The 277,514-nt window shown below is 45.5% G+C and overlaps 2 protein-coding genes across 3 annotated transcripts; both read right to left on the bottom strand.

Moving 5' to 3' along the window:
• Positions 1-62,646: 62,646 nt before the first annotated feature.
• LOC138663754 (oocyte zinc finger protein XlCOF6-like) lies at positions 62,647-96,607 on the bottom strand. Of its 2 annotated transcripts, XM_069750081.1 has the most exons (7): positions 96,575-96,607; positions 93,614-93,719; positions 70,460-70,639; positions 70,254-70,377; positions 70,076-70,173; positions 69,912-70,002; positions 62,647-64,211 (listed from the first exon to the last, which is right to left on the bottom strand). In XM_069750081.1, exons 3-7 carry the CDS (start codon positions 70,517-70,519, stop codon positions 62,794-62,796), a joined length of 1,791 nt encoding a protein of 596 aa, XP_069606182.1. In that variant the 5' UTR covers positions 70,520-70,639; positions 93,614-93,719; positions 96,575-96,607; the 3' UTR covers positions 62,647-62,793. The 2 variants fall into 2 exon arrangements, with proteins under 2 accessions (XP_069606182.1, XP_069606181.1); XM_069750080.1 differs by lacking the exons at positions 93,614-93,719; positions 96,575-96,607 and adding an exon at positions 70,765-70,972.
• A 31,726-nt stretch (positions 96,608-128,333) lies between these two features.
• LOC138666548 (zinc finger protein 850-like) lies at positions 128,334-266,208 on the bottom strand. Its single transcript, XM_069754755.1, has 24 exons — positions 266,151-266,208; positions 259,782-259,915; positions 259,473-259,652; positions 259,276-259,399; positions 259,096-259,193; positions 258,807-258,897; positions 250,571-251,387; positions 236,441-236,491; positions 231,997-232,042; positions 224,024-224,170; positions 223,707-223,886; positions 223,500-223,623; positions 223,323-223,420; positions 222,336-222,426; positions 198,764-199,583; positions 178,087-178,433; positions 175,142-175,218; positions 174,869-175,042; positions 140,606-140,683; positions 140,298-140,477; positions 140,091-140,214; positions 139,914-140,011; positions 139,626-139,716; positions 128,334-129,644 (listed from the first exon to the last, which is right to left on the bottom strand). The coding sequence occupies exons 2-24, from the start codon at positions 259,857-259,859 to the stop codon at positions 128,461-128,463; spliced, it is 5,298 nt and encodes a 1,765-aa protein (XP_069610856.1). The 5' UTR covers positions 259,860-259,915; positions 266,151-266,208; the 3' UTR covers positions 128,334-128,460.
• Positions 266,209-277,514: the final 11,306 nt, after the last annotated feature.

Genomic DNA, 277,514 nt, shown 5'->3' with positions numbered 1-277,514 from the left:
ATACAAGGTTATCCTGGAAAAACAGTTGATTCCTTCTGCTCAGGTAAAGTTCCCCAACTTTGAGGACTGGTATTTCCAGCAGGACAATACACCATGCCACACAGCTAGATCAATCAAGGTGTGGATGAAGGACCACCACATCAAATCCCTGCCATGACCAGCCAAATCTCCAGACCTGAACCCCACTGAAAACCTCTGGATGTAATCAAGAGGAAGATGGATAATCACAAGCCATCAAACAAAGAAGAACTGCTTACATTTTTGTACCAGGAGTGGCATAAGGTCAGCCAGAAGCAGAGTGAAAGACTGGTGGAAAGCATGCCAAGACGCATGAAAGCTGTGATTAAAAATCATGGTTATTCCACAAAATATTGATTTCTGAACTCTTCCTGAGGTAAAACATTAGTATTGTTGTTTATAAATGATTCTGAACTTGTTTTGTTTTTTTTTTTGCATTATTTGAGGTCTGCAAGCAATGTATTTTTTGTTATTTTGACCATTTCTCATTTTCAGAAAATAAATGCAAAATTTATTGCTTTGGAACTTCGGAGACATGTTGTCAGCAGTTTATAGAATAAAAGAACAATTTACATTTTAATCAAAAATATACCTATAAAGAGAAAAATCAGACAAACTGAACATTTTGCAGTGGTCTCTTAATTTTTGACAGCGCTGTATACAGGTCCTTCTCAAAAAATTAGCATATAGTGTTAAATTTCATTATTTACCATAATGTAATGATTACAATTAAACTTTCATATATTATAGATTCATTATCCACCAACTGAAATTTGTCAGGTCTTTTATTGTTTTAATACTGATGATTTTGGCATACAACTCCTGATAACCCAAAAAACCTGTCTCAATAAATTAGCATATTTCACCCATCCAATCAAATAAAAGTGTTTTTTAATAACAAACAAAAAAAAACCATCAAATAATAATGTTCAGTTATGCACTCAATAATTGGTCAGGAATCCTTTGGCAGAAATGACTGCTTCAATGCGGCGTGGCATGGAGGCAATCAGCCTGTGACACTGCTGAGATGTTATGGAGGCCCAGGATGCTTCAATAGCGGCCTTAAGCTCATCCAGAGTGTTGGGTCTTGCGTCTCTCAACTTTCTCTTCACAATATCCCACAGATTCTCTATTGGGTTCAGGTCAGGAGAGTTGGCAGGCCAATTGAGCAGAGTAATACCATGGTCAGTAAACCATTTACCAGTGGTTTTGGCACTGTGAGCAGGTGCCAGGTCGTGCTGAAAAATGAAATCTTCATCTCCATAAAGCATTTCAGCCGATGGAAGCATGAAGTGCTCCAAAATCTCCTGATAGCTAGCTGCATTGACCCTGCCCTTGATGAAACACAGTGGACCAACACCAGCAGCTGACATGGCACCCCACACCATTACTGACTGTGGGTACTTGACACTGGACTTCAGGCATTTTGGCATTTCCTTCTCCCCAGTCTTCCTCCAGACTCTGGCACCTTGATTTCCGAATGACATGCAAAATTTGCTTTCATCAGAAAAAAGTACTTGGGACCACTTAGCAACAGTCCAGTGCTGCTTCTCTGTAGCCCAGGTCAGGCGCCTCTGCCGCTGTTTATGGTTCAAAAGTGGCTTTACCTGGGGAATGCGGCACCTGTAGCCCATTTCCTGCACACGCCTGTGCACGGTGGCTCTGGATGTTTCCACACCAGACTCAGTCCACTGCTTCCTCAGGTTCCCCAAGGTCTGGAATCGGTCCTTCTCCACAATCTTCCTCAGGGTCCGGTCTCCTCTTCTCGTTGTACAGCGTTTTCTGCCACATTGTTTCCTTCCAACAGACTTACCATTGAGGTGCCTTGATACAGCACTCTGGGAACAGCCTATTTGTTGAGAAATTTCTTTCTGGGTCTTACCCTCTTGCTTGAGGGTGTCAATGATGGCCTTCTTGACATCTGTCAGGTCGCTAGTCTTACCCATGATGGGGGTTTTGAGTAATGAACCAGGCAGGGAGTTTATAAAAGCCTCAGGTATCTTTTGCATGTGTTTAGAGTTAATTAGTTGATTCAGAATATTAGGGTAATAGGTCGTTTAGAGAACCTTTTCTTGATATGCTAATTTATTGAGACAGGCTTTTTGGGTTATCAGGAGTTGTATGCCAAAATCATCAGTATTTAAACAATAAAAGACCTGACAAATTTCAGTTGGTGGATAATGAATCTATAATATATGAAAGTTTAATTGTAATCATTACATTATGGTAAATAATGAAATTTAACACTATATGCTAATTTTTTGAGAAGGACCTGTATATACAGGACAGGAAAATCACCTTGTCTGACTTGGCAAGATTTATTTCGTAAATTATGGTGGAAAATAAGTATTTGGTCATTAACAAAAGTTCATTTCAATATTTTGTTATATATCCTTTGTTGGCAATGACAGTGGTCAAACGTTTTCTGTAAGTCTTCACAAGGTTGGCATACACTGTTGGTGGTATGTTGGCCCATTCCTCCATGCAGATCTCCTCTAGAGCAGTGATGTTTTGGGCCTGTCGCTGGGCAACACGGACTTTCAAAATCCCTCCAAAGATTTTCTATGGGGTTAAGATCTGGAGACTGGCTAGGCCGCTCCAGGACCTTCATAAGCTTCTTATGAAGCCACTCCTTCGTTGCCCTGTCAGTGTGCTTGGGATCATTATTATGCTGAAAGACCCATCCACATTTCATCTTCAATGCCCTTGCTGATGGAAGGAGGTTTGTACTCAAAATCTCACAATACATGGCCCCATTCATTCTTTCATGTACCAGGATCAGTTATCCTAGTCTCTTTGCAGAGAAACAGCCCCAAAGCATGATGCTGCCACCCCCATGCTTCACAGTAGGCATGGTGTTCTTTGGATGAACTCAGCATTCTGTCTCCTCCAAACACGATGAGTTTTCTTTCTACCAAACAGTTCTACTTTGGTTTCATTAGACCATATGACATTCTCCCAATATTCTTCTGGATAATCCAAATACTCTCTAGCAAACTTCAGACGGGCCCGGACATGTACTGGCTTAAGCAGGGGGACATGTTTGGCACTGCAGGATCTGAGTCCCTGGCGGTGTAGTGTTACTGATGGTAGCCTTTGTTACGGTGGTCCCAGCTCTATGCAGGTCACTCACTAAGTTCCCCCATGTGTGTCTAGGATTTTTGCTCACTGTGATCATTTTACCCCACGGGGTGAGATCTTGCATGGAGCCCCAGATCGAGAAAGATTATCAGTGGTCTTGTATGTCTTCCATTTTCTTATTATTGCTCCCACCGTTGATTTCATCACACCAAGCTGCTTGCCTATTGCAGATACAGTCTTCCCAGCCTGGTGCCAGGCTACTATTTTGTTTCTGGTATCCTTCGACAGCTCTTTGGTCTTCACTTCACTTCCACTTTGGTGGAGTATGGAGTGTGACTGTTTGTGGTTGTGGACAGGTGTCTTTTATACTGATAACAAGGTCAAACAGGTGCCATTACTACAGGTAATGAGTGGAGGACAGAAGAGCCTCTTAAAGAAGAAGTTACAAGTCTGTGAGAGCCAGAAATCTTGCATGTTTTTAGGTGACCAAATAATTATTTTCTACCATAATTTGCATAATAAATCTTGCCAAATCAGACAAGGTGATTTTCTGGATTTGTTTTCTCATTTTAATAAACCTACAAAAAGGGCACCGGAGGTAGAAAGCTCCGCCATAATATATAATTTAGAAACCCAAAAGAGAAATGGACACTAAGAGCTAAAATATAACAATTTTATTGAAAAACCACATAGACAAAATACAAATATTATGAGTAAAAACCAAGTAACAAGATGCAAAAAAAGATAAAAGAGGCGACACTAGTGCCACACACGGAACAAATAATATATTTATAGAGCAAAAAATAGGTCAGTTATACTGATACCATAAGTATAAATACCATACAGCACTAAATAAGATCAATATATATTGCGTAGTGCAAGTAGTAGAGATCAAGCTGATGTATTAAATGTATAAGTATATAAACATATGGCAACCGAAAGTAATAAACATATGATATATGCTCACAAATAGCGTGCAGATGCAGGAAGATACACGGTATGCAGGAAAAATATTATTTAAGTAAAGTGCCTAGTGCAGAGTGATGTATACTAAGCAATAACAAGTAATATCAGTGGAGGACTTAGTATAAGTTAAATGTGGCAGAGTATACTATATGGCACAAATTTGCCAAGACCGGTGGTATGAATGAGTCATCGAGGGAGAGTCCCATATAATTAAATGGAGCCTGAAGTCTGCCTGCGAAATGTTGAAAAAACAGTGCATACACAGAGTACCAACCTGCAGCCGTGTGCGGGAGAGGGAGCCCCGACGCGCGTTTCGCATATGTTGCTTCCTCGGGGGGCGCTAGTGTGAAGAGGAATGGAGGTCTCTTTATATCCCTAACAAACACCCTGTGCGGTAATGTCGGCGCGCGCCCCAGCACTGCAGTGGCCGGAAGCGGTGGAGTCGGCGTCCGACGTCACGCATCTGCGCCCCGCACTGACGCGTCAGTGGGAGGGGCCAGAAGCGCGACGCATACAGGACGCGTATCCACGGCAACCAGGACAAGCCGGCCGGGACAAGCGCACACCGCTAGGGGCGGAGATGAAGGAAGGAGGCGGCCGAACTTAAGGTGTCGATCAAGTAGGAGCTGAGGGAGACAAGTGCACATACGAGATAAGTGCAAGTGAAGGTGGGAAAGAAAAATGGGTAAACACAGTGCACGTGACTAATGTAAGGACATAACCTGCAAAAGAAGAATAAAGACGCCGGTAAATGAGAGGCACTGTTGGATGGTAGAGCGTAACTACAAATACAAAGGAAATGTCAGTGAGTGACGTGCACAGTTAAGTGCAAAATATAGTCAAATAGTGGCAAGATACATTATGCCAAATGCATAAGCACTAGTAAATAAAAGTCACCCTGCAATGCAGTGGAAATAGACCGTGAAAATGACTGTGAGTCATACTAAATGTAAATAATGAATGTATGTGAATGTGAAAAACATAATGATATGCTGTCCTATAAAAAACATGAAAGGGAACAGCCTCAGACGATCAGACACAATAAAATAATTAAAAGACGCAGGAACACTGTGGTAACTGATGGGGTTTATCCTCAGCTTCATGGCAAACAAGAAGAAGAGTCAGTAAACGCCTCCTGAGATCATGGGGGATGAAAGAAAACATAGTGAGGACAATCTGTTAAAATAAAGAAAAAGACAATGAGTAACAGAAAAACAAATATAAAAACCACTAAACACTAGACTAAAAAAAGTTTTTTATAGAAAATCCAATAATAAACCATAAAGCCATAAAAAACTTTATAAAAATGGGACAAAACTAAGGACCTCATTAAGGCCCTTGGGGCGAATGCAGTCAATACGGACTATCCATTGTGCCTCTAACTGGGCAAGGCGTTTCTTCATATCTCCTCCTCGGCCATCGGCCAGCACCCGATCGATGCCACGTACCATCAGCAGCTGACTATTACAGCCATGTTTTTCTTTAAAATGCCTAGGTATTGGTTTCAAGAATTCATCAGCCGATGAGTTCAATGCTGCTTTTATGTCCCGGGTATATTCCCTAATTCTGACTCGTAACTGGCGCGATGTGAGACCCACGTAGATGAGTCCACAGGGACATGTGGCGTAATACACCACATGATCCGTGGAACAAGTAATGTGCTGAGTTATCCGAAATTCCTTGGATCCATCACTAGAGAGGCAGGAGAAACAGCGTTCCAGATTCTTACATGCTGTACAGTCGCGGCAGGGGAAAAAACCCCATCTAGGACCCTTAGAGCTAAAAGCACATTTAGATTCCTGACCTTTGTAGTAACTGTGGGTTAGCAAGTCACGGAGATTTTTATTCCTTCGATACGTTATGGAGGGTTGGTTGGTGAGACAGTTTGTGAGTGTCGTATCCTATTTAATGATGGGCCAATATTTGCTCAAAATATCTCTTACCATCGTAGATTTACTTGAATAGGTGGCTATAAATCTCACCTGATTGGATGTTTGGGATTCCCTTTTAGTCCTCAAGAGACTTGTTCTATCAATCCGAGAAGCTCTCCCTTTGCATCGTCTGACTATCCTAGATGAGTAACCTCGATCCAAGAACCGGTTAGAGATGTCTTCTGCTTGTTTTTGGTAAGATGTCTCCTGAGAGCAGATACGTTTCGCTCTAAGGAATTGTCCATAGGGGATACTATTCTTTAAATGTCTCGGGTGGGCTGATGTGGAGTGTAATAGACTGTTGACTGATGTCTTCTTCCGATGTAGGTCACTCTGTAACAGGTCGTCATCACCCCTGTGGATACGCACGTCAAGGAAGTCAACGCTGTCGCGGCTGTAATGGCAGGTAAGTTTAATGTTAGAATCGTTGGTATTTAATTCTTCAACAAACTTCAACAGATCTTTTTCAGTACCCTGCCAAATTGCAAAGATATCGTCTATATATCTTGTCCACATGAGTATGTTAGACGATAGTGGGGTGGCATCCGTGATGAAGACTCTTCTCTCCCACAGCCCCAGGAACAGACACGCATAGGACGGCGCAAAGGCTGCCCCCCATGGCTGTTCCCTGGAGCTGTAGGTAGAGTGCCTCCTTAACCCCTCTGTGACCTTAGACGTACTATCCCGTCGAGGTGCCCTGGGCTTATCTGACCCTGGACGGGATAGTACGTCATAGCCGATCGGCCGCGCTCACGGGGGGAGCGCGGCCGATCGCGGCCGGGTGTCAGCTGCTTATCGCAGCTGACATCCGGCACTATGTGCCAGGAGCGGTCACGGACCGCCCCCGGCACATTAACCCCTGGCACACCGCGATCAAAGATGATCGCGATGTGCCGGCGGTACAGGGAAGCACCGCGCAGGGAGGGGGCTCCCTGCGGGCTTCCCTGAGCCCCCCGCAGCAACGCGATGTGATCGCGTTGCTGCGAGGGTCTCCTCACCTCCCTCCCTGCTCGAGCCCCGGATCCAAGATGGCCGCGGATCCGGGTCCTGCAGGGAGGGAGGTGGCTTCACAGAGCCTGCTCAGAGCAGGCACTGTGAAGCAGCCTGCACTCCTATCAGATCAGTGATCTGACAGAGTGCTGTGCAAACTGTCAGATCACTGATCTGTGATGTCCCCCCCTGGGACAAAGTAAAAAAGTAAAAAAAAAAATTTCCAAATGTGTAAAAAAAATAAAAAAAAATATTCCAAAATAATGAAAAAAAAAAAAAAATATTATTCCCATAAATACATTTCTTCATCTAAATAAAAAAAAAAAACCAATAAAAGTACACATATTTAGTATCGCCGCGTCCGTAACGGCCCGACCTATAAAACTGGCCCACTAGTTAACCCCTTCAGTAAACACCGTAAGAAAAAAAAAAAAAAAACGAGGCAAAAAACAACGCTTTATTATCATACCGCCGAACAAAAAGTGGAATAACACGCGATCAAAAGGACAGATATAAATAACCATGGTACCGCTGAAAGCGTCATATTGTCCCGCAAAAAAAGAGCCGCCATACAGCATCATCAGCAAAAAAATAAAAAAGTTATAGTCCTGAGAATAAAGCGATGCAAAAATAATTATTTTTTCTGTAAAATAGTTTTTATCGTATAAAAGCACCAAACCATAAAAAAATGATATAAATGAGGTATCGCTGTAATCGTACTGACCCGAAGAATAAAACTGATTTATCAATTTTACCAAACGCGGAACGGTATAAACGCCTCCCCCAATAGAAATTCATGAATAGCTGGCTTTTGGTCATTCTTCCTCACAAAAATCGGAATAAAAAGCGATAAAAAAATGTCACGTGCCCAAAAATGTTTTCAATAAAAACGTCAACTCGTCCCGCAAAAAACAAGACCTCACATGACTCTGTGGACCAAAATATGGAAAAATTATAGCTCTCAAAATGTGGTATTGCAAAAAATATTTTTTGCAATAAAAAGGGTCTTTCAGTGTGTGACGGCTGCCAATCATAAAAATCCGCTAAAAAACTCGCTATAAAAGTAAATCAAACCCCCCTTCATCACCCCCTTAGTTAGGGAAAAATAAAAAAAAATGTATTTATTTCCATTTTCCCATTAGGGCTAGGGTTAGGGCTAGGGTTAGGGCTAGGGCTAGGGTTAGGGCTAGGGTTAGGGCTAGGGTTAGGGTTAGGGTTAGGGCTAGGGTTAGGGCTAGGGTTAGGGCTAGGGTTAGGGCTAGGGTTAGGGCTAGGGCTAGGGTTAGGGCTAGGGTTAGGGCTAGGGTTAGGGCTAGGGTTAGGGCTAGGGTTAGGGTTAGGGCTAGGGTTAGGGCTAGGATTAGGGTTAGGGTTAGGGTTGGGGCTACAGTTAGGGTTGGGGCTAAAGTTAGGGTTAGGGTTTAGATTACATTTACAGTTGGGAATAGGGTTGGGATTAGGGTTAGGGGTGTGTCAGGGTTAGAGGTGTGGTTAGGGTTACCGTTGGAATTAGGGTTAGGGGTGTGTTTAGATTAGGGTTTCAGTTATAATTGGGGGGTTTCCACTGTTTCGGCACATCAGGGGCTCTCCAAACACGACATGGCGTCCGATCTCAATTCCAGCCAATTCTGCGTTGAAAAAGTAAAACAGTGCTCCTTCCCTTCCGAGCTCTCCTGTGTGCCCAAACAGGGGTTTACCCCAACATATGGGGTATCAGCGTACTCAGGACAAATTGGACAACAACTTTTGTGGACCAATTTCTCCTGTTACCCTTGGGAAAATACAAAACTGGGGGCTAAAAAATAATTTTTGTGGGAAAACAAAAAGATTTTTTATTTTCACGGCTCTGCGTTATAAACTGTAGTGAAACACTTGGGGGTTCAAAGTTCTCACAACACATCTAGATAAGTTCATTGAGGGGTCTAGTTTCCAATATGGGGTCACTTGTGGGGGGTTTCTACTGTTTAGGTACATTAGGGGCTCTGCAAACGCAATGTGACGCCTGCAGACCAATCCATCTAAGTCTGCATTCCAAATGATGCTCCTTCCCTTCCGAGCCCTCCCATGCGCCCAAACGGTGGTTCCCCCCCACATATCGGGTATCAGCGTACTCAGGACAAATTGGACAACAACATTTAGGGTCCAATTTCTCCTGCTAACCTTGGAAAAATACAAAACTGGGGGCTAAAATATAATTTTTGTGGAAAAAAAAATATTTTTTATTTGCATGGCTCTGCGTTATAAACTGTAGTGAAATACTTGGGGGTTCAAAGCTCTCACAACACATCAAGATGAGTTCCTTAGGGGGTCTACTTTCCAAAATGGTGTCACTTGTGGGGGGTTTCTACTGTTTAGGTACATTAGGGGCTCTGCAAACGCAATGTGACGCCTGCAGACCATTCCATCTAAGTCTGCATTCCAAATGGCGCTCCTTCCCTTCCGAACCCTCCCATGCGCCCAAACGGTGGTTCCCCCCCACATATGGGGTATCAGCGTACTCAGGACAAATTGGACAACAACTTTTGTGGTCCAATTTCTCCTCTTACCCTAGGGAAAATACAAAACTGGGGGCTAAAAAATAATTTTTGTGGGAAAAAAATTTTGTTTTATTTTTATGGCTCTGCATTATAAACTTCTGTGAAGCCCTTGGTGGGTCAAAGTGCTCACCACACATCCAGATAAGTTCCTTAGGGGGTCTACTTTCCAAAATGGTGTCACTTGTGGGGGGTTTCAATGTTTAGGCACATCAGTGGCTCTCCAAACGCAACATGGCGTCCCATCTCAATTCCTGTCAATTTTGCATTGAAAAGTCAAACGGCGCTCCTTCCCTTCCGAGCTCTCCCATGCGCCCAAACAGTGGTTTACTGCCACATATGGGGTATCAGCGTACTCAGGACAAATTGGACAACAACTTTTTGGGTCCAATTTCTCCTGTTACCCTTGGTAAAATAAAACAAATTGGAGCTGAAGTAAATTTTTTGTGTAAAAAAGTTAAATGTTCATTTTTATTTAAACATTCCAAAAATTCCTATTAAACACCTGAAGGGTTAATAAACTTCTTGAATGTGGTTTTGAGCACCTTGAGGGGTGCAGTTTTTAGAATGGTGTCACACTTGGGCATTTTCTATCACATAGACCCCTCAAAATGACTTCAAATGAGACGTGGTCCCTAAAAAAAAATGGTGTTGTAAAAATGAGAAATTGCTGGTCAACTTTTAACCCTTATAACTCCCTAACAAAAAAAAAAATTGGTTCCAAAATTATGCTGATGTAAAGGAGACATGTGGGAAATGTTACTTATTAAGTATTTTGTGTGACATATCTCTGTGATTTAATTGCATAAAAATTCAAAGTTTGAAAATTGCGAAATTTTCAAAATTTTCGCCAAATTTCCGTTTTTTTCACAAATAAACGCAGGTACTATCAAAGAAATTTTACCACTATCATGAAGTACAATATGTCACGAGAAAACAATGTCAGAATCACCAGGATCCGTTGAAGCGTTTCGGAGTTATAACCTCATAAAGGGACAGTGGTCAGAATTGTAAAAATTGGCCTGGTCATTAACGTGCAAACCACCCTTGGGGGTAAAGGGGTTAAAGATAAAAAAGTTGTGAGTCAGCGCAAACTCAAGCAGAGATAACAGAAATCTGTTGAAGTGATCATCAATATCAGAATTACTTAGAAATAAGTTAACTGCCTCCATGCCGTCTGCATGCCTAATGGAGGTGTAGAGAGACTCCACATCTAATGTAACTAGCCACATATCAGGTTCCATGTTGATATTCAGGATCTTGGATAAAATATCCCCCGTATCTCTAAGATAGGATGGTAGGGTTTCAACAATTGGTTTAAGGTAAAAGTCCAATATCTTACCAATATTCTCAGTGAGTCCCCCATTTCCGGAGACAATAGGTCGACCACTAGGGCACATCAAGTTCTTGTGAACTTTGGGCAGCAGATATAGGCAAGGTGTACGTGGTGCACCAGGGATCAAACCATCCCTCAAATCCTTCGTAATTAAACCATCAGTAAATGCCTCTTCCAGTATATCAAACAGTTCGGCCTGAAAAACAGAGGTAGGGTTGAAGCTCAATTTCCTATATGTGTCCTCATCATGCAATTGCCGGAATGCCTCTTTTTCATACATCTCAGTGGGCCACAAGACAACATTTCCGCCTTTATCGGCAGGTTTGATTAGTACTTGTTTCAAAGAGCGTAGTTCAGTTAGTGCCTGTCGCTGCCCCCGAGTCAGGTTGTCATGTTGTGACCCCACTGGAATTTTCTTGAAGTCTTCAGTTACCACTTTAACAAATGTCTCAATTTCAGGAAAAAGATTCAAAGGGGGAAAACGTTTTGGCTTAGGTAGTGTAAACTTACTTATTGAGGCCACAGGATGAGATTCTTCACATAATTCATTAAGGATTGCAATAGTTTCCCGCTCCTCCATGGGCGGACATACCGCCGGTTCAACCTGTGCAACTGCACCGGGGCCCAGAGCCGGAGGGGGCCCCTGAAGGACAGAGAAAGCAGGGCGGTGAATGACTGCCGGCGGCAGGAATACTGATAACAGGAGAAGCAGGGGGCCCGCTCTGCTGCACATGTGATATGATGGTCAAAAGGGCCCCCTGCCTGACCTCTCCTGTTAGCAGACATTACGCTGCTGTCCGGCAGTCACTGGTGCAGTGTGGTGAGGGGCGGCAGACGCTGGAAGAGAGGAGTGAGGGAGTCACTGAAGATGAGTCTCTGACTTGCTGCTGTGCAGGTGCACATTCTACCCAGAGCCCCAGTGATCGGCAGGACTGAGATAGTGGATACACGTGAAAATAGGGGGAGGGGAGGAGGAATTACTACTCTAGGTAGGACATAGGAGAAGGCCTGGCCGCCGGAGTCTGCAGGGATGAGTGCTGACAGGCTCCATGTCTCCCCTGCTCATTTCCTGTGTTCTGGGCCTGAGCAGCTCCCTGCAACTGCACTATCTGTAGTTACTGTACATATTCCATGTGATGGATGTTGATCTGTCTAGTGTGTGTGTGTGTATGTGTATACTGCTATGTGTATATATATTGCTAGTGTGTGTGTGTGTATATATAGCTAGTGTGTGTGTGTATACTGCTGTGTGTATATATAGCTAGTGTGTGTGTGTGTGTATGCATGTGTATATATTGCTAGTGTGTGTGTATATATAGCTAGTGTGTGTGTGTGTGTGTATATATATATATATATATAGGGCTAGTATGTGTGTGTATACTGCTGCGTGTGTATATAGAGCTAGTGTGTATATATAGGGCTAGTATATGTGTGTATACTGCTGTGTGTGTGTGTATGTGTGTATATATATAGGGCTAGTATATGTGTGTATACTGCTGTGTGTGTATATAGAGCTAGTGTGTATACTGCTGTGTGTGTGTATATATAGGGCTAGTATATGTGTGTATACTGCTGTGTGTGTGTGTATGTGTGTATATATATAGGGCTAGTATATGTGTGTATACTGCTGTGTGTGTATATAGAGCTAGTGTGTATATATAGGGCTAGTATGTGTATGTATACTGCTGTGTGTGTGTATATATAGGGCTAGTATGTGTGTGTATACTGCTGTGTGTGTGTGTATGTGTGTATATATATAGGGCTAGTATGTGTGTGTATACTGCTGTGTGTGTATATAGAGCTAGTGTGTATATATAGGGCTAGTATATGTGTGAATACTGCTGTGTGTGTGTATATATATATATATATATATATATATATATATAGGGCTAGTATATGTGTGTATACTGCTGTGTGTGTATATAGAGCTAGTGTGTATATATAGGGCTAGTATGTGTGTGTATACTGCTGTGTGTGTATATAGAGCTAGTGTGTATATATAGGGCTAGTATGTGTGTGTATACTGCTGTGTGTGTATACTGCAGTGCTGTGTGTATATATTGCTAGTGTGTGTAATTTCTGCTGTATGTATACTGCTGTCTGTATAGGGCTAGTATGTGTGTGTATACTGCTGTGTATACACATATGTTATTATAGGTATTTTATATACAATGTACATGCATGAGGGGGGCCCCGAATGTATTTCCTGCACAGGGGCCCATTGCTGCTTGTGTCCGCCCCTGCGCTCCTCAGTTGTCCATTGTGTGTTATCCAAATTCTTCTTTTGATGTAACTTGTGAAGTACAAGTTTCCTCGCGAATAAATGGAGATCTTTCACGGCTGTGAAAAAATTGAATGATGAGGTAGGCGAAAAAGACAAACCAAGGCTCAAGACTTCCAACTGTGCATCTGTGAGAGTAATAGAGGAAAGATTAACTACCTGCATTTTAGATGATCCTGCCATGTTAGTATGGGGGCGTTTGGAGGAGTTATACTTCCGATTGTAATTTGTGCCCTTACGTTTGTTCCTACCAGTGGATGAAAAACGTTGTGCATCCAGGACATCAATGCCACCCTCGGCCGAAGACTGAGATGAAATTGATGAAGATCTGATTGAGGACCGAGGTTTCTACCATTTATACACCGAATTAGTCTTAAAGTCCTGTACATCTCGCATGAATTTGCTAGTTTTGATTTCCCTGATTTCTTTTTCCCAAATCACAAACTGCCCATCCAAATCCTTTTTAAAGATATCAATTTCCGCTGGGCTTGCGGCAGTGGCGTAGGAAGGGTGGTGCGGGGGGGCGGTCCGCCCCGGGCAGCACAATGCGGGGGCGGCCGGCGCTGCAGGAGAAGAAGAAAAAAAAAAAAAAAAAAAGACGCCCCTTTAAATCTTCGGGCGGCGCCGTCCGCCGCCACAACCAGGGCCAGCTCCCCCCACCACCGGGCCCCGCCCCCGCCCTAATACTCACCTCTCCTGGTTCCTGCGGCTTCAGCGTCCTCTGACTCTGCGACGTCTCAGGGCAGAGGGCGCGATGACGTCACTACTGTGCGCGCCGCTCTGCCTCTCTGTCCTGAGCGTCGCAGAGCCGGAGAGACGCTGACTGCACCGGACCTGCGCTGGGAACGGGAGAGGTGAGGATTTTACTTTTTTTTTTTTTTCTTTATGTCTGACTGGGGCTGGGGCAATGCTGGACACACTGGGGCAATACTGGAGACCATGGGGCAGATTGCTGGACACACTGGGGCAATACATGAGACCATGGGGCAGAATGCTGGACACACTGGGGCAATACATGAGACCATGGGACAGAATGCTGGACACACTGGGGCAATACAGGAGACCATGGGGCAGAATGCTGGACACACTGGGGCAATACAGGAGACCATGGGGCAGAATGCTGGACATACTGGGGCAATACTGGAGACCATGGGGCAGATTGCTGGACACACTGGGGCAGTACAGGAGACTATGGGGCAGATTGCTGGACACACTGGGGCAATACAGGAGACCATGGGGCAGATTGCTGGACACACTGGGGCAATACTGGAGACCATGGGGCAGAATGCTGGACACACTGGGGCAATACTGGAGACCATGGGGCAGAATGCTGGACACACTGGGGCAATACTGGAGACCATGGGGCAGAATGCTGGACACACTGGGGCAATACATGAGACCATGGGGCAGAATGCTGGACACACTGGGGCAATACATGAGACCATGGGGCAGAATGCTGGACACACTGGGGCAATACATGAGACCATGGGACAGAATGCTGGACACACTGGGGCAATACAGGAGACCATGGGACAGAATGCTGGACACACTGGGGCAATACAGGAGACCATGGGGCAGAATGCTGGACATACTGGGGCAATACTGGAGACCATGGGGCAGATTGCTGGACACACTGGGGCAGTACAGGAGACTATGGGGCAGATTGCTGGACACACTGGGGCAATACAGGAGACCATGGGGCAGATTGATGGACACACTGGGGCAATACAGGAGACTATGGGGCAGATTGCTGGACACACTGGGGCAATACTGGAGACCATGGGGCAGAATGCTGGACACACTGGGGCAATACAGGAGACCATGTGGCAGAATGCTGGACACACTGGGGCAATACAGGAGACCATGGGGCAGATTGCTGGACACACTGGGGCAATACAGGAGACCATGGGGCAGATTGCTGGACACACTGGGGCAATACAGGAGACTATGGGGCAGATTGCTGGACACACTGGGGCAATACTAGAGACCATGGGGCAGAATGCTGGACACACTGGGGCAATACTGGAGACCATGGGGCAGAATGCTGGACACACTGGGGCAGTACAGGAGACTATGGGGCAGATTGCTGGACACACTGAATACTGGAGACCATGGGGCAGATTTCAGGACACATTGAGGCAATGCTGGAGACCCTGGGGCAGACTTCTGGACATACTGGGGCAATACTGGAGACCATGGGGCAGATTGCTGGACACACTGGGGCAATACTGGAGACCATGGGGCAGAATGCTGGACACACTGGGGCAATACTGGAGACCATGGGGCAGAATGCTGGACACACTGGGGCAATACAGGAGACTATGGGGCAGATTGCTGGACACACTGAATACTGGAGACCATGGGGCAGATTTCAGGACACATTGAGGCAATGCTGGAGACCCTGGGGCAGACTTCTGGACATACTGGGGCAATACTGGAGACCATGGGGCAGATTGCTGGACACACCGGGGCAATACTGGAGACCATGGGGCAGATTGCTGGACACACCGGGGCAAAACTGGAGACCATGGGGCAGAATGCTGGACACACTGGGGCAATACAGGAGACCATGGGGCAGATTGCTGGACACACCGGGGCAATACTGGAGACCATGGGGCAGAATGCTGGACACACTGGGGCAATACAGGAGACCATGGGGCAGATTGCTGGACACACTGGGGCAATACTGGAGACCCTGGGGCAGATTTCTGGACACATTGAGGCAATGCTGGAGACCCTGGGGCAGACTTCTGGACACACTGGGGCAATGCTGGACACTGGGGCAGATTGCTGGACACACTGGGGGTAATATGCTGGACACACTGGGGCAATGCTGGACACTGGGGGTAATGTGCTGGACACACTGGGGCAGACTGCTGGACACACTGGGAAAAGGCTGGACACTGGGGCAGATTGCTGGACACACTGGGGGCAGTGCTGGACATACTGGGGCAGATTGCTGGACACACTGGGGGTAATATGCTGGACACACTGGGGCAGATTGCTGGACAACATGGGGGTAATATGCTGGACACACTGGGGCAGATTGCTGGACGACATGGGGGTAATATGCTGGACACACAGGGGGCAGGACTTGAGGCATGGGCAGAATGTAGATACGGGGCATGATTGGAGACACGGGGCAGGATTGGATCATGGGGCAGGACGGATACGATGGAGGCTGGTGGGGCAGGATGGGGAGATCATATGGGGTAGAATGGATACTCATGAGGGCAGGATGCGAGAACATATGGCTGGAGCCAGGAATAAGATAAACGGGGCCAGGGTGGGGAATAGTGTTACCATAGGGGATAATTAACGGATATTATTACTGCAGTGATGTATTTATTTTATTTTTTGAGTATACTGTTTTAAATGGGGGGCAGGCCTGTTACTGTGCAGAGTGACACTATATCACCTTTTTTTCTTCATGTGATGTAATGTAGAAGTTGTGAAAAATTAAGTAATGTGTTCTGCAAGCGGAGCTCGAGATAACTGTGTTATTTCCTGCAGAAACGAGTTCTGGCTGGAAGGAATGATGGCGGTCTGTGCTGGATGAAAGATGAAGGACTTCACCTAGAGACGTCACTGGTGAGTCAGTGTTACCTATACACACTGACACTATACACTGTATACTATATAGAGGTCTTGTGTATAATGTCACCAGTGATCTCTGTATTACCTCTACACAGACACTGCATACTAAGTACAGATCTCCTGTGAATACTGGCACTTATGGTGATAGTATTGTGTTTTGGTTTTTTTTATTACTGATCAGTATTGTAGTATTCAGTCACTATGTGGTGGTAATATGTGGTCTTTGAAATGGTGCGGTGGTATTTGTCCCTTGTATGTAGTATTATTCGGTCACTATGTGGCCTGGTCATGGTGTGGTGGTGTTAAGTCACAGGTGTGGCATGTGGGGGTAACACCATTAGGCCCAGTTTAAGTTCTACAAAACAGGAAAACCATTTTTGGTAACCTTTGTGTGTATTGAGCCGGGGGGGGGGGGCGCCAAACTCGGGAACAGCCCCGGGCGGCAAAAGCTCTAGCTACGCCTCTGGCTTGCGGACTCAGTGAGTTTTTTCTGCAGGGTCTCAATTTCACCTTCTATTGTTTCCAGACTTTTTTTATCCATCCCAATAAGGAGTTCAATGAGGGAACGTGAACACAAATTACAGGTCTCCTCCCATCTAGACCGAAAGAGGGAGTCCTCAACAGGAAAAGAGGGCAGGATTTTGACCCGAAGTCCTCTGGGAATCATACTTTTGGATAGATAACTTTCCAACGTGGCTTTATTCCACCAAATACGCATTCGCTTTTTTAACATAAACTTCAAATTAGTTTTAATTTCCAAAACAGTCCCATTTTCAATTTGACCACTAGGGGTCGCCTCAGATTTAAAAATTGCATCAATATGTGCCAGCCAGGATTGATCCCATGCTTTAACCCCTTAGTGACAGAGCCAATTTGGTACTTAATGACCGAGCCAATTTTGCAATTCTGACCACTGTCACTTTATGAGGTTATAACTCTGGAACGCTTCAACGGATCCCGCTGATTCTGAGATTGTTTTTTCGTGACATATTGTACTTCATGTTAGTGGTAACATTTCTTCGATATTACTTGCGATTATTTATGAAAAAAACGGAAATATGGCGAAAATTTTTAAAATTTTGCAATTTTCAAACTTTGCATTTTTATGCCCTTAAATCAGAGAGATATGTCACGAAAAATAGTTAATAAATAACATTTCCCACATGTCTACTTTACATCAGCACAATTTTGGAAACAAAAATTTTTTTTGTTAGGGAGTTATAAGGGTTAAAAGTTGACCAGCAATTTCTCATTTTTACAACACCATTTTTTTTTAGGGACCACATCACATTTGAAGTCATTTTGAGGGGTCTATATGATAGAAAATAATGAAGTGTGACACCATTCTAAAAACTACACCCCTCAAGGTTCTCAAAACCACATTCAAGAAGTTTATTAACCTTTTACGTGCTTCACAGGAACTGAAACAATGTGGAAGGAAAAAATGAACATTTAACTTTTTTTTGCAAACATCTTAATTCAGAACCATTTTTTTTATTTTCACAAGTGTAAAAACAGAAATGTAACCATAAATTTTGTTATGCAATTTCTCCTGAATACGCCAATACCCCATATGTGGGGGTAAACCACTGTTAGGGCGCACCGCAGAACTTAGAAGTGAAGGAGCGCCGTTTGACTTTTTCAATGCAGAATTGGCTGGAATTGAGATCGGACGCCATGTCACGTTTAGAGAGCCCCTGATGTGCCTAAACAGTGGAAACTCCCCACAAGTGACACCATTTTGGAAACTAGACCCCTTAAGGAACTTATCTACATGTGTGGTGAGCACTTTGAACCCCCAAGTGCTTCACAGAAGTTTATAACGTAGAGCCGTGAAAATAAAAAATCGCTTTTGTTTACACAAAAATGATCTTTTCGCCCACAAATTCTTATTTTCACAAGGGTAACAGGAGAAATTAGACCACAAAAGTTGTTGTGCGATTTCTCCTGAATACGTCGATACCCTATATGTGAGGGTAAACCACTGTTTGGGCGCACCGCAGAGCTTGGAAGTGATGGAGCGCCGTTTTACTTTTTCAATGTTGAATTGGCTGGAATTGAGATTGGACGCCATGTCGCGTTTGGAGAGCCCCTGATGTGCCTAAACAGTGGAAACCCCCCACAAGTGACACCATTTTGGAAACTAGACCCCTTAAGGAACTTATCTAGATGTGTGGCGAGCACTTTGAACCCCCATGTGCTTCACAGAAGTTTATAACGTAGAGCCGTGAAAAAAAAAATTGCATTTTTTCTACAAAAATGATCTTTTTGCCCACAAATTTTTATTTTCACAAGGGTAACAGGAGAAATTAGACCACTAAAGTTGTTGTTCAATTTCTCCTGAGTACATCGATACCCAATATGTGGGGATAAACCACTGTTTGGGCGCACCGCAGAGCTTGGAAGAGAAAGAGTGCCGTTTTACTTTTTCAATGTAGAATTGGCTGGAATTGAGATCGGACGCCATGTCGCGTTTGGAGAGCCCCTGATGTGCCTAAACAGTAGAAATCCCACACAAGTGACCCCATTTTGGAAACTAGACCCCCCATGGAACTTATCTAGATGTGTGGTGAGAACCTTGAATGCACAAGTGCTTCACAGAAGTTTATAATGCAGAGCCGTGAAAATAAAAAATATTTTTTTTTTCCACAAAAAAGATTTTTTAGCCCCCAAGTTTTTATTTTCACTAGGGTAACAAGAGAAATTGGACCCCAAAAGTTGTTGTCCAATTTGTCCTGAGTATGCTGGTACCCCATATGTGGGGGTAAACCACTGTTTGGGCGCACGGCAGAGCTCGGAAGGAAGGAGCGCCGTTTTGGAATGCAGACTTTGATAGAATGGTCTGCGGGTATTATGTTGCGTTTGCAGAGCCCCTGATGTACCTAACCAGTAGAAACCCTCCACAAGTGACCCCATTTTGGAAACTAGACCCCCCAAGGAACTTATCTAGATGTGTGGTGAGAACTTTGAATGCCCAAGTGCTTCACAGAAGTTTAGAATGCAGAGTCGTGAAAATAAAAAATATTTTTTTTTCCACAAAAAAAGATATTGTAGCCCTCAAGTTTTTATTTTCACAAGGGTAACAGGAGAAATTGGACTGCAATAGTTGTTGTCCAATTTATCTCGAGTACGCTGATGTGCCATATGTGGGCCATATGTGGGGGTAAACCACTGTTTGGGCGCACGGTAGAGCTCGGAAGGGAAGGAGCGCCTTTTTGGAATGCAGACTTTGATAGAATGGTCTGTGGGCATTATGTTGCGATTGCAGAGCCCCTGATGTACCTAAACTGTAGTAACCCCCCACAAGTGACCCCATTTTGGAAACTAGACCCCCCAACCAACTTATCTAGATGTGTGGTGAGAACTTTGAATGCCCAAGTGCTTCACAGAAGTTTAGAATGCAGAGTCGTGAAAATAAAAAATATTTTTTTTTTCACAATTAAGATATTGTAGCCACCAAGTTTTTATTTTCACAAGGGTAACAAGAGAAATTGGACCCCAGAAGTTGTTGTCCAATTTATCCCGAGTACGCTGATGCCCCATATGTGGGGGTAAACCACTGTTTGGGCGCACGGCAGAGCTCGGAAGGGAAGGAGCGCCTTTTTGGAATGCAGACTTTGATAGAATGGTCTGTGGGCATTATGTTGCGATTGCAGAGCCCCTGATGTACCTAAACTGTAGTAACCCCCCACAAGTGACCCCATTTTGGAAACTAGACCCCCCAAGGAACTTATCTAGATGTGTGGTGAGAACTTTGAATGCCCAAGTGCTTCACAGAAGTTTAGAATGCAGAGTCGTGAAAATAAAAAATATTTTTTTTTCCACAAAAAAGATTTTGTAGCCCCCAAGTTTTTATTTTCACAAGGGTAACAAGAGAAATTGGACCCCAGAAGTTGTTGTCCAATTTATCCCGAGTACGCTGATGCCCCATATGTGGGGGTAACCCACTGTTTGGGCGCACGGCAGAGCTCAGAAGGGAGGGAGCACCATTTGACTTTTTGAGCGCAAAATTGGCTGTCGTGTTTGGAGACCCCCTGATGTACCTAAACAGTGGAAACCCCCCAATTCTAGCTCCAACCCTAACCCCAACACACCCCTAACCCTAATCCCAACCTGATCCATAATCCTAATCACTAACCCTAACCATAATCACAACCCTTACCCCAAAACAACCCTAATGTCAACCCTAACCATAACCCTAATCAAAACCCTAAATCCAACACACCCCTAATCCTAATCTCAACCCTAACCTCAAACCTAACCCTAATCCCAATACACCCCTAATCACAACCCTAACCTTAACCCTAATCCCAAACCTAACCCTAATCCCAAGCGTAACCCTAATGCCAACCCTAACCCTAATACCAACCCTAATCCAAACCCTAACCCTAATCCCAGCTCTAACCCTAACTTTAGCCCCAACCCTAGCCCTAACTTTAGCCCCAACCCTAACCCTAGCCCTAAGGCTACTTTCACACTTGTGTCGTTTGGCATTCCGTCGCAATCCGTCGTTTTGGACAAGAAACGGATCCTGCAAATGTGCCCGCAGGATGCGTTTTTTGCCCATAGACTTGTATTGCCGACGGATCGTGACGGATGGCCACACGTCGCGTCCGTCATGCACTGGATCAGTTGTGTTTTGGCGGAGCGTCGGCACAAAAAAACGTTCAATGAAACGTTTTTTTGTACGTCGCATCCGCCATTTCTGACCGCGCATGCGTGGCCGTAACTCCGCCCCCTCCTCCCCAGGACATAGATTGGGCAGCGGATGTGTTGAAAAACTACAGCTGCTGCCCACGTTGTGCACAATTTTCACAACGTGCGTCGGTATGTCGGGCCGACGCATTGCGACGGCCCCGTACCGACCTAAGTGTGAAAGAAGCCTAACCCTAAATTTAGCCCCAACCCTAACCCTAAATTTAGCCCCAACCCTAGCCCTACCCCTAACCCTACCCCTAACCCTACCCCTAACCCTAATCCTAACCCTACCCCTAACCCTACCGCTAACCCTAACCCTACCCCTAGCCCTACCCCTAACCCTACCCCTAACCCTACCCCTACCCCTAACCCTACCCCTAACCCTAACCCTACCCCTACCCCTACCCCTAACCCTAACCCTAATTTTAGCCCCAACTGCTGTTCTCCTGCCGGCCGGCAGATGGAGACAGATGGCGGGCGCACTGGGCATGCGTCCGCCATGTTCTTCTGCCGGCGGCCAGGAGGAGCAGCAAGAGGATCCAGGGACCTAGGTGAGTATGCTAGGGTCTCCGAATCCCCCTATTTCTCTGTCCTCTGATGTGCGATCACATCAGAGGACAGAGAATTACACTTTACTTTTTTTTTTTTTTTTTTTGCGGTCGCCGGTAAACAGTTAATTACCGGCGATCGCAAAACAGGGGTCGGTAATACCGACCCCGATCATGCTCTTTGGGGTCTCGGCTACCCCCGGCAGCCGAGACCCCAAAGATTCTCCCGGTGCCGGCCGGCGGGCGCACTGCGCATGCGCCCGCCATTTTGAAGATGGCGGCGCCCACCGGGAGACACGAGGAGCATCGGGGGAGCTAGGTGAGTATTGGAGGGCCACCTGGGACCCCTTTTCTCTGTCCTCCGATGTGCGATCACATCGGAGGACAGAGAAATGAAAAAGAGATCGCTTTTTTTTTTTTTTTTGCGATCGCCGGTAAACGGTTAATTACCGGTGATCGCAAATGCGGGGTGGGTTAAAAAAACCCCGAATCATGTTCTCTGGGGTCTCGGCTACCCTCGGCAGCCGAGACCCCGGAGAAAATCGGCCTTTGGGGGGCGCTATGGACTTTTTCCACAGCTCCGTTAATTAACGGCGCTGTGGTTTAAGTACCCTTAGCGGCCGCCGTTAAAAGGCATATCGGCGGTCGCTAAGGGGTTAATATCCATGGCCCAATGGACAAAGGTGCTGAAACACACACAAAACTAGATCAATATACCTACAAAAAGGGCACCGGAGGTAGAAAGCTCCGCCATAATATATAATTTAGAAACCCAAAAGAGAAATGGACACTAAGAGCTAAAATATAACAATTTTATTGAAAAACCACATAGACAAAATACAAATATTATGAGTAAAAACCAAGTAACAAGATGCAAAAAAAGATAAAAGAGGCGACACTAGTGCCACACACGGAACAAATAATATATTTATAGAGCAAAAAATAGGTTAGTTATACTGATACCATAAGTATAAATACCATACAGCACTAAATAAGATCAATATATATTGCGTAGTGCAAGTAGTAGAGATCAAGCTGATGTATTAAATGTATAAGTATATAAACATATGGCAACCGAAAGTAATAAACATATGATATATGCTCACAAATAGCGTGCAGATGCAGGAAGATACACGGTATGCAGGAAAAATATTATTTAAGTAAAGTGCCTAGTGCAGAGTGATGTATACTAAGCAATAACAAGTAATATCAGTGGAGGACTTAGTATAAGTTAAATGTGGCAGAGTATACTATATGGCACAAATTTGCCAAGACCGGTGGTATGAATGAGTCATCGAGGGAGAGTCCCATATAATTAAATGGAGCCTGAAGTCTGCCTGCGAAATGTTGAAAAAACAGTGCATACACAGAGTACCAACCTGCAGCCGTGTGCGGGAGTGGGAGCCCCGACGCGCGTTTCGCATATGTTGCTTCCTCGGGGGGCGCTAGTGTGAAGAGGAATGGAGGTCTCTTTATATCCCTAACAAACACCCTGTGCGGTAATGTCGGCGCGCGCCCCAGCACTGCAGTGGCCGGAAGCGGTGGAGTCGGCGTCCGACGTCACGCATCTGCGCCCCGCACTGACGCGTCAGTGGGAGGGGCCAGAAGCGCGACGCATACAGGACGCGTATCCACGGCAACCAGGACAAGCCGGCCGGGACAAGCGCACACCGCTAGGGGCGGAGATGAAGGAAGGAGGCGGCCGAACTTAAGGTGTCGATCAAGTAGGAGCTGAGGGAGACAAGTGCACATACGAGATAAGTGCAAGTGAAGGTGGGAAAGAAAAATGGGTAAACACAGTGCACGTGACTAATGTAAGGACATAACCTGCAAAAGAAGAATAAAGACGCCGGTAAATGAGAGGCACTGTTGGATGGTAGAGCGTAACTACAAATACAAAGGAAATGTCAGTGAGTGACGTGCACAGTTAAGTGCAAAATATAGTCAAATAGTGGCAAGATACATTATGCCAAATGCATAAGCACTAGTAAATAAAAGTCACTCTGCAATGCAGTGGAAATAGACCGTGAAAATGACTGTGAGTCATACTAAATGTAAATAATGAATGTATGTGAATGTGAAAAACATAATGATATGCTGTCCTATAAAAAACATGAAAGGGAACAGCCTCAGACGATCAGACACAATAAAATAATTAAAAGACGCAGGAACACTGTGGTAACTGATGGGGTTTATCCTCAGCTTCATGGCAAACAAGAAGAAGAGTCAGTAAACGCCTCCTGAGATCATGGGGGATGAAAGAAAACATAGTGAGGACAATCTGTTAAAATAAAGAAAAAGACAATGAGTAACAGAAAAACAAATATAAAAACCACTAAACACTAGACTAAAAAAAGTTTTTTATAGAAAATCCAATAATAAACCATAAAGCCATAAAAAACTTTATAAAAATGGGACAAAACTAAGGACCTCATTAAGGCCCTTGGGGCGAATGCAGTCAATACGGACTATCCATTGTGCCTCTAACTGGGCAAGGCGTTTCTTCATATCTCCTCCTCGGCCATCGGCCAGCACCCGATCGATGCCACGTACCATCAGCAGCTGACTATTACAGCCATGTTTTTCTTTAAAATGCCTAGGTATTGGTTTCAAGAATTCATCAGCCGATGAGTTCAATGCTGCTTTTATGTCCCGGGTATGTTCCCTAATTCTGACTCGTAACTGGCGCGATGTGAGACCCACGTAGATGAGTCCACAGGGACATGTGGCGTAATACACCACATGATCCGTGGAACAAGTAATGTGCTGAGTTATCCGAAATTCCTTGGATCCATCACTAGAGAGGCAGGAGAAACAGCGTTCCAGATTCTTACATGCTGTACAGTCGCGGCATGTTGTTTTCTCATTTTAACTCTCATAGTTGTGGTCTACCTATGATGTCAATTACAGGTCCCTCTCATCTTTTTAAGTGGGAGAACTTGCACAATTGGTGGCTGACTAAATACTTTTTTTCCCCACTTTTGTACAGAATTTACACATACAGAACAGTGCGCTATACAGGGCCGGACTGGCCATCGGGCATTTCTGGCAAATGCCAGAAGGGCCAGTGCCTGCAGTGGGCCGCTTGATCTGTCGCCCCCTTCACGCTGTCAGTCGGCCTTCTGTTTTCTGCAGCAAGCACACTAGGCAGCATCAGCTTGCCTTGTGCACAGGATCGCGCTGCACTTCTAAAATCACTGCGGCCGCCACGCTACACAGGATGAAGTTGATGGCCGCGTTCTGATGTTCTGAACACCAGCTGTGATGAGGTAACATAGACAGTGATACAGGGGAGGGGGAGAGGCGCGCTCTGCTCTTCTGTGCTGCTGGGACCCTGCCACTTACTGCAGCCTGGGGTCAGGAGTCAGGACATCAGACGCCCACTTCCTCCTGTCCAGGGAGGCGGCAGGGAGTCAGGGACAGAAGGGATTTACGAGCTGCTGATAACTTTACCCTGAGTGCATGGAGCACAAGCACAGAAAGCCTGGAATTGCACCTGGAACTAGCTAAGAGGCAAGCTCTAATAGAAGTAAGAAAAAAAAGCTGTGTCCACTCTTCTTCCATGGCACTAGCTCAAAAAACCACCACTCCTGTGGTGAACTATACTCCCAGCATGCCATAGGAGCTGCTGTACATGCTGGGAGTTATAGTTCTCAAAAGCAGGGAAAAGGCTATGTGCACACGTATTTTTGATGGCTGCGGATTTTTCCGCAGCAGATTTCAGAAATCCGCAGGTAAAAGGCACTACATTTTACCTGCAGATTTACCGCGGTTTTTGTGCAGATTCCACCAGCGGTTTTACACCTGTGGATTCCTATTGTGGAGCAGGTGTAAACCGCTACGGAATCCGCACAAAGAAGTGACATGCTGCGGAATGTAAACCTCAGGGTTTCCGCTCATTTTTTTTCTGCAGCATGGGCACTGCGGATGGCGTTTTCCATAGGTTTATGGAGCGCCCCCGGACACAGGGCCACGAGTTCTCGATACCGGGTCCCTCAGTCTCTGTATTGGGGTCGTCACGGTGGCTAGACCCGGTCTGTGACCCTGATAAGGGGCGCCCAATGAAGGTGGTACAGTCTGTCAGGGATTCGTGACGCCATCTGTGGTGTTCGTTCAGGGTGACCGACACTGCTATGGGGTCCGCTGGGGTGATGGAATGGCAGCTGGATGGTATACCTTCCCACAGGTGAAGTATGTCCCCAGGGCTTCCCAGTAAGGTAGATGGTGATGGTGTGAGGTGCAGACAATAACGAGGACACAAGGTTGCAGTCTCTTTACCTCTTTACTGAAGACTTCAGGATCCTCAATGCAGAGCACAGTTAACAGGGCTATCTGAGACTGGCCGGTCCGATGGGCACATCCAGAGTTTCCCTCGCAGATGGAAATCGTTGCCTACCACTAGCGCCTGTGTGTTGTAGTCCTACCCTGCTGAGCATTCAGAATAGTCCTCACAACTGTTGTGTCTGTGTTCATTGTTCTTTCTCTCTCTCCTCGTCCCCCAGATGATAGGGTCAGGACGCACCCGTATGACGGGTAGGCCTGGAGTTATTCTGGGACCCTAGAGACGCCCCTCTCCCACAGTTGCCTCCCTTGTCTGCTTAGGTGATTTAGGTGAGACAGCCAACCTATAATTAACTGTCCTGCCATGTTGAAGTAATGCGTAAAGTCTCTTACTTTCTCAGTGCTCCGGCCACCGCTATGCGCCTCAGAAGGATGTTGCCTCGGTCTCACGGCACGACTCCTACTGGCTCTATCTCCTTTACACTGTGATCCCGCTTCTCACTTCTCCACAATCAACTTTGCTTCGTGTCCTTTTTTAGAATACCGCTTCAAGGTAGTGCAGGCGCGGCTCCGTAACGATCTGTTCTCTTTCTAGACCGCTGTCAGGATCCCACCCCTGACAGGTCCTCTCCCGAACTCTCCCGGGCTCTTTCTGTCTAACTTCCTGTCCAACTCCCAGTTATACCAGAGTGTGAAGAGTGGCCTACTAGATAGAACCACTCCCCCTGGTGGCCGGAGTGTGAAGTGTCATGTGTGTTTGTGATACCTGGTCAGAAGTCCTTTAGTGCCATCAGACGTACCATCACTCCCCTTAGCAGCAGAGTGTCATACTGCAACGACCAGATCTCTGGGGTGCTGCACTCCCCCCCAGTTAAATCCAGTACTCCCGGACTGGGAAGAAGAAGAACAACAATACATGTTAACATAAAACATATAAAATTTGTGAAACATTATGAATAAATAAACATAACAGTACTTCCCTTTATGGGATGTGAAGACGCTTGAACGTTGCAAAAGTTTGGTCATACACAGTTCATGACTCTCAGTTCAGTTGGGTGCCACTTTAAAGCAGCAGGGACCCCGGGTAAACAAAGGGGCCCCTGTGATGTTTTTGGAGCAATTCACTGTCCATTACTCCGTTGTCCATTTTTAAACTTGTAACAAAGATATTTACACAAACAATAGCACTTATCATTAGTATCTCCAAGCTTTGTAGCTAAGGGGAGTCTGATTCTGGGTGCTACGTGTGGACCTCCGCAGTGCAGGGGCTGTTATGGGCCTAACAGGGCCCGCTAAGTTTGCTATCGCTGGTGTAGTGCACTGTCTTCTAGCTACACTCCTAGTGAGTCTGGGCAGTACTGGCACGTTGGAGTTCTCAAAACCGCTACTACCACTGATGGGCATGGCAGATTCACCATTAGCGGAGGGAAGACCTGCCGGTTCAGCAGTTGGCATGGCATCTTCTGGTGAGGTCTGTTGTGATGGCAGATCTGGATGACCTGGCTCCACATCTAGTTCTGGCGGGGTCAGTTGGCGAAACGTCAGGACAGGTACCACGATGGCCTGATTGATTTGCGTCCAAGACGGAGGAAAGTCACCAAGAACAGTGTGTATCATCTTTTCTCCTTCCGCGGCCAGAGTCGTTCCAGGGTCGGCTTCCCCATCTCTCAGTTTATCAGGGCATATCTTAAGGTGGTCCCTGGATATTGCCGTTGAGGTTTCCCCTCCATCTTTGCTGATGAGACAGACCTTTGTATTGTCGAAATCAGATGGCAGAATAGTATATGGTTCCGCTTCCCATTGGTCATCCAGCTTGTGTAGCCTCCTCTTCCGTTTAAGTACTTGCTCTCCAGGGGACAAGGGAGCCGCAGGGGCATGCTGGTTGTAGTCCCTTTCTTGTGTCTGTCTGGCTTGGGCAAGGCTTCTTTCCACACATTCCTGTACTTTGCGGTACTTTTGCTGCCTCTCTGTATCCCAATCCGCATCGGGCGAGATATCTTCGGGGGTCAGGACCCCCATGTCCAGGTCAACAGGTAACTTACTAGACCTCCCTCGCATCAGGTATGCTGGGGTGCAATTGGTGGAATTCACTGGGATGTGGTTGTACATATCCACCAGGTCTGGCAACTTTGTGGGCCACAAGTTCCGTTCCTCCACAGGTAAGGTCTTCAGCAAGTCAATCACTACCTGGTTCATCTTCTCACACATCCCGTTAGTTTGTGGATGGTACGGCGTGGTTCTGATCTTCTTACACCCGTACAGATCACAGAACTCCTGGAACACCTCCGCCTCAAATGCTGGCCCCTGATCGGTTAGTACCTTCTCCGGGTACCCGTGGGGTCTACAGAAGTACTGCTGGAAGGTTTTGGCAGCTGTCCTAGCCGTTAGATCCTTGACCGGCACGACTACTAGGAATCTGGAGTAGTGGTCCACGATGGTGAGAGTGTAGGTATAGCCTGACCGGCTGGGTGTTAACTTCATGTGGTCTAACGCAACCAACTCGAGCGGTCGTTTGGTGACGATGGGTTGCAAGGGCGCTCGTTGGCTGTCACGATCCTTCCTGCGTAGGCTACAGGGGCCACATTCTCGACACCACTTCTCAATGGCCTTCTTCATGCCAATCCAGTAGAACCTCCCACGGAGTAGCCTTTCCAGCTTCTTCCATCCGAAGTGTCCCATCCCTTCGTGGTATGCCCCCAGGACCATGGGCACATCTTGTCTTGGGACCACGATCTGCCACACCAATTCATGAGTGCGTGGGTCGATGTTCCTCCGGCACAGCCTTCCATTGTGAATAAACAGCTTGCTCCTCTCTTTCCACAGCTGTGATGTCTCTGGAGGATCATCCGGGCTGGGATGCAAACCTGCCTGCGTCAGGAGCTCTTTCACCCGACGGACCGCAGGGTCACCATCCTGGTTCTCTGCCCACCCATGATGGGGCAGGGGATTCAACGGGGCGCCCTGTTTACTCTTGCACCTACTCTCCACCTGATGAGAACACTGAGTTGCCTTGGGGCGATGGAAAGCGGGCAGTTCCACCTCTTTAAATGCTTCTGGGTCTTCCTCCATTTCGGGCAAGTGAGGCATGCGTGACAATGCATCGGCATTCGCATTCTTGTGCCCTGCCCGGTATTTGATGGTGAAGTCGTAGTTGGACAACCGGGCCTTCCACCGCTGCTCCAGGGCACCGAGTTTTGCTGTGTCCAAGTGCGTTAATGGGTTATTATCCGTGAAGTGAATTTCGCGGAGGCCAGGTAGTGCTTGAACCTCTCTGTCACGGCCCAAACGACGGCGAGGAACTCCAGCTTAAAGGAACTATAGTTGTCAGGATTCCTTTCAGTGGGGCAAAGTTTCCTGCTGGCATAAGCGATTACTCTCTCCTTACCCTTCTGGACTTGGGATAGCACGGCTCCCAGTCCCACATTGCTGGCATCAGTATACAATACAAATGGCTGGTTGTATTCAGGGTAGGCCAGCACCTCTTCTCCCATCAGCGCCGACTTTTTGCAGGTGAACGATCCTTCCAGTTCGTCGTTCCAGTCGAATGGGGCATTTTTGCCCTTGGGTTTCTTGGACTGGCCCACCAACAGGTCTTGCAATGGCGCGGCCTTCTTGGTGAAGTCCTTGATAAACCTCCGGTAGTAACCCACCAACCCGAGGAATTGCCGGACTTCATGGAGGTTACCGGGCTGCGGCCAGTCCTTGATCACCGTGACTTTGTCAGGGTCTGGGGCCACTCCTTCAGCACTCACCACATGGCCCAGGTACTGCACTTTGGGTTTTAGCAGATGGCATTTGGACGGTTTCACCTTTAAGCCAAAATTGGACAGAGCTTCAAACACCTCGGCCGGGTGCTTCAAGTGGTCTTCATAGGTCTTGGAGAAGACAATGACATCGTTCAGATATAGCTACACGGTTTCAAAGTTCTTATGCCCCAGACAGCACTCCATCATCCTCTGGAAAGTTCCCAGAGCGTTACACAATCCGAAAGGCATGTAGTTGAACTCGCAGAGGCCCATCGGTGTCGTGAAGGCCATCTTTTCCTTGTCTGCCTCCGCCACGGGAACCTGCCAGTACCCACTGGTGAGATCTAAGGTAGAAAAGTAGGTAGCGGACTTTAAGGCAGCCAAGGACTCCTCTATCCTGGGCAGGGGATATGCATCCTTATGTGTAATGCGGTTTAGTTGCCTATAATCCACACACATCCTCATGGTGCCATCTTTCTTCTTAACGATAACTAATGGGGCTGCCCAGGGGCTACAGCTGTCCCTCACTACCCCAGCCTCTTTCATCTCTCGCAACATGTCCTTGGCACACTGATAATGAGCTGGGGGCACAGGATGGTACCTCTCTTTTATGGGCGGGTGATCTCCTGTGGGGATGTGATGTTGAATCCCTTTTACCTGCCCGAAATCTAGAGGATGCTTGCTGAATACCCACTCGTACTCATGAACCACCCTGTAGGCCCCCTGTTTCTGGTGAGATGGGGTAGAGTCAATGACCACGTGCAATTCCCGGCACCAATCTTTCGACTGTCCTGCAGAGCCATTGTTCTCCACCGGTTCGGACGGAGCCAAGGGCCCAGGTGCCTGTATTACATTATAACTAACAGTGAACAGCTTGGCAAGTGTGGCGTATTTGGTCAAGTGGACTTCTTCCTCCCCACAGTTAAGAACGCGTACTGGCACCCTCCCCTGGCGGACGTCGACCACCCCTCTGGCTGTCAGGAGAGTAGGCCTGTTATCTGAATACACCGGCTCTACCAGGGCCTGATAATTTTTACCCCTAAGGCCTATGGCTGCCCGACACCATATTAACATTTCACTCCTGGGGGGTATCGCAATGGGGTTTGAATCACTCACTGTGACCCGGCCAATTTCACCACCAGTCAACTCCACCTGTTGTCTCTGCATCAGAGCTCTGATCTCTTTCTGCAAGGCACGTTGTTCGCTGTAACCAGCTGTTTCGGCTACCTGCTGCAACAAGACAATAATTTCTGCAAGACAATTTTCTATAACATTAGTACCGATAGTCATCATGAGGTTACGTTCACGTCGATCAATATCAACAATAACAATGCCCTGGGCCTCCAACTCTACCCGCCCCACTTTGATGGTGACCTCCTTATACCCCACTTGCGGCAGTGGCTGACCATTACTAGCTATGATGGTGAAATCGTCATCGGGGCCACGGGTAATGTCGGTGTCCTCCCAATAGCGTTTATAGAGGACGTAGGGCATAGTCGTCACCTGGGAACCGGTGTCCAACAGAGCGTTCATGGGGATATCGTCGATCACGATGGGGAGAACTGGTCGCCCTCCGACGTATTTGGCTCTCCAATGTTGCGGGCCTGATCGTCCTATTCCTGGGGGTTGGCCCTTTGCCCCAGGGGTTGCTCGTTTAAAGGACAGTACCTTGCAAGATGGCCCACTTGGTGGCAGCGGCGGCAATTCGGTCGTCCATCCCGATGGAAGCGATCGTCATCTCGGCCTCTGGTCGACGGGATCCTCCTCTGTCGCTGCCAGGGGACATCCTCCGGTCTGGAAGTCAGCTGGATCTTCTCCTTGGGGGCCTCCTGTGGGGACTGGACGGTCCGGGCTAGGGCAGCAACGCTCTTGGTCAGCTCTTGCATCTGGAGGCGTAGTCCTGCAGGGGAGTCGTCATCCAGACTCTGGGCATCGGCCTAAGCAGAGACGGGTGTTTCTGGCGCCACCTCCTGGTGGTACGTGAGGGCTTGACTCCTGGGGAGTACAGCACGGCTGGGCTGTCGCTCTGGGAGCGCTTGGATGGCTTTATCTTTGAATTGTGCAAAGGTCACGTCTGGGTTCTGCATGGCTAAGAAATATAGCTGAGCCCTTTGGTTACTGCACAGTAGCCCCTCGATGAACCGCTCTTTCAGGAGTTTATCTTCATCTTGCATGCTGCTGGGGTCACTCTGCTTGATGGGCCGCAGTGCCTCCTGAAGATTGAGGGCATAATCCCGTAAGCTATCCTGCGGCCTCTGCTTGTACCCATAGAATGTCAATTTAATTTCCGTAGCGGTGCGGGTGTCAAAGGTGGTTTTTAGCTTTGCAAGGACCTGCTGTGCAGTTTTCTTATCCGCGACGGGCCAGGACTTCGCTTCTCTCAAAGCCGTGCCAAAGAGCTGTCCAGTTATCATATGAACCTTCTGAGGCTCTGTCAGGGGATAAAACTCGAGCAGGCTGCAAATCCCCTCTTTAAAGTAAGTGAACGTGTGGGCTTCTCCGGAGTATCGCAGGAGCCAGGTGGCTCCTGGCAGGTACTGCATGGAGAAGGGCATTATGGCTGTTGTGGCTGCAGCAGTGTCCGGCTGGCCGATGGGAGCGGCAGGCCCCGCGGCTTCTGGAATACACAGCGTTCCTAGCCTCTTTCCCAGTCTGAGCCACTGCGCAGACCCGGATATGACCGTATGGGTCTTGTGTATAAATACTCGCAGCCTTACACATTTGCTCCTACATCACCCACCAGGCGGACGTGCTTCCACACAACTCCACCAGAGCTGGTAATTATTAAGTCTCTCCTCTGGCTTACAGTGGCTTACTTGTTTTACTGGTCATTTGCTTATTCCCTGTTGTTTTCACTCCCTTCTCTCTACTTCCCCTTAGCCCTATGGGTACTCGGCTCTTTCTCCTCTCCTCTACCTCTTTGGCATAAGGTCAGTGCATTTCATCAGCGACCTGATCGCTGCACCTGGTTTTCCTGTTTTAGACTTATATATGTGCTCTATGTAACTGTTTCTCCGGAATAGCCTTGCTCCTACCTGCAAAAAATGGAGGACTCCCCACCCCTATGATAGGGTCTCCACAGCATGTTCTTGTAATTGTATGGGACAGAGTACTGTTTTTACAGCTGTCAATTAGTACCATTATGAAATTTGGACCTGATGTTATTGTTGTTTTTGTTATTGTTTTTCTTGTTTTCCCTTTTTTTCGGTTCTTTTTAATATATTACATGTATATATGTACAGTTCACTTATATGTTTGTATCTGTTTTACAGTGAGGTTTTGATAAAGACCCGCGGGGGTCGAAACGTTACCCGAATTGAATAGTCCGCCACCCATTTACCTCCTAAAAAAGCACTTGGTGATGTTTTTTGTTTGTGTTAATAAAGAAACTACACAGTTTGCTGAACTTTCAACCATTTGAGTGCGGCTGATTTTTCTTATACTTGTCAGGGATTCGTGACGCCACCTGTGGTGTTCGGTCAGGGTGACCGACGCTGCTGTGGGGTCCGCTGGGGTGATGGAATGGCAGCTGGATGGTATACCTTCCCACAGGTGAAGTATGTCCACAGGGCTTCCCAGTAAAGGTGGATGGTGATGGTGTGAGGTGCAGACAATAACGAGGACACAAGGTTACAGTCTCTTTACCTCTTTACTGAAGACTTCAGGATCCTCAATCCAGAGCACTGCTAACTGGGCTGTCTGAGACTGGCCGGTCTGATGGACACATCCAGAGTTTGCTTTGCAGATGGAAATCGTTGCCTACCACTAGCGCCTGTGTGTTGTAGTCCTACCCTGCTGAGCATTCGGAATAGTCCTCACAACTGTTGTGTCTGTGTTCGTTGTTCTTTCTCTCTCTCCTCATCCCCCAGATGATAGGGTTAGGATGCACCCGTATGACGGGTAGGCCTGGAGTTATTCTGGGACCCTAGAGACGCCCCTCTCCCACAGTTGCCTCCCTTGTCTGCTTAGGTGATTTAGGTGAGACAGCCAACCTATAATTAACTGTCCTGCCGTGTTGAAGTAATGCGTAAAGTCTCTTACTTTCTCGGTTCTCCGGCCACCGCTATGCGCCTCAGAAGGATGTTGCCTCGGTCTCACGGCACGACTCCTACTGGCTCTATCTCCTTTACACTGTGATCCCGCTTCTCACTTCTCCACAATCAACTTCGCTTCGTGTCCTTTCTTAGAATACCGCCGCAAGGTAGTGCAGGCGCGGCTCCGTAACGATCTGTTCTCTTTCTAGACCGCTGTCAGGATCCCACCCCTGACAGGTCCTCTCTTGAACTCTCCCGGGCTCTTTCTGTCTAACTTCCTGTCCAACCCCCAGTTTTACCAGAGTGTGAAGAGTGGCCTACTAGATAGAACCACTCCCCCTGGTGGCCGGAGTGTGAAGTGTCATGTGTGTTTGTGATACCTGGTCAGAAGTCCTTTAGTGCCATCAGACGTACCATCACTCCCCTTAGCCGCAGAGTGTCATACTGCAACAACGAAATCTCTGGGGCGCTGCATTTACATGGTACTGTAAACGCATGGAAAGCTGCTACAGACCCGCAGCGTCAAAACCGCTGTGGATCCGCAGCAAAATCCACAACGTGTGCACTTACCCTAATAGTCAACCATGGGACATAGATGGCACCTGTGGGATCTTAAAGGAAATCTGATAGCTGAGGGTATGTTTCCACTTGGCGTATTTGCTGTGGATTTGATGGAGTGTCCTATCTGCAGCGGCCAGATGTTACAGCATAGTGGAAGGGATTTTATGAAATCCCATCTCCACTAAGCATGCACTGACACCTCCGCGACGTCATCCCAGGTCCTTCGCACACAGTATCCCTGGGAACGGAAGGCGCCGTGTGCACCGCTGAGAGGCGGGAGGACTCCGGAGGCCACCAGAAGGTAAGTATATCAATATTTTTTATTTTAATTTTTTTTTTTACAGGGATATGGTGCCCAGTCCGTGGAGGAGAGTCTCCTCTCCTCCACCCTGGGTACCAACCGCACATGATCCACTTACTTCCCGCATGGTGGACATAACCCCATGCGGGAAGTAAGTGGATCAATGCATTCCTATGAATGCATTCCTATGTGTGCGGAATCCCCGCGATTCCGCAAAATAATGAACATGCTGCGTTTTTTTCCGGAATGCTTTTCCGCTGCGGAAAAAAGCGCAGCATGTGCACAAAAATTGCAGAATACATTCTAATTAATAGGATGCTTAATGTAAGCTTTTTTTTCGCGTTTTTATAGCGAAAAAACATGAAAAAAAGTGAAAAATCCTGAACGTGTGTACTTAGCCTTAGTGTGTAACCACCATACAACAAATGGGCCTGTGTACCTTCAAATGTCAGGGCTGAATTTTTGTCCCAGTCCGGCCCTGGTAACCACCATACAACAAGTGGGCCTGTGTACCTTCAAATGTCAGGGCTGAATTTTTGTCCCAGCCCGGCCCTGGTGCTTTGTATAGATGTATACATATACATGGGCGGACATACCGCCGGTTCAACCGGTGCAGCTGCACCGGGGCCCGGAGGCTCTGGGGGGCCCCTGCAGGGCGGCCAGGGACGCTGCTACCATTAGGCGATTTGACTATCAGGCGGCAGAAGAGAGGGCGGCATACTCTATAGTAAGTGAATTTGCGCTGCTAGTTTTTTTTTTTTTTCTAAAACTCCGGGGTCAAATATTAGATATTCTATCCATCCGATATTAATGAGACGTAAATTTTCAGCATCGGGATAACTAATAATAATCTTTATTTTTTTTATATAGCGCTAACATATTCCGTAGCACTTTACAGTTTGCACACATTATGATCGCTGTCCCCAATGGGGCTCACAATCTAAATTCCCTATCAGTCTGTCTTTGGAATGTGGGAGGAAACCGGAGAACACCCACGCAAACACGGAGAGAACATACAAACTCTTTGCAGATGTTGTTCAGGGTGGAGCTTGAACCCAGGACTCCAGTGCTGCAAGGCTACAGTGCTATCCACTGAGCCACCGTGCTGCCCACTAGGCAAAAAATACAAATTTTCTCTTAATTATATACCTCGCCAAAGGGCCCCAAATCCATAAGGGCCATATAACCGTCAGCAGCTAGGCCATGTTTGGTCTTTAAGCGTAGATAAAATCCCGATACAAAACATGACAGTCTCGACCTTCTGTGATCACACTATGAGGAGTTACTACATAAATTGGTATTTCCTAACATTATGAAGGGCTCAGACCACCCCACAACTGGAACCCTTGTGAGGTCATCACTGAGGGGTTCGTTGATGGGACTGATAAAAGATCAATCCCAATTATCATCAGTTTTCGTGCAGAGAGCTACACATTGTGTATGCAGGGGCCTTGTTTATCGACAGCCAAATCGCAGCACTCTCCTTTGGCTAAACTGAATCGCCTCTGCGATCAGTGTAGTAAGTTCTCCTGTTAATCCCTTTTATTTCATGTAACTGTTTATGCTGTATTGTTTTGCCCCCCCTTGTAAAATCGTTTGTATATTTTTCATAAACACTGCCTCCCTTTGGATTAAATATAAAATTAAATAGTTCTGTTCCTTCTGTTCTGTAAACTACGCCTCAAAGCCATAAGCAACCGTATGGTGTTCATTCAACTGAGACAGAGTGCTGGTGGCGGTGAGTAGTCTGGGGGTATCGGAGACTTAGCTGTGAACGTACCGGGGTGTGTACACATATTCCATTTGTTGGAATCCTGAGGTGTATATGCCATATGCTCACCGTTAGTTTTCCGATAACCGGCCTAGTGGTGTGAACAGGCTGCGGCCTTCTCCGTTGATCGTCAGCCAATCATGTAATTGTCCACATGATAGAGGGTAACAGAGAGCTGTTCGCTCCAAAGATCACAACGGCTGGTTCTGCGTGACTCCTAGTCTGTGATACTAGGAATTTGTCTGATTAACCTCTTAGTCAATTCGGTACTTAATGACCAAGCCGATTTTTACAATTCTCTCCACTGTCACTTTATGAGGCTCTGGATAGCTCTTTATGATAGCTCTGGAATGCTTCAACGGATCCCCCTGATTCTGAGATTGTTTTTTTGTTAGGGCTAGCGGAACGCACCAAATAATTAGATATAATAAGGTGCATTCGCAGCCCGGGGTCCACCGTGCAGAGATGGAACCTGCTGCTAAGTAATGACAGACTATATGGTGATACAATGAGGATACACACATGGGTTAACTTCACCCTGTATGAAGAAAGCGATCCCTGTTAAGTCACAAGGTCGCGGTACCGCACAGAGAGCGCAAGCAAGGAACCACAGAACTCTATCCCAGGACACAGGATTAGAGTTAGTGTAGACTTCTTGCGATCGACACCACAATTGGGGTATCAGCGGTAACTATTATGCACAGAAGTGCATGCTGTGCCACACTAGCAGACGCCACTAACCACCCAGACTTGGGTAAAGTAAGCGCTCTAATAGCGCACGGCGCTGCATTGGCGGTCACAGCAGTTAGACGCTGTTTCGTGTGTCAAAGCTGTGAGTTCAGCCGGGCGCTAGATTGCAGCCATACACCTTACGCGAACAGTCATACACAAGGGATGGGTTTTTTAAGGAACGACTTGCACTCATCAACACACACATGATAACAATTGTATACTAGCGCATGGTCGTGCGGCCATGCAAACCTTTTATAGCTGCAGCAAGTACAAGACCTTCCGAGAATGACCAATGGGAGTCTGCCACAGAAGAAGAACACCTTTAGGACCTTCCTAGAGGACCAATGGGATTAGCTGCAGTATCTAAGCATGTGACCCCCGACCTCCAATGGGAGGTCATCCCGTGGGCATGCTCAGAAAGGGAAAATCTGGACTTAGTCCCAGAAAGACCTGCTCGCTGCTGAACATTGCTGGCTACAAGAACAGAGCCTGGAAGGGCAATTGTAACCAGTTATCCAGTATTAGCCTGAGCTAGATGCTGGGACTGACATCTCCGCTGAGCAGACTCCACTGTGGCTGGAGAAGAATGGGAGACCGCAGCGGAGATGGTTTGAGATTCCCCCTGTGCAGAGGCAGGAACTCGACACGTAACAGTTTTTTGTGACATATTGTACTTCATGTTAGTGGTAAAATGTATTCGATATAACTTGCATTTATTTATGAAAAAAAATGAAATTTGGCGAAAATTTTGACATTTTTGTACACTTAAATCAGAGAGTGGTGTCACACAAAATAGTTAATAAATAACATTTCCCACATGTCTAATTTACATCAGCACAATTTTGGAAACATTATTTTTTTTGTTAGGACATTATAAGGGTTAAAATTTGACCAGCGATTTCTCATTTTTCCAACAAAATTTACAAAATCATTTTTTCACATTTGAAGTCAGTTTGGGGGGTCAATATGACAGAAAATATCCAAAAGTGACACCATTCTAAAAGCTGCATCACTCAAGGTGCGCGAAACCATATTCAAGAAGTTTATTAACCCTTCAGGTGCCTCACGAGAACTAAAGCAATGTGGAAGGAAAAAATAAACATTTTACTTTTTTCACAAAAAAATTATTTTGGAACCAAACTTTTATATTTTCTCAAGGGTATCAGGAGTAAAGGGACCACAAAATTTGTTGTGTAATTTCTCCTGAGTACGCTGATACCCTGTATCTGGGGGAAAGCCACTGTTTGGGTGCATGGCAGGGCTTGGAAGGGAGGGAGCACCGTTTGAATTGAATTGTTTTTGAATGCAAAATTGGCTGCAATCAACGGAGGGCGCCATGTCATGTTTGGAGACCTCCTGATGTACATAAACTGTGGAAACCCCCAATTCTAACTCCAACCCTAACACAGCCCTAACCCCAACCCTAACCGCAACATACCCCTAACCCTAATCCTAACCCCAACACCACCCTAACCCCAACACAACTCTAACCCCAACACAACCCTATCCCTAGCCCAACCCTAACCCTAGCCCCAACCCTAACCCTAGCTATAACCTCAACAATAACCCTATCGACAACCTTAACCAAAGCTTTAACCTTAACTATAACCCTAACTCTAGGTCTAACCCAAACCGTAACAATAGCCCCAACCCTAACCCTAATTGAAAAATGGAAATAAATACTTTTTTTTTATTATTATTTTTACCTAACTAAGAGGGTGATAAAGGGTGGGATGTTTTACTATTTTTTATTTTGATCACTGTGATAGGGTCTATCACAGTGATCAAAATTAACCAATAGGAAAAATGTCCTATTGTTGCCAGGTGCCGGTCCGGAGATCTCAGAGGGAGCACTGCGCATGCGCCTGCCATCTTCAAAAGAAGATGCCGATGGCCGGGAGACATCACCAGGGGATGCAGGGGGACCGGGGGGACATCAAAAGCACCAGGGGGGCTCTAGGGGCCCAATTTCGCTCTCTTCTGATGTGCTAGATCACATCAGAGGAGAAATTAAATTGGAAATGTTACTTTTTTTTTGCGGTCGTTATTCCATGAATAACGGAGATCACAACACTGGGGTCAGTAAAAATCATGTTCTCTGGGGTTTCAGCTACCCTCAGTAGCCGAGACCCCAGAGAATTTCCAACGCTTGGAGGCGCTTTACACATATTTATCAGCACCATTAAAAAGAGACGATTAGGCATCCTTACTTTCCACAGTCAAAAGGTGTATCGGCGGTTGCCAAGGGGTTAAGAAAGTCCAGTCAAGTTGACTTCCAGTTCTACAATTAAAGAGATACCAGTTGGGCAATTTTTAAGGCTAAAGAAAATCTGTTCAGATGAAAGAGAGTTCCTTGCACAATCTAAACAACTGTCGGCACGTTTCAAAGAAAGAGGTTACAGTCATCGCAACATTAAAAACAAACCTTAAAATTGCAGTGATCCACTGCAATGCATCAAAACTCAGGTATTTAAATGAACCAAACCAAAGACTTAATATAAAGCTACGTGACCCCAAAGCTACAATTCTAAAGGATCAAAGAATTAGAGAAAGATCCCAAACCCCAAATTTTCATCATGTCCCTGAGGTGCTAAATAACCCAGTTGAAAAATTCACCTGCTTTTTTAGCTTGACTCTTCCCCATGTTACCCCCTTTGAAACTCATCGTTCCCACATCAATTCCTCGAATTTTGAGGTTAAAATTACATTGATGGAATTTCTTAAAATGTCTTGGGAGTGTCATGAGAGTAGAGTCATCCACTATAGTTTTGGCTTTCTCAATGTCTAAGCAGTGTTCTCTGGTTCTTACCTTCAACTCTCTGCTGGTAAGGCCAATATAATTTTTTTTACATGGACTCTCCGCTTGGTAGATAGCGCCTTTGGTGCTGCATGTGATATGCTTATGTATTTGATAAATTCTAGAGCCATCATGATTTTTAACAGTTTTTGTTTTAACCAGATTGGCACAGGCCTTACACAGTCCATAGGGAAAGAAACCATTTTTTACGTTATTATTCTCTTGTTTCTGCTTTCTTTGCTCATAGTGGCTGTGGAAAAGATGATTACATAAATTATGGGAGCGCTTGGCTACAATGTATGGAGTTGGTGTCAAGATTCTTTTTAAGATAGGGCCTGTAAAGAAGATGCTCCAATGTTTAGCCACAATTTTTTTAAATCATACCATTGTTTTTTAATGTAAGAGAGAGTTTCTGGGAGTATTTTTTGCCCTCTGAAAACCTTTTTTAATATTTATTAAGTTTTTAATTCTTCCTTTTTGTACATCTAGTTTGTGCATATCTATGTTGATTCCATCTTTGTCTTCGTTCACATTATGGCCTAGTGACTTTTTGGTGATTTCAGGGAGCTGATACTCATATATCAACAAAGGCACTCTACGTGATTGGTGAAATAACAAAAAGTTCCCTTTTGGGTATCTCATCACTTACCTTTGGTCCATGAGGACTTGAATAGCTATCCATTCCTTCATGATGAACGGAAAAGATAAAACTACTTAACCCTGCTGTTCTGTTCGGTCTGGGGAGACCTATTTTGAACTTTGGTATTTTTTGGGGTGTTCAAGATGCGGTTCTGAAACTTGTGGTTGATTGACTTAAATGAGGATGGGTCGGTCGGCCACGGGTTTCAGAGCCGCATCTTGAATATTTTAAAGAATATTGAAGTTCAAAGTCGGTCATTTTTGACCAACAGAACAGCAGGTTAATCCCATTTATTGGAATAGAAAGGAAGAAGAAGTACCATCTCCTATAGTTGTCAACAAACACTGTTGGACACTGAGTATTTTGGATTCCTTTGTACGTCACCGTATACACTTCATGTAGCATTAGTTATTTATTTTTTGTTTAAGTTATCACTCTCATACACGACTTTAATCTTTCTTATTTGTCCATAACTTCAACATTTTATATTATTCTAAGCCTTTCTTACTTTAATTAGAAGCTCATTACGAGTTAGCCTTGCTGATTCATATTCTCAATATTGATTCTTTACCTCACTTTATCTTGGTGAGTGTCTCACCATCAATTTTCACTTTTTGTAACGGCCCCCATTAGTACACCTACACAGCTGTTATAGACCTCTTATATTTCACAGCTAATATTAATTTTTTCCACTCTCATCACATTTATCATCAGTAGCTCAATACTACACACAAATCATTTGGTTGTTCCGGATAGTGCGCATGTGTGAGCCGTGAACGCATTGAAGGTTGCTAGCTCCTGAGCGCTATATGATTACCACTCCCCCTCCCCCCTGCTCCAATAGGGAATGCGGTGGTGATGTCATAGCACAGATGATCATAGCTCTCAGCTTTCTATTCAATAATGCTCTATATTTGGCTCGCGCATGCGCCGTGATACCGAGCGACTACCTAACTCATAGTCAAGGTTAATTTTCATTGGACGTCTAATGAACTCACGCATGCACAGTCACTCACAGCAACTACTGACGTCATGACAGGAGTGAGTTCTCATTGGTTCAGAGGTATATTTATGCACACATGCCCCCTATCTTAGACACGCCCCCAAAAAAAGCAGGGTGAAATGCGCGTCGGGGCCAGGAGGTTTTAGCTTCACAACATCTCTATACTGCAGAGGATTTTAGGTATTTCAGGCTTTAATATTTCTATCTTTCAATTATGGCTTTACACAGAGTTTATTTCCCGTTACATTGGCTGCTATAGACATAAGTATTCACACATTGTAACTATAATATCTAATTTAGCATGGCCTACAATGAGGAGACTCTGTATTGGATTACAACTTTGAATTATTCATACTATTTTCAAAAATTTCCAGTGTTTTACGCACATGCACGTTATTCCTGAAATTAATACGTTTTGACCAGCATTAGCACTTTAAACCTTTATTGTTTAGTTAAACACTGAATTTTTGTATGCATTGGCACTTTAGAAATTATTTGGCTAATTATTGTTTACAATCTACTTTATGAACCAGGGCACATGGTTTCTATATATATGTAGAGAAAATAATATTGCATACCTTGCTGCTATTTATAAATTTTGCTATTATCTATGAATCTATATTCCAGCATCGATTCCTGAAATGTTAAGCGGTTGTATTCATCATTAAATAAGCATTACTTTTATAATTAATTTTTTAGTCCCTTCAATTGTTTGTTTGTTCACGACATCAGGAACTAAACTTATTTTTCACAAATTGACTCCCTGACAAAGAACAATGACCATCTTGCCTGTCTAGGCATCAGACGCTTAGCAAAAAAATTCTAAATATAGAAGTTTTTATGATTAGTGATTACCATGACCGGATGAACTGCCCCCCTCCAAAAAATGTTGCCACTCTTTAAAAGCCCATTTAATTGCCAAGATTTCCCTATTACCAATGTCATAGTTTTTCTTAGAGGAAGACAGTTTCTTGGAAATACATTGCTCAAAAAAATAAAGGGAACACTTAAACAACAGAATATAACTCCAAGTAAATCAAACTGTCCACTTAGGAAGCAACACTGTTTGACCATCAATTTCACATGCTGTTGTGCAAATGGAATAGACAACAGATGGAAATTATTGGCAATTATCAAGATACACTCAATAAAGGAGTGGTTCTGCAGGTGGGGACCACAGACCACATCTCAGTACCAATGCTTTCTGGCTGATGTTTTGGTCACTTTTGAATGCTGGTTGTGCTTTCACACTCGTGGTAGCATGAGACTGACTCTACAACCCACACAAGTGGCTCAGCCAGCTCAGTGCAGCTCATACAGAATGGCACATCAATGCGAACTGTGGCAAGAAGGATTGCTGTGTCTGTCAGCGTAGTGTCTAGAGGCTGGAGGAGCTACCAGGAGACAGGCCAGTACACCAGGAGACGAGGAGGGGGCCCTAGGAGGGCAACAACCCAGCAGCAGGACCGCTACCTCAGCCTTTGTGCAAGGAGGAACAGGAGGAGAACTGCCAGAGCCCTGAAAAATGACCTTCAGCAGGCCACAAATGCGCATGTGTCTGCACAAACGTTTAGAAACCGACACCATGAGGATGGTCTGAGTGCCCGATGTCCACAGATGGGGGTTGTGCTCACTGCCCAACACTGTGCAGGATGCTTGGCAGTTGCCACAGAACACCAGGATTGGCAAATTCACCACTGGCACCCTGTGCTCTTCACAGATGAAAGCAGCTTCACACTGAGCACATGTGACAGATGTGACAGAGGCTGGAGATGCCGTGGAGAGCGATCTGTTGCTTGCAACATCCTTCAGCATGACCCGTTTGGCAGTGGGTCAGTAATGGTGTGGGGTGGCATTTCTTTGGAGGGCCGCACAGCCCTCCATGTGCCTGCCAGAGGTAGCCTGACTGCCAGTAGGTTGTTATGACCTGGTGGTTAGGAGCACCTGGAATGACCTGATAGTTAAACCTCATACAGGACGAGCTCTGGGATGTGGGAACTCTGCTGACCGCAAGCCCTAATCCTATCACACACACTAGAAATAGCCGTGGAGCGCTCCTGACCAGACCTAGGCGCCTCGTCACAGCCTAAGAACTATCTAGCCCTAGAGATAGAAAATTAAGCCTACCTTGCCTCAGAGAAATTCCCCAAAGGAAAAAGGAAGCCCCCCACATATATTGACTGTGAGAAAAGATGAAAGTCACAAACGCAAAAATGAAAACAAGTTTCAGCAAAGGGAGGCCAGACTTACTAAATAGACAGAGGACAGGAAAGGTAACTTTGCGATCAGCACAAAAACCTACAAAAGACCATGCAGAGTGTGCAAAAAAGACCTCCGCACCGACTCACGGTGCGGAGGGACCACTCTGCATCCCAGAGCTTCCAGCTAGCAAGACAAAATCATGATAACCAACTGGACAAGAAAACAGTGAACAAATAATGACTATCAGGAACTTAGCTTCTGCAGGAGAAGGCAGGTCACGAGAGATCCAGGAGCGAACTGAACAAATGCAAAAACATTGACAGCTGGCATGGAGTAACGATCTGAGAGGAGTTAAATAGAGCAGCCAACCAAAGGATAAACCACGTCACCTGTGTAAGGAACCTCAGAAGCCACAGCTTCACTCATAGCCACCAGAGGGAGCCCATAGACAGAACTCGCCGAAGTACCATTCACGACCACAGGAGGGAGCTCGACAACAGAATTCACAACAGTACCCCCCCTTGAGGAGGGGTCACCGAACCCTCATCAGAGCCCCCAGGCCGATCAGGATGAGCCAAATGAAAGGCACGAACTAGATCGGCAGCATGAACATCAGAGGCAAAAACCCAGGAATTATCTTCCTGACCATAACCCTTCCACTTGACCAGGTACTGAAGTTTCCGTCTCGAAACGCGAGAATCCAAAATCTTCTCCACCACATACTACAACTCCCCCCCAACCAACACCGGGGCAGAGGGATCAACGGAGGGAACCACAGGAGCCACGTATCTCCGCAACAACGACCTATGGAACACATTATGGATGGCAAAAGAAGCTGGAAGGTCCAAACGAAATGACACAGGATTAAGAACTTCAGAAATCTTATAAGGCCCAATGAAACGAGGCTTAAACTTAGGAGAGGAAACCTTCATAGGAACGTGACGAGATGACAACCAAACCAAATCCCCAACACTAGATTATGGACCTGTAGCCATGGCAACCCCAAAACGACCACATCATGCAGATTATGCAACACCAAAAAGCGAATATCCTCCTGATGTGCAGGAGCCATGCACATGGTCAATTGAGTCCAGTACTGAGGCTTAATCTTGGCCAAAGGCGTAGCATCAATTCCTCTCAATGGAATAGGATACTGCAAGGGCTCCAAGAAAAAAACACACGCCTGGCAAACTCCAAGTCCATCAAATTCAGGGCAGCGCCTGAATCCACAAATGCCATAACAGAATAGGACGACAGAGAGCAAATCAGAGTAACGAACAAAAGAAATTTAGACTGTACCGTACCAATGGTGGCAGACCTAGCGAACCGCTTAGTGCGCTTAGGACAATCGGAGATAGCATGAGTGGATTCACCACAGTAAAAACACAGCCCATTCCGACGTCTGTGTTCTTGCTTTTCAGCTCTGGTCAAAGTCCTATCACACTGCATAGGCTCAGGCCTATGCTCAGAGAATACCGCCAGATGGTGCACAGCTTTGCGCTCACGCATGCGCCGATCGATCTGAATGGCCAAAGACATAGACTCATTCAGACCAGCAGGCGTGGGAAATCCCACCATGACATCCTTAAGGGCTTCAGAAAGACCCTTTCTGAAAATTGCTGCCAGGGCACATTCATTCCACTGAGTAAGCACAGACCACTTTCTAAACTTCTGACAGTACACCTCCGCTTCATCCTGACCCTGACACAAAGCCAGCAAAATTTTCTCTGCCTGATCCACTGAATTTGGTTCATCATAAAGCAATCCAAGCGCCAGAAAAAACGCATCAACATCACGCAATGCAGGATCTCCTGGAGCAAGGGAAAATGCCCAGTCTTGAGGGTCACCACGCAACAAAGAAATAATGATTTTTACTTGTTGAGCGGGGTCACCAGAGGAGCGGGGTTTCAAAGCTAGAAACAGTTTACAATTATTTTTGAAATTCAAGAACCTAGATCTATCCCCAGAAAATAAGTCAGGGATAGGAATTCTAGGCTCTAACATAGGATTCTGAACCACAAAATCTTGAATGTTTTGTACCCTTGCAGTGAGATGATCCACACAAGAGGTCAGACCTTGAATGTCCATAGCTACACCTGTGTCCTGAACCACCCAAAGGTCTAGGGGAAAAGAAAAACAAAACACAGTGCAAAGAAAAAAAAATGGTCTCAGAAGTTCTCTTATCCCTCTATTGAGATGCATTAATACTTTAGGCCAGCTGTACTGTTATGACCTGGTGGTTAGAAGCACCTGGAATGACCTGATAGTTAAACCTCATACAGGACGAGCTCTGGGATGTGGGAACTCTGCTGACCGCAAGCCCTAATCCTATCACACACACTAGAAATAGCCGTGGAGCGCTCCTGACCAGACCTAGGCGCCTCGTCACAGCCTAAGAACTATCTAGCCCTAGAGATAGAAAATTAAGCCTACCTTGCCTCAGAGAAATTCCCCAAAGGAAAAAGGAAGCCCCCCACATATATTGACTGTGAGAAAAGATGAAAGTCACAAACGCAGAAATGAAAACAAGTTTCAGCAAAGGGAGGCCAGACTTACTAAATAGACAGAGGATAGGAAAGGTAACTTTGCGATCAGCACAAAAACCTACAAAAGACCACGCAGAGTGTGCAAAAAAGACCTCCGCACCGACTCACGGTGCGGAGGGACCACTCTGCATCCCAGAGCTTCCAGCTAGCAAGACAAAATCATGATAACCAACTGGACAAGAAAACGGTGAACAAATAATGACTATCAGGAACTAAGCTTCTGCAGGAGAAGGCAGGTCACCAGAGAGATCCAGGAGCGAACTGAACAAATGCAAAAACATTGACAGCTGGCATGGAGTAACGATCTGAGAGGCGTTAAATAGAGCAGCCAACCAAAGGATAAAACACGTCACCTGTGTAAGGAACCTCAGAAGCCGCAGCTTCACTCATAGCCACCAGAGGGAGCCCATAGACAGAACTCGCCGAAGTACCATTCACGACCACAGGAGGGAGCTCGACAACAGAATTCACAACAGTAGGTACCGAGATGAGATCCTCAGATCACTGGTGAGACCATATGCTGGTGCGGTTGGCCCTGGGTTCATCCTAATGCAGGAAAATCCCAGACCTCATGTGGCTGGAGTGTGTCAGCAGTTCCTGTAAGATGAAGGCATTGAAGCTATGGACTGGTCTTCCTGTTCCCCAGACCTGAATCCAATCATGTCTCGTACCATCCACCAGTGTCACGTTGCACCACAGACTGTCCAGGAGTTGGCGGATGCTTTAGTCCAGGTCTGGGAGGAAAACCCTCAGGAGACCATCTGCCTCATCAGGAGCATGCCCAGGCATTGTAGGGAGCTCATTCAGGCATATGGAGGCCACACACACTACTGAGCATCATTTCCTTGTCTTGAGGCATTTCCACTGAACATGGATCAGTCTGTAACTTAATTGTCCACTTTGATTTTGAGCATCATTCCAGCTCCAGACCTCCATGGGATATTAGTTGTGATTTACGTTGATAATTTTTAGGTTTTATTGTTCTCAACACATTCCACTATGTAATGAATAATGATTTACAACTGGAATATTTCATTCAGTGATATCTAGGATGTGGGATTTTAGTGTTCCCTTTATTTTTTTGAGCAGTGTACATGCATATGGACACCATTTCTTATATAGATGCAGCCTGCAACAGAACAGCCCCCACTCCTTCCTCAGATGCATCAACTTCTACAATAAATGACTGAGTGACGTTAAGCTGTATAAGAATCGGCGCAGATGGAATACATTTTTTCAAGATACCAAATTCCTCCCTGGCCGCACTGAACCATTTGGAAAAGTCCATCCTTTCCAGGTCTTAGTAACCCCCATCTTTTTTTCCTGTCAGAGAAAAACCCCACTGCAAAGGGAGATGAAGAAGGTCCGATATGGCCCTTTGCCAGACTTTTAGCGATATAGTCCTCCATGACCTGCCTCTCTGGACCAGAGATATTATATAGCCTGCTCTTTGGCAGCTTGGTCCCAGGAATTAAATTAATAAGGACGATGGGCAGGAAGTTCTTGACACCCGTTTTGATAACACATCCCTGAAGTCAGACAGGTATTCAGGCAGAGATTGGGTACCGACCTTGGCTAGCCGGGTGCCCAAGCACTGTCCTTGACAACACTCGCTCAACTTTTCCGAGTCTGCCAGTCTACCACAGGAGTGTGGAGTGAAAGACAAGGTAGTCCAAGAATCACAGGAGAAGGTAAACACTCTAGCACATAAGTCAGTAAATTCTGAGTGCATGGCCCCTACCTGTAGATGTAACACTTAAATAAGCTGAGTAAAATACCCCTGCCCAGTAGCATAGCTACCGGGGGGGGGCACAGGAGGTGGTCGCCCAGGGCCCCGCGGTCTGAGAGGGCCCACCCGGAGCTACGCTACTGTAACTGCTGCACGACGCTGATACAGTAACATTCTGCGGCAGAGCAGGGAGAATCGATCTCCCTGCTCTGCCGCTATGGGGCTTCTGAGCAGGCGGGGGGGCCCGGTGCCAGCGGGGCCCCCCGCCTGTCATCGCATGGTGAGCTGTATCGGCATCTAGCCGACACAGCTCACCGCATTGATGGGAGAAAGAGCGCTCCTTCCCCCATCATCCCCTGTCAGCGTCTGACATCGCAGACGCTGACACTGACAGCGGGCGTGATGACGTCATTGCCCGGCGCCCACTGTCAGGACAAGAGTGGGAGCAGGGAGCACCGCTGGAACAAGGAGGAAGAAAGGTGAGTATATATTTATTGTGTTTTTTTTTATGGGGGCTGCCTTATACACTACAGGATCTGCCTATGGGGGGGTGCTGCCTTATATACTATAGGATCTGCCTATGGTCGGGTGCTGCCTTATATACTATAGGATCTGCCTATGGGGGGTGCTGCCTTATATACTATAGGATCTGCCTATGGTGGGGTGCTGCCTTATATACTATAGGATCTGCCTATGGGGGGTGCTGCCTTATATACTATAGGATCTGCCTATGGGGTTCTGCCTTATATACTATAGGATCTGTGTTGTGAGTTCTGTTTTTGGGCTACCTCTGGTGGTTACTGATGGTACTGGGTGACTTGTGTTCTCTGCGGTCTCTGGTGTCCACCTGTTCCATCAGGTTATGGGAGTTTCCTATTTAACCTGGCTTTTTTGTCATTTCCTCGCCGGCTATCAATGTAATCAGCGTGTCTTTTTACCTCTGCTCACTGCGTCTGTTATCTTCAGGACAAACTAAGTTTTGATTTTCCTGTTCCACGTTTTGCTTAATTTTTGTCTTAGTCCAGCTTGCAGATATGTGATTCCTTGCTGCTGGTTGCTCTAGTGGGCTGAAATTACTCCTCATGTTCCATGAGTTGGCACATGAGTTCAAGTAATTTCAGGATGGTTTTTTGAAGGGTTTTTCGCTGACCGCGCAGTTCACTTTTGTATCCTCTGCTATCTAGCTTTAGCGGGCCTCATTTTTGCTGATTCTATTTTCATAACTACGTATGTGCTTTCCTCTCATTTCACCGTTATTACATGTGGGGGGCTGCTATTTCTGTGAGGTGTTTCTCTGGAGGCAAGTGAGGTCTGTGTTTCTTCTTATAGGGGAAGTTAATCCTTCGGCTGGCGCGAGACGTCTAGGAATCATCGTAGGCACGTTCCCCGGCTACTGCTAGTTGTGTGTTTAGGTTCAGGATCGCGGTCAGCTCAGGTTCCATCACCCTAGAGCTTGTTTTGTTTTTGTGCTTGTCCTTTTGTGATCCCCTGCCATTGGGATCATGACAGTATAGCCGGCCCGAAAAAATTGGTCATCGTTTTGGCTGAAGTAGGAGGAAAAGTAGTCTGAGGAAGTTTTGTTTTTTTTTTGTTTTTTTTTTCCCCTCCTCAGTGTTTGCTGCCTAGCCTTAATTGCAGCTTGGCTGCTTCTTTCCTCTTCTTAATCCTTGAATGGCTCTGACCTCAGCTGTTTATCATGGACGTCCAGAGTTTGGCTTCCAGCCTGAATAATCTTGCTGCTAAGGTTCAAAATATACAAGATTTTGTTGTACATACGCCTATGTCTGAACCTAGAATTCCTGTCCCAGAGTTTTTTTCTGGAGATAGATCTAGTTTTCTGAATTTTAGGAACAATTGCAAGTTGTTTCTTTCCTTGAAATCTCGCTCCTCTGGAGACCCTGCTCAGCAGGTCAAGATTGTTATATCTTTCCTGCGGGGTGACCCTCAGAATTGGGCATTTGCATTGGCACCAGGGGATCCTGCGTTGCTCAATGTGGATGCGTTTTTTCTGGCATTGGGTTTGCTCTATGAGGAACCTAACCTAGAGATTCAGGCTGAAAAAGCTTTATTGGCTCTCTCTCAGGGGCAAGATGAAGCAGAAATATATTGTCAGAAATTTCGGAAATGGTCGGTGCTTACTCAGTGGAATGAGTGCGCTCTGGCTGCAAAATTCAGAGATGGCCTTTCTGAGGCCATTAAAGATGTTATGGTGGGGTTCCCGGCGCCTACAGGTCTGAATGAGTCCATGACTATGGCTATTCAGATTGATCGGCGTTTACGGGAGCGCAAACCTGTGCACCATTTGGCGGTGTCTTCTGAACAGGCACCTGAGATAATGCAATGTGATAGAATTCAGTCCAGAAGTGAACGGCAAAATTATAGGCGGAAAAATGGATTGTGTTTTTATTGTGGTGATTCAGCTCATGTTATATCAGCATGCTCTAAACGCACAAAAAAGGTTGATAAGTCTGTTGCCATTGGTACTTTACAGTCTAAGTTCATTCTGTCTGTGACGCTGATTTGTTCATTATCATCCATTTCCGTCGATGCCTATGTGGATTCAAGAGCTGCCCTGAGTCTTATGGATTGGTCATTTGCCAATCCCTGTGGGTTTAGTCTGGAACCTCTGGAAGTTCCTATTCCTTTGAAAGGAATTGACTCTACACCTTTGGCTATGAATAAACCTCAGTACTGGACACAAGTGACCATGCGTATGACTCCCGTTCATCAGGAGGTGATTCGCTTCCTGGTACTGTATAATTTACATGATGTCTTAGTGCTTGGTCTGCCATGGTTACAAACTCATAACCCAGTCCTGGACTGGAAAACAATGTCTGTGTTAAGCTGGGGATGTCAGGGGGTTCATGATGATGTATCTCCGATTTCTATCGCTTCATCTACTCCTTCTGAGGTTCTGGTATTTTTGTCTGATTATCGGGAGGTTTTTGAGGAGCCTAAGCTCAGTTCGCTTCCTCCTCACAGGGATTGCGATTGTGCTATAGATTTGATTCCTGGCAGTAAATTCCCTAAAGGTCGTTTGTTCAATCTGTCAGTGCCAGAGCATACTGCTATGCGGAATTATGTTAAGGAGTCCTTGGAAAAGGGACATATCCGTCCATCTTCGTCCCCTTTGGGAGCAGGTTTTTTTTTTGTGGCCAAAAAAGATGGTTCCTTGAGGCCTTGCATAGATTATCGTCTTTTGAATAAGATTACAGTCAAATATCAGTATCCTTTGCCATTGTTGACTGATTTGTTCGCTCGCATTAAGGGGGCTAAATGGTTCACTAAGATTGATCTTCGGGGTGCGTATAATCTTGTGCAGATAAGGCAAGGTGATGAGTGGAAAACCGCATTTAATACGCCTGAGGGCCATTTCGAGTATTTGGTGATGCCTTTTGGACTTTCTAATGCTCCTTCTGTCTTCCAGTCTTTTATGCACGATATTTTCCGTGAATATCTGGATAAATTTATTATCGTGTATTTGGATGATGTTTTGTTTTTTTCTGATGACTGGGAGTCTCATGTTCAGCAGGTCAGGAAGGTGTTTCAGGTCCTGCGGGCCAATTCTTTGTTTGTAAAGGGTTCTAAATGTCTCTTTGGAGTCCAGAAGATTTCTTTTTTGGGGTATATTTTTTCCCCTTCTACTATTGAGATGGATCCCGTCAAGGTTCAGGCTATTTGTGACTGGACGCAGCCTACATCTCTTAAGAGTCTACAGAAGTTCTTGGGCTTTGCTAATTTTTATCGTCGCTTCATAACTAATTTTTCTAGTGTTGTTAAGCCTTTGACGGATTTGACTAAAAAGGGTGCTGATGTTACTGATTGGTCTCCTGCGGCTGTGGAGGCCTTTCAGGAACTTAAGCGCCGGTTTTCTTCTGCTCCTGTGTTGCGTCAGCCAGATACGTCGCTTCCTTTTCAGGTTGAGGTTGATGCTTCCGAGATCGGAGTGGGGGCGGTTTTGTCACAGAGAAGCTCCGATGGCTCAGTGATGAAGCCATGTGCGTTCTTTTCTAGAAAATTTTCGCCCGCTGAACGGAATTATGATGTTGGTAATCGGGAGCTTTTGGCCATGAAGTGGGCATTTGAGGAGTGGCGTCATTGGCTGGAGGGTGCTAGACATCGTGTGGTGGTCTTGACTGATCACAAAAATCTGATGTAGCTTGAGTCTGCCAAGCGTCTGAATCCTAGACAGGCTCGTTGGTCACTGTTTTTCTCCCGTTTCAATTTTGTGGTTTCATACCTGCCAGGTTCAAAAAATGTGAAGGCGGATGCTCTTTCTAGGAGTTTTGTGCCTGACTCCCCTGGAAATTCTGAGCCCACTGGTATCCTTAGGGATGGGGTGATTTTGTCGGCTGTCTCCCCAGACTTGCGACGTGCTTTGCAGGAGTTTCAGGCGGATAAACCTGATCGTTGTCCGCCGGAAAGACTGTTTGTTCCGGATAATTGGACCAGTAGAGTCATCTCCGAGGTCCATTCTTCTGTGTTGGCAGGTCATCCTGGAATATTTGGTACTAGAGACTTGGTGGCCAGGTCTTTTTGGTGGCCTTCCTTGTCGAGGGATGTGCGTTCTTTCGTGCAGTCTTGTGGAGTTTGCGCTCGGGCTAAGCCTTGCTGTTCTCGGGCCAGTGGATTGTTGTTACCTTTGCCTATCCCGAAGAGGCCTTGGACGCACATTTCCATGGACTTTATTTCGGATCTCCCTGTCTCTCAAAAAATGTCCGTCATATGGGTTGTGTGTGACCGCTTTTCTAAGATGGTTCATCTGGTACCCTTGCCTAAGTTACCTTCCTCCTCTGAGTTGGTCCCTCTGTTTTTTCAAAACGTGGTCCGTTTGCATGGCATTCCGGAGAACATCGTTTCTGACAGGGGATCCCAGTTTGTGTCTAGATTTTGGCGGACGTTCTGTGCTAAGATGGGCATTGATTTGTCCTTTTCGTCTGCATTCCATCCCCAGACGAATGGCCAGACGGAACAAACTAATCAGACTTTAGAAACTTATTTAAGGTGTTTTGTTTCTGCTGATCAAGATGACTGGGTTTCCTTTTTGCCGCTTGCCAAGTTTGCCCTTAATAATCGGGCTAGTTCTGCTACCTTGGTTTCTCCTTTCTTTTGTAATTCGGGGTTTCATCCTCGTTTTTCCTCTGGTCAGGTGGAGCCTTCTGATTGTCCTGGAGTGGACATGGTGGTGGATAGGTTGCATCGGATTTGGAGTCATGTGGTGGACAATTTGAAGTTGTCCCAGGAGAGGGCTCAGCAGTTTGCTAATCGCCGTCGCCGCGTGGGTCCTCGACTTCTTGTTGGGGACTTGGTGTGGTTGTCTTCTCGTTTTGTTCCTATGAAGGTCTCTTCTCCTAAGTTCAAGCCTCGGTTCATCGGTCCCTATAGGATCTTGGAAATTCTTAACCCTGTGTCGTTTCGTTTGGATCTCCCGGCATCGTTTGCTATTCATAATGTGTTCCATCGGTCGTTGTTGCGGAAGTATGAGGTACCTGTCGTTCCTTCGCTTGAGCCTCCTGCTCCGGTGCTGGTGGAGGGTGAATTGGAGTATGTTGTGGAGAAGATCTTGGATTCTCGTATTTCCAGACGGAAACTCCAGTATTTGGTCAAGTGGAAGGGTTATGGTCAGGAGGATAATTCTTGGGTGATTGCCTCTGATGTTCATGCTGCCGATTTGGTCCGTGCTTTTCATAGGGCTCATCCTGGTCGCCCTGGTGGTTCTCGTGAGGGTTCGGTGACCCCTCCTCAAGGGGGGGGTACTGTTGTGAGTTCTGTTTTTGGGCTCCCTCTGGTGGTTACTGATGGTACTGGGTGACTTGTGTTCTCTGCGGTCTCTGGTGTCCACCTGTTCCATCAGGTTATGGGAGTTTCCTATTTAACCTGGCTTTTTTGTCATTTCCTCGCCGGCTATCAATGTAATCAGCGTGTCTTTTTACCTCTGCTCCCTACGTCTGTTATCTTCAGTACAAGCTAAGTTTTGATTTTCCTGTTCCACGTTTTGCTTAATTTTTGTCTTAGTCCAGCTTGCAGATATGTGATTCCTTGCTGCTTGTTGCTCTAGTGGGCTGAAATTACTCCTCATGTTCCATGAGTTGGCACATGATTTCAAGTAATTTCAGGATGGTTTTTTGAAGGGTTTTTCGCTGACCGCGCAGTTCACTTTTGTATCCTCTGCTATCTAGCTTTAGCGGGCCTCATTTTTGCTGATTCTATTTTCATAACTACGTATGTGCTTTCCTCTCATTTCACCGTTATTACATGTGGGGGGGCTGCTATTTCTGTGGGGTGTTTCTCTGGAGGCAAGTGAGGTCTGTGTTTCTTCTTATAGGGGAAGTTAATCCTTCGGCTGGCGCGAGACGTCTAGGAATCATCGTAGGCACGTTCCCCGGCTACTGCTAGTTGTGTGTTTAGGTTCAGGATCGCGGTCAGCTCAGGTTCCATCACCCTAGAGCTTGTTTTGTTTTTGTGCTTGTCCTTTTGTGATCCCCTGCCATTGGGATCATGACAGATCTGCCTATGGGGGTGCTGCCTTATTTAATAGGATCTGCCTATGGGGGTTGCTGCCTTATATACTATAGGATCTGCCTATGGGGTTGCTGCCTTATATACTATAGGATCTGCCTATAGGGGTGCTGCCTTATACTACAGGATCTGCCTATGGGGGTTGCTGCCTTATATACTATAGGATCTGCCTATGGGGGGTTGCTGCCTTATATACTATAGGATCTGCCTATGGAGGGTGCTGCCTTATTTAATAGGATCTGCCTATGGGGGTTGCTGCCTTATATACTATAGGATCTGCCTATGGGGGGTGCTGCCTTATATACTATAGGATCTGCCTATGGTGGGGTGCTGCCTTATATACTATAGGATCTGCCTATGGGGGGTGCTGCCTTATATACTATAGGATCTGCCTATGGGGTTCTGCCTTATATACTATAGGATCTGCCTATGGGGGGTGCTGCCTTATTTAATAGGATCTGCCTATGGGGGTTGCTGCCTTATATACTATAGGATCTGCCTATGGGGGGTGCTGGCTTATATACTATAGGATCTGCCTATGGGGGTGCTGCCTTATAACCTATAGGATCTGCCTATGGGGGGTGCTGCCTTATACTACAGTCTGCCTATGGGGGGTGCTGCCTTATACTACAGAGTCTGCCTATGGGGGGTGCTGCCTTATACTACAGAGTCTGCCTATGGGGGTGCTGCCTTACACTACAGGATCTGCCTATAGGGGTACTGACTTATACTACAGAGTCTGCCTATGGGAGTGCTGATTAATACTACAGGGTCTGCCTATAGGGGTACTGCCTTATACTACAGGGTCTGCCTATAGGGGTACTGCCTTATACTACAGGGTCTGCCTATAGGCGTACTGCCTTATACTACAGGGTCTGCCTATAGGGGTACTGTCTTATACTACAGGGTCTGCCTATAGGGGTACTGTCTTGTACTATATTGAGGACTATCTGGCACTTTATAATATATGGAGGTTATCTATGGGGCCATCATACAGTGTGGGGATTACAGTGAAAAGGCCATCATACAGTGTTGGAGCCATCAAACAGTTTGGAGTCTACTAAGGGGTCAGTATACTGTGTGGGTGGTACTATACAGTGAGGGGGCATCATACTGTGTATAGAGGAGCTGTACAGGGGGAGACTCGGGACATTATTAAATGTAAAGTGGGCACTTATTGTTATAGGGGAACTCGGGTTACTGTGACTATCAAAGGGGCACACAGTGCAATATTACTTTCTAGGGTGCAAAATATGGGCACTGTTTTCTAGGGCACTTGCACCCAGCATTACTATACTATAGAGGGGTGCTTTAGAATTTACACAGCAGGTGCAGTAATAGGGACACACACGGCAGCAGCGGCTCAGTATTGGGATATCAGGTGCAGTAATAGGGACACATATGGCAGCAGCGGTTCAGTATTGGGGTATATGGGGCAGTAATAGGGACACATACGGCAGCAGAGGCTCAGTATTGGGGTATCAGGGGCAGTAATAGGAACACATACGGCAGCAGTGGTTCAGTATTGGGGTATATGGGGCAGTAATAGGGACACATACGGCAGCAGCGGCTCAGTATTGGGATATCAGGGGCAGTAATAGGGACACATACGGCAGCAGCGGCTCAGTATTGGGGTATCAGGTGCAGTAATAGGGACACATACGGCAGCAGCGGCTCAGTATTGGGGTATCAGGTGCAGTAATAGGGACACATATGGCAGCAGCGGCTCAGTATTGGGGTATCAGGGGCAGTAATAGGGACACATACGGCAGCAGCGGCTCAGTATTAGGATATCAGGTGCATTAATAGGGTCACATACAGCAACAGCGGCTCAGTATTGGGGTATCAGGTGCAGTAATAGGGTCACATACGGCAGCAGTGGTTCAGTATTGGGGTATCAGCAGGATGAGGAGTTTGTGCAGGTTGGGAATAGAGGGTGATGGGGCTGGAATATGAGAAGTGAAATGTGTCTTTGTTGTATTCTCTGCAGACGAGTCCTGGCTGGAAGAAGTTGTCATGTCGGTCTGAGCCAGATGGAAAAGATGGGAAAAGTGATGATTCCATCAGAGAACGTCTGCAGTAAGTCATTATCTATAACTGTGCTGTGATCTCTTACATGTTCTGTAGGACTAGTATCTCCAACTGACCATATGGAGGTAATATCTATGTTGGTCTTTATATAGAGATTATCTTCAGTAATAGCGCGGTCATGTGCTGAGGTTCTCCTCCACAATTTAGGGTGCGTCACCGAATTGTAATCCAGGTTACCTGGTTAGGGGCCCACTCAGAAGCTTTGCCCCCCTGAACCAAAACCCTAGTTACTCCTCTGCCCCTGCCTCAAGGGTGCAGAATCAATGGCGATTATGGGTATTTGTCTGGACAGTTTATGTGATTTGAGAACATGGACCTGGATAAACCTAGCGTCAATCAAATTACTGTAATCCCCTCCTCACTGTCCAGAAAGGCTGAAATAACCACATTATTTTTGCCAGATGGACCTCAGCTGGTAAAAAATTTTGTGACCTACTTACAGAGCATATATGTACACCCGGGTTACCTACTTCCCTGCAACTGAGCTCCTTAGTTTTACGGTGGCTGTTTAAAGCGTGATAAGGAAGGGCAAGCACCCACAAAATGACCATTTCCACCGCAGAAAAAAACACCCCCCCTTTACGTTGAACTATAGTTGGACCAAAATAACAAGTTGAGCCACCCAACTGTTATGACCTGGTGGTTAGGAGCACCCAGAATGACCTGATAATTAAACCTCATACAGGACGAGCTCTGGGATGTGGGAGCTCTGCTGACCACAAGCCCTAATCCTATCACACACACTAAAAATAGCCGTGGAGCGCTCCTGACCAGATCTAGGCGCCTCGTCACAGCCTAAGAACTATCTAGCCCTAGAGATAGAAAATAAAGCCTACCTTGCCTCAGAGAAATTCCCCAAAGGCAAAGGAAGCCCCCCACATATATTGACTGTGAGTAAAGAAGAAAGTCACAAACGCAGAAATGAAACAGGTTCAGCAAAGGGAGGCCAGACTTACTAAATAGACAGAGGATAGGAAAGGTAACTTTGCGATCAGCACAAAAACCTACAAAAGACCACGCAGAGTGTGCAAAAAAGACCTCCGCACCGACTCACAAAATCATGAAAACCAGCTGGACAAGAAAACAGAGAACAAAATAAGACTATAAGAAACTTAGCTTCTGCAGGAGAAGGCAGGTCACCAGAGAGATCCAGGAGCGAACTGAACGAATGCAAAAACATTGACAGCTGGCATGGAGTAACGATCAGAGAGGAGTTAAATAGAGAATCCAACCAAAGGATAAACCACGTCACTTGTGTAAGGAACCTCAGAAGCAGCAGCTTCACTCATAACCACCAGAGGGAGCCCATAGACAGAACTCGCCGAAGTACCATTCACGACCACAGGAGGGAGTTCGACAACAGAATTCACAACACCCAACTGCATGGGTCCCTCAGTTGACTCAGACTTAGGTTTCCTTGACCGCGGTTCCCCACAAATTGGAGTTGCAGCGCCCCAGAGTCCTGGTCGTTGCAGTAATGTAATTCTTCCATCAGGGGTAGTGATGTTACGTCTGAAGGCAGTGAAGGAGATCTTCTGTCCAGGTATCATAACCACAATACACACTTCACACTCCAGGCCGCCAGGGTGAGCCATGCTTCTATCTATTAGGGCACTCCTCACAATTAGGTAAAACTGGTAGTCTAGACAAAAAGTTAGAAAGAGGAGAGCAGACGTAGGTCTGTGGGAGAACGAGGGTTCACGGAGCTGTGCCTGCCCCACGTGCGGCAGCATCCAAAGAAAGAGACATTGAAAGGAATTGTGTTGCAGTGAGTGAGAAACGAAGTCATAGCAAAAGGAGAGGAACATCAGGAGGAGACCAGCTAGAAGCAGGCTGCCTCCTTCTGAAGTGCAGTAGCGGTAGCCAGAACACTGAGGGAGTAAGGATCTCTATGCTTTACTTCAGAGACTGGCAGGACAGTTGATTCCACGTTGGCTGCCCGACCATATACCCAGGAGGCACGGTGGCAACTTGTGGAGGCCGGGGCATCTCTAGGGTCCCTATAAAAAGCCTCAGGCCATCAGTCATACGGGTTTGTCCTATCCATCAGGGGGACAGAGAGAAAGAGACTTAATACCTACGATAGTTCTGAGGACCTCACTGAGGAGCTCAGCAGGGAAGTACTACAACACTGAGACGCTAGAGGAAGGCTATTGAATTCCACCTGGATAAGGGGACTCTGGATTTGCCTTCACACCGGCCGGACTCTACCTGCCCTGTGGTCCCTACCCTGGACTGTGGATGCTGAAGCCTTCAGTAAAGGTAAAGAGACTGCAACCTTGTGTCCTCATTATTCACTGCGCCTTACATCATCCACCATCTACCATCTAGACTCTGGAAAGCCCTGGGGACATACTTCATCTGTGGGAAGGTATACCATCTAGCTGCCATCACATCACCCCAGCGGACCCCTAAGCAGCGTCGGTCACCCTGACCGAATACCACAGGTGGCGTCACGAACATTTTCCCTTTAAAGACCTCTCCCCCATATTACAACGGACGTCCCCTAGGGCCACGGATCGGGTCAGCCACCGTGACATTCCCACTGAGAACAGAAGAAGGGCCCGGATCCGAGTACCCCACTGCCCTACTGGGGGGGCGATCCAGAGTGTCTCTTATGTCTCTGAAGAAGACGGTGGTCCACACGGATAGCCAGAGACATGGCTGCCTCAAGGGAACCTGGAGTCTTCTACAGAGCAAAGGCATCCTTTACCCTTACACATACAGCTCTGGCAAAAATTAAGAGACCACTGCACAGGTTTATAAAAACCACAATGACCGAAGAAAATAATGGATGGCACTCACCAATGCGTTTTTTTCTTGCTTTATTAAAAGCTGTGCGGCTCAGGCACGGGAGACATGTGCAAGGTACGGACTACAGCTGTTTTGCGCTTCAGTGCTTCAAAGGGTCCCGTTGAATTGGTGAGTGCCATCCATTATTTTCGTTGGTCATTGTGCTTTCCTTGCATGTTTTTTTTTCATATGGATTGAGCACCTACAGCAGTGTTTTTGGAGGCTATATGGCGTTCATGATTTAGTGTGGCTAACCTCATCTGATCCCTTTGAGGTAAAGTTGACGCAGTGGTGCCAAACACTCTTCTGATCTTGGTTTATAAAAATCAGTTTCTCTACATGTCTGACAGCCATTCCATTTCAGTGTCAGTTGAATTCCAACCAGAGTACACCTCAGTCTACTTAATGTGCTTCTGATTAGTTGATCACCTGAGCCAAATCTTATTTAACGAAGGAAAGTATAAAAAACACTGCTCCCAAGAGCTTGGCGCCGAGATCTCCATCTGCACATGGAGTCCACCGCACAGGAAACCATGGAACTGCGAGGGGCTCTGGCCTTTCACAAAATGTCAGCAGAGTCCCCCCCCCCCCCCCGCAACACCGCCGGGCACCTCGCAGCGCCATACACAAGCAGCAGCACTGGACAGTAGCAACATAACTGGACACCCGAAGCAGCGAGCCGCACATCGAAACACCCCCTCATCCCAGCCTGCGGCCTGAAGCATCACCCCACTACTGCCTCCACCAGCAGCGACCATGGGACTCCGCTTTGCCACAGCCAACACCCCCGGTAAGCAATAAGACGCATGGATTATTAGAAGCACCACCATTTTAATAAAAAAAAATTTTTCCTATTTTTCTCCTCAAAAATTGGGGTGCATCTTATAATCCAGAGCGTCTTATAATCTGAAAAATAAGGTATTTACCATTACATTTGGAATAAAGCTAACACTGTATTCCACCATGAGAATATTATACCTACAGTCAAACATGGTGGTGTGATGGTGTGGGGCTGCTTCTGCAGGACCTGGCTGAGTTGTCAGAATTGTCAGAACCATGAATTTTGATGTCTATAATAAAATCACAGAAGCATATCTATCTCTGAATGGCTCAAAAGTAATTATTCTAAAGGGAATCTGTATGTCGACATATGCTACCCAAAACACAAGCTGCAGGAATCAGAGCCAGGCTACACAATTGAATTTACGAGAAAACTTAGCTGGAAGAGCCTATGGAGCAGGGGTGAACCTAGCCTCTCTGCTGCCTGAGGCGAACGGAAAAATGGCGCCCCCCCCCCACAGTCCCTGCCTCACTGCCTGTGCACACACATCCCTCCACCGGACCCGGTAATCGCCGGCGCGGTGTGTGTGTGCTGTGTCTGATATGTGAGCGGTGTGTGTGCTGTGTCTGATATGTGAGTGGTGTGTGTGTTTACGCGTTGTGTCTGATATGTGAGCGGTGTGTGTGTGCGGTGTCTGATATATGCGCTGTGTGTGCTCTGTGAACGGTGTGTGTGCTGTGTCTGATATGTGAGTGGTGTGTGTGCTGTGTCTGATATGTGAGCGGTGTGTCTGTGCTGTGTCTGATATGTGAGCAGTGTGTGTGTGCGGTATCTGATATATGCGCTGTGTGTGCTGTGAGCGGTGTGTGCGCTGTGTGTGCTCTGTGAGCGGTGTGTGCGCTGTGTGTGCTCTGTGAGCGGTGTGTGCTCTGTGAGCGGTGTGTGCGCTGTGTGTGCTCTGTGAGCGGTGTGTGCGCTGTGTGTGCTCTGTGAGAGGTGTGTGCGCTGCGTGTGCTCTGTGAGAGGTGTGTGCGCTGTGTGTGCTCTGTGAGCGGTGTGTGTGCTGTGTGTGCTGAGCGGTGTGTGTGCTGTGTCTGATATGTAATGTGGGTGCCACCACATATTATTGCTACCTTCTGTCACATTCTGCCGACAGATTCTGAAAAAAAGAGAAGAAACCTGTGAAGTGCAAAGACTATTTCAGAGCACAATACATTTTTAAGTTCTTAACCAACATTTACTGCTCTAGATTGCTTTTCTTTCAATTATGGGTGACTTTTATATTTGTTTTTGTTTAAATAAGATCTTTTTTATTGACCATTTGCAACATTTTCCAAAATTTCATACACATACAGAGAAAAAAAAACTTTCCACCTCTCAAAAGCAAAAAAACCAGTCCATTAAAACTCCTTGTTTTATATACATATTACAGCTTCACTGATCATCAATCAGAGGTCATAATGTTTACACTTTCAGACCTATCCCTTGATAATATACAGAACAGTAGGAATATAATACAAAAGTCATAAATTTTGAAACAACATCTTTCTGGACATTTTTTTTTCTTACGTAGTTACAAGTATTTCAGGCTAAAAATATTTTTTTGCAATTGAGTTTCATTAGAAGTTTTGCAAAATTTTGTTTCTCTGCACATTTTATTTAAATGTAATCTGTGGCCATAAATCAGCTGATAAAAGCTCAGAAAAAGACAGATAAAAGTTTACAAACCTTCATGTTAGACTGTCAGAACGAACTGCAGACAGATTCTGAGTTAGTGGTTGGCGACTTTCTCTTGTTAATGAGGCTTTCCCCAGACATTGTACAGCTATCCAGTAAATAGAATGGCTGCTGGTGGTAGGTCATGTGACCAGATCAGTCAATCAAATTCCTCCAATTGTAAAACACCTCACATATGAAAGCTGTTTTTCTATTGGAGGAGACTGATGGGCTGATCTGGTACACACGACCCTCCATCAGTGGCCATTGTATGGAGGTCAATGGATGAGGAAAGCTGCATTATCAAAAAAAAAAAGTGACCAAACTTTAACTGAGAACCCTTCGGTGAACTTGTTCTTAAGGTTTAACAGGAAAGTCAGTAACTCTTTTAACTGTCTTTTTCTAAGCTTTTCAGTCATTAATTCTGAGCTTGGCCTCCATCGTTCATCCGTAATAATGCCTATAATGTCCTCCAATTTGTAGCTTTTATTGGAAATTGAATTAGATATGGGTGAAAGAGCTTTATATGGAGGTATGATGTATAAAATAATACGATTTGTGCATAAAACATTATGAAAATGAAAAGGTTTTTCCTTTGTGACATTTTTGATGGCCATTTAGAGCTGCCCTTTGGGAAAACCATTTTCCACATATATTACATGACAGTGGCTTCTGTTCTGTGTGAGTTTTTAGATGGTTCTTAAGGTTTGATTTCCTGGTAAAATATTTTTTACATTCTGGGCATGAGAATGGCTTCTCCCCTGTGTGAGTTCTTTGATGTCTAAAAAGAGCTGAATTTTGGCTAAAACATTTCCCACATTCTGAACATGAAAATGGCTTTGCTCCTATGTGAATTCTCTGATGTCTAAAAAGAACCGATTTCTGGTTAAAACATTTTCCACATTCAGAACAAGAAAACGGCTTCTGCCCGGTATGAATATTTTGATGTGTAGCAAGAGATGTTTTATCTGTAAAAAGTTTTCCACATTCTAAACATGAAAATGGCTTCATGCCTGTATGAACCCACTGATGTTTAACCAGATTTGACTTAGAAGTATAACATTTCCCACATTCTGAACAAGAGTATGGCTTTTCTCCTGTGTGAATTCCCTGATGTGAAACAAGACAAGATTTCTGGGTAAAACTTTTTCCACATTCGGGACATGAAAACGGCTTTGCACCTGTGTGAATTCTCTGATGTCTAAAAAGATCTGATTTCTCTCTAAAACATTTCCCACATTCTTCACAAGAAAATGGCTTTGCCCCTGTGTGATTTTTCTTATGTTTCATAAGGTATGATTTCCAGGTAAAACACTTTCCACATTCTGAACATGAAAATGGTTTTGCTCCGGTGTGAGTATTTTGATGTTTAGCAAGAGATGACTTATCGGTGAAAAGTGCACCACATTCTGAACATGAAAATGGCTTCACCCCTGTGTGAACCCACTGATGTCTAGCAAGACTTGCTTTGTCATTATAATGTTTTCCACATTCTAAACATGAATATGGCTTTGTACCTGTGTGAATTCTTTGATGTAGAACAAGACCCCATTTCTGCTTAAAACATTTTCCACAGTCTGAACATGAATATGGCTTTTCCCCTGTGTGAATTCTCTGATGTCTAAAAAGATCCGATTTATCTCTAAAACATTTCCCGCATTCTTCACAAGAATATGGCTTCTCCTCTGTGTGACTTTTCTTATGTTTAAGAAGTTTTGATTTCCAGTCAAAACATTTTCCACATTCTGAACATGAAAATGGCTTCTTCATTGTGTGACGTCTTTGATTTATGACTTTTCTGCTACATTTTTTCTGCGGTGAATCAAATGATAGGACCCATTCAAAAGGATCATATGATAGATCTTTGCTGTGAACGGCTATATTTGGAATTAGGACATGCTCTTCATATGCAACTTGTGTGATACCACGATCATCTGCTTTACGATTTAAAGATATCCAATATCCCTCTGAGCTCCTGGGACAGTTATCTGCCAAGAATAGAAAGGAATATTATTCCCTAAAATTGATACTGATGTTTTATGACATTTAGATCTTAAAATCAAACCAGGGATTCAAGCTTCAGGAGGCTAATTTGCATATTCCAGGTGCCTTCTGGGAGAAGCGAAGTCTCCCTAAGCTAGAAGATCGTTGGGTACAGCCGGGACCAGCTGCTTCGAAAGCATCACCAAACCAGGGATTCAAGCTTCAGGAGGCTAATTTGCATATTCCAGGTGCCTTCTGGGAGAAGCGAAGTCTCCCTAAGCTAGAAGATCGTTGGGTACAGCCGGGACCAGCTGCTTCGAAAGCATCACCAAACCAGGGATTCAAGCTTCAGGAGGCTAATTTGCATATTCCAGGTGCCTTCTGGGAGAAGCGAAGTCTCCCTAAGCTAGAAGATCGTTGGGTACAGCCGGGACCAGCTGCTTCGAAAGCATCACCAAACCGCGCGCCGTAATTTTTGCCTGTAGGACATTATTGCAAGAGAGCTTGGCTGAGTAGATTACACAAGAAGGAAAACACACAGCAAGTCAGCAGGATCTAGGAGCAACATGGCAGATGTGACAACCTACATGGTGAGCTGCAGCATGTGCTACATGTTCACAGATCGACCAGAAGAAGAATCCAATTTCACCTGTCAGAAGTGTAGACTAGTGGCCCTTTTAGAAGAAAAGGTGCGGGGTCTGGAAGAAAGAATAGCAACTTTGAAACTCATCAAAGAGAATGAAGACTTTCTAGACAGAACAGAAGCATCTCTACTGGTCACAGAAGGTGCAAAAAGTGTCAGAGAACCTCCAAAAGCAGATGAGTGGAAGCATGTGACCAAAAGAAGCAAGAAGACCATGGAGAAATCACCAACCACACAACTGAAGAACCGATATCAAATCTTTGTAGAGGATGAAGATGGCACACCTAAGAATGAAGCAATACCAGCAAGCAAAAAAGAAAAGGGCACACAGCAACAAGTGACAGCAAAAAGTACAGCCAAGAAGCAACGAAGAGTGGTGGTGGTGGGAGACTCACTACTGAGAGGCACCGAAGCAGCCATCTGCAGACCGGACATAACTGCAAGAGAAGTATGCTGCCTTCCAGGTGCGATGATCAAGGATGTGACCGATAGGATACCAAAGCTCTTCAGCTCCAAGGACGTCCACCCATTTCTTCTGATACATGTTGGCACCAATGACACGGCAAGGAAGGACCTACCGACAATCTGCAAGGACTTTGAAGAGTTGGGGAAGAAAGTAAAGGAACTGGATGCACAGGTAGTTTTTTCTTCTATCCTTCCAGTAGACGGGCATGGCACCAGGAGATGGAACAGGATCCTTGATGCAAACAACTGGCTAAGACGATGGTGCAGACAACAAGGATTTGGATTCCTGGACCACGGTGTGAATTGCTGGTATGATGGACTCCTCGCCAGAGATGGACTACACCTCAACAAAACTGGGAAACACACATTCGCCAGAAGACTCGCTACACTCATCAGGAGGGCGTTAAACTAGAAGAAGAGGGGACGGGAAGAAAAACATTAGACTCGAACAAAGACGACCCAGGAAAACATACTCAGAAGGGAGGTAAGAACATTTCTAAAACAATCCACAGTGAGGAGATTGGAACAAAACAAAATCCTCTAAACTGCATGCTCGCAAACGCCAGAAGCCTGACAAACAAGATGGAAGAACTAGAAGCAGAAATATCTACAGGTAACTTTGACATAGTGGGAATAACCGAGACATGGTTAGATGAAAGCTATGACTGGGCAGTTAACTTACAGGGTTACAGTCTGTTTAGAAAGGATCGTAAAAATCGGAGAGGAGGAGGGGTTTGTCTCTATGTAAAGTCTTGTCTAAAGTCCACTTTAAGGGAGGATATTAGCGAAGGGAATGAGGATGTCGAGTCCATATGGGTTGAAATTCATGGAGGGAAAAATGGTAACAAAATTCTCATTGGGGTCTGTTACAAACCCCCAAATATAACAGAAAGCATGGAAAGTCTACTTCTAAAGCAGATAGATGAAGCTGCAACCCATAATGAGGTCCTGGTTATGGGGGACTTTAACTACCCGGATATTAACTGGGAAACAGAAACCTGTGAAACCCATAAAGGCAACAGGTTTCTGCTAATAACCAAGAAAAATTATCTTTCACAATTGGTGCAGAATCCAACCAGAGGAGCAGCACTTTTAGACCTAATACTATCTAATAGACCTGACAGAATAACAAATCTGCAGGTGGTTGGGCATTTAGGAAATAGCGACCACAATATTGTGCAGTTTCACCTGTCTTTCACTAGGGGGACTTGTCAGGGAGTCACAAAAACATTGAACTTTAGGAAGGCAAAGTTTGAACAGCTTAGAGATGCCCTTAATCTGGTAGACTGGGACAATATCCTCAGAAATGAGAATACAGATAATAAATGGGAAATGTTTAAGAACATCCTAAATAGGCAGTGTAAGCGGTTTATACCTTGTGGGAATAAAAGGACTAGAAATAGGAAAAACCCAATGTGGCTAAACAAAGAAGTAAGACAGGCAATTAACAGTAAAAAGAAAGCATTTGCACTACTAAAGCAGGATGGCACCATTGAAGCTCTAAAAAACTATAGGGAGAAAAATACTTTATCTAAAAAACTAATTAAAGCTGCCAAAAAGGAAACAGAGAAGCACATTGCTAAGGAGAGTAAAACTAATCCCAAACTGTTCTTCAACTATATCAATAGTAAAAGAATAAAAACTGAAAATGTAGGCCCCTTAAAAAATAGTGAGGAAAGAATGGTTGTAGATGACGAGGAAAAAGCTAACATATTAAACACCTTCTTCTCCACGGTATTCACGGTGGAAAATGAAATGCTAGGTGAAATCCCAAGAAACAATGAAAACCCTATATTAAGGGTCACCAATCTAACCCAAGAAGAGGTGCGAAATCGGCTAAATAAGATTAAAATAGATAAATCTCCCGGTCCGGATGGCATACACCCACGAGTACTAAGGGAACTAAGTAATGTAATAGATAAACCATTATTTCTTATTTTTAGGGACTCTATAGCGACAGGGTCTGTTCCGCAGGACTGGCGCATAGCAAATGTGGTGCCAATATTCAAAAAGGGCTCTAAAAGTGAACCTGGAAATTATAGGCCAGTAAGTCTAACCTCTATTGTTGGTAAAATATTTGAAGGGTTTCTGAGGGATGTTATTCTGGATTATCTCAATGAGAATAACTGTTTAACTCCATATCAGCATGGGTTTATGAGAAATCGCTCCTGTCAAACCAATCTAATCAGTTTTTATGAAGAGGTAAGCTATAGACTGGACCACGGTGAGTCATTGGACGTGGTATATCTCGATTTTTCCAAAGCGTTTGATACCGTGCCGCACAAGAGGTTGGTACACAAAATGAGAATGCTTGGTCTGGGGGAAAATGTGTGTAAATGGGTTAGTAACTGGCTTAGTGATAGAAAGCAGAGGGTGGTTATAAATGGTATAGTCTCTAACTGGGTCGCTGTGACCAGTGGGGTACCGCAGGGGTCGGTATTGGGACCTGTTCTCTTCAACATATTCATTAATGATCTGGTAGAAGGTATACACAGTAAAATATCAATATTTGCAGATGATACAAAACTATGTAAAGCAGTTAATACAAGAGAAGATAGTATTCTGCTACAGATGGATCTGGATAAGTTGGAAACTTGGGCTGAAAGGTGGCAGATGAGGTTTAACAATGATAAATGTAAGGTTATACACATGGGAAGAAGGAATCAATGTCACCATTACACACTGAATGGGAAACCACTGGGTAAATCTGACAGGGAGAAGGACTTGGGGATCCTAGTTAATGATAAACTTACCTGGAGCAGCCAGTGCCAGGCAGCAGCTGCCAAGGCAAACAGGATCATGGGGTGCATTAAAAGAGGTCTGGATACACATGATGAGAGCATTATACTGCCTCTGTACAAATCCCTAGTTAGACCGCACATGGAGTACTGTGTCCAGTTTTGGGCACCGGTGCTCAGGAAGGATATAATGGAACTAGAGAGAGTACAAAGGAGGGCAACAAAATTAATAAAGGGGATGGGAGAACTACAATACCCAGATAGATTAGCGAAATTAGGATTATTTAGTCTAGAAAAAAGACGACTGAGGGGCGATCTAATAACCATGTATAAGTATATAAGGGGACAATACAAATATCTCGCTGAGGATCTGTTTATACCAAGGAAGGTGACGGGCACAAGGGGGCATTCTTTGCGTCTGGAGGAGAGAAGGTTTTTCCACCAACATAGAAGAGGATTCTTTACTGTTAGGGCAGTGAGAATCTGGAATTGCTTGCCTGAGGAGGTGGTGATGGCGAACTCAGTCGAGGGGTTCAAGAGAGGCCTGGATGTCTTCCTGGAGCAGAACAATATTGTATCATACAATTATTAGGTTCTGTAGAAGGACGTAGATCTGGGTATTTATTATGATGGAATATAGGCTGAACTGGATGGACAAATGTCTTTTTTCGGCCTTACTAACTATGATACTATGAAAATGTCTGTATAAATTATACATACATGCTAGCCACCTTAGGGAGAGACCCAAGTTGGGCTAAATGTAGCGGGACGAAATTGTTGTATAAATTATAAAAATATTTAGAATTGAGAGTCCTCAGTGGTTGATACCTTTTAATGGCTAACTGAAAAGATGGTAACAAATTGCAAGCTTTCGAGACTACTCCGGTCCCTTCATCAGGCATAGTAGTCTTGAAAGCTTGCAATTTGTTACCATCTTTTCAGTTAGCTATTAAAAGGTATCAACTGCAAGACTGCTCTTTCCTATACTACAAAGAAACATATAATGTGCGGTATATATGTTTCTTAACAGTGAATCCCGGTCATGCACTAATGCCTCGGCATCCATCATGACTGTGCACACTGTCAGACAAATTCATAGTGAGCAATACGTAGTGTAAATTGAACCCATGTGTATCATGTGACAGAAATCTAGTGGGAAGATTTGGATGGGCCTGCATATAGCTTCCAACACAAAAGAAGACTGATCCTGATTGGTGTTCGATGTCGTTCTTAGTTATTGTATTCTTCAAATAAAAAAGCTAAAAAGCCATCATGCCTAAGGAGAAGCAAAGAGTTTGGGAAATATGGGCAAGAATTATAAATTGAATGGTTCTCTTTTTTTCTCTCTACTCAGAATGGGGGGCTGTTGGGGATGTGTTTAAATAGAAAAAGAATAGAGGAAAAAAAAATACGTAACTAAATGATAACTGTATTTCTTGTATTCATGTGTCCACTGTTTATATTTGAACACATAAAAAAAAGGACAAGGACTGGTGTCTTGTCATAAAAAAGCCCACCATACTGATTATATCTTTCATCACATGATTTTCTAAGTTGTCAGCACATTCTATATACATTGTCATTTGGTTTTGCAGTTTAGAGATCTGGGCAGGTAAAGGTCAACATCTTCTAATTCCAGGTAGTAGGGTGCATTCTCCAGGATGTAAGCTCTGGCCAGAACAGGTCTCACTACAACAGAAGTAATTCCAATGTCCAAAGTAATGGGGACAGTTTTGGTTTAGCAGGAGAATGGGGACCACTTGTTTGTGATATAGCCAGACTACACCCCTGGTAAAGCAGCCACAGTCGTTGATTGAGAAGAATCCGTGACATCTCAGCATTTAGTGGTTTCTACTCACCTGGGTAGTCATATGTAGTTATCTCCTCTCTACACCGCTCATCTCCTCTCACATATGTCCCTGTAGTACTAATATGGGTCAGATCTTCATCCTGAAACAAATTTTGTAAAAGTCACAGTCTACACATCGTAGAGGAAATCTCATGACACCTTCTCTGCATCTACCTCATGAGTGAGAAGAACATTGGGATTTTCTTGCTTACAGTCCTGTGAAAGAAAAGGACTGTGACATCTCTCCGGTGTTGTCCTTTTCCTGGATAAAACTGGAGGAAACACATACAGGGACTGAATTAATTCTTTACATACAAATTATAGGCTGTGTGTATTTAGTCCTGTCTATTACCTGGTGATGTGAGGGGCTGGGGAACCTCCATCATCACATCCTTGTACAGATATTTGTGTCCTTCTAAATACTCCCACTCCTCCATGGAGAAATAGATGGAGACATCCTGACACCTTATAGGAACCTGACACATATAATGACACCGTCATCCCCCGATCCCTTCATAGTGTTACTGTATAATGTCCCAGCATTCCCAGCCGTGTCACCTCTCCAGTCAGCAGCTCAATCATCTTGTAGGTTATTTCTAGGATCTTCTGGTCATTCATGCCCTCATGTAGCAGGCGGTGAGGTGGTGGCCACGTGATTGGGCTTAGGGGTCTTCTCCATCCCTCAGACACAGGGTCCTCAGAGCTCTCACTAGAGGTCTTCCTCACTACTGTGTAATCCTGGTTATGGAGAGACACATTAATAAACCTCACTAATGACATTTACAGAGTCCTCAGTCTCTCCAGTTTTGTCCATCTGTTATTCCCATAGATAACAATGATGTGACGTCATCAGAATCTCTCACCTCTCCAGTAAGCCGGAAGAGGATCTCTAGGGTGAGGTGTAATATCCTCTCCATGATCTTGTCCCTGTCCCTATCCATCATCAATGAGTCAGTAAGGTTATATAAATCAATTATTAGTATTCTTTATAGTAAGAACCTAAATGGAAAAAACATGAACGAATGTTAAAAAAAAATACTTAAGTGTGATCAGTTGAGGTCAATGTTTTTAAGAAAAACGCTTTTCATCTTGGTTGCTTTAAGCTTTAGGTGAACTGTTTGGGCCAAACAAAGCCAGAGAGTAAAACCAATTGGCCATTAACCAGATAATTTTCTCTTAGGTGATTCTAATATTCTATAAAGTAAGTTATAACCCTTGAATTATGTCAATACATGCGTTTCGAGGGCTACTAATGAGGTTTGTTCTGCAGTCTACTTTCTTATGGTTCTGCTGAAAAACCTTGACAAGTTTGTATCATGTAGGGTGAAGTGGATGGTCAAGTGTCTAGTGAAACAAATACAATACATGGTGTATTTCTCCAACACTGTGAAGACTATTGGAATAAAATGCTCAACAAATCTTTTTTTTTTTCAAAAAACAATCTTTATTGAACATGCCGACACGGGGAGCAGCAGCTGAAGTTACAAGAACTTGGTCTTTCTCTGAACTATTGTGCAGTGGTGAGATGAATGCAGATTGATCACTTTTGATGACTAAATATTTCATGCTTGCACTTACGGTTCTCTATATTTTCTATAGCTTAAATGAATTTATGACTGGAACAATATGTCTCTAGTCTTTTTGAGGGGTTTTAGCAGTTAATAAAAACTCAAATCTTTTGTAAAAAAAACAAAACAAAAAAAACGTATGCGTCGTAATATTCTGAGACCAATATCTTTTCTATTTTAATCATTTGTTAGGGGTCGAGTTCCCGCCTCTGCACAGGGGGAATCTCTGGCCATCTCCACTGTGGTCTCCCATTCTTCTCCTGCCGCAGTGGAGCCTGCTCAGCGGAGACGTTGGTCCCAGCGTCTTGCTCAGTCTGACTCTGTACAAAGAGTTACTGCTGTTTTTCCTGCTTCTGTCATTGAAGCCAGTGCTGGGCAGCGGCAAGCAGACGCTTCTAGGACTAAGTCCCCGGGCTGCGAACGCATCTATAACAATAAAACATCTATATTTACTCGGTGCGTTCCGCTAGCCCTAACATCATTGTTAGGCTCGAGTTCATATGAGGGCGCCCTCTGCTGGTTGTCCTCATATGAACTCGAGCCTGGGAGCTTTCTAGGAAAGTTCCCACGATCTAGGAACAGCCAGCAGAGGGCGCCTCACCGCAAATGAAGGTAAATATAGGTCATTGACCTACTTTACCTTCATTCCCCGGGGTTTTGCAGCCAGGAGCAGCGCTGCATTAGCAGAGCTCATGGCTGCAAAATATTTTAACCCCTTCAGATGAATTTACATCGTGGGACTTTACAGATCTTCGGAAGGTATGTGTTATGGACCTGGTGGTTAGGAGCACCCGGAAGGACCTGATGGTTAAACTCACAGGACAAGCTCTGGGAAGTGGGAACTCTGCTGACCGCAATCCCTAATCCTATCACACACACTAGAAATAGCCGTGGAGCGTACCTAACAGGCCTAGACGCCTCGACACAGCCTAAGGGCTAGCTACCCCTAGAGATAGAAAGTAAAGCCTACCTTGCCTCAGAGAAATTCCCCAAAGGAAAAGGCAGCCCCCCACAAATATTGACTGTGAGATAAGATGAAAGTCACAAACACAGGAATGAAAGAGGTTTCAGCAAAGGGAGGCCAGACTACCTAAACAGACAGAGGATAGAAAAGGTAACTTTGTGGTCAGCACAAAAAACTACAAAAGACCATGCAGAGTGTGCAAAAAGAACACCGCACCGACTCACGGTGCGGAGGTGCCACTCTGCCTCCCAGAGCTTCCAGCTAGCCAGACAGAATCATATTAGCAAGCTGGACAAGAAAACAAGAACAACAAAATAAACCAGCAGGGACTTAGCTTCTGCTGGAGTAGACAGGTCACCAGAAAGATCCAAGAGCGAACTGAACCAGTACTGGAACATTGACAGGTGGCATGGAGTAACGATCTGGGTGGAGTAAAATAGAGCAGCCAGCCTAAGAATTAACCAGGTCACCTGTGGAAGGAACATCAGAACCAGCAGCTCCACTCACAGCCACCAGAGGGAGTCCATGTACAGAACTCGCCGAAGTACCATTCATGACCACAGGAGGGAGTTCCAAAACAGAATTCACAACAGTACCCCCCCTTGAGGAGGGGTCACCGAACCCTCACCAGAACCCCCAGGCCGATCAGGACGAGCCAAATGAAAGGCATGAACCAGATCAGCAGCATGAACATCAGAGGCAACAACCCAGGAATTATCTTCCTGACCATAACCCTTCCACTTGACCAGGTACTGGAGTTTCCATCTCGAAATACGAGAATCTAAAATCTTCTCCACCACATACTCCAACTCCCCCTCGACCAACACCGGGGCAGGAGGGTCAGCGGAGGGAACCATAGGCGCCACGTATCTCCGCAACAACGACCTATGGAACACATTATGGATGGCAAAAGAAGCTGGAAGGGCCAAACGAAATGACACAGGATTAAGAACTTCAGAAATCTTATAAGGACCAATGAAACGAAACTTAAACTTAGGAGAGGAAACCTTCATAGGAAAACAACGAGACGACAACCAAACCAAATCCCCAACACGAAGTCGGGGACCAACACAGCGACGGCGGTTAGCGAAACGTTGAGCCTTCTCCTGGGACAATGTCAAATTGTCCACTACGTGAGTCCAAATTTGCTGCAACCTGTCCACCACAGAATCCACACCAGGACAGTCCGAAGGCTCAACCTGCCCTGAAGAAAAACGAGGATGGAAACCAGAATTACAGAAAAAAGGCGAAACCAAAGTAGCCGAGCTGGCCCGATTATTAAGGGCGAACTCAGCCAAAGGCAAGAAAGACACCCAATCATCCTGATCAGCAGAAACAAAGCATCTCAGATATGTTTCCAAAGTCTGATTGGTTCGTTCGGTTTGGCCATTTGTCTGAGGATGGAAAGCCGAAGAAAAAGACAAATCAATGCCCATCTTAGCAAAAAAGGACCGCCAAAACCTCGAAACAAAATGGGAACCTCTGTCCGAGACGATGTTCTCCGGAATGCCATGCAAACGAATCACATGCTGGAAAAATAATGGCACCAAATCGGAGGAGGAAGGCAATTTAGACAAGGGTACCAAATGGACCATCTTAGAGAAGCGATCACAAACCACCCAGATGACCAACATCCTTTGAGAGATAGGGAGGTCTGAAATAAAACCCATGGAAATATGCGTCCAGGGCCTCTTCGGGACCGGCAAGGGCAAAAGCAACCCACTGGCATGAGAACAGCAGGGCTTAGCCCAAGCACAAGTCCCACAGGACTGTACAAAAGAACGCACATCCCGTGACAAGAAAGGCCACCAAAAGGATCTAGCCACCAAATCTCTGGTACCAAAGATCCCGGGATGACCAGCCAACACCGAACAATGAACTTCAGAGATAACTCTACTAGTCCATCTATCAGGGACAAACAGCTTCTCCGCTGGACAACGGTCAGGTCTATCAGCCTGAAACTTCTGCAGCACCCGCCGCAAATCAGGGGTGATGGCAGACAAAATTACCCCCTCCTTGAGAATACCATCCGGCTCAGGAACATCCGGAGAGTCAGGCACAAAACTCCTGGAAAGGGCATCAGCCTTCACATTCTTAGAGCCCGGAAGGTAAGAAACCACAAAATCGAAACGGGAGAAAAACAGCGACCATCGAGCCTGTCTAGGATTCAACCGTTTGGCAGACTCGAGATAAGTCAAATTCTTGTGATCCGTCAAGACCACCACGCGATGCTTGGCTCCTTCAAGCCAATGTCGCCACTCCTCGAATGCCCACTTCATAGCCAAGAACTCCCGGTTGCCAACATCATAATTACGCTCGGCAGGCGAAAACTTTCTAGAAAAGAAAGCACATGGTTTCATCACCGAGCCATCAGAACTTCTCTGAGACAAAACAGCCCCTGCTCCAATCTCAGAAGCATCAACTTTGACCTGAAACGGGAGCGAAACATCTGGCTGGCACAGCACAGAGGCAGAAGAAAAATGACGCTTCAATTCCTGAAAAGCCTCAACGGCCGCAGAAGACCAATTGACCACATCAGCACCTTTCTTGGTCAAATCAGTCAACGGTTTAACAACACTTGAAAAATTAGCGATGAAGGTAAAGATTAGCAAAACCCAGGAACTTCTGCAGACTCTTCACAGATGTAGGCTGAGTCCAATCATAAATGGCCTGAACTTTAACAGGGTCCATCTCGATAGTAGAAGGGGAAAAAATGAAGCCCAAAAATGAAACCTTCTGAACTCCAAAGAGACATTTAGACCCCTTCACAAACAAGGAATTAGCACGAAGGACCTGGAACACCATTCTGACCTGCTTCACATGAGACTCCCAATCATCTGAAAAGACCAAAATATCATCCAAATATACAATCATGAATCTATCCAGATACTCTCGGAAGATGTCATGCATAAAGGACTGAAACACAGATGGAGCATTAGAAAGCCCGAATGGCATCACCAGGTACTCAAAATGGCCCTCGGGCGTATTAAATGCTGTTTTCCATTCATCGCCCCGTTTAATACGGACAAGATTATACGCCCCTCGAAGATCTATCTTGGTGAACCAACTAGCCCCCTTAATCCGAGCAAACAAATCAGACAGTAGCGGCAAAGGGTACTGAAATTTTACCGTGATCTTATTATGAAGGCGGTAATCGATACAAGGTCTCAAAGAACCATCCTTCTTGGCCACAAAAAAGAAGCCTGCTCCCAACGGTGACGACGACGGGCGAATATGCCCTTTCTCCAAGGACTCCTTTATATAACTCCGCATAGCCGCGTGTTCTGGCACAGATAAATTGAACAGTCGGCCCTTAGGAAACTTACTACCAGGAATCAAATTAATGGCACAATCACAATCCCTATGAGGAGGTAGGGCACCGGACTTGGGCTCATCAAATACATCCCGGTAATCCGACAAAAACTCAGGAACTTCTGAAGGAGTGGAAGACGAAATTGACAGCAATGGAACATCACCATGTACCCCTTGACAACCCCAGCCGGACACAGACATAGATTTCCAATCCAATACTGGATTATGTACCTGTAGCCATGGCAACCCCAAAATGACCACATCATGCAGATTATGTAACACCAAAAAGCGAATATCCTCCTGATGTGCAGGAGCCATGCACATGGTCAATTGAGTCCAGTACTGAGGCTTATTCTTGGCCAAAGGCGTAGCATCAATTCCTCTCAATGGAATAGGACACTGCAAGGGCTCCAAGAAAAAACCACAGCGCCTGGCAAACTCCAAGTCCATCAAATTCAGGGCAGCGCCCGAATCCACAAATGCCATAACAGAATAGGACGACAAAGAGCAAATCAGAGTAATGGACAAAAGAAATTTAGGCTGTACCGTAACAATGGTGGCAGACCTAGCGAACCGCTTAGTGCGCTTAGGACAATCAGAGATAGCATGAGTGGAGTCACCACAGTAAAAACACAGCCCATTCTGACGTCTGTGTTCTTGCCGTTCAGCTCTGGTCAAAGTCCTATCACACTGCATAGGCTCAGACCTATGCTCAGAGAATACCGCCAAATGGTGCACAGCTTTGCGCTCACGCAAGCGCCGATCGATCTGAATGGCCAAGGACATAGACTCATTCAGACCAGCAGGCGTGGGAAATCCCACCATAGCATCCTTAAGGGCTTCAGAAAGACCTTTTCTGAAAATTGCCGCAGGGCACACTCATTCCACTGAGTAAGCACAGACCACTTTCTAAACTTCTGACAATATACCTCCGCTTCATCCTGACCCTGACACAAAGCCAGCAAGTTTTTCTCTGCCTGATCCACTAATTTTGGTTCATCATAAAGCAATCCAAGCGCCAGAAAAAACGCATCTACATCACGCAATGCAGGATCTCCTGGCGCAAGGGAAAATGCCCAGTCTTGAGGATCACCACGTAACAAAGAAATAATGATTTTTACTTGTTGAACTGGATCACCAGAGGAGCGGGGTTTCAAAGCAAGAAACAATTTACAATTATTTTTGAAATTCAGAAACTTAGATCTATCCCCAGAAAACAAGTCAGGAATTGGAATTCTAGGCTCTAACATTGGATTCCGAACTACAAAATCTTGAATGCTTTGTACCCTTGTAGTGAGATGATCCACACAAGAGGACAGACCTTGAATGTCCATATCTACACCTGTGTCCTGAACCACCCAGAGGTAAAGGGGAAAAGAAAGACAAAACACACTGCAGAGAAAAAAAAATGGTCTCAGAACTTCTCTTATCCCTCTATTGAGATGCATTAACACTTTGGGCCACCTGTACTGTTATGGACCTGGTGGTTAGGAGCACCCGGAAAGACCTGATGGTTAAACTCACAGGACAAGCTCTGGGAAGTGGGAACTCTGCTGACCGCAATCCCTAATCCTATCACACACACTAGAAATAGCCGTGGAGCGTACCTAACAGGCCTAGACGCCTCGACACAGCCTAAGGGCTAGCTACCCCTAGAGATAGAAAGTAAAGCCTACCTTGCCTCAGAGAAATTCCCCAAAGGAAAAGGCAGCCCCCCACAAATATTGACTGTGAGATAAGATGAAAGTCACAAACACAGGAATGAAAGAGGTTTCAGCAAAGGGAGGCCAGACTACCTAAACAGACAGAGGATAGAAAAGATAACTTTGCGGTCAGCACAAAAAACTACAAAAGACCACGCAGAGTGTGCAAAAAGACCCCCGCACTGACTCACGGTGCGGAGGTGCCACTCTGCCTCCCAGAGCTTCCAGCTAGCCAGACAGAGTCATATTAGCAAGCTGGACAAGAAAACAAGAACAACAAAATAAACCAGCAGGGACTTAGCTTCTGCTGGAGTAGACAGGTCACCAGAAAGATCCAAGAGCGAACTGAACCAGTACTGGAACATTGACAGGTGGCATGGAGTAACGATCTGGGTGGAGTTAAATAGAGCAGCCAGCCTAAGAATTAACCAGGTGACCTGTGGAAGGAACCTCAGAACCAGCAGCTCCACTCACAGCCACCAGAGGGAGTCCATGGACAGAACTCGCCGAAGTACCATTCATGACCACAGGAGGGAGTTCCAAAACAGAATTCACAACAGGTATGTATATTGTTGGTTTATTATTTTTTATTTGTTACAGAGCGAGGGTCTTCAGAAGGATTGAGCGAAGAATAAATTATTACAACAACCTTTGTTTTTATTTCATTAAAATAATTTTCAATGTTTTTGTGTGTTTTTTAACCCTTTACTAGTATTGGATTAATAATGGATAGGTGTCATAATTGACGCCTCTCTATTATTAATCTGGCTTAATGTCACCTTACAATAGCAAGGTGGCATTAACCCTTCATTACCCCATATCCCACCGCTACACGGGAATGGGAAGAGAGTGACCAAGTGCCAGAATAGGCGCATCTTCCAGATGTGCCTTTTCTGGGGTGGCTGGGGGCAGGTGTTTTTAGCCAGGGGGGGGGGCCAATAACCGTGGACCCTCTCCAGGCTATTAATATCACTGGCTTTACTACTCTGGCGGAGAAAATTGCGCGGGAGCCCACACCAATTTTTTCCGCCATTTAACCCTTTAATTTAATAGCTAGAACGGCCAAATTTTGCATATACACACTACTAACATTAGTAGTGTGGAATATGCAAAAAAAATGGGGATATGAGATGGTTTACTGTATGTAAACCATGTCTCATATCATGTCGGGTTTAGGAAGGAGATAGCAAAAGCCGGTAATTGAATTACCGGCTTTAAAGCTATCTAGTGCTGTATGAAGTAATAATATATATACATATATGTGTCTCACTGACATATATATATATACACCTATGCTATGTGTACACATTTATTCTACCTATTCTACTGTAAGCTGTCAGTGTGATTTTACTGTACACCGCACTGAATTGCCGGCTTTTCTCTCTAACACCGCTGCGTATTTCTCACAAGTCACACTGGTCCGTGTGTAATCCGTATTTTTGGGACTTCCATAGACTTTCATTGGTGTTTTTTTGCGCAATACGGTGACACACGCAGCATGCTGCGATTTTCTACGGCCGTAGAAAGCCGTATAATACTGATCAGTAAAATACGGCAGATAGGAGCAGGGGCATAGAGAAGCATTGGGCCGTGTGTAATGCGTGTTTTACGGACGTATTTTATGCGCTCATACGTCCGTAAAACTCGCTAGTGTGACGCCGGCTTAAGAAGGGATTAATTCATATTTCATTTTCTAGTGATACATTCCCATTACTGATAAATCTGCCTCAGTAGGCCACGTATACATGTCAGTGTTTTACAACTATGTGATGTCTGTGCTTCCCAAGTGTTTATTAACCCCTTAGCGACCGCCGATACGCCTTTTAACGGCGGCCGCTAAGGGTACTTAAACCACAGCGCTGTTAATTAACGGCGCTGTGGAAAAAGTACATAGCGCCCCCCAGAGTCGGATTTTCTCCGGGGTCTCGGCTGCCGGGGGTAGCCGAGACCCCAGAGAACATGATTCAGGAGGTTTTTAACCCACCCCGCATTTGCGATCGCCGGTAATTAACCGTTTACCGGCGATCGCAAAAAAAAAAAAAACGCGATCTCTTTTTAATTTCTCTGTCCTCCGATGTGATCGCACATCGGAGGACAGAGAAAGGGGGTCCCAGATAGCCCCCCGATACTCACCTGTCTCCCCCGGTGCTCCTCGTGTCTCCGGATGGGCGCCGCCATCTTCAAAATAGCGGGCGCATGCGCAGTGCGCCCGCCGGCCCTGCGAGAATCTTTCGGGTCTCGGCTGCCGGGGGTAGCCGAGACCCCAAAGAGCATGATCGGGGTCGGTTTTACCGACCCCTGTTTTGCGATCGCCGGTAATTAACTGTTTACCGGCGACCGCAAAAAAAAAAAAAAAGTAAAGTGTAATTCTCTGTCCTCTGATGTGATCGCACATTAGAGGACAGAGAAATAGGGGGATTCGGGGACCCTATCATACTCACCTGTATCCCTGGATCCTCCTGCTGCTCCTCCTGGCCGCCGGCAAAAGAAAATGGCGGGCGCATGCGCAGTGCGCCCGCCATCTGTCTCCATCTGCCGGCCGGCAGGAGAACAGCAGTTGGGGCTAAAATTAGGGTTAGGGGTAGGGTTAGGGGTAGGGTTAGGGCTAGGGGTAGGGTTAGGGCTAGGGTTAGGGGTAGGGCGAGGGTTAGGGGTAGGGTTGGGGCTAAATTTAGGGTTAGGGTTGGGGCTAAATTTAGGGTTAGAGTTGGGATTAGGGTTAGGGTATGGATTAGGGTTGGTATTAGGGTTAGGGTTGGCATTAGGGTTATGCTTGGGATTAGGGTTAGGTTTGGGATTAGGGTTAAGGTTAGGGTTGTGATTAGGGGTGTATTGGGATTAGAGTTAGGTTTGAGGTTAGGGTTGAGATTAGGATTAGGGGTGTGTTGGATTTAGGGTTTTGATTAGGGTTATGGTTAGGGTTGACATTAGGGTTGTTTTGGGGTAAGGGTTGTGATTATGGTTAGGGTTAGTGATTAGGATTATGGATCAGGTTGGGATTAGGGTTAGGGGTGTGTTGGGGTTAGGGTTGGAGCTAGAATTGGGGGGTTTCCACTGTTTAGGTACATCAGGGGGTCTCCAAACACGACAGCCAATTTTGCGCTCAAAAAGTCAAATGGTGCTCCCTCCTTTCTGAGCTCTGCCGTGCGCCCAAACAGTGGATTACCCCCACATATGGGGCATCAGCATGCTCAGGATAAATTGGACAACAACTTCTGGGGTCCAATTTCTCTTGTTACCCTTGTGAAAATAAAAACTTGGGGGCTACAAAATCTTTTTTGTGGAAAAAAAAATATTTTTTATTTTCACGACTCTGCATTCTAAACTTCTGTGAAGCACTTGGGCATTCAAAGTTCTCACCACACATCTAGATAAGTTCCATGGGGGGTCTAGTTACCAAAATGGTGTCACTTGTGGGGGGTTTCCACTGTTTAGGCACATCAGGGGCTCTCCAAACGCGACATGGCGTCCGATCTCAATTCCAGCCAATTCTACATTGAAAAAGTAAAACGGCACTCCTCTTCCAAGCTCTGCGGTGCGCCCTAACAGTGGTTTACCCCCACATATTGGGTATCGACGTACTCAGGAGAAATTGCACAACTTTAGTGGTCTAATTTCTCCTGTTACCCTTGTGAAAATAAAAATTTGGGGGCAAAAAGATTATTTTTGTAGAAAAAATGCGATTTTTTTTTTCACGGCTCTACGTTATAAACTTGTGTGAAGCACATGGGGGCTCAAAGTGCTCACCACACATCTAGATAAGTTCCTTAAGGGGTCTAGTTTCCAAAATGGGGTCACTTGTGGGGGGTTTCTACTGTTTAGGCACATCAGGGGCTCTCCAAACGCGACATGGCGTTCAATCTCAATTCCAGCCAATTCTACATTGAAAAAGTAAAACGGCGCTCCTTCATTTCCAAGCTCTGCGGTGCGCCCTAACAGTGGTTTACCCTCACATATGGGGTATCAGCGTACTCAGGAGAAATTGCACAACAACTTTTGTGGTCTAATTTCTCCTGTTACCCTTGTGAAAATAAAAATTTGGGGGCAAAAAGATCATTTTTGTAGAAAAAATGCGATTTTTTTTTCACGGCTCTCCATTATAAACTTCTGTGAAGCACATGGGGGTTCAAAGTGCTCACCACACATCTAGATAAGTTCCTTAAGGGGTCTAGTTTCCAAAATGGTGTCACTTGTGGGGAGTTTCCACTGTTTAGGCACATCAGGGGCTCTCTAAACGTGACATGGCGTCCGATCTCAATTCCAGCCAATTCTGCATTGAAAAAGTCAAACGGCGCTCCTTCACTTCTAAGTTCTGCGATGCGCCCAAAAAGTGGTTTATCCCCACATATGGGGTATTGGCTTATTCAGGAGATATTGCATAACAAAATTTATGGTTACATTTCGGTTTTTACACTTGGGAAAATAAAAAAAATGGATCTGAATTAAGATGTTTGCAAAAAAAAGTTAAATGTTCATTTTTTCCTTCCACATTGTTTCAGTTCCTGTGAAGCACGTAAAGGGTTAATAAACTTCTTGAATGTGGTTTTGAGCACCTTGAGGGGTGTAGTTTTTAGAATGGTGTCACAATTCATTATTTTCTATCATATAGACCCCTCAAAATGACTTCAAATGTGATGTGGTCCCTAAAAAAAAAATGGTGTTGTAAAAATGAGAAATTGCTGTTCAACTTTTAATCCTTATAACTCCCTAACAAAAAAAAATTTTGTTCCAAAATTGTGCTGATGTAAAGTAGACATGTGGGAAATGTTATTTATTAACTATTTTTCGTGACATATCTCTCTGATTTAAGGGCATAAAAATACAAAGTTTGAAAATTGCAAAATTTTAAAAATTTTCGCCATATTTCCGTTTTTTTCATAAATAATCGCAAGTAATATCGAAGAAATGTTACCACTAACATGAAGTACAATATGTCACGAAAAAACAATCTCAGAATCAGCATGATCCGTTGAAGCGTTCCAGAGTTATAACGTCATAAAGTGACAGTGGTCAGAATTGCAAAAATTGGCTCGGTCATTAAGTACCAAATTGGCTCTGTCACTAAGGGGTTAAGCAACCGTATGACTTATTTTAACATGTGTTATCATAAATAGATATCATATACAGTACGTTTGGGTCATGATTTTTTTTTCAAGGGGGACATATATCTGTATAGACCCTACCAGCTCCTCTTGGATCCATAAATCTAAGCAACAAGCTGATGCAGGGGGGATCCAAGTCAAAAGGTTTTCCTTGTGACACCGAGTCACTACCAATGGAAAAGCCGTGAAATGGGGTAGTCAAGAAGTTCAAGGTCAGATACTAGAAGGGGGTCATAGTAAAGACGTGGTCAAGTAACACTGGTCAAATGCCAGGAGGGTATGTCCAGATAAGGGGATAAGACAAAAGTATTGTCGGAGGCCAAGTCCACACATGAATAGTAACGACAAATCCTACGTTCGGCAACAAGATCAGGGAATCAGACACAGAGCAAAGCACATATCAAACAAGGCAAAGCTACAGCTGATGATGGTCTGCTCAAAGCTAGCCAGCTAAATAGCTAGCAAATAATTAAAGACGGAAGGCACCTGGCTGGAGGAATGCCCCGTAGGCTAGGCCAGATTAGATTAAGCAACAGGGTTGTCAATCAAAATGCTGACAACCCAGCATGCCCCAGAGTCAGATTGGAAGACTGGGCTGTCACTCATAATACTGACAAGTTCAGCACCCTCCAGATTTTATTGGGTGGATGATTTGGCACTCAGTGTCCCAAGGCCAGAGTAAATGATGAGGCCCATAGCAATCTAGTAAAGCCCCTGTCCATATTAAAAAAAAAAAAAAAAAGACGACCAAGAAATGCTCAACTCTGGGCCAAAGTGCGGACCAAACTCAGCCATTAGCCCTTTCATGACCAGAGGTATTTTCGTTTTTGCATTTTCATTTTTTGCTCCCCTTCTTCCTAGAGCCATAACTTTTTTAATTTTTGGTAAATGTGGCCATGTAAGGGCTTATTTTTTGCGGGACAAGTTGTACTATTGAACGACATCATTGGTTTTAGCATTTGTCATGTACTAGAAATTGCAATTGTTTATTTTGGTTTTTTACTATGTTCACTAAATGCCAAAACTAACCTGCCATTATGATTTTCCAGGTCATTATAAGTTCACTAGATGGCAGCCCGATTCTAAAGAATCGGGAGTCTAGAATCCATATATACTTTATTTATTCAAATGTAAGAATAATACAATTAATAAATAATAGTAAGAAAGAACAAAAATAATAGGCAGTATATGGAGAAAACACCAAACAAAAGTTCAAAATTGGTGTGAAAATGTCACTGAACCACTTCACAACTAAATATATATAGTTTTGGTAAATGGTATTATCATTTTTTTGACGAAATTCGGCAGGAGCTTGAAGAGCAACGTCACTGGGCCCGCCTCCACGCAGTAGAAACTTGCTGTGAGGTAAAAATTCAAAAATCACACCAAAATGGCGGGCGGAGTGTGTCACAGTACGGCACGTTTCTGATTGGTCGCTCGCAGCAGGCGGCAACCAATCAGACACTGGACACTGTTGACGTCACTTATCTCCGGACATTAGCTCCGGACATTAGCTCCGGACATTAGCTCCAGACAAAGCCACGGAAGTTGGCACAAATTGCAGGAAGTAGTATTCTAGGCAATTATATATTAGATAGATAGAATTAGATAGATATGGGATAGATAGATACATACAGATATATCTATATATCTATATATCTATTTCCATAGATATGTCCATATCCATGTTTCTAAACCCCTTCACCCCTGGAGCTTTTTTCGTTTATCGCTCCCCTTCTTTCCAGAGCCATAATGTTTCCGTCAGTATGGCCATGTGAGGGCTTATCTTTTGCGGGACAAGTTCTACTTTTGAACGACACCATTGGTTTTACCATGTCGTCGTGTAACAGAAAATGTGAAAAAAATTCAAAGTGCGATGAAATTGCAAAAAAAGTGCAATCCCACACTTGTTTTTTTGCTTGCCTTTTTGCTAGGTTCACTAAATGCTAAGACTGTGTGCACACGTTGCGGATTTGATTGCAGATCCGCAGCGTTTTTTGCCGTACGGAATTGCATTAAATCCACAGTGTAGTGCACAAGCAATGTAAGTCTATGGGAGCCGCAGACTTGTGCACATGCTGCGGAAAAGGCCGCACCGAAACGCAGCTTTTTTTTTTCTCCGCAGCATGTCACTTCTTTTGTGCCGGACTGCAGCGTTTCTGCACCCTTACGCCGAGATCACACACAGCGAGATTCGGCCGAGTCTCGCAGGTTAAAACCAAGCTCTGGCACCGGCACTCTGGAGCCGAGCGTGCGGCCACACAGCAATACATGGAGCCGCACGCTCCGCTCCGGAGTGCCGGTGCCAGAACTTGTATTTAACCTGCGAGACTCGGCCGTATCTCACTGTAGTGTGACTCCGGCCTTAGACTTTCATTGAGATGTAAAAAATATCTGCAGTTTTGCTGCGGATGTGGGTTCCGAGAAACGCTGCAGTTCAGGAGGAGGGAAGTGTGTGGGCGGTGACCAGGGCCGGACTGGCCATCGGGCACTTCTGGCAAATGCTAGAAGGGCTGGTGCCAGTAGTGGGCCGCTGCACTCTTTCCCCCCTACTCCCGCAAGTGCCGCCGCCGCATTCAACTATACCGGCGTCTATGACGCCGGTATAGTTCAATGCAATGATGGAGGAGAGAGCGTCTACTGCCGCTCCCTCTCCCATCATTCCCCGCTCTGCCTCTGACACTGCGGGTGCGTGATGACGTCATATCATCACAGACCTGCTGTGTCCCGGGCAGACTGCAGCCGCTGAGACAGGAGCAGCGCAGGCAAGAGGAAAGGTGAGGAGAGTGTGGAGCCATTATCGGGGGGATGAGATGTGGGTTGTGCTGTATATACCACTGTGTGGGCTGTGCTGTGTATGTACCACTGTGTGGGCTGTGCTGTGTATATACCACTGTGTGGGCTGTGCTGTGTATATACCACTGTGTGGGCTGTGCTGTGTATACTACTCCGCGGGCTGTGCTGTATATACTACTACGCGTGTTGTGCTGTATATACTACGACCCGGGCTGTGCTGTATACTACTACACGGGCTGTGCTATATTATGTGGGCTGTGCTATATACTATGCAAGTTGTGCTATATTATATGCGGGCTTTGATATATACTATGGGAGGTATATTATATTCTATGGGGGAGGCCGTGTTATATACTATGTGGCTGTGTTATATACTATTGCAGGGGTATATTCTATTCTATGGGGGAGGCTGTCTTATATACTATGGGGGGTATATTATATTCTATGGGGGAGGCTGTCTGATATACTATGGGGGGCTGCATTATATTCTATGGGGGATACATTATACTCTGGGGTGGCTGCATTATACTCAGCAAATTCAGATGTAAGGCTACTTTCACACTTGCATCAGTACGGGGCCGTCGCAAAACTTCGGCCAGACGTACCGATGGACGTTATGCTAACTTTAGCACAACGTGGGCAGCGGATGCAGTTTTACAACGCATCCGCTGCCCATTGTGATGAGCGTGGAGGAGGGGGTGGAGTTACAGCCACGCATGCGCGGTCGGAAATGGCAGACACGTCGCACAAAAAAAGTTACATTGAACTTTTTTTTGTGCGTTGTGTCCGCCAAAACACGACGGATACGTTGCTAATACAAGTCTATGGGTACAAAACGCATCCTGCGAGCACATTTGCAGGATCCGTTTTTTTTCGCCGGATCTTTTTTTTTCTGCCGGATCTTTTTTTTCCGCCGTATCCGTTTTTTACCACCTGATCGTTTTTTTCCGCCAGATCCGTTTTTTTCTCATAGAGTTGTATTAGCGCCGGAGTGCGTCTGATGGCCACACGTTTCATCCGTTTTTTGCTAGATCAGTCGCTGTGCATTTTTTCAACGTACCGAAAAACCGTTCCTCTGTATGTCTTTTCCGTCCGGTGGAAACAGCTTTTTTGACGGATCCTGCAAAAACGGATTAAACGTGTGGCCACCAGGCGCAATCCGGCGCTAATACAACTCTATGAGAAAAAACCGATCTGGCGGAAAAAAAAACATCCGGTGGAATAAAATGGATCCGGCGGAAAAAAACGGATCCGGTTGAAAAAAACGGATCTGGCGGAAAAAAACGATCCGGTGCAAATAAACGGATCCTGCAAATGTGCTCGCAGGATGCATTTTACCCATAGACTTGTATTAGCGATGGATCGTGACGGATGGCCAGACATCGCCTCCGTCGTGCTACGGATCCGTCGTGTTTTGGCGGACCGTCGGCACAAAAAAACGTTCAATTGAAAATTTTTTGGGCCGGCTCGCCCGCCATTTTCTACCGCGCATTTGCGGCAGAAACTCCGCCCCCTCCTCCCCGCACTTCAGAATGGGCAGCGGATGCATTGAAAAACTGCATCCGCTGCCCACGTCGTGCACAAATTTCACAACGTGCGTCGGTACGTCGGCCCGACGCATAGCGATGGACCCGTACTGACGCAAGAGTGAGAGGCCTTAATGAGCGATGAATTTAAAAAGAAAAAAAAAAAACGGCGTGTGCTCCCGCGCAATTTTCTGCGCCAGAGGGGGAAAGCCGACGGCCGGGGCCAATATCTGTAGCCTGCTATGAATATCAGCCCGCAGCTGTCTGCATAACCTTTACTGGCTATTAAAAGAGGGGGACCCCCCCCCCAAAAAAAAAAATGACGTGGGGTCCCCCTATATTTTATAGCCAGGAAGGCTACGCAGACAGCTGCAGGCTGATATTCATAGCCTAGAGAGGGGCCATGGATATTGCCCCCCCCCCCGGCTACAAATACCAGTCCGCAGCCGCCCCAGAAATGGCGCATCTGTAAGATGCGCCAATTCCGGCACTTAGCCCCTCTATTCCCACTCCCGAGTAGCGGTGGGATATGGGGTAATAAGGGGTTAATGTCACCTTGCTATTGTCAGGTGACATTAAGCCGGGTTAATAACGGAGAGGCGTCAATACGACGCCTATCCATTACTAATCCAATAGTAAGAAAGGGTTAATAAAACACACACACATTTGGAAAAAAGTATTTTAATATTCTTCATTTAACCATACTTACCATACTTCAGCGCCTGCAAAAAAAAGTAAAATAATAAACCGTATACTACCTTTCCGTCGTAGTCCAATTAATAACGAGTGTCCCACGACGATCTCCCCCATAGAACAGTGACATCGGGTGATGTCACTGCTCTATAGGACCCACAGTGACACACTGACAGGAGACAATGGCTCCTGCAGTGCATTACTAAGGTTACTATAGTTAAAAGTCTCACTTTATGGCAATTGCTGCGTGGGAAAATGTCTCACCCAGCAATGCCAATAGTGAGACTAGGGACTATTTTCTCACAGGGGCGTAGGAATACCTTGTGAGGAATACATGATGGAAGGATACCTTCCATCATTGTGTTCCTGGAGCCCCTGGAGAGTGGTCGCATCAACTGATGCTCCTGCTCTCCACGGGAGATCGTCGTGGGACACTCGTTTTAATTGGATTTCTGCTGACAGGGAGTATATTAGTTGTTTATTATTTTAATAATTTTTACAGGTGACAATGGCTTCGGGGAACAAAGTGACAAGTGATGGTGAGTATGTACTCTATGTTATATGTACTGTATGTCTGTAGTATGTATGTATGTACTGTATGTCGCATGTCGTTGCATGGTGCATGTCGTCGCATGGTGCATGTGACATGGTGCATGTCGCCGCATGGTGCATGTAGCATGGTGCATGTCATCGCATGGTGCATGTCGCATGTCGTCGCATGGTGCATGTCACATGGTGCATGTTGCATGTCGTCGCATGGTGCATGTCGTAGCATGTCGCCGCATGGTGCATGTCACATGGTGCATGTCGTCACATGCAGCATGTCGTCGCATGCAGCATGTCGTCGCATGGTGCATGGTGTCGCATGGTGCATGTAGCATGTCGTCGCATGGTGCATGTCGTCGCATGGTGCATGTCGTCGCATGGTGCATGTCACATGGTGCATGCAGCATGTCGTCGCATGGTGCATGCAGCATGTCGCCGCATGGTGCATGTCACATGGTGCATGTCGCATGTCGTAGCATGGTGCATGTCACATGGTGCATGCAGCATGTCGTCGCATGGTGCATGTCGTCGCATGGTGCATGTCACATGGTGCATGCAGCATGTCGTCGCATGGTGCATGCAGCATGTTGCCGCATGGTGCATGTCACATGGTGCATGTCGTCGCATGCAGCATGTCGTCGCATGGTGCATGTTGCATGTCGTCACATGGTGCATGTAGCATGGTGCATGTCGCATGTCGTCGCATGGTGCATGTCACATGGTGCATGTTGCATGTCGTCGCATGGTGCATGTCGTAGCATGTCGCCGCATGGTGCATGTCACATGGTGCATGTCGTCACATGCAGCATGTCGTCGCATGCAGCATGTCGTCGCATGGTGCATGTCGTCGCATGGTGCATGTAGCATGTCGTCGCATGGTGCATGTCGTCGCATGGTGCATGTCGTCGCATGTCGCATGTTGTCGCATGGTGCATGTCACATGGTGCATGCAGCATGTCGTCGCATGGTGCATGCAGCATGTCGCCGCATGGTGCATGTCACATGGTGCATGTCGCATGTCGTAGCATGGTGCATGTCACATGGTGCATGCAGCATGTCGTCGCATGGTGCATGTCGTCGCATGCAGCATGTTGCCGCATGGTGCATGTCACATGGTGCATGTCGTCGCATGTAGCATGTCGTCGCATGGTGCATGTTGCATATCGTCACATGGTGCATGTAGCATGGTGCATGTCGTTGCATGGTGCATGTCGTCGCATGTAGCATGTTGTCGCATGGTGCATGTCACATGGTGCATGCAGCATGTCGTCGCATGGTGCATGTCGTCGCATGGTGCATGTCGCATGTTGTCGCATGGTGCATGCAGCATGTCGCCACATGGTGCATGTCACATGGTGCATGTCGCATGTCGTCGCATGGTGCATGTCACATGGTGCATGCAGCATGTTGCCGCATGGTGCATGTTGTCGCATGGTGCATTTCGTCGCATGGTGCATGTCGTCGCATGGTGTATGTCATCGCATGTAGCATGTCGCATGTTGTCGCATGGTGCATGCAGCATGTTGCCGCATGGTGCATGTCACATGGTGCATGTCATCGCATGCAGCATGTCGTCGCATGCAGCATGTCGTCGCATGCAGCATGTCGTCGCATGGTGCATGTTGCATGTCGTCGCATGGTGCATGTTGCATGTCGTCGCATGGTGCATGTCGTCGCATGTAGCATGTCGTCGCATGGTGCATGCAGCATGTCACCGCATGGTGCATGTCACATGGTGCATGTCGCATGGTGCATGCAGCATGTTGTCGCATGGTGCATGTCGCCGCATGTAGCATGTCGCCGCATGGTGCATGTCACATGGTGCATGTCGTCGCATGCAGCATGTTGTCGCATGGTGCATGTCGTCGAATGTCGCATGGTGCATGTCGTCGCATGGTGTGTGTTGTATGTATGTATGTATGTACTGTGTATGTTTTTTTTTTACATTCAACACATTAGATGATGATGATGGGACTACTACTGTCCCATCATTGGCTAATGTGTCACTTACTGTCAGTGTAGCAGGCAGAGCCCGATGGGACTTGTAGTCCCATCGGACGATGCCTGCACACACACACACAGCGCCGGCACACACACACACAGCGCCGGCGCACACACACACACAGCGCCGGCACGCACACACACACACATCGCCGGCACACACACATCGCCGGCACACACATCGCCGGCGGGCAGGCACCCGCCGGCAGGCAGAGCCCCGCACACGCCGACGGGCAGAGCCCCGCACACGCCGGCGGGCAGACCCCCGCACACGCCGGCGGGCAGACACCGGCGCCGGTCCACAAAAACACCGGCGCCGGCGGGCAGATCCCCGGCGACCGCAGCACAGCCCCGCCCGCACATCATGATCCCAGCAGCAGTGAGCACACACAGCCCCGCCCGCCCCCAGCACAGCCCTGCAGGCAGCCCCCAGCACCGCCCACAGCCCAGTCACTCTTGCTGAGTGACTGCTGACTGTGGGGGCTGGTCACGCCTGCTGCTGACGTCACGTCAATTTCTAGAGTCTGGAAATTGACGTGACGTCGGCGGAAATGAGCGGCGGCTGCAGTCTGGGGGTCACGTGACCCGGACTCAGCAGGCAGAATAGCGCCACTCACAGGCGAAAACGGCAACGCAAGGTAATTGCCCAATTCATTAGGGGCCCCGGGGGGATACATTGGGGGTTAATTGAAAGTAGTGGACAACCCCTTTAAGCCTTGAATCATCTGATTTTATGTTTGTGTGAGTTTCTTCCCTTTTTCTTTTCAAATTACAACTTATTGCATTCAACATTTATATGTAACAATAAAGAAACACAAAAAACAAATACCGAAGTGCCAGAATAAATCCATCTTAATCATCATAACAACTTGCTCAGCATTTTCAACCTGAATTCTTTGAACAAGCCAAAAGATAAAAGGTGATCACATCCTCAAGTGTGATTTTCCAAATACAGTCTCATCCTAATTATATGTTAAAAACAAGATTAAAAGAACCAATATTTCTACCACCTATTTATGCATTAAAGGGACACTGTCACCTGAATTTGGAGGGAACAATCTTCAGCCATGGAGGCGGGGTTTTTCGGTGTTTGATTAACCCTTTCCTTACCCGCTGGCTGCATGCTGGCTGCAATATTGGATTGAAGTTCATTCTCTGTCCTCCGTAGTACATGCCTGCACAAGGCAATCTTGCACAGCACAGGCGTGTACTATGGAGGACAGAGAATGAACTTCAATCCAATATTGCAGCCAGCATGCAGCCAGCGGGTAAGGAAAGGGTTAATCAAACACCCAAAAACCCCGCCTCCATGGCTGAAGATTGTTCCCTCCAAATTCAGGTGACAGAGTCCCTTTAACAATTTTTTTTCTACTATATCACTAAACATGTCATTTCTGAAGTGTTTAAGAAGAATAGTACAGTAGTTAAATCCTCGTTCTATAAAATATGAACTAATCAAACAATTGATAGTAGGTTTTTATACTGACCTGTTATCATCAATGTGTCCCTTCTAGTGGGTGAAATGTCATCTTGTCCATAAGGGTTCACTAGCAATGGCCGCTTCCTTCTGTGTCAGACTATGTGCGGCCGGTCATGGTGCTCGGCTCCACCTGAGTTATATCGGATTTTTGTTCACTTTTACAATGTCTGATTTTCTTGGATACGCAAAGGACGGCGCTGGACCAGAAAGTGCAGAAAAGTCACTTCTACGTCTTCATTTTCACAATCTTTGGAGAGTCAAGTAGCCGCCACCAGCGCCGATCATATTCACAGGTCACATAGCCAGTTGTGTCATCCATTGCCGATCTTGTGCCGCCTTCTACCACTTCATGGTCGTCACTGTCTTTATTTCCACTACATGGGATGACAGTCCGGTATTGCTGAGTCCCTGTGATGGGTTCTGCTTCCTGTAACTGATGTTATAACAAACTCTCCTCCTCCTCCTTGTAGTCCTGGTTTGTACAATACATGAACTTGATGTTAAGAATATTTTTCTCCCTCCATTTGAGGAGTTGCCTGAGTGATAAGATTTGGTGTGAATACGGTCTGTGGAGGCCCGAGCTGCCGGCCTGTCATCTGCTCTGCAGTCACCGTCTACCCCTGCTCATCAGCCCTAACAAAGCTTCTCCTCTGTCCTCTCCTGCTTCTAAGTGGTAACATAATAAAATAATACAGTAATATCTAGCAATCATGTATTAGTTGGTAAATCTAGACCCCACACTGTTAGACCACAGGCTGAACAGATCTGAAATCAAGATTTTTGAACTGACACTGTAATAGTTTTATTTTTTAAAATATGATCCCATCACGAACCCATCTTGTATTTTGGTACAGATGTGGATAGGAGCATAGCAGGCACATGTGGAGTTTTTGAAATTTTAAAATTAAACGTTTTTTTCGGAAATGCGTTTTAAAGTTTTGCGCTTGCATTCGCATAGGTAAAATATTATCAAAGATACTCTTGTGACATATCTGGTGAAAGCCTGTACAGTTCTGAGTAGAATGGTGTTTATTTTGTTTCTCTATCTCTTTTCTAGCCTGAGTTATGGGGAGAAATGTAAAGGCAGGCAACACCGAAATTCGCACTTTTTCCGAACTTTGAAAATCAATATAAAAAAAAAATAAAAAATCTAGAATTTTTTCTTCTTCACATTTTGCATTCTCTGACACACTGTTCCCAAATAACAAAATCTCAAAAGAATTAAAAATATAGTGGTAAAAATCATTGGTTCACTTGACATGGAATGACCCAGCTTTGTAAACTTCTGGGTGGTAGCGTTGTGTAAATGTCTTTTTAGATTGGAAGCTCTTAAAGGATAATTTTTAGCACTGCCTGAGTATGCACCGATTTTGGCATCACAGGATTGGTTTTCATCTGGGTCACTCACTGTGAAATTCTCAAATACAGCTGACTTCATAAGATTTTTCGTAGACATTTTGTAATTATGTAAATTCACTCAAAATAATTTTGTCCTTTAAAAAAAATAAGGTATATTGTAATTCTTGCAAGAATAGGGAATCATGCACTGTTTAATTTAGGATAGAAATAAACCAATCTTTGTATAAATCAATAGGACAGATGATAAGTATAAATTTTGTAAAATATGTTAGATAGCCTTAGTCTGAACTTTCAATGTCAGGCTTGTCTCAGGGTGCAGCTCACTAAATGCTCCACATCATGTTTCTTCACAGTCTATGAAGAGGGGAGGAGGGAGGGAGCATGTTTGTGCTGAATCATATTCCAGAGCACACACACAAAAATATATGTCCTCATTGATCCTCTTACTGTATTTTCGAATTTGAGATGTTAGAAAACAGTTTTTCCCCTTATATTCAATGTATATTGTATATAAGTCATCAGAGCAGCTAATTTCTCCAAACATGAGCTAAGAGGAACAACAAACTAAAACATCAAGCATACAGAGACAACATATACTGGACTATTGATTTATGCACAGTTTATTGAAAGTTTAGATATGCTTTAAGAAGTACGGTACTTACCTTAATCCTGCTTTCCTGTTCACTCCAGAAGTTCTGAGATAAATGCAGGCATTCATTCCCTGTGTTATTTTTTCCCCTTATCTGTAGAGGAGGAGCTTCACTAGACCTTAGATCAGGAATAGGACAGACATTTATAGGACATTTCATAACTTTCCCAAAACTCTTAAGAAAAAAATATTCCCCACAAACTGCATTGAACTACTGTACCCAATTTATTTTATATTTTAGAATTCGGAGTCGGTCCATTTTATACCGACTCCACCAAAATGGGGTCCGACTCCACAGCCCTGTCTGCAGCCATTAGCTCGGCTTTATAGAGATGGTCAATTTTACTGCAATACCAAATTATCCCCGTGTACTAAACAGGGAATGCAACGATCGCAGTCAAGTACACTAAAGGGCTAATTAAAAATATGAAAATGATTAAAAACAAGTTAAATCACCCCATTTTTCCCCAAATAAAGAGCAAAATGTAATAAATAGAAAAAGTCACATATTTGGTAATTGCCAAAACTAATAAAACATGGTGAATGTCAATATGGGAATGACAAAAATCAAACCTCCAGGGTTAGTGTCTATTGGTCGCTACAGTTATTCCCAAAATTGCAATAAAAAAAACAATCAAAACATTATATACACCTAAAAATGGGATCAACAATCACTACAGCTTGACGCACAAGAAATGAGCCCTGAGACAGTGCCATCCACAGAGGAAGTTACAGGTCTCAGAAAATGGTGACAAAACAAATTGTTTCACAAAGTTCTTCATCTGAATAATCAATAAAATATAAAAAAAAAGCGTGTGAAATTTATCAGAGTAAGGCTGCCGTCACACTAGCAGTATTTGGTCAGTATTTTACATCAGTATTTGTAAGCCAAAACCAGGAGTGGGTGATAAATGCAGAAGTGGTGCATATGTTTCTATTATTCTTTTCTCTAATAGTGCGACCAGGAGGATCCACAGCCCCATAGATAATGAACGGAGTGGAGGCCGAGCACATAACACTATAATGGGGAACACATACAGTTCTGGAAAAAATTAAGAGACCACTGCAAAATTTTCAGTTTGTCTGATTTTTCCCTTTATAGGTATATTTTTGAGAAAATGTAAATTTCTCTTTTATTCTATAAAATACTGACAACATGTCTCTGAATTTCCAAGCCCTAAATTTTGTATTTATTTTCAAATAATGCTAAGAATAATGCTAAGAAAACAAGTCCATAATATGTCTTAACTCAGGAAGAGTTCAGAAATCAATATTTTGTGGAATAACCATTATTTTCAATCACAGCTTTCACCCGTCTTGGCATGCTGTCCACCAGTCTTTCACACTCATTGTGGGTGACCTTATGCCACTCCTGGTACAAAAATGTAAGCAGTTCTTTATTTGATGGCCTGTGACTATCCATCTTCCTCTTGATTACATTCCAGAGGTTTTCAATGGGGTTCAGGTTTGGAGATTGGGCTGCCCATGACAGGGATTTGATGTGGTGGTTATTTATCCACACATTGGTTGACCTAGTTGTGTGGCATGGCATACTGGACTGCTGGAAAAAAACAGTCCTCAGAGTTGGGGAACATTGCCTGAGCAGAAGGAATCAACTGTTTTTCCAGAATAACCTTGTATGCGGCTTGATTCTTATGTATTTCGCAAAGAACCTGCCCAATTCCAGCCTTGCTGAAACATCCCCAGATCATCACTGATCCTCCACCAAATTTCACAGTGGGTGCAAGACACTGTGGTTTGCAGCCTCTCCAGGTCTCCGTCTAACCATTAGATGACCAAGTGTTGGGCAAAGCTGAAAATTAGACTCATCAGAGAAGATTACCTTACTCCAGTCCTCTATGGTCCAATCCTTATGGTCTTTGGCAAACTTCAGCCTGGCTCTCCTTTGCTTCTCATTGATGAAAGGCTTTTTTCTAGCTTTACATTACTTGAGTCCTGCCTTTAGGAGCCTGTTATGAACTGTTCTTGCAGTGCACTTCACCCCAGCTGCCATTTGCCATTCCTTTTGTAGGTAACTTGATGTTATCCTGTTGTTGCTGAGTGTCATTCGAATAAGATGATGGTCATGCCGGTCAGTGGAGAGTCGTTTTCGCCCTCTGCCGGCCTGTAGCTTTGTTGTCCCCAATATCTGCTGCTTGACCTTGTTGTAATGGACTGCCGTCTTAGAAATGTTAAAGGGACTCTGTCACCTGAATTTGGAGGGAACAATCTTCAGCCATAGGGGCGGGGGTTTTGGGTGTTTGATTCACCCTTTCCTTACCCGCTGGCTGCATGCTGCCTGCAATATTGGATTGAAGTTCATCCTCTGTCCTCCATAGTACACGCCTGCGCAAGGCAAGATTGCCTTGTGCAGGCATGTACTACGGAGGACAGAGAATGAACTTCAATCCAATATTGCAGCCAGCAGGTAAGGAAAGGGTGAATCAAACATACGAAAACCCCGCCCCTATGGCTGAAGATTGTTCCCTCCAAATTCAGGTGACAGAGTCCCTTTAAGGATGGAGGCAACATGACGCTCACTGTGTCCCTCTGCTACTAAAGCCAGAATTGAGCCTTTCTTTTCCTCACTCAAGACTTTTCTTTTCTTTTCAATTCCTTTCTCATGGCTAAAAGTTATATTTTCATTCCTATTACTTGTGGGATATTACTAGCACTTGTTTTGCCATCCAGCTTGTCCTATTGCAAGAGGATTGTGAACATTACAGCAAGCAGTGTTTTTTATACTTTCCTTCGTTAAATAAGATTTGTTTCAGGTGATCACCTAATCAGAAGCACATTAAGTAAAATGAGGTGTACTCTGGTTGGAATTCAACTGACACTGAAATGGAATGGCTGTCAGACATGTAGAGAAGCTGATTTTTATAAAACTGTGCAGTGGTCTCTTAATTTTTGCCAGAGCTGTATAATCAATGGAGGCAAAAGCAACAGAGAATAACGGGGCTCCAGCACCTACCTCCACCTGCAGAGCCGCACACCACATATATGGCTGTTCTGTGCGCACAGGACCTGTGATGAGGTCACAGGAGGGGAGGAGTCAGGGTCACATGATCAGGGGCCTCAGTGTATGCAGGACTCTGCTGTGCTGGTTGTCATGGTGCTGGATGAGGGGAAGTTTATGTGTGGTGTCAGGAGGGGTTTACAGTGTGAATGTAGCAGAGCCGTGTGTGTATGAGGTGTATGGAGCGGAGCCGTGTGTGTACGAGGTGTACGGAGCGGAACCGTGTGTATGAGATGTACGGAGCAGAGCCGTGTGTGTACGAGGTGTACGGAGCGGAGCCGTGTGTGTATGAGGTGTACGGAGCGGAGCCGTGTGTGTACGAGGTGTATGGAGCGGAGCCGTGTGTGTACGAGGTGTACGGAGCAGAGCCGTGTGTGTACGAGGTGTACGGAGCAGAGCCGTGTGTGTATGAGAAGTACGGAGCAAAGCCGCGTGTGTACGAGGTTTGCGGAGCAGAGCCGTGTGTGTACGAGGTTTGCGGAGCAGAGCCGTGTGTACGAGGTGTACGGAGCAGAGCCGTGTGTACGAGGTGTACGGAGCAGAGCCGTGTGTACGAGGTGTACAGAACGGAGCCGTACATGTGAAACGTGTACGGAGGGGAGTTGTGTGTGTACAGAGCAGAGCCGCACGTGTATGAGGTGTATGGAGCAGAACGGGGTGTGTAAGGCTACGGTCACACTATCAGTATTTGGTCAGTATTTTACATCAGTATTTGTAGCCAAAACCAGGAGTGGAACAAATAGAGGAAGAGTATAATAGAAACATATGCACCACTTCTGTATTTATCACCCACTCCTGGTTTTGGCTTACAAATACTGAGGTAAAATACTGACCAAATACTGCTAGTGTGACGGCAGCCTAAGACGTGAACAGAGGGAGCAGCACGTGTACGAGGTGTATGGAGCGGAGCAGCGCATGTACGGGGTGTACGTAGAGTGGCCATGTGTGTACGGAGCGGAGCCTCTACGTTGTGTATGGAGGAGAGTTGTCTAACATGTACAGTGTTGAGCCATGCGTGTGCGGGGCGTAGTTGTGTGTGCGGAGCCGTACATACATGATGCTTACAAAGTAAACCTGTATAAACATTTTAAGTGGTTGGTGATATCAACTTCCTGTTTGTGTCACACTAGGTTATGGGAGGGAGGAAAGTTTTCAAGATGGGTGGTGACTATCTGAAGTCAGACATTTTGGAGCCAACTTTATTTTTTTCAATGGGAAGAGTGTCATGAGTGGGAGAAGAGGGTTGTATTGACAATCCAACACAATGGGCAGCACTTTGAACTCATTTTATAAGTGATCATAAACTTGTAAATAACTAATGAAAGAACAAAGTTACGTTAAAACCAGGCACACCATTGTTTTTCTTGTGAAAATTCTCAATAAGTTTGATGCCTCCGGGGTGAGACAGGAAGTGAGAGAACCAGGGAAGTGAGGAGGAAGCAGAATAAATGTCAGGCCTGTCAAGAAAGGCCGTACTGGGGGCCCACGGCACGTAAGGGGAGGCCGCCATGACGGGGTTACGTGGGACCTGGGGAGCTGGAGCAGTTAGAAGGGATACGGTTGTAAGGGGTTAACTGGGAACTCGAGGGGTGGCTTTAGGGGCATTTTTTGAAAATAAGGGGTGGAACTAGGGGACTGCGGGGAGGGGGCACATAAAAAGGGGCACGCTCCTCACGCAGGCATCCATTTTAGGTGCCTGCGTGACAAGTGAGGAATCTCTGTCACACTTACCAGAATGGACGTTGAAGCGATCCTCCAGCGTCTCCGGACGGCAGCCAGCTCCCAGGGGACAGATTGGCTGAATGCATCCGTTAACAGCCTTCTCCAGGGGACAACGGGAGCACCATCACAGGCACAGCAGGACGGGCGCCGGCCGCGGAGGACTAGGCCTCCGGCGCGCCTAAGCCCGGACATCATCCCCAGGGCCCGGCGCCGAAATAGGAGCCCCTCTGCGGACCCTCCGGTAAGCAGCGCTGTTCCCTCCACCTCACAGCGCGGCACCGGGAGGAATCCTCCAGTGCGGCGGGGCCTACAACGGGGGGCGGATCCTTCCTCCCCTCCTTCAGTGTCCGGGCGACATGGGGCGGCAGGAGCCGGTACGGCGGCCGCCAGCATGCCCGCTGGCGCCGCTCAGCGTGGGAGGCAGCGACAGCCGAGGAGACGGGGGTCAGGTGCGATGGCCCCTCAGCGCCGGGGATTATGCGGGCAGCAGTCGGCTGGCCCTGGCACCAGCGTGCGGCCTTCTGCAGCGCACAGCTCCGGAGTCTTCAACGCAGCAGCGCCCTCTGCTGGTGGTGGCCTGGATATTGCAAGTTCTGCGCCCACTGCTGGTGATGGCCGGAACTTTCCTGGATCTGCGTCCTCTGCTGGTGGTGGCGGAAATTTTCCGGATTCCGGCAGGCGACATTCCGTCGCTTCGGGACGCAGTGCGGGGGACGTATCCGTGGCAAGGAGCCGCACATCTTCCATCGGGCGGCAGGATGCTGGCTCGGCCTTTTCCCCTTCCGCAGCACCAGGGCAGTCGACGGCATCACCGGGTCGCCAGGACACGGATACGGCCGCCAGGAGTTCGGCGGGCTACATCGCGGATCAAGCCGGTCGGGATGCAGGACACCTTCGGCTGGAAGCTGGATCTTCGGCTGCTGGGCTCACAGCACCCAGGCAGCTAGGTGAGAACATTTTCCCTATCTTTAATTTGCCAGGCATAGTTTCCCCTGAAGCTAGGAATAGTGACATTACTTCGGGAGTTGCTAGCGGGGGTATGGGTTTAATTCTTAGAGGTTTAGGGGAGCTAGCGGGCTTGTGGGGGTCCGGTGTTAGCAGGGGGTCTTTGCCGTCAGCTGCTTGGTTGGGAAATACGGGGTCGTTTGAGGGGTCTAGACAGTTGTCTGAAGTTACGGGTACATCCAGCAGTGCGGGTCCTGCGGCAGACACGGGGAGCTCATCAAGGGAGAAGGACGGAACAGCACCAGCGCTATCCATAGGGCCTGGGTCAGGAATTGATGCACCAGGTGAGGGAGCTTTGCAGGATAAGGAAAAGGAGGATGTCCCGCAACTAGACGATGCGGCTAGGGGGGAGGTCTATGTCTGCTTCGAGGGCCCGTTAGGGGCACATTTAAAACAGGAGGTTAGGGAAAAAATCTGGAAAGGGGAGTACATAGAAATATTTTCTCTTTTACCCCTAGAGAGATTTAATTTGGATAGACCTAGAAGGGAGGACTCTAAAAAAGAAGATGAGGAGAAACGGAGATATAGGCTGATTCCCAGATCATTTTCAAATTGGCTGCAAGCTTTCGCTATTGTGGCTAGCGTAATCGGGGAGAAGGCCCCGGAAAATTGCTCGGCATTATTTTGTTACTTAGATGCCATTGGGGAGGCTTACAGGACCTATGGGGGACAGGGTTGGTTACGCTATGACGAACAGTTTCGTCAGCGTAAGGCTTTTAGGCCAAGTATCAGGTGGGATCACAAGGACATAGCGTTGTGGATGAGAGTTATGGTCCCGTCCCATTTAGGTCAGACCAGCCAGCCTTTTCACGGGGCGCCGGGAGTTCAGGGCAGTCAGGACACTCGGCGGCTTTGCAGAAGGGACTGTGTTTCGCCTTCAATGATGGCGTATGCAGATTCGGGAGCAAGTGTAAATATAGGCACGAGTGTTCAACCTGCGGGGGGGTGCATAGCGCTTCAAAATGTTTCAGGGGTAACAGGCAAAAAGTTGGAGATTAAGCTGACAAAAGGGGTGACTCCGGTGCAGTGGGTCGTGATGGAGGCCTTTCTAAGTAGATACCCTGATAGGTCAGCTGCAGTTTTATTGCGTGACGGTTTTAAGGAGGGTTTCAAAATCCCTTTTGTTGAGCAGGATGTTAGTTTAAAAAGAAAAAATTTGAAATCGGCGTTACAATTCCCGGAGGTCGTGTCGGAGAAGTTGAATAAGGAAGTTGCTCTGGGAAGAATGGCAGGCCCGTTTGTCGCCCCTCCGATTGCAAATCTGAGGGTGTCACCTCTTGGCGTGGTCCCTAAGAAAGAACCTAATAAATTTAGGTTAATCCATCACCTGTCGTTTCCGAAGGGATCTTCGGTTAATGATGGTATTGATCCCGAGTTGAGTTCGGTGTCGTACTTATCATTTGATTCAGCGATGGAGTGGGTTCGAGCATGTGGAAAGGGGGCTAAGTTGGCAAAAACCGACATCAAAGCGGCCTTTCGTTTGTTGCCAGTTCATCCTGACAGTTTGCATTTATTGAGTTGTTTTTGGGATGGCGGCTTCTTTGTTGATCGTTGTCTTCCCATGGGTTGCTCGATTTCATGTGCTTACTTTGAGGCCTTCAGCACGTTCCTAGAATGGGTGGTGAAAGATGTGTCTGGGATACGCTCATGTTCGCACTATCTGGATGACTTTCTGTTTATAGGGCCAGCGGAATCAGCAGATTGTTCGATTTTGTTGCATACAATGGAGAGTGTGACAAAAAATTTCGGGGTGCCTTTGGCGGAGGATAAAACAGTTGGTCCGGTGACAGTGTTGAGCTTCCTAGGCATTGAAATTGACACGGTAGCAATGGAATGTAGGCTACCTGCAGACAAGGTTACCGCGTTGCGCCAAGATGTGGTTAATACGATTGGTTTGAAGAAGATAAATTTGCGCAGTTTGCAATCGTTGTTAGGGAAATTGAACTTTGCATGTAGGATCATGCCGATGGGTCGAGCGTTCTGCCGCCGCCTATCCTTGGCAACAGTAGGGGTAATGTCCCCTTTGCATTTCATCAGGATAAAGAAAGAGTTTCGGGACGATTTGTAGATGTGGGCGGATTTTCTTGACGAGTACAATGGCAGATCTCTGTGGATTCAGCCGGTGGCAGATGCTACCTCCTTGGGCATTTTGGTGCATGTCGTTGAAATGAGTGGCTTTGGTCTTTTCTTTCATGGTAGCTGGTCAGCAGCGGCTTGGCCAGAAGAATGGAAGGAGGAGGGGTTAACAAACAACCGGCTACTGTTGCATTTGTTCCCCAGGGAAGTTGCGTTGGCCCTGTGGGGTGACAAATTGAGGAATTTGAAGATTTCTTTTCATTGTGAGCATGTTGGAACGGTGACGGCGGTAAACTCGTTGTCAGTGGCTACGCCTGCAGTAGTGAAGGTCCTGCAGCACTTGGTTTTCCTGGGTCTTAAGTTTAACTTATGGATTGTATCTGAAGTTAGCTTGTCAGCGCCTGATCCAATAGTTGTTGCTCTTTCTCAATTTCAGTGGCAGCTTTTCCGGGATTTGGCACCACAGGCGGAGAGCGCGGGCCGGGATTGTCCAGTGGAGTTGTGGAACCTGCCGCGAGGGCCGTAACAGAGTTATTTACCAAATCGCTCGCGGATTCATCTTGGTCTCATTATAATCAGGCTTGCAGCTTGTGGGAATCCTGGATGTCAAGTATGGACCAGGATATGGAGGAGGAGTATGGTTTGTTGTTGTTCTTAGGTCATCATTGGGAGGCAGGTTGGTCTGTGACACGTTTGAATAAGTTTCTGGCGGGGCTAGCCTTCAACCTTAAATGGAGGGGGGGTAAGGATATAACGAAATCCTTCTTGGTTCGGCAAGTCGTTCGGGGTTGGAAGAAAGGCTGGAAGGCTTCGGACGGTCGGCGACCCGTATCTTATGAGGTGCTCTCAGCCATTGAGCGGAAGTTGCAAGAGGTGTGTTTTTCCGAATGGGAAGTGGTTCTGTTCCGTGCAGCCTTTTCTTTGCCCTTCTTTGGGGCATTTCGGTTAGGTGAGTTGGTTAGCCCGTCCGTTAGTAAAAAAGATATTTTGTTAAGAGAAAACGTGGATGTCGAAGGGAATAAGGTGGTGGTGTTTATTAAGGCTTCAAAAACGGACGTGTATGGGAAAGGGTGCAAAGTGGTGTTGTTCAATGTTGAAGGATCCCCGGTGTGCCCGGTGGCATCCGTGAAGAAGTACATGGCAAAGGGCGGGGTGTTAGATGAGCCATTCCTGGTGCACGAAAATGGGTCTTTCTTGTCCCGTTTTCAGTTTATTTCTGTTTTTAGGAAATGTTTGGCAGCAGCGGGCTTACCTGCAACACAATATAGTGGTCACTCCTTCAGGATCGGGGCAGCGACTGAGGCCGCTAGGTGGGGCCTTGGTGAGGATGTGGTTCGGAGAATTGGGAGGTGGGAATCTTCAAGATTCCAGTCGTATGTTCGCCCAAACCTATTGTGAGTTAGAAGCTGTGTTAAGTTAATTGTTTGTTGCCTTTCTTTCTGTGTTGCAGGGCCTGATCCGATGCTCGTCTGGATCATGGGGCATTCGTATGTTGTATGGGCTGCGTTGCGTGCTGCGGTTCGTCCGGACGGTCGTCAGTTGGGTCTTGCTCGAGAGACAGTGACTTTACGATGGATCGGTAAAAGGGGGATGGTGTGGAAGGAATGGTTACCTGAATTTCATCGTTTTGTTAGACTGGATAGAGTGCCGGAGATCGTGGTGATACATTTAGGGGGGAATGATTTGGCTAAACGGTCTTGTAGGGAGCTGATTAAGGATATTAAATTCGATATCCTGAGGTTCTGGGTCATGTTTCCAAAAGTGTTGTTGGTGTGGTCCGACATCATTCCCCGTAAAAGATGGAAAGGTGCTAGATCACACGAGGGGGTGAACAGGGCCCGGATCAAAATAAACAGGGCCATATCTCGGTTTATGGTGAGGAATGGCGCGTTGGCCGTGAGGCATGTGGACTTGGAATCGGGTCAAGGAGCTTACTGGAGAGCTGATGGCGTGCACCTGAACGCGGTGGGAAATGATATGTGGTGTTTGGCTATCCTTAGTGGCATTGAATTAAGCTTGAAGGTGTGGAGGGACATGAATGGCTAAGGTGTCAGGCCATTCGTGTTCGTGGCGGGGGTGGAGGTCCTCGAAGTCGGTGGAAATGGTAAATCGTGGTTCAATGGGGTGGGGATCTTGAGAGGTCCTGGACACCGCATGAGAGAATTTAACAAGGCGCGGTACGGTTATCCCGCGTGAGGTGGATTTATGGGCCCCTGGCATGGGGGTGGGTTCGGTGGACCAGGATTGGTTGTTATCTATCCCTGAGCTGGTGCTTTACGGCTGGGGGTAAGACTCATCCTGGGCTGAACATTGTGGAGTTTTTGGGATACTGAGTTTTATAACTTTGGGGCTTCGAGGACCGCCCCTCCTATTCTGAGTTGTCATAAAAGTTCTGTTATTTTTTATTTAATAAAATGGCTGCTGTGGCCAATTAAATCCAACATATGTCTCCGTCTGCTGTTTTGAGTACGTTAGAAGTTTATTCTTTAGATTGTTAAGAGGCCTGTTTAAGGGGGTTGGGGTAATTTTTCCAGGTCACGGAACTCACGTATACCCTATGTCAAGACGATGATGGGAGAAAAGGAAATATAAAGTATTCACCGTAGTATTTTTACCGATTGTCCTCTTTTTTTTATCCTGTGGGCAGAGCACATACTAAATTTATTGGAGGCAGAGATAGAATCCTGCAACTCATGTGAAGAAGACAGAGAGCATCCTCCATTTACCTGGGGAAAAAAATAGAATCCATTTTTAAGAGGAAAACTTTCAATCAAAGCTGTTATTCCATCAGGCAAAAATTTAAGAGTTAACAATTGTTTTAGAGGACTGATCACAGATCATCATTGTTTGAAATCAAGTCATCCATGTTTGAGTTTTTCAGCAGGAAATCAGATAAAATCTCTTTAGTTGAATATGTCGGTTGCTCAGAGTTGCGGAAGGATTATGATGACCAGGCAAAGGACTATATCAGTAATAAAAACTATGACTGTGTCAGCATTAAGATCGTTCTTTAACCCCTTAGTGACTGAGCCAATTTTGACCTTAACCCCTTTCTGACCTCGGACGGGATAGTATGTCCGAGGTCAGATCCCTTGCTTTGATGTGGGCTCCGGCGGTGAGCCCGCATCAAAGCCAGGACATGTCAGCTGTTTTGAACAGCTGACATGTGCCCGCAATAGCAGCGGGTGAAATCGCGATTCACCCACCGCTATTAACTAGTTAAATGCCACTGTCAAACGCAGACAGCGGCATTTAACTACCGCTTCCGGCCGCGCGGCCGGAAATGCGCGCATCGCCGACCTCCGTCACATGATCGGGGGTCAGCGATGCTTCTGCAATGTAACCATAGAGGTCTTTAAGACCTCTATGATTACCGATCCCGGCTAGCTGTGAGCGCCACCCTGTGGTCGGCGCTCATAGCAAGCCTGCATTGCTGCATAGCAGCGATCTGATAATAGCTGCTATGTAGCAGAGCCGATCCAGTTGTGCCAGCTTCTAGCCTCCCATGGAGGCTATTGAAGCATGGCAAAAGTAAAAAAAAAATGTGAAAAAAATAAAAAATATAGAAGTTTAAATCACCCCCCTTTCGCCCCATTCAAAATAAAACAATTTAAAAAAAAATCAAACCTACACATATTTGGTATCGCCATATTCAGAATCGCCCGATCTATCAACAAAAAACGCATTAACCTGATCGCTAAACAGCGTAGGGAGAAAAAAATTTGAATAACCAGAATTAAGTTTTTTTTGTCGCCACGACATTGCATTAAAATGCAATAACGGGCAATCAAAAGAACGTATCTGCACAAAAGTGGTATCAATAAAACTGTCAGCTTGGAACGCAAAAAATAAGCCCTCACCTGACCCAAGATCCCGAAAAATGTAGACGCTACGGGTTTTAGCATTTAGTGAACCTAGCAAAAAAGCCAAACAAAAAACAAGTGTGGGATTGCAAAAGTACAACTCGTCCTGCAAAAAATAAGCCCTCACATGGCCATATTGATGGAAAAATAAAAAAGTTATGGCTCTGGGAAGGAGGGGAGCGAAAAACGAACAAAGAAAAACGGAAAATCCCAAGGTCATGAAGTGGTTAATTCTGACTACTTTATGAGGTCATAGCTCTGGAACACTTCAAAGTAGCCCACTGATTCTTAGATTTATTTTTTTTGTGACATATTGTACTTCATGTTAGTGGTAAAACTTATTCGATATGGCTTGTGTTTATTTATGAAAAAAAACGGAAATTTTTCAAATTTCAAAATTTTTTATTTTTGTGCCCTTAATCCCAACCCTAAACACACCCTAACCCTAGCACAACCCTAACCGTAGCTCTAATCCTAGCCCCAACCCTAACTGCAAAGAATGGAAAAAAATACTTTTTTATATTATTATTTTTACCTAACTAAGGGGGTGACAAAGGGGGGGTTTGATTTACAAATCCTGGTATAAAGGATAAAAAACAGAGGCAGCACACCAGTTGAAAGTGGAAAAACTTGATTATTTAATTGCCCAAAGTGGCGTCCTTTTGGCTCAGGGTTGTGAGCTAGATCATATCAGAGGAAAAAGAAATGAATGGAAAATATGACTTTTTTTGCGATCGCCGTTATAATGGCGATCACAAGACTGTGGACGGTAAAAACTGACCCAAATCATGTTCTCTGGGGTTTCAGCTACCCCCGGTAGCCGAGACTCTGGAGGGGGTAGCTGATACCCTGGAGATTTTCCAACGCTGGGGGGTGCTATACACTTATTTCTCGGTGCTGTTAAAAAGTGGCGCTGAGGAATAAGTACCCTTAAACTGCCACTGTTGAAAGGCATATTGGCAGTCATTAATGGGTTAAATGATCATTTGGGGGCCTTAAGAGCATGCCTCCTTATTTTCATCTTTGGTAGACTGAGAAACATTCGCTTACACATTGTTATGGAGAAAAATGACTAAGGCTGCTTTCACACATCAGGTTTTTTCTTTCAGGCACAATCCGGCAGTTTCAGGCACAATCCGGATCCGTTTTTTTCTTACGCTGGATCCGTTTTTTTTCCCCATAGAGTTGTATTAGCGCCGGATTGTGCCTGAAGGACATGCGTTTCATCAGTTTTGTGCCGGATCCGTCCCTTCAGGCTTTTTTTGCCGGACACAAAAAATGTTCACTGCAAAAGCCTGAAGGGACGTTTCCGGCAATAAACGCATGGAACGGATGTGTGAATGAACGTTTCCGGCTACCGAATCCGTCTTTTACACATTGAGCATGCCCAGATGCTTTGTTTTTGATTCTGGCATGGGGATTCTCTCTCTCTTTCTCTCTCCCCCCCATCCAGGAAGTCAAAAATCCATGCGCTGTAAAGAGAGTCGGATCCAGCTAAAAAACGGATCCGGTACATCAGTTTTTCACAATTTACGCCGGATCCGTTTTTTAGCAAATTTGCCGGATTTAGTCTGAAACCAAAAACCTGATGTGTGAAAGCAGCCTAAAAGAGATTTGCCTTTAGACAAGCTAAAAATTCAGAACATTTAACATTCCTTCTGTGCCAGTTTTCTGGCATGAAGAAATCAAGAGGTATATTCATGAAAAAGTTTGTGACTTTTTTGTGTTGGCTTCATCAAAAAAAAAGACATAATTTCGAACCTGTAATGGGATTTTTCAGAACCCATGACAGCACCACAGAGAGAGGGGATCCACCCAGGATAAAAAGAGCAGAACCTGTCCCATGCATCAGTTGGGTTACAAAGGACCTCCATAATGGTTATGTACCAAAAGTAAACACCAACCACAATGCTTCCCTGAGCACAATGTAACCTCCATTCCAGGAAACTAACCAGTGCTTACCCATTAAAAGTGACAGGAGGGAATATAAGGATGCTGTCATGAGTTCTGAATAATCCCATTACTGGAAAGTAATTAAGTTTTTTTATTACCCATGACAGCACCACGGAGAGATTTACAGAGAAAATTAACTTTTAGGGATGTGACATGGCCTGTAGAAGCCTTCTCAAACGATAGATCAGTAGAAGAAGCCAAATCCAGTCTGTAGTGTTTATAAAAGGTAGAAAGAGAGGACCACATTGCTGACTTACACATTCGCTTCAGGAATAAGCTAATCTGATGACATCTTTAGTTCATCTGGTTATAGTAATTTTATATGCTTTATAAAGCCTGGAATGAAATAAACAGCTACTGACAAGTTCTCCAAGATTCTGTAGCCGATATATACTTTATTAAGCATCTCCTGACATCTAGTGTATGAAATTTCTCTTCTTTATGATCTTTGGAGTAAACGCAGAGTGAAGGAAGAATAACTTCTTGACTCTGATGAAACCTGGAGGCCACTTTTAGGAGGTAGGCCAGATCCAGTTTTATTGACCCCAGAAGGACAGTCTTCAACGTGAGGATTTAGACTAATGTTAAGTCCATGGGTTCAAAGCTAGAGACTGTTAGTCCTGTCAGAACCAGATTCACTTTTAGACTGGAAATCAGTTTTAATGAAATGAGAAATCCACCTATTACCAGGTAAGTCATAATTATATAAGACACCAAGACCAGACACATTAACGTTATGAGTGCTAGTAGAAGGCCCCCGTTTCAGACCTTTTTGATGAAACTCTAGAATGGCACGATCTTCCATTCTCGCCTCCGGAGCTGGATAGAAAATTTTTCCCAGGTCCTAACATAAATTCTCAAAGTTACTGTCTTTCTACTCTGGAGCAACTTGGAGACCAGGTTTGAAGAGAAGCCTCTGTTTCTTAACCCCTTCATGACCCAGCCTATTTTGAACTTAATGACCTGGCCATTTTTTGCAATTCTGACCAGTGTCCCTTTATGAGGTAATAACTCAGGAACGCTTCAACGGATCCTAGCGATTCTGAGATTGTTTTTTGTGACATACTGGGCTTCATGTTAGTAGTAAATTTAGGTTGATAATTTTTGCGTTTATTTGTGAAAAAATCGGAAATTTGGTGAAAATTTTGAAAATTTCGACATTTTCAAATTTTGAATTTTTATTCTGTTAAACCAGAGAGTTATGTGACACAATATAGTTAATAAATTACAATTCCCACATGTCTACTTTACATCACCACAATTTTGGAAACAATTTTTTTTTTTTTGCTAGGAAGTTATAAGGGTTAAAATTTGACCAGCGATTTCTCATTTTTACAACAAAATTTACAAAACCATTTTTTTAGGGACCACCTCACATTTGAAGTCAGTTTGAGAGGTCTGTATGGCTGAAAATACCCAAAAGTAACACCATTCTAAAGATTGCACCCCTCAAGGTGCTCAAAACTACACTCAAGAAGTTTATTAACCCTTCAGGTGTTTCACAGCAGCGGAAGCATCATGGAAGGAAAAAAATGAACATTTAACTTTTCAGTCACAAAAATGATCGTTTAGCAACAATTTTTTTAGGGTAAAAAGGGTAAAGGGTAAAAGGAGAAAGTGGACCCCGAACGTTGTTGTCCAATTTGTCCTGAGTACATCAATACCCCATATGTGGAGTAAGTGGGGGAACCACTTTTTGGGCGCACGGCAGGGCTCAGAAGGGAAGGAGCGCCATTTGATTTTTTGAATGAAAAATTGGCTCCAATCTTTAGCGGACACCATGTCACGTTTGGAGAGCCCCTGTGTGCTTAAACATTGGAGCTTCTCCACAAGTGACCCCATTTTGGAAACTAGACCCCCCAAGGATCTTATCTAGATGCATGGTGAGCACTTTAAACCCCAAGGTGCTTCACAAATTAATCCTTAAAAATGAAAAAGTACTTTTTTTTCACAGAAAAGTTATTTTAGCCTCAATTTTTTAATTTTCACGTGGGTAACAAGATAAAATGGATCCTAAAATTTGTTGGGCATTTCTCCAGAGTACACCGATACCTCACATGTGGGGGTAAACCACTGTTTGGGCACACGGCAAGCCTCGGAAGGGAAGGAGCGCCATTTGACTTTTTGACTGAAAAATTGGCTCCAATAGTTAGCGGACACCATGTTGCGTTTGGAGAGCCCCTGATGTGCCTAAACATTTGAGCTCCCCCACAAATGACCCCATTTTGGAAACTAGACCCTCCAAGGAACTTATCTAGATGCATAGTGAGCACTTTAAACCCTCAGGTGCTTCACAAATTGATCCGTAAGAATAAAAAAGTACTTTTTTTCACAAAAAAAGTTTTTTTAGCCTCAAGTTTTTCATTTTCACATGGGCAACAGGATAAAATGGATCCTACCATGAGAATAAGAATGAGAATGAGAATAACTGTTTAACTCCATATCAGCATGGGTTTATGAGAAATCGCTCCTGTCAAACCAATCTAATCAGTTTTTATGAAGAGGTAAGCTATAGACTGGACCACGGTGAGTCATTGGACGTGGTATATCTCGATTTTTCCAAAGCGTTTGATACCGTGCCGCACAAGAGGTTGGTACACAAAATGAGAATGCTTGGTCTGGGGGAAAATGTGTGTAAATGGGTTAGTAACTGGCTTAGTGATAGAAAGCAGAGGGTGGTTATAAATGGTATAGTCTCTAACTGGGTCGCTGTGACCAGTGGGGTACCGCAGGGGTCAGTATTGGGACCTGTTCTCTTCAACATATTCATTAATGATCTGGTAGAAGGTTTACACAGTAAAATATCGATATTTGCAGATGATACAAAACTATGTAAAGCAGTTAATACAAGAGAAGATAGTATTCTGCTACAGATGGATCTGGATAAGTTGGAAACTTGGGCTGAAAGGTGGCAGATGAGGTTTAACAATGATAAATGTAAGGTTATACACATGGGAAGAGGGAATCAATATCACCATTACACACTGAACGGGAAACCACTGGGTAAATCTGACAGGGAGAAGGACTTGGGGATCCTAGTTAATGATAAACTTACCTGGAGCAGCCAGTGCCAGGCAGCAGCTGCCAAGGCAAACAGGATCATGGGGTGCATTAAAAGAGGTCTGGATACACATGATGAGAGCATTATACTGCCTCTGTACAAATCCCTAGTTAGACCGCACATGGAGTACTGTGTCCAGTTTTGGGCACCGGTGCTCAGGAAGGATATAATGGAACTAGAGAGAGTACAAAGGAGGGCAACAAAATTAATAAAGGGGATGGGAGAACTACAATACCCAGATAGATTAGCGAAATTAGGATTATTTAGTCTAGAAAAAAGACGACTGAGGGGCGATCTAATAACCATGTATAAGTATATAAGGGGACAATACAAATATCTCGCTGAGGATCTGTTTATACCAAGGAAGGTGACGGGCACAAGGGGGCATTCTTTGCGTCTGGAGGAGAGAAGGTTTTTCCACCAACATAGAAGAGGATTCTTTACTGTTAGGGCAGTGAGAATCTGGAATTGCTTGCCTGAGGAGGTGGTGATGGCGAACTCAGTCGAGGGGTTCAAGAGAGGCCTGGATGTCTTCCTGGAGCAGAACAATATTGTATCATACAATTATTAGGTTCTGTAGAAGGACGTAGATCTGGGTATTTATTATGATGGAATATAGGCTGAACTGGATGGACAAATGTCTTTTTTCGGCCTTACTAACTATGTTACTATGTATGTTACTATTTGTTGGGCAATTTCTCCTGAGTACACCGATACCTCATATGTGGGGGTAAACCACTGTTTGGGCGCTAGGCAGGGCTCAGAAGGGAAGGAGCGCCATTTGACTTTTTGAATGGAAAATTAGCTCCATTCGTTAGCGGACACCATATCGCGTTTGGAGAGCCCCTGATGTGTCTAAGCATTGGAGCTCTCCCACAAGTTACCCCATTTTGGAAACTAGACCTCCCAAGGAACTAATCTAGATGTGTGGTGATTACCTTGAACCCCCAAGTGCTTCACAAAAGTTTATAACGCAGAGCCGTGAAAATAAAAAATAATTTTTCTTTCCTCAAAAATTATTTTTTTAGCCCGCAATTTTTTTATTTTCACAAGGGTAACAGGAGAAATTGGACTCCAAAAGTTGTTGTGCAGTTTGTCCTGAGTACGCTGATACCCCATATGTGGGGGTAAACCACTGTTTGGGCACACGTCGGGGCTCGGAAAGGAAGTGGTGACGTTTTGAAATGCAGACTTTGATGGAATGGTCTGCGGGCATCATGTTGCGTTTGCAGAGCCCCTGATGTGCCTAAACAGTAGAAACCCCCACAAGTAACCCTATTTTGGAAACTAGACCCCCCAAGGAACTTATCTAGATGTGTGGTGAGCACTTTGAACTTCCAAGTGCTTCACAGAAGTTTATAACGCAGAGCCGTGAAAATAAAAAATAATTTTTCTTTCCTCAAAAAATGATTTTTTAGTCCACAATTTTTTACTTTTACAAGGGTAACAGGGGAAATTCGACCCCAAAAGTTGTTGTCCAGTTTGTCCTAAGTACGCTGATACCACACATGTGGGGGTAAACCACTGTTTGGGCACACGTTGGGGCTCGGACGGGAGCACCATTTGACTTTTTCAACGCAAGATTGGCTGGAATTAAAGGTGGTGCCATGTCGCATTTGGAGACCCCCTGATGTGCCTAAACAGTGGAAACCCCTCAATTCTAACTCCAACACTAACCCCAACACACCCCTAACCTTAATCCCAACTCTAACCATGACCCTAATCACAACACACCCCTAACCCTAATCCTAACCACAAGCCTAACCCTAACCTCAACACACCCCTAACCCTAATCTTAACCCTAATTCTAACCCTAACCCTAATTCCAACCCTTACTCTAATTCCAACCCTAAGGCTATATGCCCACGTTGCGGATTTGTGTCCGGATTTTTCCGCACCGTTTTTGAAAAATCCGCAGGTAAAACGCACTGCAGATTTACCGCGGATTAACAGTGTTTTTTGTGCGGATTTCACCTGTGAATTCCTATACAGGAACAGGTGTAAAACGCTGCGGAATCCGCACAAAGAATTGACATGCTGCGGAAAATTCCAAGTGGTATTTTCCGCACCATGGGCACAGCAGATTTGGTTTTCCATAGCTTTACGTGGTACTGTAAATGTGATGGAAAACTGCTACGAATCCACAGCGGCCAATCCGCTGCAGATCCACAGCCAAATCCGCACCGTGTGCACATAGCCTAATTCTAACCCTAATTCCAACCTGAACCCTAATTCTAACCCTAACCCTAATTGCAACCCTAACCCTATTTCTAACCCTAATTGCAACCCTCACCCTAATTCTAACCCTAACCCTAGTGGAAAAATAAAATAAAAATAAATATATTTTCTTTATTTTATTATGTTCCATACCTATGGGGGTGATAAAGGGGGGGGGGGGGTTATTTACTATTTTTTTTTATTTTTATCACTGTGACAGGATCTATCACAGTGATCAAAATGAACGAATCTGCCGGCCGGCAGATTCGGCGGGCGCACTGCGCATGCGCCCGCCATTTTGGAAGATGGCGGCACCCATCCTAGAAGCCGGATGAACACCAGGAGGGACCCTGGGACTCCGGAGGTGCGGGGGGTGGGATCCGACAGAGGGGGGGCGCCGGACAGTATGGAGGGGAGATGATTATTATGTAGGGGGACATAACGGGGGGAGGAAAGACTGGCAGTGGCAGATCGCCGCTGTCAGTTGGTGGGGGGGGTCAGATCGGGGTCTCCAGCCGTGGCCGATGATATTTCAGCATCGGCCATGGCTGGATTGTAATATTTCACCAAGTTTCATTGGTGAAATGCTACAAATTACTCTGATTGGCTGTTTCACTTTCAACAGCCAATCAGAGCGATCGTAGCCACGGGGGGGGGGGGGGGGGGGGCAAAGCCACCCCCCCCCCTGGGCTGAAGTACCACTCCCCTGTTCCTGTAGGCCGGGTGAAATTTGAGTTAACCCTTTCACCCGACCTGCAGGAACGCGATCCCTCCATGACGCCACATAGGCGTCACAGGTCGGATTGGCACTGACTTTCATGACGCCTATGTGGCGTCACAGGTCGGGAAGGGGTTAAAAGTGACCTCAAGTTCCACACTATCAAAGGCAGACTGGCTTCTTGAGGATGTCAAACCGGACTCTGCGAGAATAGATCTGCTCGATTATTGACATTAGTCTCATCCAAGACTGGTCAAGACATGGTCTCTTTGGCTAAAACAGTACTATGAAGATGACCCTTGCTTGATCCTCCCTGATTTTTCTCAGGACTGATGTTATGAACATCATTGGTGGAAAGGTGTAGCCAGATTGTAGTTCCATCTGACTAGAAAGGCACCTGTGGATCTTTTCTGGGATCCAGTGAACAGAACTTTTCAACTTTCCTGTTCTGTCTGTTTGTGAATAGGTCTACTATTTGATTGAAGATTAGCTGGTTCAAAGCCCATTCTCCTTGCTTTAGCAGATTGTGGCTTTAAAAATCCTCGTTTTTTCTTTTCCTTTTGTGTGAAGTGCTGTCAAAGAAAAAAGGAAGTAAAAAGAGGAGGCGGAATCATATCACCCAACTGATCCCCTCTGGAGGCTGTGGATTTGTCCATTCTGTCCTGGTTCACTTTGCTGGAGCTGTGGCTCTGATGGCTGGTCTCACTATTGGTCCTGGTGTCACGTTTCCCACCAGTGTGATTGCCACTGCCAAGCTGCTGCTGTGGCTGCTGCTCCATCCGTAAGCTGGAGAGACTACTCTATGGATGGTCACTACTGCACTTTAAATGTGGGACCAGCCGAACATGGCATCTTCCTCCACTATCGCATTTCCGGACCCATTTGGAAGTGAAGGAACAATGCCGGGTCAAACTTCACTGGTGCACTCATCAGAAGGGCGCGCCTACTCCTAGGTGCACCCTGCACATGCACAGACTCATGATGATGTGCTGGCCAGAAGGCCCAAGAGAAAATGGTGACACTGCCTTGCCTGCAGGCCAGCCAAGCCTTCCATAAACCTGCTACTGCACTGCCAGGATTCCTGTACTGGCTGGAGCAGGCACAAAGCTGTTGACCTAGATGACCAATTAGGACTGGGTAAGCTGATCTTCTTTCTTCTAGGCTTCTCTCATGAGTTTGTTGTTTTCAGGGTTAGTCAAATCTGCTCCCGGTGGTTAAGTGGTGGAAGAAGCTAGCTCAACCTCAAGTATAGTGCCTATAAGGGACAGTGACACAAGGTTTTGGTGTGCTTTCTGTGGGGAAGCTTTGTTTGTCATTATATCAATAATGGGGGACTCTGGGTGTCACTAATGTGGAGTGGAGGGATGCTGAATGTGCCTCATTGTTGTGCCCTGCAATTGCATGACCAAAACAGAAAAAAGGTGGGACCCTTACCAGAGGGTAAGGTCATTGAGCACAGTTTTAAGCCTTCTCAGAAAAGCTATGCCACGGTTAATAAAATAGTTATCTGTTCATATGTAACTTGACCATGATAAGTAACTTGATTATGACTGTCATTTGAAGGAGATCATCTCATGGATTTGATATTTTAGGCTGCTACAGAAGTGAAAATTTGACGGGATTAGTCAAATCTGCTCCCAGTGGTAACCTGTCAAGTGAAAAAAAAGCTGTTAATCTGCAGACATGGGGTTAATCTGCAGGTTAATAGCATTCTGAACCTGCCTCGTGCCGGCATGGAGAGCTCCGCTGCTGAGAGAAAATTAACTTTATTCCACCCCCATAAGCATTTGCCGTTCAGTCATGGGGGTGGTGCCAGGCAGGTTCAGTCCCCACTGTGTGTATTGAGAGCAATGACTCACAGCCGACCCTAATGATGAGCGAGCTGTCAGTCAATGCCAGGTGACTGACATTTGAGAGTAGTCCTTCATAGAAGATAAAAATGTGAAGAAGAGATAAATATGGTAAGCTGGAGATGAGCTGAAGCTTCCATTTAGTGGGATGATTGAAGCCGGATGTAATAGTGTGGTGGGAGTGTGTTTGATCTTAGAATGCCAAATCGGGGTAGAGTAGGAACTTTATGTAAATATAATGCCTATATGGGACAGGGACACAAGGTTTTGGTTTGCTTTCTGTGGAGAAGCTTTTTCAGTCATCACCAATAATGGGGGCACGGAGTGTGACTAATGTGGGGCAGAAGAGCGCTGGATTTGGCTCAAGACCATCTCTTAGAGATGAATATACCTTTCAAGGCAAGAAAGGTTGAGGACCAATGCTTTAAGGAGTTGTGCTCTGCAACCACACAATTGAAATAGATGATTATCCTATTTTCAAATGGATGAATTTCTACCGTAATCACTTTGCTTAGTGCCATCCTTTTGTTCCCACTTCCTCCTTTTTGAAGGATATTTTTCCAATTCTATCACACGAAACACAAGAATGCAAGTTTTCAAATCAAATATTTATTAATAAAATAAAAAGCCCATCATCTAGTTTCTTCCACTTTTACATATTCTCACTTGAATATTTCAGATCATCAAACTTCTTTTAAGATTAGACAAAGATGTTGACACCTGTTGAATCTAAACAACACTTAAATAGAAGCTGTCTGGAAATGGGAAGCAAATTGGAAGGTCTCATGACATGATGCCACTTCTAAAGAGATTAAAATACAGGACTTTAACAAATCACAGGTTGAGAAGTTATCCACATATGAAAAACACTTCGAACAGTAATTTCCGTGAGTGACCGGCTTACCAAAATTTTGCCAAGAGCACACCAGTGACTTATTAAAAAGTTCACAAGAAACAACAGATGAGCATCCAAAGACGTCAAGAACTCATTTATCTCAGTTGAGGTCAATAAACACGATTTTACAATTCGATAGATTATGGGCAAAAAACTGCATTTATTGAAGGTCCAAACCACTGCTGACCAAAAAAACAAAGGCTTTTCTCATCTGTCAAAACTGATGCAAATTAAATCTGATGTCTTTCACAAAATGGCACAAGCAAGTCCACTTCAAGAGAGGCATAAGGGTGGAGTCACACTAGCGAGTTTTACGGACGTAAGAGCGCAGAAAATACGTCCGTAAAACTCGCCAAACAAACGGCACAATTATTCTCTATGCCCCTGCTCCTATCTGCCGTATTTTACTGATCAGTATTATACGGCTTTCTACGGCCGTAGAAAATCGCAGCATGCTGCGTTTGTCACCGTATTGCGCAAAAAAAACGCCAATGAAAGTCTATGGAAGCCCCAAAAATACGGATTACACACGGACCAGCAGTGTGATTTGCGAGAAATACGCAGCGGTGTTAGAAAAGCCGGCAATTCAGTGCGGTGTACAGTAAAATCGCACTGACAGCTTACATTAGAATAGGTAGAATAAATGTGTACACATAGGGTATATATATATATATATATATATATATATATATGTCAGTGAGACACATATATGTATATATATATTATTACTTCATACAGCGCTAGATAGCTTTAAAGCCGGTAATTCAATTACCGGCTTTTGCTTTCTCCTTCCTAAACCCGACATGATATGAGACATGGTTTACATACAGTAAACCATCTCATATCCCCATTATTTTTGCATATTCCACACTACTAATGTTAGTAGTGTGTATATGCAAAATTTGGCCGTTCTAGCTATAAATTAAAGGGTTAAATGGCAGAAAAAATTGGCATGGGCTCCCCGCGCAATTTTCTCCGCCAGAGTAGTAAAGCCAGTGACTGAGGGCAGATATTAATAGCCTGGAGAGGGTCCACGGTTATTGCCCCCCCCCCTGGCTAAAAACATCTGCCCCCAGCCACCCCAGAAAAGGCACATCTGGAAGATGCGCCTATTCTGGCACTTGGCCACTCTCTTCCCATTCCCGTGTAGCGGTGGGATATGGGGTAATGAAGGGTTAATGTCACCTTGCTATTGTAGTTCATATGAGGACAACCAGCAGAGGGTGCCTCTTATGAACTCGAGCCTGGGAGCTTTCTAGGAAAGTTCCCACGATCTAGGAACAACCAGCAGAGGGCGCCTCACCGCAAATGAAGGTAAATATAGGTAATTGACCTACTTCACCTTCATTCTCCGGGGTTTTGCAGCAAGGAGCAGCGCTGCATTAGCAGAGCTCCTTGCTGCAAAATATTTTAACCCCTTCAGATGGATTTACATCGTGGGACTTTACAGATCTTCGGAAGGTATGTATATTGTTGGTTTGTTTGGTTTTTTTTGTTACAGATCGAGGGTCTTCAGTGAGTGGATTGAGCGTAGAATAAAATATTACAACAACCTTTGTGATTTTTTCATTAAAATACTTTTTAATAATGTGTTTGTGTATTTTTTAACCCTTTACTAGTATTGGATTAATAATGGATAGGTGTCATAATTGACGCCTCGCCATTATTAATTTGGCTTAATGTCACCTTACAATAGCAAGGTGGCATTAACCCTTCATTACCCCATATCCCACCGCTACACGGGAATGGGAAGAGAGTGGCCAAGTGCCAGAATAGGCGCATCTTCCAGATGTGCCTTTTCTGGGGTGGCTGGGGGCAGATGTTTTTAGCCAGGGGGGGCAATAACCATGGACCCTCTCCAGGCTATTAATATCTGCCCTCAGTCACTGGCTTTACTACTCTGGCGGATAAAATTGCGCGGGAGCCCACGCCAATTTTTTCCGCCATTTAACCCTTTAATAGCTAGAAAGGCCAAATTTTGCATATACACACTACTAACATTAGTAGTGTGGAATATGCAAAAAAAAAAGGTGATATGAGATGGTTTACTGTATGTAAACCAGGTCTCATATCATGTCGGGTTTTAGGAAGGAGAAAGCAAAAGCCAGCAATTGAATTACCGGCTTTAAAGCTATCTAGCGCTGTATGAAGTAATAATATATACATATATGTGTCTACTGACATATATATATATATACAGTGGGGCAAAAAAGTATTTAGTCAGTCAGCAATAGTGCAAGTTCCACCACTTAAAAAGATGAGAGGCGTCTGTAATTTACATCATAGGTAGACCTCAACTATGGGAGACAAACTGAGAAAAAAAAATCCAGAAAATCACATTGTCTGTTTTTTTATCATTTTTTTTTGCATATTATGGTGGAAAATAAGTATTTGGTCAGAAACAAACAATCAAGATTTCTGGCTCTCACAGACCTGTAACTTCTTCTTTAAGAGTCTTCTCTTTCCTCCACTCATTACCTGTAGTAATGGCACCTGTTTAAACTTGTTATCAGTATAAAAAGACACCTGTGCACACCCTCAAACAGTCTGACTCCAAACTCCACTATGGTGAAGACCAAAGAGCTGTCAAAGGACACCAGAAACAAAATTGTAGCCCTGCACCAGGCTGGGAAGACTGAATCTGCAATAGCCAACCAGCTTGGAGTGAAGAAATCAACAGTGGGAGCAATAATTAGAAAATGGAAGACATACAAGACCACTGATAATCTCCCTCGATCTGGGGCTCCACGCAAAATCCCACCCCGTGGGGTCAGAATGATCACAAGAACGGTGAGCAAAAATCCCAGAACCACGCGGGGGGACCTAGTGAATGAACTGCAGAGAGCTGGGACCAATGTAACAAGGCCTACCATAAGTAACACACTACGCCACCATGGACTCAGATCCTGCAGTGCCAGACGTGTCCCACTGCTTAAGCCAGTACATGTCCGGGCCCGTCTGAAGTTTGCTAGAGAGCATTTGGATGATCCAGAAGAGTTTTGGGAGAATGTCCTATGGTCTGATGAAACCAAACTGGAACTGTTTGGTAGAAACACAACTTGTCGTGTTTGGAGGAAAAAGAATACTGAGTTGCATCCATCAAACACCATACCTACTGTAAAGCATGGTGGTGGAAACATCATGCTTTGGGGCTGTTTCTCTGCAAAGGGGCCAGGACGACTGATCCGGGTACATGAAAGAATGAATGGGGCCATGTATCGTGAGATTTTGAGTGCAAACCTCCTTCCATCAGCAAGGGCATTGAAGATGAAACGTGGCTGGGTCTTTCAACATGACAATGATCCAAAGCACACCGCCAGGGCAACGAAGGAGTGGCTTCGTAAGAAGCATTTCAAGGTCCTGGAGTGGCCTAGCCAGTCTCCAGATCTCAACCCTATAGAAAACCTTTGGAGGGAGTTGAAAGTCCGTGTTGCCAAGCAAAAAGCCAAAACATCACTGCTCTAGAGGAGATCTGCATGGAGGAATGGGCCAACATACCAACAACAGTGTGTGGCAACCTTGTGAAGACTTACAGAAAACGTTTGACCTCTGTCATTGCCAACAAAGGATATATTACAAAGTATTGAGATGAAATTTTGTTTCTGACCAAATACTTATTTTCCACCATAATATGCAAATAAAATGATAAAAAAACAGACAATGTGATTTTCTGGATTTTTTTTTCTCAGTTTGTCTCCCATAGTTGAGGTCTACCTATGATGTAAATTACAGACGCCTCTCATCTTTTTAAGTGGTGGAACTTGCACTATTGCTGACTGACTAAATACTTTTTTGCCCCACTGTATATATATATATATATATATATATATATATATATATACATACAGGCAGTATATATGTTTTTTTTTACACATGGATCCCTTGTATAGCCGTATGTTGGTTTTGCAAGCCTGCGAGAAAAACACGCAGTACGGATGCCATACGGATTGCATACGGAGGATGCCATGCGCAAAAAACGCTGAAACAACCTGCCTACGGAGGAGCTATGGACCACTATTTTGGGGACTTTTCAGCGTATTACGGCCGTAATACACGGACCGTATTGTCTTACGCTGAGTGTGACTCCAGCCTTAAGGTGTTGGAATGGTTGAATCAAAGCCTTCACTTGAATCTCATTGAGATGCTGCTACAATAATTTCAATGGGTAGTTCATACTTAAACCCTTCAATAAGAGTTATGCAATTAGGAATAGTTGAAATGTGAAAAACTCATTGCATGTTAACACAAATTTCATTGGTTTAGGGGGCAATTACTTTTATTTTACGTAAAAGGAATGATCAATAACAAGCTCCATTTTGTTTTTACCCTTAAAATCTTCATCCTATGTTACAGCAAATTCTCTCATATTATCAAATCAATATTTATTTATTGCTACAATTACGGAGACAATACAGTCCAAAAATTCTTTATAATTAAAAAATGGATAAAAAATTACATGCTGCAAAGTACAGACCCAGTGACATAATGTCCTATAATACTCAATATAGTAGAAAATAATAGTTTAAGTGAGCATAAACCAGAACAAGCTTCCTAAATAAAGCCTTGTAAATGATAGTGAAAAACTGTGACCGATAAAAAAAAGAGACACAAAAAGCATCCACAAAGAAAGAACACACGTGCCTAACAAATAAGGTGTATCTAGTGAATATAGTCAGAGAAAATAATTAGTGATGAGTGAGTATACTTGTTGCTCGGGTTTTCCCGAGCTCTCTCGGGTGGTCTCCGAGTATTTGTTAGTGCTCGGAGATTTAGTTTTTGTTGCCGCAGCTGCATGATTTACGGCTACTAGCCAGCCTGACTACATGTGGGGTTTCTTGGTTGCTAGGGAATCCCCACATGTATTCAGCCTGTCTAGCAGCCATAAATCATGCAGCTGCGTCAACAAAAACTAAATCTCCGAACACTAACAAATACTCGGAGACCACCTGAGCGTGCTCAGGAAAACCCGAGCAACGAGTATACTCGCTCATAACTAAAAATAATGATTATACCAAGAAATGAGGATCATCAATGATCAACTTTAATCCCCCCAGAAGCGCCAAAAGGATGAGTTTACCTATTCAAATAAGGTACAGACCCAAGGTGTCTAGGTCTTAACTTGCCTAGCCCCTTAAGTATTAGGAACAGTTGGATGTATACATTTGTATAGGAATGCCGACTCTCTATTACTGTCCTAACAATGTGGTTCCATATAAACCTCTGTATTTTGTGATCCCTAATTATGTTTCCTTGTATAGATAACCAATGTGATCTATGGGATTCAAGCATTGATCATAACTACTACTGTGTTTCCCTGAAAATAAGACAGGGTCATATATTATTTTTTGCTACAAAATATGGGGTAGGGTTTATTTTCAGGGGATGTCTTAATTTTCTTCCCCATGAACAGCAATCCATATTTATTTAAATATAATCATTTCATAACACACACAGCGCACAGACACATGTATACACAGATACATATACACACACATACATACCAGCCTATCTCCTCTTCAGTTCCTCTGGACTTCCACAGTTCATGGACCTTTGATGTCACATGATGACATGAATGTGATGTCACCAAAGGTCCTTAAGCAGTCTTAACCTCAGAACAGAAAAGATGGTGACCCTGGGCAATTGCCCAGTGACTCCTCTAACTCTGGCCCAGACTGTAACTGGGGCTTATTTTTGGAGCAGGGCTTTTATTACAAGCATACTCCAAAAATAGGGATTTTTGTGTACTCACCGTAAAATCCTTTTCTCCGAGCCATTCATTGGGGGACACAGACCATGGGTGTATGCTGCTGCCACCAGGAGGCTGACACTAAGTAATACAAAGAAAAAGTTAGCTCCTCCCCTGCAGTATACACCCTCCTGCTGGCTCCCAGCTAACCAGTTCGGTGCAAAAGCAGTAGGAGATCAATAATGACATATAAGCGTAAAGCATGTCACATTATATATAAGAGTATAACATATCAAAAGATAAAAACAAAGCATAAGCTAATAACAGGGTGGGAGCTGTGTCCCCCAATGAATGGCTCGGAGAAAAGAATTTTACGGTGAGTACACAAAAATCCCTATTTCTCCTTCGCCTCATTGGGGGACACAGACCATGGGACGTCCCAAAGCAGTCCCTGGGTGGGGACAACATCACTTCAGGCCGTGTAGCCGCTACTTACAAGTGCGCCACCGCGGCCTGCAAAGTCCACCTGCCCAGACTCACATCTGTGGAAGTGAGTGAATTATAGTGCTTCAAGAATGCATGCGGCCTGGAGGAATTCGCAAGCCTGCGGTCGTGCTTGCCGACGTCTGGCGCCTAGAGCCCTCAGACAGGGAGATAGGCTGGCATCTAGCGCGAAAGGACTCCTGGATGGAGAAAAGAATCCACCAGGCTAACGTGCCCGAAGAAAAACGGCTAAACCCTTCCTGCGACCGTCAGGAAGCCTACTTACCATCGAAAAACCCGAGTAAAATGTCCAACCTTTGGAAGGACGTCGTCCTCGATACGTACCCACTCGGAGCACTCGCTTCTTCCAGATTATGGAGAACCCATTCCGCTTTGTGGACTAGAGCCGAAGGAGATGAGAGGACGATGCCCCTGCAACAGTGGAGATATAATACCCCTTGGCAACGAGGGAAGGGGATGGCTAGAGGGCAACCTTGCCTTTGAAGGTAATAAGGAAAAAAGATAAAGAACAGAGCGTCGAGATCTGAAGACTCATCAGGAGGACAAGAACGCAGAGAAAGAAGGGGAGAGACCCTCCCTGATAGAAAAGTCTATCCGGATCAGAAAAGGAGTCCACTGTAAGATGCCCAGGACCATTAAGGTCCCACGGATTTAACGGTACGCGGTAGGGAAGAACTACAGGTTGGGGCCTGCAAGAAAGACCATATTTCCAGCTTGAGACAATAAGCCGGAAAAATACTAGTACCGCAAGCGAGAAAAAAACCTGACATGGTCAGTGCGGGTCTCCCGGGATCACTGGGGCCCTACCCGCTTCCGAAAAGGATTCAGACGTAGTGGAAGAGGGGTTATGGAAATTGGTACCATGGAAGAATAGATCATGCACTGCAATGGTCTTGCAATGAACTGGAGTACATTGGCGTTCAGTTTGGACGCCATCCGAACTACCTCTGGAGTACTCCAGTGAAGGCAGGTCCGATGGAAGATTTCCGAGTGAAGTTCCCACTCACTTGAGGAAAAGCCCGGACGGCTGAATATGTCTGCCGCCCCCAGTGTTCTACTCCAGGGAATGTACTGTTGAGATCACCGAAGATAGAACTCGGCCCATCAGAGAGTGCGAGGTACCTTAGCCATGGCGCTTGACTGAGGGTACTTGCTAGATGGCTAACTTGGGGCACAGCCGAGGCATTATCCAACTGAAGACCCGCCAGAAGGCAGAGGGCCTGCTGAAGGAATAGCCGTACCGTTCGGATCTACAGAGAGATGATCGGGAGAAGAAAACTGGCAATGGTATCTCCCAATAGCCCTTGGGCCAGGAGAAGGTTCTGGAAGAGAAAGGAGCTCAGAGACTACCCTTTGAGAGCCTGATTGACTTGCAGAAAACGAGCGCAGCGAAGGAAACTGCTTCCGTAAATGTCCTTTCCCTCAGAACCCTCCTAGCGAATTGAAAGAACCGAGGGAATGAGAGATCGAGTGCGCAAGCTCCCTGTAGAAGGGCCACGACCTAGACCCGAGAGAGAATAACCATCCTTCTTGGGCAGGATCATCCTCAAAGAGGATCTGCTGGGCTGAGAATGAGGAAAAAAAAAAAAAAAAAACTTGTCTAAGTTTAGCTGGTAGCCCAATAGAGAGGTAATTGCAAGTGATATGGACGACTCAGCGTAGTCCTAGGAGAGCGGCTACAAAGTCGACCAAATAGGGCAGGACGACCATGCTTCTAAGGTGCAAGAAGAACATGACAACCGCCATGACCCTTGCGACCACTCTGGTGTGGCAGCCAGGCAGAAGGGCCAGGTCGTGAAAATACTGTTCGCGAATGGAAAGGCGAAGAGATTATAGTAGAGAGGAGAAATAGGTATGTGAGGGTAAGAATCCCGAATGACGATGGATGCCAGAAAACAACCACGTTTCTCTGTTGAAGAAGTGGCTGAGCGGAGGAACTCCATCCGAAAAAAGAAAGGGCCCTGTCAAAGGTTGTTCAGGAATGGAGATACTTTTCATTCCCTCCATTTTGGAACCAAGATCCCTTAGATCTAGACTGTCCTGGTCAATGCTTCCACTGCTGGTTGAGCCTGAAGAAGAGATACGATCCCTTGCTAGTCTCCCGCTCAGAAGATTTGATTGGCCAGCTATACTGTGGAACGAAGTAGATAAGGTCTGTGACCCGGAGACTTTCATTCTCTCCCTTTGGTCAAGCAACCCATGTGGCGGCTAAGGAAGGGTAGAGCGCTGAACCCGAAACCACAAGACGGAACGAACTAGATTTGCTATCCGACCGTCTGTGGAATCTTAATCGATGATACACCGGCCAGGATACTGGTAGGAATACCGCAAGAAATTCTGCCCGGCGAGTCTGCCAAGTGACAGAATGCGGGACTGTAACCAGCAGGTCTCTGCCATCGTCGTGCAGAGAAGAAAATAAGGAAAAACCTCGATCCACCATCTTCTTAACAGGGAAGTGGAGAGGAATCGTCCACTTTCTTGCATCTGATACAAAGGGGGGAAAAACCTCCCTGTTGGGACGCCACAAATGTGGACGCCACATCCCCAGAATTGAGGTTTCCGAGTGGACAGGGCAGGTTGTGGCGATAGACCTGGATGCAGAAGAAGATACATGGAGGCTACACTCCGTGTGCTCGTCTGTTGAAGGTGTGGGGGGAAATCGGAGCCAGGGACCCGTCGCGCATAAAATTCCGACCAGGTATGGTATCCTACTTAGAGGTCTTCCAGTGCATCACCGTCAAATGTTGATGGAGATTTTCTAGAACCTGTACGTTTTTCTAGAATACTTGCGGCCCCTGCTAGCCGACGGCTCCCATTGTAGGAGAGGGAGCATGTGAGTGCTCCAGAGCTCAGTTAGGGTGACCAGCTTAGGATAGATGATGTGCCCTTAAGACCAGTAAATACTGGTCATGCGCCTTTAAGGCTAGGGGTTACTGGCCATGAGCCTTTAAGACCAGGGAATACTGGTCTTGTGCATTTTGTAAGATGACGCACTGTTCATGTGCCTTTAAAAGCAGGGCATGCTGAAATCCAGGAGATAATGGTCATGTGCCCTTAAAACCAGAGGTATGCTGGTCATTTGCGTTTAAGACCAGGGCGTACTGGTCCTGAGCCTTTAAGTCCAGGGCATAATGGTCACGTGCCTTAAAGACCAGGGCATACTGGTCGTGTGCCTTTAAAAGCCAGGGCATACTGGACATGAGCCTTTAAGACCAGGGCATACTGGTCATGTGCCTTGAAAACCAGGACGTACTAGTCATGTGCCTTTAAGACCAGGGCATACTGGTTATTGCGTTTAAGACCAGGGGATACTGGTCACGTGCCTTTAAGACCAGGGCATACTGGTCATGGCCTTGAAAAACCAGGACGTACTAGTCATGTGCCTTTAAGACCAGGGCATACTGGTTATAGCGTTTAAGACCAGGGGATACTGGTCACGTGCCTTTAAGACCAGGGCATACTGGTCACGTGCCTTTAAGACCAGGAAATACTGGTCACGTGCCTTTAAGACCAGGAAATACTGGTCACGTGCCTTTAAGACAAGGGCATACTGGTCATGTGCCTTTAAGACCAGGGTATACTGGACACGTGTCTTTAAGACCAGGGGATACTGGTCACGAGTCAATAAGACCAGGGCATGCTGGTCACGTGCCTTTAAGACCAGGAATACTGGTCATGAAAGGAATGTTGGAACAAGTGCCTTAAAGACCAGCAAAGCTGGTAATGTGCCTTTAAGAACAAGTATGCTGGTCATGCTCCTTTAAGACCAGGGATGCTGGTCATGTGCCTTTAAGACGAGGGCATACTTGCCATGTGCCTTTAAGACCAGTGCCTACTGGCCCTGTGCCTTTAAGACCAGGGCATACTGGCCTTATTAAGTACTAAGGAAAAGGAGACCGGCTTCTGGCAGAGCAGAGAATGCTGGGGATGTGACCCTTTTAAAACTAGGGGACCCTTAAGACCAGGGAATGTTGGTCCTGGGTTTAATAAAAAGGCATGGAAAGGTGGGGATGCACCTATGGGCCCAGCGACTACAGGGCAGAGTATTAAATACCAGGGAATGAGTCACCAGGGAATGAGTCACCAGGGAATGAGTCACCAGGGAATGAGTCATGAGAGCTTCATTGCTGGGAACTCACAGCTCTCTGTTTGCAAGCCTGCACACTGTACTATACATACTGTACTATACATTCTGTAGTGTGCAGGAGCACCAGAGATTGCAGCCTTAAGTATATAAAAAACAGGGAAAGCTAGTCCCTTAATGCTGCCGGGATGCGTGCTGGGGGGGGGGGGGGGAGATATTGAGGCGATTCACCTTACTCAGGTTCTGAGTCCCCCGTCTGGAATAGCGCTGACTTCAGCGCTGAAAAACCGCCGGCCGCAGCCCCCTCCAGAAGAAATAGTGACCGCAATGGAGGAGGAAGAAGATGGCCGCCGAGATCTCATCTGGAACGAGAAGCGCCTGAATAGGGGGGCGGAGCCGCTAGAATAAAGCAAGCGGTGGGCGGGGCTTCCCGGGATGCGGCCTAAACAGGGCCGAAGCCGGGGACTAAATTTATGGCTTCGGCCGGCGCGCACCCGCAGACTGAGGAGAAAAGTGCCGCGAAGCTCTGTGGGGACCCAGTCGCTATGGAGCCCTCCTCTGACCGCCGGAAAACCCAAATCTCACGGAGCACTTACCCCAATATGGAGGGGGTGGCAGATGCTGCAGGTAGGAGCTGTGCCCGGGTAGATAGGACGGTGCAGGGTTGGGGAGCCTACATCCACCATCCCTGCAGAAGAGGGGTGGAGAGGAACCGTCTGCCTCCTTCCATCATCCGCTTTTTCAGTGGTGATGCAGTGGGGGCTGCTCGGACGCCACGCTGGAAGGTGCCTCTGTACAGCCGAGGGTAAAACCTGGTGGACAGGGCTGAATGTCCGGCAATAGGCCTGGCTGCAGAAGAGGATACTGAAGGTGAAACTCCAGTGCTCGTCTGATAAGGGAGGGGGGAGATCGGTGGCTTTGAAGGGGCCCGTCGCCCCTAAAATCAGCTCAGGCAGTGGCTTCCCACGTCGCAGGAGAGGATACGGAGAGGTAAAACTCCCGTGCTCGCCTGTTGATGGTTCGAGGAGATCGGAACATGAAAGAATCCGTCGCCCCATTCGACCGTAGTAAAAAGTAAAAAACGGTAAAAAAGAGTTCTTTGGGTCTGAATAGCAGACCCGTCCGTGTGGCTCCTACGGACACTAAGCAAGAACTGGTTAGCTGGGAGCCAGCAGGAGGGTGTATACTGCAGGGGAGGAGCTAACTTTTTCTTTGTATTACTTAGTGTCAGCCTCCTGGTGGCAGCAGCATACACCCATGGTCTGTGTCCCCCAATGAGGCGAAGGAGAAATCCTGTAAATCCATGCTAGGTCTTATTTTCGTGGGAACACGGTATATGTTTTTTTTGTCTCTGATAGTTTTTATCATACATGAGTACTATAGTACTTTGTCACTAGGTCAATACTCCAAAGCATATAATTTCCCATACGTTTTCCATTACAAAGAATTTTTGTACTGTGTGGTCTTCGTAATTGTTACAATAAATAAATATTGCTTTGATAATAATATATTGTAGAATAAGTTATTAAAGTAGAAGAAATTGGTAAAGAGCATATACTTTTTCACAGAACTGTACATTTGTAAGTTCTTAACCAACATTTAATGTTCTAAATTTTTTCCATACTTCTTCAATGACATGATGTTATTTTGACTGACAGCTGTATCTTTTATTAACACAAGATTTCTTTTTAAAGAAAAAGGCTGTGACCTTTGATGTTTATGAAGATGTGATTTATGGGTAAAACATTTCAAACATTCAGGACATAAAATAGCTTTTCATGTGTGAGATTTCTGATGTACACTAGTGGCCAAAATTGTGGATACGCTTCAAATTTTTAATAATTTTTGAGGCTTCTGAAGGAAGAGGCGTGGCAGTGGGCGGGGCTTCATGGAGGAAGCAGGCTGCCGTCCGCAGCCCTGCCGAACGCTAGTGTGAAGCTAGCCTAAAATGTTTACACATTCTAAACATCAAAATTGTTTCTCCCTTGTGTAAGTTCTTTGATATTTAATTAAATTTGATTCCGGTTAAATAAAACCTCCACATTCTGAACAGTAAAATGGCTTCACCCCTGTATAAATATTTTGATGTGCAAGGAGAGATGACTTAGGTGTAAAACATGGCCCATATTCTGAACATGAAAATGGCATCACGCTATGTGAACCTGATGAGGTTTTCAAGATTTTATTTATCTTTATATTCCAAAAAATTATGAACACGAATAGGGGTTTGTTCCTGTGTGAATTCTCTGATGTGCAACAAGACACGATTTCTGGCTAAAACATTTCCCACATTCTGAACATGAAAACGGCTTCTCTCCAGTGTGAATTCTCTGATGTCTATAAAGATCTGATTTTGCGCTAAAACATTTCCCACATTCTGAGCAAGAAAATGGCTTCTCCCCTGTGTGACTTTTCTTATGTTTAGTAAGATTTGATTTCCGGCTAAAACATTTTCCACATTCTAAACAAGAAAATGGCTTCTCTCCAGTGTGAATATCTTGATGTTGAAGAAGAGATGATTTATCAGTAAAAAATGTCCCACATTCTGAACATGAAAATGGCTTCACACCGGTGTGAACCCATTGATGTCTAGCAAGATTTGATTTATTATTGTAATGTTTCCCACATTCTGAACATGAATACGGCTTTGCTCCTGTGTGGATATTTTGATGATTAACAAGAGATGATTTATCGGTAAAAAGATTCCCACATTCTGAACAAGAGAATGGTTTCACTCCTGTGTGAACCCACTGATGTCTAACAAGACTTGTTTTATTATTATAATGTTTGCCACATTCTGAACATGAATATGGCTTTGCTCCTGTATGAATATTTTGATGATTAACAAGAGATGATTTAGCAGTAAAAAGTGCTCCACATTCTGAACATGAAAATGGCTTTACTCCTGTGTGACTTTTCCTATGTTTAACAAGACTTGATCTCTGGCTAAAACATTTTCCACACTCTGAACACAAAAATGGCTTTGCACCTGTGTGGATTCTCTTATGTCTAAACAGATCTGATTTCTCTTTAAAACATTTGCCACATTCTTCACAAGAAAATGGCTTCTCCCCTGTGTGTCTTCTCTTATGTATAGTAAGTTTTGAGTTCCAGTTAAAACATTTTCCACATTCTGTGCATGAAAATGGCTTCTCTACTATTAGACCGCTTTGATTTATGACATCTTTTCTGTGACGTTTAGTTTTCTTGACACTTTGTAATGAATGAGAAGATAGGACCTGTTGAAAAGGATCAAATGATACATCTTTTCTGTCGAGGGCTAGATTTGACATTATGACATGCTCTTCACTAATATCTTTTGCGATATCCCAATCATCTGCTTTATGATTTAAATATATCCCATGTCCCTCTGAGCTCCTGCTACAGTCATCTGCCAAGAATAAAAACAATTTTATTAGTTTTTAATAATATCACTACAAATTTATACTGATTATTTATGACATTTATAGTATTTCACAAAAGTTAATACATGCCTCACATTTTTGTAAATATTTAATATATCTTTTCATGGGACTACACTGAGGTTATGACAGTACAGTGGGGCAAAAAAGTATTTAGTCAGTCAGCAATAGTGCAAGTTCCACCACTTAAAAAGATGAGAGGCGTCTGTAATTTACATCATAGGTAGACCTCAACTATGGGAGACAAACTGAGAAAAAAAAAATCCAGAAAATCACATTGTCTGTTTTTTTATCATTTTATTTGCATATTATGGTGGAAAATAAGTATTTGGTCAGAAACAAAATTTCATCTCAATACTTTGTAATATATCCTTTGTTGGCAATGACAGAGGTCAAACGTTTTCTGTAAGTCTTCACAAGGTTGCCACACACTGTTGTTGGTATGTTGGCCCATTCCTCCATGCAGATCTCCTCTAGAGCAGTGATGTTTTTGGCTTTTCGCTTGGCAACACAGACTTTCAACTCCCTCCAAAGGTTTTCTATAGGGTTGAGATCTGGAGACTGGCTAGGCCACTCCAGGACCTTGAAATGCTTCTTACGAAGCCACTCCTTCGTTGCCCTGGCGGTGTGCTTTGGATCATTGTCATGTTGAAAGACCCAGCCACGTTTCATCTTCAATGCCCTTGCTGATGGAAGGAGGTTTGCACTCAAAATCTCACGATACATGGCCCCATTCATTCTTTCATGTACCCGGATCAGTCGTCCTGGCCCCTTTGCAGAGAAACAGCCCCAAAGCATGATGTTTCCACCACCATGCTTTACAGTAGGTATGGTGTTTGATGGATGCAACTCAGTATTCTTTTTCCTCCAAACACGACAAGTTGTGTTTCTACCAAACAGTTCCAGTTTGGTTTCATCAGACCATAGGACATTCTCCCAAAACTCCTCTGGATCATCCAAATGCTCTCTAGCAAACTTCAGACAGGCCCGGACATGTACTGGCTTAAGCAGTGGGACACGTCTGGCACTGCAGGATCTGAGTCCATGGTGGCGTAGTGTGTTACTTATGGTAGGCCTTGTTACATTGGTCCCAGCTTTCTGCAGTTCATTCACTAGGTCCCCCCGTGTGGTTCTGGGATTTTTGCTCACCGTTCTTGTGATCATTCTGACCCCACGGGGTGGGATTTTGCGTGGAGCCCCAGATCGAGGGAGATTATCAGTGGTCTTGTATGTCTTCCATTTTCTAATTATTTCTCCCACTGTTGATTTCTTCACTCCAAGCTGGTTGGCTATTGCAGATTCAGTCTTCCCAGCCTGGTGCAGGGCTACAATTTTGTTTCTGGTGTCCTTTGACAGCTCTTTGGTCTTCACCATAGTGGAGTTTGGAGTCAGACTGTTTGAGGGTGTGCACAGGTGTCTTTTTATACTGATAACAAGTTTAAACAGGTGCCATTACTACAGGTAATGAGTGGAGGAAAGAGGAGACTCTTAAAGAAGAAGTTACAGGTCTGTGAGAGCCAGAAATCTTGATTGTTTGTTTCTGACCAAATACTTATTTTCCACCATAATATGCAAAAAAAATGATAAAAAAAACAGACAATGTGATTTTCTGGATTTTTTTTTTCTCAGTTTGTCTCCCATAGTTGAGGTCTACCTATGATGTAAATTACAGACGCCTCTCATCTTTTTAAGTGGTGGAACTTGCACTATTGCTGACTGACTAAATACTTTTTTGCCCCACTGTATATAGAAGGCAAAAGTAGTCAGGTCGGTGTGCAGCTTGTACAATAGCATAAATTTCGTGTGCCCTCTAAATAACTCAACACACAGTCATTAATGTCTAAACCGCTGGCAACAAAAGTGAGTAGACTCCTAAGTGAACATGGCCAAATTGTGCTCAAAGTGTCATTATTTTGTGTGGCCACAATTATTTTAATAAACTGCCTTAACTCTCTTGGGCATAGTGTTCACAACAGTTTCACAGGTCAATCATTTTCCACTCCTTTGCAAGAGAGGGAATCATGCTTTGCTTCAGTATGTCACAGTACATGCTGGCATTAATGCTTCACTCAATGAACTGTATCTCCCCACAGCCGGCAGCACTCATGAGGCCCCAAACTATGACACTCCCACCACCATGCTTGACTGTAGACAAGACTCACTTGTCTTTGTACTCCTCACCTGGTGGCCACAACACACTTATGACACCATCTGAACCAAATAAGTTTACCATGCTCATCAGACCACAGCACATGGTTCCAGTAAGCCATGTTCTTAGTCTGCTTGAATTCCGCAAACTGTTTGCAGGCTTTCTGGTCTATCATCTTTAGAAGATGCTTCCTTCTGTAACGACAGCTATGTAGACCAATTTGATGCAGTGTGTGGCACATCGTCTGAGCAGGTTGACCCCACACCTCTTTAACCTCTGCAGTAATGCTTGCAGGACTCATACAGGTTGAAAAGACAACCTCTGCATATGTAGTTGAGCACTCAACTTATTTGGTCAACCATGGCGAGGCCCGTTCTGAGTGGAACCTGTATGGTTTGGCCACCGTGCTGCAGATCAGTTTCAGGGTGTTGGCAATCTTCTTATAGCCTGGGCCATTTTCATGTACAGCACTAATTCTTGTTTTCAGATCCTTGGAGCGTTATTTTCCATGAGGTGTCATGTTGAACTTTCAGTGACCGGTATAAGAGAGTATGAGAGCGATAACATAAAATTTAAAACACCCATTCCCCAGTCAAACCTGAGACCTTGTAACACTAATAAGAAAAAGAAAAGATGGCCGACAGCACACACAGCCCGGAGCGCTCGTCCCAGTCCAGGGAACCCACTAGGACCACAGAAGATTCAGGCAATGAAATGACAGCGCTCCATCCAGGTGTATAGTCCAAACGAATAAGTTTATTGAGCCACCGAACAGCAACGTTTCGACCCAATGGGTCTTTGTCAAGCATACCACTAAGTGCACAGGTGCGGCTTTAAATAGTGTGTGTGTCACGCAGGGCACCAATCACCATCAAGCCGCCCTCTAACATATTTTACATATAATAAAAAATACAAAACAGACATCAAACATATACATATTAAAAGTTTCCAACCATCAATATTAGCAATATGTGTGGCAGGTCGATATAACCCTGTAGCATAAATATACAAAAGTAAACAAAGGATCTCAGGCAGTCGAATTCCGGTATCAGGATCATCATAGTAGCGTTGTCCAATCCCCAGAGATCCACATGGCTATCTGTAAACAAGGCAGAGTCAATGAGCTCCAGGCTTCCATAAGCTCCATGCCCCCTACTAGCGCCAATCACTGGTTACAGGAAATGCCCTCCGACCAATCCAAGGGCTCCTACCAGGCCCAAAGACCTCCTACGTCACTGCCAGGGAATCCCTGGCTACTATCTGAAGCCTCGCGGCGCAGCACTAAGGGGACGCACGCGCACCACCATCTGGACCAGCCCCCACACGTGACCGTGCTAGGAACCGCCCCCAAACAGAGCGCGTCATGCGCCCACCTCCAGCGGCGTCCAGAGAGACCAAAAGCGGTTGCTAAGGTGACAGAAACCGAGGAATACATAGCCGCTGTCTAGGTCTCCACAACGCAGCATTCAGGACGCACATGCGCCCAACTGTCCGGACCAACCCCCTTCACAATACTGCGCCAGGGGCCACCCGACAGAGCGCGTCATATGTCTACCTCATGCGGCGCGTGGAGCAAACCAGAGGCGATAACCATGGAAACCTGGTAACTAATAGCATAGACTTCATGGCACGAAATGGCACACAGTAAAGTAGACGCATGGTTCAGGGGAGATACCGTAAAAACACAGTATATCCCCAATACAGAAATATACAAGACACTATACATATATATCAATCCAAATACCTACATGAGTCATGTCACAAATTTATACAGTAACTATATATATCAGAAAAAAAGAGAATAAGAAAAAAAAACAAAAAAAAAAAAACTGCCCACTACGCCACAGTCGAGAGACACAAGGAGGGGAGCCGGACGTAGTCCCACATTGTACAGTTGACCGTCCATACATAACTCCAAAACGTCCCGTCCTTCTGACAGCCGACTGTAGCAGAGATTATCTAAAACAGAAACAAAAAATATCAAAACAGGGAAAAAGACACAAAATTATACCCAACCTATTCCACCTTGTTCAGACGGAGGAAACATTAAAAACAAAAAACCAATGATAATGTTCCACAAACCTAACGAACACAGGTATGTAAATTAAAATCAATATTCAGACCCTTAGGTTGCAGTGATCCCAGGGTATAAATCCACCGAAGTTCCTTTTGTTTGAGAATTTGCAACCTATTACCCCCTCTTCTCAGTACCGGGACGCTATCAATCACCCTAAACCTCAATTGGTTTACTGAGTGTCTGTTTTCCAAAAAATGTTTAGGGACTGGTAGTTCTGTTAAACCCGTTCTTATCGTGCTCTTATGTTTATTGATGCGTGACCTCACTTCCATGGTTGTTTCACCAATATAGGTGAGTCCGCACGGGCACACAATCATGTATACAACATAGCTTGAAGCACAGGTATACCTTTCTTTCAAAAAAATCTTCTTCCCGGTGTGGGGATGGTAAAAAAATTCTCCTTTCAGCATGTTGTTGCAACAAGAGCAGCCCAAACACGGAAAATTTCCGTATTTGACTGCACTTAGGGTACTCTGAATCAAATTTTTAGAAGTCCCTATATCAGATTTGACAAGTTTATCTTTAAAGTTGCGTCCCCTTCTGAATGACATCATGGGGTATATTTCAAAATTAGGAACAGACGGAAGACCCCGCTGCAACAAAGTCCAATGTCTCCTCAAGATATTACCAATGCGATTACTCGCTGTATTGTAAGTAGACACAAAAGGAATTCGCTCACATGCTGAACTGACCCGAGTTTTATTACGAATACTCGCCCGAGAGCAGCTAGCAGCTTTATTCTTATATCTAGCTACCTCCCTCGCTGGGTATCCCCTTGAGATGAATTTCCTACACATTTCATCGAGTCTACTATCTACTCGCTCCTCGTCAGACACAATCCTCCTCACCCTCAATAGCTGACTCCAGGGGAGGGAACTCACCATTCTCCTGGGATGATTACTGTCAAAGGCTAACAGTCCATTCCTGTCCGTCTCCTTGACAAAGATGTCAGTACCCAGTTTATTGCCACATTTATACACTAATGTGTCAAGGAACTGTACCTGTGTTGTTGAGTGTGTCAGGGTAAACTGTAATTCAGGGTATATTAGATTCAGGGCCCTATGGAAGTCCTCCAACTCCTCTACGGTCCCCTCCCATACCAGAAAAATATCATCAATATATCGCCACCAGGCTCTGACGTGGCGCCAGAAGATGGAACTGTACACAAACTCATCCTCGAGCACCGCCATGTAGATGTTGGCATAAGTGGGGGCCACGTTGGACCCCATGGCGGTGCCCCTTAATTGCAAGAAAAACTCATCACCAAACAGAAAAAAATTCCGCCTGAGGATGAATTCAAGCAATGTGAGGATGAGCTGTGCACACTCAGGGGCCACGTCAGAGCCCGATAGCATACATGAGACAGCCTCCAGTCCCCTATCATGTTCAATGGACGTGTATAAAGATACCACATCAAATGAAGCCAAGATGGTGGTCTCTGAGATGGTCAAATCATCAATTTTGTCAAGGAAGTCTCCCGTATCACGAATATACGACCGTGCTGATGTTGCATACGGTCTCAACACCCGATCCAAGAAAATGGCCGTATTGTTAAAGAGGGAACCTCTCCCCGAGACGATCGGTCGTCCCGGGGGATTGTACAGGTCCTTGTGTATTTTTGGCAATACGTATATTACCGGAACTACCGGAGCTTCAATAATCAAAAATTCTGACAGCTTGGATCGGGTGTTGAGACCGTATGCAACATCAGCACGGTCGTATATTCGTGATACGGGAGACTTCCTTGACAAAATTGATGATTTGACCATCTCAGAGACCACCATCTTGGCTTCATTTGATGTGGTATCTTTATACACGTCCATTGAACATGATAGGGGACTGGAGGCTGTCTCATGTATGCTATCGGGCTCTGACGTGGCCCCTGAGTGTGCACAGCTCATCCTCACATTGCTTGAATTCATCCTCAGGCGGAATTTTTTTCTGTTTGGTGATGAGTTTTTCTTGCAATTAAGGGGCACCGCCATGGGGTCCAACGTGGCCCCCACTTATGCCAACATCTACATGGCGGTGCTCGAGGATGAGTTTGTGTACAGTTCCATCTTCTGGCGCCACGTCAGAGCCTGGTGGCGATATATTGATGATATTTTTCTGGTATGGGAGGGGACCGTAGAGGAGTTGGAGGACTTCCATAGGGCCCTGAATCTAATATACCCTGAATTACAGTTTACCCTGACACACTCAACAACACAGGTACAGTTCCTTGACACATTAGTGTATAAATGTGGCAATAAACTGGGTACTGACATCTTTGTCAAGGAGACGGACAGGAATGGACTGTTAGCCTTTGACAGTAATCATCCCAGGAGAATGGTGAGTTCCCTCCCCTGGAGTCAGCTATTGAGGGTGAGGAGGATTGTGTCTGACGAGGAGCGAGTAGATAGTAGACTCGATGAAATGTGTAGGAAATTCATCTCAAGGGGATACCCAGCGAGGGAGGTAGCTAGATATAAGAATAAAGCTGCTAGCTGCTCTCGGGCGAGTATTCGTAATAAAACTCGGGTCAGTTCAGCATGTGAGCGAATTCCTTTTGTGTCTACTTACAATACAGCGAGTAATCGCATTGGTAATATCTTGAGGAGACATTGGACTTCCGTCTGTTCCTAATTTTGAAATATACCCCATGATGTCATTCAGAAGGGGACGCAACTTTAAAGATAAACTTGTCAAATCTGATATAGGGACTTCTAAAAATTTGATTCAGAGTACCCTAAGTGCAGTCAAATACGGAAATTTTCCGTGTTTGGGCTGCTCTTGTTGCAACAACATGCTGAAAGGAGAATTTTTTTACCATCCCCACACCGGGAAGAAGATTTTTTTGAAAGAAAGGTATACCTGTGCTTCAAGCTATGTTGTATACATGATTGTGTGCCCGTGCGGACTCACCTATATTGGTGAAACAACCATGGAAGTGAGGTCACGCATCAATAAACATAAGAGCACGATAAGAACGGGTTTAACAGAACTACCAGTCCCTAAACATTTTTTGGAAAACAGACACTCAGTAAACCAATTGAGGTTTAGGGTGATTGATAGCGTCCCGGTACTGAGAAGAGGGGGTAATAGGTTGCAAATTCTCAAACAAAAGGAACTTCGGTGGATTTATACCCTGGGATCACTGCAACCTAAGGGTCTGAATATTGATTTTAATTTACATACCTGTGTTCGTTAGGTTTGTGGAACATTATCATTGGTTTTTTGTTTTTAATGTTTCCTCCGTCTGAACAAGGTGGAATAGGTTGGGTATAATTTTGTGTCTTTTTCCCTGTTTTGATATTTTTTGTTTCTGTTTTAGATAATCTCTGCTACAGTCGGCTGTCAGAAGGACGGGACGTTTTGGAGTTATGTATGGACGGTCAACTGTACAATGTGGGACTACGTCCGGCTCCCCTCCTTGTGTCTCTCGACTGTGGCGTAGTGGGCAGTTTTTTTTTTTTCTTATTCTCTTTTTTTCTGATATATATAGTTACTGTATAAATTTGTGACATGACTCATGTAGGTATTTGGATTGATATATATGTATAGTGTCTTGTATATTTCTGTATTGGGGATATACTGTGTTTTTACGGTGTCTCCCCTGAACCATGTGTCTACTTTACTGTGTGCCATTTCGTGCCATGAAGTCTATGCTATTAGTTGCCAGGTTTCCATGGTTATCGCCTCTGGTTTGCTCCACGCGCCGCATGAGGTAGACATATGACGCGCTCTGTCGGGTGGCCCCTGGCGCAGTATTGTGAAGGGGGTTGGTCCGGACAGTTGGGCGCATGTGCGACCTGAATGCTGCGTTGTGGAGACCTAGACAGCGGCTATGTATTCCTCGGTTTCTGTCACCTTAGCAACCGCTTCTGGTCTCTCTGGACGCCGCTGGAGGTGGGCGCATGACGCGCTCTGTTTGGGGGCGGTTCCTAGCATGGTCACGTGTGGGGGCTGGTCCACATGGTGGTGCGCGTGCGTCCCCTTAGTGCTGCGCCGCGAGGCTTCAGATAGTAGCCAGGGATTCCCTGGCAGTGATGTAGGAGGTCTTTGGGCCTGGTAGGAGCCCTTGGATTGGTCGGAGGGCATTTCCTGTAACCAGTGATTGGCGCTAGTAGGGGGCATGGAGCTTATGGAAGCCTGGAGCTCATTGGCTCTGCCTTGTTTACAGATAGCCATGTGGATCTCTGGGGATTGGACAACGCTACTATGATGATCCTGATACCGGAATTCGACTGCCTGAGATCCTTGGTTTACTTTTGTATATTTATGCTACAGGGTTATATCGACCTGCCACACATATTGCTAATATTGATGGTTGGAAACTTTTAATATGTATATGTTTGATGTCTGTTTTGTATTTTTTATTATATGTAAAATATGTTAGAGGGCGGCTTGATGGTGATTGGTGCCCTGCGTGACACACACACTATTTAAAGCCGCACCTGTGCACTTAGTGGTATGCTTGACAAAGACCCATTGGGTCGAAACGTTGCTGTTCGGTGGCTCAATAAACTTATTCGTTTGGACTATACACCTGGATGGAGCGCTGTCATTTCATTGCTTGTAACACTAATAAGTCACATGACACCTGAGAGGAAAAATGGCTGCTTGGGCGCAATTTGGCCATTTTCATTTATGGGTGTATTTCAATTTGTTGCCAGCGGTTTAGACATTAATGGCTGTGTTTTGAGTTGTTTAGAGGGCACACCAAATTTATACTATTATACAAACTATACACTGACTACTTTACATTGAATCAAATGGTCAGATCTTTAGCTTTGTCCCATGAAAAGATTTAATAACATATTTACACAAATGTGAAGGGTGTACTCACTTTTGTGAGAAACTGTATATGTAAAAATATCCATATGAATTTCAAGATACACAGCAATATTTGATTGCAAACCAAGACAGTGATGCAAAACAGATCACAACCTAATAGTAGACATAAAAAAAGAATTAGAATATGCTATTTTTCCATTGACAGATGATTTTCCATTGAGATGAGATTCCACTGAGGTGATTTTTCCTTTGACAGAGTGGAGGCTTATATTTCACAGAATGATAAAAAAAAATAGTTTTATTGACACGAATTTAGGGCAGATCACATTTTTGGTCTCTTTATTAGCATGTGCAATGTATGCCGAGAAACGGTTAAAAAATTTTTTTGTCACTTTTCAAATTACAGTATGATTTTTCTTAGTTATAATCAAGGATTAAGCATATCATGTGAAAAAATTAATCGGGAAACTTTGGATGGCCTTGACGACATCTTCCACCTCAAATGAAGATGGATCATGAATGATAGATGTGTGAGAATGGAGAAGCAGGGAAATTGGATATAAAAATATCTGTAGTCCAGCAGTATAGTCCTCTTCAAGGAAAAGAGCTGAAAAGCCTCCACTCTCCCAAATAATTTTGTCTTATCCTTTTGTCATCACCTTTTTTTAAAAAGCTGTCACCCTGCTTTAGGGCTGATGGATATGATTGGTGTAATACTTTAATTAATTATTAGCTATTGGCTAGAGTCAATAACGGCTGAGCAATTGAGTTTGTTCTTATTTATTATAATAACCCTTATTAAAGCACTACGGCCAATTTCTTCACATCAATCGTCTTGTGGTCATTTATTTATTGGTTAAGAATTAGTTATAACACGGCACATATATTTATATATATATTTCCATAAGAAACATGTGTGACTTCTTTGCATTAGTGGTTATTACTCACCTGGGGGGTTATCTGTATGAATCTCCTCTTTACACCATTCATCACCTCTCTCATATGTCTCTGTAGTATGAATAGTACTCAGATCTTCACCCTGAAACAACATTGTAAAAGTCACAGACAGATGGAGAAATCACATCTATGATCAGCTCTAATCCTGCCATCTCCACCGCTCTCATTACATAAGTGTAAAACATATAATACCGGTGTATAAAACAAGACTGAACAAAAGACCTTCACAGCCGTCTACACATCATAGAGGAGATCTCATGACACCTTCTCTCCATCTACCTGATGGTCCTGAGGAACATTGGGATCTTCTTGTTTACAGTCCTGTGGAAGAAGAGGACGGGGACATCTCTCTGGTGTTGTCCTCTTACTGGATAGAGCTGAAGGAAACACAGGGACTGAATTAATTCTCTACTTTCATATAATTATAGGCCATGTGTATTTGGTCCTGTCTATTACCTGGTGATGTGACGGGCCGGGGAACCTCCATCATGACGTCCTTGTACAGATCTTTGTGTCCTTCTAAGTACTCCCACTCCTCCATGGAGAAATAGACGGTGACATCCTGACACCTTATAGGAACCTGACACATACAATGATACAATCATCCCCCGGATCCCCTCACAGAGTTATTGTACAATGTCCCAGCTTTCCCAGCAGCGTCACCTCTCCAGTCAGCAGCTCAATCATCTTGTAGGTGAGTTCTAGGATCTTCTGGTCATTAATTTCATCATGTATCAGTGGGTGAGGTGGAGGCCCCGTGATTGGGCTCAGGGATCTTCCCCATCCCTTAGACACAGGTTCCTGACAGTGCTCACTAGAGGTCGTCTTCACCACGGTGTAATCCTGGTTAAGGAGAGATACATTATAAATCTCACTACAGACATTTCCAGAGTTCTCACCTCTCCAATTCTGTCCATCTGTTATTCCCATAGCCAAGAATGATGTAATGTGACGTCATCAGAATCTCTCACCTCTCCAGTAAGCCGGAAGAGGATCTCTAGGGTGAGGTGTAATATCATCTCCACCATCTTGTCCCTGTCCTTATCCATCTTTGATCAGTCAGGAAAATTATACAGATCAATTATTGGTATTTTTTCCTATATTGAAGTGACCTAAACAGGAAAAAAAAGATGAGACTATGTGAAAACATACAAAATACCATGTAAAAATACAATTCCTAGAGTTGAGATCCAGTATAAAGCAATAATGTGTAGAGCTCTTCATAAATCTAGAGGTCAGTCAGAGATTGTCAGTTGGGATCAAGGCAATTATAAATTAAGTCAAATAATTTTGGAGATGTTTAACTAATGTGCAGCACAACGGTCTTTATACAGCCAATAAAATATGGTAATGGTTCATTGTTCTACATTTCATCAATCCATGATGATTTCAAGAAAGACGAGGTCTTATAATTCCAGCTTGTACTCTATATTTCAAAGTGTCCAAGAAAAACACTTATCTTTTTAGTTGCTGTAAACTATGTGTCCACTATGTGTCCACTGTTCAGGCCAAAGTTGACTCAGTCCTTAAAATTTGGATTCCACATCAATCCCCCGATGATGCCAGAAAGAGAAACCAATTGAGCATTAACCTGAAGTTTGTCTCCACTATGAATCTGATATGCTATCAAGCAAGTTATAACCCCTGATTTTTATCAACATGTGTATTTTGGGGGCCACTAATAAGCTTTGCTTTGTCACCTCTTTATGGTGCTGCAAAAAAACTCTGTAAGTAGGGGTAGTAGCTAGTGTAAGTGTAATAATAATAATATTAGTAAATACCTCCAATTAGATATGAAGTATAGTTTTTTTTTATTCATTATGTCTCTTTTCACATGTACAGGAATAGCAGGACCTTAGATATCCATGGTTACGTCCACTGATAAAATGCCAGTTAGCTAGTTGCTAGTGGCCGTAACCATGGATACCTAAGGTCCTGCAATTCCTGCACATGAGGAAAGACATAATGAATGAAAAACTATACTTCATATCTAATTGGAGATATATGATAATATTATTATTATACCTATTACATACTGGGATAGGATCTTGGAGATGGGAATACCCCTTTAAGCTGGGCGAGATTTTAAAAGCCGGGTAGTACTGGTTGGTGCAGCAGCTTAGGTGATGAGCCATTTTATTTATGATAGTTCCAGGCTGGTTTTATTGGAATGATGAGGATGATTTAGTGGTGGGACCAGCGTTGGACTGGAGCACCTTGGGCCCACCAGAGAAAATCATTCTTGGGGTCCACTATGTAGCTACATAGAAATAGATACAAGACCACCAATTGTGTAGTAAAACACGCTAATATCAGGGTATAATATGTAGTACACGTCTTAATGATGTAAGGGTTGGGGTAGACCCCTCATAGAATATAATGTCCCCCCTCATAGAATATAATGTAGCCGTCTCATAAAATATAATGCAGTCCCCTCTCATAGAATATAATGCAGCACCCCACAAAATATATTGCAACCCCCTCAGGTATAACGCATTCCCCACTATAGAATATAATGTAGCACCCTCATAGGGTATAATGCAGCCCCCCTCATATAGTATAATGCAGCCCACCACAGAATAAAACGCAGCCCCCTCATAGAGTATACTGTAGCCCCCTCATAGGGCATAATGCTGCCCCCTAATATGGTATGATGTAGCCCCCAGAATATAATGTAGTCCCCTGAGAGAATAATGCAGCCCCACCACAGAATATAATGGAGCCCCCCCATAGAGTATACTCTAGCCCACCTCATAGGGCATAATGCTGCCCCCTCATATGGTATGATGTAACCCCCCAAAATATAATGTAGTCCCCTGAGAGAATTCAGCCCCACTACAGAATACAATGGAGCCCCCCATAGAGTATACTGTAGTCCCCTCATATAGTAATATGTAGCCCCCCAGAATATAATGTAGTCCCCTGAGAGAATAATGCAGCCCCCCATAGAGTATAGTGTAGCCCCCATAATATAATGTAGTCCCCTGAGAATAATGCAGTTTCCCCAGAATATAATGTAGCCCCCTCATAGAATATAATGCAGCCCCTCTCCACCCCATCATTGTCCTCATCACCACCTCCATCATTGCCTTCTCCCCCACCACCCCTATCAGTCTCCCCCACCACCCCATCACTGCCCATTCCACCACCTCCATCATTGCCTCCTCCCTCACCATCATTGTCCATTTCATCACCTCCATCATTGCCTCCCCACCACCATCATTGCCTATTTCATCACCTCCATCATTGCCCAACACTATCATTGCTCATTTCATCACCTCCATCATTCCTTCCCACCAACACCATCATTGCCCATCACCTCCATCATTACCTCCCCCACCGCCATCATTGCCCATCACCTCCATCATTGCCTATCACCTCAATCATTGCCTCCCCCACCATCATTGCCCATCATCTCCATCATTGCCTCCCCCACCATCATTGCCCATCACTTACATCATTACGTCCCCCAACATCATTGCCCATCACTTCCATCATTGCCTCCCCTCACCCTCATTGCCCATCACCTCCATCATTGCCTCCCTCACCATCATTTCCCATCACCTCCATCATTGCCTCCCCCCACCACCATCATTGCCCATCACCTCCATCATTGCCTCCCCCACCACCATCATTGCCCATCACCTCCATCATTGTCTCCCCCCACCATCACTGCCCATCACCTCCATCATTGTCTCCCCCCACCAATATCATTGTCCTTCACCACACACACACAGCACACCGCAGCAGTAGCTCATCACACACACACACAGCACAGCTCCCTACAGCAGCAGCACATCCTGGCAGTCTCTTCCTCGCCAGCAGCTTTCGTTCTGATAAAGCGCGCTGGATGATGACGTCATACAGCTGGACTGTCGCAAACAGGAAGCCGGGAGGTGAGCTGTTCTGTGAGTCTGTGTGCCTGCATGTGTGTGTATGTGTGCGGTGCTTTGTGCGTGTGTGCATGTGGTGTGGTGGTGGGGCTTTACATGAGGGCAGTGTTAGCTGCAGCCTGTGGCTAACGCTGCCCGCTAAAAAGAGAAATGGTATTCACGCCTCTCCACACCCATAGGGGCGTGTGGAAACGTGAATATTCATTTTGCTTTAGCAGCGGGGACATGATCCTGTCTCCAGCTGCTGCTATGCTGGCACAGGGTGGGCCCCCTTGACCTAGGGGCCCCATAGCCACTGCCTGGGGGCCCCTGGAGCAGTGGGGGCCCTAGGCAGCTGCTGGCAGGTATGCCAGCAGGTGTCAGTGCCTGGGCCCACCAGAGAATCCTCCAGGTCTCTGGTGGGCCAGTCCCAGCCTGGGTGGGACTCATCATTCTCACTCCAGTATGGGTTTTTCTGGAGGCTTAGCCAGCTCAGCTGAGGGAGGTTGACTCATTACAGACACAGAAAAGGCTGAAGGAAAAGCTTCAGATTGTCATCGCAGACTCAGGACTTATATGATGTGCTCCTGAGGAGGAAAGGTACAGCGGTTAAATGAGATAAATGCTGAGTTGCTGAAAAGCCAAGTCTGCATACATCCCTGGTAGCATCAGTCACTAGTATGGTAGGTTAGTTAGCGGCTAGCCTGGCACGTCTTTGTTGTTTTTAGTTTCATCACTGTTTGTTACCTTTGTGGCTGAAAATAAAGCCCACGCTTTCTTTATATGGACTGTGTCTGGCTATGTCACTGCCATGATACCCTACAACGCCCTAGCGCATTACAATATATATCCCAATATGGTCACTGTCAAACACCACAATAACAAAATGAACTAGCTGTCACCATCAATCATTTATACAGGCTGATTGGACACCTGTTACAGGTAGCGTATTGCTTCAGGGGTGCGGTTTATAGATCAAGAGGAATGGAACAATTACCTTTTATATATTTAATCCAAAAAGTGGCGTAGGAAGGGGGGTGCGGGGGGGGCGGTCCGCCCCGGGCGGCACAATGCTGGGGGCGGCCGGCGCTGCAGGAGAAGAAGATAAAAAAAAAAAAAAAAAAAGAGACGCCCCTTTAAATCTTCGGGCGGCGCCGTCCGCCGCCACGACCAGGGCCAGCTCCCCCCACCACCGGACCCCGCCCCCCGCTCTAATACTCACCTCTCCTGGTTCCTGCGGCTTCAGCGTCCTCTGACTCTGCGACGTCTCAGAGCAGAGGGCGCGATGACGTCACTACTGTGCGCGCCGCTCTGCCTCTCTGTCCTGAGCGTCGCAGAGCCGGAGAGACGCTGACTGCACCGGACCTGCGCTGGGAACGGGAGAGGTGAGGATTTTACTTTTTTTTTTTTTTTCTTTATGTCTGACTGTCTGGGGCTGGGGCAATGCTGGAGACCATGGGGCAGATTGCTGGACACACTGGGGCAGTACTGGAGACCATGGGGCAGAATGCTGGACACACTGGGGCAATACAGGAGACCATGGGGCAGATTGCTGGACACACTGGGGCAATACAGGAGACTATGGGGCAGATTGCTGGACACACTGGGGCAATACAGGAGACCATGGGGCAGATTGCTGGACACACTGGGGCAATACAGGAGACTATGGGGCAGATTGCTGGACACACTGGGGCAATACAGGAGACCATGGGGCAGATTGCTGGACACACTGGGGCAATACAGGAGACCATGGGGCAGATTGCTGGACACACTGGGGCAATACAGGAGACTATGGGGCAGATTGCTGGACACACTGGGGCAATACTGGAGACCATGGGGCAGAATGCTGGACACACTGGGGCAATACTGGAGACCATGGGGCAGAATGCTGGACACACTGGGGCAATACTGGAGACCATGGGGCAGAATGCTGGACACACTGGGGCAATACTGGAGACCATGGGGCAGAATGCTGGACATACTGGGGCAATACTGGAGACCATGGGGCAGATTGCTGGACACACCGGGGCAATACTGGAGACCATGGGGCAGATTGCTGGACACACTGGGGCAATACTGGAGACCCTGGGGCAGACTTCTGGACATACTGGGGCAATACTGGAGACCATGGGGCAGATTGCTGGACACACCGGGGCAATACTGGAGACCATGGGGCAGATTGCTGGACACACTGGGGCAATACTGGAGACCATGGGGCAGAATGCTGGACACACTGGGGCAATACAGGAGACCATGGGGCAGATTGCTGGACACACTGGGGCAATACTGGAGACCATGGGGCAGAATGCTGGACACACTGGGGCAGTACAGGAGACTATGGGGCAGAATGCTGGACACACTGAATACTGGAGACCATGGGGCAGATTTCAGGACACATTGAGGCAATGCTGGAGACCCTGGGGCAGACTTCTGGACATACTGGGGCAATACTGGAGACCATGGGGCAGATTGCTGGACACACCGGGGCAATACTGGAGACCATGGGGCAGAATGCTGGACACACTGGGGCAATACAGGAGACCATGGGGCAGATTGCTGGACACACTGGGGCAATACTGGAGACCCTGGGGCAGATTGCTGGACACACTGGGGCAATACTGGAGACCCTGGGGCAGATTTCTGGACACATTGAGGCAATGCTGGAGACCCTGGGGCAGACTTCTGGACACACTGGGGCAATGCTGGACACTGGGGCAGATTGCTGGACACACTGGGGGTAATATACTGGACACACTGGGGCAATGCTGGACACTGGGGGTAATATGCTGGACACACTGGGGCAGACTGCTGGACACACTGGGGAAAGGCTGGACACTGGGGCAGATTGCTGGACACACTGAGGGCAGATTGCTGGACACACTGGGGGTAATATGCTGGACATACTGGGGCAGATTGCTGGACACACTGGGGGTAATATGCTGGACACACTGGGGCAGATTGCTGGACAACATGGGGGTAATATGCTGGACACACTGGGGCAGATTGCTGGACAACATGGGGGTAATATGCTGGACACACTGGGGGCAGGACTTGAGGCATGGGCAGAATGTAGATACGGGGCATGATTGGAGACACGGGGCAGGATTGGATCATGGGGCAGGACGGATACGATGGAGGCTGGTGGGGCAGGATGGGGAGATCATATGGGGTAGAATGGATACTCATGAGGGCAGGATACGACAACATATGGCTGGAGCCAGGAATGAGATAAACGGGGCCAGGGTGGGGAATATTATTACCATAGGGGATAATTAAGGGATATTGTTACTGCAGTGATGTATTTATTTTATTTTTTGAGTATACTGTTTTAAATGGGGGGGCGGTCCTGTTACTGTGCAGAGTGACACTATATCACCTTTTTTTCTTCATGTGGTGTAATGTAGAAGTTGTGAAAAATTAAGTAATGTGTTCTGCAAGCGGAGCTCGAGATAACTGTGTTATTTCCTGCAGAAACGAGTCCTGGCTGGAAGGAATGATGGCGGTCTGTGCTGGATGAAAGATGAAGGACTTCACCTAGAGACGTCACTGGTGAGTCAGTGTTACCTATACACTGACACTATACACTGTATACTATATAGAGGTCCTGTGTATAATGTCACCAGTGATCTCTGTATTACCTCTACACAGACACTGCATACTAAGTACAGATCTCCTGTGAATACTGGCACTTATGGTGATAGTATTGTGGTTTTTTTTTTATTACTGATCAGTATTGTAGTATTCAGTCACTATGTGGTGGTAATATGTGGTCTGGAAATGGTGCGGTGGTATTTGTCCCTTGTATGTAGTATTATTCGGTCACTATGTGGCCTGGTCATGGTGTGGTGGTATTAAGTCACAGGTGTGGCATGTGGGGGTGACACCATTAGGCCCAGTTTAAGTTCTACAAAACAGGAAAACCGTTTTTGGTAACCTTTGTGTGTATTGAGCTGGGTGGGGGGGGATGGGGGGGGGGGGGCGCCAAACTCGGGATCAGCCCCGGGCGGCAAAAGCTCTAGCTACGCCTCCAAAAAGTAGGCAGTGTTTAAAAAAAAGGTTAAAAAAATGAACAAAACAATACAGTATAAACCAGGGTCCTGAAACTCAAATGGGTAAATGGGTCGCACATAGAAATGAATTGAATATGTAGGGCTGCATTCTTTGTGTGAGAAGATGACATTTTCAGAGATAGCATTATTTTCTATATGACTTTTTGATCATCTTTTTTTTTTAAATTGTTGGATTGTTTTTTTCTTTTTTTTAAATGGTATTTATCATATGGATCATGGTACAGTTTTTTTACTTTAGTTTTTACATAAAACAGCATTTTTAGTGGCCAAACATTTTTTGCAGTTTTTTATACTTTATTTTGAATATTTAAAAAACAGTTGTCCTTTTTTTTTTTGTCCCCCAATCGGCCCCACACAGTATTATTGTTTTACAATTAGCCCCATGTAGTAATTCTGGCTCCCATCTGGTAATAATGTCCCTAAGTCTGTAATAAGATCTTGTCTTGAAATAATATCCCCATCCTTTAATAATGTCCATCAGCCTGTAAAAATGTCCCAAACCTATAATAATGTCCCCTGTCCTGTAGTAACGTCCCCTATCCTGTAGTAACATCCCATGGCCTGTAATAATGTCCCTTAGCCTGTAAAAATGTCATTAAGCCTGTAATAATGTTCACTGTCCTGTACTAATGTCCCCATCCTGTAATAATGTCCCGTCTTGTAGTAATGTCCTTCAGCCTGTAATAATGTCCCATATCCTGTAATAATGCACCCATCCTGTAAAAATGTCCCCATCCTGTAGTAATACCCTTCAGCCTGTAATAACACCCACTGTACTGTAATAAAGTCCCCTGTCATGTATTAATATCCCCTGTCTTGTAATAATGTCCGTAATCCTGTAATAATGTCCCCAAAAAACACACACATAACAAAAAAGTCCTTCTAACCTGACCTCGCTCCCTTGGCAAACAGTGTCCTCCACAGCCAGGGCGGCACATGGCAGTGACGTCTTGCACAGCCGTGACAGAGATGCCAACGTCAGTCATTGGCCTCTGATCGGTCAGTGGCTGGTACTTATATTGCAGTGCAGAGAGTCGGTCTCTGTGCCCCAATACATTTGAATTGAATGTGAATTCGAGGACGCACATTCAGTTGAAAAGGAATGCGGTCATCGGCAGCCACTGGACCGGGCCATGATCATCAGAGGGGTTTATTTACCGTATTTTTCAGACTAAAAGATGCACCGGACCATAAGACGCACCCCAAATTTTCAGAAGGAAAATAGGGGAGAAAAAAATGTGTCAAATGGGGGTCCGTCTTATTGGGGGGGATCGGCAGCTCTGGTGGAGCATGATCACAGGGGGTGTTCAATGATCCCAGGCTGGTGCGGCAGGTTCGGCAAGGGCGGTGGTGGTGCCATGTGGTGCAGGGGGCTTCGCCGCATTTTGTGAAAGCCCAGAGACCCCCACATTATCCATTGCTGGGAAAATGGCTGGCGGGGTGGCGCATGCTCAGCCACAGCATTGCAGCATATTGAGATCTCAGCAACGAGATCTCGGGAGACGAGATCTGGGGACGAGATCTCAATCTGAGCATGCACCGCCCCCGGCGGCCATTTTCATGGAGGCCACCGCATCGCAACAATGGAAGTGCGGGGGCCTCCGGGCTTTCACAAAATGCTGGCACAGCCCCCCACACCACAGAGTGCCACCGCCGAACCAGCCACACCAGCCTAGGAAGGGACTGTGATCGTCGGACCGCCGCAGAATTGCCTAACTCCTGCTGCCGCCACTGTATTTGTAAGTATATTCCAACTATAATAAGTGCCTCCATTTTCCCAAAAAATATTTGGCGAAAAAAGGGCATCTCATAGTCTGAAAAATACGGTACTTATTTAAAGGAGTATTAAAATACACAAAATATTTATACAGACCTCCGCTGAGGTCTACACAACATGTTGGCATAGGGAACTCAGGCATAAATGTTGCCCCAGGGCCAGTTTTAGACAAAATGGGGCCCTGGGCAAAAGTTTAAAGTGGGGCCCCAAATGCTAACATATCGCACCATCACACAAGAAACATTTTTTTTTTTTACAAGCGCTATGTTCAGGCCGCTAAATTAGTGCAATCGACAATACTGAAGTCGTTCGATGCCATTTTCCCAGCCTTTTTAGGGTAGGCACAGACGTTAAGTAATAGGCAGCGCTTTGGACGCAGCACATGTCCACTGCGTCCAAAGTGCTGCCGGCTACTGAACACAAGTGAATCCGCATGTGTTCATTGAACAGTGCGGATTCACTGCGTCCAATACATTGTACGGGTGATATTTATCTTGCGGAGACAAAGATAAGTTGATATGCTGCGGTCTGGAAAGACACGCCGCATGTCCGTCTCCACGGGTGAGCTGCGGGTGTCTGTGAACGCTTAGTGGGCATGGGATTTCCACTATGCTGTAACATCTGGACACTGCACAAGTGCGCAACGTCCATCGCTGCATCGTTTACTGACTGTGTGGACCTACCCTTACTCCGGCTGAGGAAGAATGGTACAGATAGTCCTCGATACAGTATAATGCAGGTCCCATATAGTAGAATGCACTCCCCATGGTCCTTTGTAGAGTATAATGCAGGCCTCTCCGAGTACACTGCAGCCCCCTCATAGAGTATAATGCAACCCCCCACACACAGTATAATACAGGCCCCACCCCCACAGACACACACAGTATAGTGCAGCCCTCTTCACACAGTGTAATGCAGCCCACACAGTATAATGCAGCCCACACAGTATAATGCAGCCCCCCAGAGTATAATGCAGCCCACTCAGAGTATAATTAAGGCCCCAAACCCACACATTATAATTCAGCCCCCCCACAAACACACACAGTATAGTGCAGCCCCCACACACAGTATAATGCAACCCCCACAGAGTATAAAGCAGCCCTAGACACAATATAATATAGTCCCCCGCACACACACTATAATACAGCGCCCCCCCACACACTATCGTGCAGCAGATACACACAATTCTTACCTCTTCTCCTCGTTCCCCAGCTGCTCTGACTTCTGCAGAGCCTCTCAATGTCTCATCAGCTCCACTGCTGAAACACCCTGAGTCAGAGGCAGAGGGGGAGTGATGGGACAGGGAGCGTCACATGACGCTCTCTCCTCCATCACTGCTTTCTACTTTATCGGCATCTATGATGTCGATAAGTTGAATGCGCGATGCGGGGAGGGGGCGTAACCGGGCCCCTCTTACTCAGGGGCCCCATAGCGGCCACTGGCTGGGGACCCTGGAGCAGTGGGGCCCTAGGCAGCTGGCTGGTCTGCCTGCCCCTAACGCCGGCCCTGCCAGGGCCCATGGCAATCTGGTTACATCCCTCTGCGCATTAAAACTGAAGGAGAACAGTCCTAATCTGAGCCAATTTGTGGACCAAACTCATTCAATCTAGTGAATGGATGAAAAGAAGAAATGAGCAGCACATGGATGGCAACTGTGTACTGGCTAATATTCATGGATTGGTTGCTCAGAGACACTTAGGAAATCTCCTTTTGTGTTTTTTAACCTCCTGGCCATTACACAATCCATGGATCGCAGATTCAAGTCTCAATAAGAGTATAAAACCCATTAAAAAAACACACAAATAATAAAAGTTGTAGTTACCATGAATGGAAAAAAAATACATGTGACTTTGCTGTATATGTACAGTAATTACCGTACCAGACATGTAAAGTTGTATGTTGACACAGAAATAGAAATTGAAAGTTATATGTACTCCAAAACAGTATCAATAAAAACTACATCTCGACTCACAAAATCACACGAGCTCAAAATAGCTTCATCTATTAAATGGTTTCAGAAAATAGTGACACAAATAATATCAGTTTTTACAAAGTTCTGCATTTTTTTCAACCTTAAAATTATTATAAAAAACAAAACTTTATAATGTTGATATCTCCCTAATCGTACAGGCCTGAAGAATGATATTGCTAGGTCATTTTTACAGGGCAAAGGAAAAAAGAAAACAAGAATTAATGACAGAATTGTGGAATGTTTAACCATTCATTTCTCTGCTCTTGGAATTTGTTTCATGCTTTTGGTAAAGTGAATGGCAAAATTAGAAACTACAATTCGTCCAGTCATACCTCTATGAGGCTGTGACGCTAGTCATTACTCGCTGATAAGCCATGAGGCTGGGTAGTCAAGAGGTCCAAGGTCAAAAGCCAAGAGAGTACATCATAGACAGAGGTGTAAGAAAAACTGTAGTCAGAAAACAGTCCGAGGTCAATATTCCAAGAAGTTAGTGGATCACGACAAAAGGGCTAGACAAACGGATGGTCAAGGGAAATCCTAGGTTGAGCACTAAATGTCAGAATAGCAGACAAGGAGCACAGAGCAAGCACACACCTCATGATCAAAGCTACAATTGGCAGCAATCAAATGCAGAGAGCTGGTGAAATAGGCAGATAATTATTCTGGACAAGAGACACAAGTATGAAACCCTGACACACCCTGATCCTGATTGTGATGGCTAAACTGTCACTACAGGCACTGACCACTCAGCACACCACAGTAGCCGATTGGACAGCTGAGCTGTCAATCACCATACTGACATCTAGGAATTCCATCAGGGCATTACTGCCCTCACTGGCGTATGGGACTTGGTGAGCAGAGGCCTCTCTTCTGCTTACCGGGCCTCAGTGGCAGAATTCTTCCAGTGCAGTAACTGAACCAGCATCCGAGATGCAGGTTCAGTTAAAATCTATTGCCGTACGGGTCTGCATACCAATAATTAAAAACCACCAGTCAATCAGAGGCTGGCAACTGATGTCAGCGTATAGGACATCATTGTCATTCGTTGATGAGTCCGCACTTGAAAAGGATGGAGGGGACATCACCACTGGATCGTGGCCAGGTAAGAAGAAAGTGTTTTTTTATTTTTATTAAAAGCGGCAAGCCGTAATATGTTCGAGCGGCAGGATGGAGACACATGGACAATGTGTCTCCATCCTGCCCCACGATCCTGCACCATGTGACATGGTGCTTGATCATGGGGCAGGATGGAGACAGATGGCACACAATGGAGACACATGGGGTAGGTTGGAGACACATGGTGCAGGTTGGAGACACATGGGGCAGGATGGAGAGATGGGGCAGGATGGAGACAGATGGGGCAGGAAAAAGACAGATGGGGCAGGATGGAGACAGATGGGGCAGGATGGAGACAGATGGGGCAGGATGGATACAGATGGGGCAGGATAGAGACAGATGGGGCAGGATGGAGACAGATGGGGCAGGATGGAGACAGATGGGGCAGGATGGAGACAGATGTGGCAGGATGGAGACAGATGGGCCAGGATGGAGACAGATGGGGCAGGATGGAGACAGATGGGGCAGGATGGAGACAGATGGGGCAGGATGGAGACAGATGGGGCAGGATGGAGACAGATGGGGCAGGATGGAGACAGATGGGGCAGGATGGAGACAGATGGCACACAATGGAGACACATGGGGTAGGTTGGAGACACATGGTGCAGGTTGGAGACACATGGGGCAGGATGGAGAGATGGGGCAGGATGGAGACAGATGGGGCAGGATGGATACAGATGGGGCAGGATAGAGACAGATGGGGCATGATGGAGACAGATGGGGCATGATGGAGACAGATGGGGCAGGATGGAGACAGATGTGGCAGGATGGAGACAGATGGGCCAGGATGGAGACAGATGGGCCAGGGTGGAGACAGATGGGGCAGGATGGAGACAGATGGGCCAGGATGGAGACAGATGGGGCAGGATGGAGACAGATGGGGCAGGATGGAGACAGATGGGGCAGGATGGAGACAGATGGGGCAGGATCATGAGGCAGGATGGAGACAGATGGGGCAGAATAGAGACACATGGTGCAGGATCATGGGGCAGGATGGAGACAGATGGGACATCACTTCATCGCGCACCCGTTGTGTGCCAGGCCCAGGCAGTGCAGCATCTGCACAAGTGATGGCGGCCGCCATATTGGCGGAGCCTGTGGTGGCTCCTGGGACCGGTAACAGGCGGCTCCAGAGCTGGCGGGGGTCGCATGGACCAAGCCACCCAGGAGGGGGATGCCGCAGCAGCTCAGCCATCTGAAAGATCCGGGGATGAACATCGAGGTGTACGGGACAGGCGGCAGTGAGGTATGTCTGCTGCCCGTGTGTCGCCGTCCTCGTCCCCCAGCGTCCCTAGCCACTTGTGACATCAGCCCAGTTTCTTCTATGTTCTGCCCTTGCTCCCGGCTCTCCCATACCCCATGTCCTCGTAGGTCCCCAGGTTCAGGTCATTGTACTCCTCCGGGCCCCGTACGCGCCTTGTCTCTCCTCCCCTGGTCCCCTAATGATCCCCATCTCCCATACCCTGAGTCATCCTGTACCCCGCATTAATTCCCTGCCCCTTGTCCCCATGTGACCCCTCTGCCCTGCTCTCAAGTCTCCCCTGCATCCCCTTGTTCCCCCGCCTCTCTTTTCCCCTTTTTCGTCGTGTGTCCCCCCATCTACCCTGTCCTCGTAATCCCTGTACCCCTTCTTCCCTGCTCCTATGTCTCCATCTTCCCCTGTCCCCTTGCAGCCCTGTCTCCCCATGCGTCCTTATCTACTCTGCCCTCAAAGTCCCCTTGTGTTCTCTTGTGCCTGTCTCCATTGCCCCCTAGTCCCCATGTGTCCCCTTGTGCCCTTCTCCCCTTCCTCCTAGTCCCCATGAGTCCCCTTGCGCCTGTCTTCCTTGTCCCCTTATGCTTGTGTCCCTTGTCCCCATGTGTCCCCTTGTGTCATTCTCCCTTGCCCAATAGTCCCCGTGTGTACCCTTGTGTCAGTCTCCCTTGCCCACTAGTCCCTGTTTCTCCTTGTGTCAGTCTCCCTTGCCCACTAGTCCCCATGTGTCCCCTTGTGTCAGTCTCCCTTGCCCACTAGTCCCCATGTGTCCCCTTGTGTCAGTCTCCCTTGACCACTAGTCCCCATGTGTCCCCTTGTGTCAGCATCCCTTGCCCACTAGTCCCCGTGTGTCAGTCTCCCTTGCCCACTCGTCCCCATGTGTCCCCTTGTGTCAGTCTCTCTTGCCCACTAGTCCCCATGTGTCCCCTTGTGTCAGTCTCCCTTGCTCACTAGTCCTTGTGTGCCCCTTGTCAATCTCCCTTGCTCACTAGTCCCCTTGTGACAGTCTCCCTTGTCCCCTTGTGTCAGTCTCCCTTGTCCCCTTATGTCAGTCTCCCTTGCCCAGTAGTCCCTGTGTCTCCTTGTGTCAGTCTCCCTTGACCACTAGTCCCCATGTGTCCCCTTGTGTCAGTCTCCCTTGCTCACTAGTCCTTGTGTGCCCCTTGTCAATCTCCCTTGCCCACTAGTCCCCTTGTGACAGTCTCCCTTGTCCCCTTGTGTCAGTCTCCCTTGTCCCCTTATGTCAGTCTCCCTTGCCCAGTAGTCCCTGTGTCTCCTTGTGTCAGTCTCCCTTGCCCACTAGTCCCTGTCTGCCCCTTGTATCAATCTCCCTTGCCCACTAGTTCCCGTGTGTCCCCTTGTGACAGTCTCCCTTGTCCCCTTGTGTCAGTCTCCCTTGTCCCCTTATGTCAGTCTCCCTTGCCCAGTAGTCCCCGTGTATCCCCTTGTGTCAGTCTCCTTTGCCCATAAGTCCCCGTGTGTCCCCTTGTGACAGTCTCCCTTGTCCCCTTGTGTCAGTCTCCCTTGTCCCCTTATGTCAGTCTCCCTTGCCCAGTAGTCCCCGTGTATCCCCTTGTGTCAGTCTCCTTTGCCCATAAGTCCCCGTGTGTCCCCTTGTGACAGTCTCTCTTGCCCACTAGTCCCCATGTGTCCCCTTGTGTCAGTCTCCCTTGCTCACTAGTCCTTGTGTGCCCCTTGTCAATCTCCCTTGCCCACTAGTCCCCTTGTGACAGTCTCCCTTGTCCCCTTGTGTCAGTCTCCCTTGTCCCCTTATGTCAGTCTCCCTTGCCCACTAGTCCCCGTGTCACCTTGTGTCAGTCTCCCTTGCCCACTAGTCCCTGTGTCCTCTTGTGCCTGTCTCCCTTGTGTCAGTCTCCCTTGATGACTAGTCCCCGTGTGTCCCCTTGTGCCCTTCTCCCCTGCCTCCTATCCCCCCCGTGTGTACCCTTGGGTCTGTCTTCCTTGCTCCCTAGCCCCCCCGTGTCACCCTTGTGCCTGTCTCCCCTAGCCCTCATGTCTTTCTCCTCTGCCCCCTAGTCACCGTTTGCCCGTGTCTTTCTCACTGCCTCTGTATGAGGGGGGTTCTGCATTATATTCTATTGGGGTTACATTATATTGTATGGCCTGGCTGCATTATACTATATGTGGGCTGCATTATACTGTATCGATGACTATGGGGAATACATTAGTTCTTAAAGTATATGGGGTGCAATATACTATGGGGAGTGAAATGTACTACATGGATGACTATGGCAGTGCATTATACTATATGGAGCACTATGAGGAGTGTATTATACTATATGGAGCACTATGAGTAGTGTATTATACTATACGGAAGACTATGGGAAGTATATTATACTATATGGAGGACTATGAGGCGAGTATTATACTATATGGAGGACTGAGCAGTATGTTTTATTATATGGAGGACTATGAGGAGTGTATAATACTATATGGAGGATGGAGGATTGAGGAGTGTATTATACTATATGGAGGACTATGAGGGGTGCATTATAACATATGAAGCACTATGAGCAGTGTATTATACTATATCGAGGACTGAGGAGTGTATTATACTATATGGAGGACTGAGGAGTGTATTATACTATATGGAGGACTGAGGATTGTATTATACTATATGGAAGACTGAAGAGTGTATTATACTATATGGAACACTATGAGGAGGGCATTATGCTATATAGAGCACCATGAGGAGTGTATTATACTATATGAAAGACTGAGCAGTGTATTTTAATATAGGGACGACTATGGGAAGTGTATTATACTATATGAAGGACTATGAGGCGAGTATTATACTATATGGAAGACTGAAGAGTGTACTATACTATATGGAGGACTGAGGAGTGTATTATGCTATATGGAGGACTGAGGAGTGTATTATACTATATGGAGGACTGAGGAGTGTATTATACTATATGGAGGACTGAGGAGTGTATTATACTGTATGGAGGACTGAGGAGTGTATTATTCTATATGGAGCACTATGAGGAGTGCATTATGCTATATGGAGCACCATGAGGAGTGTATTATACTATATGTAAGACTGAGCAGTGTATTTTAATATATGTAACACTATGATGAGTGTATTATACTATATGGAGGACTATGAGGAGAGTATACCATATGGAGGACTGAGCAGTGTGTTTTATTATATGGAGGACTATGAGTAGTGTATAATACTGTATGGAGGACTATGAGGGGTGCATTATACCATATGAAGCACTACGAGCAGTGTATTATACTATATGGAGGACTGAAGAGTGTATTATACTATATAGAGGACTGAGGAGTGTATTATACTATATGGAGGACTGAGGAGTGTATTATGCTATATGGAGCACCATGAGGAGTGAATTATACTATATGGAAGACGGAGCAGTGTATTTTAACCCCTTCCCGACCATTGACGCAGCGTATGCGTCATGAAAACTTGTGCCAATCCGACCTGTGACGCAGCATATGCATCATGGTCGGATTGCGCTCTTGCAGGTCGGGTGAAAGGGTTAACTGTAATTTCACCTGACCTGCAGGCACAGGGGGAGTGGTACTTGAGCCCAGGGAAGGGAGGCTTCGCCCTCCCCCCCTCGTGGCTACGATCGCTCTGATTGAAAGTAAAACGTCACTTTCAACAGCCAATCAGAGCGACAGTAATATTTCACCAATGAAAATTTGTGAAATATTACAATCCAGCCATGGCCGATGCTGCAACAGCATCAAACATGGCTGGAGATCGCGATCTGCCCCCCCACCGCCACCGATCTCCTCCCCTCCGTCCTGTCATATAGTGTCCTCCGCTCCCCTCCGTCCTCCTGTCCGCTGCCCCCCACTGTCCGATCCCCCCCTCATACTTACCGACCACCTGTGTCCCTCCCGATGTCCGTCCGTCCGTCTGCTCCATGGGCGCCGCCATCTTCCAAAATGGCGGGCGCATGCGCAGTGCGCCCGCCGAATCTGCCGGCCGGCAGATCCGTTACATGTACATTTTGATCGCTGTGATAGAACCTATCACAGCGATCAAAATAAAAAATAACCACCCCCCTTTATCACCCCCAAAGGTAGGGACAATAATAAAATAAAGAAAAAAAAATTTTTCCACTAGGGTTAGGGCTAGAGTTAGGGTTAGAACTAGGGTTAGCGTTAGAATTAGGCTATGTGCACACGGTGCGGATTTGGCTGCGGATTGGCCGCTGCGGATTCGTAGCAGCTTTCCATCAGGTTTACAGTACCATGTAAACCTATGGAAAACCAAATCCGCTGTGCCCATGGTGTGGAAAATACCACGCGGAAACGCTGTATAGTATTTTCCGCAGCATGTCAATTCTTTGTGCGGATTCCGTAGCATTTTACACCTGTTCCTCAATAGGAATCCACAGGTGAAATCCGCACAAAAAAACACTGGAAATCCGCGGTAAATCTGCAGGTAAAACGCAGTGCCTTTTACCTGCGGATTTTTCAAAAATGGTGGGGAAAAATCTCACGAATCTGCAATGTGGGCACATAGCCTTAGGGTTAGGGTTGGAATTAGGGCTAGGGTTGGAAATAATGTTAAGATTAGGCTGTGGTTAGGGTTATGGGTGTGTTGGGGTTAGGGTTGTGGTTAGGGTTGGGATTAGGGTTAGGATTAGGGGTGTGTTGGGGTTAGGGATATGGTTAGGGGTGTGTTGGGGTTAGGGTTGTGATTAGGGTTATGGCTACAGTTGGGATTAGGGTTAGGGGTGTGTTGGGGTTAGTGTTGGAGTTAGAATTGAGGGGTTTCCACTGTTTAGGCACATCAGGGGTCTCCAAACGCAACATGGTGCCACCATTGATTCCAGCCATTCTTGCATTCAAAAAGTCAAATGGTGCTACCTCCCTTCCGAGCCCCGACGTGCGCCCAAACAGTGGTTTACCCCCACATATGGGGTACCAGCATACTCAGGACAAACTGGGCAACATTTATTGGGGTCCAATTTCTCCTGTTACCCTTGTGAAAATAAAAAATTGCTTGCTAAAACATCATTTTTGAGGAAAGAAAAAATGATTTTTTATTTTCACGGCTCTGCGTTGTAAACTTCTGTGAAGCACTTGGGGGTTCAAAGTGCTCACCACATAACTAGATAAGTTCCTTGGGGGGGTCTAGTTTCCAAAATGGGGTCACTTGTGGGGGGTTTCTACTGTTTAGGTACATCAGGGGCTCTGCAAACGCAACGTGACACCCACACACCATTCCATCAAAGTCTGCATTTCAAAAGTCACTACTTCCCTTCCGAACCCCGATGTGTGCCCAAACAGTGGTTTACCCCCACATATGGGGTATCAGTGTACTCAGGACAAACTGGGCAACAACTATTGGTGTCCAATTTCTTCTGTTACCCTTGTGAAAATAAAAAAATTGCTTGCTAAAACATCATTTTTGAGGAAAGAAAAATGATTTTTTATTTTCACGGCTCTGCGTTATAAACTTCTGTGAAGCACTTGAGGGTTTAAAGTGGTCACCGCACATCTAGATTAGTTCCATGGGAGGTCTAGTTTCCAAAATGGGGTCACAAGTGGGGGAGCTCTAATGTTTAGGCACACAGGGGCTCTCCAAACGCAACATGGTGTCCGCTAACGATTGGAGCTAATTTTTCATTCAAAAAGTCAAATGGCGCTCCTTCCCTTCCGAGCCCTGCTGTGTGCCCAAACAGTGGTTTACCCCCACATGTGAGGTATCAGTGTACTCAGGAGAAATTGCCCAATAAACTTTAGGATCCATTTTATCCTGTTGCCCATGTGGAAATTAACAAATTGAGGTTAAAAGAAATTTGTTGTGAAAAAAAAGTACTTTTTCATTTTGACGGATTAATTTGTGAAGAACCTGGAGGTTCAAAGGGCTCACTATGCATCTAGATAAGTTCCTTGGGGGGTCTAGTTTCCAAAATGGGGTCACATGTGGGGGAGCTCCAATGTTTAGGAACACAGGGGCTCTCCAAACGGGACATGGTGTCCTCTAATGATTGGAGCTAATTTTTCATTCAAAAGTCAAATGGCGCTCCTTCTCTTCCGAGCCTTGCCGTGTGCACAAACAGTGGTTTGTGACCACATATGAGGTATCGGTGTACTCAGGAGAAATTGCCAAACACATTTTAGGATCCATTTTATCCTGTTGCCCATGTGAAAATGAAAAAATTGAAGCTAAAGAAATTTTTTGTCAAAAAAAGGACTTTTTCATTTTTACGGATCAATTTGTGAAGCACCTGGGGGTTCAAAGTGCTCACTATGCATCTAGATAAGCCTCTTTGGGGGTCTAGTTTCCAAAATGGGGTCACTTGTGGGGGAGCTTCAATGTTTAGGCACACAGGGGCTCTCCAAATGCGACATGGTGTCCGCTAAAGATTGGAGCCAATTTTTCATTGAAAAAGTCAAATGGCGCTCCTTCCCTTCCGAGCGCCCAAACAGTGGTTCCCCATCCCCCACATATGGGGTATCGGCGTACTCAGGACAAATTGTACAATAACTTTTGGCATCCAGTTTCTCTTTTTACCCTTAGAAAAATAAAAAAATTGTTGCTAAAACATCATTTTTGTGACTAAAAAGTTAAATGTTAATTTTTTCCTTCCATGTTGCTTCTGCTGCTGTGAAGCACCTGAAGGGTTAATAATCTTCTTGAATGTGGTTTTGAGCACCTTGAGGGGTGCAGTTTTTAGAATGGTGTCACTATGGGTAACTTCAGCCATATAGACCCCTCAAACTGACTTCAAATGTGAGGTGGTCCCTAAAAAAAATGGTTTTGTAAATTTCGTTGTAAAAATGAGAAATCGCTGGTCAAATTTTAACCCTTATAACTTCCTAGCAAAAAAAAAAAAATTTGTTTCCAAAATTGTGCTGATGTAAAGTAGACATGTGGGTAATGTTATTTATTAAGTATTTTGTGTCACATACCTCTCTGGTTTAACAGAATAAAAATTCAAAATTTGAAAATTGCTAAATTTTCAAAATTTTAGCCAAATTTCCATTTTTTTCACAAATAAACAGAAAAATTAATCGACCTAAATTTATCACTAGCATGAAGCCCAATATGTCACGAAAAAACAATCTCAGAACCGTTAGGATTCGTTGAAGCGTTCCTGAGTTATTACCTCATGAAGGGACACTGGCCAGAATTGCAAAAAACGGCCAGGTCATTAAGGTCAAAATAGGCTGGGTCATGAAGGGGTTAATATATGGACGACTATCAGTAGTGTATTATACTGCATGGAGGACTGAGGAGTGTATAATACTATATGGAGGACTATGGGGAGTGTATTTTACTATATGGGGGACTATAGGGCTCATTATATTATATGGAGGACTATGGGGCACATTATATTATTGGATTGGAGTGATTGGATTGTTTATGCTGGAACAAAAATCCTTGTTCTCTGCAGCACATCGCAGGTGTAAACTGCAGATGTGCTGCTGATAAGATGATACTGTATGGGGACAGATTGATCTACTAGTGATAGAATGCTGGGAACAGAACATTCTCAGCCAGTGTAAAGAGGCTGGGAAACAAGTGTCGATCAACTTCAATATTGTGGATCACACTCGTTTAGCGGCCTGAACTCAGCGCAAATAAATACAACAGAAATGCTTCTGTGTGATGTGCAATACAGTGCCTTGCGAAAGTATTCGGCTCCCTGGAACTTTTCAACCTTTTCCCACATATCATGCTTCAAACATAAAGATACCAAATGTAAATTTTTGGTGAAGAATCAACAACAAGTGGAACACAATTGTGAAGTTGAACGAAATTTATTGGTTATTTAAAATTTTTGTGGAAATTCAAAAACTGAAAAGTGGGGCGTGCAATATTATTCGGCCTCTTTAACTTAATACTTTGTTGCGCCACCTTTTGCTGCGATTACAGCTGCAAGTCACTTGGGGCATGACTCTTATCAATTTGTACATCGAGAGACTGAAATTCTTGCCCATTCTTCCTTGGCAAACAGCTCTAGCTCATTGACGTTTGATGGAGATCGTTTGTGAACAGCAGTTTTCAGCTCTTTCCACAGATTCTCGATTGAGGTCTGGACTTTGACTTGGCCATTCTAACAACTGGATACGTTTATTGGTGAACCATTCCATTGTAGATTTTGCTTTATGTTTTGGATCATTGTCTTGTTGGAAGACAAATCTCCATCCCAGTCTCAGTTCTTTTGCAGACTCCAACAGGTTTTCTTCAAGAATGGTCCTGTATTTGGCTCCATCCATCTTCCCATCAATTTTAACCATCTGCTGAAGAAAAGCAGGCCCAAACCATGATGCTGCCACCACCATGTTTGACAGTGGGGATGGTGTGTTCAGAGTGATGAGCTGTGTTGCCTTTACGCCAAACATATTGTTTGGCATTGTTGCCAAAAAGTTCAATTTTGGTTTCATCTGACCAGAGCACCTTCTTCCACATGTCTGGTGTATCCCCCAGGTGGCTTGTTGCAAACTTTAAACAACACTTTTTATGGATATCTTTGAGAAATGGCTTTCTTCTTGCCAATCTTCCATAAAGGCCAGATTTGTGCATTGTACGACTGATTGTTGCCCTTTGGACAGACTGTCCTACCTCAGCTGTAGACCTCTGCAGTTCATCCAGAGTGATTATGGGCCTCTTGGCTGCATCTCTGATTAGTTTTCTCCTTGTTTGAGATGAAAGTTTAGAGGGTCAGCCGGGTCTTGGTAGATTTGCAGTGGTATGATACACCTTCCATTTCAATATTATCGCTTTGCACAGTGCTTCTTGGGATGTTTAAAGTTTTGGAAATAATTTTGTATCCAAATACAGCTTTAAACTTCTCCACAACAGTATCACAGACCTGCCTGTTGTGTTCCTTGGTCTTCATGATGCTCTCTGTACTTCAAACAGAACCCTGAGACTATCACAAAGCAGGTGCATTTATACGGAGACTTGATTACACACAGGTGGATTATATTTATCATTTAGGACAACATTGGATCATTAAGAGATCCACAATGAACTTCTGGAGTGAGTTTGCTGCACTGAAACTAAAGGGGCAGAATAATATTGCATGCCCCACTTTTCAGTTTTTGAATATCCACAAAAATTTAAAATAACCAATAAATTTAGTTCCACTTGTTGATTCTTCACCAAAAATTTACATTTGATGTCTTTATGTTTGAAGCATGATATGTGAGAAAAGGTTGAAAAGTTCCAGGGGGCCGAATACTTTCGCAAGGCACTGTATATAACAGGGAGCCCCACATCAAAAACAGGTCTCTTCAGCCTGGCCCAAATGGGTTCTGGGAATTAGAACTGGCATCAAAGTTGGCATACAGCCCATTTTCACAGATCATTTGATTAAGTAACTGATGTTTTTAAGGGGTTAAATGACTTTGGGCCACTGATCTCACACTAAGAATACATAGATAGTGATGGCCCGCATCAAACCCAGGTCCTTCTAGCCTGACTCAAAAGGGTTCTGGACAGAACTGGCATCAAAGTGGGCAGTCAATTTTGGCCATTTGAATAAGTAACTAATGTTTTTAAGGGGCCAAATGACTTTTGCCCACTGATCTGAAACTTAAAATACACAGATAGTGATGTCCTGCATCAAACACAGTTCCTGAAAGCCTGACCCAAATGGGTTCTGGGCACCAGAATTGGCATCAAAGTAGGCAAACGGTCCATTTTCACAAATTTGAATAAGTAACTGATGTTTTTAAGGGGTTAAATGCCATTGGGCCACTGATACCACAGTGCATACATATAAAACATGGAGCCCCACATTAAAACCAGGTCTCTTCAACCTGGCCTAAATGGGTTCTGGGCATCAGAACTGGCATCAAAGTTGACAAACAGCCGATTTTCTCATTTTTTAATAAGTAACTGATGTTTTCAAGGGGTCAAATGACTTTAGGCCACTGATCTGAAACTTAAAATACACAGATGGTGATGCCCTGCATCAAACCCAGGTCCCGAAAGCCTGGCCCAAATGGGTTCTGGGCATCAGAACTGGCATCAAAGTGGGCAAACAGCCCATTTTCACAGATTTGAATAAGAAAAACATCAGTTAAAGGGGTTAAATGACTTTGGGCCACTGATCTCACACTAAGAATACACAGAGGTATATTCATGGGCTGGAGACACACTAGCGGTTTAAAAATCGGTCCGATTTTGATGCAGGAGAGTCGGACGAGTGAAATGCAACTGTCTTGTTAGTGTCATGCATTTTTTTATGCGAGTACAATCCGATTTTTCACACCTAGCATCCGATTTACATCCAAATGCAGTGCGATTACCATGAGACTGCAATGCGATTTTAACATGAGATTTTACATAGAGAAATGTTCTAAATCATTTTCACATAGTTTAAAATGAAATATTACTCAAAATATATCCGGATCCCACGGAGGATAACTTTATCATCCCCACTGCTCACACCAATTTGTCATGAACCGGTGTTGTTTGGTTGTACCTATGATCATGCACACTAAGCTCTGCTACGTCTATTAAAGCTGAACACAGACACACGCTGTGGGCTTTCCGACCCCCTTCCACCCAACTCTTGCTCCCTGCTGACAATACAGCTGTAACTTGAAACTCCAGTGTGGGACTTTGTGCCCCCTCCTTCTCCAATGCAGAGTGTGCAGAAAACCAGTCTTTTGTCTGAAACCATGTGCTCTTATGTTCATGTACAAACTTAATAGTAAGGCATAACTTGACTCCAATTAGTGACAGAGATAGGAAAGTTATATATTTGGTATGTGCATCGGCCGGGGCATCACCCAGTGCGTTTTCCAATTTCCTGTACCCTTGGTATCCAAGACACAAATTACTGCTTACTCGCGGAGCATAGCCAGGTCTTGTTTGGTCTTAATAGAATGCTAGTTGCAAAACAAGATCAATGGTAATTCTGTTGTCCCTATACGAGGTTGCATCCTGAAGCTATGGTGGATATGAATGTTCCATAACTTTGAGTCTCTCTCGAGAAAGTAGGAGTGCTTTATATAGCTCCACCCACTCGGTGATGTCACGATCAGAGGGCATATCTTAACCCTGCTGAGTTCTGAGTGAGTCTTTTGCCCAGGAAGAGAGCTAACAGCAGCTCTGCAAGCTGCTCTGATGCATTTTGATGAGAGAACTGTAAGTGTTTATTTTCAACTTTAATCTAATCCCTTTATATTTGAAATTGTCTGTATATACATAATCGTCTCATTTTATAATATCTTTTTACCCTTTTGGAGTAGCATATATAAAATTACTAGCTTCGTTTCTCCTTGCTCTATAAAGTACTGTCACTTCCTCTGAAGTGAATTACGCTACTAATTTGGGTTGGCTCCGGACCCGTTATTAATTAAGAAATCGGAGCTGGTGACAGCGGATTTATCCTGCGCATTTGGGAAACCTGGCAGCGACGGACGGCGTTGATAATTATCGTTCCCGCCTGAGTGGGAGTAGTTATATCGCCCTCGCTGCAGTGTGCCCATTAGCCATTACAAAGTAGGACAGCCTTTCTGGTGACTAATTATCCTAGGTGCAGCACCCTGTTCGACCGGAGGGTAAGGGGGAGCCAGAGAGCTGCAAGTTCCAAACCGGAACTGGGAAGTGGGATATAGATAACTCCCCTTCAGAAAAGAACCAGGGGCAACCAAACAACCCTGGTTCATGACAAATTGGTGTGAGCGGTGGGGATGATAAAGGTATCCTCCGTGGGATCCGGATATATTTTGAGTAATATTTTGTTTCAAAACTATGTATAAATGATTTAGAACATTTTTCTATGTAAAATCTTATGTTAAAATCGCATTGCAGTTTGATGGTAATCACACTGCATTCAGATGTAAATCGGATGCTAGGTGTGGAAAATTGGATTGTACTCGCATAAAAAAACGCATGACACTAACAAGACAATTGCATTACACTTGTCCGACTCTCCTGCATCAAAATCGGACCGATTTTTAAATCGCTAGTGTGTCTCCAGCCCAACATACCTCTGTGTAATCTTAGTGTGAGATCAGTGACCCAAAGTCATTTAACCCCTTGAAAACATCACTTATTCAAATCTGTGAAAATGGGCTGTTTGATCACTCTTATGTCAATTCTGATGCCCAGAACCCATTTGGGCCAGGCTGGAAGGACCTGGGTTTGATGCAGGACATCACTATCTGTGTATTCTAAGTGTCAGATCAGTGGCCCAAAGGCATTTAACCCCTTAAAAACATCAGTTACTTATTCACATCTGTGAATATGGGCTGTTTGTCCACTTTGATGCCAGTTCTGATACCCAGAACCCATTTGGGCCAGGCAGGGAGGACCTGGGTTTCTGTGTATTCTTAGTGTGAGATCAGTGGCCCAAAGTCATTTAACCCCTTAAAAACATCAGTTATTCAAATCTGTGAAAATGAGTTGTTTGCCCACTTTGATGCCAATTCTGGTGCCCAGAACCCATTTGGGCCAGGCTGGAAGGACCTGGGTTTGATGCAGGACATCACTATCTATGAATTCTTAGTGTGAGATCAGTGGCCCAAAGTCATTTAAAGGGAATCTGTCACCTCATTTTAGGCCTATAAGCTAAGGCCACCACCACCAGGGGTTTATCTACAGCATTCTGTAATGCTGTAGATAAGCCCCCGATGTCACCTAAAAGAGAATAAAAAGAAGTTATATTATACTTACCTAGGGGCGGTCCGGTACAGTCTGGGTCCGATGGGCGTCGCGGTCCGAGTCCAGCGCCTCCCATCTTCATGCGACGACGTCCTCTTCTTTGCTTCCGATCGCTGCTAAGGCGCAGGCGTACTTTGTCTGCACTGTTGAGGGCAGAGGGAAGTACTGCCCTCAATAGTGCAGATAAAGTACCACTGTGCAGGAGTCGCGACCGAAAGCAAAGAAGAGGACGTCATCCTATGAAGATGGGAGGCGCTGGACTCGGTCTGCGACGCCCATTGGGCCGGACCGCACTGGCACCGCCCCCTGGGTGAGTATAATATAACTTCTTTTTCTCCTTTTTCAGGTTACATTGGGGGGCTTATCTACAGCATTCCAGAATGCTGTAGATAAGCCCCTGATGCCGGTGGGCTTAGCTTATGGGCCTAAAATGAGGTGACAGATTCCCTTTAACCCCCTAAAAAAAACACTTATTCAAATCTGTGAAAATTGACTGTCTGCCCACTTTGATGCCAGTTCTGATGCCCAGAACCCATTTGGGCCAGGCTGTAGATACCTGGGTTTGATGTGGGGCTCCCGGTTCTATATGTCTGCAGTGTGAGATCAGTGGCCCAAAGTCATTTAACCCTTTCTTCAACGCTCTTTGATGCCCAGTTTTGTGCCAGTTTTATTGTTTTTGTAGCCGTTTTTAAGTGTATTCACATTAGGGTTCCTCACTGCATTGTGTGTTATTATTGTGATGATTATGTTTTGTTGTTAAACCTATAAAAAAAACAGAAAAGAAAAAAATTGCCGAATAAGAAACCAACTTCAGCCTCTTAATCATCAACAAATAATCACCACTATACACGCAGCATGTCGCCAAACTGGGGGGCACATGCGTCTTAGCAACAATCTGAAAGCCAAGGTTCATACGTTAATCTGGGGATTTTAGCATTCTAACAAGACAGCCGTCCCAACAATGGAAGAATAAGGCTTGGTTCCCATTGCGTTAATGGGAAAGCGCTAACGGACAGCGTTGCACGGCGAAATTAACGCCGTGCAACGCGTCCGTTAGCGCGCCCATTCACGGCAATGGGAACGCGCAGCACTAGCGCTTGCCATGTTCGGCATGCGCTAGCGACGCGCCGGTGTTTCCTGGCACGCCGCGGACGCTGCTCGCAGCGTCCGAGGCGCGCCCCCGGTCCGTTCCCCGCTCTCGCAGATTAGGGATCTGCGAGAGCGGGGACGTTACCGCGACCCCGGGACGCGGCCACATTAAAAACATTGCGTTAGCGCAACCCGCTAGCGCTAAACGGGTTGCACTAACGCAATGTGACCCTAGCCTAACAAGAAACGGAGCAGAAGCCGAGCGCCAACATCTCCGATACAGGAAGGGGCTGCACATCTCTTTACTGGGGCTCAGAGGTCAGACCCACCGATCAGCAGATGGATGGAGGGTAACATGTTTTTTAGGACAATAAACAATGAGAATAAATATATCTAAGATAATAACGGGGCTCCAGCACCTACCTGCACCTGCAGAGCCGCACTCCACATATATGGCTGCTCTGTGCGCACAGGACCTGTGATGAGGTCACAGGAGGGGAGGAGTCAGGGGTCACATGATCAGGGGCCTCAGTGTATGCAGGACTCTGCTGTGCTGGTTGTCATGGTGCTGGATGAGGGGAAGTTTATGTGTGGGGTCAGGAGGGGTTTACAGGGTGGATGTAGCAGAGCCGCGTGTGTACAAGGTGGACAGAGCAGAGCCGTGTGTGTACGGGGTGTACGGAGCAGAGCCGTGTGTGCACAAGGTGTACGGAGCAGAGCCGTGTGTGTACGGGGTGTACGTAGCGGAGCCGTGTGTGTACGAGGTGTACGGAGCGGAGCCGTATGTGCACAAGGTGTACGGAGTGGAGTCGTGTGTGTACGAGGTGTATAGAGTGGAGCTGCGTGTGTTCGAGGTGTACGGAGCCGAGCCGTGTGTGTACAAGGTGTACGGAGCGGAGCCGTGTGTGTACAAGGTGTACGGAGCGGAGCCGTGTGTGTACGAGGTGTACGGAGCAGAGCCGTGTGTGTACGGGGTGTACAGAGCGGAGCCGTGTGTGTATGAGGTGTACGGAGCGGAGTCGTATGTGCACAAGGTGTACGGAGTGGAGTCGTGTGTGTACGAGGTGTATGGAGTGGAGCTGCGTGTGTTCGAGGTGTACGGAGCGGAGCCGTGTGTGTACAAGGTGTACGGAGTGGAGCCGTATGTGCACAAGGTGTACGGAGCAGAGCCGTGTGTGTACGAGGTGTACGGAGTGGAGCCGTATGTGCACAAGGTGTACGGAGCAGAGCCGTGTGTGTACGAGGTGTACGGAGCGGAGCCGTGTGTGTACGAGGTGTACGGAGGTGAGCCGTGTGTGTACGAGGTGTACAGAGTGGAGGCGTGTGTGTACAAGGTGTACGGAGCAGAGCCGTGTGTGTACGGGGTGTACGTAGCGGAGCCGTGTGTGTACGAGGTGTACGGAGCGGAGCCGTATGTGCACAAGGTGTACGGAGTGGAGTCGTGTGTGTACGAGGTGTATAGAGTGGAGCTGCGTGTGTTCGAGGTGTACGGAGCCGAGCCGTGTGTGTACAAGGTGTACGGAGCGGAGCCGTGTGTGTACAAGGTGTACGGAGCGGAGCCGTGTGTGTACGAGGTGTACGGAGCAGAGCCGTGTGTGTACGGGGTGTACAGAGCGGAGCCGTGTGTGTATGAGGTGTACGGAGCGGAGTCGTATGTGCACAAGGTGTACGGAGTGGAGTCGTGTGTGTACGAGGTGTATGGAGTGGAGCTGCGTGTGTTCGAGGTGTACGGAGCGGAGCCGTGTGTGTACAAGGTGTACGGAGTGGAGCCGTATGTGCACAAGGTGTACGGAGCAGAGCCGTGTGTGTACGAGGTGTACGGAGCGGAGCCGTGTGTGTACGAGGTGTACGGAGGTGAGCCGTGTGTGTACGAGGTGTACAGAGTGGAGCCGTGTGTGTACAAGGTGTACGGAGCAGAGCCGTGTGTGTACGGGGTGTACGGAGCGGAGCCGTATGTGCACAAGTTGTACGGAGTGGAGTCGTGTGTGTACGGAGTGGAGCTGCGTGTGTTCGAGGTGTACGGAGCCGAGCCACATGTGTTCGAGGTTTAAGGAGCCGCGTGTGTAAGAGGTGTATGGAGCAGAGCCGTGTGTCTATGGAGCGGAGCCACATGTGTACAAGGTGTACGGAGCAGATATTTTATTCTGTATGGAGCATTATGTAGACTATACTGTCCAATTTCTGAGCTACACAGTGGGTACGGAAAGTATTCAGACCCCTTTAAATTTTTCACTCTGTTTCATTGCAGCAATTTGATGAATTCAAAAACGTTAATTTTTTCCACATTAATGTACACTGTGCACCCCATCTTGACTGAAAAAAAAAAACCTGAAATATCACATGGTCGTAAGTATTCAGACTCTTAGCTCAAACACTCATATTTAAGTCGCATGCTGTCCATTTCCTTGTGATCCTTCTTGAGATGGTTATACTCCTTTATAGGAGTCCAGCTGTGTGTAAAGGGAACCTGTCACCCGCAAAATGGAAGATGAGCTAATGCCACCGGCATCAGGGGCTTATCTACAGTATTCTGTAATGCTGTAGATAAGCCCCTGATGTATCTTAAAAGATAAGAAAAAGAGGTTAGATTATACTCAGCCAGGGGCGGTCCCGCTGCAGTCCGATGGGCGTCACGGTCCGATCTAGCGCCTCCTTTCTTCATACGATGACGTCCTCTTCTTGTCTTCACGCTGTGTCTCTGGCGCACTTTATCTGTCCTGTTGAGGGCAGAGCAAAGTACTGCAGTGCGCAGGGCCTCTCTGACCTTTCCAGGCGCCTGCGCACTGCAGTACTTTGCTCTGCCCTCAACAGGACAGATAAAGTACGCCTCCGCCAGAGCCACAGCGTGAAGACAAGAAGAGGACGTCATCGTAAGAAAATGGGAGGTCCCGGACCGTAGCGGGAACGCCCCTGGGTGAGTATAATCTAACGTCTTTTTCTCATCTTTCAGGATACATTGGGGGCTTATCTACAGCATTCCAGGATGCTGTTGATAAGCCCCTGATGCCGGTGGGTTTAGCTCATCTTCGATTTTGGGGGTGACAGGTTCCCTTTACCCCCAAGGGTGGATTGCAGGTTAATGATCGGAACAATTTTTTACAATTCTGACCACTGTCCTTTTGAGGTTATAACTCTGGAACGCTTCAACGGATCTTGATGATTCTGACAATGTTTTCTCGTGACATATTGTACTTCATGAAAGTGGTAAAATTTATTTGATATTACCTGCGTTAACTTGTGAAAAAAACGGAAATTTGGCAAAAAATTTTGAAAATTTTGCAATTTTCCAACTTTGAATTTTTATGCCCTTAAATCACAGAGATATGTCACAAAAAATACTTAATAAGTAACATTTCCCACATATCTACTTTACATCAGCAGAATTTTGGAAAAAATTTTTTTTTTTTGTTAGGGAGTTATAAGGGTTAAAATTTGACCAGCAATTTCTCATTTTTACAACACCATTTATTTTAGGGGCCACATCACATTTGAAGTCACTTTGAGGGGTCTATATGATAGAAAATACCCACCATTCTAAAAACTGCACATCTCAAGGTACTCAAAACCACATTCAAGAAGTTTATTAACCCTTCAGGTATTTTACAGGAATTTTTGGAATGTTTAAAAAAAAATGAACATTTAACTTTTTGTCACTAAAAAATTATTCAGCTCCACTTTGTTTTAGTTTACCAAGCGTAACAGGAGAAATTGGACCCCAAAAGTTGTTGCCCAATTTGTCCTAAGTACGCTGATACCCCATATGTGGGGGTAAACCACTGTTTGGGCGCATGGCAGAGCTCGGAATGGAAGGAGCACCATTTGACTTTTCAATGCGTTTGGAGAGCCCCTGATGTGCCTAAACATTGAAACCCCCCACAAGTGGCACCATTTTGGAAAGTAGACCCCCTAAGGAACTTATCTAGATATGTGGTGAGCACTTTGACCCACCAAATGCTTCATAGAAGTTTATAATGTAGAGCAGTAAAAATAAAAAATAATATTTTTTCACAAAAATGATCTTTTCGCCCCCATTTTTTTTTTATTTTCCTAAGTGTAACAGAAGAAACTGGACCCCAAAAGTTGTTCAATTTGTCCTGAGTACGCTGATACCCCATATGTGGGGGTAAACCGCTGTTTGGGCGCATGGCAGAGCTCAGAAGGGAAGAAGCACCATTTGACTTTTCAATGCAAAATAGACTGGAATTGAGATGGGAACCATGTTGCGTTTGGAGAGCCCCTGATGTGCCTAGGCATTAAAACCCCCCACAAGTGACACCATTTTGGAAGGAAGACCCCCTAAGGAACTTATCTAGATGTGTTGTGAAAACTTTGAACCTCCAAGTGTTTTACTACAGTTTATAATGCCGAGCCGTGAAAATAAAAAATCTTTTTTTTTCCACCAAAATTATTTTTTAGCCCCCAGTTTTGTATTTTCCCAAGAGTAACAGGAGAAATTGGACCCCAAAGTTGTTGTCCGATTTGTCCTGAGTACTCTGATACCCAATATTTGGGGTAAACCACTGTTTGGGCGCACGGGAGAGCTCGGAAGGGAAGGAGCACTGTTTTACTTTTTCAACGCAGAATTGGCTGGAATTGAGATAGGACGCCATTTCGCGTTTGGAGAGCCCCTGATGTGCCTAAACAGTGGAAACCCCCAATTTTAACTGAAACCCTAACCCAAACACACCCCTAACCCTAATCCCAACCGTAAATGTAATCCAAACCCTAACTTTAGCCCCAACCCTAACTTTAGTCCCAACCCTAGCCCCAACCCGGGAAAATGGAAATAAATACATTGTTTAAAATGTTATTATTTTTCCCTAACTAAGGGGGTGATTAAAGGGACACTGTCAACTGAATTTGGAGGGAACAATCTTCAGCCATGGAGGCGGGGTTTGGGGGTTTTTGATTCACCCTTTCCTTACCCGCTGGCTGCATGCTGGCTGCAATATTGGATTGAAGTTCCTTCTCTGTCCTCCGTAGTACATGCCTGCACAAGGCAATCTTGCCTTGCGCAGGCGTGTACTATGGAGGACAGAGAATGAACTTCAATCCAATATTGCAGCCAGCATGCAGCCAGCGGGTAAGGAAAGGGTGAATCAAACACCCAAAAACCCCGCCTCCATGGCTGAAGATTGTTCCCTCCAAATTCAGGTGACAGTGTCCCTTTAAAAGGGGGTTTGATTTACTTTTATAGCTTTTTTTTTTTTTTGCACAATTTTATGATTGGCAGCCGTCACACACTAAAAGACGCTTTTTATTGCAAAAAATAGTTTTTTGCGTCTCCACATTTTGAGAGCTATAATTTTTCCATATTTGGGTTCACAGAGTCATGTGAGGTCTTGTTTTTTGCGGGACGAGTTGATGTTTTTATTGGTACCATTTTCGGGCATGTGACTTTTTTGATCGCTTTTTATTCCGATTTTTGTGAGGTAGAATGAACAAAAACCAGCTATTCATGAATTTCTTTTGGGAGGAGGCGCTTATATCGTTCCACATTTGGTAAAATTAATAAAGCAGTTTCATTCTTTGGGCCAGAATGATTACAGTGATACCTCATTTATATCTTTTTTTTTTGCGCTTTTATACGATAAAAACTATTTTATATAAAAAATAATTATTTTTGCATCGCTTTATTCTGAGGACTAAAACTTTTTTATTTTTTCGTTGATGACGATGTATGGTGGCTCGTTTTTTGCGGAACAAGATGACGTTTTCAGCGGTACCATGGTTATTTATATCCGTCTTTTTGATCGCGTGTTATTCCACTTTTTGTTTGATGGTATGATAATAAAGTGTCATTTTTTGCCTCTTTTTTTTTTTCAATGGTGTTCACTGAAGGGGTTAACTAAACTAGTGGGACAGTTTTATAGGTTGGGTCGTTACGGACGCGGCGATACTAAATATGTGTACTTTTATTGTTTTTTTATTTAGATAAAGAAATATATTTATTGGAACAATATATATATTTTTTCTTTATTTAGGATTTTTTTTTTTTTACCCATGTATATATATATTTTTTACTTTGCCCCAGGGGGGGACATCACAGTAAAGTGACCGATCGCTGATCTGACACTTTGCTGTGCACTGTGTCAGATCAGCTATCACACAGGCACAGCAGGGAGGCTTCCCGGCGCCTACTCTGAGCAGGCGCTTGGAAGCCACCTCCCTGCAGGACCCAGAAGGCCCCTCGTGGCCATTTTGGATCCTGGCCTACAGGGAGGAGGAGGTAGGAGACCCTCGGAGCAACGCGATCACATCTCCCTGCGCGATGCTTCCTTATGCCACTGGAACACTGCAATCATCTTTGATCGCAGTGTGCTGGGGGTTAATGTGCCGGGAGCGGTCCGTGACTACTCCTGGCATAGTGCCGGATGTCAGCTGCGAGTCAGCTGACACCCGGTCCTGATTGGCCGCACTCCCCCCGTGAGCGCGGCTGATCGGTGATGACGTACTATCCCGTCGGTGGTCATAAGGGCCCATACCACCTCGACGGGATAGTACATCATATGTCAGAAAGGGGTTAATTAAACTGATAGGACTTGATTTGGAAAGGCACACACCTGTCTATATAAGACCTCACAGCTCACAGTACATGTCAGACCAAATGAAAATCATGAGGTCAAAGGAACTGGCCAAGGACCTCAGTAGGACCACATGAAGGACTCCCAGACTATGAGAAATGAGATTCTGTTTTGATGAGACGAAGATAGACCTTTTTGGTGTTAATTCTAAGCAGTATGTGAGGAGAAAACAAGGCACTGCTCATCACCTGCCCAATACAATCCCAACAGTGAAACATGGTGGCAGCATCATGCTATTGGGGTGTTTTTCAGCTTCAGGGACAGAACTACTGGTTGTCATTGAAGGAAACAAGAATGCGGCCAAGTACCTCCTCAAGAGTCCAGATGGAGGCCAACATCCGCGCTTGCCTTCTTGATAAGTTTGTGGAGCTTATTAGCGTCAGATACTCGCACACTACTGCCCCAGCATATGATAGCAAAAAAAAACGACCTGAGCTTCCGAAGAAAGTACAGTCTGCTCATTCCCTTCTTGTAAACCTTTTCTGTATGACACCTCCAATCGAGTTTACAGTCAAGGTGAACCCCCAAATATTTGTAGCTCTCAACAATTTCAACCTCCTGGCCAGCAATATTGATCGTTAAGTAATCCTCCTTTTTCTTTCTTTAACTACCACCAACTCCTTGGTTTTCTTTATATTTAGTTCTAGACATTTAGTCTGGCACCAATCCACAAAGTCAGAAACCACCCTTATATATTCCTCCTCCCCCCACAATGCCCCCTACAATCACTGAGTCATCTGATAATTTTTGTAGGTGACAAAAATCTGATTTATACTGAGTCAGCTGTATACAATGTGAAGAGGAAGGGCGACAGCACTGTACCCCGAGGGGCTCCAACACTGCTCCGCACACTGCCAGATACCACCTTCTCCATCCTTACAATCTGTGGCCTGTCCGTCAGGTAGTCGCTTATCCAGTTCACCATCCCCTCATCTACCGCCATATCAGTCAACTTATTACATAGTAAGGGCGGCTGTAAGGTATTGAAAGCACTTGAGACGTCAAACATGGCGCGAACTACAGATCCATCATTGTCCTAGAATGAATGTACTGTATGTAGCAGAGACACTACAGCATTATCCACCCCCAATCTCTGCTGGTACGCAAACTGTAGGGGGTCAGTAAAAGCGCTCACCATCAGACACAAGTAGGCGAGTATTATTCTCTCCAAGGACTTCACAGCATGTGATGTTAAGGCCACTGGACGATAGTCTTGTAGGGAAGTTGGAAAAGTGGTCTTAGGAACCGGCGCCAGGCAGGTGGTCTTCCACAATTCTGGTACACCCTGTGATTGAAGGCTCCAGTTAAACAGGTCCTGGAAGACAGTACACAGTTGGTTTGCACATGCTCTGAGGACACGTGGACAGAGGCCATCGGGCCCAGCTGCTTTGCCAATAACAAGTCTACTAAACTGTGTTCTCACGTACCTTTGGGAGACGGTGAAAGCAGGCAGTTTATCCCCCAATGTCAATGCTGCCGATCCTTTCCCAGCTCGATCCCCCATTCCTGAAGACGCTGTGCTTATGTTGTTGAATCTGTTGAAAAACTCGTTCATTTCATTAGCCAAAGACAGACCCACTTTCCCATGCTCCGGCTTTGCCTTAAACCCAGTTAGATGTTTCATGCCAGACCACACCTCCATGGAATTGTTGTGTGAGTTTATTTTATAATTTAATTTGGAGCACCTCACGGGCATTCTTAATTTTCCCCTTTAAATCCCTTTGTATAAATTTCAGTTTTTTTGTATCCTTCATTTTAAATGCCATTTTGTTGTTGTTTGGTAAGTGTTTAAATTCTTTTGTAATCCAAGGCTTATTTGCGTAGCATCAAATCTTTTTAGCTGGTACAACAGTGTCAGTACAAAAATGTATATAATCCGTTACTCGCCTGACAATATCATTTACATCATCATGCTCTCCCCTGTCGCATATCACCTCCCAGTCTGTGAGGTCAAAGCAGTCTTGTAAAGCCGCCTACGCCGTTGGAGTCCACTTCCTGATTAGTTTTATTGTCGCTGGTTGTTTACTAACAGGTTACTGTTGTGAATTCAGCTTTTGGGCTCCCTCCGGTGGTTGTAGAGGGTAATGCAGTTGTGCCTGGACTGCAGGAGTGGACAGGTGTATCTACTAATTGCAAAACTGACTGGGGTATATAGCTTTGCAGGACTCTTTAGTCAGTGCCAGTTGTCCATTGTTTTTGCAGGATTCACTTCCCTGCTGGTCTCTCCAGTTTGCTGTGCTTTTCTACAAAGATAAGTCCTGGCTTTGTTTTTGCTGTCCACCTGCTGTGGACCTTATAGTTCTGTGCATATTCATGTTTTTGTCTTGTCCAGTTTTGTCTGTGAAGGATTTTTTGCAGCCAAGCTGTGTCTCTGGAGATGCAGATATGCCCCCCCATGTCTTTAGTCAGATGTGGTGATTCGTATTTTCTGTGGTGGATATTTTCTAGTGTTTTTATACTGACCGCATAGTACTCTGTTCTATTCTATCTTTTTAGCTAGTATGGCCTCCTATGCTAAAATCTGATTTCATATCTGCGTATGTTATTTCCCTCTCCTCTCACAGTCAATATTTGTGGGGGGCTATCTGTTGTGAATTCTGTGGCAGAGCTCCCTCCTGTGGTCACAAGTGGTACTTCGGCTGATTCTCTCTATGAGCTTCCGTTGGTGGAGGAGAGTGGTACTGCGGCTTCTGAGTTTCCTTCCTCAGGTGATGTGGTGAAGTCGTTAGGTGCTGCTCTATTTAACTCCACCTAGTGCTTTGATCCTGGCCTCCAGTCAATGTTCTAGTATTGGACTTGCATCCTCCTGGATCGTTCCTGTGGCCTGCTGCTCTGCATAGCTAAGTTGCTCTTGTGTTATTTTTGTTTGCTGTTTTTTCTGTCCAGCTTATTTTGTTTTTCTTGCTTGCTGGAAGCTCTGGGACGCAGAGGGTGTACCTCCGTGCCGTTAGTCGGTATGGAGGGTCTTTTTGCCCCCTTTGCGTGGTTGTTTGTGGGGTTTTGTGTTGACCGCAAAGTTACCTTTCCTATCCTCGCTCTGTTCAGAAAGTCGGGCCTCGCTTTGCTAAATCTATTTCATCTCTACGTTTGTCTTTTCATCTTAACTCACAGTCATTATATGTGGGGGGCTGCCTTTTCCTTTGGGGTATTTCTCTGAGGCAAGGTAGGCTTATTTTCTATCTTCAGGCTAGCTAGTTTCTCAGGCTGTGCCGAGTTGCATAGGGAGCGTTAGGCGCAATCCACGGCTGCCTCTAGTGTGGTTGGAGAGGATTAGGGATTGCGGTCAGCAGAGTTCCCACGTCTCAGAGCTCGTTCTATGTTTTTGGGTTATTGTCAGATCACTGTATGTGCTCTGACTTCTATGTCCATTGTGGTACTGAATTACCAGCCATAACAGCTATCTATCCTTTGGGGATTTTCTCTGAGGCAAGATAGGTTTCCGATTTCTGTCTTTAGGGGTAGTTAGATCTTAGGCTGTGCCGAGGGGTCTAGGGAGTGTTAGGTACCCCCCACGGCTACTTCTAGTTGCGCTGCTAGGTTCAGGGTTTGCGGTCAGTACAGGGACCACCTTCTCCACAGTCCATCTCATGCTGCTCCTAGGCCACCAGCTCATAACAGGTTACTATGATGGAGACAATAGTATGAGGTTGTGGTCTGATTTCCCCAGGGGAGGCAGTGCAGATGATGAATAGGCATCTTTAACATTCGCATAGAGGAGATCCAATATACTGTTGTCCCTTGTGGCACATTTTACATATTGATAGAACTTTGCAAGAGCCTTTGAGATCATGGCTCTGTTAAAGTCCCCAGAGATTACAGATAACGAGTTTGGGTGCTTTGTCTGAATGCGATCTAGCACCCCAAACAATACTTCCCTAGCTGCCTCTTGGTTTACGGATGGATGTATATACATGACTACTATAATGCAAATGGAGAATTCACTAGGTAGATAGTAGGGCCTGAGGCCAACTGCTAAGAGTTCAATATTTTGACTGCAGTGACTTTCCTTAACAGTAATATGCCGCTGATTGCACCATCTGTTATTAATGTATAATACCACCCCACCACCCTTCTTCTTACCACACTTCGCTTTGTCTCTATCAGCCCGGACCATGTGAAACCCTGGAATCGAGACACTTGAATCAGGGTCCTCCCCATGTAACCAGGTTTCTGTAAAGCACATGAGACAGCATTCCTTGAACTCCGTCTGGGTTTTACACAGGGCTAGAAGTTCATCCGTCTTATTTACCAGCGAGCGTACATTATCCATGATAATGGATGGGACTGCTGATTTAAAGCTTCTTCTCCTGGACTTCATCTTTTTTCCTGCTCTGCAGCCTCTGAAAAGTCTCCACACTTCACGGGGAACAAGTGGTATGGCCACAGCTGGAGTAGCCTTCATCCTGCTCAGCTCCAGAAGTTGATCCCTTGAATACACAATTTTAGTGACAGACTTTTAGGGGCAACCAGCAGATCAGTGTCCCTGTCCTTCGCTCCAGTCCGCGCCATATCTGACTGTTTCCATTGTTCTCCTCTGTACACGGATGGCTGCATCAGTAACCAACAAGGTAAAAGCTGTGTGTATTGCGGAACTGTGGCTGGTAGTGGTTGCATTAGATTCATGTCCATGGGTGCATCGTATCACTGGTATCGATTTAGGAGTTGCATGTACCTGTAGGGGGGGATGTACGTAGTAGTGGCAGATCCGAGTGCTGATCCAGCGCTGTGTGTCTGGAGACAGTTGGTTGTATGGGTGAATGGTTTCCGCCTTCCCGCAATGGTCCGTAATACAGGCACAATGCGATCCACAGAGTATAAACCATCCATCAATCCGCGGTTACAAATTAGGAGTCCATAAAGGTACCAAATCCAGTAGAAAGTCCAAAAGAAAGTCCAAAAGAACAGACAACATACAGAGAACAAAGAAACAAGAGAGTAGCTGCTGCTGCAAAGGGCTGTCAGTAGCACGGCGCAGAGAATTCTTTTATGTAAAAGCTAATGTTAAAATCTAATTGAATACAGATTTCAGTTGCATGTTATTTGGATGCTAGGTTGGAAAAATTGCATTGTACTGGAGTCAAACCTTCTCTGCCATATGAACTATTCACCTGTGGAATAGTCTACCTCAGGAGCTGGTCACAGCACTTTAACACGAATGGTGTTAACACCTTAACCCTCGGGCGATTTTTCTCCCCTTCTTCCAAGAGCCATAACTTTTTTTTATTATTCCAGCCATATAGCCATGTGAGTCCTTCATTTTAGTACTTCTGAATGACAACATTCATTCAGCCACAGTTTACTGGAAAACGGGAAGAAATTTCAAGTGAGGTGAAATTGCAAATAAAAGTGCAATCCCACAATGTTTTTTTTGAGTTTTTTATTTACCATTTTCACTATATGGTAAAACGAACATGGCCCTATGTTTCCCCAGGTCAGTACAAGTACGCAGATACCAACTATGCACAGTTGTTTTTTTTATTTAACCCCTCTGTGACCTTGGACGTACTATCCCGTCGAGGTGCCCTGGGCCTATCTGACCCTTGACGGGATAGTACGTCCTGCCCTTTAATGCGATACCGCGACTTAAGTCGCGGTGATCGCATTAAAATTCCGACGCCATCTCACCTGGGGGGAGATGGCCTCGGCATCCAGGGCATTGTCGCCGCCCACCCGCCCTCTCGATCGCTGTGATTGGCTGTTCAATTCTGAACAGCCAATCACAGCCATTCTCATTGTTTCAGCCAATCGGAGCGGCTGAAACAATGAGGTCACAGGCTAGGATCGAGTACCGATGTACTCGATCCTAGGTCCGGTGCCTGGCAACGCCAGGCACCGGCAAGAACACCCCGGATTGGCGCGATCGCCGATCGCATCGATCGCGCCAATCGCAGGGCACCGCGCGGTATTACCGCGCTGTGCCCTGCCGGAACCTGCGTGGATCGGTGCACCGATCCTAGGATAGGACACAGTGCAGGCCCAGCAGGGCCTGCAGGAGCCGATTGGCGCGATCGATGTCATCGTCGATCGCCCAATCACAGGGCGCAGCGGCGATCACGCTGTGACCGCTCTGTGCCCTGCAGGTGACCTGGCTGTGACCTGCCTAGGATGGCGCGAACAGATCCGATCCTAGGCAGGTCACAGCCAGGTCACCAGGAAAGCTCTGATTGGTGGGATCGATGTTATGGTCGGTCCCACCAATGACAGGTCACAGCAGCAGCATGACCGCTCTGTGACCTGTCTGTGTCACCTGCCTGACCTGTGTATGACCGCTCTGCAGGGTCCTCATTCTAGCTGAGGATTCCTACAGAGCGGTCATACTGCTGGATCTCCCTGCCGTGCTGGGTATTGTGGTGCCACAGCAGCCTGTAGCACCACAATCCCTGCTAAAGAAAGAAGACAACTAAACGTAAGTTTTATCCCTGATCCCTGCCCAATCCCCGTTCATCCACCCCAATCCCCGTTCATCCACCCCAATCCCCCCTTCCCCCTCTTTTTACCCCCTCCACCCCCATTTGTGCCGCCTCCGTGCGCACATTTAGTAGCCGCCGAGCGTTGATTGGTGACGCAGTTCACCGATCAACGCTCGCGCTCGCTTTTTTTCCCTCACCCCCGTTGCGCCAACTCCGTACACACATTCCGCAGCCGCCAAAGTTTGATAAGTGACGCAGTTCACTTATCAGAGTTTGTGCCTGCCGTTTTCCTTTTTTTTTTTTCACCCCCCTTTTGCGCCACCTGACTACAACCGTATGTTTTGATCACTGATCCCTGCCCAATCCCCACTTCCACCCCCATCTCCCTTCCCCCTCTTTTTACCCCCCTTTGCACCTCCTTCCGTGCGCCCATTTAACAGCCGCCGAACGTTGATTGGTGACGCAGTTCACCGATCAACTCTCGCGCTTGCTTTTTTCCCTTCAGCCTTTTTGCGCAACCTCCGTACACACATCCCGCAGCCGCCAAACTTTGATAAGTGACGCAGTTCTCTTATCAGAGTTTGTGCCTGCCTTTTTTTTTTTTTTTACAGGTTTTTCTTCTCCTTTTAGCATTTTCTTTTCAGATAAGTTTGCACAAATCACTATCCCCCCACACATACACATACAGTTATCAATAAAGTGCACCCAATCACCATATTCACACAAAAATGTCCCGCTCGTCCCGTTCGTCCCAACAGCGCTATTCATTCGAGGAGGCATATGCTTTCCTTGCCTCCGACACTGATAGCGAGGGAGAGGATCCCACTTTTCTTCACTTTTCTGATTCTTCATCCTCTTCCTCCTCCTCCTCTTCCTCCTCATCTTCCTCCTCGGGTCCTGCGGAACCACCACGCAGACGCCCCAGGACAGAAGATGAGGCAGCCCCCACCACTCCTGAACCAGCGCTCCCCACTGCGGAACCCACATGGACCTCGCCCCCCGAAAATTACGAGCCACTGATTCCTGATTTTGTGGCAGAATCAGGAATCAAGTTTGACACCACGGGCCTCACAGAAACAGACTTTTTCAAAGTCTTTTTCTCTGAGGATTTTATTAACCTCATGGTGGAGCAAACTAATTTGTATGCTCGTCAATTTTTGGAGCAAAACCCCGGTACATCATTTTCCAACTGGTCTCCTGTAGACGCAGTTGAAATGATGCAGTTTTGGGGCCTGGTCCTCCACATGGGGATCGTGAAGAAGCCAGAAATGCGGCAATATTGGAGTGTAGATGTTTTATATAACACTCCAGTATTCCGAATGGCCATGGTTCGGAGACGTTTTGAGGCCATCCATAAATTCCTGCATTATTCCGATAATGCACAGTGTCCCGCACGAGATGACCCCAACTTTGACCGTCTGTTCAAAGTTCGGCCGGTCATAGAACACTTCAACAAAAAGTTTTCTGAAGTGTACGTGCCCAAAAGGGACATCTGCGTGGATGAGTCCTTGGTCCATTTTAAGGGGCGGCTCGGATTCCGTCAATACCTGCCCAACAAAAGGGCCAGGTACGGAATCAAACTCTACAAGCTGTGTGAGAGTGCCTCAGGGTACATCCACAGGTTTAGAGTGTATGAAGGGAAGGACAGCAGGATTGAACCCCCTGAGTGTCCTCCTGTCCTGGGAGTGAGTGGGAAGATCGTGTGGGATTTGGTGCACCCACTGCTGGATAAAGGTTATCACCTCTATACTGATAACTTTTATACCAGCATCCCACTCTACAAATCCCTCTCTGCGCGAGGTACCGCAGCCTGCGGTACTGTGCGCAAAAATCAGAGAGGCCTCCCAAAGACGCTACTTCGGCAGATGCTCAGAAAAGGTGAGAGCAAGGCCCAATGTAGCGACCACCTGCTGGTGGTCAAGTACAAGGACAAGAGGGATGTCCTTCTCTTGACCACCATACATGGTGATGGCAGAGCCCTCAGCACTGTACGGGGTACCTCTACACAGGTCTGCAAACCGGACTGTGTACTGGGCTACAACAAAAGCATGGGGGGGGGTTGATCTCTCTGATCAACTCCTCCAACCATACAGTGCTTTGAGAAAGGCCAAGGTGTGGTACAAAAAGTTGGCCGTCCACATCGTACAAATGGCAATGCTCAACGCTTTCCTGCTGTTACGATGTGCACGCCACACCGATACGTCGTACCTTCAGTTCCAGGAGGTAGTGGTTAAGGCCCTGATATTTGGTACTCCGGAAGGAGAGGGCCCCAGTACTTCCGGAACTGAAGGTGCTCGTATCGTACCAGGCCAGCATTTTCCGGGGGTGGTCCCGCCAACCGGCAGAAAAGGTAAGCCGCAAAAAAGGTGCCGAGTGTGTTACAAAAGGGGAATACGCAAGGACACCATTTATCAATGCGACACCTGCCCCGAAAAACCTGGCCTGTGTATGAAGGATTGCTTCAGATTGTACCACACCTCCATGCACTACTAATTTACTTTACAAGAAAGCGTACATTAGTTCCAAAAAGGGGGCACATCTAGATAAGTTCCTTGGGGGGGGTCTAGGTTCCAAAATGATGTCACTTGTGGTTTTTTTTTACTGTTTAGGCACATCAGGGGCTCTGCAAACGGAACATGACGACCGCAGACAATTTCTGCATTCCAAAACGTCACAACTTCCCTTTCGAGCCCCAACGTGTGCCTAAACAGTTTTTTCCCACATATGGCGTACCAGCGTAATCAGGACAATTTGGACAACAACTTTTGATGTCCAATTTCTCCTGTTACCTTTGGGAAAATTAAAAATTGGGGACTAAAATATCATTTTTGTGGGAAAAAATAGGATTTTTTATTTTCACGCCTGGGCATTATAAACTTTAGTGAAGCACGTGGGGGTTCAAATTTCTCACCAAACACCTAGATAAGTTCCTTAGGGGGTACAGTTTCCAAAATGGGGTCACTTGTGGGGGGTTTCTACTGTTTAGTCACATCAGGGGCTCTGCAAATGGAACATGATGCCAGCAGAACATTCCATCAAAGTCTGCATTTCAAAACGTCACTACTTCCCTTTCGAGCCCCAACGTGTGCCCAAACAGTAGTTCCTCCCCACATATGGGGTATCAGCGTACTCAGGACAAATTGGACAACAACTTTTGGGGTCCAATTTCTCCTGGTACCCTTGGGAAAATTAAAAATTGGGGACTAAAATATCATTTTTGTAGGAAAAAATAGGATTTTTTATTTTCACGCCTGGGCATTATATACTTTAGTGAAGCACGTGGGGGTTCAAAATTCTCACCACACAACTAGATAAGTTCCTTAGAGGGTCTAGTTTCCAAAATGGGGTCACTTGTGGGGGGTTTCCACTGTTTAGGCACATCATGGGCTCTCCAAACGCGACATGGCGTCCGATCTCAATTCCAGCCAAAGTTAGCTTGAAAAAGTCAAACGGCGCTCCTTTCCTTCTGAGCCCTGCCATGCGCCCAAACAGTGGTTCCCCCCAAATATGGGGTATCAGCGTACTCAGGACAAATTGGACAACAACTTTTGGGGTCCAATTTCTCCTTTTACCCTTGAGAAAATAAAAAATTGGGGACTAAACGATCATGTTTGTGGAAAAAATAGGAATTTTTTTTTCACGCCCGGGCGTTATAAACTTTCGTGAAGCACTTGGGGGATAAAAGTGCTCATGACACATCTAGATAAGTTCCTTAGGGGGTCTAGTTTCCAAAATGGGGTCATTTGTGGGGGGTTTCCACTGTTTAGGCACATCAGGGGGTCGCCAAACGCGACATGGCGTCCGATCTCAATTCCAGCCAAATTTAGCTTGAAAAAGTCAAACGGCGCTCCTTTCCTTCTGAGCCCTGCCATGCGCCCAAACAGTGGTCCCCCCCACATATGGGGTATCAGCGTACTCAGGACAAATTGGACAACAACTTTTGGGGTCCAATTTCTCCTTTTACCTTTGAGAAAATAAAAAATTGGGGACTAAATGATCATGTTTGTGGAAAAAATAGGATTTTTTTTTTTCACGCCCGGGCGTTATAAACTTTCGTGAAGCACTTGGGGGATAAAAGTGCTCATGACACATCTAGATAAGTTCCTTAGGGGGTCTAGTTTCCAAAATAGGGTCACTTGTGGGGGGTTTCCACTGTTTAGGCACATCAGGGGGTCGCCAAACGCGACATGGCGTCCGATCTCAATTCCAGCCAAATTTAGCTTGAAAAAGTCAAACGGCGCTCCTTTCCTTCTGAGCCCTGCCATGCGCCCAAAAAGTGGTTCCCCCTCACATGTGGGGTATCAGCGTACTCAGGATAAATTGGACAACAACTTTTGAGGTCCATTTTCTCTTTTTACCCTTGGGAAATTAAAAAGATTATTGCTGAAAGATCATTTTTGTGACTAAAAAGTAAAATGTTAATTTTTTCCTTCCATGTTGCTTCTGCTGCTGTGAATCACCTGAAGGGTTAATAAACTTCTTGAATGTGGTTTTGAGCACCTTGAGGGGTGCAGTTTTTAGAATGGTGTCGCTTTTGGGTATTTTCTGCCATATAGACCCTTCAAAATGACTTCAAATGTGAGGTGGTCCCTAAAAAAAATGGTTTTGTAAATTTGGTTGTAAAAATGAGAAATTGCTGGTCAAATTTTAACCCTTATAACTTCCTTGAAAAAAAAAAGTTTGTTTCAAAAATTGTGCTGATGTAAAGTAGACATGTGGGAAATGTTATTTATTAACTATATTGTGTCACATAACTCTCTGGTTTAACAGAATAAAAATTCAAAGTTGGAAAATTGTGAAATTTTCAAAATTTTCGCCAAATTTCCGTTTTTTTCACAAAAAACGCAAGTTATATCGAAGAAATTTTAGCACTATCATGAAGTACAATATGTTACAAGAAAACAATCTCAGAATCGCTAAGATCCGTTGAAGCGTTTCGGAGTTATAACCTCATAAAGGGACAGTGGTCAGAGTTGTAAAAATTGGCCTGGTCATTGACGTGCAAACCACCCTTGGGGGTAAAGGGGTTAAACAGTGAAAGAAAATTTTGAAATTTGGAAAAAAATAATTTTTAGCTTTTATACTTTTGTCAGTTCAATTGGCCCCATATAATGCTCCATGCATAAAAAATAAAGAATAAAATATTCACCTTTGCCCGTTCCTCCAGTGCTCCGGTCTCCTCAGCGTCTTCTGACCCACTGCACTGCTGGCCACAGGGGGTGTGCTGTAGTGACGTCATTGTACACTCTGGGCTGAGAAGTCACAGAGCTCAAACGCAGAGGGGGAATGATGGGAGAGGGAACATCAGTGGACGCGCTCTCTCCCATCATTGTTTTCAACTGTATCGGCATGCATTCAATGTAGTTGAAAGCACAATTTGGGGGTGTTCGCCACTGAGTGGACCCCTTGTTTGTCCAGGGCCACGACACTTGTTCGGTTGTGCTGGCACTGCTCTGCCTCTTCCTGTATTTGATTGAAAGCACTTGCTTTGGAGTATTGCCTGATATAAATACCCAGCCCTGAAAACTCGAACAATGCAGGGACAAAGAGGACACATAGTTTTAGGGGCCAATTCATCATCCTTCTCCTGTATAGCGGCCACTTGTTGGACAAAGTAGCGGTCAGCCGATGCTGATAGGTGGGAGATGAGAATGTGCATGTAGGTGTTTGCATGTTGGCACGCTCTTATTTCCCTCCCTTGAGAGTAGAGTCCACCCGCTGTTGTGTGATTCTTGTGCAGAAAGCCACCACTTTCTGCACGCAGGAGAGGAATGATAAAGCACGCAAGCACAGTGTGAGAGTGGGCGCGTTCTCATCCCTGTCAGTATCAGCCACCCAATAGTTTGTGATCCTGTGTGCACTAAGGCCGGCTTCACACTTGCGAGTTTTACGGACGTAAGAGCGCAGAAACTACGTCCGTAAAACTCGCAAAAAAAAGGCACAATTATTCTCTATGCCCCTGCTCCTATCTGCCGTATTTTACTGATCAGTATTATACGGCTTTCTACGGCCGTACAAAATCGCAGCATGCTGCGTTTGTCACCGTACTGCGCAAGAAATACGCCAATGAAAGTCTATGGAAGCGTAAAAAATACGGATTACACACGGACAAGCAGTGTGACTTGCGAGGAATACGCAGCGCTGTTAGAGAGAAAAGCCGGCAATTCAGTGCGGTGTACAGTAAAATCACACTGACAGCTTACAGTCCAATAGGTAGAATAAATGTGTACACATAGAATAGGTATATATATATATATATATATATATATATATATATATGTCAGTGAGACACATATATATATATATATATATATCTATCTATATTAATATTTATTCCAGCGCTATACAGCTTGAAAGCCGGTAATTCAATTACCGGCTTTTTCTTTCTCCTTCCTAAACCCGACATGATATGAGACCTGGTTTACATACAGTAAACCATGTCTTCTCTCCATTTTTTTTGAAGATTCCACACTACTAATGTCAGTAGTGTGTATCTGCAAAATTTGGCCGTTCTATCTACTAAATTAAAGGGTTAAATGGCGGAAAAAATTGGCGTGGGCTCCCGCACAATTTTCTCCGCCAGAGTAGTAAAGCCAGTGACTGAGGGCAGATATTAATAGCCTGGAGAGGGTCCACGGTTATTGGCCCCCCCTGGCTAAAACACCTGCCCCCAGCCACCCCAGAAAAGGCACATCTGGAAGATGCGCCTATTCTGGCACTTGGCCACTCTCTTCCCATTCCCGTGTAGCGGTGGGATATGGGTTAATGAAGGGTTAATGTCACCTTGCTATTGTAAGGTGACATTAAGCCTAATTAATAATGGAGAGGCGTCAATTATGACACCTATCCATTATTAATCCAATTGAATGAAAGGGTTAAAAAACACACACACATTATTAAAAATTATTTTAATGAAATAAAAACAAAGGTTGTTTTAATATTTTATTTAACGCCCAATCCAATCACTGAAGACCCTCGTTCTGTAACCAAAAAAACATAATAAACCAACAATATACATACCTTCCGCAGATCTGTAAAGTCCAATGATGTAAATCCTTCTGAAGGGGTTAAAATATTTTGCAGCCAGGAGCTTTGCTAATGCAATGCTACTCCTCGCTGCAAAACCCCGGAGAATGAAGCTAAATATAGATCAATGAGCTATATTTAGCTTCATTTGCGGTGAGGTGCCCTCTGCTGGCTGTTTCTAGATCGTGGGAACTTTCCTAGAAAGCTCCCAGGCTCGAGTTCATATGAGGACATCCAGCAGAGGGCGCCTCACCGCAAATGAAGCTAAATATAGGTCATTGACCTACTTTACCTTCATTTTCCGGCGTTTTTGCAGCCATGAGCATCATTGCATTAGCAAAGCTCGTGGCTGCAAAATATTTTAACCCCTTCAGATGGATTTACATCGTTGGACGTTACAGATCTGCGGAGGGTAAGGATATTGTTGTTTTATTATGTTTTTTTACTTACAGAACGAGGGTCTTCAGTGACTGGATTGGGCGTAGATTAAAATACTCCAACAACCATTGTTTTTATTTCGTTAAAATAATTTTAAATAATTTGTTTGTGTTTTATTTAACCCTTTACTACAATTGGATTAATAATGGATAGGTGTCATAATTGACGCCTCTCCATTATTAATTTGGCTTAATGTCACCTTACAATAGCAAGGTGACATTAACCCTTCATTACCCCATATCCCACCGCTACACGGGAATGGGAAGAGAGTGGCCAAGTGCCAGAATAGGCGCATCTTCCAGATGTGCCTTTTCTGGGGTGGCTGGGGGCAGATGTTTTTAGCCAGGGGGGGGGGGGGGGGGCAATAACCATGGACCCTCTCCAGGCTATTAATATCTGCCCTCAGTCACTGGCTTTACTACTCTGGCGGAGAAAATTGTGCGGGAGCCCACGCCAATTTTTTCCGCCATTTAACCCTTTAATTTAGTAGATAGAACGGCCAAATTTTGCAGATACACACTACTGACATTAGTAGTGTGGAATCTGCAAAAAAAATGGAGAGAAGACATGGTTTACTGTATGTAAACCATGTCTCAAATCATGTCGGGTTTAGGAAGGAGAAAGAAAAAGCCGGTAATTGAATTACCGGCTTTCAAGCTGTATAGCGCTGGAATAAATATTAATATATATACATATATGTGTCTACTGACATTATATATATATATATATATATATATATATATATATATATATATGACAGTATATATATATTTTTTTCTTTTTGGGACACATGGATCACTTCTATAGCGGTATGTCGGTTTTGCAAGCCTGCGAGAAAACCACACAGTACGGATGCCATACGGATTACATACGGAGGATGCCATGCGCAAAAAACGCTGACACACCCTGCCTACGGAGGAGCTACGGACCACTATTTTCGGGACTTTTCAGCGTATTACGGCCGTAATATACGGACCATATTTTCATACGCTGAGTGTGAAGCCGGCCTAATGGCGAACCAAAGCCTTCTCATTTACATAAATGTACCGTATATACTCGAGTATAAGCCGAGATTTTCAGCCCAAATTTTTGGGCTGAAAGTGCCCCTCGGCTTATACTCACGGTCGGCGGTGGGGTCGGCGGGTGAGGGGGAGAGGGCGCTGAGGCATACTTACCTAGTCCCAGCGGTCCTGACGCTCCCCCTGCCGTCCCACGGTCTTCGGTGCTGCAGTTCTTCCTCTATCAGCGGTCACGTGGGACCGCTCATTAGAGAAATGAATAGGCGGCTCCACCCCTATGGGAGGTGGAGCCGCCTATTCATTTCTCTAATCAGCGGTAACGGTGACTGCTGATAGAGAAAGAAGCTGCGGCACCGAAGACAGCTGTGCGGGAGAAGGAGCCGGATATCAGGACCAGGTAAGTATGTAATATTCACCTGTCCGCGTTCCAGCCGCCGGGCGCCTCTCCATCTTCCCGGCGTCGCTCCATCTTCCCGGCGTCTCTGCGCTCTGACTGTTCAGGTCAGAGGGCGCGATGACGCATATAGTGTGGGCGGCGCCCTCTGCCTGATCAGTCAGAGTGGAGATGCCGGGACGAGACGCCGGAACGAGACGACGGGAGCTGCAAGCAAGAGAGGTGAGTGTTTTGTTTTTGTTTTTTTTTTACTGCAGCAGCAGCGACAATGGCTGAGCTTTCTATGGAGCAATATGAACAGTGCAAGAGCACTATATGGGGCAGAGCTTTCTATAGGACAATATGAACGGTGCAAGAGCACTATATGGGGCAGAGCTTTCTATGGGACAATATGAACGGTGAAAGAGCACTATATGGGGCAGAGCTTTATATGGGGCAATATGAACGGTGCAGAGCACTATATGGGGCAGAGCTTTCTATGGGGCAATATGAACGGTGCAGAGCACTATATGGGGCAGAGCTATAGGGCAATAATGAATGGTGCAGAGCACTATTGTTATGTTTGCTAATGACAGGAGTTATGAAGGCAATCCAGAAACACAGTGTGCTTAGCGATCAGAGCGCACACAGTGATCTGACAAATACCCAAAAATACACGAACGAGCTCTGAGACGTGGAAACTCTGTAGACTGCACACCTGATCCTATCCTAAACACAACTAAAAGCGGCTGTGGATTGCGCCTAACAACTACCTAGGCAACTCGGCACAGCCTAAGAAACTAGCTAGCCTGAAGATAGAAAAATAGGCCTGACTTGCCCCAGAGAAATTCCCCAAAGGAAAAGGCAGCCCCCCACATATAATGACTGTGAGTAAGATGAAAAGACAAAACGTAGGGATGAAATAGATTCAGCAAAGTGGGGCCCGATATTCTAGGACAGAGCGAGGACAGTAAAGCGAACTTTGCAGTCTACAAAAAACCCTAAAGCAAAACCACGCAAAGGGGGCAAAAAAAACCCACCGTGCCGAACTAACGGCACGGCGGTACACCCTTTGCGTCTCAGAGCTTCCAGCAAAACAAAAGACAAGCTGGACAGAAAAAAAGCAACAAAAAAGCAAAAAGCACTTAGCTATACAGAGCAGCAGGTCACAGGAACAATCAGGAGAAGCTCAGATCCAACACTGAAACATTGACAAGGAGCAAGGATAGCAGCATCAGGCGGAGTTAAGTAATGAAGCAGTTAACGAGCTCACCAGAACACCTGAGGGAGGAAGCTCAGAAGCTGCAGTACCACTTGTGACCACAGGAGTGAATTCAGCCACAGAATTCACAACAGTACCCCCCCCTTGAGGAGGGGTCACCGAACCCTCACCAGAGCCCCCAGGCCGACCAGGATGAGCCGCATGAAAGGCACGAACAAGATCGGAAGCATGAACATCAGAGGCAAAAACCCAGGAATTATCTTCCTGAGCATAACCCTTCCATTTAACCAGATACTGGAGTTTCCGTCTAGAAACACGAGAATCCAAAATCTTCTCCACAATATACTCCAATTCCCCCTCCACCAAAACCGGGGCAGGAGGCTCAACAGATGGAACCATAGGTGCCACGTATCTCCGCAACAACGACCTATGGAATACATTATGTATGGAAAAGGAGTCTGGGAGGGTCAAACGAAAAGACACAGGATTGAGAACCTCAGAAATCCTATACGGACCAATAAAACGAGGTTTAAATTTAGGAGAGGAAACCTTCATAGGAATATGACGAGAAGATAACCAAACCAGATCCCCAAAACGAAGTCGGGGACCCACACGGCGTCTGCGATTAGCGAAAAGTTGAGCTTTCTCCTGGGACAAGATCAAATTGTCCACTACCTGAGTCCAGATCTGCTGCAACCTATCCACCACAGAATCCACACCAGGACAGTCCGAAGACTCAACCTGTCCTGAAGAGAAACGAGGATGGAACCCAGAATTGCAAAAAAATGGAGAAACCAAGGTAGCCGAGCTGGCCCGATTATTAAGGGCGAACTCAGCCAACGGCAAAAAGGACACCCAATCATCCTGGTCTGCAGAAACAAAACATCTCAGATATGTTTCCAAGGTCTGATTGGTTCGTTCGGTCTGGCCATTAGTCTGAGGATGGAAAGCCGAGGAAAAGGATAGGTCAATGCCCATCCTACCACAAAAGGCTCGCCAAAACCTTGAAACAAACTGGGAACCTCTGTCAGAAACAATATTCTCAGGAATGCCATGCAACCGAACCACATGCTGAAAGAACAAAGGTACCAAATCAGAGGAGGAAGGCAATTTAGCCAAGGGCACCAGATGGACCATTTTAGAAAAGCGATCACAGACCACCCAAATGACTGACATCTTTTGAGAAACGGGAAGGTCAGAAATGAAATCCATCGAAATATGTGTCCAAGGCCTCTTTGGGACCGGCAAGGGCAAAAGCAACCCACTGGCACGAGAACAGCAGGGCTTAGCCCTAGCACAAATCCCACAGGACTGCACAAAAGTACGTACATCCCGTGACAGAGATGGCCACCAGAAGGATCTAGCCACTAACTCTCTGGTACCAAAGATTCCAGGATGACCAGCCAACACCGAACAATGAAGTTCAGAGATAAGTTTATTAGTCCACCTATCAGGGACGAACAGTTTCTCTGCTGGACAACGATCAGGTTTATTCGCCTGAAATTTTTGCAGCACCCGCCGCAAATCAGGGGAGATGGCAGACACAATGATTCCTTCCTTGAGGATACTCGCCGGCTCAGATAAACCCGGAGAGTCGGGCACAAAACTCCTAGACAGAGCATCCGCCTTCACATTTTTAGAGCCCGGAAGGTACGAAATCACAAAGTCGAAGCGGGCAAAAAATAACGACCAACGGGCCTGTCTAGGATTCAAGCGCTTGGCAGACTCGAGATAAGTCAAGTTCTTATGATCAGTCAATACCACCACGCGATGCTTAGCTCCTTCAAGCCAATGACGCCACTCCTCGAATGCCCACTTCATGGCCAGCAACTCTCGATTGCCCACATCATAATTACGCTCAGCGGGCGAAAACTTCCTGGAAAAGAAAGCACATGGTTTCATCACTGAGCAATCAGAACCTCTCTGTGACAAAACCGCCCCTGCTCCAATCTCAGAAGCATCAACCTCGACCTGGAACGGAAGAGAAACATCTGGCTGACACAACACAGGGGCAGAACAAAAACGACGCTTCAACTCCTGAAAAGCTTCCACAGCAGCAGAAGACCAATTAACCAAATCAGCACCCTTCTTGGTCAAATCGGTCAATGGTTTGGCAATGCTAGAAAAATTACAGATGAAGCGACGATAAAAATTAGCAAAGCCCAGGAACTTTTGCAGACTTTTCAGAGATGTCGGCTGAATCCAATCCTGGATGGCTTGGACCTTAACTGGATCCATCTCGATAGTAGAAGGGGTAAAGATGAACCCCAAAAATGAAACTTTCTGCACACCGAAGAGACACTTTGATCCCTTCACAAACAAAGAGTTAGCACGCAGGACCTGAAAAACCATTCTGACCTGCTTCACATGAGACTCCCAATCATCTGAGAAGATCAAAATGTCATCCAAGTAAACAATCAGGAATTTATCCAGATACTCACGGAAGATGTCATGCATAAAAGACTGAAACACAGATGGAGCATTGGCAAGTCCGAACGGCATCACTAGATACTCAAAATGACCCTCGGGCGTATTGAATGCAGTTTTCCATTCATCTCCTTGCCTGATTCTCACCAGATTATACGCACCACGAAGATCTATCTTAGTGAACCAACTAGCCCCCTTAATCCGAGCAAACAAGTCAGATAACAATGGCAAGGGATACTGAAATTTAACAGTGATCTTATTAAGAAGGCGGTAATCAATACACGGTCTCAGCGAACCATCCTTCTTGGCTACAAAGAAGAACCCTGCTCCCAGTGGTGATGACGATGGGCGAATATGTCCCTTCTCCAGGGATTCCTTCACATAACTGCGCATAGCGGCGTGTTCGGGCACGGATAAATTAAATAAATCGACCTTTAGGGAATTTACTAACAGGAATCAAATTGATAGCACAATCACAATCCCTATGCGGAGGTAGAGCATCGGACTTGGGCTCTTCAAATACATCCTGATAATCAGACAAGAACTCTGGGACCTCAGAAGGGGTGGATGACGAAATCGACAAAAATGGAACATCACCATGTACCCCCTGACAACCCCAGCTGGATACCGACATGGAATTCCAATCCAATACTGGATTATGGGTTTGTAGCCATGGCAACCCCAACACGACCACATCATGCAGATTATGCAACACCAGAAAGCGAATAACTTCCTGATGTGCAGGAGCCATGCACATGGTCAGCTGGGCCCAGTATTGAGGTTTATTCTTGGCCAAAGGTGTAGCATCAATTCCTCTCAATGGAATAGGACACCGCAAAGGCTCCAAGAAAAACCCACAACGTTTAGCATAATCCAAATCCATCAGATTCAGGGCAGCGCCCGAATCCACAAACGCCATGACAGAAAACGACGACAAAGAGCATATCAAGGTAATGGACAGAAGGAATTTGGACTGTACAGTACCAATGACGGCAGACCTAGCGGACCGCTTAGTGCGCTTAGGACAATCAGAAATAGCATGAGTGGAATCACCACAGTAGAAACACAGACCATTCAGACGTCTGTATTCCTGCCGTTCAACTCTAGTCATAGTCCTATCGCACTGCATAGGCTCAGGTTTAACCTCAGGCAGTACCGCCAAATGGTGCACAGATTTACGCTCGCGCAAGCGTCGACCGATCTGAATGGCCAAAGACAAAGACTCATTCAAACCAGCAGGCATAGGAAATCCCACCATGACATCCTTAAGAGCCTCAGAGAGACCCTTTCTGAACAAAGCTGCCAGCGCAGATTCATTCCACTGAGTGAGTACTGACCATTTCCTAAATTTCTGACAATATACTTCTATATCATCCTGACCCTGGCACAAAGCCAGCAAATTTTTCTCAGCCTGATCCACTGAATTAGGCTCATCGTACAGCAATCCGAGCGCCAGGAAAAACGCATCGACACTACTCAATGCAGGGTCTCCTGGCGCAAGAGAAAATGCCCAGTCTTGAGGGTCGCCGCGCAAAAAAGAAATAATAATCAAAACCTGTTGAATAGGATTACCAGAAGAATGAGGTTTCAAGGCCAGAAATAGCTTACAATTATTTTTGAAACTTAGAAACTTAGTTCTATCTCCAAAAAACAAATCAGGAATAGGAATTCTTGGTTCTAACATAGATTTCTGATCAATAGTATCTTGAATTTTTTGTACATTTATAACGAGATTATCCATTGAAGAGCACAGACCCTGAATATCCATGTCCACACCTGTGTCCAGAATCACCCAAATGTCTAGGGGAAAAAAAAAAAGTGAACACAGAGCAGAAAAAAAAAAAAAAAAAAATGATGTCAGAACTTTTTCTTTCCCTCTATTGAGAATCATTAGTTTGGCTCCTTGTACTGTTATGTTTGCTAATGACAGGAGTTATGAAGGCAATCCAGAAACACAGTGTGCTTAGCGATCAGAGCGCACACAGTGATCTGACAAATACCCAAAAATACACGAACGAGCTCTGAGACGTGGAAACTCTGTAGACTGCACACCTGATCCTATCCTAAACACAACTAAAAGCGGCTGTGGATTGCGCCTAACAACTACCTAGGCAACTCGGCACAGCCTAAGAAACTAGCTAGCCTGAAGATAGAAAAATAGGCCTGACTTGCCCCAGAGAAATTCCCCAAAGGAAAAGGCAGCCCCCCACATATAATGACTGTGAGTAAGATGAAAAGACAAAACGTAGGGATGAAATAGATTCAGCAAAGTGGGGCCCGATATTCTAGGACAGAGCGAGGACAGTAAAGCGAACTTTGCAGTCTACAAAAAACCCTAAAGCAAAACCACGCAAAGGGGGCAAAAAAAACCCACCGTGCCGAACTAACGGCACGGCGGTACACCCTTTGCGTCTCAGAGCTTCCAGCAAAACAAAAGACAGGCTGGACAGAAAAAAAGCAACAAAAAAGCAAAAAGCACTTAGCTATACAGAGCAGCAGGTCACAGGAATAATCAGGAGAAGCTCAGATCCAACACTGAAACATTGACAAGGAGCAAGGATAGCAGCATCAGGCGGAGTTAAGTAATGAAGCAGTTAACGAGCTCACCAGAACACCTGAGGGAGGAAGCTCAGAAGCTGCAGTACCACTTGTGACCACAGGAGTGAATTCAGCCACAGAATTCACAACACACTATATGGGGCACAGCTATAGGGCAATAATGAACGGTGCAGAGCACTATATGGGGCACAGCTATAGGGCAATAATGAACGGCGCAGAGCACTATATGGGGCACAGCTATAGGGCAATAATGAACGGCGCAGAGCACTATATGGGGCACAGCTATAGGGCAATAATGAACGGTGCAGAACACTATATGGCACAGCTATGGGGAAATAATGAATGGTGCAGAGCACTATATGGGGCAGAGCTATAGGGCAATAATGAACGGTGCAGAGCACTATATGGGGCACAGCTATAGGGCAATAATGAACGGCGCAGAGCACTGTATGGGGCAGAGCTATAGGGCAATAATGAACGGCGCAGAGCACTATATGGCACAGCTATGGGGAAATAATGATCTATTTTTATTATTGAAATTCACCGGTAGCTGCTGCATTTCCACCCTAGGCTTATACTCGAGTCAATAAGTTTTCTCAGTTTTTTGTGGCAAAATTAGGGGGGTCGGCTTATACTCGGGTCGGCTTATACTCGAGTATATACGGTAATTAAAAAATTTTCTATACAACTAAACAAGCAAAATATATAATAGAATTATGATTTTTATAGAGGTTAAGTCCGCCATGCTTTGGAGGTGACAAACATTTTCCATATAACATCTTGGTCAGTTAATATCAGAACAAAACATTAAGTTATGAAGAAAGCTGAGTGTTCCATTGGCCATCGATAATAGGGAGGTCATCCTTCTCCGATTTGTTTTTAGCTTGCACTGAAGTGAAGTGAGGAGCTTTATAAGAAGAATATCTGAGTTTTGGATCAGCAACCAAATTTATAAACATATTATCAAAGTTGACATTTTTGTTTTCATGGTGTATGGGTGTCAGAATTACAAGCAGGCTCGGATTAGCCCATAGGAGAACCCACCAGTAGGCCCCTGTGAAGGAGTACTCATGAATTACTCATTACACTTGATTCACAATTTGCAGAAATGGGTATAATCTAATCATTCATTGAACAAGTTATCCAAGTTAATATTACCTAAAAGCAAAAGTAAATTTATACACTAGTGTCAGGTTATTTTTGCATGTAGCTGAACAGTGGGCCGCAAGAATCAATATTGCTGGTGGACTTTGCCAACCCAGTCCCACACTGATTATAAGTACGTACCGTATTTTTCACTTTGTAAGACGCTCCGGATTATAAGACGCACCCCAAATTTTGAGGAGAAAAATAGGAAAAAAAACTTTTTTTTAATAAATTGGTGGTGCTTCTTATAATCTATGTGTCTTATTGCTTACCGGGGTGGTGGCAGCGGTGATGCGGGGTCCTAGGGTCGCTGCTGGAGGAGGCAGGAGTGGAGTGTTGCTGCAAGATGGAATGAGGGGGTGTGCAGGTGTCCTGTGCTGTTGGGGGCTCCTGTGCTGCAGGGAGGCTTCTGTGCTGCAGGGGGGCTCCTGTGCTGCGGGGGGGCTTCTGTGCTGCAGGGGTGTCTCCGGTGATGATGGTGTCTACGGTGCTGTAGGGGGGCTCTGCCGACATTTTGTGAAAAGCCAGAGCCCCCAGCAGTTGTCCATGCTTTCCTGTGTGGTGTACTTCTGGAAAATGGCCGCCAGGACCAAGATCTCGAGAGATGAAATGTCAGCACTGAAATCTCTTCTCCCGAGATCTTGGTGCTGAGATCTCTATCTGCGCATGCGCCGTCTCCCGGCGGCCATTTTCCTGAAGTCCGTCGCACAGGAAAGCATAGATGAACTGCCGGGGGGCTCTGGTCTTTCACAAAATGTCGGCAGAGCGCCCCCTCCCCCCCCACTGCAATGGAGATGCCAGCATCACCCTCGGCTGCAGCGGACACCGGCAGCAGTGGACACCCCCTCATCCCAAACTGCAACAGTAGCGGTAAGCGGTATATCCGCTTTGTAAGACACAACCCCATCTCCCCCACAAATTTGGGGGAAATAATGTGCTTATTACAAAGCAAAAAATAGGGTACATAAGTGATTATGTGGTAAGACAAAGTCCGATTGAAGCCATTCAAAGCTTTTGATAACTCAATTATTTCTAAGATAAACAAATGTTAAAAATGCTAGCTCCCTGTGTGTGTGTGTTAGGGCTAGCGGAAATAAATAAATAAAGTAAATATGGATGATGTTATTGGTGCGTTCGCAGCCCAGGGTCCACCTGCAGGAGGAGCCTGCTGCTAGTAAATGACACTATATGGCGGTATATGCAAACTCTGTTACCTCACAGAGTCGCTGATATAGACTGAGTCCTGTAAAGCTCACAGGAGCACACGGAAATCTGCAGAGCAGATAGCAGTCAGTGGTCACGCAGTCAGGAAAGCACACAACCAATTCCTCACCGGAGGAGCCGGTATTCTAGTGGCTTATTTAAGCCGGGCCCTGAATACATGCAACCAAACTCCTGACCGGAGATGCCGGTATTCTAATGGCTTTTACAGCCGACCCGGACCATAGGCATACATGACCACACTGGCGCAAAGCATATAACAAGGATTAATACTAGCGCATGGCTGTGAGGTCATGCAAACCTTTTATAGCTGCAGCAACTACAGGACCTTCCAGAAGGACCAATGGGAGGCTGCCACAGAACTTCAGCAACTTCAGGACCTTCCTAGAGGACCAATGGGAATTGCTGCAGTACCTGAGCATGTGACCCTTGATCTCCAATGAGAGATCTTACCCTGGGCATGCTCAGAAGGGGAAAAGTAGGACTTAGTCCCAAAGACGTCTGCTCGCCACTGACCAGTACTGGCTACAATGGCAGAAGCTGGAAAGGCAGCAGTAACCCTTTGCACAGTGTCAGACTGAGCAAGACGCTGGGACCGACGCCTCCACTGAGCAGGCTCCACTGCGGCAGGAGAAGAATGGGAGACCGTAGTGGAGATGGCTCGGGATTCCCCCTGTCCAGAGGCGGGAACTCGACCCCTAACAGTGTGTCCCTTACTGTTTAAGAATATGTGATTTGTGTGCATAAAATCTCAAACATTCAGGACATGAAAATCTTTTTCCTTTGTTATATTTTTTTATGGTCATTTAGAGCTGGCTTTTGATTAAAATGCTTTACTCCTATATAAAAGTGGCTATAGCAGTTTGTGAATTATTTAATTTTTTATTTAGAATATTTCTGGGCATTAAAATGGATTCACAGCTTGTGAATTCTCTGATGTCTACATAAAACAGTTTTCTGATTAAAATTTTTTCCACATTCTGAACATGAATATGGCTTCTCCCCCGTGTGAGTTCTCTGATGTTTAACAAGATTTGACTTAGCAGTATAACATTTCTCACATTCTTCACAAGAAAATGGCTTCTCCCCTGTGTGACTTTTCTTATGCTTAATAAGATTTGATATCTGGTTAAAACTGTTCCCACATTCTGAGCATGAATATGGCTTTACTCCGGTGTGAACATTTTGGTGTTTAAGAAGAGATGATTTATCGGTAAAAAGTGCACCACATTCTGAACATGAAAACGGCTTCTCCCCTGTGTGAATCCGATAATGTCTAACAAGATCTGATTTCTCTCTAAAACATTTTCCACATTCTGAACATGAAAACGGCTTTGTTCCTGTGTGAATTCTCTGATGTCTAAGAAGATTTGATTTCTCTCTAAAGTATTTCCCACATTCTTCACAAGAAAATGGCCTCTCCCCTGCATGAATTTTCTTATGTTTAATAAGATTAGAGTTCCAGCTAAAATATTTTCCACATTCCGAACATGAAAACAGCTTCTTCACTGCATAAAGTCTTTGATTTATGACACCTTTTTTAGGACATTTATTATTCTTAACCCTCTGTGATGAATTAGAAGATAGGAAGTGATAAGGATCAGATGATTTGCTGTGAAGGGCTATATTTGGAATTATGACATGCTCTTTGCATGGCTCTTGTGTGATACCACCATCATTTGCTTTACAATCAAAAGATATCCATTGTACATCCGAGCTCCTGGTACAGTCATCTGCTAAGAATAAAAACAATTGTATTATTTTTAAATGATTATCACCTAAAACTTATGCTGATATTTTAAACCTAACATTTTCTTTTTAAAGGGAACCTTTAAAAAGGGAACGCGGTTAACCTGCAGATATGGGGTTAATCTACAGGTTCACAGCGTTATGATGTCTGCACGCAGCCGAATGCAGCTGGGAGAAAATTATCTTTATTCTTCCTGCCAGCATTCAGTATTCAGTCATAGGGGCAGGGCTGGTCCAGTCATTGCTCCGAGTACACCGGACGGCCGCTGTAACCGTGCCCGCGGCCCTGACTGACAATCCATTGCATTGCGGCCTGCTGTCAGTCAGGTCCGGAGGCGTGAATACAACAGCAGCTCCGTATACTCAGAGATATGCATTCGGCTATGTGCAGGTGCCGGACAGCATAATAACACCACATCGGACAGACTTGGGGTAAGCCACTCTGTCAGATTCCAGATTAACCCCAGCCTTCACTTTTTAATCCATGTACATGGATCTTGACTTACAAGGGGTTCCACTTTATTTCTTACCATGGAAGGGCTGATGGCTGGAGGAGAGAACCAAAGGTGAGAGAAGTGAAGAGAGGGCAGAACCAGGAGTGCAGCAAAAGTACAAAATCGTCAGTCAAAGAATGGACAGGAAACAGGCCAGGAGCAGACAACAGGAATTCAACAAGTTACACAGGAGCAGATAGCACAAGACAGAGTCAGAGAAAAAGGAACTATATAGGACTACAATGTTGCTGCACATCAAATGCTAAGTGGCGAATCGTACAGGGAGCTAAGTATTGATAAAAAATAAAAAGTATTTTGTACATTTCCTTCCTTCATATTGTCCTGGCTTTCATAAACAAAAATTGATTTGCCACTTTCAGTGAGAGCTGAAGATTTTCTTTGGATGTGCTTGCAGGATAACAGTGTGAGTAGTACTGACTTTCACTATATCATACCTACATGAGTATTGTAGAACTAATTCTGAAAGTAATGGTCCATACATGGAGGCTTCCAGAAATATTTTTTCCTAAAGCAAAAGGGACAAGAAACATGAAGACCATGCCCCAAGATTCTTTTTACGTGGCTTACATCTCTATTCCTTGATAATTAGAAGGAAAGTTTTAATAATTCTAGAATTTTCCAGACTTGTCTCCAATCAAGCAAATCCGGCATTGGTTGGTAATTGGAAAGGGAGCTGCCAGCAGTGGATCATGATGATGGATGTGGGGATTGGGTGGTTTTACCCGCAATCCCTTAATCTACAATCATATTTTCTTCTTACAACCTGACCTTTGTTCAATAGATTGATCATCTAAGGACAAAAACATGATTTGTTTTATTCTGATATCTCCAAGAAATTTTGTGTGTATAAAAATTGAAAAATTAGTTGCCACTATACGTATACAGTGGGGAAAATAAGTATTTGATACGCTGCCGATTTTGCAAGTTTTTTTCACCTACAAAGAATGGAGAGGTCTGTAATTTTTATCGCAGGTACACTTCAACGGTAAGAGACAGAATATCACATTGTATAATTTTTAAATAATTAAATTGCATTTTATTGCATGAAATAAGTATTTGATCACCTACCAACCAGCAAAAATTCTTGCTCTCACAGACCTGTTAATTTTTCTTTAAGGAGCCCTCCTACTCTGCACTCATTACCTGTATTAATTGTTTGTGTTTGAACTCATTACCTGTATAAAAGACACCTGTCCACACAGGGCTGAAATTTGGAGAAAATTTGGGAAATTTTGCAACTTTCAAACTTTGAATTTTCATGCCCTTAAATCACAGAGATATGTCACACAAAATAGTTAATAAATAACATTTACCACATGTCTACTTTACATCAGCACAATTTTGGAAGAAACATTTTTTTTTTGGTAGGAAGTTATAAGCAGTGCTGTGGAGTCAGAGTCGTGGAGTCGGTATAAAATGGACCTACTTCGACTCTTAAAATATATAATAAATTGGGTACAGTAGTTCAATGCAGTTTGTTGGGAATATTTTTATCATAAGAATTTGGGAAAGTTAAGAAATGTCCTATGGGGCGTGGCCTAGCGAGCGATGTGAGCGGACGTGCGACGGGTCTCTCTCCCCGCACCGCTCCTAAGTTCTTACCTTTGAAGGCGTCGCCGAGCGCCGAAAACCGGACGGAGACGCTCCGCAAGACCCCTCGGCACGGGGCAGAGGGCCGGAGGCAGGGAGAGGAGTAAAGCGGCGATGCCGCGCCGAAAACAGTCGGCGCCCGCGACTGGCGTGAAAATCCAAGATGGCGCCGTGGCAGAGGAGGAGGCGGCCAGAGCCAGTACTGAATACCGCCGGAGGCTGGAGGTAATCGCCCGGCTGGAAAGGTTTGCTCGAACGGAGGAGGGGGGTGCCCTGCTGCTGGGCCCAGAAGGGCCGGAAGAGAGGGAACCCCTGCAGAGGCAGAAGAGAGGGGGGGAAGATACCCTCAGTGTGGTGGAGGAGCAGCTTTCTCCAGGGAGGATGCAGGAGATGCATGGTGCAAATAACATGACACCTGCCGCCAGCCCAGTACAGGCTAAGGACTCTGAGGGTGCGCAGCAATCAAATGTGGGGGAGCCTACACTGCAGGACATTTTCTCAGTCGTTATACACTGTAAATCTGCCCTGGCCGCACTGAATCTAAGAGTGGACGATTTAACAGTTGAAATGAAGTCCCTTAATTCTGCTATGCGTAAAGTGGAGAAAAGAGTGGAGGTGGTGGAGGAGCGCGTGGGCAGTGTGGAGGATCAGACAAATGAACTGTTAAAAAGAGAAAAGAGATACATTCAGCGCATTGCGGAACTGGAATTTAAAACAGATGACCTGGAAAACCGTTCCCGAAGGAACAATCTAAGAATAATTGGGGTGCCGGAGAAGGTGGAGGGGAATAATCCTGCTGAATACATTGAGGCATGGCTTAAAAACTCGGTGGGAGGAGCAGATCTTACTAACCACTTCTCCGTGGAAAGGGCCCATAGAGTCCCCACCCGACCCCTGCCGCCTGGATCCCCCCCTCGAGCCTTGATGGCAAAAATTTTGGACTATCGGGATCGGGAAACCCTACTAAGGAAGGCCAGGATCAGTGATGGACTGAGTATAGACGGAAATCGGATCTCCATTTATCCGGACTATTCGGCATCGGTGCAAAAACTGAGAATGAAGTTCGGGGAAGTCAAGCGGCGGCTCCGAGACCTGGATCTAAAATATTCAATGCTATACCCGGCTAAGCTCAGGGTGGTAGCGCTGGACCGGGTTCATTTTTTCCAGAACCCGGAGGAGGCTATGCAGTGGCTGGATACCAATACCAAGAAAACTTGCGTGGATCGGAACCGATGAGACTGACGCTGTGACTTCACCACTCATCTGGTTATACCCCATGATTGTGATTTTTGAAATTGTCTTGTGTCTTTAGATAGAATGTTCTCAAAAGGATAAAACAGTGTGCTCGGCGGCGCAAAGAATACTTCATGCTGTTAGCGGTGGGAGGGGGAGAGATGGACTGCAAAGGGCTTAGTTCTAGGTTGTATCAAGAGCTCTCAGTTCTCATACAGAGAAAGAAAGTTTGTTCTGGTTGAACTCCATTGAGTTTTAGATGGGGGAATCGAGGAAAGGGGCGGGGAGGGGGGAGGTGGGTATCGGGGGAGACCTGAAGGAGACTGCTCTAACTAATCATTTTGTTTCTAGGAAATGGGAGGGGATGTTAACATTATAAGCTGGAATGTTAGGGGATTAGCGGACGCCACTAAACGCGCAGCAATATTTCAGTATTTACTGAAACAGAGGCCCTCGGTGATTTGCCTGCAAGAGACCCATCTAGTGAAGGAAAAAGTTGATATGTTACAGAAAAGATGGGTGCGCAAGGCGTATCATTCGACGTTCTCTAGTTATGCGAGAGGTGTGTCAGTATTGATCCATACTAATACCCCATTTGAGGAAGTTGAGGTCAAAATTGACACGGATGGTCAATATGTTTTGTTGGTGTGTAAACTCTTTAATCGTTTAATATGCATAGTATCATTGTATATACCTCCGCCATACTCTGGAAGGAAGATCCAGGACATATTGGAGTCTATAAGAGGTTGGGATGGGATCCCTCTTTTGGTGGTGGGGGATGTAAATAATATAGCAAATGACCACTGGGACAAGAGTAACCATGCACCTAAGCGTAGGGACGGTAATGACACTCCCTTTGGTAATTATCTCAGAGAAATAGGCTGGACTGATCTGTGGAGGGTCCGCAATGTCAACACATATTCCTATTCCTGTTACTCGACTACATATGGCTCGATGTCAAGAATTGATGTCGCCTTGGGAAACGATAGGATGAACGAACTGTTAAACGGGGTGGAATATAATCCTAGGATTTTATCAGATCACAGCCCTGTTCAGGTCTCTTTAAAGTTGTCAAGTCAGGATGGTTTGGGGAAGGCGGGATGGAAAATTCACCCAGTTTGGTTACAAATTTTGGACATGGAAAAGGTGGGGGCAGAGATAGAGGAGTTTTTTAAGATCAATGAAGGGAGCGCAGAATGCCATGTAGTGTGGGACACCATGAAAGCGTATCTAAGGGGAATTTTGTTTAGGGACATCTCAAGACATAAGACAAGGACCAGAGAGCGGGATCAGGGTGTCCTAGAGGAATTGAAGGCAGCAGAGGCGGCATTGGGGGAACATCGTACTGTGGAATCTCGGAATCGTATGAGGGCAGCTCAGAGGGAGGTTGACCAGCTATTTTTGAAAAAGGCGGAGAGGTTGAGGGCCTTCCAGAAAGCAACCTTTTACTCAGAGGGGGAAAAAGTGGGGCACTTGCTCTCGGTAGTGGCGTCCGCGCAAAGAGAATCTTCACATGTCTACTCTATTAAGACGGAGGAGGGAACGGTGGTCACTCAGGGGGTGCAGATCTTGGAAGTGTTCAGGAAATTCTATGACAAATTATACGCGTCCAGTGTGGAGAGGGGACCCGAAGATATGGCAAAATATTTGGAAGAAATTGATTTGCCCCGGTTGAGTAGAGAGGAGTGTGAATTGTTGGAAGAACCGATTGGGGAGGAAGAATTGGGGGCTGCATTGGCGGGCGTTGCGGGGGGTAAGGCTCCGGGAGCGGACGGCATTCCAGCTGAGATTTATAAGACCCTGAAAGAAACTCTGTTGGCCAAATTGGTAGGGGTGTATAATAGCTCGTTGGAAAGAGGGGAGTTGCCTTTGTCGATGAGAGAGGCTATTGTGGTGGTTATCCCTAAGGCCGACAAAGATCCACTGATGCCAGAATCCTATAGACCAATTTCACTCCTGACTGCCGATATTAAGATTTTGGCAAAAACCTTGGCAAATAGGTTAAGTAGGGTGATAGACAAATTGGTACACCCTGATCAGTCAGGCTTCATGCCAAACAAATCAACGGCACTCAATCTGAGAAGGCTGTTTTTAAATTTACAAATCCCTTCGGACAATGTTGGCAAAAGGGTTGTGGTATCATTGGACGCCCACAAGGCCTTTGACTGTGAGGAGTGGGGCTATTTGTGGTCAGTGTTGGAACGTTTGGGATTTGGACCTAAATTCATCTCATGGGTGCGGCTGTTGTACTCTTCCCCAGTGGCCAAAATTAGAGTGAATAATGTCCTTTCTGAGACTTTCTCTCTGTCTAGGGGAACTAGACAGGGATGTCCTTTGTCCCCACTGCTATTTGCCCTGGCGGTGGAGCCCCTTGCTGCGAAAATTAGAGGCTCCCGGGAGGTGAAAGGATTTATGTATGGGGTTTCGGAAGAAAAGATTGCGTTATACGCAGATGATATTTTGCTATTCTTGGAGGATTCGGGGGAGACCCTGGCAGGGGCGGAGGCCATTATTGAGGAATTTGGGAGTTACTCTGGTTTGAGAATCAACTGGGAAAAGTCCAATATGATGTTAGTAGATGGGGACTATGAGAATAGTGAAATACGGGACTCTCCTACAAAGCTGAGGTTAGTAGATAAATTTAAATACCTGGGGATCCAGATCGCGTTGCCTCTGACTAGCTTTGAGGAACTAAATTTGGCGCCACTTTTGCGGAAGATACGCACTAAGGTTCAGGCGTGGAAAAAGCTACATTTATCGGTTATTGGTAGAATAAATCTAATAAAGATGATTGTGATGCCGCAACTTCTCTACGTGCTACACATCTCCCCTATGTGGATATCGCAGAATAGATTTAGGAGGATTAAATCTCTATTTGGCGAGCTGATTTGGGATGGGAAAAGTTCTAGATTTAAACAAGAAATTCTACAAAGACCAAAGACGGAAGGAGGAGTGGCATTGCCCAACCCATGGTTATACTTTTTGGCTGCACAATGTCAACATTTTAGGGGATGGGGTGAGGAATCGGGTTGGGAGCGGACACCCTGCAGTCTGAGGAATTTGATTGGGTCAAGGGTACTGAGTGAGGGCCTGGAGGGTGGGCATTTTCGAGAGAAGGGTACTAAATTCTGCACTATTAGGCTTATCCAAAAGGTTTGGGACAAAGTTAAGGGAATTAGGGGAGTGAGGGCACTTACTAGGTTCTCGCCCTTGTGGAATAATTGTCTCCTACAGGAGTTTAGACAGATGGAGGGATTTCAGGTTTGGAAGGGAGCGGGAATCTCTCGGATGAGCCAGGTTTTGCACCAAGGTAGAATTAAGGATTTCAAGACATTACAGGAGGAATTTCTGCTGCCAAGCTCTGAACTGTATCAGTATAATCGCATCTCTCATGCATATCGGGCACAATGTAGGAGGGGGCCTATAGAGATTCAGGTGGACCTGATGCTAGACTTTATCCTTATGGGGGAAAGCACAAGGGGGGTGATCTCGGGAATATATGAGTTCCTGCTATTTTCCTTTTTAGAGAAACATCCTATCAGAGCCAGGGCGAAGTGGGAGGCCGATTTGGGGGCGATTGACGGCGATCGGTGGGACTCAATATTGGAATACGTGCCCAAGATCTCGATGAGTGAGCCTGGGAGGTTGTCACAATTGTTTGTTATTCATAGGGCCTATAGAACTCCGGATATGCTGTTCAGGGCAGGTTTAAGACCTAATTCTGAGTGCCCTAGGTGCTCGCAATCCGAGGCGGGTATCTTCCATATGATGTGGCAGTGCCCTAGGCTGGCCTCGTTTTGGATTGTAGTGATAAACAAAGTGGGACTAACATACAATTGTTCGGTACCACGGGACCCTCTGGTATGCATATTAGGTTACGTGGAGGAAATTGTAACTGATAACTTGTATAAAACAGTTATTGCTAGATTGCTGTTTATTGCACGAAAGTTGATCGCTAAGTTCTGGATTAGGGTTGAGCCACCAACGAGAAGAGATTTCATGATGCAAGTAGACCATATTGTTGCATTGGAGAGGAGCATCTATTCTAAAAGAAACAAGATGGACCTTTTCAACAGGTTATGGAATCCCTGGATCGAGTCGACGTGATCTGGAGACCTTGCTCGTGCTTTTGGAACATATATCCCCGTGGGAGCAGTATTGATACGACGCCTTCTTGTTCCTGGTTAATAATGGACATTCGGGTAGATCGGAGTGGTTCTTGTTAGGTCTCCAGGGGTGGGGGTGAGGGGGGGGAGGGAGGTTGGTTTGGGGCTGAAAGTTTATTGAAAATGCAAAACATAGATGTGTACTGTTTGCAGTAATGTAATCTGCATATATTTTTCTCACTGTTTAATAAAAACATTTGATTAAAAAAAAAAAGAAATGTCCTATAAATGTCTGTCCTATTCCTGATCTAAGGTCTAGACTTTTAACTGAGATGAATCTGTGCTGCAGTTTATGTTCATGATAAAGTAGTGAAGCTCCGCCATTACAGATAAGGGGAAAAAAATAAAACAGGGAAAGAATGCCTGCCTTTATCTCAGATTTTCTGGGGTGAACAGGAAAGCAGGATTAAGGCAAGTACTTCTTAAAGCATATCTAAACTTTCAATTAACTGTGCATAAATCAATAGTCCAGTATATGTTGTCTCTGTATGCTTGATGTTTTAGTTTGTTTTTCCTCTTAGCTCATGTTTGGAGAAACTAGCTGCCCTGATGACATATACACTGTGCATAGAATATAAGGGGAAAAACTGTTTTCTAAAGTCTCAAATTCAAAAATACAGTAACAGGATCGATGAGATTCAGCAATATGTTCTGCAATATGATTCAGTACAAACATGCTCCCTCCTCCCCTCTTTATAGACTGTGAAGAAATATGATGTGAAGCATTTCGTGAGCTGTACCCTGAGACAAGCCTGACATTGAAAGTTCAGCACAAAGTTATCCAACATATTTTACAAATGTTATACTTATCATCAGTCCTATTGATTTATGCAAAGATTGTTTTATTTATATCCTAAACTAGCTGAAGAGCCCGGCGTTGCCTGGGCATAGTAAATATCTGTGGTTAGTTATAGCACCTCACTTCTCTCATTTTCCCCCATCAGATCTTTCATTTTCTCCATCACATCTCTCATTTTCTCCCTCACACCTCTCATTTTCCCCCTCACTCCTCTCATTCCCCCTAACACTTGTCATTTCGACCTCACATCTGTCATTTTCCGATCACTCCATTATTTTCCCTCAGTCCTCTCATTTTGCACTCACACCTCTCATTTTCACCTCAGTATATACATGTTTGTCATCTCCCTTATATATAGTATACACCTGTATGTCATCTCCTGTATATAGTATATACCTGTATGTCATCTCCCCTGTATATAGTATATACCTGCTGTGTGTCGTCTCCCCTGTATATAGTATTTACCTGTATGTCATCTCCCCTGTATATAGTATATACCTGCTGTGTGTCATCTCCCCTGTATATAGTATATACCTGCTGTGTGTCATCTCCCCTGTATATAGTATATACCTGTATGTCATCTCCTCCTATATATAGTATATACTTGAATGTCATCTCCTTCTGTATATAGTATATACCTGTGTGTCATCTCCTCCTGTATATAGTATATACCTGTAGGTCATCTGCTCCTGTATATAGTATATACCTGTGTGTCATCTCCTCTTGTATATAGTATATACCTGTATGTCATCTCCTCCTGTATATAGTATGTACCTGTATGTCATCTCCTCCTCTATATAGTATATACCTGTGTGTCATCTCCCCTGTACATAGTATATATCTGTATGTCATCTCCTCCTGTATTAGACCTCGTTCACACGTTATTTGGTCAGTATTTTTACCTCAGTATTTGTAAGCTAAATTGGCAGCCTGATAAATCCCCAGCCAACAGGAACCCTCCCTCTGGCAGTATATATTAGCTCACACATACACATAATAGACAGGTCATGTGACTGACAGTTGGCGTATTTCCTATATGGTACATTTGTTGCTCTTGTAGTTTGTCTGGTTATTGATCAGATTTTTATTTTTGAAGGATAATACTAGACTTGTGTGTGTTTTAGGGCGAGTTTCATGTGTCAAGTTGTGTGTGTCGAGTTGCATGTGACAGGTTAGTGTAGCAATTGTGTGCAGCAAGTTTTGCGCATGGCGTGTTTTGCGCGTGGCGAGTTTTATGTGTGGTGCCTTTTGAGTATGTGCAAGTTTTGTGTGAGGCAACTTTTGCATGTGTTGCAACTTTTGTGCATGTGGCAATTTTTCCGCGGGTGCAAGTTTTGCGTGAGCCTAGTTTTGCATGTGGTGAGTTTTGCGCGTGGCGAGTTTTGAGCGGCGACTTTTGTGTTTCGACTTTTATGTTGCGAGGTTGGTGTATGTGTGGTGAAATGTGTGCTGAGGGTGGTATATGTGTTCAAGCACATGGTAGTGTGTGGCGCATTTTGTGTGTGTTCATATCCGCGTGTGTGGTGAGTATCCCATGTCGGGGCCCCACCTTAGCAACTGTACGGTATATACTCTTTGGCACCATCGCTCTCATTCTTTAAGTCCCCCTTGTTCACATCTGACAGCTGTCAATTTGCCTCCAACACTTTTCCTTTCACTTTTTCCCCATTATGTAGATAGGGGCAAAATTGTTTGGTGAATTGGAAAGTGTGGGGTTAAAATTTCACGGAATAAGCAATGAAATAGGGCGCACTACCAACATATAAACCTAATATAAAAAAATATATCCATAAATACGGGGTGCAAGCGAGTGAGAAAACGACCAAATATAACCAGCAGAAAGAAAAGTATCACTCCAGTTATGCACACCACGTATAAAAAATGAAAACATAATGTAGGAAAAAACACAAGATTTTATTGACATACACCATAATAAAACATACTTAAAAACAGAAAGGCAAGGCCCTGTCCATAACACTCAGTAAATACAGAGTACAATAATATATATAACCCATAATAAGCATACTGATAACCAATGATATAAGCCTGCCTGTACCCTAGGACTAGATGCAGACCATACGTGGCCAGCTCACAGGACAAACTAACCAACCCAGGCGGATGTATACAAAATCCTAAGTGGCCAGTAAACACCCAAATAGTGCATTTAGCCCGAACGGCTCATGGGACAAAAATATCTACCCTAAGCCAGTAAGGCAACAGGATCCCAAAATAACAGTGGGAGAAAAAAAAAAAGCACTGGAACCGCCAGGAAAAACCTCAGAGCACTAGAAGAAGGGGTTACCCAAGTGGTGACCAGAGCGGAGTCCGTGGGCAGCCAGGCAAGCAAGCAGGACAGGGACCAGAGCAGCCCCACGCGTATCGCCCTTCAAGAGATTTCACCTCACAACATAGCCTATGACGCTCTCGGGGTCCAGACGTGTGACTGTGCAAAATTTTGTGGCTGTAGCTGCGACAGTGCAGATGCCAATCCCGGACATACATACATACATACATACACACATACAGCTTTATATATTAGATTACACAGTGCATAATTCCCTATTCATGCAAGAATTACAATATACCTTATTTTTTACAGGACAAAATTATTTTGAGAGCGAATTTACATAATTACAAAATGTCTAAGAAGCATCTTATGAAGCCAGCTGTATTTGAGCATTTTACTGTGACTCAAGATAAAAAACATTTTGTGTGTCAGTGTATAAGTGACCGACATGAAAACAAATGTTGTGATGCCAAAATCAGGCAGTGATAAAAATGCTCCTTTAAGAGCTTCCAATCTAAGAAGACCTTTATAACGCTGCCACCCAGAAGTTTACAATGCTGTGATTGAAAAAGATCACAGCAGCACCAAGAAACTAGAGACCAGCACGTCCCGCCAGGCTAAGGAGGAGGAAAGAGCATCTCAATCATCAGTTACAAGATATTTTTTAAGTGACAAAGTTGACAAAGTTACTGTAGCAATGACAGCAGATGTGTTTAAAAGACAGCTCATCGAGCTTGTTGTTAAGGACTGTGTACCATTATCATTATTTGCATGACCAACTTTTACAGCTCTTAATAGAGAAATGGCTCGCAAACTTGGTGTTTCTCTGGAAAAAGAAAGTATTAGAAAATTGGTGATTGAAGAAGCCCTTAACCAAAAGGAAGATCTTAGGCTACGTTCACATTTGCGTTGCGTCACATGTGTTTTTTTTGCCGCAAGCGTAGGGCGCAGAAAACGCAGCAACTTGCATTTTTTTTGCGTCCAAAATTCGGCAAAAAAGGACGCATGCGTCGCAAAACGCTGCATTTTAGCGTGCGTTTTGTTGCTTTTTTGTTTGCGTTGTGCGTTGCGTCTCCGACGCAACATCGCACAACGCAAATGTGAACGTAGCCTTAAAAAGACTCTCAAGAGATGCTTTGTGTTTCTTTAAATGGATGCCTACACACGTCACAGAGTGAACTATTTTGCTATCAACTTTCAATATGTTTGTTATTACAAAAAAATTGTTACTAAGACGCTGGCAGTAAAAGATACTAAAGCTCATCACAGCAGCCAGTTTCTCCAGATCTTAGTGGAAAAAGTTCTTCAAGATTATGAAGTAAAAAAAGAACAGGTTCTTGCTATTGTAACTGATGACCTTATTGAAGCTGCCTCACACCTCTTTCCTATTCAGCACATGCACTGTGTTGTGCACAAGCTGCAGCTAGCAATAAGAGATAGTCTGCAAGAGGGACATGCTGGAACTCTGATTAGCAAAGTGAAGAAATTGGCTATTGCTGCCAGAACCCCTAAAATTGATTCCATCTTGAAGAGACGTGCTGGAAAAGGGTCAATTGTGGATCAAGCCACTCGGTGGGGCAGCACCTATTTAAAGGGACACTGTCACCTGAATTTGGAGGGAACAATCTTCAGCCATGGAGGCAGGGTTTTTGGGTTTTTGATTCACCCTTTCCTTACCCGCTGGCTGCATGCTGGCTGCAATATTGGATTGAAGTTCATTCTCTGTCCTCCGTAGTACATGCCTGCACAAGGCAATCTTGCCTTGCGCAGGCATGTACTATGGAGGACTGAGAATGAACTTCAATCCAATATTGCAGCCAGCATGCAGCCAGCGGGTAAGGAAAGGGTGAATCAAAAACCCAAAAACCCCGCCTCCATGGCAGAAGATTGTTCCCTCCAAATTCAGGTGACAGTGTCCCTTTAATGATTGAGCGATTGCTTGAGCTGAAACCCATCCTTGTAGACATGGCCAACCCTCAGGTAACATTACATGAAGGTCAATGGACACAGGTGGCTGAATTGAAGGAATTGCTTCATCACCCATTTACAGTGACTAAAACGTTACAAGTTGAGGATTTAACTCCTGGCATTTTTATAAAGGAGTGGAAGAACTTGTTTTGCCTGTCCCAAAGAGGAGGCTTAATCGCAGATGGCATTGCTGCTTTGATGAAACGGAGAGAGACACTGGTATTAGAAAATAAAATTCCTCTGGCAGCTGTTTACGTGGACCCAAGTCACCATATATTGCTGGATGATCAACAGCTTACTAAAGGAAAAACAGGATTTTTGGTTGCTTACCGTAAAATCTGTTTCTTGAAGCCTCCATTGGGGGACACAGGAACCATGGGTGTATGCTGCTGCCACTAGGAGGCTGACACTATGCAAATAAAAAAGTTAGCTCCTCCTCTGCAGTGTACACCCCACCGACTGGCATTATACTCTTCAGTTAGTGAGAAAGCAGTAGGAGATAATGAAACAAGGTTGAAAAACCATAACCACAACTTGAGAACTGTAACGTGAGAACAGTCATAGAACAGATAACAACAGAAAACATTGGGAGGGAGCTGTGTCCCCCAATGGAGGCTTCAAGAAACAGATTTTACGGTAAGCAACCAAAAATCCTGTTTTCTTTATCGCCTCTCATTGGGGGACACAGGAACCATGGGACGTCCCAAAGCAGTCCCAAGGGCGGGAAAACAGACTTCCATCAGGTCAGAGGACTCACCACTGCCGCCTGCAGGATCCTTCTGCCTAGGCTGGCGTCCGCCGATGCATAGGTATGGACCTTGTAAAATTTGGCGAACGTGTGGATGGAAGACCAAGTTGCCGCTTTGCAAAGCTGTAGGGCGGAAGCCCTGTGGTGCACCGCCCAGGAGGCGCCGACTGCCCGGGTAGAGTGAGCCTTAATCCCAGGAGGGGGCACTCTGTTCTTGACCCGGTAAGCCTCCAAAATTGCCGTTCTGATCCAGCGAGCAATAGTCGCTTTAGAAGCCGGCTGGCCTCTGCGCGTGCCATCAGGAATGACGAAAAATGAATCCGTCTTCCGGAAAGAGGATGTTCTATCCAGATAAATCCTCACTGCCCTGACTAGGTCCAGCTTGTTCAACGATCGCTCCAGAGGATGAGTCGGAGCTGGACAAAAGGAAGGTAGAACGATGTCCTCGTTGAGGTGGAAGGTGGAAACCACCTTAGGAAGAAAAGAAGGTGGAGGTCGGAAGACCACCTTGTCCTGGTGAATGACCAAAAACGGAGGGCGGCAAGACAGTGCCGCCAGCTCGGAAACGCGGCGAATGGACGTGATGGCCACAAGAAAGGCCACCTTCCAAGATAAAACTGATAGAGGAATCTCCCTAAGAGGTTCAAAGGGAGAAACCTTCAAAACGTCCAGTACCAGGTTTAGGTCCCATGCCTCCACAGGGGCCCTGTACGGCGGGACGGCGTGGGCTACCCCCTGAAAGAAGGTCTTAATCTGTGGCCGAGAGGCCAAGGTCTTCTGAAAGAGGATGGAAAGCGCAGAGACCTGACCCTTCAGGGAACTAAGAGCCAGGCCCGAATCCAGTCCTGCCTGAAGGAAGGCCAAAAGAGAAGGCAGGGAAAAAACCATAGGCGGCACGCGGTTGGACTCGCACCAACGGAAGTAGGCCTTCCAGGTGCGGTAGTAGATCCTGGAAGACGAAGGCTTCCGAGCCTGAATCATGGTGTGAATCACCCGGTCCGAAAGGCCGGACGCTCTTAGAACAGCGGTCTCAACAGCCACGCCGTTAAACTGAGCGACCGAGAATTCGGGTGGCAGATCGGACCCTGGGACAGCAGATCGGGCCTGTCTGGAAGGCACCAGGGAGCGTCCGCGAGAAGGTTGACGAGCTCCGCGAACCAAGCTCTCCTGGGCCAATCCGGGGCGATCAGGATGACCGGCACCCCTTCCGCTTTGATCTTCTTCAACAGTTTGGGAAGTAATGGAAGGGGTGGGAACAGATAGGGCAGCTCGAACTGTGACCAAGGAATGGCCAGAGCATCGACGCCCACTGCGAGAGGATCGCGTGACCTGGAGACGAATTGTGGAACCTTCCTGTTGATCCGAGACGCCGTGAGATCCACATCCGGAGTTCCCCATCGAAGACAAATCTGATGGAAGACCTCCGGATGCAGGGACCATTCCCCTGCCGCGAGACTCTCGCGGCTGAGGAAGTCGGCGGCCCAGTTTTCTACGCCGGGGATATGCACCGCGGATATCACCGGAACCGTTGCCTCTGCCCAAAGGAGGATCTTGGACACCTCGGCAAGGGCCAAGGAGCTCCGAGTCCCCCCCTGATGGTTGACATATGCCACAGCCGTGGCATTGTCCGTCTGGATCCGGACTGGAAGGCCCCTGAGGATCCTTTCCCAATGGCGGAGGGACAGAAAGATGGCCCGAATTTCGAGGACGTTGATCGGCAGCGCGGACTCCTGCAGCGACCAACGGCCCTGAACCGTCAGGTGGCGAAAAACCGCACCCCAGCCGATCAGGCTGGCATCCGTTGTCACCACCTGCCAGTGAACCGGAAGGAAGGACCTGCCCTGGGAGATGAGAGGAGACGTCAGCCACCAGTTGAGAGACCGCTTGACCCGAAAGGAGAGTCTGATCGGCCGATCCAGGGAGAAGACCGACCTGTCCCACTGAGACAGAATGGCTTGCTGAAGGGGTCGAGAATGGAATTGGGCGAAGGGAATCGCTTCCAAGGTAGCTACCATCCTCCCCAGAACCTTCATGGCCGATCGGAGGGAGGGAGGCCGAGGACCCTGGAGCAAGAGAATGTCCCGACAAAGGGTGGATCTCTTGTCCTTGGGAAGGAAGACTCTGGACTGACGAGTGTCGAAGAGCATGCCCAGAAAGATGATGCGCTGAGAAGGAATAAGGCAGGACTTCTTCCGGTTGACCAGCCATCCGAAACGGGATAAGGTGTCGAGAACAATGGACAAGCTTTCGTGGGCCTGAGCAAAGGACGGAGCCTTGATGAGGATGTCGTCGAGGTATGGAAACAGAACCAAGCCTCTGACTCTCAAAATGGCCATCAGCGCCGCCATGATTTTCGTGAACACCCTTGGCGCGGTTGCGAGACCGAATGGCAGGGCGACGAACTGAAAATGATCTTGTTGCACTGCGAAGCGCAGGAAACGGTGATGTCCGGGAAATATTGGAACATGTAGGTAGGCGTCCTGGATATCTATAGAGCATAGAAATTCCTGAGCCTCCATGGAAGCAATTACTGAACGAAGGGATTCCATCCTGAAGTGTCTCAGGCGAACCCTCCTGTTCAACAATTTGAGGTCCAGAATGGGACGAACCTTGCCGTCTTTTTTCGGTACCACAAAGAGGTTCGAGTAGAAACCCGTGTACCGTTCCTTTTCTGGGATGGGAACGATTACCCCGGATTTGAGCAGAGAAGCGATGGCTGCGAAGAAGCCCGGAACCAAAGCGGGATCTTTTGGAGGACGAGATTGGAAGAAATGATCTCTGGGTCGGGAGGCGAACTCTATTTTGTATCCCGAAGACACAACTTCCCTGACCCATGCATCCTCTACTGCGGAAATCCAGACGTCCCTGAAACGGAGAAGACGGCCCCCCAACCTGGGAGTTGGGCTGGAGTCTTGCCGAGAGTCATGCGGAAGTGGATCTTCCAGTCCTGGGCCTGGACGATCTACCCTGGGAATAGCGAGGACGCCAGGACGGAGTGGGCCTGAAGGACACCGCCTTCTTCTCTTGACGTGCCTGTGGCCTCTGTTGCTGCTGGGAAAAGGAGTTTGATGCAGCGAAGCGACGAAAAGGCCGGAACGAGCGAAACTGCCGTCTAGGAGGAGGGCGACGAGGTTTAGCCTGGGGGAGAAGGGAACTTGTGCCCCCAGTGGCGTCCTTAATGATCTGGTCCAGCTGGGAACCAAAGAGACGAGAGCCCTGGAAGGGCAGACTAGTGAGGGACTTTTTGGAGGACAAGTCCGCCTGCCAGGCCTTGAGCCAAACGGTCCGGCGGATGGCAACGGCATTGCTGGAAGCCTGAGCCGCACAAGAGGCGACATCCAGGGAGGCGGAAACCAGGTATTCACCAGCGTGGGAAATCTGGTTGGCAAGTTCCGCTAATTGCGCGGGAGGAGCCCCGTCCAGGATACCTCGCCGCAGATCCTTGGCCCATTTTGAGATGGATTTTGAGGCCCAAGTGGAAGCAAAGGCCGGGCATAGCGCTGCTGAAGCCGCTTCGAAGGCAGATTTTGCGAAGGATTCTATAACTCTGTCGTTAGAATCCTTCAGAGACGCTCCGCCGGACAGTGGGAGCACCGTGTTGGTGGACAGCCTGGACACAGGTGGATCCACCGAGGGAGAGACCGTCCAATTGGCGGTAAGATCTGGTGAAAAAGGATATAACACCCCCAGGCGTTTTCCCCTCTGAAAACGTCTGGTCGGATTCTCTCTCTCTCTGGCCAGGATTTCCTCGAATTCAGGATGAGGGGCAAAAAATTTTGAAGGTGGTTTGGCCCGTCTAAACGAAACCGCCTGATCTGCGGGTTCCGTAGAGGGATCCTTAATGCCACAGGTTTGGTTTATAGCCCGAATGAGGTTCTGGACCGACTCACTCATGGTGGCGATTTGGCTAGGATCCAACTCCGACATCTCCTCTGAGGGCGCATCAGATAAAGCCTCGCCTGACTCAGGGGAGGAGGAACGGTGCGACACCCACCGCGGGGGAGGGCCGTGCGGTGAGATGGAACGCGAAGAGGACTCAGACCGACGTTCCTGTCTGGACCTTTTGTGGCTAATCAAGGAGGGCTCGGGCGGCGGTTCCTGCGACCCGCTGGCCACTGCAGGGGTCTGCAGGGGTAACCGATCCAGCGCGGACACCAGGGTTTGAGACACCCGTGATAAATCGGCCACCGATTGTGACAGAGAAGCGGCCCAGCCTGGGATGGGGGGATCACTCTCGGGCGGAACAGCCGGGGGATCCTGGGCGGTGGGAGCAATCGGGTTGCTGCAGGACTGACACAGCGGGGAGGACTGACCTGAGGGAAGTTTGCTGTTACAGGACGAACATGCAAAGTACGTGACTAAGGTAGTAGATGAAGAAGAAGTAGGGGGGCGAGAGCGGCCCCCTTTAGAGGAAGACATTTTGAGGGACCCTGAAGATGCCAGTTGGTTAGGGGACAGTGGGCAGAGGGGGGTGTCAGACTGCAGTGCAGCTACTCACGGACCCGGTCCTGGAAGATGTCCCACTTGTCCTTGGTGGAGAAATCCCCTGGTGCTGAGCTCACAGAAGATGCGGGCGAAGGAGCGTGGCGCGCTGCGTGAGGCACTGCAAGGGCTGCTGCTGTGGTGTGAAGCGATGCTCACACCAGACGAGTGTCCCACGAGGAAGGGGGCGGAGCTAGACGCAGAGGCGCCGGTGGGCAGGTCATAGTATGTCGGGCGGGAAAAAAGCCCGCCCGCAGAAGCGGAAGAGACAGATCCGAAGACCGGAAGTAGGCCCCGGCCGAAGCCGGGGCTTAAATTAGGAACCGGCGGCCGGGAAACGAGCCGCGGCGCCGGTATAGAGCGCCGGAGCTATGCGCCGCGACGGGAGGCTGGCGGCACAGGCGCCGCAGCCTGCTAGGCTGCGCCGCTGAAGGGCGCCGCAGATCCACCTCCTGCGGCGCCGGAGCAATGCGCCGCGACGGGAGGCTGGCGGCACAGGCGCCGCAGCCTGCTAGGCTGCGCCGCTGAAGGGCGCCGCAGATCCACCTCCTGCGGCGCCGGAGCAATGCGCTGCAGCGATAAGCAGCGCGATAGACTGCAGGGCTGCTGCGCAGAGGACTGTGCCCAGTGAAAAACCGCAGCGCTGATAGTGCGCCGCGGAAAGGAGCGAACAGCAGCCAAGAGCTGTCAAGAAAGAAGGTGCTGGTCACGGGTGAGAGCGCTGCGGCCAGAAAACAGGCGCCGCAGCCTGCTCAGAATGGGGAAAATGCTGGAGCTCCAGGATCACCGATAAAATATCGACCGCGCCGCAAGGTTACAGGCGATGACCGGGTAAGAGAGGGTCACCGTCTGGGAGCCCTTAACAAGAATCCCCCCCCTAACAAGGATCTGGGATGGGATAGGGGAAATACTCACCTAAAAAACATCCCACGCCGTACTAACCTTAAAAGAGGGTGAGACATCCAGGGCTGATGGACGTCCTCGTCTCCTCCAACCGACAGGCTCTGGTGGGCGAGTGGGTGGGGGACGGAGCCAGGACCGGACTTCTGAGCACGCTGGTGTGCCAGGATCTTGGTCCTGGGGAGGGATCTGTGAGGATACGGGGTGGCAGTACACACCGTACTCATAGTCCGCTTGTGGGAATACAGGTGTGACTGTTCACCCTGTATCCCTCCGAGGAAAACTGAAAGAAAACGACGCACATTGAGGTAGATAAGGGTCTAATGAAAGACCCGTGTCCACCTCCTACTGACACTAAGCTAAACTGAAGAGTATAATGCCAGTCGGTGGGGTGTACACTGCAGAGGAGGAGCTAACTTTTTTATTTGCATAGTGTCAGCCTCCTAGTGGCAGCAGCATACACCCATGGTTCCTGTGTCCCCCAATGAGAGGCGATAAAGAAAGAAGCTCGGATTGAGGTAGCAGTTAGGATGAGTGGCTACAGGACGGCCAACAGCAAGAGGACTCGGGTACTGTCAGTGCTGCCGCTGCTGTTTCTTCATTCTCATCAGATGAAGAGTTTGATTTCGAAAAGTATTTGGATGACATGGAACAGGCAAAATCCATTATTCCACTAGAAAACAGATTGATTATATTTCAGCAACATTTTTCACTTGCTCTCAAGGAAGTAGAAGAGTTCAAGCATTCATCAAAACTGACTGTGCACGAGGCAATTCCCTTACAATCTGAAATTGCTTGAGATGTTGCCCATGTGGTTACTGCTTTGCCACCAACCCAAGTTAGTGTAGAGAAGTTGTCCTCTATCCTTAAAATAATTAGGTCAGATTTGAGGTCATCTATAAAGGAGGATCTGATGGAGGAGATACTATTTCTCAGAACAAATTCATAGACTGCACAAATGCTATTCAGTAAGTTTTTGTTGAAAACTTTTATTTTTTCCACTTACTGCATAGTGTATAATAAATTGTAAATATGAAAAAGTTTTTTGTTCTAAAGTTGTATTCCAATAAATATATTTTATGTTCTATCTAAATGGCTTGATTATTGTATCATAATAATGATTAAAAAGCCTGATGTTACAATTTTACCACAGTAAATTTGTCACAAACTTAAACATGAGCCATGTATGGGGGAGTTGGAGTCATGGAAATTGAGGAGTCGGAGTTGAAGTCGGAGATTTAGCCTACCGACTCCACAGCCCTGTGTCCACATACTCAATCACACTCTAACCTCTCCACCATGGTCAAGACCAAAGAGCTGTCTAAGGACACCAGAGACAAAATTGTAGATTTGCACAAGGCCGGAATGTGCTACAGAACAATAGTCAAGCAGCTTGGTGAGAAGGAACAACTGTTTGCACAGTATTGATGGGAGGATGGATGGGGTGATGTATCGCAAAATTTTGGCCAACCTTCTCTCAGTAAAAGCATTGAAGATGGGTCGTGGCTGGGTCTTTCAGCATAACAATGACCAGAAACACACAACCAGGACAACTAAGGAGTGGCTCTGTAAGAAGCATTTCAAAGTCCTGGAGTGGCCTAGCGAGTCTCCAGACCCAAACCCAATAGAAAATCTTTGGAGGGAGCTGAAACTCAATGTTACCCAGCGACAGCCCCAAAACCTGGAAGATCTGGAGAAGATGGCCAAAAACCCTGCAAACTTGGTAAAGAGCTACAGTAAATGTCTGATCTTTCTAATTGCAAACAAAAGGTTTATGTACCAAATATTAATTTTTGTTTTTCTATCGCATCAACTACTTATTTCACGCAATAAAATGCAAATTAATTATGTAAAAATCATACAATGTGATTTTCTGTTTTTTTTTTTTTTTTTTTTAAAGATTCTGTCTCTCACAGTGTACCTACGATAAAAATTACAGACCTCTCCATTCTTTGTAGGTGGGAAAAATTGCAAAATCAGCAGTGTATCAAATACTTATTTTCCCCACTGTATGTAGCCATGTAAAGACCATACTTTGATTCACACCGATAGCATATCTCGACTTGCTGCAAGTTGACTCTCCACTTTAGTCCGATGGAATTGTGCTCTTCAAGGAAAAAAGCTGAAGTGCATCCACCCTCAAGCCCAAGTAATTTTGTCATATCCTTTTGTCACTTTTTGCATTATTATTTTATAGGAGATGTCTCATCTAACTGTTGGGCTAAGTGGATAAAATTATCAGATTATAATTATTCATTGGTTATAGACTAGCGACAATTATGGCGGAGCAGCAGGGTACTTCATTATGATAACCCTTATTAAAGCATTACGGCCAATTTCTTCACATCTGTCATCTTGTGTTAAGAATTGGTGATAACAGCACATACAGTTAACATAAAAGAATATCCCTTATGAAATAAGGGAAATAAAGTTTTATTATCATGTAAAAATATCATACCAGGAAGAATCGTTTCACAACTTTTTCAACCTTTATTGTCGCCCATAATCTGTGAAAATCCAGTGATAAACAAACTGAAATCCCCCTAAAAGAATGCGGTTGCTTAAGTGTGGACACCCTTTTATTATTGGGGATGTAGCGGTGTTCAGAATTAGCCATTTAAACTCAAGTTACATAGTAATCAGTGCACAATTTACATATTTTTTCAGGGATTCTGATTAATTGCATATAAAGTTTCGCTGCTCTAGGAGGATTTTCCTGATTTTTTTTAACAAAAACTGAGGTCCGTAAACAGCTTACAACATAGCAAAAGGATCTCATTGTTGAAAGTTATCAGTCAAGAGAAGGATTCAAATCATTAGATAGATCACAAAAAACTGTTCACACGGTTAGGAAAAAGTGGCATAAATTTATTACAATATTGACAATACCTAGAACTGGACATCTTTCAAAACTGATGAAAAGATAAGAACAAATTTGGTCCAGGAGGCTGGCAAAATGCCCATAGAAACATTAAAGGAGCTGCAGGAATTTATGTCAAGTACTAGTTGAATACTGCATGTGACAACAGTCTCCCATATGTCTGGCCTGTGGAGGAGGGTGGCAGGATGGAAGCCTATTCTTACATAAAAAAAATCCAAACCTGGTTATGTTTTTCCAAAGCCTACATCATGTCTGCCAATAGCAAGTGGTAAAACGTGTTATGATGAGACTGAGGTTGAACTTTTTGATCATAATTCACAAAAAAGAACTCCATGCCCACAGTCAAGCATAACACAGGCAGCATTATGGTTTGGGCTGTTTTTCAGCAGCTGGAACTGGGGTTTTAAGCAGATCTATTTTAAAACAAAACCTTCAGGTCTATGAAGCTGAAAATGAAGAGGAATTTCACCTTTCAACACAACAACCACCCTAAGCGACCTTCAAATCTCCAGAAGAACAAAGTTTTGGAATGACACATTCAGAGCCCAAAGCTGAATTCAATTGAAAATTTGTGTCTAAAAGACGACACTGACCACAGAAGATGCCTCTGTAATATGACAGTTCTGGAGCTACTGTAAGGAAAAGTGGGAAAATACTGCCAATATTAGATGTGCTGTGCTGATAGACTCCTACCGAAAATGAGAAAATGTTATAAATTCGAAGGGAATTTCATTAAAGTATTAGTTTAAGGCCATGATCACACATTTAGTATGAGGTCTTTATTTTTCATCAGTATTTGTAAGCCAAAATCAGGAGTGGGTGAAATATGTAGAAGGGGTGACATGTTACTATTATACTTTTCCTCTGATTGTTCCACTCCTGATTTTGGCTTACAAATACTGATGTGAAATACTGACCAAATACTGAACGTGTGAATGTGGCCTAAGAATGAGCATATTAATGCAACCACATTATTTTAGCTCTTTATTTTTCTTTTTCTATCCGAACAAATTTCAGGTTTATTTCAATTGAAATGTGCAGACTATGGGTGACATTGAAGGGGAAAAGGGTTCTGCAATTATTCTTCTTTACATGTCAAACAAAGCAGCTTTTTAATCACAGTGTGTACACTTTTTATTATATATATATATATATATATATATATATCACCTGGGCAGTCAAATGTTGGAATCTCCTCTTTATACCACTCATCCCCTCTCAAATAGGTCTCTGTAGTATTAATATGGGTCAGATCTTCATCCTGAAACAAATATTGTAAAAGTCACAGACAGGTGGAGAAGTCACATCTACACACGAGGTCAAAATTGTTGGTACCCCTCGTTTAACGACAGAAAAACCCACAATGGTCACAGAATTAACTTGAATCTGAGAAAAGTAATAATAAAAGATCTATGAAAATGAACAAATGAAAGTCAGACATTGCTTTTCAACCATGCTTTCACAGAATTTAAAACAAAAATTAAACTCATGAAATAGGCCTGGACAGAAATGATGGTACCCCTGAAAATAATGTGACAAAAGGGACATGTTAAATCAAGGTGACTCCACTTACTAGCATATTGACCTAACTCCTATTGAGCATCATTGGAAAGAGCTGAGACATGCCGTCTGGAAAAGGCAACCTTCAAACACGAGACAACTGGAGCAGTTTGCTCTTGAGGAGTGGGCCAAAATACCTGTAGAGAGGTGCAGAAGTCTCATTGACAGTTACAGGAATCGCTTGATTGCAGTGTTTGCCTCAAAAGGTTGTGCAAAAAATATTAAGTTAAGGGTACCATCATTTCTGTCCAGGCCTATTTCATAAGTTTTATTTTTTTCTTTTAATTCTGTGGAAGAATGGTTAAAAAGCAATGTCTGACTTTCATTTGTTCATTTTCATAGATTTTTAATTTATTATTACTTTTGACAGACTAAAGTTATTTCTGTGACCATTGTGGGTTTTTCTGTCATTAAACGAGGGGTACCAACAATTTTCACCACGTGTGTATGATCAGCTCTAATCTTGCCATCTCCACCGTTCTCATTACACAAATATAAAATATAAAATCCTGGTAGATAAAACAAGACTGAGCACAAGACATTCACAGCCGTCTACACATCATAGGGGAGATCTCATGACACCTTCACTCCATCTACCTGATAATCCTGAGGAACATTGGGATCTTCTTGTTTACAGTCCTGTGGAAGAAGAGGACGGGGACATCTCTCTGGTGTTGTCCTCTTACTGGATAGAACTGGAGAAAGCACATACAACGACTGAATTAATTCTTTACATACAGATAATTATAGGCTGTATTTAGTCCTGTCTATTACCTGGTGATGTGAGGGGCTGGGGAATCTCCATCATGATGTCCTTGTACAGATCTTTGTGTCCTTCTAAATACTCCCACTCCTCCATGGATAAATAGATGGTGACATCCTGACACCTTATAGGAACCTGACACATACAATGATACCATCAGCCTCCCGATCCCTTCATAGCATTACTGTATAATGTCCCAGCATTCCCAGCAGTGTCACCTCTCCAGTCAGCAGCTCAATCATCTTGTAGGTGAGTTCTAGGATCCTCTGGTCATTGATGTCCTCATTTATCAGGGTGTGAGGTGGAGGCCCTGTGATTGGGCTCAGGGGTCTTCCCCATCCCTCAAACACAGGGTCATGACAGCGCTCACTAGAGGTCTTCTTCAATACTGTGTAATCCTGGTAATGGAGAGACACATTAATAAATCTCACTACAGACATTTCCAGAGTCCTCACCTCTCCAGTTCTGTCCATCTGTTATTCCCATAGATAAGAATGATGTAATGTTGTAATATGACGTCATCAGAATCTCTCACCTCCCCAGTAAGCCGGAAGAGGATCTCAAGGGTGAGGCATAATATCCTCTCCGCCATCTTGTCTCTTTCCATATCCATCCTTGACAGGTGAATCAGGAAAATTCTCTTATATAGATCTTCACTCAGAGTATCCAATATTATAGGGAACTGAATAGAAATAATATGAGCTGTTGAAAAAACATGTAATTGTGTATTTCACATGGTATTTTGCTAACGTTGTGATGCCGGTATAAATCAATAATGAGGACTTCACACATCTAAGCGGTCACACACAGAATACTTAGGTCCTCTCACTTGGGGTCACAGGAGTTAAAAATAAATTCAGAGAGTTTTGAAGTTATTTAATAACATGAAGATCTTAGCATACAAGACAATAGTGTTTGTACAGTAAGTAAAATATGGTATATTTGTAGACATTTTATCACTCCACGATGAGTTCTGGAAAGATGAGGTCTAATAATTCCATCTGCTACTCTACAATTTGATGTAAGAAAAATGCTTTTTCTTCTCAATTGCTGTAAACAGATTCCACACCTGACCCCCTGACAAAGCTATAAAGTGAAACCAATTAGTTATTAACCTGAAGCTCATCTTCACTGTGAATTTGATTTGTTATTAAGCAAGTTATAATCCTTGTGTTATGTCAATTTATGCGTCTTAGGGGCCACTAATAAACCTTTCCTTTTTATAGCGCTAAAAAAAAAACCTTGGCATTGTTGTTTGGTGCATCTTGGTGCCAAACATTTAAGTGCAACTTCCCACTTGCTTGGATTCCATCTGTCTCTTACCTGGTTCAATGAAGTCAGAGCAGTCAAATAACTGGGGGGGGGGGGAGGATGGAGATTGCAGGAAACAAGCAGCTGGGATGATTGCTGCCAATCAAGCACAGTGATACTGTTGTATGTAAACCAGGTATAGGTACTTTTGGCTGTGTGGACAGGTGCCAAGTCCTGCTGGAGAACGACATTTCAAACTCCATAAAGGTTGTCGGCAGAGGGAAGCATGAAGTGCTCTAAAATTTCCTGGTAGACATCTGCGCTGACTTTGGTCTTGATAAAACACAGTGGACCTACACCAGCAGGTGACGTGACTCCCCAAACAATCACTGATTGTGGAAACTTCACACTAGACCACAAGCAGCTTGGATTGTGGCCTCTCCACTCTTCCTCCAGACTCTGGGACCTTGATTTCCAAATGAAATGCAAATTTTACTTTCATCTGAAAACAACACCTTGGATCACTGAGCAACAGTCCAGTTCTTTTTCTCCCTGGCCCAGGTAAGACGCTTCTGGCGTTGTCTATTGGTCATGAGTGGCTTGATACAAGGAATGCGACACTTGTAGCCCATTGTTATGATCTGGTGGCCTAGGAGCAGCATGAGACGGACTCTGGAGAACGTGGTCCCTGTACTGACCGCAAACCCTGAACCTAGCAGCGCAACTAGAAGTAGCCGTGGGGGGTACCTAACACTCCCTAGACCCCTCGGCACAGCCTAAGATCTAACTACCACTAAAGACAGAAACAGGAAACCTATCTTGCCTCAGAGAAAATCCCCAAAGGATAGATAGCCCCCCACAAATATTGACTGTGAGAGGAGAGGAAAATAACATACGCAGATATGAAATCAGATTTTAGCATAGGAGGCCATACTAGCTAAAAAGAAAGAAAAGAACAGAGTACTATGCGGTCAGTATAAAAACGCTAGAAAATATCCACCACAGAAGATACGAATCACCACATCTGACTAAAGACATGGGGGGTATATCTGCATCTCCAGAGAAATAGCCAGGCTGCAAAAAATCCTTCACAGACAAAACTGGACAAGGCAAAAACATGAACATGCACAGAACTATTAAGGTCCACAGCAGGTGGACAGCAAAAACAAAGCCAGGACTTATCTTTGTAGAAAAGCACAGCAAACTGGAGAGACCAGCAGGGAAGGAATCCTGCAAGAACAATGAACAACTGGCACTGACTAAAGGATCCTGCAAAGCTATATACCCCAGTCAGTCCTGCAATTAGTAGATACACATGTCCACTCCTGCAATCCAGGCACAACTGCATTACCCTCTACAACCACCGGAGGGAGCCCAAAAGCTGAATTCACAACAGTCCCCCCCCCCTTGAGGAGGGGTCACCGAACCCTCACCAGAGCCCCCAGGCCGATCAGGATGAGCCCGATGAAAGGCACGAACCAAATCAACGGCATGGACATCAGAGGCAGAAACCCAAGAATTATCCTCCTGGCCATAACCCTTCCACTTGACAAGGTACTGAAGCTTCCGCCTCGAAAAACAAGAATCCAAAATCTTCTCAACAACATATTCCAACTCCCCATCGACCAATACAGGGGCCGGAGGATCAACAGAGGGAACAACGGGCTCCACATATTTCCGCAAGAAAGATTTATGGAAGACATTATGAATAGCAAACGAGGCCGGAAGCGCCAGGCGAAAGGACACCGGATTAATAATCTCAGAAATCCTATAAGGACCAATAAATCGAGGTTTAAACTTAGGGGAAGAAACCTTCATAGAAACATGATGGGAAGACAACCAGACCAGATCCCCAATCCGAAGCCGGGAACCAACACACCGACGACGATTAGCAAAACGTTGAGCCTCCTCCTGAGACAGCACCAAATTGTCCACCACATAAGCCCAAATCTGCTGCAACCTGTCGACCACAGAATCCACACCAGGAAGGTCAAAAGGCTCAACCTGCCCAGAAGAAAAACGAGGATGAAAACCAAAATTACAAAAAAAAAGGCGAAACCAAAGTAGCCGAACTAGCCTGATTATTAAGGGCAAACTCGGCCAATGGCAAAAAAGCCACCCAATCATCCTGATCAGCAGACACAAAGCATCTCAAATAGGTCTCCAAGGTCTGATTAGTTCGCTCAGTCTGGCCATTTGTCTGAGGATGAAATGCAGAAGAAAAACACAAATCAATGCCCAGCTTGGCACAACAGGCCCGCCAAAACCTAGAAACAAACTGGGAGCCTCCGTCGGACACAATATTTTCCGGAATACCATGCAAACGCACCACATGCTGAAAAAACAACGGAACCAAATCAGAAGAAGAAGGCAATTTAGGCAAAGGCACCAAATGAACCATCTTAGAAAATCGGTCACAGACAACCCAGATAACCGACATTCTTTGGGAAACAGGAAGATCGGAAATAAAATCCATAGAAATATGTGTCCAGGGCCTCTCGGGGACCGGTAATGGCAAAAGCAACCCACTAGCGCGGGAACAGCAAGGCTTAGCCCACGCACAAATCCCACAGGACTGCACAAAAGAATGCACATCCCGCGACAAAGAAGGCCACCAAAAGGACCTACTAACCAAATCTCTGGTACCAAAAATCCCAGGATGGCCAGCCAACACAGAACAATGAACCTTAGAAATCACTTTAGTAGTCCATCTATCAGGAACAAACAGTTTCCCCACAGGACAGCGGTCAGGCTTATCAGCCTGAAATTCCTGAAGAACCCGTCGCCAATCAAGGGAGATGGCAGAAAGAATCACCCCTTCCTTCAAAATGCCGACCGGCTCAAGAACCCCAGGGGAATCAGGAAAAAAACTCCTAGAGAGGGCATCCGCCTTAACATTCTTAGTACCAGGAATGTACGAGACCACAAAATCAAAACGGGAGAAAAACAGGGACCATCGAGCCTGTCTAGGATTCAGCCGTTTGGCAGACTCGAGGTAATTCAGATTCTTATGATCGGTCAGGACCACAATACAGTGCTTGGCCCCCTCAAGCCAATGTCGCCACTCCTCAAATGTCCACTTCATAGCCAACAACTCCCGATTGCCAACATCATAATTGCGTTCCGCAGGCGAAAACTTCCGAGAAAAGGCACACGGTTTCATCAAGGAACCATCAGAATTCCTCTGAGACAAAACGGCCCTTGCCCCAATCTCAGATGCGTCAACCTCAACCTGAAATGGAAGAGAAACATCTGGCTGACACAACACAGGGGCAGAAGTAAATCGGCGTTTAAGCTCCTGAAAGGCAGAAACAGCCGCGGAGGATCAATTCGTCACATCAGCGCCTTTCTTGGTCAAATCGGTCAGAGGTTTAACCACACTGGAGAAGTTGGCAATGAAACGACGATAAAAATTAGCAAAGCCCAAGAATTTCTGAAGGCTCTTCACAGATGTGGGCTGAATCCAATCATGAATGGCCTGAACCTTAACCGGATCCATTTCTATAGATGAGGGAGAAAAAAATGAAACCCAAAAAAGAAACCTTCTGCACTCCAAAGAGGCACTGTGACCCCTTCACAAATAAAGCATTATTACGGAGGATCTGAAATACCATCCTGACCTGTTTCACATGAGACTCCCAATCATTGGAAAAAATCAAAATATCATCCAAATATACAACCATGAATTTATCAAGATAACTCCGAAAGATATCATGCATGAAGGATTGGAACACAGATGGGGCATTAGAGAGTCCGAATGGCATCACAAGGTATTCAAAATGGCCTTCAGGCGTATTAAATGCAGTTTTCCATTCGTCACCCTGCTTGATACGAATAAGATTATATGCCCCTCGAAGGTCAATCTTAGTAAACCAGCTAGCCCCCTTAATCCTAGCAAACAAATCAGTAAGCAAAGGCAAGGGGTATTGAAATTTGACCGTGATCTTATTCAAGAGGCGATAATCAATACAGGGTCTCAAGGATCCATCCTTCTTGGCAACAAAAAAGAACCCCGCTCCCAACGGTGAAGAAGATGGCCGAATATGCCCTTTCTCCAAAGACTCCTTAATATAGCTCCGCATGGCGGCATGTTCAGGCACAGACAGGTTGAAAAGTCGACCCTTAGGGAAGTTACAACCTGGAATCAAGTCAATAGCACAATCACAGTCCCTATACTGTGGAAGGGAACTGGATTTGGGCTCATCGAATACATCCTGAAAGTCTGACAAAAACTCAGGAACTTCAGAAGAGGGGGAAGAGGAAATTGACATCAAAGGAACCTGATCATGAACCCCCTGACAACCCCAACTAGTCACAGACATGGATTTCCAATCTAACACCGGATTATGTAGCTGCAACCATGGAAAACCCAGCACAATATCATCATGCAAATTATGCAACACCAAAAAACGACAATCTTCCTGATGGGCTGGCGCCATGCGCATGGTCAGCTGTGTCCAAAACTGAGGTTTATTTTTAGCCAACGGTGTAGCATCAATGCCCCTCAAAGGAATAGGGTTCTGCAAAGGCTGCAAGGGAAACCCACAACATCTGGCAAATTCTAAGTTCATTAAGTTCAGAGCGCCGCCTGAATCCACAAATGCCATGACAGAAAATGATGATAATGAGCAGATCAAGGTCACAGATAACAGAAATTTAGGTTGTATAGTACTGATGGCAACAGAACTAGCGAGTCTCTTAGTACACTTAGGGCAATCAGAAATAACATGAGCAGTATCGCCGCAGTAAAAACACAACCTATTCTGATGCCTGAATGTTTGACGTTCAGCTCTAGACAAAATCCTATCACACTGCATAGGCTCAGGGCTCCGCTTAGAGGACAACGCCACAGTGTGCACAACTCTGCGCTCGCGCAAGCGCCGATCAATCTGTATGGCCAGAGACATAGAATCACTCAGACCAGCAGGCGTGGGGAACCCCACCATAACGTCTTTAACGGATTCAGAAAGACCCTTTCTGAAAATTGCCGCCAAGGCATCCTCATTCCATTTAGTCAGTACAGACCATTTTCTAAATTTCTGGCAATACGATTCTGCCACTTCTTGACCTTGACACAGGGCTAACAAAATTTTCTCAGCCTGATCCACAGAATTAGGCTCATCATACAACAACCCCAATGCCTGAAAGAACGAATCAACATTAAGCAAAGCAGGATTGCCAGTTTCCAGGGAAAATGCCCAATCCTGTGGGTCACCACGCAGCAGAGATATGATGATTTTAACCTGCTGAATAGGATCACCAGAAGACCGGGGTCTTAATGCAAAAAACAGTTTACAGTTATTTTTGAAACTCAAAAATTTGGATGTCACCAAAGAATAAATCAGGAGTGGGAATCTTAGGTTCTAAGGCAGGAGTTTGAACATTATAATCTGAAATACCCTGTACTCTAGCAGCCAGCTGATCCACCCGAGAAACTAACTCCTGAACATTCATGTTAATACTAGATTCCGTAGCCACCCAGAGGTAAAGAGGAAAGGAAAGACACAACAGACTACAGAAAAAAAAAATGGCTCAGCACTTTCCTTCCCTTCTTCTGAGATGCGTTTAACTCATTGTTGGCCAGTTGTACTGTTATGATCTGGTGGCCTAGGAGCAGCATGAGACGGACTCTGGAGAAGGTGGTCCCTGTACTGACCGCAAACCCTGAACCTAGCAGCGCAACTAGAAGTAGCCGTGGGGGGTACCTAACACTCCCTAGACCCCTCGGCACAGCCTAAGATCTAACTACCCCTAAAGACAGAAACAGGAAACCTATCTTGCCTCAGAGAAAATCCCCAAAGGATAGATAGCCCCCCACAAATATTGACTGTGAGAGGAGAGGAAAATAACATACGCAGATATGAAATCAGATTTTAGCATAGGAGGCCATATTAGCTAAAAAGAAAGAAAAGAACACAGTACTATGCGGTCAGTATAAAAACGCTAGAAAATATTCACCACAGAAGATACGAATCACCACATCTGACTAATGGGGGGTATATCTGCATCTCCAGAGAAATAGCCAGGCTGCAAAAAATCCTTCTCACACAAAACTGGACAAGGCAAAAACATGAACATGCACAGAACTATTAAGGTCCACAGCAGGTGGACAGCAAAAACAAAGCCAGGACTTACCTTTGTAGAAAGGCACAGATGATTGGCCTCGGGGAGACCAAAACATCCAACACTGCGGAGACACCATCACGTGTTTCTCAACGCAGTGATTCCAGAACACTGCCCCCATCCCTTATGGGAAATATGCAGATGCAGGTAAAGAAGCTGCGGAGACACCATCACGTGTTTCTCGACGCAAGCAGTGAATAGCCAGGCCTTTCCCCGGGAAGGAAGAACCACGGGAAGGGCAGCATCCTATGAAGGAAAGCCACCTATGCCAAGCATGGTATCCATCCACAGACAGCTGTTTCGGGGTGTTTGCCCCTCATCAGTGTGGAGTAGGAATCTGGCTATTAGGAGCAGTGCCTAGTAAAAAGGCTATAAAGGCACAGATGATTGGCCTCGGGGAGACCAAAACATCCAACACTGCGGAGACACCATCACGTGTTTCTCAACGCAGTGATTCCAGAACACTGCCCCCATCCCTTATGGGAAATATGCAGATGCAGGTAAAGAAGCTGCGGAGACACCATCACGTGTTTCTCGACGCAAGCAGTGAATAGCCAGGCCTTTCCCCGGGAAGGAAGAACCACGAGAAGGGCAGCATCCTATGAAGGAAAGCCACCTATGCCAAGCATGGTATCCATCCACAGACAGCTGTTTCGGGGTGTTTGCCCCTCATCAGTGTGGAGTAGGAATCTGGCTATTAGGAGCAGTGCCTAGTAAAAAGGCTATAAAGGCACAGATGATTGGCCACGTGATGGTGTCTCCGCAGCTTCTTTACCTGCATCTGCATATTTCCCATAAGGGATGGGGGCAGTGTTCTGGAATCACTGCGTTGAGAAACACGTGGTGTCTCCGCAGTGTTGGATGTTTTGGTCTCCCCGAGGCCAATCATCTGTGCCTTTATAGCCTTTTTACTAGGCACTGCTCCTAATAGCCAGATTCCTACTCCACACTGATGAGGGGCAAACACCCCGAAACAGCTGTCTGTGGATGGATACCATGCTTGGCATAGGTGGCTTTCCTTCATAGGATGCTGCCCTTCCGTGGTTCTTCCTTCCCGGGGAAAGGCCTGGCTATTCACTGCTTGCGTCGAGAAACACGTGATGGTGTCTCCGCAGCTTCTTTACCTGCATTTACCTTTGTAGAAAAGCACAGCAAACTGGAGACCAGCAGGGAAGGAATCCTGCAAGAACAATGAACAACTGGCACTGACTAAAGGATCCTGCAAAGCTATATACCCCAGTCAGTCCTGCAATTAGTAGATACACATGTCCACTCCTGCAATCCAGGCACAACTGCATTACCCTCTACAACCACTGGAGGGAGCCCAAAAGCTGAATTCACAACAGCCCATGTCCTGGATACATTTATGTGTGGTGGCTCTTGAAGCAATGACTCCAGCAGCAGTCCACTCCTTTTAAATCTCCTCCTAATTTTTGAATGGCCTTTTCTTAACTAACAGTCCTTTCAAGGCTGCGGTTATCCCGGTTGCTTGTACACCTTTTTCTACCACACTTTTTCCTTCCACTCAACTTTCCATTAATATACTTGGAAACAGCACTCTGTGAACAGCCAGCTTCTTTAGCAATGACCTTTTGTGGCTAAGGCTGGGGGTCACATTGCGTTTTGGTCAGAGCGCTAACGGACAGCGTTGCACGGCGAAATTAACGCCATGCAACGCGTCCGTTAGCGCTCCCATTGCCCGCAATGTACCAGCGCATTGCTAGCGCGTGTCATTTTCGGCACGCGCTAGCGACGCGCCGGTCTTTTGTAGCGCGCCTCGGACGCTGCTTGCAGCGTCCGCGGCGCGCCCGAGGTCCGTTCCCCGCTCTCGCAGATCGGGGATCTGCGAGAGCGGGGACGTTAACGCGACCCCGAAACGCGACCCTTTAAAAACATTGCGTTAGCGCAATCCGCTAGCGCTAAACGGATTGCACTAACGCAATGTGACCCTAGCCTTACCCTCCTTGTGGAGTGTTAATGACTGCCTTCTGGACATCTGTCATGTCAACAGTCTTCCCCATGATTGTGGAGACTATTGAAAGACTAAGGGACCTTTTTATACGCTTAGGAAGCCTTTGCAGGTGTATTTTGTTAATTATTCTAATTTACTAAGATAATGACTTTTGGGTTTTCATTGGCTGTAAGCCATAATCATCAACATTAACAGAAATAAACACTTGACATAGATCACTCTGTTTGTAATGACTTTATAATATATGAGTTTCACTTTTTGTATTGAAGAACTGAAATAAATTAACTTTGTGATGATATTCTAATTTAGCGAGAAGCACTTGTATGTGGCTCATTATTCTGTATGGAGCACTATGTGGGGCTCATAATACTATATGGAGGATTATACTGTCTGGTTTCTGAGCTATTGTAGAATTTACAATAGACATAACTCATGTAATGTAGAAGTAAGTGAAATCTTTGGGATTGTAATATACCTATATTTCTCTGCTGTAAATGTGTTAAAGGGGCCTACTGAGACTCTTTCACCTGGGGCCCACAAAAACCTGGAGCCGGCCCTGTAGTCTGATATTAGTGCAATGTCAGGCTGCTTAACCTGTGCTCACTGACATTATCACCGTGGTGTTTAGAGCTCAGCAGTGAAATCATCACGCTGCCCTGCTCTGAATACAGACTCAACTCTGCTATTTCACTGTAAAACTAAATTAAGATGCCTGTGATACAGGGGCATCTGAATGAGGCGTTACTGCTGCATCTACAAAGCGCATCAGAAGAGAATGTTTTGTGATAATTTCATCTCTTCTGATGCGTTTTGCAGACGCAGTAGTAACGCCTCATTCAGACGCCCCTGTATCACAGGCAATGAGGCTTTAAACAGACTAAAAAGAGCCATGTATCTAATTCTAACGTGTGAAACAGTCTGCATCTAATCCTATGGTGTGACACAATCCGTGTATCTAATTCCTTCAGCATAGTGGATGAATGTGAAATTATCAGGTGAGAAGCAAATAGTTTTAAAATTATATATATACATGCATGTATATATATATATATATATATATATATATATATATATATATATATATATATATATATACACACACACACACTAGATGGTGGCCCGATTCTAACGCATCGGGTATTCTAGAATATGCATATCCACGTGGTATATTGCCCAGCGACGTAGTATATTGCCCAGCCACGTACTATATTGGCCAGCGACACGTACTATACTGGCCAGCCACGTAGTATATTGCCCACTCACGTAGCATACAGCACAGCGACGTAGTATACAGCACAGAGCCACGTAGTATATTGCCCAGTCACGTAGTATATTGCCCAGCCACGTACTATATTGCCCAGCCACGTACTATATTGCCCAGTCACGTACTATATTGCCCAGCGACATAGTATATTGCCCAGTCACGTAGTATACTGCACAGCGACGTAGTATATTGCACAGCCCACGCAGTATATAGCACAGAGCCACGTAGTACATTTCCCAGCCACGTAGTATACTGCACAGCGATGTAGTATATTGCACAGCCCACGTAGTATATAGCACAGAGCCACGTAGTATATTGCCCAGCCACGTAGTATATTGCCTAGCGACGTAGTATATTGCACAGCTACGTAGTATACAGCACAGAGCCACGTAGTATATTGTACAGCGACGTAGTATACATCACAGAGCCACGTAGTATATTGCCCAGTCACGTAGTATACAGCACAGACACGTAGTATATTGCCCAGCCACGTATGTAACAGATTAAAAAAGAAAAAAAGAAACATATACTCACCTTCCGAAGAGCCCGTTGTAGTTCTGGCGCTTGTGTGCGGTGCACCCGGCAGCTTCCGTTCCCAGGATTGGTATGAGCGCAGGACCTGTGTGACGTCATGAAAGGTCCTTCTCCCATAGCATCTTTGGAAGCGGAACCTGCCGCTTGCAGTGCCAAGGACAGGACGCGACGGTGGAGGGTGAGAATAACGTTTTATTTTTTTATTATTATTATTTTTAACATTAGATCGTTTTACTATTGATGCTGCATATGCAGCATCAATAGTAAAAAGTTGGTCACACAGGGTTAATAGCTGCGTAACGCGTTACACCGCGCGTTAGCACTGACTGCGGGGAGGAAAGAGCGGCCATGTTGCCACCGGACTGCGGGCGTCGCTGATTGGTCGTGGCAATGGTCGTGGGCATTTTGCCACGACCAATCAGTGACTTGGATTCCATGACAGACAGGGCCGCGACCAAAGAATATCTGTGACAGAAAGACAGACAGACAGAAAGACAGAAGTGACCCTTATACAATTATATAGTAGATATATTTTTTTTTTCTTTTTTGTTGGAGATAAATTTTGTCTTTACTCTACTTTTTACCTTCTTGCTGTTGGAGTGTCACACACCTGGGTCACCTTACTGCTGTGTGTGGTACAGTGAGCACCACAGTGCCAACTAATAAAGTCTGGGCTGCTGGCCGTCTTTGGTGTCGATGTCCAATTCTCGGTATCACATTGCAGTCAAATGTCTCTGTACTGTGATCCTAAGGCTACGGTCACACTATCAGTATTTGGTCAGTATTTTACATCAGTATTTGTAAGCCAAAACCAGGAGTGGAGCAATCAGAGGAAAAGTATCATAGAAACATATGCACCACTTCTGCATTTATCACCCAGTACTGACTTTGGCTTACAGATACTGAGGTAAAATACTGACCAAATACTGAATGTGTGAACGTGACCTAAACTTCATCCTCCCTTATTCTTTTGCAAGCGCCCAGAACGGGAGGCGATGAGTGACATCATACACATCATGCACATTTACTGTAGTCGTAGGGCGAGCTAGCAGTACACCAAATTTTCAAAGTAAATTTCCTCCATTTTGGGACTACAGACTTCTGAATTCCCCAGCACATGCACCGTGCGCTGCGAGGATTCGCCGGTTTCTGAGCTGGGATTGGCGGTGATGTATGTGTTCTGCATACTCTCGACCAGAGCCAATCTAATGGTCACGGCCCCGCTCCACAGAGCCCGCTGGACGGTCGGGTAACTAGTCGGGGGGCAGCCGCGCTCAGAACAAGTGTATAGAGCGAGGCCAAGCCCAATGGGTTGGCGTGCGATATGTACAAAGAACACAGCTATGGGAGAAACTCCGGCTAACATCCAGGGGGCTGAGGCCGGCAATTATAGGGGGCAATGGATAATGGCTGGCAATTATAAAGGGGGCTGTGGCTGGGCTGTATCTACAGGGGGCGGTGACTGATCATAATGAGAGAAGTGTATGACATATGCAATAGTCGCTCCAGGCTGACGATAAGGGCCAGCACCGACACTGTTCACACTATGGGGCTCCTTACTTCTTTCTGTGGGCCAATGGTTCACCTGAGAATGGTGCAGAAATGTCCTACAGGGTGAATCAATGAGCAGCAAATGGATAATATCTGTGTGCGGGAAACATGTCACAGTGAGAACGTTCAAAAACCTCCTGTACAATTTTTTTAGCTAACCTAAAAATAGCTAAAAAGCAGTTTCATAACAAATCTACAAAGCACGAGTGTGACCTGCAGCCAATCCTGAGAGATAATAACGGGGCTCCAGCACCTACCTCCACCTGCAGAGCCGCACACCACATATATGGCTGCTCTGTGCACAGGACCTGTGATGAGGTCACAGGAGGGGAGGAGTCAGGGGTCACATGATCAGGGGCCTCAGTGTATGCAGGACTGTGCTATCATACTGGTTGTCATGGTGCTGGATGAGGGGACGTTTATGTGTGGGGTCAGGAGGGGTTTACAGGGTGGATGTAGGAGAGCCGCGTGTGTACGAGGTGTACAGAGCGGAGCCATGTGTGTACAAGGTGTACAGAGCGGAGCCGTGTGTGTACAAGGTGTACGGAGCGGAGCCGTGTGTGTATGAGGTGTACAGAGCGGAGCCGTGTGTGTACGAGGTGTACGGAGCGGAGCCGTGTGTGTATGAGGTGTACAGAGCGGAGCCGTGTGTGTACGAGGTGTATGGAGCGGAGCCATGTGTGTACGAGGTGTACGGAGCGGAGCCGTGTGTGTACGAGGTGTACGGAGCGGAACCATGTGTGTACGAGGTGTATGGAGCGGAGCCGTGTGTGTACAAGGTGTACGGAGCGGAGCCGTGTGTGTACGAGGTGTACAGAGCAGATCCGTGTGTGTACGGCGTGGTATTGAAGCTGAGACTAGACTTGCAGTTTCTAGGTACACAGTAACCTGGATGCGGGGCTGCAGATCGTCTCCGGTACACCCGCCGTTTCTAGTCCCTAGTCCTACTTCTTGGTGGCATCTAGTGACTCTGGAATTCTGTGAGCTACTTGTCCCTGGGCCTTGAGGACCTTTTCTCTGTATCCGCCAGCAGTTTTCAGGGCATTTTCTTGTCTGTGTGCGGCTTCCTTGGTTGTTCACTTTCCTATTATTTGAACAGTGATGGCGAACCTTTTAGAGACAGAGTGCCCAAACTGCAATCCAAAACCCACTTATTTTTCGCAAAGTGCCCTGAATACTGAGGTTTTAGATTAGAAAAACAACTCCTACAATAGCGCGCTATAGAGTCATTACCAAAGAGCTTGTAAGTGCTGCACTCCAAGCCACTGATTGCAGTGGAGGTCTGTTCTTGATAATGGAGAGGATTTTTAATCAAAAGTAAAATTTCGAAGTTGTTTGTTTTTTACACCTCTTTGCAATTGTAACCCGTTATCATGATGAGAATAACCCTTTAAGCCAGGGATATCAAACTCAAATACACAAAGTTAAATGCTTGCAGAAAGTCACGGGCCAACCTTGATACAGTGCCTTGCGAAAGTATTCGGCCTCCTGGAACTTTTCAACCTTTTCCCACATATCATGCTTCAAACATAAAGATACCAAATGCAAATTTTTGGTGAAGAATCAACAACAAGTGGAACACAATTGTGAAGTTGAACAAAATTTATTGGTTATGTTAAATTTTTGTGGAAATTAAAAGACTGAAAAGTGGGGCATGCAATATTATTCGGCCCCTTTAGTTTCAGTGCAGCAAACTCACTCCAGAAGTTCATTGTGGATCTCTGAATGATCCAATGTTGTCCTAAAAGCCTAATGATGATAAATATAATCCACCTGTGTGTAATCAAGTCTCCGTATAAATGCACCTGCTCTGTGATAGTCTCAGGGTTCTGTTTGAAGCACAGAGAGCATCATGAAGACCAAGGAACACAACAGGCATGTCCGTGATACTGTTGCGGAGAAGTTTAAAGCCAGATTTGGATACAAAATGATTTCCAAAACATTAAACATCCCAAGGAGCACTGTGCAACCGATCGTATTGAAATGGAAGGAGTATCATACCACTGCAAATCTACCAAGACCCGGCCGTCCCTCTAAACTTTCATCTCAAACAAGGAGAAGACTGATCAGAGATGCAGCCAAGAGGCCCATGATCACAAATCTGGCCTTTACGGAAGAGTGGCAAGAAGAAAGCCATTTCTCAAAGATATCCATCAAAAGTGTTGTTTAAAGTTTGCAACAAGCCACTTGGGAGACACACCAAATATGTGGAAGAAGGTGCTCTGGTCAGATGAAACCAAAATCAAACTTTTTGGCAACAATGCCAAACAATATGTTTGGCTTAAAGGCAACACGACTCATCACCCTGAACACAGCATTCCCACTGTCAAACATGGGGGTGGCAGCAGCATCATGGTTTGGGCCTGCTTATCTTCAGCAGGGACAGGGAAGATGGTTAAAATTGATGGGAAGATGGATGGAGCCAAATACAGGACCATTCTTGAGGAAAACCTGTTGGAGTCTGCAAAAGACATGAAACTGGGACGGAGATTTGTCTTCCAACAAGACAATGATCCCAAACATAAAGCAAAAAATCCACAAAAATTTAAAATAACCAATAAATTTCGTTCAACTTCACAATTGTGTTCCACTTGTTGATTCTTCACCAAAAATTTACATTTGGTATCTTTATGTTTGAATCATGATATGTGGGAAAAGGTTGAAAAGTTCCAGGGGCCCGAATGCTTTCGCAAGGCACTGTATTTGTTAAAAAAGTCGACAATTGAGGAAGTTTTATCTTATCAAATATAACGATTAACAGTTAATATTCATTTCTGTTTAGCAGTGGGCACAGGAGTTAGCCGCAGCAGCCGGATCCTGCCTCCTGTGACCCGCTGCTCCCCCTCCCCCGCCGTCTTCTAGTCCTAAGGAGAGGGTGCGCGTGCCCCCTCTGTGAGCCACTGCTCTAGAGTGTTTTCTGCTACTTGCCTGTGGTTTCCAGCATTGCACTACCTGCCTGCTTTTGACATTCTGCATCTGCCAGCGTTTTCCTGAAGTCTTCTGCCTGACTGCAGTTTATTGCACTCTACCTGCCTATCTGTGGTTTCCTGATGTCCTCCGCATGCCTGTAATTCCAGTATTCCTCCGCTCTTCTTAAGGTTTGAGATCCCTATATTTACCAAGCTGCTGTACAAACGCTCGTGGCCCAGGTTTCCACCTGGATCTTGGGCTTGGAGAATCCACCGCACCTAGAGAGCCTAATAAAAAAATAATAAGTTATCAGTTTCAAGCAGAGGAAGTGGATGAACGTTTTGTAGAAAAATATCTTAGGCTATGAGCACACGTTGCGGATTAGGCTTAGGAATTTCTGGTGCGGATTCTGCCTCTCCTGGCAGAAAACGCACCTGCGGATTTGTCACGTTTTTTGTACGGTTCCCCAGCGTTTTTTGTGCATTTTTACTGCGATTTTCTTGCGGATTTGCTGCGTTTTTACCCCTGCGGTTTTCTATAATGTAATGGGTACAAAAACGCTGCAGATTCACAAAAAAGAAGTGGCATGCTACTTCTTTTAAACCGCAGCGTTTCAGCAGCGGATTTTCCGCAAAGTGTGCACAGCCTTTTTTTTTCTCATTGATTTATATTGTACTGTAAATCAATTGCGGATCTGCAGCGTTTCTGCACCTCAAAAAACGCTGCAGATCCGCAGAGAATCCGCAACGTGTGCACATACCCTGATTCTTCCATGATGTGTTATATAGATAAGTGGAAGTGATTGCAATTACTATTTGGAGTTTAGTTTTTGGATTATCTGTTTGGTTGAGTATTGTATGGGCACTAAGGGCTGGTCACCTGGTGTTGATGCTTCTGAGAAATTCTTCTCTTGCGAGATTAGTGGTTCTGGGGGTTGAAATTCTTCTCTTAGGAGCAAAATTAGTGCCGATAGGAAAAAGCAGATCCTTCTGCCATTAAAACTCAATAGCCCATTTCAGGTTTTTTTGGATAAGTGTGGGCATTGAAGATGCAGTCAAGAGGACTGGCAACTGTAAGGCCGGCGTCACACTAGCGAGTTTTACGGACGTATGAGAGGCGCTGAAAATACGGATTGCATACGGTACAATGATTCTCTATGGCCCAGCTCCTATCTGATCTGTATTATACGGTCTTCTACGGCCGTAGAAAATCGCAGCATGCTGCGTTTGTCACCGTATTGCGCAAAAAAAAAAAAATCGCCAATGAAAGTCTATGGGGCGAGAAAAATACGGATTACACACGGACCAACAGTGTGACCCACCTTAATATTTAAAATGGGCATTGGGCCACGTAGTCTCAGTCACATTTAACGATCTAGAATACTTCGTTCAGTGCTCGTGAACTGCCGTTGTTCGTTGCAGAACAAGCCTTGTTTACACAGGATGGATGTGCTGCCAAGAACGATGATCTTTTCTGCAGGACAATTTCACTCCACAAACACAAATGTTTTCAGTCCAGTTTAAGTTTCTTAGTGAGGTTACTGATGAGCCAGGTGTCCTCTTTTTAGGATTCCTAGGGAATTTGTTCTGTCTCCTGGTTTTTGTTCAAACTGTGGCTTGATTTGTGGCTGCAGATGGGATTGCACCCATTATCGTGCTTCTTCATAACCTTAGACCACAACTTTGCCCCAAAAAATTTTCTCTACTCACTTTCCGTCATACTCAAGAATGTGATTAGTAGGTCTTGTATATTAGTTCAATTTTAACTTCTGGATCAATTTATGGTAAACTTTGGTGGCCACGATGTACAGGAGCTGAAATTTTTGCTTCACTCCTCTGTTAAGAGGCTTCAATCATCTTTTGATCCCTTAAGTGGGTTAAAATTTCACACAGTATTCAAGAGGGTCCAGTAAGGTGACAGGTGGTGGCTTTTGTTGGATAAATTGAGTATTCTAAATAAATGTGCCTGGTTTCAGAAATAACGGACCTTATTTTCTAGGCATTTCATCTTGTAGTACTCGTTACTTCTGAGGTTTGCGTAATAGATCTTCCAGTTGGGAAGCAGTGGCATTTTCATTCCAGTAAATTGCTACATAAGAGGCTTTATCAAAAGTTCAAAACTAATGTTGAGGATATGATTAGGAGACTCTCTACACCGGCTCAGTCACGTAATGGGGTTGGAAGAATTATTTAAAATATGTAGTGTATTAAAGGGAACCTTACACCAGCATGATGTAGGAGTTGAGACCTTGATGAGATCACTTGAAGATTATTGATGTCATTTTGATGCAATCAAGGTTTTCTTGGTTGCAGATTGAGCAATACTCAGAATGCTGACCGCTGCTTAACCCAACCAACACTAATGATTGGCAGCTTTAAGAATATACTGTACATTTCCAGAAATATGATAAGCAATAGTATGTATGTGGTTACACAAAGCAGTCAACTAGGAAGCAAGAGACAACTAGCCCTCATGCGATAATCTCCTGCTGATAAAATACTCATACTACTCAAGTCAATAGGGGGCGGATGTGCAGTAAATAGCGACGGCCACGATCAGCAGATGTAGGAGCTCTGTAACTGAGCACTTCCAGCCGCTGCCAATGCAGAGAACAGCTGATTGGCGGGGGGATGCCTAGACATTGATGACCCATCCCAAGGGCAGTGTCAGGCTGCTGCAGTGCAGTACAGCGCAACCTCTACCAGGGGGAGCTTGAGAGGAAAGTGAGACTGCACACACAGGACAGCAGAACAGACGCCACCAAGTGGCGAGAGAGTGGTCAGACAAACCGAGTCAAAAGCATGAGATAACACGACAGTATTATAGGATTAGACAGACGGATAGTCAAAACGTAGCCAGAGATCAGTAAACCAGAACGGGGAATATACAGTACAATAGGGACAAACAGCACCAAAGTAAATAACCAAGCCAGGAGATCAGAACCGGAGAATCAAGCAGACAAACAGACAAATACTGGGAAAAGGGCAGACAGAGGGAGTTAACAGACACAGGACAAGTCAGGGTTCACAGCAGGGCAAATCCAGAGCTACCAGCAGGGTCAGGTTAACACGCCGAAGGCAGAACTATAGCTGACACTGCAAGCAAGATTCATGGGAGCTAAATAGCAAACCTGAACCCAGAATGAGGTACAGCAAAGTTAACCCTTGACATGATCCGTCCAGAAAAAAGGGCAGACACTAATAAACTCTGGAACGGATCATGACAGGCAGGTCATCAGTGTTAAAGTAGTGGACAACTTCTTTAATATCTAAAAAAAAATATATAATGTCTAAATGGATAAAATATCTAAATAAAAAATTAGTTTTCAAAAGTTTTATTAGTGAACAAGTATTGAAAAGCTCCTCACCTAGTTTCTTCTATTTTTCCATATTTGTCTCGCTTGAACATTTCAGATCAAACCCGTCTTTACTTGAGGATTTAATAGGTTATTATTTATTATGTAGCAGCTTCATATTCCACAGCACTTTACAGACATTATCAGTAGTGATGAGCGAATACACTCGTTACTTGAGATTTCTCGAGCATGCTCGGGTGTCCTCAGAGTATTTTTTTAGTGCTCTGAGATTTAGTTTTCAGCACCGCAGCTGAATGATTTACATCTGTTAGCCAGCTTAAGTACATGTGGGGGTTGCCTGGTTGCTAGAGAATCCCCACATGTACTTATGCTGGCTAACAGATGTAAATCATTCAGCTGCAGCAATAAAAATTAAATCTCCGAGCACTAAAAAATACTCGGAGGACACCCGAGCATGCTCGAGAAATCTCGAGTAACGAATATATTCGCTCATCACTAATTATCAGCACTGTCCTCATTGGGACTCACAATTTAAATTACGTATCAGTAGGTCTTTGGAGGATGGTAGGAAGCTGGGAAACTTGTAGGAAACCCACCCAAAAGCACAGAGAACATTCAAACTACTTGGGGATGTAGCATCTCTACTTTGTTCAAAGTAATTGCCACTTCTTCCAAGTTAGTAACACCAGGGCCGCCCCTAATGGCTAATTGTTTGAGGGTGGTTATAGACACCACTTTAACTTGCCCTCCTTCTATCACCACCCTCTGATAAAGTCTCATTTCAGGGAAAGGGATGTTGGTGATAGTAGCTGGGAGTTTGGTGGAGGCCAATAAAAGTGGTCGCACAATTGAAGCTTGACAACTACCACGGAAGCTGTAGGCATTTTTCAATCACCTCCTTTAACCCCTTAACGACCGCCAATACGCCTTTTAACGGCGGTAGTTAAGGGTACTTAAACCACAGCACCGGCGCCATGGAAAAAGTTTATAGTGCCCCCCAGAGTCGGATTTTCTCAGGGGTCTCAGTTGCCGGGGGTAGCCGAGACCCCAGAGAACATGATTCGGGATCGCCGGTATTAACCGTATACCGGCGACCGCAAAAAAAAAAAAAAAAAGCGTGATTTACCTTTTAATTTCTCTGCCCTCCGATGTTATCCCACATCAGAGGACAGAGAAATAGGATCCCCGATCCCTCCACGGTACCTCCCGGTGCTCCTCAGTCCTCATGCTTCCTCCCATGGGCGCCACCATCTTCTCCCGGGAAGAAAATGGCATGCACATGTGCAGTGCGCCCGCCGAATTTGCCAGCCGGCACCCGGCAGATCTCGGGGTCGCGGCTGCCGGGGGTAGCCGAGACTCCAAAAAGCATGATTCGGTCGGTTTTTACCGACCCATTTTGCAATCTCCGTTACTAACCGTGTAACGGCGGCCGCAAAAAAAAGAAAGTTCGATGTGCCATTTAATTTCTCTCTCCTCTGATGTGATCTCACATCAAAGGAAAGAGAAATAAGGTCCCCCCGGATGCTCCTCGACCCTCCTGCTTCCCCCCATGGGTGCAACCATCTTTTTCCGCAGTGCACCTGACGAGATCTGCTGGCCGGCACCCAGCAACAATAGGAAGATTTTTCCTATTGGTTCATTTTGGTCACCATGATAGACCCTATCACAGTAATCAAAATAAAAAAAATAGTACGTAAACCCCTTTTATCACTCCCTTAGTTAGGAAAAAATAATAAAATAAAGAAAATGTATTTCCATTTTCCAATTAGGGTTACAGTTGGGCTAAAGTGAGTTGGGCTAAAGTTAAGGTTAGAGTTGGGATTAGGGTTTGGGTTAGGTTTGTAGTTAGGGTTGAGATTAGGGTTTCGATTAGGGGGTGTGTTAGGGTTATGATTAGGGTTGTGTTGGGGTTAGGGTTGTGATTAGGGGTGTGTTGGGGTTAGGGTTGTGATAAGGATTATGGATAGGGTTGGGATTAGGGTTAGTGGTATGTTGAAATTAGGGTTGGAGTTAGAATTGGGTTTTTTCACTGTTTAGGTGTCACGCTCGTGCCCTGACTGGTGGGCGTGAGCTCGGGGGGTTTGTGGCCCCACTGTGCCACGAACCAGACTATCCTGGAAGGGGCGTGACTATGACCAGCTGCCTTGGTCTTCACTGGAGCCTCTGATGGTGAGGTCAGGCTTGTGCGGCAGGCAGCTGCCAGGTGCTACTCCAGGGTGGTGTTTGGCTGTGGCTGCTGATCCCACTTGGGAAACAGGAACACCAGGACTGCTGCGGGCATCAGGCAGGACTAGCAGATGAGCACGGATGAAACTCAGACAAGTAGGCTGGCACTGCTGAGACACAGAGCTGGCAGGCACGGCAGAGACACAGGGCTGGCAGGCATGGCAGAGACACGGGGCTGGCAGGCACGGCAGAGACACGGGGCTGGCAGGCACTGCAGAGACACGGGGCTGGCTGGCAGGCACAGCAGAGACACGGGGCTGGCAGGCACAGCAGAGACACGGGGCTGGCAGGCACGGCAGAGACACGGAGCTGGTTAGTGTGGTGTATGAAGAAACAGGTAGGGACCTGTTCACTCAGGATGTGAAAGTAAAGAAACAAGCAGGAAGGAATGAAGTATGAAGGAACAGGTTGGGACCTGTTCAGACAGGAGATGCAGGTACGGAAACAAGCCGGAAGGAATGGAGTGTGAAGGAACAGGTTGGGACTTGTTCACACAGGAGATGCAGGTACTGAAACAAGCAGGAATTAATGGAGTGTGAAGGAACAGGTTGGGACCTGTTCACACAGGAAGAGAACCGCAAGGCTGTGGATAGGAATGGTAGAGCAGCAGGAGAGGGAGCAGCACCAGAAGCTAAGCAGAGCGGAACCGCAAGGAATGCAGAGAGGAGCTGCAGCAAGAGGTTTCTGCAGCAGCAAAAGCTAAGCAGAGCGGAACCGCAAGGAACGCGGAGAGGAGCTGCAGCAAGAGGTCTCTGCCGCAGAGCAGAGTAGAACGGAGCAGAACCGCAGGAGTACGGAGCAGAGGCAAAGCTGCAAGGGAGCGGAGCCCAGGCAAAGTCACAAGGGTTCAGAGCAGGCAGAGCCGCAAGAGTGCGGAGCATAAGCAGACTGAGAACACAAGGAAAGACACAGCAGGGAAGGAAGCCACAGACAAGGAGACATACATAGGACAAAGTTCAAACAAGGTAATGGAACAAGACAAGGAACAAGAACAAAGAGACAGGTACCAGGATATATAGCCTCCCGGAGGGCATACAAACAAGATAAAGGCAAGGCAAGGAGAAAAGCCTCTATAGAGGGAGTAACACAAGGCCTGGCAACTCAGAAGCTAAACACAAACTGAGCTAACACATTGCACAGGCCCAGTCCATTGGGTGGAGCTGCTCTAAATACTGGAGGCCTCTTGGTAATTGGTCAGGAACAGATTAGACAGGTGCACCTGATTCCTATAAGAACCAGAGAGTCAGGTGCCGCCCCCCTATGCACACAGCCAGGAAGCATGCAGAGAGCAGAGGCACAGAATATGGAGCTGGCAAAAAACAGAAACTACAACATGACCTGGAGCCAGTGTCACCTCCGGTTCTCCGGTGGGCCCAGGCACTGACACCTGCTGGCATATTGGCCAGCAGCTGCCTAGGGCCCCCCAGCGAGTGGAGTGTCGCTAATAGCGGCACACCCAGCTGCTATGGGGCCCCTGAGTCAAGGGGGGCCCCCCTGGTGCCAGAGAGCAGCAGATGGACAGGAGCCTGTCCCCGCTGCTAAAGAGAAATGAATATTCACGCTTCCCCACGCCCCCATGGGCATGAAGAGACATGAATACCATTTCACTTTAATGGCGGGCAGCGTTAGCCGCAGGCTGAGGCTAACACTGCCCGCTGCTGCTGCTGAATGGGGGACCCCAGAGGTGGGCCCCTAAAGGGCGAAGATCCTTGACTACGATCCCTGCAGCTTGGGACCAGAGAGGAGCTGCAGGGATCCACGCCGTCCTCATTCCTGCCCAGCACTTCCTGTCTTTATCAGCGCGGCTGGATGACATCATCATTCAGCGCGGCTGTTTCAGAGAGAAAGTTGCCGGGATGTGCTGCAGCTGCTGGGAACATGCGGAGAGGTGAGTGGGTGCTGTGTGTGTGTGTACGGCTGTGTGTGTGTGTGTGTGCGGCTGTGTGTCTGTGCAGCTGTGTGTGTGCCTGCGTGTGTGTGTGTGTGCGTCTCTGCCTCCGTGTGTGCCCCTGCCTCCGTGTGTGCAGCTGTGTGTGGGGGGGAGCCAATGATGATGATGGAGCTGGAGGCAATGATGATGGTGGTGGGGGAAGCAATGATGTTGATGGTGGTGGGGGAAGCTATGATGGTGCTGGAGGCAATGATGATGGTGGTGGGAACAATGATGATGATGGTGGCGGGGGATGCAATAATGATGATGGTGGTGGGGGAAGCAATGATGATGATGGTGGTGGGGGCAATGATGATGATGGTGCTGGAGGCAATGATGGTGGTGGGGGCAATGATGATGATGGTGCTGGAGGCAATGATGATGGTGGTGGGGGCAATGATGATGATGGAGGCAATGATGATGGTGGTGGGGGCAATGATGATGATGGTGGTGGGGGAAGCAATGATGATGGTGCTGGAGGCAATGATGATGGTGGTGGGGGCAATGATGATAGTGCTGGAGGCAATGATGATGGTGGTGGGGGCAATGATGATTGTGGTGGGGGCAATGATGGTGGTGGGGGAAGCAATGATGATGATGGTGGGGGAGGCAATGATGATGATGGTGGTGGGGAGGCATTGATTGTGGTGGTGAGGCAATCATTGTGGTGGGAAGGCAATGATTGTGGTGGTGGGGGAGGCAGTGATGGTGGTGGTGGGGAAGCAATGATGGTTGTGTAAAGAACAAAGATGGTAGTGGTGGAAAGGACAATGGTAGTGGGGGAGGAGGCAATGATGGAGGTGGTAATGAGTACAATGGTGAGGGGGGAGAACAATGATGATGGTGGAGGGGACTGCATTATACCCTTTCAGGGGGGCTGCATTATACCCTCTGAGGGGGCTACACTATAATTCTGTGGGTGGCTGCATTATTCTCTCAGGTGGCTACATCATACTATATGAGGGGTGCTGCATTATGCCCTATGAGGGGGCTACAGTATATTCTATGGGGGGCTGCCTTATGAGGGGGTTGCATTATACTCATTATATTTTGTGGAGGGGCTGCATTATGCCATATGAGTGAGCTACATTATATTCTATAAGGGGGAGCTGAATTATACTTTATGAGGGGGTTGCATTATATTTTGTTGACGTGCTGTATTATACCCTATGAGGGGGGCTGCATTATATTCCATGAGAGAGGCTACATTATATTCTATGAGGGAGCTGCATTATATTCTATGACGGAGCTGCATTATATTCTGTGGGAGGCTACATTATATTCTATGAGGGGCTACCCCAACCCCTGCTACATAATTAAAATGTGTATTACCTTATATTATGCCCTGATATTAGCGTGTTTTACTACACAGTTGATGGTCTTGAATTTATTTCTATGTAGCTACATAGTGGGCCCCAAGAATGATTTTCTCTGGTGGGCCCGAGGTGTTCCAGTTCGACACTGCCTGGAGCAGTGGGTAAGATAGTGTGAGAGATGAGATGCCAAGCCATGATGCCAGCAGAGTTGTTACATTAGGTACATCAGGGGGTCTCCAAACGCGACATGGCTCCACCATTGATTCCAGCCAATTTTGCGCTCAAAAACTCAAATGGTGCTCCCTCCCTTCTTTGCTCTGCCGTGCGCCCAAATAGTGGTTTACCCCCACATATGGGGTATCAGCGTACTCAGGACAAATTCAACAACTTTTTGTCCAATTTCTCCTGTTACCCTTGGGAATATAAAAAATCGGGGGCTAAAAAATAATTTTTGTGGAAAAAAATGATTTTTTTTTTCACGGCTCTGCATTATAAACTTCTGTGAAGCACTTGGGCATTCAAAGTGCTCACCACACATCTAGTTAAGTTCCGTCGAGGGTCTAGTTTTCAAAATGGGGTCACTTGTGGGGGTTTCTACTGTAAAGGCACATCAGGGGCTCTGCAAACGCAACATGACGCCCGCAGACCATTCCATCAAAGTCTGCATTTTAAAACGTCACTACTTCCCTTCTGAGCCCCGATGTGAGCCCAAACAGTGGTCCCCCCCTACATATGGGGTATCAACTTTTGGGGTCCAATTGCTCCTGTTACCCTTGTAAAAATAAAAAATTGCGGGCAAAAAGATTTTTTTTATTTTCACGGGTCTACGTTATAAACTTCTGTGAAGCACTTGGGGGTTCAAAGTGCTCACCGCACATCTAGAAAAGTTCCTTAAGGGGTCTAGTTTCTAAAATGGTGTCATTTGTGGGGGGTTTCCACTGTTTAGGCTCTCCAAACGCGACATGGCATCCTATCTAAATTCTAGCCAATTCTGCATTGAAAAAGTCAAATGGTGTTCCTTCTCTTCCGAGCTCTGCCCTGCACCCATACAGTGGTTTACTCCCACATATGGGGTATTGGCGTATTTAGGAGAAATTGCACAACAAATTTTGTGGTTCATTTTCTCTTTTTACACTTGTGAAAATAAAAATAAAATAATTCTGAAGTAAAATGTTTGAAAAAAAAAAGTTAAATGGAAATTTTTTCCTTCCATATTGCTTCAGTTCCTGTGAAGCACCTGAATGGTTAATAAACTTCTTGAATGTGGTTTTGAGCACCTTGAGGAGTGTAGTTTTTAGAATGGTGTAATTCTTGGTTATTTTCTGTCATGTACACCCCTCAAAGTGACTTTAAATGTAAGATGGTCCCTAAAAAAATGGCTTTGTAAATTTTGTTGTAAAAATGAGAAATCACTGGTCAACTTTCAACCCTTATAATGTCCTAACAAAAAAAACTCTGTTTCCAAAATTGTGCGGCTGTAAAGTAGACATATGGGTAATGTTATTTATTAACTATTTTGTGTGACATATCTCTCTGATTTAAGGGCATAAAAATTCAAAGTTTGAAAATGGAAAAAATTTAAAAATTTGCACCAGATTTCCATTTTTTTCATAAATAAACGCAAGTAATATTGAAGAAATTTTACCACTAACATGAAGTACAATATGTCACGAAAAAACAGTCTCAGAATCAGCGGGATCCGTTAAAGTGTTCCAGAGTTATAATCTCATAAATTGACAGTGGTCAGAATTGTAAAAATTGGCTTGGTCATTGAGCTGCAAATTGGCTCTGTCACTAAGGGGTTAAAGTTGATGTCATAAGGAGATGGCAATGACCGTCACTTGCCCTGATGTTGTCCTGTTTGAGGGGAGAAAGGTGGTGGTAGAAGCTGCAGGGAAAGGACTGCAGGACCATCCTGCTGTAATGTTCTGCTTGAGACACCCCTCAAGCAACATGTTACAGGAAGTAACGAAAAAAAGCATACATTGGGATTAGCTGTATAGGGAGAAAGGTGAGCAATTTTATACATTTGTAGAAGGCAGTGTAGGTATCAGACCACACCTTCAAGGTGTTCATTGGGCTGAGTCTTAGTCCTAACTCTTTGAGATGCTGTGACAAGAACTTAAAGAGGCATCTCAAGCTCGAAAGCCTAATTAAAGTACTCAAAAGAATTGTGCAAAGAAAAATGTCCGAAATTCCTCCACAGTGATGAGAAAAACGCATTCTATGTAATTGTAAACTTTCATTTGCAACCAGTTTTTTGGTTTAATGAAGCAATTCCGTTTTTTTACGAGCAGGATATAGGTTTTCAATACATCTTCTATTCAATAAGTGGAATAATCTAATGAAAGTCACATTTTGTATTACTTTATCTTACCTAAAAATAGCTGGATGAAACCAAGTAGTTACATGTGACATAATAGTACAAAGTTGTTAGTGTTTTACATTGTGTTTCCTGTCTAATCAATGACGTGAGACTTAATTCTGGCTGTGTAGAAAGTGATTCACAGAACGCGCTTATTCCAAAAGTTGCAAAAAATCTTTCTTCCAAATTAAAACGAGAGACAGACACATGCATAGCATCAAATGTGCAACATAGATAAATGTTTTGATCCATCATGGCTCTTTGTCATAAAGTCTAATCAGAATTTTTTTTTTGTTAACACTCTCTCTGCCCACCGTGTATTAAAGTGGCTTCTGCTCTGTATGAATTTTTTGATGGTTATGAAGACTTGACTTCTTGGTGAAACATTTCTCACAGTCTGGGCATGAAAATACCTTTTGCTCCGTGTGAATTTTTTGATGTCTGACGAGAGCCGAATTCTGGATAAATCGTTTTCCACATTCAGAACATGAGAATGGCTTCACCCCTGTGTGAATACGTAAATGTGTAACAAGAGATGCTTTATAGATAAAAAGCTTCCCACATTCTGAACACGAAAACGGCTTCAGTCCTGCGTGAACCCATTGATGTTTAGCAAGATTTGACTTGGCAGCATAACTTTTCCCACATTCCGAGCATGCAAATGGCTTTGTTCCTGTGTGAATTCTCTGATGTGTAACAAGACACGATTTCTGGTTGAAACATTTTCCACATTCTGGACATGAAAACGGTTTTGCACCTGTGTGAATTGTTTGATGTCTCAATAGAATCGATCTCTCTGTAAAACATTTCCCACATTCTTCACAAGCAAATGGCTTCTCCCCTGTATGACTCCTCTTATGTTTTATAAGTTTTGATTGCACGGCAAAACATTTTCCACATTCTGAACAAGAAAATGGCTTCTTCTCTTTGCCACCTTTTCTGTGTCCTTTATTTTTCTGAACATTTAGTGATGAATCACAAGATAGGATCTGTTCAAAATGATCTGATGATAAATTGTTGCTGTGAAGGGCTATATTTGGAATTATGACATGATCTTCATATGTATCTTGTGTGATATCACGATGATCTGCTTTACAATCTAAAGATAGCCAATGTCCCTCTGAGATCATAGTACCGTCATCTGCCAAGAATAAAATTAATGTTATTATTTTTTAATATTATCAGTTAGGATTTATGCTGATAATTTACAATATTTATATTTAAAAATATCCGAACAAAATACAAGGCATTAAGAATAATTTTCTTTTTAACTAAGACAGTGATGCAAAGCAACAAAGAACAAAAAGACAGCGCCACAATGGATGGTACAAAAATAAGAGCTTACATTTATTCTGCCTCCTGTAGCGACGTTTCAGTCAACAGACCTTTATCAAGCACGGTCTGTTGACTGAAATGTCGCTACAGGAGGCAGAATAAATGTAAGCTCTTATTTTTTCACCATCCATTGTGGCGCTGTCTTTTTGTTCTTTGTGGTCTTGGTTCTGTCCGGGATGGGCTCCCTGGTTTTGGACGTGCGCCCTTGTGTCCGCTGAGACCTTCAATCTATAAAGAAATGGGTGCTGTTTTGACTTTCTTTTGTTTTGACAGTGATGCAAAGCAAATCCTAATCCAACAGTAGACCTCAAGCACCAGAAGATGATACTAGGTTTCATGTTACTTTCTGTAAGGCTTTTTTTCTTTTACGAGAGCCAACATCTTCATAGATTCATGTTTCAGTGAACCGTAATCAGTCTTTTCTAGTTAAATACTCGGTACTGCAGCTGCCGATCCCAAAAGAGGCAGGTACGCTGACATGGACTGGATTCAGAGCCTGTTCAGACAAGTGCAGCTTCAGGATTGAGGTATCGCCTGAGCTGCTACAGAGTTCAGGTACCGCCGGAGGGGCATCACGGTAATATACACACTATTCAGGAATGCGGGAACAGAATCAGGATAAGGAATAGTGATGAGCGAATATACTCATTGCTCGGGTTTTCCCGAGCAAACTCAGGTGATCTCCGAGTATTTGTTAGTGTTCGGAGATTTAGTTTTGATCGCGGCAGCTGAATGATTTACAGCTATTAGCCAGCTTGATTACATGTGGGGATTCCCTAGCAACCAGTCAACCCCCACATGTACTCAGCCTGGCTAATAGCTGTAAATCATTCAGCTGAGGCGATGAAAACTAAATCTCCAAACACTAACAAATACTCGGAGACCACCTGAGTGTGCTCGGGAAACGAGTATATTCGCTAAGTGAACCAACTACAATGGAATAGGACAGGAGACCTGGTAAAATACAGTTGCGCACACAAGAGTTATAGGGGTTGATGCCTTTTATACTAAATGCCTCCCAGATATTGGCTGGGGGAATTTACAAAGTGAACGTGCTTTGAGACCAGGGGAGTGTGCGTGAGAAACCTGTGTGGCATGGACAGGAAGCAGGAGATGGGGAAGTCACCATGCAGCTGGGGTGGTATGACGGCATCCCTGCATGGAGAGCAAAGAGGGACCATGCAGGGGCACCAGCATTAGTGTTACAGGCCCAACTCAACTCTTATTCACACTGAAGTCACTATGATACATGGTAAGGTTTTAATACTAGAGGTTAGGACCATCCCGAATTTGGGTACACCTTGGTGCTGGTAGGGTGGCTTTTACACCTTTTTTTTTAATCAAAAACACTATTACTTATAGCAGGGTATATTTTCATTTTGTTTCTGCCCTAGGTAGTGTAAATAAGGCTAGGAGAAGACAAGAAAAAGTACAAGTCTATTAGGTGTTTTCTTCCTTATACACTGTGCATTCAGGGTGTGATGCGGCTTTTAGACACAGTAAGAACAATCTTGCTCTAATCTGTCCACAGAATTTTGGCCACTTCCCTTTAGGCACGTCAATATGTTCTTTGGCAAACTGTAACCTTTTCTACACGTTTTTTTTTTTTTAAGCAATGGCTTCAAGTAGGCGTCTTCTGATGGTTGAAGAACTCACAGGTAACTGAAGATCTTCTTTGATCTCCCTGGAGCTGATCACTGGATGCTTCTTTGCCATTCTTCTTATTCTATGATCTATGCAGATAGTACCACGTTTTGTGTATTTGCCATTTTAAAGAATTGGAAGTGTTTATAGCAGAGCAGCCAATTATTTTCTACACTCCTTTATATGCTTTCTCATTTCCAGTCAACTTCTTGAATAAAGTTCTTTCTCCTTCAGCACAATGTCTGGAATTGCCCATTTTACTCACCGAGCAAAGGCTAAAACCAGCAGGTACATTTCCTGCCCTTCTGCTTCTTCACAGAATGAATGAATAACCTCGCTAATTTTCTGCACTGCTATTTATTACACGTACATGTATGGTGTATGTCGGGGAAGTGTTAAAATTATTCCTGTTAGATTTTAAACTATTGCCTTTTCTGAGTTATGATGAAGGGTTATGAGTCATGTGACAAGAACTTACAGAGAAGATTTGAAAGGCCTTAGAGTCAGCTTCCTCTGATTGGTGTCTGAGGAGGGAGAAGTGGGAAACAGGGTATGAAAACCCCTATAATTGGTAAGGATTTTCCTCTTCAAGCAAAAGAGCTGAAGAGCCTCCAGTCTCTTACCAAACTAATTGTCTTATTCTTTGGTACTGAGCTTTTTTTAGAGAGATGCATCAGCCAGCTTTAAGCCTGGATGGATATGATTATGAGATTTTAATTATTTAATGGTAATTGACTCGAACCAATAATGGCTGAACCATTGGGTTCATTATTGTTATTATCAGGGCTGCGGAATCGGTAAGCCGAACCTCCGACTCCTCAATTTCTCTGACTCCACAGCACTGCCTCACTACTGAGCATGTACATAAAGTTCAGCACGGATTCAACTAAAATCCTAAATCCTTAGATCAAGAACAGAACAAACATTTCTAGGACATTTCAGAACTTTTCAAAATTCTTGTGAAAAAAAAAAAAAAAATTACAGCATATACTGAATTGTATTACTGTACCCAATTTATTATACACTAGCTGAAGAGCCCGGCGTTGCCTGGGCATAGTAAATATCTGTGGTTAGTTATAGCACCTCACTTGTCTTATTTTCCCATCACGCCTCTCATTTTCCCAATCACATCTTTCATTTTCCCCCTCCCACCTCTCATTTTCTCCCTCACTCCTCTCATTCCCCCCTAACACTTGTCATTTCAACCTGACATCTGTCATTTTCTGATCACTCCACTATTTTTCCTCACTCCTCTCATTTTGCACTCACACCTTTTCATTTTCACCTCACACCTCTCATTTTCACCTCATCACCTCAGTATATACATGTTTGTCATCTCCCTTATATATAGTATACATCTGTATGTCATCTCCTGTATATAGTATATACCTGTATGTCATCTCCCCTGTATATAGTATATACCTGCTGTGTCTCATCTCCTCTATATATAGTATATACCTGAATGTCATCTCCTTCTATATATAGTATATACCTGTATGTCATCTCCTCCTGTATATAGTATATACCTGTGTGTCATCTCCCCTGTATATAGTATATATCTGTGTCATCTCCTCCTGTATATAGTATATACCTGCATGTCATCTTCTATATATAGCATATACCTGTATGTCATCTCCTCCTGTATATAGTATATACCTGTAGGTCATCTGCTCCTGTATATAGTATATACCTGTGTGTCATCTCCTCCTGTATATAGTATATACCTGTATGTCATCTCCTCCTGTATATATATGTACCTGTATGTCATCTCCTCCTCTATATAGTATATACCTGTGTGTAATCTCTCCTGTATATAGTATATATCTGTGTGTCATCTCCCCTGTATATAGTATATACCTGTGTGTCATCTCCTCCTGTATTAGACCTCGTTCACACGTTATTTGCTCAGTATTTTTACCTCAGTATTTGTAAGCTAAATTGTCAGCCTGATAAATCCCCAGCCAACAGGAAGCCCTGCCCCTGGCAGTATATATTAGCTCACACATACACATAATAGACAGGTCATGTGACTGACAGCTGCCGTATTTCCTATATGGTACATTTGTTGTAGTTTGTCTGCTTATTAATCAGATTTTTATTTTTGAAGGATAATACCAGACTTGTGTGTGTTTTAGGGCGAGTTTCGTTTGTCAAGTTGTGTGTGTTGAGTTGCGTGTGGCGACATGCATGTAGCGACTTTTGTGAGATGAGTTTTGTGTGGCAACATGCGTGTAGCAACTTTTTGTGTGTCGAGTTGTATGTGACAGGTTAGTGTAGCAAGTTGTGTGCAGCAAGTTTTGCGCATGGCGAGTTTTGCGCGTGGCGAGTTTTATGTGTGGTGCCTTTTGAGTATGTGAAAGTTTTGTGTGAGGCAACTTTTGCATGTGTTGCAACTTTTGTGCATGTGGCAATTTTTCCGCGTGTGCAAATTTTGCGTGTGGCGAGTTTTCCATGAGGTGAGTTTTGCACTTGTGGCGAGTTTTGCAAGAGCCTAGTTTTTGCATGTGGCGAGTTATGCGCGTGGCGAGTTTTGAGTGGCGACTTTTGTGTTTCGACTTTTATGTGGCGAGGTTGGTGTATTTGTGGTGAAATGTGTGCTGAGGGTAATATGTGTTCAAGCATGTGGTAGTGTGTGGTGCATTTTGTGTGTGCGTTTATATCCCCGTGTGTGGCGAGTATCCCATGTCGGGGCCCCACCTTAGCAACTGTGCGGTATATACTCTTTGGCGCCATCGCTCTCATTCTTTAAGTCCCCCTTGTTCACATCTGGCCGCTGTCAATTTGCCTCCTACACTTTTCCTTTCAATTTTTCGCATTGTTTAGATAGGAGCAAAAATGTTTGGTGAATTGGAACGCGCGGGGTTAAAATTTCGCCTCACAACATAGCCTATGACGCTCTCGGGGTCCAGACGTGTGACTGTGCAAAATTTTGTGGCTGTAGCTGCGACGGTGCAGATGCCAATCCCGGACATACATACACACACGCATACACACATTCAGCTTTATATATTAGACTAGCTGAAGAGCCCGGCGTTGCATGGGCATAGTAAATATCTGTGGTTAGTTATAGCACGTCACTTCTCTTATTTTCCCATCACTCCTCTCATTTTCCCAATCACATCTTTAATTTTCCCCCTCACATCTCTCATTTTCTCCTTCACACCTCTCATTTTCTCCCTCACTCCTCATTCCCGCCTAACACTTGTCATTTCGACCTCACATCTGTCATTTTCCGATCACTACACTATTTTCCCTCACTCCTCTCATTTTGCACTCACACCTTTTCATTTTCACCTCACACCTCTCATTTTCACCTCAGTATATACATGTTTGTCATCTCCCTTATATATAGTATACACCTGTATGTCATCTCCTGTATATAGTATATACCTGTATGTCATCTCCCCTGTATATAGTATATACCTGCTGTGTGTCATCTCCCCTGTATATAGTATATACCTGTATGTCATCTCCTCCTATATATAGTAAATACCTGTATGTCATCTCCTCCTACTTATAGTATATACCTGTATGTCCTCTCCTCCTATATATAGTATATACCTGTATGTCATCTCCTTCTATATATAGTATATACCTGTATGTCATCTCCTCCTGTATATAGTATATACCTGTGTGTCATCTCCCCTGTATATAGTATATATCTGTGTGTCATCTCCTCCTGTATATAGTATATACCTGTATGTCATCTTCTATATATAGCATATACCTGTATGTCATCTCCTCCTGTATATAGTATATACCTGTAGGTAATCTGCTCCTGTATATAGTATATACCTGTATGTCATCTCCTCCTGTATATAGTATGTACCTGTATGTCATCTCCTCCTCTATATAGTATATATCTGTGTGTCATCTCCCCTGTATATAGTATATACCTGTGTGATCTCCTGTATTAGACCTCGTTAACACGTTATTTGCTCAGTATTTTTACCTCAGTATTTGTAAGATAAATTGGCAGCCTGATAAATCCCCAGCCAACAGGAAGCCCTCCCCCTGGCAGTATATATTAGCTCACACATACACATAATAGACAGGTCATGTGACTGACAGCTGCCGTATTTCCTATATGGTACATTTGTTGCTCTTGTAGTTTGTCTGCTTATTAATCAGATTTTTATTTTTGAAGGCTAATACCAGACTTGTGTGTGTTTTAGGGCGAGTTTCGTCTGTCAAGTTGTGTGTGTTGAGTTGTGTGTGGCGACATGCATGTAGCGACTTTTGTGAGATGAGTTTTGTGTGGTAACATGCGTGTAGCAACTTTTTGTGTGTCGAGTTGCATGTGACAGGTTAGTGTAGCAAGTTGTGTGCAGCAAGTTTTGCGCATGGCGAGTTTTGCACGTGGTGAGTTTTATGTCTGGTGCCTTTTGAGTATGTGCAAGTTTTGTGTGAGGCAACTTTTGCATGTGTTGCAAATTTTGTGCATGTGGCAATTTTTCCGCGTGTGCAAGTTTTGCGTGTGGCGAGTTTTCCATGAGGTGAGTTTTGCACTTGTGGCGAGTTTTGCGCGTGGTGAGTTTTGAGCGGCGACTTTTGTGTCTTGACTTTTATGTGGCGAGGTTGGTGTATGTGTGGTTAAATGTGTGCCCAGGGTGGTATATGTGTTCAAGCACGTGGTAGTGTGTGGCGCATTTTGTGTGTGTGTTCATATCCCCATGTGTGGTGAGTATCTCATATCGGGGTCCCACCTTAGCAACTGTCCGGTATATACTCTTTGGCGCCATCGCTCTCATTCTTTAAGTCCCCCTTGTTCACATCTGGCAGCTGTCAATTTGCCTCCAACACTTTTCCTTTCACTTTTCCCCATTATGTAGATAGGGGAAAAATAGTTTGGTGAATTGGAACGCGCGGGGTTAAAATTTCACCTCACAACGTAGCCTATGACGCTCTCAGGGTCCAGACGTGTGACTGTGCAAAATTTTGTGGCTGTAGCTGCGACGCCTCCAACACTTTTCATTTCACTTTTTCCCCATTATGTAGATAGGGGCAAAATTGTTTGGTGAATTGGAAAGCGCGGGGTTAAAATTTCACCTCACAACATAGCCTATGGCGCTCTCGGGGTCCAGACGTGTGACTGTGCAAAATTTTGTGGCTGTAGCTGCGACTCCTCCAACACTTTTCATTTCACTTTTCCCCCATTATGTAGATAGGGGCAAAATTGTTTGGTGAATTGGAAAGCGCGGGGTTAAAATTTCACCTCACAACGTAGCCTATGATGCTCTCAGGGTCCAGACGTGTAACTGTGCAAAATTTTGTGGCTGTAGCTGCGACGGTGCAGATGCCAATCCCGGACATACACACACACACACATACACACACACATACACACATTCAGCTTTATATAGTAGATTGTCAGAGTTGGTCGGATTTGTCCATTGTATACTGACTCCACAGCCCTGTTTATTACAATCACATTAACTAAGCTCTGCGGCCAATTTCTTGATACCAGTTAAGTTGTGGCCAATTATTAGCTAAGAACTAGTTCAAAAGTGGCAGATATATACTGTGTATATTCTCATGAGAAGAATCTGTGACTTCTCTGCATTTATTGGTTACTACTCACCTGGCCAGATATCTGTAGGAATCTCGCTACACTGCTCGTCATCACCCCTCACATATGTTTCTGTTGTATTAATATGGGTCAGATCTTCACCCTGAAACAAATATTGTAAAAGTCACAGACAGATGGAAAATTCACATCTATGATCAGCTCTAATCCTGCCATCTCCACTGTTCTCATTACACAAGTATAAAACATATAATACTGGTGGATAAAACAAGACTGAGCACAAGAAGTTCACCACCATCTACACATCATAGGGGAGATCTCATGACACCTTCTCTCCATCTACCTGGTGATCCTGAGGAGCATTGGGGTCTTCTTGTTTACAGTCCTGTGGAATAAGAGGACGGGGACATCTCTCTGGTGTTGTCCTCCTACTGGATAGATCTGGAGGAATCACATACAGGGCTGAATTCATTTTTTACATACAGATAATTATAGGCCGTGTGTATTTAGTCCTGTCTATTACCTGGTGATGTGAGGGGCTGGGGAACCTCCATCATGACGCCCTTGTACAGATCTCTATGTCCTTCTAAATAATCCCACTCCTCCATGGAGAAATAGACGGCAACGTCCTGACATCTTATAGGAACCTGACACATACAATGATACTGTCATCCCTCAATCCCTTCATAGCGTTACTGTATAATGTCCCAGCAATGTCACCTCTCCAGTCAGCAGCTCAATCATCTTGTAGGTGAGTTCTAGGATCTTCTGATCATTGATGTCCTCATGTATCAGGAGGTGAGATGGAGCCCCCGTGATTGGGCTCAAGGGTCTTCCCCATCCCTCAGACACAGGGGCCTGACAGCGCTCACTAGAGGTCTTCTTCATTACTGTGTAATCCTGGTTATGGAGAGACACATTAATAAATCTCACTACAGATATTTCCAGAGTCCTCACCTCTCCAGTTCTGTCCATCTGTTATTCCCATAGATAATAATGATGTAATGTGACGTCATCAGAATCTCTCACCTCTCCAGTAAGCCGGAAGAGGATCTCTAGGGTGAGGTGTAATATCTTCTCTGCTATCTTGTCCCTTTCCCCATCCATTCTTGACGTGTCAGGAAAATTATAGATCAATTATTAATGTCTGATAATGTTAGCACCTATATGCAAAAAAAGATGATCCAATGTAAAATATGCCATTACAATATATGAAAGAAAAAAGCAATAATGTGGAGTATTTAATAAATCAAGAGCTCAGACAGAAAATTCCTATGTCTTTTCAATACCAATATAGAGTACTCAAATTAGATGTAATCTAATATATAAATGAATAAAATCATAGTGATTAATTTGCAAACTTCATCGCCATATAAATTTAGAAAGAATAGTTCTTTTAAATCCAGTTTCTATTCCCCTTTTTTGCTAGTTAAAGAAAGGAGTTCAACTAGGTCAACCAATAGGATCACTCCACTATTGGCCTTAACTATGGAGTGATCCTATGTGTTGACATTTGATGACATCAGACCCAAACTAACTTGTGAAACATGTTGGGGAGGCTTAGGACTATATTTTAATAGCTTTAGTCAGTTAATTAGTGGATACTCAGTGATAGGATAGTATGGGTTGCGGCGCACCAAACCGCAAAAGGAGGAATGCTTCAAGTGACACTGATTTGAGCGAGAACTGTAGTTAATAGATAGTATATATGTGTGCTTGAGTATGTGTACTTACTCCTGCAGGATTTTCAGTTAATATTCTTTTAGTAGTATCATTAAAAGCTATATTTTATGGTCTTTAGTTAGGGTTTATTTGCCTAAGGATATTTGTTAATAGTTCTGATTAACATTAGGTGTAGGTCAACAAAGACTGACACTAACTCTTTAACCTTGTGGATGGGATTAAGAGTAATAATTAATTAAGAGGTTAAAAAGAATTGGTCCTAGCCCAGATCCCTATGGTTCCCCACAGCTGCCAGTACAGATCCCTGCAGTCCCCACTGCTTCCAGTACTGATCCCTGTAGTCCCCACTTCTGCCAGTAAAGATCCCTGCAGTCCCCATAGCTGCCAGTACAGATCCCTGCAGTCCCCACTGCTGCCAGTACTGATCCCTGCAGTCCCCACTGCTCCAAGTACAGATCCCTGCGGTCCCCTCTGCTAACTATATCCCATTTAAAGAGCGTACCATTTATGACAATTCATTGTTTCCTGTCATTTAGCCAATTCCTTACCCATGTGCATATATTTCTCCCAGTCTTTGCTCCTGTAGCTGCAGTATAAGGCTGTTATGTGATACAGTATCAAATGGCTTTGCAAAGTCCAGATAAATCACATCAGCAACATTACTAATATCCAGACTTGCACTTACCTCCTCATAGAAACTCAATATGCTAGTTAGACACAGCCTATCTTTCATGAATCCATGCTGGTTGTCAGTTATTATATTATCTACAATATATTTCTGCAGGTCATCTCTTATAATGCCCTCAAAAACTGTACACTACAGAGGTCAGACTTATTGGATGGTAGTTAGCTGGATCCACCTTCTTACCTTTCTTAAGGTCAGACTTTAAAAGGGAACCTGTCACCCCCAAAATCGAAGAGGAGCTAAGCCCACCAGCATCAGGGGCTTATCTACAGCATTCTGGAGTGCTGTAGATAAGCCCCTGATGTATCCTAAAAGATGAGAAAGAGAGGTTAGATTATACTCACCCAGGGGCGGTTCTGGTCCGATGGGCGTTGTGGTCCGTCGCCTCCCATCTTCTTACGATGACGTCCTCTTCTTGTCTTCATGCTGCGGCTCCAGCGCAGGCGTACTTTGTCTGCCCTGTTGAGGGCAGAACAAAGTACTGCGGTGCGCAGGCGCCGGGAAAGGTCAGAGAGGCCCGGCGCCTGCGCACTGCAGTACTTTGCTCTGCCCTCAAGAGGGCAGACAAAGTACGCCTGCACCGCAGCGTGAAGACAAGAAGAGGACGTCATCGTAAGAAGATGGGAAGCCCCGGATCAGACCGCGACGCCCATCGGACTGGACCGGGACCGCCCCTGGGTGAGTATAATCTAAAGTCTTTTTCTCATCTTTCAGGTAACATTGGGGGCTTATTTACAGAATTACAGAATGCTGTAGATAAGCCCCTGATCCTGGTGGGCTTAGCTCACCTTCGATTTTGGGGGTGACAGGTTCCCTTTAAGATCAGTGAATGCAGTGATACCAAATGTGTATTTTTTGTTTTATTTTAATAGGGCAAAAAGGGGGCGATTGAAAGTTGTAGTATTTATTGTTCACATTTTGAAAAACTTTTTATGGTCTTTGTTAGTCTCCTTGGGGGATTGGAAACTGCGATTGTCTTATCGCTTGCGTTGTACATAGCACTGCTATGTATAGAGAAAATCACGGCCTCCTACAAATGCCAGCTAAACACTAGCTTTCACAGGAGTATTATAATGAAAAAAACAGGGGCCTTCAGCAAACCTTTGGCTGGCATAGCAAACCCATCGGTGTCACGCGATCACATCACGGGCGCACGGAATGATGCGTATTAAAAGCCGCTGTTAAAGACTGACAGCGGCAATAAATAGATTAATAGGAGCTCCAGTTCACCCATGGCTGTTAAAGGCACATGATCTTCCGGGAAAAATGCAGGTTCGGCATGCAAACCTGCATCAAAGTCAGAGACACAAAATATGATGTAAATCTACTTGGTATGTCATGAAGGGGTTCACTGATCACTATAGAACAGGCGATCTGAATTTAACACACCTGGGATAGAGAAAGAGGGATGTTCTGAATGAGATGAAAGGCCAAAAACAAAACTAATTTTATCCCCTAATTCAAATATGGCCATATCGGTATGTAGCAAAGATTTCCTAATCCTTTCATTATTTATTCCCAACAATCCACTTTGGGTGTGTACCAGAGATGTCTGTAGGTCAATAAGATCAGTAATATAATATCTTCTCAGCAGATTCTTTCTGTTTTACCATATTATATTCCCACTGTATTAAATCTCCTCTATGCACAGCTACTCCATTGATAAAGTCACCCTTAATAGTTACTTTATAGGCATCTCACTTCCCGAGAGGATCTGCCTGATTTGAATTAAAGGCCCAAAAATCCAAATGAACGGAATTCAATTTTTCTAATACTAAAGGTGGCAGCAGCCAAGCAGGGTGTACTATCAATAGCTTTCATCCTGGGCCCTCGCCAACCTTAAGGGTATGTTCACATGTTGGGTTTTTGCATGCAAATTTTCAGCTGCATTTTACAGTACCAGCAAAGTCTATGAGATTTCAGAAATCGCATTCACCAAGCTTGTTTTTTTTTTTCCTCAGTATTTTGTACTTTGCTTGTTTTTAGCAGAATAGAGCATGTCACTTCTTTCAGCGTTTTTCACCCATTGACAGCAATGGATGGTGAAAAAATGCTGCAAAAACACAGGTATCAGGTTTTGCTGCATTTCATGGTGCCAAAACCTTATGAAGTAGTTTTGTTGCTAAACTTTATCAGCATGCACAAGAGACAAATGTAACATGACAAAAATGCACAAAAAAACGCAAGAAAAGCCTGCTTTTTTTACTGCAGCTTCTTTAAGAGAGCAAGTTTTGCTGCAGAAAAAAAAAGGGCAGCAAAAATGCCATGTGTGAACATAGCCTAACAGTATGTATTATAGCGGAGTGGTCAGATAACTCGAGGTGTATTGTGAGATTATTTATAGTGATGAGCGAGTCTACTCGTTGCTCGGATATTCCCGAGAACGCTCGCGTGACCTCTGAGTATTTGTTAGTGTTTGGAGATTTAGTTTTCATCGCGGCAGCTGAATGATTTACAGCTATTAGCCAGGCTGAGTACATGTGGGGGTTGCCTGGTTGCTAGGTAATCCCCACATGTAATCAAGCTGGCTAATAGATGTAAATCATGCTGCTGAGGCAATGAAAACGTAATCTCCGAGCAGTCATAAATACTTGGAGACCACCTGAGCGTGCTTGGGAAAACACGACCAACGAGTACACTCACTCATCACAAATTATATACTAATGGAAGAAGGCTGGGGAAGCTGTAGCCCAGAGGTGTCAAACTGCATTCCTCGAGGGCCTCAAACCATGCGTGTTTTCAAGATTTCCTTAGCATTGCACAAGGTGCTGGAATCATTCTCTGCAGGTGATTAACTTATCACCTGTGCAATGCAAGGAAATCCTGAAAACATGACCTGTTTGCAGCCCTCGAGGAATGCAGTTTGACTCCCCTGCTGTAGCCAATCTATATGAGAGGGTTTTATGAGAGGCAGAATATTTCTGGAAACCCTCGATCTCCCAATATAAAGTAGTTATACGCAGAACTCGCTAATGCTCAAGTACCGACATCAGATGAGGTCATATCATGGTTGAAGCCGCTTGTTCTGACTCAATGTCAGATTACGGGATCACCAGTGAAGCCAAATTTTGGGACTCGACCCTGTCAGTCATTAATGCTCAGAGAGTATACAATTCTGTTCATTAATAGTGATGACCGAGCATGCTCATGTGCTAACAGAGTAATATCAGCGTACTCGAATACTATCTTCGAGTCAGTGTGGCTGCATGTCTATCGGCTGTTCGACAGTCGCAACAGATACGTGGATAGTCTGTATGTTAGGAATTCCATGCATGTGTTGTGGCTGTCGAAAAGCCACAAGACATGCAGCCACGGTGAGTAGAACATTATATTTGGTGTGCTCGAATAATATGTTCGAGTCCCAGCGTATGCATTTCTTACGGCTGTTCGACAGCCGCAACACATACAGGGATAGCCCGTTTATTAGGCAATCCCTGCATGTGTTATGGTTGTCGAACAGTCGTAGCGACTCGAGTATTTTTGGTGTGCTCGAATACTATTAGCACATGAGCATGCTCACTCATCGCTATTTATTAACCCTGTGAGCAGGATGGTTATGCCATTTACAGACTAATGTAGTTCCCATTGGAAATTTCCATCAGCTGCCCTCTTTTCACATACATGAGATTTTGCTAGCCATTATGTCTTTCTCTGTATACTACCCATAACACACAGTTTTCTCAAAACATTGCATACGAGATAAGAAAAAATAAGACTGATACTAGTTAATAATGAAAAAAAATAGAGAGGAAAATATTAACCCTTCTGTATCAGTTTCCGCCTTTTGTAAATGGTGTAACCTTTACCACAGTGTAAGTTGGTATCAGCACAGGGGCTTTCGCCTCATGGGTCTAGTACCCATAAGGGGGCTTCCTACCTGCTTCATCTATCCACTCTTCTAAATCATGGTCAAAAGTAGGATCCAGTGTTCCAGTAAAGTTACCAACAATCAAAGTTGGTGTGGGAGGAAAGCTCAGAATTTCACCCTGTATTTTTTTCTGTCCTCTCCCCCACAGTCCCCTGTTATGTCTACTAACCACGGACCCGACCTGCTTTTTCTAGATTGGAGAAACGGGAGAGTTAACAAGAAGCTATACATTTTAAAATGGAGCAGAGTTAAAGTCCAACACAAAGTGCAGCACATTTACAGTGTCTGGTCGTCATAGGATCAACGGTGTTCTGGATCTGGAAATACGGTAATGTAAAAGCTGCAATTAATTTACTATAATGCGAAACAGAAAAAAAAATAAATACACATTTTGCATTACTGTAATTGTAGCAACCTATAAATTAAAAGTAACATGTTTCTATGTTGCGCAATGGGTGTAAAATTAAAAAGCAAAAACAAAAATTCTGTTGGTCGGCAATGGGACAGACAATTGGAATATCTGAATGGACGGGTGATCAGAGCCCTAAGGATAGGTGCACACGGTCAGTAAATGCTGCAGGTTGGACGCTGCGTACTTGCAAAATGTCAAGATGATACAGCATAGTGGATGGGATTTCAAGAAACCAGAGATGCCTGTGGCTCACCCGTGGAGACGAACATAGGGCACGTCTTTCCAGACTGCAGCATGTCTATTTCTCTTGCGGAGAAGCGATAAGTCTCACCTGTACAATGTATTGGACACAGTGAATCCGCACGATTCAGTGATCACAGAGGAGTCACCTGCATTCAATAGCCGGCAGCGGACATGTGCCAAAGTGCTGCCGATTCCTGACCGTGTACACATACCCTCAATATTCACCGGAAAGGAAAAGTACTAGAAAGCTCAATCAGTGAGGCCGAGGGGTCCAGATAACTGCGCCCCTGTGAGGCCCCACAGACCCCGCTGTTTATTCTATGACGCTATGCTGAAAAAAACAAGCAGGGCATAGAGGACATCTGCGAGAAGTCACAGTGTTGTTAGAAGACACTATTATCATCATTTGGAGAAATGGATCACACACAAATTACATAAAGATTTGTCATTTGCACTGTACACGAAAACCAGTCACACAAGTGTGAATAACGGGGCTCCAGCACCTACCTCCACCTGCAGAGCCGCACTCCACATATATGGCTGTTCTGTGCACAGGACCTGTGATGAGGTCACAGGAGGGGAGGAGTCAGGGGTCACATGATCAGGGGCCTCAGTGTATGCAGGACTCTGCTGTGCTGGTTGTCATGGTGCTGAATGAGAGGAAGTTTCTGTGTGGGGTCAGGAGGGGTTTACAGTGTGGATGTAGCGGAGCCGTGTGTGTACGAGGTGTACGGAGCAGAGCCGTGTGAGTATGAGGTGCACAGAGCGGAGCCGTGTGTACGAGGTGTATGGAGCGGAGCCGCGTGTGTATGAGGTGTACGGAGCGGAGCTGTGTGTACGGAGCGGAGCTGCGGGTGTACGAGGTGTACAGAGCAGAGCCGTGTGTGTACAAGGTGTACGGAGCGGAGCCGTGTGTGTACAAGGTGTACGGAGCGGAGCCACAGGTGTACGAGCTGTACAGAGCAGAGCCGTGTGTGTACAAGGTGTACGGAGCGGAGCCGTGTGTGTACAAGGTGTACGGAGCGGAGCCACGGGTGTACAGAGCAGAGCCGTGGGTACAAGGTGTACGAAGCGGAGCGGCATGTGTACGAGGTTTATAGAGCGTAGCCGTGTGTGTACGAGGTGTACAGAGCGGAGCTGGGTGTGTACGAGGTGTGCGGAGCCGTGTGTGTATGAGGTGTACAGAGCGAAGTTGTGTGTGTACAAGGTGTACAGAGTGGAGCAGAGCCGTGTGTACGAGGTGTACAGAGCGGAGCAGAGCAGTGTGTACGAGGTGTACAGAGCGGAGCCGTGGGTGTGCAGAGCGGAGCCGTGGGTACAAGGTGTACGAAGCGGAGCCACGTGTGTATGAGGTGTATAGAGCGGAGCCGCGTGTGTACGAGGTGTAAGGAGCCGAGCCGCGTGTGTACGCGGAGTGCGGAGCTGTGTGTGTATGAGGTGTACGAAGCGCAGCCGTGTGTGTACGAGGTGTACGGAGTGCAGCCGTGTGTGTACGAGGTATACGGAGCCGAGTTGTGTGTGTACGAGTTGTACGGAGCGGAGCAGAGCCGTGTGTACGAGGTGTACAGTGTGTACGAGGTGTACAGAGCGGAGCAGAGCAGTGTGTACGAGGTGTACAGAGCGGAGCCGTGTGTGTACGAGGTGTATAACTGCAGCCTCCATGTGACAATGACATGATTACACGGGGCTCAGAGTGAAAGAACGGTGCCAGTGAAGGACGTTTGTATACATTTATGTATGTGTGTATGTATGTGTATGTATAGATGTGTACACATGCATGTGTGGGGTCGCACGCATTCAGCAAAGCATCGCATTAGACAAGCATCAAGTTAAAGGGCAGTTATTCCATGGCAGTTAGTCAGGGAAGGAGTCAGGTATCCCACACTCTGCTCTCCCTTTTATCCATGTGCTTTATTCTTATCCTCCTATGCTCCCTTGCAATCCACATTCACCGCCAAATACCCCCCTCCATCACGATTCATCAACATCAGCTCCTCTCTCCTTCCCTCTCCCATGTACAGCTCCCATGCACTTCTCACCTTCCTGAAAAACCTCACCCCATCTTGCCCAAACACACTGCACAAAAAAACTTCTTACAATTCCGAAAACTTCTTGCTTTTTATCTTCCTACTTCTACTGATTTCGGGAGACATCTCCCCCAACCCTGGTCCACCATCCCACAACCTCAACCGCTACCCTACCTCACATCAACACCATACTAACCTTATTAATATTACTTGCACTCCCTCATCTCTCTCTTTCAATTGGGCCCTTTGGAATCCATGGTCTGTATGTAGCAAGCTTTCCTTCCTGCACAACTACTTTCTGAACAACTCTCTAAATCTATTGGCCCTCACTGAAACCTGGATCCAGGATTCTGACACTGTCTCCCCTGCTGCCATTTCCCATGGTGGCCTACAATTCTCCCATTCCCCGAGACCCACAAACAGACCTGGTGGTGGAGTCGGCATACTCCTCTCCCCACAATGCACCTTTCAGGTCATCCCCCCGAGCTCCATCACTCTCATTCTCTTCTTTTGAGGTCCACACCATCAGGCTCTTATGTCCCCTCTCCCTCAGAGTAGCAGTCATATACCGGCCCCCAGGCTCACCGACCCACTTCCTAGACCATTTCTCTGCCTGGCTGTCGCACTTCATGTCCTCAAAACTCCCCACCCTTATCCTGGGAGACTTCAACATGCCCATAAACAGCCCCACTTCTACATCTGCATCCCAGCTTCTATCACTAACCACTTCGCTCGGCCTCACAGCTCTCAACTTCTGAGACACACAAGGACGGTAACACCCTTGACCTGGTCTTTGTCCGGCTGTGTTCAATCTCCTACCTATATAACTCACCGCTTCCCCTATCTGACCACAACATTCTCTCCTTCACGCTCACAAATCCTCGCCCACCCCAGCACACTCCCACCTACCATTCAGTCAGAAATCTACAAGCCATTAATCCTCATACACTTTCAGACTCCTTACACTCATCACTGTCCCCAATCTCCTCTTGTTCCTGTCCTGATCTGGCGGTACATCACTACAATGACACTCTTAGAAGTACCCTGGACCAAGTAGCTCCCCTCACCATCAGAACCTCCAAACACAGAGTAAAAAAGCCCTGGTTCACTCTCCACATTTGTTCCCATCACAGAAGAAGTCTCCAGGCTCCTCTCTTCTTCTCGTCTGACTCCATGCACTACCGACCCCATTCCCTCTCATCTCCTCCAGTCTCTCCAGTCGTCATTACTCACCTAACTACAATCTTTAATTTCTCACTCTCCTCAGGCATTGTCCCATCCTCCTTCAAACACTCTATCATTACTCCGTTACTAAAGAAACCCGCCCTTGACCCATCCTGCACAAATAACTACAGACCGGTCTCCAACCTCCCCTTCATCTCTAAACTCTTGGAGCACCTAGTCTACTCCCACCTTACCCGTTACCTCTCCACTCCCTTCTAGACCCTTCACAGTCCGGCTTCCGCCCCCTACACTCGACAGAAACTGCACTCATCAAAGTGACCAACGACCTTCTGACAGCAAAATGTAACGGTGACCACTATGCTTATTCTTCTCGATCTTTCTGTAGCTTTCAACACTGTTGACCACCCTCTCCTACTCTCTAGGCTCCAGTCACTAGGCATTAAGGTCACTGCTCTCTCCTGATTCTCCGCCTATCTTTCTGACTGCTCCTTCAGTGTTCTGTTCTCTGGCTCCACTTCATCTCCTCTTCCTCTCACTGTCGGGGTACCTTAGGGCTCAGTCCTTGGCCCCCTTCTCTTCTCTCTCTACACAGCCCCAATTGGACAGACCATCAGCAGATTTGGCATTCAGTACCATCTTTATGCCGACGACACACAACTATACACGTCATCCCCCGACCTTACTCCGGCTGTACTACAGAACACCAGTGACTGTCTGTCCGCAGTCTCCGACATCATGTCCGCTCTCTATCTGAAACTCAACCTCTCCAAAACTGAACTTCTTCTGCTCCCACCATCTACTAACCTCCCTAAACCTGACGTTTCCCTCTCCGTGGGTGGCACCATGATAACACCCCGGCAGCAGGTGCACTGTCTGGGTGTTACGTTTGACTCCGATCTCTCCTTCACATCCCATATACAATCTCTTGGCCGCTCATACCTAAAGAACATCGCTAGAATCCTCCCTTTTCTCACTATGGAAACAACAAAACCCCTCACTGTCGCCGTGATCCTCTCCCGCCTGGACTACTGCAACGCTCTGTTAATTGGCCTCCCCCTTACTCGACTCTCCCCTCTCCAGTCTATCCTTAATGCAGCAGCCAGGGTTGTCTATCTAGCTAATCGTTACTCGGACGCGTCAGCTCTTTGCCAGTCGTTACACTGGTGTCACGATCCATGTTTGGATCTGTGGCAGACCTGGTTTCCCTCTGATTTAAACCTTTTTTTTCCTTTCTGGTCATTGGGGGTTAATGCAGTTTTCCCCCCTCGGTGGCCGCTGGTGTAATTGCATTGCTGCTGGGTCAGCTGATGTTTGTGACCACTCCCACCATACCTTATAAGGTCACCTGGTGCATCAGCTGACTGTTGGTTATACAGGTCTTTTTAGGAGACCAACCTCGCAGTAGCAGCTCCCTGGTGTCAGCCAAGTCTGGTGTTTGGAGCTCAGTTGCTGTGCTATCTGTGTTGTGGAGTCTGCAGCGGTGTGCACAAGCTAAGTTCTGAGTTTTGTTACTTTGTAGTTTGTGCATTCACCCTTTGGTATTGTGTTCCCTTCACTCATATTGTTTATTCCTGTTTATTTGCTTTGTGGTGCTATTTACACTGTTCACCTCCTGGGGTGGGGTTGGGGGTTTAGTTCAGGGTTTAACAGAAGACAGGGACAGGTCGGTGACTTGGGCCTCCCTACCTTCAAGGGTACCCTCAAGTTAAGGAAAGACAGGGCTTCCCCTAGCCTGAGGGGCAGTTCAGGGGCCGAGATACCTAATCTCCTGTCTTCCTATTTTTGCCTCGTGACTAGGCTTGAGCGAAACGGATCGGACAAATTCAAAAGTCGATGACTTTTGGCAAAGTCGGGTTTCATGAAACCCGACCCGATCCTAGTGTGGGATCGGCCATGCGGTCGGCGATCTTCGCGCCAAAGTTGCGTTTCGTATGACGCGTTTGGCGCCATTTTTTCAGCCAATGAAGGAGCATGGGGAGTAATGACACTCCACGTCCACGCCTATCGCCATCTTGTCGCTTGTGCGCTGTAGCGATTTGCAATGTGTAACACCAGCTTTTCTGTTCAGGGACGGAGGAGAGAGAGAAAAAAAAAAATATTACCCATTGACTTTGCATTGGGTTTCTTGTTTCGGTCGATCCCCGACTTTTCGCCATAATCGGCTGATTTCACTCGACTCGACTTTTGAGATAGTCGGGTTTCGCAAAACCCAACTCGACCCTAAAAAAGTAAAAGTCGCTCAACCCTACTCGTGACAACTGGCTGCCCATTCATTATAGAATCCAATTCAAAGTACTTGTTCTCACCCACAAAGCTCTTCATAGTGCAGCACCCCCTTACATCTCCTCCCTCATTTCTGTCTATCGGCCTAACCAACCTCTGCGCTCTGCAAATGACTTTCGACTAACCTCTGCAGTAATCCATACCTCCCACTCCTGACTCCAAGACTTCTCCCGTGCTGCGCCAATCCTCTGGAATGCTGTACCCCAAGATATTAGGACCATTCACAATTTGCATAGTTTTAGACGCTCACTCAAAACACATTTGTTCAGAGCAGCCTATCACGTTCCCTAATCAGTCATTTTATGTTTGTGTGTGTGTAGCCCATTCACTATCTCCATCTATCCCCCTCTCCCTGAAGATGGCTGGACCATCATTGTAAATACATCATTGTAAATAAGCTCCTGTACTTTGTATCTCCCCCACCTCATTGTAGATTGTAAGCTCTCACGAGCAGGGTCGTCTTGTGTTGCTTTAATTATTGTATTGTTAACATTGTTACTTATAACTGTTGTGTTTGAAACTGTTAAGCTGTAAAGCGCTGCGGAATATGTTGGCGCTACATAAATAAAGATTATTATTATTACATTATTTCATGATATTTTCCAGTTATAAGTTTTTGGCCTCTAATAGCCAGTAGTAGGTCACAATGATAAAATGGGATGATATGCACCCTCCCCAATTCCATGGCCACCTCTCTGCCTCTGCTATGGTCTCTGGTTACTGACTGCAGTGGTGATGGGACTAGTATAGCAGACATCACTTCCACAGCCAATGAGCTCAGCAACTCTGCTCAATGACTCCGCTCGATGTAGACAGCATGAGCTGTTGAGCTCTGTGATTGACAGCAGCAGTGATGTGAGCAGCAGATGGGCTGTAACTACTGCAGCCAGTATATAGAGATCAGTGAAGTGGCGAACTGGTAGAGCTACTTTTGAGGTGAGCAACATCATGTTTTATTATATTTTAATATGATATATTTTATTTTATTACACTGCCTTAGACCCATAACTTTTAGTCTGAAATGACAGACTTTTCGCAGCTGGCCCGACCTCCAGCTACTCCTGGGATATGCCAGCTGGTTGTACTTGACTATATGTTACCATGTGAAACTTTCTTCGATCATACATGGATGGATAGGAGATCTCCTAGAGTGGCTCAGGGGGGTATTATGGTATAGCATAATTATCCCCTAGAAAAGGATAAGTTTAAAAACAGAAAAGTATATTAACATTAACAGATCCACAGTGTAATTTTCACTTCACTATTTCTATACAAAATGCCTACCACTGCTCCCTCAACTCCAGAGTTTCTTATTTAATATCTTAACATCTACACCATCAGTACATGAACACATCACCAGACGTTTTGAGGGGAGTTTCTGCTCCAAAAACTCAGTGGGAACAAAACCTTAACTCACACTGAGTTTTTGCAGCAGTTTTGAGTTTTAACATAGACATGTAGAATGTAATCTAGCCAGGTATTGAATGCTACGTATACAAGATCATAACCACTGTCATTAAATGAATGCAGCCCCAGAACCACCATCAGTACATGAATATAGAAGTAAGCGTAGTATAGCAATCAATTGCAATGACCGGTCAACCTCATATACACTTGTATTGAATGAAACTCCCAATATGAGCTTAACAATGGTAAAGAGATACTAGGAGTTGTCACCAGTCATAATCAGACAGTGGACTATACAGAAACCACAGTACTGAGAAGATATAGTCAGGATCACAAATAGACGTTTTCATTAAAGGTACCTTCCCACTGAACAATTTAACAACGATATCGCTAGCGATCCGTGACGTTGCAGCATCCTGGATAGCGATATCGTTGTGTTTGACACGCAGCAGCGATCTGGATCCTGCTGTGACATCGTTGGTCGGAGCAGAAAGGCCAAAACTTTATTTCGTCGCTGGATCTCCCGCAGACATTGCTGGATTGGCGTGTGTGACGCCAATTCAGCGATGTCTTCACTGGTAACCAGGGTAAACATCGGGTTACTAAGCGCAGGGCCGCGCTTAGCATCCCGATGTTTACCCTGGTTACCAGTGTAAATGTAAAAAAAAAAAACACTACATACTTACATTCCGGTGTCTGTCTCGTCCCTCGGCGTTCTGCTTCTCTGCACTATCTGCGTCAGCTTGCCGTAAAGCAGAGCACAGCGGTGACGTCACCGCTCTGCTTTACGGCCGGCGCTCACAGTCAGTGCAGGGAAGCAGAACGCCGCGGGACCCGACAGACACCGGAATGTAAGTTTGTAGTGTTTGTTTTTTACATTTACACTGGTAACCAGGGTAAACATCGGGTTACTAAGCGCGGCCCTGCGCTAAGTAACCCGATGTTTACCCTGGTTACCTGGGGACTTCAGCATCGTTGGTCGCTGGAGAGCTGTCTGGGTGACAGCGACCACACAGCGACGCTGCAGCGATCGACATCGTTGTCTAGATCGCTGCAGCGTCGCTAAATGTGACGGTACCTTAAGTTACATTACAGGGGACATCTTCACTGATTGAAGTCATTCGCACCCCTTTTGATTCCTTGCAGTCCAGACGTTATGATGAGATTTCACGCCCGCAATTCATCTCTCTGTACTGGTGGAATAGAGGAAAGAAGTCTTTTTGATTACCACATGTGGCCAGTATGTTGTACGGCCCTGCTGTAAACAATAAAGCAATAGAACCAAACAGAATGATATTGGTAAAAAAAAACATATGTTTCTTATTCTTTAGTTAATGTTTTATAGGACTTGTCTAACACCTCTCTTACTCCTGACCTGACCTCATATGTGGGATGATGATGCTTTATTTGATCAGGACAGTTGAAGATGGAACCATTAACTGGCTTGTATACACAGCTCCTGCTCTAAGGCTACATTTTATAGATTTTTCCATGGCTAACAATGGGTTAAAACTAATTTTACAGATCCACTAGCTCCTCTGGTCACTTTTGCAGTTCTGCTCTGCCTACTATCTCTGCTGAGGGGACAAGGAGACTGACTTTACTTTGGGCCGGGAGGCACTCCTCTTACTGAGTGATTTTCACAGAAAGAAGGAGCCTGGGCATCCCTCTCCTTCCAGCTGAAGGACTGAACCGGGACTGACTTTCAGAAGGGTTATCACACACCAGCCTGCAGCAGAGGTGAGGAAATGTGAATTCCCCAACAGCGTCTGGGAGATACAACACTCAGCGTGCGCTGAGGCCGGAGGTGTGGAACTACTCAGGACTCCCAAACATAAGAGTCACTGCTTTGTTCTCCATAATCCTGCTCACAGTGATTCTGAGACCTGAAACAAGTGCTCATACATGTGATATTCAGAGTTCCCCCATCCCTTCATACTTGACGACCCCTTGGCTTTTGGAGCCAAAGCGGCCATCTTGAAGGTCGATGGACTCAGCAGCACACTGAAGTACAAGTGCTGTACTATTTCTTCCCAAGCAGTTTAATAAGGCAGACTTGTCCGTTGAGGTGATCTCCACATGAAGACACCTGTACCTCAATTATTCAAATCTTTGGGGAATATCACATAGATTGCCCCCCCCCCAACACCCCTTAATAACCACGGTGGCGCAGTGGTTAGCACTAGAGCCTTGCAGCGCTGGAGTCCTGGGTTCAAACCCACCAAGGAAAACATCTGCAAAGAGTTTGTATGTTCTCTCCGTGTTTGCGTGGGTTTCCTCCGGGTACTCCGGTTTCCTCCCACATTCCAAAGACATACAGATAGGGAATTTAGATTGTGAGCCCGTCGGGGACAGCGATGATAATGTGTGCAAACTGTAAAGCGCTGCGGAATATGTTAGCGCTATATAAAAATAAAGATTATTATTATTATTATTATTATATCTCACGTAATCTTCGATACTCCCAAGACCTCCTTCTCTCCTCCACATTTATTCGTTCCTTACACAACTGCCTCCAAGATTTCTCCCGAATATCCCCCATCCTCTGGAATTCCACGTCTCAACATGTCCGATTAGCCACCACCCTCGGATCCTTCAGACGGAACCTGAAAACCCACCTCTTCAGGAAAGCTTACAGCCTGCAATGACCATTCTGCCTCCTCACCACCACCCAAGCTGCTGCCTCACCACCACCAGAGCTGCCGCTTCACCACCACCCGAGCTGCCGCCTCACCACCAACAAAGCTGCCGCCTCACCACCACCCGAGCTGCCGTCTCACCACCAACAAAGCTGCCGCCTCACCACCAACAAAGCTGCCGCCTCACCACCACCGAGCTGCCGCCTCACCACCACCCGAGCTGCCACCTCATTACCACAAGAGCTGCTGCCTCACCACCCGAGCTGCTGCCTCACCACCACCTGAGCTGCTGCACCCCCGACCTTCTGTCTGTTCCCTATTATCCAATTGAATGTAAGTCTGCAAGGACAGGGTCCTCTCCCCTCTGTACCAGTCTGTCATTTTAAATTGGTTTACTGTAAACGATATCTATAACTTTGTATGTAACCCCTTCTCATGTACAGCACCATGGAATTAATGGCGCAATATAAATAAATAATAACAATAATAAAGATCTGAAGAGGGAAAAGAAGCAAAACCTTCCTGCCTAGCACTACACAAGTTGTAGAACCAGCCACTGAAGCCATAATCCTTTACTGACATCTAGTGACAGTTTACAGAAGTGCATAAGACAAGAAATAAAAGGTATCCACTACATAATACAACCTATCATTTACTGTACTCTGCTGCCATCACATGGCATATCTTATAATTACACTTGACTTAAAATAGCTCAAAGGACTCTCCTCTCTCATTACTCAAAACTTCGACCACCCTTTAGAAGGCCTCGCTTACCTAAATTTTAACTTGTTTAGACAAAGGTCAGGAAAAAGAAAAATTACTGATGGCTGCATAAAAGCGACGTTCCAGACCTCAAAGAGAGAATGGACTGATGCCCAGTTGAAACACGCTTACCAATATGAAAAAGAAGAGGAGAACTGAACCATTACAGAAGGTGCAGAGAAAAAAAACCTATCTAACACTCTTGGACAGTTTTCTGGTAAAAAGAGCTCACAATGCTGGAGTCGTTATGCCACCAAAGTCGCAAAGACAACCAATTCACAATGGAGGATCGGTAAAGAATTTGACCTCCGGACATAAATTCCTGGGAAAATATCTCAGTTATCTCCCCACCAAAGACTTCAAATCCCTTGTCTCATAAGTTAATGATGCCTGCAGAGTGGAGATTAACTGTTTTCCGAGATGTTAAGCAGAGAGGACTCTATTGAAACTGAACATGGTATCACCAGGAGATATCTTTCTAAACTACAGAGTCGGGTGACAACATACACTAAAGCTCTGGATGACACAAACATCTTGAAGACTTGGACAATAGGAGTCGACACAATAACATAAGGGTGAGAGGCATTACTGAGGCTACAGAACCAGAAGATCTTCATGCAACACTCGAACAGGATGATCTTCATGCAACACTTGAACCCCATCCTGGGCCAACCTGCATCCCATACAATAAAACTAGACAGCGCGCACAGAGCACTCCGCCCTAAAGGCCATAATGTCTAAGGCCCGCACTCTCCGTAAAATTGACTTTGAAGGGACTTCCATTCAACCACATCCTGACCTCTCCTGGATTACCCTCCAAAGAAGAAGACACCTAAAACCACTCTTTCTATCCCAGAAAAACTATGATCTCAAGAACCGTTGGGGTTTCCCATTTGCATTTATAGTGATCAAAGATAGATGCTCTACTATCTTACGTTCCCGCAAAGACCTGTTCTGACTTGGAGCTCCCACTTCCTAACCTGGCAGACTGGGAACTGGAATTTCCCACTTCTCCACCATTACCAATTTGGCAAACCAAGAGCCCCAGGAGAAGCAGACCTCCGTCCAGTGAAACATGCAACCTGAGGGATTCTATTACCTCTAACCCATAGAGGATACTCTTCCCTTGACACTTTTTGCAGGGGGTCTCATGTTAATGTTTTCCTATTTTCTCTCATATACCATTGTATTTGCTGGTTATATGTCTTGAGGGTGAGCTGATAAATGCTCATCTGAGTTTTCTTTGGTCCTCTGCTAGGTGCCATTGTAATGTGCCTGGTGCCACTATTCCCTCACAAGGGTTTGTCTTTCCCTGGATCCTCCCTTGAAAGAGTCACAGGGAAGGTTAGGTAGATCTATTATCTCTACACCACTGATTTTCTAAAAACTTTGTTGTAACCCTTACAAGGGTTGAATACGTTCTGCTCTCCTCTTCTGGTAACATCATTGATGTGTACTGTACATATTCTTTTTTGAATGTGTGTTGGGTCTTTGTCTTTCCCAATCCCTCTTGTGTCTTAATCAATAAGTTAAAAAATGATCCGCTGTTACTGTGCTGCTTTCTCCTG

This window comes from Ranitomeya imitator, chromosome 2 (assembly GCF_032444005.1).
Source record: "Ranitomeya imitator isolate aRanImi1 chromosome 2, aRanImi1.pri, whole genome shotgun sequence".
Taxonomy (NCBI): domain Eukaryota; kingdom Metazoa; phylum Chordata; class Amphibia; order Anura; family Dendrobatidae; genus Ranitomeya; species Ranitomeya imitator.
The sequence above is the reverse complement of the archived record's forward strand: the minus strand, read 5'-3'. Positions and strand labels throughout refer to the sequence as shown.

Bases quoted from the DNA above. Each gene is read 5' to 3' on its own strand.
- LOC138666548 (XM_069754755.1), bottom strand. From the start codon at position 259,859: ATGGATGGGGAAAGGGACAAGATAGCAGAGAAGATATTACACCTCACC. The intron at 232,043-236,440 runs GTAGGTGCTGGA...TTGTTCTTGCAG, and splicing joins GTGCGGCTCTGCAGGTGGAG to GATTCCTTCCCTGCTGGTCT. The intron at 223,421-223,499 runs GTAATAGACAGG...TGCTTTCTCCAG, and splicing joins CCAGCCCCTCACATCACCAG to TTCTATCCAGTAAGAGGACA.
- LOC138663754 (XM_069750080.1), bottom strand. From the start codon at position 70,845: ATGATGGATAGGGACAGGGACAAGATCATGGAGAGGATATTACACCTC. The intron at 70,378-70,459 runs GTGACACGGCTG...TATATGTGTCAG, and splicing joins TTGAGCTGCTGACTGGAGAG to GTTCCTATAAGGTGTCAGGA. The intron at 64,212-69,911 runs GTGAGTAGAAAC...TATTCTTGGCAG, and splicing joins AACTACATATGACTACCCAG to ATAACTGTCCCAGGAGCTCA.